The sequence below is a fragment of the Gorilla gorilla genome, chromosome 21, assembly GCF_029281585.2.
Source record: "Gorilla gorilla gorilla isolate KB3781 chromosome 21, NHGRI_mGorGor1-v2.1_pri, whole genome shotgun sequence".
NCBI classification, from domain to species: Eukaryota; Metazoa; Chordata; class Mammalia; order Primates; family Hominidae; genus Gorilla; species Gorilla gorilla.
In genome coordinates, this window is record NC_073245.2 from 63,575,439 (window position 1) to 63,851,252 (window position 275,814).

A 275,814-nucleotide genomic window follows, 5' to 3' on the forward strand; every position below is an offset into this window, starting at 1 on the left:
CTCACAGTCTTCCTGTGCCCACCTATTACCAGACTCTTGGCTGATAGAAAAATGCAAGTTAGCTCCCTGCAACCTTGGTGTTATCAGTACAGCACATAGCCCTCTCCAGCCCATGCACCAGCGTATAAAATCTCCAGCAAGCTTTGTCCCTTTGCAGTCAGCTCCCCTCTTGCTGACCTGCCCATTGCTTCCTTGCAACGCTTTCTCTAATAAATCTGCCTTTCTTTACCTACAGCTATCTTGGTAAATTCTTTTCACCACCTGTACGACACCAACCCCAGAGAGTCGCAACCCACGACAATGGACAAACCTCAGAACATCATTTTAGAATGAGAAAAGCATAATATCTTACTTATATAAAGTTTTAAGCGTGAAAGCAAAAGTGTCTGTTGCACAGGGATATAAGTGCATATGTTCTATAAATGTAAAGGCAAATATGGGAATAACAAGCATTGTATTTAGGATTATGAAATCTCTGGGATGAGAGAGAGAAGAATGGAGTGGGCAGGTTATTCACAGGGACCAATTTTATCTGCCATGCTTTGTTTCCTAAAAAAATCAACCATGGGCCCTTGAGGGGCTCCCTAGGGTAACAGATGATTTCTTAATCTGGAGGCTGGTTCCAATTTGGGAAAATTCATTGAGCCAATCATTTATGATACGTATAGTTCTCTGCACATGTGTAATTTTTCTTTTTTCTTTTTTTGAGACAGATTCTTGCTCTGTCACCCAGGCTGGAGTGCAGTGGTATGCTCATAGCTCACAGCAGCCTCCAACTCCTGGGCTCAGGTGATCCTCCCTCCTCAGCCTCCTGAGTAGCTGGAACTACAGGCCCACATCACCATGCCTGGCTATTAAAAAAAAAAACTGTCTGTAGATACAGGCTTTCACTATGTTGCCCAGGCTGGTGTTGAACTTCTGGCCTCAAGCAATTATCTCGCCTCAGTCTCCCAAAGTTTTGGGGTTACAGGCATGAGCCACTGCATGTGGCCTGACTTTTCAATACAAATCTATTGATATAATTTAGATATTTGTCCCTGCTCCAATCTCATGTCAAATTGTAATCCCTAATGCTGGAGGTGGGGCCTGGTGGGAAGTATTTGGGTCATGGAGGTGGATTCCTAATAGCTTGGTGCTGTCTTTGCAATAGTGAGTGTCAATGAAGAGTGTCAAACTCTGCGAAATATCCGAAGAGGTTTATCCTGAGCCAAGTATGAGGGACCAGTGGCCCTATGACACAGCCCCAGGAAATCCTGAGAATATGTGCCTGAGGTAGTCAGGATACAAAATGATTTTATACATTTTTGGGAGACATGTCAATCAATGCATGTAAGATACATGTTGGTTTCGTCTGGCAAGGTGGGACGATTGGAGAACTGGAGGAGGCAGGGTTCCAGGTCATAGGCGGAATCAAAGACTTTCTGATTGGCGATTGGCAATTGGCTTAAAGAGTTATTATTTAAAGACCTGGAATCACAGACGGAATGGTTAAGATAATAGGTTGTGGAGACCCAGGTTTTATCATGCAGATGAAGCCTCCCAAAGCAGGCTTCACGGAGAATAGATTGTAAATGTTTATCAGACTTCAAGTCTGTTCTATCTGTCTTAAGATCTCTGTTTTAATGTTAATGTTGGTCAACTGTGCTTGAATTCCAAAGGGAGGGGGAGGAGGGTATAAGGAGGCATGTCTGACTTTCACTTCCCATGATAACCCGAACTCGTCTTTCCGGTTAATTTTAGAATGCTCTTGGCCAAGGGGAGGGTTTATCAGCAGGTTGTGCGGCTTAGAATTTTATTTTTGCTTTACATGCGTGATCTGGTCATTTAAAAGTGTGTGGCACCTCCTCTCCCTCTCTCTCTTCTTATAAATTACCTAGTCTCAGGTATTTCTGTATAGCAATGCAAGAATGCCCTAATACATGTGTTGTAGGGGGAAAAAAAAAAGGGTTCTTGTCACATGACCAGGAAAGATTAGGCCTGCAGACACTTTGAAGGGTGAGGGGAAATGGAATTTATTAGGCGAAAAGGAAAAATAAATCTCAGTAAAGCAGGAGAGAGTCGTGCTAGAAGGCTTCCCACCTCATTGTTTGAATCCCAGTTTACTATCCAGGAACAGGAGAGGCCAGGTTCCTTTCCCTTGCAAACGGCACAAACTTCTTGAGACTCCACCCCATCCTCCCAGTGCTCAGGCAGGTCAGAGATTCTCCAGGACCTGCAGTCCGGGTTTTTCAGCCTTCAGGCCATTTTAGGCTTGAAGGTGGAGTTTTGTGGGGGGACCCTTGGCTGTCTCCTGTCTCTATCACATGTATTAAATAACTTCAGTCATGAAACAAATTTGGACCAAGCTGGGTAGTAGATGTCAGACTTTCTGGTACATAGGTTGAGCATCCCGAATCTGAAATCTGAAATGCAAAATGCTCCAAAACTCAAAATGGTTTGAGTGTTGATGCTGTACTCAAAGGAAGTGCTACAGTGAACATTTCAAGTATTCAGATTTGGGACGCTCAGCTGCTCAGTGTAATACAAGTATCCCCAAATCTGAAAAACTCTGAAATCTGAAACACTTCTGGTCCCAATCATGTTGGATAAAGGACACTCACCCTGCATTATCCTCTGCTCTTTATTGTAGGCTTAAAATACTCAATAATGAAATCCAATGAATCTATAAATGCTCGGCAGTGGCCTGGCTGCATATCTAGAAAGTTGCTTTATGATGGGAAATCTATAATAAAAACAGGCTTCAGAATAAGATAGATCTGCTGTCTTCAGCTCTTCACGTTACCTTTCCGAGCCTCAGTTTCTTCATCTTTCTAATGGGGAGGATAATGCCAGCCTCATGGCTCAACGATGGCTGTTCACAGGCCCTCCAGGAAAGGGAGCTCTAGCCCTTTGCAAGGAGCAGAGGCCTGAGAACAACCGTATGTGATGGTGTTGGAGAAGCCACTGTGTGGGAAGCTTCTGCTAAGTCAGCAGCATCAGGGATTTGCAGGATGGCCTGACCAGGAAGCATGTTCCTTCCCCCAGCACTTCCTTCCTGCTGATGGAATTGACATGGGCTGGAATAGTGGAACACACACTCACACATACACACACGTATGCAAACAGCATCCTGCTGGTTTTGATGGATGCGATGCATTGATTGAAATACGATGATTCATCAGCATGAGGGTGGAGGTTCGTTCTCTGAGCTTGTCAGGAGGAAAAGTGACAGGGCCTACAAGCAAGTGCTGGAGTACTGGTTCTCAACCAGGGGTAATTTTTTTTCCCCAGCAGTCATTTGGCAAACTCTGGAGATATGTTTGATGGTTAGAATTCAGGAGATGCTACTGGCATCTAGTGGGTAGAGCCCAGGGATGCAGCTGAACAATCTACAATGCACCAGACAGGCCCTCTAGCAAAAAATTATCTGGTCCAAAATGTCAATAGCGCCAAGGTGGAGGCCCTTTAGAGGGGACCTAGGGGAGAGAAACCTCTTGCAGGAGCTGACATCCCATCCAGGACATGCAAACGGCCCATCAGGGATTAGAAGTATCTTCTAAAGGGCAGCTTCTCCGGAGCTCTGTCTGCAGAGAACACCTGCCCAACCCACTCTTATGAGTGGCCTGCCATATGTGGGAGCCTGGGGGCAAGAGATGGCTCTTTCAGCCTGAATTGGTCACCAAGAGCTCAGGGGCTGGTGTTCAAGGCAATCCAGGACCCTAACAGGGGCATATGTGGACACGCTCCAGCCTTGACATTCTCATCCATTTGATTACTAATTTTGCAAACGTGAGTTTGGCCCGCGCTGGAGCCATAGCTTACCCTTCAGGTTCATTTAACATTATCATGCGTACAGCCCCACAGGCTGTCCCCGTTCCCAGGTGGGCTTGGCTGGGTTCTCTGTGCAGGGTCTCACCAGGCTGATGTGAATGTATTGGCCGGGCTGCACTCACATCTGGAAACTCAGGGGAAGAATTCACTTCCAAGTTCATACGGGTTGTTGGCAGAGTCCGGTTCTTAGTGGTTTTAGGACTGTGTCTTTGCTGGTTGGCTGCCGGGGGCCACACTCTGCTCCCAGGGGCCTCGTGTATGTGCACAGCCGGCAAATATGCACTGAGTCCATCCATGCTTTGGATCTCTCTGGCTTCCTCTTCTGCCATTAGCCAGAGACAGTTTTCTGCTTTTCACGGCTGTGCGACAGATCAGGGTCATCCAGAAAATCTCCCTCCCTGTCTTAAGGTCAGCTGTGCCGCATAACACGATCGTGGGACTGTTGCATCCGACTCACAGATGCAGCTTCTGGGGTTAAGGGAGAACATCTTTTGGCACCATTTTTAGAATCCTGCCTATTGCAGTGGCTTCAAAGTCCTAAAGAATAGTCAGATCTCTGCCAAGAGCCCCATCAACACCATGGCTTACTTCAGCAACAGCTTACTTGCCACTGCAGCAGATGACAGGGGTGCTTTTGGGCCCAGCTGGAGGGATGTCATCTGCCTGGAGCCAGGTTCTAGGACTCTGTTCCCTGCTTTTCTTGGGCTCTGCCTTCAAGGCCATAGTTCCAGAACCACCTTCCTATAACTCTCCAATACAGCAGCCCTCTGGGCATTTGGCCCAGGATTTCTGTGTTGACTCTGTTGCAGCTTCTTGTCCAAAAGGGCTCATGTCCAACAAGTGCAAGCTTCCCCTTGGGTGGTGACACCTTCCCATCTCTGCGACTGGCTTATATGACCTATTGGCATGACCCCGGCTGCCATTTATGCTTCACACATGTGTAGGAAGGGCTTTGGGAGTGGTCTTTCCTGAGTGGAGATGGCTCTGTCTCCGCACATGACTATCAGCATGGAAGTCAGTAGGATGGAGAGTGATGGGTCTGGAGTGGCTACTCTTCCCACAGGAATTAAGCAGTGACCATAGCAGTGTCTCAGTAGAGGGTAATGAATAACATCAGTAGATGGTAGCCATGTTTTACCTTCTCAAATCAGTCACAATAGTCTCAATTCAGTGCATTATTTATGGGCACCCACTACTAGCACAGCCTAGAGGTTTCATCAGGCATGCCAACTCCTGCTGATGGTGGCAGCTTACCCAGATGCTTTTACCAAGACAAATTGTGAGGCTGCATTTGGCTGATTGGAAAAAATGCTGTGATTGATTAGTGATGTCTGCCATGGCCAGGGAGGGGATAAATAGGCAGGTGAGACAGGTTTGTCCATGAGCCTAGGCCTACTGAGGATGAAGAGGTAAATGAGAAGGCTGCATTTTAGTGGTTCAGAGAAAGGCTGGGATTCTGCAGCCAGCTCTGCTCTGTATGTGGATGAGTTACCTAACTTTGCTGTGCCTCAGTCTTCTTATCTGTGAAATATGGACACTAATAATTGTGAGCACTAAATGATAATGTAAATAAAGCACTCATTCTAGACTGTTCATGATTGCATAAGGATCCCTCAGAGGGGCCAGGCATGGTGGCTCACGCCTGTAATCCTAGCACTTTGGGAGGCCGAAGCAGGTGGATCACTTGAGGTCAGGAGTTCAAAACCAGCCTGGCCAACATGGTAAAACCCTGTCTTTACTAAAAATACAAAAAAAAAAAAATTAGCCAGGCATGGTGGCAGGCACCTGTAATCCTAGCTACTCAGAGGCTGAGGCAGGAGAATGGTTTGAACCTGGGAGGCAGAGGTTCCAGTGAGCCAAGATCACGCCACTGCACCCCAGCCTGGGTGACAGAGCGAGACTCCATCTCAATAAATAAATACATAAATAAGGATCTCTCAGAGGTTGACAGTCTTCTGAGGGAGACAGATATGCAGATAAACACATGTAATAAGTATTAGAATTGCAGCATTGGGTATAGAGAGTGAGGCACAAGTAGGAAGTGCTCACTCCTGAGGTGGACATTGTCTGCAAGGGACTATATTAGCTGGGTATGGAAGGATGGGGAGCGGCTTGCTAGGTAGAAAAGAAAGGAAGGGACTTTCCAAGACAGGGAGGTGGGCAGGCAAAGGTCACAGGGCTAGGAAATCAATGACAAGTTCAGACAGGCATTGGGCATGGCAGAGGAAGGAGGGAGCTGAGGGGACAGCAGGAAGCAAATCTGTGCATAAGATGGGCCATGCTGTTGAGGACTGCATGAGCTGCACTAAGGGATTTGGCCCTAACTGGGTGTGTGTGTGTTAGAACACGGTTTGGCTGCCATAAGGGCGAATCCTCAAAGCAGAGGGGTGTGGACAAGGCAGGAAAGTTCTTTTCCCTTATGGACATTCCCCCACTGGTGTAGCAGCTCTGCTGTGTGAGGTCTTAAGGGCTCTGCCTCCTTCTTCCTTGTTCTGCGTGTTAGTTATCCATCACTGCTTCACAAATTACTGCAGAACTTGGTGGGTTAGCGCAGCAGCCACATTTATCATCTCACAATTTCTGTGGGTTGGGAATCCAGTGTGATGAGGCTGGGTCCTCAGCTTCACAGTCTCCCATAGGCTGCAGTTGAGGTGTTGGCCTTGGTTGCCATCTTGTCTCAAGGCTTGACTGGGGAGAGCTCTGCTTCCAGGCTCTCCCAGGCAGAATGCAGTTTCTTGTAGGGCATTGACTGGGGGCTGTTGGCGGCCCTTAGTTCCTTTCAACCTGGGCCTTTCCAGCATGGTGGCTTACTTCGTCAAAGCATGCAAGCCAAGAAGGCGACAGAGAGAAAGAGAGAGAGGGAGAGAGACCGACCTAGCAAGAGAATGCAACCACGACAGAAGCCAGTCTCTTGAATAATCTTGTTAGTGACGTTCCATTCCATTTGCCACATTCTGCTCATTAGAAGCAGGTCCCTAGGTCCAGCCACACTCCGGGGCTGGGAGTTACATACCATGTGAATACAAGGAGGGGGAAATCACTGAGGAAAGTTTCCAAAACTGCCTTCCACACTCTACCACCCCTTGAGTAATGTCCTTGTCCACCTGAGGCAAAATGTCTCAGTAACATGCACCTTCCAGCCCATGGGGATGGAGAGAAATCAGAAAGGGGGTACCCCTCGCTTTTAGCCCAAGACACAGAAATGGCAAGCAGCACTTCTGTTCACCTTGCATCGGCCTGAGCTTGGTCAGTGTCTCCTCTTGCCCGGGAGCTGGGCAGTTACAGTCTTTAGCTGAGCCACCAGGGGCCTGGTTCAGAATCAGGGGTTGTATTTCCAGAAGAGGAGAGGAGAGAATGGACACCGGAGAAAAGCGGCAATCTCTGCAACTCCAGGGCCTGCCAATGGGTGTTGGGGGCAGGACATAATTTCTTTCTTGTATAAAGTAGAAAAATTCCTTCCTTTCCTCCACAAATAGTCATTGAGCATCTTCTGCGGGTCACACATGTGCCAGACACTATGCAGAGTGGCAAAAGGAAGGGAAGGGAACGGAGGGGAAAAGAAACAAAGAAACTCAGGCCTGCCCAGGTGTGTGTGCAGAGCTTGCAGCCTAGCTGGGGACAGATAGCAAATAACCCCACACCTAAATGAACATGTAATTACAATGCGTCAAGTGTTAGGAAGGAAGCAGATTCGCAGACGGTGGCTTTGTTTTTAATTCTCTTGCTAGGCCCCTCTCTCTCTCTTTCTCCTTTCCTGTCTCTCTCTCCACCTGTAACGGGGTCTGTCCTAGTCAGGGAATGAAAGGCGGCTTTGCTGGTAGATTTCATTTCCGAGGACGGCCTCAGGGGTGGCGTCCCTCCCACGCACTCTTCCCGTGTGACGTAGGTGCGCTTCCTGCTGAGAAGTGGGTTCTGTGTCCCTTATCCTAGAATAAGGCCCAGTCTTACTGACTCACTTCTAATGCCTAGTACATGGCAGAAGTGAGGCTGTGTGACTACCAAGGCAGGTGCCACAGCTTCCGCCTGCTTTGTTGCCTCTCTGGGGACAATCACCCTCGGATCCCTGCCACCGTGCTGTGAGGAAACCCACAACAGCGCCCCCTGGAGGAGAACAGCAGCCCCAGCCAAGAGCCAGCATCAACAGCCAGGCCCCTCTGAATGCACGCACCTTCAGTCAGCTCCAGCCCAGGCCTCACGTCCTCCAGCTGAGGCCCCGTGACATCCCGGAGTAGAGACAAGCTGTGCCCACTGAATCGTGCCCAAAGTCCCGGCCCACTGGGTCGCTAAGCAGAAGAAACCCTTGTTTCACGCTGCTGGTATTTGGGGTAATGTGTTACACAGCCACGGTCACAAGCACAGCCTCTATGAGGGAGTGGCACTTCAGCTGCGCCTTCAAAAATGACTTGGCATCAGCCAGGCAAATAGCATGGGAGGAGAGAACGTTCCAGGCAGAGAAAACCGCACAAACAAAGGCCCTGGGGCAGGAACAAACTCGGTGCATTTAAGGATGAGCAGGCAGGCCCCGGTGACTGAAGCTCAGGACAGGGGTGGGTGCTGGGGGCCGAGGGATGAGTTGCAATTTCCCATCTGCCTAAGGCATAAGGAAGAAGAAGGAAAGGGGTATGATCTGAACTGATTTTTTTTTTTTTTTTTTTTTTTTTTGAGACAGAGTCTTGCTCTGTCGCCAGGCTGGAGTGCAGTGGCGCGATCTTGGCTCACTGCAACCTCCGACTCCCAGGTTCAAGCGACTGAATTGCTTTTTTTTTTTTCTGCAGGCTGCAGAGTGGAGGAATGACGGCAGAGGCGGGTGGGGGAGGGCACACACGACAGCTGAGTGATGCTGCTGAGAGCACGTGGCCAGTGGCAGGTCAGGGCCATGGACAAAGAAGGAAGTGACCTGGTTTGAAACATGGAATAGGGGACACATTCCTTAGAGTGAAGGTGGTGTTTGCAAGTAAATTCTCCTGAAATGCTGTCATCTCACCTGGGAGTGTTGAGGCCTGATGCTGTTATTCTCTGTATTTGTTAGGGGTCTTTTGGATACAGGAAAATGAACTCAAGGTTGGTGACTGTAAAAAGGGTTGCTTGAGGAGTTTTTGTTGTTGTTGTTGTTGTTTGTTTGTTTGTTTTGGCTGACATATGTGGAAAGTCCGAGTCTGTGGTTCGCACCCCCTTCCTCAAGCCCCAGTGCTTGAGGCTTGGCTTTGCCTACAGCCCCACAGACCACTCTCAGGCGGGTCTTTCTGTAGACCTGGGCTGGATGTATTGGCACTTCCAGGGTCAGATCCAGGGGAACGGAAGGCATGGCTTTCTGCCGACAGCTCTGGAAAGCCCCAAGGATTCTTCTTGTTGGCTCTGATATACTCATGTCCCTTCCCCTCCTGTGGTCAGGGCAACATGATCCTGTGATTGGCCAACTCTGGGTCACTTGCTCTTCCTGGGAGCCAGGGGGGAGCCCACACCACAGGGCCACATGATCTGAGAGAGAGAGAGAGGGTGGCCTCAGTGGGAAATTGGGGTACTGTAACCAGAAAAATAGATAACGAATGTAGGCCAGACAAGAATGACAAATTCTCATGGCAGTCAGTAACACTTTAGTTAGAAACAGCGTATTGGCAAGCACAGGCAAGGGAGGAAGTAACTTGAGGAGCCAATGGGACGAAGACCTAGGGTTTTGAATGGGGAAAAGATACAATTTCCTCACTTTGCCCTGATACTTTGTAGTTGCCTATATTAGTCCATTTTCACACTGCTATAAAGACATACCCGAGACTGAGTAACTTACGAAGGAAAGAGGTTTAATTGACTCACAGTTCTGCATGGCTGGAGAGGCCACAGGAAACTTACAATCATGGTGGAAGACAAAGGAGAAGCAAGTACTTTCTTCACAAGGCAGCAAGAGAGAGAAGCAAGTGCAGGGGAAACTGCTACTTATATATAAACCATCAGATCTTGTGAGAAGTCCTTCACTATCACGAGAACAGCATGGGGGAACCCACCTCCATGATCCAGTCACCTCCCACCAGGTCCCTCCCTGACACATGGAGATTACAACTGGAGATGAGATTTGGGTGGGGACAAAGAGCCAAACCATGTCATCACCAAAGGGTTTCTCAGGTTTTGCCTTAATTCATACTCGCAGCAGTCACTGGCTGGGGTGAGCATCATCCCTGTCTACATGACAGATGAGGAAACAGGGGCTCAGAGAGGGGAGCCTGTTGCTGCAGATCCCGCCACTGAGAAACTTGAACTCAGGCCCGAGACTTGAGGTCAAAGCCATCTCTGCAGACACCATCTCTCAGGCCCAGAGTCTCCGGTGCCTGGATGTTGGGAGAATGACAAGGTGCCTGAGCACCCGGGCATTAGATGAGGCAGAAGCAGTTTGAAGACGCTTTGAGATCAGTTGATGTACAATACTCATAACTGCTATACTTTACTGAACCCACTTACACATATCACATCATTCAGTCCTCCCAGAAACCCAGGTGAAAGATAGACTGTTGTTATCTCCATTTTCCAGATGGAAATAAAATGAAGGCCAATTAAGAAACTGGCTCAGCATTACCCAAATAAGATGGAGTGGAAGCAGGATTCGAACTCAGGTCTCTGACTCTATGACCAGCTGCCGACCTACTGTACAATAATGCCTGCAGTTCTAAACCACCTTGAGTCACTGTCACCACACTTTTGGGCCAATTAGGACATTGAAATCCTTGCTAATTCATTTTGTATCTTAGGAAATAGACTTTAAGGTTTCAGGGTCTTATCTCTGTGTCTTAGCTTTTGTGCCTATGTTGAAAGCTGTATTACTTTATAAAGGTTTCAAAGGACTGGCTGTGCTGTGTGTGTGTATGTAGAACAGAGGTGAAATACTGTTTGCTCAGAGGAGTCTGGAGATTTTTCTGGCGTTTCCTTGACTACGTACTCTAGGATGCTAGAGAATGTTCTGCTAGATCATTTTAGCAGTTATATTTTACTCATTTATGAATCTTTAACTTTAAACTCCCTCCACTCAGAAATCCATAAAATTGGAAATTAACCTCCATTTATGGCGAGTCTGTCAATAGCTAATCCCTCCCCACAGCCACCACATCCTTTTCACTGGGTGCCAGAAGTAGAGGCACCCAGGCCATGGTGGGCAGACAGAGGGGAACCTCCGAAAGATACCCGGGCTCTGACATCCTCGGGGGTTGCCCTCAGATCTGGGACACAAGCTGAAGTGATGTCACCCAATGCCACAGCATGGAACTCCCTCCGTGGTGTCTGTGGTCAGACTGGGGCCCAGAAGTGTCTCCCTGTCCTGGTGTTCGATGTCCTGATGAAGTCAGATTTCTTGGGCTAGGGATTTGGTTGCCAATGATTGCCTTGTGAACTGGCAGATGTAAAATAAACATTTCTAGAGCTAGAAGCACAGGGAGCCTAAATGCTAGTGGTGGCCCCAGGAGGGGCAGGAGCAAGACCTGCATGGCAGCGACCTGGGACAACTTAGGTTTTGCATTTGCCAAGGCCTAATGCTACACACACACACACACACACACACGGATACACACACATGCACACACACACATCATACATGCATACACAGAGACACACATGTACAGCATGCACATGGAGACACACACAGAGATACATGGATACACACATGGACACACGTGCATCATACATGCACACACAGAGATACACGGATACATGTACACGGACACACACGCACGTACGCAGGCACACACGGAGACACACATGGACAGGGAGGAAAGGGAAACATGAACAGCACGTGACTGGATCAGCCTGGGTCCCCAGCACTGTCTGCAGTTTGGACTTGAGCCCCGTGGGGCGCCATGTGCAGTGCAGGTTTCCACACTCACGCAGAAAGCAGATATGGCCATTGCAGGGTCCCCTGCCAGGGCTGGCAATGAGTCACTTTTTCCACCTCTGCGACCCCTCCCCAAGTCAGCTCTCTCAAGCTGCTATTGTTCTGAGTGAAGGCAGCATCTTCCCACTGCAGAGAAGCAGCTCCTGCGCCCACTTTAAGGGACCCAGATCCTTCCGTCTGGCCAGGTGTGAGGAGGGTATTAGGACCCCCCCATCCCCCAAAAAGCAATCATGAAAACCCAGATTCCCATGAGGCCTTATGTCATGTGAGCCCTGCCTACCTTCCCCCGCTCCCTTCCTTGCCGCTTCAGCCTCCAAATCCCTCCTGGAGCTTCTCAGATATCCCAGGCTTCTTCCACCATCCAACCCCTACATGTTTGCTCCTGCTGTGTCCTCTGCCGGGAATGCTCTTCTCAAGTCTCTGCCCATCTGTCACCTCCTCAGGGAAGCCCTCCATGATCACTCTATCTAAAATATTAATACTATCCCCATTATTTTATTCTATCCCTCCTACCCTGTTTCTCCCCCCATAGCATTTGTAACTACCTGGCCTGATGCTGTATGTTTGGTTATTTACCTATTACTTGTCTCCCACACTAAAACATCAGTTCTGTGAAGCTAGGGACTTTTGTCTGCCTCATTCAGTATTGTATCCTCATGCCTAGAACAGGGCCTGGCACTGCAGATGCTCCGTTAAGAGAGGGCAAATATGTGGATGAGTGTTGAACACACAACACACAATTACAGGAGAAATCAACGTCGTCATTCACTCTGGGCTGGATGGTGGGATCCAGATTAGAGCAGAAGGCTGGGTGCAGACAAAGGCCTGTTCACTTTGGGTTGGAGAATTCATTCAGGGAAGACTTCTTGAAGAGCCTGAATTAATTGTGTTGCCTTCCAAGGGAGGTAACATTTTGTGAAACTTGTCCAAAGCAGGGGAGAAGTGTGAAGAGGGAAAGCTCTAGAATCCAGCTGCCTGGGTTGACAGCCTGCCTTGCTCCTTCCTTGCTGTGTGAGCCTGGGGAAGTCACACATCCTCTCTAAGTCTGTTTTAACATCTGAAAATTAGCTAATAATGGTAACCACTTACAGAAGATTGGGGGTGGATCTAATTAGATAATACAGCGAAAACACTGAGCCCGTGACTGGCACACACTATGCCTGCAATACATTTTAGCTTTTAAAAACTTTTGTTGTGTGAGGTACCCATGCATAGGTAACTTGGTGTACAACTGGGGCAAGTCACTTCACCTCTCTGGCCCCGGGTTGCTTCATGTGTAAAATGAGGAACTCAAATTCAGTTCTTCCCAGCTTTCACATTCTATCACTGCCTGGGTCCTTACACTGTGGGGTTGGAAGTCAGCTGGAGTTTTTCTTTAATCTCGTCTTTCTCCCTTATACCTTCTCGATTTAGCTCCTGGGAAACCTTGTTAGCTTTCGTTGAAAACAAGAAAGACAAATCCAGTTGGGTGTTAAGAAGGCAAGGCTCAGAGTCAATGTGTGTGTGGTGTGACTTTAGGATAGAGGAATAGGGACCCCATGGACTTGGGCCTTGTGTCTGGCAGAAGGAGGGGTTGGAAGGTGGATGCCGGTTGGCAGCGCAGCAGACAACTCAGGCATGGCGTGCCCAGGTGCGAGCAGCCTTGGGCAGGTCTAAAGCCTTGGGAGCAGCAATCTCTTAGCAGCCCTGCAGATACCCCTTTCTCTGCTGAAATGCTCAGGTTTTCTTGGTTTCAAGTGACAGAAACCAACCTCAGACTGACTCCAGCGATTCAGGGGCCATCCTGACTCATGAACCTAAACAGACCTTGATGAACCTTTGTGCCTGGCTGAATCTTGGGGCTTAAAGAACGTGTTCAGGGATCGCGCTTTCTCTTTCTGCTTTTCTTTTCATCACCAGTAGTTTCAGGCTTGCATCCTACAGCTCAGTGAGGCCCTGGAAAAAGAGCATCCCTTTTCTCAAACCTCCTAGGGTTGATTTGGCCCAGCTTGGCTTGGGTGCGGGCAGGGAACCCTTGGCGCAGGCAGAGCTGTGGAGCGTGGTGATGCGTCAGGCCCGTGTTACAGGCTCTGGCCTGGAGCTTCAGAGTGCTTGTGCAGGTGAGTGTGTGCAAGTGCACACATGACTATAAGAGGGTGTGTGAGTGTGTGTGTGAGTGTGCACACACAGAAAAACAATGGGACAATCCTTCCCACCGTCACTATTTGAGCTGAGAACTGGGGAGCAATGGTCCTCTAGGATTGCCGAGGGGCCATTCAACATAGAGGGGAGATGGGGAATCCTAGGTGGGCGAATAGTGATATGGGGCCCCTGTTAAAAGCATAGACTCTGGGGCCATTGCCTGGGTCAGATTGTCCCTTCACTAGCTTATGACCTGGGTCAGGGTTCTTACTCTCTAATTGCCTCCATTTCCCCATCTGGAAATTGGGGATATTAGTGCTTCCATCAAAACAAGAGTCTGTGAGGATTAAGTGAGCTATGATATGAGAAGGAGCTTCCAGCTGACTCCTAGATGCCCTTTCTGAGCAGCAGAGGTAGTCGTGGAAATGCCAGCTCCTCTTGGTCAATTACATTGATAAATGTCATTCCCCAGATTTCCCTTTCAGAGCAGCTCAGTAGGTTGTGAATCCAGGCCAGGCAGAATAGAAGATGGGGCTTACTGATTTGCAGAGACTGGCCCAGGAGAGTGTACTGCTAACTGGAAGTGGGAGTAGGTGGAGTAGGTGGGGAGAGGTGGACAGGCACCCTCCATAGCCTCAGAGAGCTGGATGCATGCTCCACCTCTCGCATCAAAAGCTGGCCAGTCTCTGGACCTGGGAGGAAGGGTCAGCTATTTGTTACTCTCCTTGACCTTTGTCAGGTAATCCCAAATGTTCACCTGTTTAGGTTAGACATTTTATCTTTCTGAGAAGTACTTCTATTTATCTACTACTCTCTCCTGCAAAATGTAGGCATTTTAAAGGTCAATACATTTGTAAAGCCTGACAGTTTCCCGTGTGTTTAGTGCTGAATGGTCTGTGGACAGGTATATTAGTTACTGCGGCATAACAAATCATCCACAAACCTCATAGCTTAGAATAACAAACAGTTAAAACTATCTCACAGTATCTGTGGGGCAGGAATCCAGGCACAGCTTAGCTGGGTCCTCTCCTTCAGTGTCTCTTCCAAGGCTGTGATCAAGGTCTTAACCAGGGCTAGGATCTCATCTGAAGGCTCTACTGGTGTCGGCTCCATTTCCAAGTTCACACATGTGGTTGTTGGGAGGATTCTGTCATGTGTGGGCTCTTCGATTCAGGGCCTCAGCTCCTCACTGGCTGTTGGATGGAGAACTCTGTCAGTTCATTGCCACACTGGCTCCCCGCTCCCCACAGGGCAGATTTCAGCATGAGCTGACTATTGACCATGTGAGCCTTCCAACCTGGCAGGCTGCTTCCTCACAGCTGGCAAGGGAGAGGGTCTGCTGGCAAGATGGAAGCCCAACTATTCTGTAATCTAATCACAGATGTGGCATTCCCCTAATATTGAGGTGTTCTGTTGGTTTGATGGGAATTACCCAAGGAGAAGGGATTACCCGAGGGCATGAATATAAGAAAGTGAAGATCACGGAGACCATCTCAGAAGCTGCCTGAACCACCAGGGAAGAAGCTATGAGGTGTGAACAAAGACCCAGCGACATTGGATCCAGGTTATCTTCTTTAGGTATCTGCACCTGCCCACACCTCTCCTTGCAATAAATCTTCTTTGTTTAGGAATGAAATGGTCTTTTTTAGTTAACGTGAACAGGGGACATTTCTTGAGGGTGGTTGTAAAAGAACTCCTGTAACCTGACCAAAGCACATCTCTCACCAGAAAGACCTAGCTGCTGGGGATGGGGTTGGGGGAGCTGCATCCGTTTGCATGTGGAGCCAGGTTCTCTAGGGAAGGAAGGAACTGAGATATCCATCATTGCTCCCCATGACCTGAAGTTGGGAAAAGCCATCAGAGTGGACTCTGGGGCTCTCACCTAACATCTACTGGAGAAAGACAGGAAACCCACGTGGCTGGGGACGGATCCAGAACAAGAAATCATCAAGAGGGTGGGAGCACCTGGCCAAAGCTTGAGAGCCTTAATGAGGTTCACAGGGGACTGCTTCTAACAGGGCTACTGGCTGAGCTGGAATCTTGTCAGGCCCCAGCAGTCCCAGCGCTGTGTTGGGGAGCAGTGGATCTTGAGCTCAGAGGGCAGCCTGTGCTTAACAGTGACCCCTGGTGGCCGTGAGACCTGATGGCTTTAGTGTAGGTTTCTGTTGTTTGGAAATAGGACTGATTCTCTTTGGACCATGTAAATCCCAGGATTCTTGGATAATGGGAGTGGTGAGAAAGTGAGGTGCTCAAGAGGAAGTATTAGACTTCCTGCTGCTGAAGGTATAAGGGGCTCAATTTATTCAAGAAAATGTGAAAGCAATAGGGAGGATGCTTCAGTGGTCCCAAAGGTTATGGAATAAACCAGAAGTCCATAAACTTTTACTAAAGGGCTGCATAATAAATATACGAGGCTTTGTGGGCCATACATCCCTGTCTCAGTAATGAACTTGGCTGTTGTAGCATGAAAGCAGTATAGACAATAAGTAAGAGAGTGACCATGGTTGTGTTCCAATACAGCTTTATTTACCAAAACAGCCAGTTGTGGGTCATAGTTTTCTGACCTCCTGGGGTAAACAGTTGAGGCTAGTCTTTCCACCTTTGTAAAAGAGATTTTGTGAATGTTTCTGGTTCTGTGAAATGTTCTTTCTTCCTTTGGATAAATGGAAGTTCACAGACTTCCATTTGTTCATTGCTGTTTCTTTATTTTATTTTATTTTATTATTTTATTTTGAGACAAGGTCTCACTCTGTCACCCAGGCGGGTGTGCAGAGGCTTGATCATGGCTCACTGCAACCTTGACCTCCCAGGCTCTAGCGATCCTCCCACCTCAGCCTCCCAAATAGGTGAGACTACAGGCGCACACCACCATGCCTGGCTCATTTTTAAAAGTTTTGTAGAGATAGGGTCTTGCTGTGTTGCCCAGGCTGGTCATGAACTCCCAGGCTCAAGTGATCCTCCCACCTCGGCACTCCCAAAGTGCTGAGATTAGGGGCCTGAGCCACCGTGCCTGACCGCGTTTCTTCCTTTGTATAAATGGAGAGGCATTTATGAATTATTGTATTCTCCTTTGGGCCAGTGGAAACTCAGTCATGGATTTGCTTCATTGTTTTTTCTTCTTTTGTGAGTTACACTCAGTCGTTCTAATGCATATATGTATACACACACGTACAAGCTTAGGAATGTACTATTTGTGGTTGTAAAAATGAAGCTGCTCATCTTCTGCTCTGAGAGTCTGGAAAAGTTTATAAATATCAAATAGTATCTGCTGGCATTGTCCAGCAAGACACATCACTTCCTATCGTGTGGGCGCGTCCCTCCAGTCTAGCCGTGTGCCTACGACACAGAGCTCTAGTTGGCATCAGGATTTTCCACTAGACAGTCCGCGTTCCCCAGCGGCCAGCTCGGAGGTGTTCCCGCCCTCAAAGCCACAGCCAAGTCCAGGGCCTCAGGGACAGGTCTGGGGAAAATCTATCAAGTGATTTGGGAGAACCAAGGTGTCTGGGTCGAAGGCAGGGGGATTCCCTCCCACCCTGGCCTCTCTGCTCCTTTCCAGACAGACCTGCCAGGCATTGCCAAGGTGCTTTTTAAAATCTTCAAACAGAGTTTTAACCATGATGTGTGGCAGACATAGGTATCCCTCACACACTCATAGGTATTTGCTTTAAATATTTGAAATCAATGGAGGAATGAAGACAGGCTTGAGTTATTATATATTAAAGTACACGAAATGAGATTCAGGCTTAAATTGTTGTATCAGGGTTTGACCACAGCAGAATCAACTAGAGGGATTTATCGTAGAGATTTACCTTATGCAACTTGGGGAGCTGGTTCACCAGTCTACGTGGGGCTGCTTCTTTGAATTTGACACTGGATCCTCAAGTCAGCAGGGCGGCCACCAAGAAGGAAGGATGGATGGGAAGTGGGAGGGAGTGACGACAAACTGGAGCCACCAGGACAAGCTGGAACCCAGGATGACAGACTGGAAACCCCCCGTCCATCTCTTGCCACCTCCAAGCAGCCATCTGTGATTACTCACTCAGGTGATCTGCAGGAAAAGGTGGCATTCTTCATCCCGGAACTAAACAGGCCTCTGCCAGGATTCAGAGACACTAAGGAGGATCCACAGGGGCTGGAAGCTGCAGGCTTAGCTGCTGCCCACACCAACCAGGCGAGCCCACAGAAGGGTGTCCACCTGGGTGCACTGCAGCCACGTGCTCCATGCCCACCTTCCAAGCACGGCAGCAGTCTACCTGCCGCTTCGCTTCCCCCTTCCAGGTCTCACTCAAAATGTCTCTTGGTCTATGCTAACCAGAAACCCCGCAGGGAAGGGAATTCTGAGAATTCCAACTTAGCCGAGTTGACATGATCCAAATCCACCACAATTATTACATTAAAAAGCAAATGGCAGTAAGTGAATTGACTAGGGCTTTTATTAGAAATATTACTCCCACTGTTAGTTTAAATGTAGATATTTAAAACGTCCCTAAGCAAAAAGTTACCACATAGTAGGAAAGGCTCCAAGGTCACAAAACCTAGATCCAAATTACTAGCTGGGTGGCCTAGGACAAGTTGCTTAACCTCTCTGAGATTGCATAGCTTCACTTGTAAAAAGAGGATTAAGAGCACCTACTGCATACAGCTGATACATATAAGATTTAGCACAGTGGCCGCACACAGTAGGTGCTTAATAAACGAAACAGCAATTCATCAAGGCACATAACAACAGCACAACACATTGTGTGGCACTATTTTCAGAATGTATCAATCCATTTGAGTCTTTCACTAACTTGTGAACTCCATGAAGTCAAGAGTTATGAGTAAATGAGTGATGTGAATTAATGAATTTACTATATTCCTGGGTACTAGGCAGAGTGGGTGTGATCACACCTGCTTAAGTATAACAAACTAAACTTTATTGATTTAAGTGCCAAGCCAGGGCTAGGTGCCTGATCTTCTCATGCCCACACCAACCAGGTGAGCCCGCAGAAGGGTGTCCACGTGGGTGCACTGCAGCCGCGTGCTCTGTGCCCACCTTCAAATCCATTGTCCTTTCCAACACAAACTGCCACATCTCTCTCGCATACCAGAACATTCTGGGACTACTACGAAGAAGTGGCTTTGTGTACAGAAGCTGCTCCCTCTTCTTTCATTTCCCCATTATCCTGATGTTGTAGCAAATGCTTGGAGTTCTTCATAGAACCACTGTTGAAGAGGTTGTGCTCTGTCTGTCTTCAGAGAGACCTGCATGTGCTGCTTTCACTGGTTAAGTTTCACCTTGTCTGGTTCATTCATTCAACAAACTAGATTAAGAATCTGTTATGTACTCAGCATTTTTCTAGAAGCTGAGGATACAGCAGTGAACAAAACAGACATAGCCCTATTCCCATGAAACTTATATTCTGGTTGGCTGTGGGTGTGAGCTTCCAAGAGAGCCCCAGGGATCCCTGCCTCCTGGTACTCACAACCATACTGAATAGGGATGACTTGTGTCACCCAATATGGATGGCTGGATGGCTGGATGGGTGGGTCGGTGGGTGGATGGATATATAGACAGATGAATAGATAGATGATAGACAGATGATAAGTAGATAGATAAATGATAGGTAGATGATGGATGGACAGATAGATAAATAAATGACAGATAGATGGGTAGACAGATGATAGACAGATGGTAGATAGATAATAGACAGATGATAAATAGATGATGGATGATAGGTAGATAATAGATAGATGGTGGATAGATGTATAGACATATGGATAAATGGATGGATAGATGGATGGATTTATTAGATAGATGATAGATAGATAGATAGATAGATAGATAGTTAGACAGATAGTAGATAATAGACAGATAATAAATAAATGACAGATGATAGGTCAGTTGGTAGATAGATGATAGGTAGATAGTAGATAGATGGTGGATAGATGTATAGACGGATGGATGGATAGATTGATTAGATAGATGATAGATAGATGATGGCATGGCAGTGACTTCCACAGCAAGATCATATACACATCGTGCTTTCCACCTTGCTCTCTCTCGAGGACATGTATTGAGTGCCAGGTACTATACCAATATGTCACATTGTTTTGTCACATTTAATCTTCATGACAGTCTTATGGGGTGCCTTTCTTATTCCCATTTTCCAAGTGGTAAAACTGAGTCACTCACTCTGGGGGAGGCCTGCTGCCATGCTGTGAAGCCTCAAGCAATCTTATGGCAAAGTTCACGTAGTGAGGAACTGAGGCCTTGCACCTGCAGCCCTATGAGGCAGTCGTCTTGCAACCAGCCCCTCCAGGCCCAGTTGAGCCCTCAGATGACTCGATCCCAGCTGATTCCCAAACTCCTGACTCCCAGAAACTGTAAGGTAATCAATATTTGTTGTTCTAAGTTACTATGTTTTTAGAGCAACTCATTATGCAGCAAAAGAAAACTAATACCTGGGGAGTGATGGGCCAAAAATGAGCAAAATACACAGCCTGCCAGGTGGTGGATAAGAGCTCTGGAGGAAAACCAAACAGGGAAGGGGGCTGGTGAGGGAGGGGATTGCAACTTTAAGTAAGGTGGTCAGGGAAGATCTCGCTGAGAAGGTGACAGGCGATTAAAGACTGGAAGGAGATGAGTGAACCATGTGGAAGGGTCTTCCAGGCAGAGGGATGAGCAGATCAGAGGCTGGGAGGAAGGAGCTTGAGTGTGTCAAGGGATCAGCAAAGAGGCTGGTGTGGTCAGGACAGGTGAAGGACACAGGTGGCAAAAGATGAGGCCAGAGAGGTAAGGGGCTGGACCCTGAGATACAGAAACCCTGTGATGAGATGCTGGTCACAGTAGCTCATGGTCCCGGACACATCTTGGTGCCAGGCACGGCCCCTCCCAGGCACTGCCATCTTCAGTCCTCGCCAAACAGGGTAGACACTGTGGCCCTCCTCACTTGCCGGATGAGGAAACTGAGGCTCACAGAGCTTATATTTCTTACCTAAGTCCACATGATCAGGATGTGGCAGAGCCAGGCTTCAAACCTGGGTCTGAAGTCCACCAGCTGGAATTCGGTGGTGCCCAGAATCTGTCTGTTTCCCCCAGGTATCGTTATAGTCCGGGGTGCTCGCTGTCTGAATCAGGATCTGTGGAATCCATGTAGGAGGTTGGTGCACCTCTTTCAGGCTCTGGATGGGGCACAGACCACAAATGGCCCACCAGGGTGGAATTCAGGGGGTGTCCGAGATTCTGAGGAGTCACGAAGGAGCCTGGGGTTGCCCAGCCCCAGGGAAAAGCAGGGCCAGCAAGGCCTACTTGGCAGCCGAGCTCACCAGCTTGGTTCCCAGCTTCCCACAGATATGCATGAATGCATGAATCACCCGCGTGCAGCCTGCCCAGGACGCGCCGTTCTGCGGGGACCACAGCTCCCACTGCGAGCAGGGCCAGCCAGGCAGAGCCTTGGAAAAATGCTGCGGTGGGGTACACCCTGGCACTTGGCTGTGCTCTGTGCCGCCCCAAATCTGCCTGTGGCCTCCTGCCAACCGAGTGGGATTCGGTACATTGGTTTAAAACAAAAAGTCAATAGAGCACTTTTGAGACGTCCGAGGCCCAGATGTTAGATGTTACTGCTTTTTCTCTACAGGTTATGAAAGCAATACTAGGTGATTCTTATTGAATATGTTCTGAGTGTCAGGTGCTGGACCAATACAGTCACATGTAATCTTCCTGATAATCTTATAGGGGTGCCATTATTATTTCCGTTTTCCAAGTGGGAAAACTGAGGCTTTGTGAGAATAATTTGGTTATTTTATTTTATTTTGTTTTATTTTATAAGTTCCAAGATACATGTGCAGGATGTACAGGTTTGTTACATAGGTAAACATGTGCCATGGTGGTTTGCTGCACCCATCAACCCATCACCTAGATACTAAGCCCAGCATGTATTAGCTCTTTTCCCTAATGCTCTCCCACCCCCACTATCCCCCATCAGGCCCCAGTGAGTGTTGTTCCCCTCCCTGTATCCATATGTTCTCATTGTTCAGCTCCCGCTTACAAGTGAGAACATGAGGTATTTGGTTTTCTGTTCCTGTGTTAGTTTGCTGAAGATAATGGCTTCCAGCTCCATCCATGTCCCTGCAAAGGACATGATCTCATTCTCTTTTATGGCTGCATAGTATTCCATGGTGTATATGTACCAGATTTTCTTTATCCAGTCTGTCATTGATGTAGCCCCTCTTTTTTTTTTTTTTGAGATGGAGTTTCACTCTTGTTGCCCAGGCTGGAGTGCAATGGCACAATGTCGGCTCACTGCAACCTCCGCCTCCCAAGTTCAAGTGATTCTCCTGCCTCAGCCCCCCAAGTAGCTGGGATTACAGGCACCCGCCACCGCACCTCGCTAATTTTGTATTTTAGTAGAGACAGGATTTCACCATGTTGGCCAGGCTGGTCTCGAACTCCTGGCTTCAGATGATCCACCCACCTCGGCTTCCCAAGGTGCTGGGATTACAGGTGTAAGCCACCGTGCCTGGCCCCTGCCCCTCCTTTTTAAAGCTGTGTTTAGGTTTCTTTTGTATTCAGTGGAAGTTAGACTTACATAGCAATGTTCACTGAGTCTTTCCCGTATGCTGATTGCTGAGCTAAGAACTGTGTTCACACCATCACATTTAACCCTTACAATGACCTGATAAGGTAGGGGGCTCTGGACCCAGCTACTTGGATTTGAATCCTTGCCTTTCTGTGCCCACTGTCCTTCTTTCTGAAATGGGAACAGCAGCAGTGGTGTCCCTCTCATCAGGTGAATTAGAGGATTAAAGGACATTATAGACATAAAGTGCTTAGGATCATACCTGGCACACAGTAAGTGCTCAATAAATGTCAGCTATAATCCCTATTACACAGATGAGGAAACTGGGTGGATGGGAGAAGTAACCTGCCTAAGGTTCCACCACCAGTATGGGGAGGGAACAGGAATTTGAATTCAGGCAGGATTCTGCTGTTAAAATAAAATAAATTCAATCTCAGTCTTAGATGATCTGTGAGGATTATTCTTGTTTTAAATTCTGCACAGTCTAATATTCTACGTGTCTATAAAATAAAGAATATGGAACCAATATATGTCACTACTTTTCAGCTAATGACAAAATATTCAATTAAATATCAAGGACCCTTGTGTGCTCAGGGCTGGTAAGGGCTGGGAATATGATGAAGAATAAACCAATAAGGCAGGGCCCCTGGCCTCGTAGAGCTCTGGTCTGGTGAGGTAAATGGTCTCTCCAACAGGACCCACACGCAGTAATGGCCCTAGTGTTGACAGGAGGATTCCCAAGCTGTGTGAGCTCAGAAAGGAGCTCCTTCCCGGGAGCTAGGGAAGGCTTCCTGGAGGAGGAGACACTGATACTTAATACTGAAAGAAGATATGGTAGGCTGCTTCAGCCATGGCCCCTAGTGGTCCCGGCCCACCTTGTGGTCCTCACACTCTTGTGTAACCCCCACCTTAGTGTGTGGCCTGCACCTGGTGACTTGCTTCTGAAGAATAAAATACAGCAAAATAATGGGCTGTCACTTCCAAGATTAGGTTCCAAACCTTGTGACTTTGCCTTGCTGCCCTCTCTCTTACCTTCTCGCTTGCGTGCTCTGCTGCCTGCCATGTCATTAGATGGTACCATGGAGGGGCCACGTGGCGGGAGCTAAGGAAGACTTCCAGCCGATAACTTGGGAGGAACCGAGGTCCTCAGTCCGAGGACCCACGAGGAACTGACTCCTGCCAACAGCCCACTGTCAACAGCGAGCTGGGGCCCTTCTCAGTCAAGCCTTGAGATGCCTATGACCCTGGGAGACGCCTGGAGGCAGAGGACTCAGTGAAGCCGCTCCCGGATTCCTGACCTATCGATGCGGTGCGATAATAGATGTGGTTTTAAGGCACTACATTCGGAGAGATGTGTCACACAGCAACAGATAACGAATACGGAAGGGTAGGGATCAGGCATGTGTCAGGAGGGAAGAGAAGGAAGGAGGAGAGGCCATGCTGGACTTGGGAACAGCAGTGCAGAGGCCCAGAAGGAACTGAGAATGGGCCCCCAGCAGAACCACAGGGATCTAGCTGGGTTAGAGCGCAAGCTGCAAATACCACTCTGTAAGGGCAGAAACGCGGCCTCATTCACCAACTGCCATATCCCCAGTGCCTAGAATGTGAAGGGTGGGCGTGCAGTAGGTGCCCAATAAATGTGTAGGAAACGTGTGGTCAAGGGAGGTGAGTGGCAACAGGAGGATCTTGAAAAGAGAGCTCAGGGCAGGTGGGCAAGGCTGCGGGCCTCCTCACGGAGCCTGGACTTGGTCCTGGGGCCACAGAGCCTCAGTTCGCATTTCAGCAGGAGGACAGAAGGACAGGCTACCCGCGAGCATGGCCTGGACAGAGGAGCCAGAGACGAGAGGCAAAACCAGAGGAGGGGACTCTTCCGCCGGTGACAGATGGCCGGGACCAGGATGGCCATGGGGGAGAGGAGACACGTGACCAGACCCGAGTGGTCTACCAGAGGCAGAGCCACAGGACCTGCCCATAGACAGGACATGAGGGCTGAGGGAGTGGGGATGTCAAGGGACAGCTCCATTTGTGGTCGGGGTGACCACGTGGATGGTGGTGCTGCTTTTGGTGATGGAAAACATGAGGAACAGTGGACACTTTGAGCAGGTCACTTCTCTTCTCCGTGCCTTAGTCTCCTCACCTGTGAAGTACGGTTAGTAAAACCCGCCTAGCAGGGCTATTGCAAAAATTAAACTAGATAATGCATAAAGACACTTGGAACAAGCAAAAAGATTTATACACCCATGGGCACAATTACTATCTGTGATTTATATGTAATACATGCCACAGATGCTAGATGTGATTTTCACATACGTGATTTTTATATTAAAACATTGGGGAAGTTGCAGTCTGGGGGCTCTGGGACCACCAGGAGAAGAGTTCACTTTTAGAAATTTTTTTTCTAGTTCTATCTGTGGGAAGAAATAAGCCACTCAAAGGAAATAAGAACCATCTCGCTGAAAACTCACTTTTGCCAGTTGTGGCAAAGACAAATTGCATTATGTTTTTGCTGCCAACTGCAAATGGCGCCCTCCTGAGAAATGGCCTCTGCTCAAACCAGCAGAACCTCTGAAATTGGATGCTTCTCAGCATGATTCAGGCCCAGTTGCATCTTGACATCATTCAGGGTCTGAATGTTCTGTCTCGCCACTACAGATGTATAGATTTCAGGGTTTTGAGTGCTGATGGGGGGAACCGTAACATATTTGTGGGCTGGAGTCATTTCTTAGTTTCCAGGCCTAATCACAGTCATTCACATCACAGATATTTCAGGATCTTGACATAGGTACTGACGATTCTATGTGTCAAATATGTGCTATGTCAGGCACTTTGATGTTGCTAAGCTTGTTAAGCTCCTGAATCCCCGGGGGTGATGTGAATTATCCACAGTGTCATTCTAACACATCAGACCAGTGGTTCTCACCTGGGAGTGATTTGTCCCTTCCAGCTGTTACAACTGGGGGAGGTTTGGGGGTGGCACTGTCAGAGTAGGGGCCAGGGATGCAGCTAAACATCCTATAATGCACAGGATAGCCACAAAACAAAGATCGGTATCAACAGTGCTGAGGTTGTCTGGGCGTGGTGGCTCATGCCTGTAATCCCGGCACTTTGGGAGGCCGAGGCAGGTGGATCACCTGAGGTCAGGAGTTCAAGACCAGCCTGGCCAAAATGGCGAAATCTCATCTTTACTGAAAATACAAAAAAAAAAAATTAGTTGGGTGTGGTGGTGGGTGTCTGTAATCCCAGCTACTCAGGAGGCTGAGATGGGAGAATCTTTTGAACCTGGGAGGTGGAGGTTGCCGTGAGCCAAGATCATGTCACTGCACTCCAGCCTGGGTGACAAGAGCGAAACTCTGTCTCAAAAATAAATAAATAAATAAATAAATAAATAGTACTGGGATTGAGAAACTCTGTTTTAGATTAACTCGTTTGTTTATGGAGCAAATTCTGAGCATCTATGTGCCAGGTTCTGTTAGGCCCTAAAGATAAAACTGTGAATGAGACTGGTAAGGTTCCTCCCCTTATGGAACTAACATTCTGGTAGAGAAGGCAGATTTTAAACGTCAGTATACAAATTAGTAATATTTCCTAAGATAATTTCAGATGATGAAAAGTGCTATGAGGACAGAGACAGTGTTTATGCACGGAATTATTTTCCTTATATCTGGCACAGTGCTTGGCATGGTGTTGGGGCTTTGTGAGTTTACACCAGTTTGGGGGTGGTTACAAGTATTCAGATCTGCTGTTGGCTAAGTATGTGCCCTTGGACAAGGTCATCTCTCTGTGCCTCAGTTTCTTCATATGTGAAATGGGTGTTTTCATAAGAACCACCTTGTAGAATGATGAGGATCTGATAAGGGGACAGGTATACAGCTCCTGGAACAGTAAGTGCTCAATAAATGTTAGTGACATTCATTCATTCATTCATTCATTCATTCATTCACTCCTCCCTCCCTCACCATGAGTCCACAGAAACAGCCTTGGTTCCATCTCTGCCACCTGTGCCAGCTCTCATTGTTTTCCGGTGTCTAGCACAGTGCAATAGACCTTCTAGAAGGAATTAGAAGGATAGTGACAAAAGGACTTGTATAGAAAATGGGCACAATTGGGAATAGCCCATTCCAGCACTGGGGAGGACACAAATGCAGCTCCAGGCCCCACAGCAAGCCCTTCAGGGCTCTTATGATGAACCCGCATGGTGGGCGTGTTCAGGCACATTGGTGGCTTCCACAGGTCCCCAGTTGCCTTTGACTCCTTGTATGGTTTTCTTTCCGTCTGATGTCAGTTCTTCTTAACTATGGCCATTTCCCAGGTACAGAAATGTGGCTAAGGCCTCAGCTTTCCACCTGGATGAGTCAAGAACTTTTTAGTCACAAGAAAGAGAAAATCTACTGAAATGGGACTAAGCCAAGAAAAGGAAATGAACTGGCACGTGCCACAGAAAGTCAGGGTGTGGATGGATTCAGGAAGTGATGTTTCCAGGAATCTCTCTCCCTTGATCTCACATGCTAATTTCCTCTACCTTGGCTACATCCTCAGGTGAGCTCTTTCCAAGCACTGGCTAAACCTCCCCACCCTACCCCCAGTGACAACTCTGGACTCACATTTGGCAAGTCTAGAACCTCAGCTGAAAGAGAGCATCTCTTTCCCAAGAGTTCCAGCAGAAATCCTGAGGTCAACTCTGGTTGGCCCATCTCAGGTCATGTGCCCATTCCTGAACAAATCCCTGTAGACAAGGGGAAGTGGTGTTTTGATTGGCCAGGCCTTGGTCGTGTACCTGCCCTCTGGTCTGGAACAGGGGCAACCTCATGGAAACAATCTAGAGTGAGAACGGAAGAGGAGTGTCCCCACAAAAGAAGATCAGAGCAATTTACCAGAAGTAACAGCCCAAACATCAGAGGCCCCGTAGCCCTTCTTTTTGAGCATAAACCCAAGAGCTAAAGTCCTTCCAACTTAACCAAATGTTTGTTTTTGATGCTGTCAGCTAGCCAGTATTTCTTGATGAGCAGGTGTCAGCATGGGGAACTCCTGTGCAAGGGGCATTGCCAAAGGATAGAAGGCTTCAGGGAGGGTAGTGCCCGGCCAGGCCCAGGAACCTCCTCAATACCCACTGCGTCCTGGATATTAACCACAGACAGCACCTCCCACCTCCTCATCTCTAATGGCTGAGAGGAAAAGGTCTCCCTTGCCATGACTTTTTGGCCCTTCCTTAGAGCAAAATACCCCCTGGGATCCACTCTCTCCAAATAAAACGTACCTAAATTTGGGGACAAACTCCTGAAACTGGTTTAATAATAAAGCATACTCAGGATAGAACCTGCCTATAAACAACCTATTTCTATTTTAAGTGAGAAGTGTGGATAAGCCTCACTCTTTTGTTGAGTTGTTTAAATAATTTAAATCCATTTCGTTGGATACTTCTAAACTTCTTCTAATGTTATCTGCTGTAAAATAAGAACAGGAAGTGAAAATAACTTTCTAAACTTTCTTCTTGTTCAATTTTTAATGGAATAAATATAACAAAAGCAAACTAAATGTCATGAAATTTAAAACAACTCTTTTCTGGAAGATTAACTTCAAATAGAAACTGTGGAATAATAGTAGTAACAGTGATGTTTCTGGAAAGGGGTCCGATCCAGACCCCATGAGAGAGTCCTCGGATCTTGTGCAAGAAAGAATTCGGGGTGAATCCAGAGAGTAAAGTGAAAACAAATGTATTAGGAAAGTAAAGGAATAAAGAATGGCTGCTCCATAGGCAGAGCAGCAGCACGGGCTGGTTGGCTGAGTATACTTATAGTTATTTCTTGATTATACACTAAACAAGGGGTGGATTATTCATGAGTTTTCTGGAAGGCGGGGTGGATTTCTTGGAACTGAGGGTTCTTCCCGGTTTTAGACCATATAAGGCAACTTCCAGGTGCTGCTATGGCATTTGTAAACTGTCATGGAGCTGGTGGGAGTGTCTTTTAGCATGCTAATGCATTATAATTAGCATATAACGAGCAGTGAGAACAACCAGAGGTCACTTTCATCACCATCTTGGTTTAGGTGGGTTTTGGCTGCCATCTTGGCTTGGGTGGGTTTTGACTGGCTTCTTTACCACATCCTGTTTTATCAGCAGAGTATTTGTGACCTGTGTCTTGTGATACCAATCCTGCTGACCTCCTATCTCATCCTATGACTAAGAATGCCTAACCTCCTGGGAATGCAGCCTAGTAGGTCTCAGCCTTATTTTACCCGGCCCCTATTCAAGATGGAGTCACTCTGGTGCAAACGCCTCTGACGGTAGGAATGGTAGTGCACATATATTGCACATCTGTGAGCCAGGCATTGTTCTTAGCACTTTATCAGTATGAGCAAGGTACTAATATTGTACCCGTTTTATAGATGAGGACACTGAGGCACAGAGAAGTGAAGTAACTTAGCTGGGGCAACCTGGCTGGTCAGTGATAGAGCAGGGACTTGAAGCTGGCTCATCTAGCACATAATTGATCCTAACCACTGACCCATAAGGCCTAGAAGGATATGGTTCTCAATCATCTCCTCTTAAGAAGACCTCACTCTTTCTAGATGGCACAAGGAGGAGCCACACCTCTTGAGTCTCCTGTTTTCAGGTTCATTCAGAAAAAGCTGTTTCATGGCTGCTTGATGATTTTACAGTGAAGGCTCAGAACCCATATTCGTAAACAATGAGCTCTGTCAGTTTCTATACCTCCACCCAAGTTCTATAGCCTACGATCCTCAAGACACTTCACATATACAAACTTCAAAGCCAATTATAGCTAGCCTGATGTGACCGAGGGTGCCTCCCAAGCCCTGGCAGAGCTGACAGTTGGCAATGGAGCTGTTTTAAATGATGTTTCGTTTTGATCAAGCCAGAAAAAATGTACAGTTACTCAAAAGGCTATTTACAAACTCCAGCTGTGGCCACGGACCCACATCTAATTGTGCTAATAACATAAACACAAGTTTTGTCCGTGCCTGTGGGATACATTTCAAGCTCACACCGCCCCCACTTTTTCCCCATTCCCACCCCCAGCCAAGAAGCAATTTCCTTTGCCACTCACAATTGCTGCAATTAGTGTTATCTACACAGCAATACAAAGCCTGTTTCCTTTGCTGCATCCCAAGTGTGCCATTAGGACAGCTTTGACCTTCAGTGAGGTCTAAATATCAAAATTTGTAGGACTGCCTTCGTAAAAAATTTCAGAGGAAGAGTACCATTTCAGATTTCCATTTATACCCAGTCACATCTGTTAGAATTAGGTTTCACTAAATAGAATAGAAAAAAATATGGCCTAAATAAGATAGAAGTTTATTATTCTCTCACATAAAACTGTCATCAGAGATCTAGACAACTATCCTTCTGTTCTGCCAACCTCAGTATGTGACCTCTATTATCAAGGCTATCTCACAATTCAGGGTAGCTGCTGCAGCTCCAGCTATCTCATCCACATTCTAGGCCAGCAGCCAGAATAAACTGAAGAGCCAAAGGACCCTCCTAGCCTCCTTTTTACAGAGCCTTCCTCTCATACCTCATTAAAGTTTTAGAGCATTTTCAATTTTTCAAATTTTCAGAGTAGAGATGCTCAGTCTGTACCTAATACCAATAAGTTACTTGTATCCCTAGATCACAGCCTCTCTGGAAGAAAGGGAGTTAGTCCCAAGAAACAAAGACTCAGGGTCAGTAGTTTAGACCAAACCAAAGGCACATGGCCATGCCTTCCTGCAAGGGATGCTGGGAAATGTAGTCTTTGGACATTGGCTGACGCTGTGGTGTCAATCACCCTTAGAGATGCTGTGTGACTAGATCACCCTTAGAGATGCTGTGCAATTAGAAGGAAGGAGTTCTGAGCACCCAGCACAGTGTTAGGCATCAAGGAGTCCCCTGGTGATTCTCCCATCATTCACTGAAGCTGACTCTTCATTACTTGGGACTAACTCCCTTCTTCCAAAGGGACTGCGATCTAGGGATAGAAGTGACTTATTGGTTTTAGGTACAGGCTGAGAATCCCTAATCTGAAAATTTGAAAAATTGAAAATGCTTCAAAATCTGAAACTTTTTTGAACGCTGACATGATGCCTCAAGTGAAAAATTCCACATGAGTACTTAACACAAACTTTGTTCCATGCACAAAATTATTAGAAATACACAATTACCTCTGCTAATATAAAATTACCTCTGTATGTGTATTATTAGAAATATATAATTATTAGAATATTAATTATTAGAAATATACAATTACTTCTGCTATGTGTATAAGGTATATATGAAACATAAATGAATTTCCTGTTTTGACTTGGGAGCCATCACCGAGATATCTCATTATGTATATGCAGATATTCCAAAATCCAAAAATATCTGAAACCTGAAACTCTTCTGATCCAAAGCATCGCACATAAGGGATACTCAACCTGTCATAAATGTGGTTGGGCAAAGCCAAAGGACCAATCTCCCTGTGTTCCCAGGAGTGTTTCTCCAAGCTCTACCCCAGATCCAGCTGCACCCTCGTGACACTTTGAAGTTGAGAATCCAGGGGACACTCTTTCCATCCTCTGTCCTTCTCACTCACAACCTGCCCAACTTGACCACACCTGCACCATAGAAAAGCTGTTCAAGGTTCTGCTTTGAAACAGGGGGCATCAGCGACCTGTCAGCCATTCCATCATCCAACTAGCCTTCCTTCTCTCATCTTACTCCCAACCCCCACCGCTCTTTCTACAAGACTAGAGGTCGGCTACAGGGCAGGGTGGCTCAGAGGAAGTGGGGTCTCCTCCCACGGGAGCCCAGCCTTGGCTGTTCTCATGGTTGGGTTCATCCCATGGTGGAGAGGTATAGATAGTGGAGTTGATCAGCAGCTCTTTCCTAATAAACAACAGGAAAGAAGGCATCAGTGGGACTTTCCCAGAGGAAAGAACTTGGGTCAAAGCAGTGCTTTTCAACTGGAGCCTATTCCCCACCCCCCTGCTCCCACCCCGGGGACATTAGGCAATATCTGGATACATTTTTGGTTGTCACAGCTGGGATGGGGGTGTGAGTGTTACTGGTATCTAGTGGGTAGAAGCCAGGAATGGTGCTAAACATCCATGGCAAACTTGTCCAACCTACAGCCCATGGGCCACATGTGGCACAGGACAGCTTTGAATGTGGCCCAACACAAATTTGTAAACTTTCTTAAAACATGCCGGTCATGGTGGCTCACACCTGTAATCCCAGCACTTTGGGAGGCCAAGGCAAGCAGATCACCTGAGGTCGGGAGTTCAAGACCAGCCTGACCAACACGGAGAAACCCTGTCTCCACTAAAAAAATACAAAATTAGCTGGGTGTGGTGGTGCACGTCTGTAATCCCAGCTAGTCGGGTGGGGGTGGGGGAGGGGCGCCGGGCTGAGGCAGGAGAATCGCTTGAACCCCGAGGTGGAGGCTGCGATGAGCCGAGTTCACACCACTGCACTCCAGCCTGGGCAACAAGAGAGAAAATCCATCTCAAAAAAAAAAAAAATTATGTGATTTTTTTCGTGATTTCTTTTTTAGCTCATCAGCTATCCTTAGTGTTAGTGTATTTTACATATGGCCCAAGACAATTCTTCTTCTTCCAGTGTGACCCAGGGAAGCCAAACAACTGGACACCCCGTCCTAACAGTGTAGAGGACAGGCCCCCACAACAAAGAATTATCTGGCTCAAAATATTAACAGTGTCAAGGCTGAGATGCCCTGGCTTAAAGGGAACAATGATGGTGTAGCTCAGTAGTTAAGATTGTGTGCTCTGAGGTCAAAGGCTTGGGTTGAAATCCCAGCTCTGCCACGTGGCAATTATGTGGCTTTGTGAAAGTCCCCTAACCTCTTTAGCCTGTCTGCATACCTGCAGCATTGGTACCTACCTCTGGGGTTTTCAGGGGTTTGGATGAGTTAATCCCTATAAAGTGTTTTATACAATGCCAGGCACATTGTGTTCTCTCAAGTTTGCAAAACTGGATTGAATAAGAGAAATACTAATATATATGAGAAATTTCCATGCTGAGAATTATAATATTCAGACCCTGTACCGCCACTAAAAGGAAAGCAAAGGTTGATTCTAAAGTTGAAAACAAAAAACAGAAATCTCCTGTGGTTATGCAAATAGTGTTCCATGCAAAACCAAGAGGTGAGGCTGCCCGAGAGAGAAGCAAACGCAAGTCCAAGTTGCCGAACCCAAGCCGTTTGAAGGAGGATGGTCCAAACAACCGGCCAAGTGGATGCTTTATCTTACCTTCCCTTAACTGCTCTTAACCATGCCACATTTTAGATTGTTGGAGATTTGGACCACGCCTTTCCTCACCCAGATTTCTTGTGTTTTGGGACTCATCGAGAAGGGATTGAAGGAGGTGAGAGAAAAAACCATTTGGATGCTTCCAGAGAGAGCAATCTAGGCAGAGGCAACAGTAAGCATAAAGGCCTGAAGGCAGAAACATAAAGGCAGTAAACACAAATGCCTGGAGGGAGAAGGTCTGGTATGTTCAAAGGCCAGCAAGGAGGCCAGTATGGCTGGAGCAGGGTGAGGAGGAAGGAGAAGTCGTGGGGTTGGGGGACAGACCAGACCCTTCTTGTTCTTGGGTTCTACTCTACTGAAATGAGAAGCTATTGAAAGTTTTGAACAGACGAGAGACATGACCTGACTTGATTTTAACAGGGTCCCTCTGCTATTGGGTGGAGAATGGACTGTGGGGGGCCCAGGGTGGAGGCAGGGAGCCCACGGAGCAGGGCACTCCAATAGCCCAGGTGGGAGAGGATGGCAGTGGGATCAGAGGGGTTATGGCAGAGAAGGGGAACAGTGGTTGGATTTTTGGTATATTTTGAAGCTGGGCCAATAGGATTTGCTGATTTATATGGTTTAGTGCTGTGTCCCCACCCAAATCTCATCTTATAGCTCTCGTAATTCCCATGTATTATGGGAGGGACCCAGTGGGAGATGACTGAATTACAGTGGTGGGTCTTTCCTGTGCTGTTCTTGTGATAGTCAATAAGTCTCATGACATCTGATGGCTTTAAAACAGTTTTCCTGCTCAATCTCTCTCTTTGCCTGCTGCCATCCATGTAAGATGTGACTTGCTCCTCCTTGCTTTCCACTATGATTATGAAGCCTTCACAGCCACGTGGAACTGTAAGTCCAATTAAACCTCTTTTGTAAATTGCCCAGTCTTGGGTATGTCTTTGTCAGCAGCATGAAGACAGACCATTACACTGATAGATTAGAGGTGGAGGATGAGAGAGAATGGCATTAGAGGTGACTCCAAGTGTTTTGGCCTGAGCAACGGTAGAGTGGGCTGGCTAGCAGCCCCCCAGAGATATCCCCAAGTCACAACACTTGGAAGCTGCAAAGTCAACCTTGTTTGGAAAAGGAATCTTTGCAGATGTAACTAAGTTAAGGATTTCAAGATAAGATTATCCTGGATGTGGGGAGGCCCTGAAATCCAATGATAGGTGTCCTTATAAGAAAAGGACAGGACACAAAGACACACGGAGGGGAAGGCCAAGAGAAGATGGAGGCAGAGATTGGAGTGATGCGGCTTCAAGCCAAGGAACCCCAGGAGCTGCCAGCAACAAGGCATGCTGGAGAGAGGCAAGGGACGGGTTCTCCTTCAGAGCCCCCAGGAGGGACCCACTCTGCCAACACATTGATACCAGACTTGGGCCTCCAGGACTGGGAGAGGATGCATCTCTGTTGTTTTTAGCCACCCAGGTTGTTCCTTGTTCCCACAGCCCTAATTAGGAAACAGATACAAGCTGGAAAGACGGAGTTGCCACCAATTGAGATGGAGGCTATAGGAGGAGGAGGCAGTTTGTGCAAAGGGGATGGGGGAATCGCTATAACTTCTGTGCAGGGATGTGAGGGTCAAGAAGGCACTGTGGGTGAAGCATCTCCCATGCCTGACCTTCTCCCGCCTCTTCCTGCACCTGACTGCTAGGCTTAGGTCTCTGTCCTCCGCCCCTTCCTCAGATAGGCCTGCCTTCCCCATTGCCTAAAATGTCCCCATGCCACCCATGGTGCCCCATCATCCTGCCTCATTTTCCTCCCAGCACTTAATCTTCTCTGAAATAACCATATTCTTTGATAGCTTTTGGTCCTCTGTTTTCCCAACACCGAGAAAGGCTCTCACAATCTCTAAATTTGCACAAAGGTGGGGCTTTCTCTGTTTTTATTTGATTTTTTGTTGTTTTATTTTTTAAGTTTTGTTTTCTTTTTTGACTCCCCAAGGGTCTGGGCAGTGCCTGGCCCATAGTAGACCCCTAAGAAGTGTTCACTGAGGGGCACTTAGGAGGTGCTTAGTGGCTGCACCAGACCTTCAGCATCCTAGACCCCTGGCTCTGACACTTACTGCTTAAGAATCACCAGGGCCACTTACTGAAAATGCACAATCCTGAGAGCCGGACTTACTAAGTCTGAGTTTGGACTTGGAAACATGCATTTTTAACAAGATCTCCACTGGGTTCTGATGCCAGTGTCCTGGAGGGGGCCACACTTCATGATACACTATCATCCCAACCCACTCAGGGAATGGCATGGAGTCCAGAATTGCTATTGGAACACTGCCCTCCTCGGAGGCTCCTGCCTGCTGGAGGTGTGGTGGCCTGATGATTGGCATCATTCCTGTAGCTTGAGGGTCCAGAGTGTGGACTCACATGGCGCTTCAGACCCTTCTCTGAAGCCTGACTCTTTGGGGGCAGTGCTGCAGATTGACACAGGGTGTTTCTGCACAGGCCTGACTCACACAACACTAGAACGGGCCGGGAAGGAGCTTCCCGGCCAGACGCCCACTTTGGTACCAGCCCTGGGTTATGTAACTCCAGATGCCTGTGACTAACCCATGGCCCCGAGGGCATCTCTGGGTGGGGAAGAGATGAGGGCTGACTTCTCCAGAATTTAAAACGAAACATCTCAGGACTATTTATAAAAGCACAGGACACACTAGGGGGAAGTTCAGATAAAGGCCGTGGAGGGGTGCAGACAAGGAAAGGGAACCAGGAGGTGTACTTGCAAACTTGACCCACTAAAGGCATGGCTTCCAGAGCTCTGGGGACAGTTGACCTTCAAAACAATGATTGACCTTGGGGAAAGGATGAGTCACAGAGGCTCCAGGGCCTGGTTCCTGCTGGCAGAGCTTCCAGCCTCTGAGTCCCAGAGTGTTCTGTCCTAGGAGTGAAACATGTACTTGGTAGATGTCGGCTGCCTCCACCAAATGCAAAAAGGCATCTCATCCTGTGAGCTGACCTTGCTGGGGTGAGGTCTACTTCTTGGGGAAGACCCTGGGCTGCTAACTGGGTCTTGGCTGGTCCTAGGTTCGTGGCAACCAGTAGTCACTGGATCCATCTATGAGAATAAATCTTGTTGGCATGTGGAGACAAGGCCAGGTAGAAGCAGAAGTCAGAGGGCCAGGAGGCAGGTAGGCCCCTGTCTCTATGTTAACTCATGCCAAGCCATAATGGCAGCTGACGTTGATGGAGCTGTCCATGTGCCAGCCCCTGCCTGAAGTGCCCACAATCATCTCCTCTCACTTTTCTTCGATAATGGAGTGAGAGGGAGGAGCACTGGGCTGAGAATCAGGGGGCCCAGATGGAAGACCCACTCACCACTAAATTGTTGGGGGGCCTGGGATAACTTATTACAATATTAATAATGACCACAGCAATGACTACAGCCCCACTTGTTGAGCACTCGGCACTCATCATCTCATTAAGCCTTGTCCTGCAACGCCAGAGGCTTTGGAATCAGAGCTGGAGTTTTGGAATCAGACAGAGCTGGAGTTCAAGGAAGAGCTCTGACACTTATGAGCTAGCAACCTTGAACACATCATTTAACCTTTAGGGGCTCAAAAAACAGCCATTGTTTATTCATCTCACAAATATGCAGTCTGGGCAAGGCTTGGCAGGAACAGCTTATGTCTGACTTTATGTGGTGTCAGCTAGGGTGGCTTGCAGAAAAGCTGGCAAGCAAAATCCCCGAAGGCTCACTCACTCACAGATGATGCCGATGCCAATACCAATGACAATGGTGATGCAGATCATGATGCAGATGGTGATGCACGTGCTGATGCAGGTGCTGATGCTGAGGCAGGTGCTGATGCAGATAATGATGCAGATGCTGATGCAGGTGCTGGTGCTGATGCTGAGGCAGATACTGATGCAGATGCTGGTGCAAATACTGAAGCAGGTGTTGATGCAGATACTGATCTGACGCAGCTGCTGATGTTAAAGCAGGTGTTGATGCTGATGCAGGTACCGATGCTGAAGCAGGTGTTGATGCAGGTGCTGAAAAAGGTGTTGGTGCAGGTGCAGATGCTGATGCTGGTAGTAATGCTGATGCAGGTGCTGATGCTGAGGCAGGTATTGATGTTGGTGCAGATGTTGATGCAGATGTTGAAGCAGGTGCTGAAAAAGGTGTTGATGCAGGTGCAGATGCTGATGCTGGTAGTGATGCTGATGGTAGTGATGCTTGTGCAGATGTTGATGCAGACGTTGAAGCACGTGTTGATGCAGGTGCTGAAAAATGTGTTGATGCAAGTGCAGATGCTGATGCTGGTAGTGATGCTGATGCTGGTAGTGATGCTGGTGCAGATGGTGATGCAGATGTTGAAGCGGGTGTTGATGCTGATGCAGGTGCTGAAGCAGGTATTGGTGCGGATACAGATGCTGAGGCAGGTGTTGATGATGCTGCTGGCTCTGAGCTCAAACAGCCAGAGCTCCTTAGGCATTTCTTTTCCTCTCTGGGTGATTCCTCTTCATGATCTGTGCAGCATGGTGGTTTAAGGATGGCTGGGTCTGTGACATCACAGCTCAGGGATTCAAAGACACGTGTCCCAAAAGAAACCTGCAGAAGCTGTGCAGCCTCAGACATCATTCTGGCACTTCTGCCACATTCTATTAGCAGAGGCAGTCAAGAATTCATATAATGTGCTTCTGTCATAAAATATTACTCTTCTTTTTATTTTTTTCAACTACTTAAAAATGTAAAAACCATTTTTAGTTCATGGGTGGTACAAAAACCTGCAGTGGACCAGATTTGGCTCCTGGGTGGTCATTGCCTGACACCCAAATTAGATAAACAGCCTTAGGGCCCAGAACCCAGTCAGTGATGGAATTTGAGATGTAATGAGAGAATGGGGACTAGCAGACCATCCCAAAGGTCCCTGCCAAGTTGGAGAATACGAAGCTATCTCCTTAGCCTGACCACTTCTCCCAAAGACAGAAGCCTCTGCCAGGATCAGGAATGGACAAATGTGGCCATTCTTCTATGGCCTCATGAGTAAGCCATGGCCCTGGGGGTGAGGATAACAGTTGGATTCAGAGGTCAGCATGTTGGAAGGTTCATGAGCTGATGAGAGCTGCCCCTTAATAGTTTTGCATCTTGGAGAAGCAGGTACCTATCATCTCACCTCCTCAAATCTGTGTCCTTTCCCATAAATGGTAGCTGTTGCTATTTTGGGAAGGCAAAATAGCATCATTGTGAAGAGTGTTGGTCTCAGATAATCTTGAGTTGAATCTTGCTAACTGTGTGAACTTGGGCAACTTACTTAACCTCTCTGTGCCTGATTTTCTTCATCTGCAGCATGGAGTTACTAATGACTACCTCTCAGGATTAAACTAAACCATGCATGGGAAGTGATCAGCCAGGGATTAGGGAGTAATCAAGAAATAAATATCAATTGTTTTGATGTTATTAATATTAGGCTGAGTGGGGGCCAGGCACAGTGGCTCACGCCTGTTATCCCAGCACTTTGGGAGGCCGAAGTGGGCAGATTGCCTGAGCTCAGGAGTTCAAGACCACCCTGGGCAACATGACAAAACCCTGTTGTCTCTACTAAAATACCGAAAATTAGCTGGGCATAGTGGTGGGCGCCTGTAGTCCCAGCTACTTGGGAGGCTGAGGCAGGAGAATTGCTTGAACCTGGGAGATGGAGGTTGCAGTGAGCCGATATCCCAGCACTGCGTTCCAGCCTTGGCAAGACTCTGTCTCCACCAAAAAAAAAAAAAATTAGGCTGAGTAAGGACTGCTGCCTTCATGGGGTGGTGGCTAGTCATGGTGGAAGACGATGGTATTTGTGGTTGCAATTTGAAACGCGCTATCCTTCAAGCTTTGAACCTGGTGAGATATAGACACAAAAAACAGTTTGTGAACAAAAAACCAGCCTCGTCCTGATAAAGCAGCCTAGAAGAAAGGCATGTCCCTGCCCACTGCAAGCTATAGTCAGGAAATGGGGAGTGACCCTTCAAGGCACAGGGAGATGCCAGAATTAGACACATGACCACACCGGACAGCAAGGGTACATGAGAAAAGCATTTAGTATAATAGTTACATGTTTTTATCAGTGCCTTCTTTATTTGAAAAATGGGGCTAATTTATTATTTTTATTTATTTATTTTTAGATGGAGTCTAGCTCTGTCACCCAGGCTGGAGTGCAGTGGCGTGATCTCAGCTTACTGTAAACTCCACTTCCTAGGTTCAAGCAATTCTCCTGCCTCAGCCTCCCAAGTAGCGTGGTGACTCATGCCTGTAATCCCAGCACTCTGGGAGGCCGAGGCAGGTGGATTAATTTATTACTGATGGTAATGATTTTTAAGTTTCTTTTAAAGGACGTTTATGTAAGTGAAAAGAAATAAGTCATAGTAAGGCTGATACCCGGATGTAGACTAAACTCTGAAGGCAGCCTGGATGACTTTCATTTGGCAAGCTCCGTAGGCAAGGCTGGGTCCCCAACACAGCCCTGTAGATCCTGTGGGGAGTACCACCAAATTTTTAAAGTGGATTTGTAAGGAGGAGAAACTGAGGCAGCAGTTGAAGTGGCTTTGCCAGGGCCACTCATTAAAGAGTCTCCGGCCAGCAGGGGATAGATGGAGAAAGAACTCATCAGAGGCCTGTAGACTGCGCTGGGGAGAGGGGATCGTGCGTCTTTGGGACCTGGCTGTCTCTGTCCCACCCCAGTGCCTTTGGGCTCTCCCCAGTTCCTTCCCTCTGCTGCCTTTCTGGGGCAGCCTTTAGGAGAACAGCTCTGACCTGTCCTTTGTGTCTTAGCAGGAATGAGTTTGATTTGAGAAGCAGATTCCTTCTCCCTGGGAAAGGCACAAAGTTTTCTTTCCAAGTGCAGGTTGAAACTAACTCCTGGTGAAGAAGCTCACAGCACCATCCAGCATGTGCGTGAGGAGTTTTGTGTTCGGAATGTTTTTAACCCTCTAAAATTATCCCAGAAGCTCCCAGACAATCCAGCAATGCAACAGTGTCCCTCCCTTACAGCCCAGGATGAATGACAGTGTGGGGAAGTGCACGTTGGATTCTATGCCCTGCTCTGCCACTGGCTGGCTATATGACCTAGGGCAAATGACCAGATATCTCTGAGCCTCCATTTCCTTGGTGCAAAAGTGCAGCAATAAAGCTAGCCTTTCAAGTGTGAGATGAAGCTGCCACAGCCAACACAAGGGCCCTTCCATGAATGTCAGGCTTCCTTGCAGCCTGTCCCCCCATAGCATCTCAACAGGCACCCTCGCACTCATCTTGAAAAATAAGGCAAGAATTCATCTCCCTACCCACCCTGGAAAATGATGAGAGGTCAGTTCTGTGGAGGAACAGCTCAGGCCCTCAAGTAAAAAAAAAAAAAAAAAAAAAAAAATTGGGTGGGGCCTAAGGAAATGGCCAGTTCCAGAGATGCGTGCATAAGATGTATATTACAGGAGTGCCGTCATCTCTTGGTATCCGAGGCAGATTGGTTCCAGGACTCCCATGGATACCAAATCTGAGGATGCTCAATTTCCTGATATAAAATTTACGTATAACCTATGCACATCCTCCTGAATAGTTTAAATCATCTCTAGATTACTTATAATACCTAATATAATGTAAATGCTATGTACGTAGTTATACTGTATTGTTTTTTATTTGTATTATTTTTTATTTCTGTTTTTTTTTTCTATTTTCAAATGTTAGTTGAAACCAACCAAATATTGGTTGGTTGAATCTGTGGTTGTAGAACCTGTGGATACGAAGGGCCAACTGTGTTTACAATGGCGAAAATTTAGAAGCAACCTAGATGTTAAATCTTATGGGATTTGCTAAGTAAGTCATAGCACTGCCTTAAAGTGGAGCTGGCTTTATGTTGATTGTACACTTGTGTTTACTGTGACTGTTGGTTGACTGGTCAGCATTCACTCCCTCTTCCTCCTTCCTCAGGACACTCAGTTTTCTCTGGATTTCTGCCCCTTTCTGAGGCAGCCATGAGACTCAAGAGAAGCTGACCCCATCCTTTGCTCTGAGGGTAGGCTCTAGCTAGTCTAAGCAATGAGTCAGCACACTTTTTTTTTTCTTTTTGAGATGGGCGTCTCACTTTGTTGCCCAGGCTGGAGTGATGCAATCTCAGCTCACTGCAACTTCTGCCTCCTGAGTTCAAGTGATACTTCCACCTCAGCCTCCTGAGGACCACAGGCATGAGCCACCGCGCTGGGCTAATTTTTTGTATTTTTGGTATAGACGGGGTTTTTCCCTGTTGCCCAGGCTGGTCTCCAACTCCCGAGCTCAAGCAATCCACCCACCTCGGCCTCCCAAAGTGCTGGGATTACAGGCATGAGCCACCGCACCCAGCCAGCACGCTTTTTATATAAAAGGCCAGATAGTAAATATTTTAGGCTTTGCAGGCCATGCAGTGTCTCTCACAATGAATCATCTGCTGTTGAGGCAGACAAGCAGCCATTGATTATATACAAAAATGATTCCAATAAAACTTTACTTACAAAACCAGGCCATGGGCCACATTTGGCCAGCAGGCAGGAGTTTGCCCACTCCATTATAAGCCATTCATGATAGCCCAATCCCCCATCAATAATTGCTTCAGAAACTCAGTCTGAAGCCCACGGGCAGCAGGCACAGCCCTGGGGAGAGTTGTTGTTCCCGCAGTTGAGGAAGACTAACAGGGAGGCAATGATGGGTCAGAAAAGGCTCCTAGAGTTGGTGACATTTGAGCTGGGGCCTGCAGCTGAAGAGGCAGTTACAGGAAGAGCTTGTGGATGAGGATCCCAGGCATGGGGAACCGCAGATACAAAGACGGAATCAGGAGCCAGATGCAGTGGCTCCCACCTATAATCCCAGCACTTTGGGAGGCAGAGGCAGGTGGATCACCTGAGGTCAGGAGTTTGAGACAAGCCTGGCCAACATGTTGAAGCCCCATCTCTACTAAAAATACAAAAATTACATGGGCGTGGTGGTGCACCCCTGTAATTCCAGCTACTTGGGAGGCTGAGGCAGGAGAATTGCCTGAACCTGGGGGCTGGAGTTTGCAGTGAGCTGAGATCACGCCACTGCACTCCAGCCTGGGCGACAGAATGAGACTATGTCTCAAAAACAAAACAAAACAAAACCAAACCAGAGATGGAATCAGGAAAAGCCTGGTGCCTAGGGCGGGGTGAACAAGAGGTGGGGACGGAGGGTGGCATGGATGGGAGGGGGATCACCAGGGCCTGTTCCCCCAGTAAGGAGCGTTTGAAGAAGCCACTGGAGAATTCAATCAAGCATTTTGAGAAGTGATCTTGTGACAGAGGCCTCAAGAACCATCGTGAAAGTTACACAGCCGATGTTTTTCTTTTTTTCTTTTCTTTTTTTTTTTGAGACAGAGTCTCACTCTGTCGTCTAGGCTGGAGTGCAGTGGCAGGATCTTGGCTCACCACAACCTCTGCCTCCCTGGTTCAAGCCATTCTCATGCCTCAGCCTCCTGAGTAGCTGGGATTACAGGCACCCACCACCACCACGCCTGGCTAATTTTTTGTATTTTTTTGTAGAGATGGGGTTTTGCCATACTGGCCAGGCTGGTTTCGAACTCCTGGGCCCAAGTGATTTACCTGCCTCGGCCTCCCAGAGTGCTGGGATTACAGGCATGAGCCACTGCACCCATCCAAGAGCCAATGTTAATGGTAGTCACGGCTCGGTGGTAACTGTCACTTTTATGCATCCTAATTTTTCTATAATATACATACATTATTTGAGTAAGAAAAATAAACATGTTTGTATCAGGATCAGATTTACTGGTGTGCAACTTGTGCGATTGCACAGGGCCTCTTGCTCAGAAGGACTTTGAACTTAGCTTCATACCCTGCTTTTGCTATCCTAAAATTCTTAATGATTTTATCTTTGAACTTAGGTTTTATGAGTGGAGTCTGACAGGACAAGGGAGCGTGTGCCTGAGCAGAGAAGACAGGCACAGGACACTGTTTTTTTGTGTGTTTTTTTGTTTTTGTTTTTGTTTTTAATTTTTCTTTTGAGATAGAGTCTCGCTCTGTCTCTAGGCTGGAGGGCAGTGGCTTGATCTCGGCTCACTGCAATCTCCGCCTCCCGGCTTCAAGCAATTCTCCTGCCTCAGCCTCTCAAGTAGATGGGACTACAGGCTCACGCCACCCCGCCCAGATAATTTTTGTATTTTTAGTAGAGACAGGGCTTCGCCATGTTGGGCAGGATTGTCTCGATCTCTTGACCTCGTGATTCGCCCACCTCAGCCTCCCAAAGTGCTGGGATTACAGGCATGAGCCACCACGCCCAGCCCAGGACACTGTTTTCACTGTGCCCCACGATTTCAGAGTTCTGTGTGAGTTCAGTGAGACTTAGAGCAAATACAAGGTGAACGTCCCATGTGTGACTGAGTAGGAAGAGACGCTGGCAGCTCTGAAAGCCATGTTCTCTCTCAGAACCATTCACTTGCTGTCAAGGCAGAAAAAAACACGCATGGCCCAGGAACCCTTTCTTACATGTGGGACTTCCCTGTAGTGGTCAACCATTTATTGCTACACACGATGACTTTTCCAGAAGGGGAAAGACAGGGTAACCAGGGTTCCTTCTCCTTTCAACCCTTCTTTATTCATCAGTAAGCCAGAGGCAATGTAGGTATAAATGTGCATGTCTCAAGGAGTGAAATAGAAACAATTGAGAGAGTTTTGTGCAATGTTTCCACTACCCTGGTAAGAACAACATATATACCCATATGCAAGCTCCAAAACACGAATGTTAAAGTTTCAGTGATGCTGCCGATGGGCTCCATGCTCATAGGCTTCTATTTGAAATTGGGATTGCATAATATAAAAATTCATGCTAGTAATTTAAAATATTTTAAATTTTTTTTTTTGCTTCAAACAATAATAAATAGCAAATTTTTAAAAGCACAAAAACACCATCTCAAGAGAGGGCCCACAGAAGAAAGCAAAAAAAAAAATGTTTACGTTAGTATCTTTAGTGACGCTTTTTGTCCTGCTTTGCAAACAGGGGCCCTGTATTTTCCTTTCGCAGTGGGCCATGCAAGTTCCGGAGCGAGTCCTGTGTGCTCTACAGAAAGAAACGAGACGCAATGAGCAGGGACATGGAGCTGTGCTTGGCGGGAGCGGGGGTGACTCTGAGCCCAGGCCCTGCCTCCCACACCCACATTTGCAGAGAGGAAGGAGCTGTGAGATTTGTTTGCGCTCAGTTCAGTGAATCAAGTGGCCAGGCGGGCATCAGCAGTACCTTAGACTCTATCACAATATTTCCTTTGGCTCCCGTCTTCACCTTAAAGGTGAAGTTGACGGGGGTTTGCATGGGGCTGCTCTGAGCTCACTCCCTTGGGTCACTCTGGAGGCATGCAAGCACGAAGAAAGCTCATTTTTCTGCTCTCAAAAACAATCATGCCCTTTCCTTCTCTCATTTATTTTTTTTATTTTGAGTCCAATTTAGAAAGGGCTGGGGGCCGTGACTCAGTCCTTCCTCATGCTCCTTAAAGAGGCCGAGTTCAGGAGCATGGAGCTCAGCTAATCTCCAGGGGTGACATTTATGAGCCACAGGGGTGGAACACATGGCTGGTTTTCCTGTTGGAACACTCGGGAGCTGTGGCGTGGGGCACCCTGCACCAGGTGGCCCTGGGGTGATCCACCACCCCGCTGCAGGGACAGCCCCAAAGATTCCTCAGCTGTGGAGCTGGAGGTGCGGGGTAGGGAGCTAGGGCAAGGGGTAGCCGGTGGCCTTTCCAGGGCCTGGGTGAGGGCTGGTGCTAACAGAACCTTCCAGCACCTTCTAGTGCCCACGCCTGAGGACAAGGTGGGAGGACAATGCCCTGTAGGGCAGCCCGGTGCCTGGTGGCCCTCAGTGATCAGGAAGGAAATGAGAGAGGTAACCTTGCCACCTCCCTAGACCCGTAGTAGGATGATGTCACCCTCTGGTGACAGATGTAGTGGGGCTTGTGGAATTTACTGTCTTTAGTGTGATCATTCAGCAAATGAGCAGGATGTGTTGGGGGAGGAGCTTGGCTTTGGCACCACTTGGATATGAGTTTAAACACCAGCTCTGCCAGTGACCGTGGGTGACACATAGTGCCTCCCAGAGCCTCAGTTTTCTCTCTGTAAAATGGACATAAATACTCTGAACAAGAAAATAGATAGAAGGCGCACACTGGCCACCAGCATGGGAGCTGTGATGGAGGTGGTGATGTTGATGGTGACCCACCTGGGGCCAGGCATGTGCTTAGCATTGGAGATGCAAAAAGAAAGAAGCCTGGTCTGTGTCCTCTTGTTACTCAGGTCTCATCTTCAAATGTCCCCTCCCCAGAGGGGCTTCCTGGGTGGAACGATCTCGATGAGCCACTGTCTCACCTTACATGTTCCCTTCATAGCCTGCATGGTCTCCATGTGCCCAGTCGTCTTTTTGCCCAGTAGGCCCTCCATGGGGTTAGAAGCTAGGTTCAATTCATTCATCTCCTCATCCCCACTGTCTGGCAGAGTTCCTAGCACAGAGTAGGCATTTGATCAATATTAAATGTCATTTATTGGTTTACTGATTAGGGGCCATAAAAAGGTCATGGTCCCTGTCCTGGAGGGTTCGCTGTCTGGTGTTCACATCGCAGCCTTGTCTGGGGAGCTGCATGTCAGGGAGCTGCATATCAGGAAGCTGACACTGACATGCGATTGAGGAAGCCCTCTTCGAAATTAAGGGTCCATCCCAGCCTTTCCCATCAGTGGAAATGTACGGTGTGCTTCCCTCAGCCAAACTTAAGTAGGAAGTAAAATGCATGTGAAATATAAAGCCACAGAGAGCAAATCTTGCACCGGAGTAGATCATGAGCTCTGAGACCCCATGGGGGTGCAAGTGCTGGGGCTGCCACCAGCCAGCTGGGTGATGTTGAGCAAGTTCTTTTAGCCTCTCAGGATCTCAGTTTCCTCATCTGTAAAGTGGGAATGATGGTAGCTCACCTACCTCATGGGCTTGTAGTAAGGATCAAGTGAGATGGCTTGCAGGGGTGAGCACTGTGTTGGGTCCAGCCGGTGTTCAATGGTGGGGAGTGATTGGGGGTGATTCCACTTCCGTTGCCTTGGTGAGAGCCTTGGTCACGTAGCTGCCATCCCTGCTTGCAAATCCCACCTTCATCACTTTCTCCACAGCTGGTGTTGGGCATGATACCTCACCAGCTAAACCTGAAGCCTCAGTTTCCCCACCTGTAAAATGGGGATGACACTGGAGCTTTCTGCAAGGTTTGTTGTGAGAATTAAAGGAGATGTTGAGCCTTATCTCTGCCCCCTCCCCACCCCTAGTCCTGAGGGCATCCCTAGTCTCAGCCTTAGAAGGGAAGGGGTGGGAAGCGGGACAGGGACCTTCAGGCGAGGGATGGAATCCCCTTCTGACTTACCTTCCTGGCTGCAAGTGAAGACCTCTGTGAGTCCTCTGCTAACATGGTTGAGTCACCTTGGGCACACAGACAGCCTGCGACTGGGTTTGGTTTTGTGGGGGTTTTTTTGGTTTGGGGTTTTTTTTTGAGACAGGGTCTCACTCTCTTGCTCTGTCACGCAGGCTGGTGTGTAGCGGCGTGATCATGGCTCACTGCAACCTCCACCTCCCGAGCTCAAGCAAACCTCCAGCCTCAGCCTCCTGAGTAGCTGGGACTACAGGCATGTGCCGCCATGCCTGGCTAATTTTTTTGATTTTTTTAAATAGAGATGAGATCTTGCTATGTTGCCCAGGCTGGTCTTGAACTCCTGAGCTAAAGTGATCCTTCTGCCTCAGCCTCCCAAAGTACTGGGATTACAGGCATGAGCCATCGTGCCCAGCCTGCAACTGGGCTTGTATTAGAGAATCACAGCTGCCCTGGCAGCCCGCAACGGTGAGTGAGGCTCTTGTTCCCCCATCAGCCAGTGGCATCCCTCCCAGAGCCTGAGCAGCCAGGGAGGAAAACTACCCATCCAGCTGCCTGGCTTTTCTCGGCAGGGGCAAGGGTGAAAGGTGGGGTGATGGGGACACTGCCTGAGCTCCAAGGGGAGGGTGGCATATTAAAGGGACAGTTGGGATGTCAAAACCCTCCATGGCTCCTCACCGGCTTGGAGAAATACCCAGAAAAATGCCACATGGTCACAAGCCCAGCAGGATCCTGCTCTGTGGCCTGCCTGACCTCATCCCCTCCTGCTCTCTGCCTCCATGAGCAAACCTCAAGCAAACCTGACACATTCGCACCTGGGTCTTGGTGCTTACTGGTACCTCTGCCCAGAATAGTTATCCTAGGTGTGCACTTGGCTCCTTCCTTTCTCTCGTTCAGGGTCTGCTCACTGAGACCCCACTTCACTAACACCTGCTCTTTCCCTAAAGTGCTTTATCCTTCTTCGCACCCACCATGACCTAACATATTTATTTGTGTCTCCCTCTAGAAAGTCGGCTCCAGCAGATCAGGGATTTTTGTCTCTCTTGTTTGCTGTTGTCTCCCCTGCTCCTAGAATGTTACCTGGCACATAAATATTTACTGAATGGATGGATGGATGGATGGATAGATAGATGATAGATAGAGAGAGAGAGAGAGAGAGAGAGAGAGATAGATAGATAGATAGATAGATAGATAGATAGATAGATGATAGATAATGGGTGGGTGGATAGATGGGTGGATGAACTGGTGGATAAATGGATGGATGGATGGATGGATGGATGGATGGATGGATGGATGGATAGGTGGGTGGGTGGATGAATAGACAGGTGGGTGAATGAGTGATGAGTGGCTGGGTGGGTGGGTAAGTGGGTGGATGGATGGATGAATGGATGGGTGGATGGATGGATGGGTTGATGAGTAGATGGATGGGTGGATGGTGGATGGGTTGATGGGTGGATGAATGGGTGGATGGATGGATGGATGGGTTGATGGGTGGATGGGTAGGTAGATGGATGAATAGGTAGGCAGATGGATGGGTGGGTGGATGGATGGGTAGATGGGTAGATGGGTGGACAGGTGGAATGGTGGATGGATGGGTGGGTGGGTAGGTGGATGGATGAATAGGTAGGTGGATGGATGGGTGGGTAGATGGATGGGTGGACGGGTGGACAGGTGGACTGATGGGTGAGTGGATTGATGGGTGAGTGGATGATTGGGTGAGTGGATGGGTAAATAGATGGATGACATGTGATGGGGTGACTAAACAAGTTGAGACCCACTGATAGCAGTTGACATCTGAAAGGAGAATTTCAGCTGGCTCTATGCTCTTTGGAGCAGCTGTGTAACACTGCATGCTGATTACTTGGCCTTAAGAACCTCAGTTTCTTCATCTGTGAAATGGGAATAATGAGCTTGGTAGAGTAGTATGACCATGTGATAGCATTCATTGACTTCTCAGCATAGTTAGTGCCTGGACCTCAGTGACACTCAGGAAATGTTGTTTGTTGCTATGATTTTACTTCTGGAGTGTGTCTAGAAAGGAAGATGCGGAGGAAAGGACCATGGCAGTTCACATTCAGCTTCTTGGGAAATACAGGAGCCCAACCTGCCAAATATGTAGAATGAGCGCAGAGATGAAAAGACAGGCTTTGGAGTCAGGCCTGGGGCAGAACCAACTCTTCCACTTTCTAGCTGTGGTTTGGGGCATGTCGCAGGACTCTGCTAAACCTCTGTTTCCTCATGTGTGGCTGGGGATGATACAGAACTTCCTGCATATGGCCGATTCCAGGATTAAAGGAGGAAACTCCATGTGGGCCTGGCACATAGAGGCACTCAGCACTTAGCATCCTCCGTGTGCACCAGGATCCCAACACACACCTCAAATCTCCTGCTTTTTAAATGTCAGTGTGTCAGAGACCACTCTGTCTCCCCCAGATTGATTAGCTCCTTCTTCCTTGGCAATGGTACCTTTGGGTTTGAGCTGGGCTGCAGCCACCCTGAATAAGCTACATCTCCAGCAGCTACATGTGGCCAAGGGATCAGCTTGGGCCAATAAGCTGTGAGCAGATGTGGGCAACAGCCAGGCTGGGCCCTGAGAAGGAGGGTCACACCCTCACCTCCGCTCTTCCTGCCAGTTGAATCCAGACCTGGCTGACCTGATGGTGAGGCACACTGTGGACCTTCTGGTAGGGAACATTCTGGAAGGAAGAAGAGCAACAAGAGGAAGGGAGCCTGGGTCCCTGCCCACAGAACCACATATCCACCTGCTTATCCTGAAACTGCTCTGGGGGAGAACTACAAACATCTATTTGCTGTTATTTGGGGTCTCCAGGTCAGCAGCTGAAACTGTACCCTACATACCTGTGGCAACTACTTCAAGTTGTGAAATAATTGTGCAGAATAACACCTTGTAAACACATCCATGGGCTGGGCATGACTTGTGGAACCACTTGTTTGCAATCTCTGCTTAGATTCAGAAACCTGACCCGGGAGGAGAGGGCAGGAAATAAACCTGTTCTGTTAGGAGAGCATCACTCTATAACAGTAATAATAATGAAAAGGAGCTGGGCGCAGTGGCTCCCCACACTCTGGGTGGCTGAGGCAGGCAGATTGCTTGAGCTCAGGAGTTAGAGACCAGCTTGGCCAATATGGCAAAACCCCATCTCTACTAAAATACAAAAAATTAGCTGGGGATGGTGGTGGGCACCTGTAATCCCAGCTACTTGGGAGGCTGAGACACAAGAATCGCTTGAACCCAGGAGGCAGAGGTTGCAGTGAGCCGAGATTACACCACTGCACTCCAGCCTGGGCGAGGGAGTGAGACTCTGTCTCAAAAATTTAAAAATAAAAAATAATAATGAAAAGGCTCAGTAATCTATGGTGAGCTGACTCTATCAAGACTATGCCGTTCCCTTTCCCTGCATTATCTGGTTGAATCCTCAAACCATCCTACACGAGAGGTCCTTTCAGAGGTACAAGGGTTTAAGACATTAAGTACAGACCAAGACAGGCTCCACCCAGGACCAGCAGGTGGTCACAGGAACCTCTGACATGAGATATTCCAATCCCTTCACCCAAGTTATAGATGAGGCTGGGGCCAGAAGAGAGAAGGACAGCTCCTGCCCCTGGACAGCCAGCCAGGTAGTAGCAGCCTGGGGTCTCAGGAGAGGCATCACTGCAGGTAGAGAAGCAGAAAGAACAAACTTGCAAGGGAGCAGGGGATTCCCTGGCTCGTGGGGTGGGGGTCAGAACTTGCTCCAACTCCTTTTAAAGTGGCCTCTAGAAAGCAGATGCCCAAAGGGTCCCCAGCGTGTGATGAGACGGGATGGGGCGCCTTGCAGAGTTGGCTGCGATGCCCGCCCCAGAGGTGTCCTGAGCTTGGCCGCTCTCAGGAATCACCCTCTCTCCCTCACCCTGCCGTCAGCAGCCCTGACTCAGGCTTCTGTCATCACAGGAAAGCTGTTTTCCCAAAGCAAGGAGGTCTGTGGTGTGCTTATGGGCAGCCACAAATGAGGGGTCACTGAGCCGCCAAACTGCAATAGAGCAAAGGCTATTTTTAACCAAGAGAAGGAGAGTTAGGGGGTTAGAAGGATATCCTGACAAGTCAGAAAAAATAAGGCATCTTCCCGGGTTGACTCAGAGGGCCAGGCTTGCACCTCTCAGTCTCCTCTTGAACCTTGTACATTTTTTGCAGAAGAGTAATATGTAGGAACATCTCCTGGCTCTGCCACTTCCTTGCTGTGTGACCTTGGATGATTTATGTAACCTCTCTGAGCCTCAACTTTCTCATCTGTAAAATGGAAATAATAGGAGTAATGCCCTGGCAGGACTGTAAGGACAGAGATCATAGCAGTCAAGCCCCCAGCGTGAATGGAACGCTCTGTTGATGAGCACATCTTTAACCAGTGTCTGAGCTTCCTACTGTTGCTGTAATGAATCACCTCAAAATGAATGGCCTAAAACAATGCAGGTTCAGGATCTTACAGCTGTAGAGGTCAGAAGTCCTAGAGTCAAGGTGTGGCAGGCCTGATCCTCCTGGAGGCTCCAGGGCACAATCTGTTTCCTGCTTTTCTAGCTTCCAGAGGCTGGCCACATTTCTTGGATCCTAGCCCCTTCCTCCATCTACCAAGCCGGGCAGCAGCACATCATCTTCTAATCTCTCTCCCTCTCTCTCTCTGTCTCTCTCTCTCACACACACACATACACACACAAACACACACACTAGTCTCTCTGTCTCTCTCTCTTCCACACAGACACACACACACCTCTGTCTCTCTGTCTCTTCCACACACACACTAATCTCTCTGTCTCTCTCCTACACACACACACACACACACACACTTCTGCTTCCATGATCACATCTCCTGTCTCTTTCTCTGACATTGATACTCCTGTCTCCCTCTTCTAAGAACCCTTGTGATTCCATTGAACCCACCCAGATAATCCAGGATAATCTCCCCCTCTCAGAATCCATCACTTAGCCACATCTGCAAAGTCCTTTTGTCATATAGAGAACCATATTCACAAGCTCGGGGATCTGAATATGGACATCTTTGGGAGCCATTATACCACCTTTCCACTGGTGTTGTGGAAGATGGAATAATGATTTTTAAAAATGGGCTGGATGGGTGCAGTGGCTCATGCCTGTAATCCCAGCACTTTGGGAGGCCGAGGTGGGCAGATCACTTGAGGTCAGGAGTTCAAGGCCAGCCTGGACAACATGGTGAAACCCCATCTCTACTAAACATACAAAAATTAGCCAGAAGTGGTGGTGCATGCCTGTAATCCCAGCTACTTGGGAGGCTGAGGCAGGAGAATCACTTGAACCCGGGAGGTGGAGGTTGCAATGAGCTGAGATCGCACCACTGCACTCCAGCCTGGGTGACGGAGTGAGACTCTGTCTCAAAAAAAAAAGCCTTAGAAGACATCTTAGGGTGTCTGTTTGGGTCTTCTTTGTTTTAAGATATATGTAACAAAGGCCCAAATAACAGTGGCTAAAACAAGATTCAATCTCAATCTCGATCTCTCTCAATCTCTCTCTCTCTTTCAAGACTGGGCTGAGGTGGCTGCTCTGCTCCACGCAGTCTGTAGGCCTGAGGAGGTGTCCATCACATAGGTTCCTACCCACTCTACTCTGATACTCCACCATCCGCAGGGTGTTCAGAGCACGTCCTCCACCTCTGCAGCCTGGCCAAGGGAAAGGTGACAGGCATAGCACATTCCCTTCCCTCTATAGTCACACCCAAGTGACCTTCACTTCTGCCACCACCACATTGGCCAGAACTTGGTCACATGGGCAAAACCCAGAGGCCAGGGAGGCTGGGAAATGTGGCTATTCCAGGTGGCCACATGCCCAGGAGCAATGGGAGTTCTGCTACTGAAAGGGAGGGAGAGAATTTGTGTTGGGGACAAATAGCAATCTCTGCCACAGGGCTGCTAGAGAGAGAACCAAGATCTCCACCATAGACATGGGGCTAGTGGGGGAGAATAAGCAGCTCCTCCCAAAGATGGATATTCCAGGGTAAAAATGCCCATCGCACATATAGTTGGTGGCTTACCCAAGATCTATCTTTCTTCTTCCTTTCTAAGAGAAACCCTAGCTTGTTCAAGGTCACAGAACACTTGGCCAAAAAGCTCCATCTCCCAGTCTCCTATGACATCATGAGATATAAGAAGTCTGCTGGGGGTTTAGCCGTTGAATTCCTGGTGTGTGCCTTCACCCCACCCCATTTGCTTCCTCTCCCCACCAGAAGCTCAGGAGTGAGACCACAGGGGCAGCAGCCATCTTTCAAGCCCTACCAGGGGGCAACTAGGAAGAGCTCAAGTGCTTAATGCTATCTCTGAGCCACTCTACCTTTGGTGATTGTCTACCCTTAGACGTCTTTCTACCCAAGAAAAAGTAACCTCTTGTTTGTTTAATCCCCTTTGCTTTGACAATTTGGTGTCTCCCTGGCCTGCCTATATGCTCTCTGCCCTTGTTCCCTATAGCAGCAGTCCCCAGTATTTTTGGCACTAGGGACTGGTTTCATGGAAGACAGCATGTCTATGAACCGGGGTGGAACAGGGATAGTTTCAGGATGAAACTGTTCCACCCAGATCATCAGGCATTAGATTCTCATAAGGAGCACACAGCCTAGATCCCTCAAATGCACAGTTCACAATAGGGTATTTTCTCCTATGAGAATCTAATGCAGCTGCTGATCTGACAGGAGGCAGAGCTCAGGTGGTAATGCTTGCTCACCTGCCACTCACCTCCTGCTGTGCGGCCTGGTTCCTAACAGGCCACAGACCAGTACCAGTCCATGGCCCAGGGGTTGGGGACCACTGTCCTATAGGGAACCTTGCTGGGTAGTGTTTGTGTCCATGTATACACAGCCCATGGTGTGTCTTGCCATTTCAGGGAGAGTCCCACTGGGGAGCAAGTCCATATAGGGTTGTCCAGGAAGCCCATGTCACTTACAGAAACTAACCAACTTGGTCCTTTATTTGTAAATGTGAAACCACATTCAGGGCATCGAAAGACATCTGCAGAAAACAAATGTCACAAAAAGGGAAGAATCAAAGTAAATAAACTGAATACTTCATACTGGAATGATATGAGGTATTTCCAGGGAAAGATTTTTTTTAAGTTTTCATTCTAGTTTGTGTCTTGAGGAATATTTGAGAGACTGTCACATCAACAAAACTAGAGTAGATTATTGTGAAAACTGAGCAGTTGGAGAACAAGAAATGTTCTTGACAATGAAAAATATAATTACATCTGAAAATTTCAGTGAATGAAAAATGAAATAGACATGGCTGATGATAAAGTTAGTAATATGGAAGACAGAATTGAAGAAATCTCCTAGAATGTAGGATGACTACACAAAACTAGAAATTTGAAAAGTTGAGATAGAAGAGGATAAATCTAGGAGGTCCAGCCTCTGTAAATGAGCATTTCAAAAGAAGAGAAGAGAAAGATTGGAGGAGGAAGAAACAGTAAAAGGAAGGACAACATTTTATTGCACATCTTGACTTGAGTCTTCAGTTTACATAGTTCCATCTGGTGCCAATTGCAATGCATACTTACAAACATCAGAGAGAATTTTGAAACTTTACGAATAAAGACTACAGGTCTTTGGAAATAATAATTTTTAAAGTGGTCAATTACAAAAGATTGAAAATCATATTAACACCAAATTTGTTGTCTATTTGGATGCCAGAAGATGATAAAGAGACGTCTTCCACGTTCTGAGGGTAAAGTACTTTCACCTAGGATTATTTATATAGATAAGCAAAGATGCTCTTAGATATTTAAGATTTTGAAAATTTACAAATAATATACTCTATATGAAAAAATTACCCAAAGATATATGGTCATCTCTCCAAAAGAAATCTAAGAAAGAGGATGGCATACAGATTTTTTTTTTTTTGAGGCGGAGTCTTACTGTGTCGCCCAGGCTGGAGTGCCGTGGCGCCATTTCAGCTCACTGCAAGCTCTGCCTCCCGGGTTTATGCCATTCTCCTGCCTCAGCCTCCCCAGTAGCTGGAACCACAGGCACCCGCCACCATGCCCAGCTAATTTTTTGTATTTTTAGTAGAGACGGGGTTTCACCGTGTTAGCCAGGATGGTCTTGATCTCCTGGCCTCATGATCTGCCCGCCTCAGCCTCCCAAAGTGCTAGGATTACAGGCGTGAGCCACTGCGCCCGGCAGCATAAAGATTTTTAAAAGTGGCAGTTGACAATTATACAGAAGAGGCAAAGGATACTAGAAAGGCACTTAAAGAGTTATCTATGAAATCTGACACTTGGAAAATTCTCCTTTGTGCTGTCATGGTTCTGTGACTCGAGATCACCTTTTCTTCTCCATGAGTCTGTTCACACTTAGTTCCTTGGTGAATACTGTTCTAAACTTTAGAACAGAATAATAAGAAATAGTAGCTAACAGTTATTGATACCACATATCAGGTACTGTTCCAAGCACTCAACATGAATTAACATTAAATGTTTTAATTCTTCATCTTCATGACAAATTTATGAAGCAGTTACTATCATTATCCGCATTTTTACTCATGAGAAAATTGGAACACAGAGAGGTTAAGTAACTTGCCCGAAGTTATACAGCCAGTAAGTGGCAGAAGTGGGAATTGAATTCAGACTAGCCTCAGCGTCCATGATTTAAAATTTTATAACTAACATGGATGGGAGAGGAGGAAGAACACACAAAGATCAGAATAATAGCAGTAATTTCCTTATCTTTCAATGCAAGGAATCATTCAATACCATATAAAATTGATAAATCAAGAAGTAGAAGTAGACATATTATTAAAGGTAGACTTTACCATCAGAAAACTAGAATAGCCAAAACCAAGAATTAATACCACTGAAAAATGGGCTTAGGAGTAGTCTGGCAGAAGAAAACTTTGTTATGCTTCTCTTTATTATTGAAAAAAAAGTTTCACCCTGTGTATACATTATTGCTATCGCTTTAGAAACCAGTTCAATTTTCAAAAAAGATTTGATCCTGTAAGTTTAGTGAGTCACCTTGACAATCCTGAGTGGAAGGTGAGAACATTGGCCTAAGAATTGTGGTGAAGTATGGAGCCCACCTATAATTTCCCACTCGGCCTGCCCATCTCTGTCCAGCCAAGTCTCCCTCCATCCCCAGGAAAAGTCTGTCTGGCAAAGAGACTTCCAAGTTCAGAGCCTGGGGAGACACGGCCTTCCAAAATGAAGCCCTAAGATTCCTGGGCCATGACTGTGTTTGCCCTTCTCCTCCCAGAGGGCAAGGATGACGGATCCTGGGGCCCTGGGAATATTGGGAGGAAGGATTCCAGACACTGGAAATAGAGTTGCCAACAGGGGCACTCTGGGCACTAAAAAGCCCAAGTCTAGGCCTGGCAATGTCCTCCAGGTCCCCAGAAGACATCGTGGGGGTCACATTGCTCCAGCTTTGAGGTCTTTTTCAAGCTCACTCATCGACTATTCCCAAGGCCTGCAATCCTTCAGCCTCCTGCCACCCCTCCCCACCCACCAGTGTTGGTTTTCGCCTTGGCTGCAGGTCCCTGGGGTTCCAGGTCCCTGGATTCCATCCCTGTGGTTCTCACCGTGAGTCATGGTGGCTCTGCTGTGCCGTCCTCGCTATCTCGGGGAACCGGAGATCCCCCTTAATTCCCTCCAGCTGTGTCTCTACAGGGCTGAGGTCATCCATTCTGGCTCAAGAGGAAAGCAGAGAGTTTGTTGTGTCTTTGTTTCATTCAAATGGTTTGGACGGTGACTCACTCCATTTCTTCTCTCTTTTCTTTTTAAACCAGGGCACCGTCTGGGAGTCGTTTTTGATTAGAAGTTGACCTCAGAAATATGCTCACATCATTTTGAAAGCATCTTCCAGCACCACAGAAATCGACTCAGATGGAGAAAGGACACTGAGTGGACAGGGGCCAGGATGGGGCGTGGACGCTCTGCCTCTGCCGGGGACAAGGCCTTCCCACAGACTCCCTGGGGTGTTGCCAGCCTGAGTCAGAGGTAGGAGGCCAGCCCTGTCGAGCCCCCATACACTTATGTATTGACCTGGGGCCAGCGCTGCGGATGGCAATGACCATCATCATCACCATCGTCATCATCAACGCTAGCTACTATTATCAAGTGCTTATTCCAACGCACATGGTTTCTAAGGGAGTCACATGAAGTGACCTCACATCATTCTCACAGCATCCTGCCAGGCAGGTACCATTGGCGTTTGCCATCTGAGTAGTATCACCATCTGAGGTCCCACTCAGGAGCTGGGCATGTCGGTGAGTAAGGTCATGCCCTTGACCCACTGGGTGCAGGACCCTCCAGTGGGTGGAATCACGGGTCTCATTATGAATGTGAAGCTCCCAAGGCAAGGTCTGCCTGGCCCTGAGGCAGCAGGTATGACCCTGGTGGGGTGGGAAAGGGAGGTCAGAGGTTGTGAGCTGGACCTGAGTCAGGTCAGAGGTTCAGTGGTATCTGGGAAGTGGCTCCAGGCAGTGGGCTGTTGGCTGCACAAGGATGGAGGGCGGCAGAAAGCTGTGCTTTACCGAGGGTTTTGCTGTCTTTTTTTTTTTTTCTACTGTGTGCCTGGAAGTGTGCAGACAGGCACGGCATGTCCATTTCCCCTGCAGGCTACTGGAAGAGATAAGGCTGGGAGGCAGATCACACTTTCCACCTTGAGATAGACACAGAAACCGAGCAGAAGAATCCAACCGGGGATTAGGGAAAGCTCCCTGGGGGTACTGGCTTTGGAGCTGGGGGAGGTGGGATAGACCTCTACACAGAGAGGACCGGGCACCTGTGTGCAGGGGAGGAAGCTGCTCCACTTGGCAAGTGCACAGCTGTGGGAAGGGGACTCCAGGAAACAAAATCCAAACTGCAGGCTGAGAAGTCTGTGAAGTTCTAATCACAGGAGTGGCATGGTGAAGAGAGATGCGGTGTCTCATGCCTCTGAATGGGTGTCGGGCAGATGCTCCACAAGGCAGGAAGAGCCAAGCTGGCTGCTGCTCCAGCAAAAGCAGCTCATCGGCCAGGTGTGGTGGCTCACACCTGTAATTCCAGTGCTTTGGGAGGCTGGGGCAGGTGGATCACTTGAGGTCAGGAGTTCGAGATCAGCCTGGCCAACACGGTGAAACCCTGTCTCTACTGAAAATACAAAAACTAGCTAGGCATGGTTGCACACCCCTGTAGTCCGAGCTATTCGGGAGGCTGGGAGGCAGAGGTTGCAATGAGCCAAGATCACATCACTACACTCCAGCCTGGGCTACAGAGTATGACTCTGTCTCAAAAAAAACAATAGCAGCTCATCGAATGGAGACTTGCAGCCCTGGCATCTTGAAAGCCCCTTTGCAGGTCGCATGAATGTCTAGGCATCTGTGCTTTGTCAATGTATTCATTTTCTGGGGGTTCCATGACAGATTACCACACACTGGATGGCCCAAAACAATCCTTTTGCAGTTCTGGAAGCCAAAAGTCCAAAATCCGTGTGTCAGCAGGGCTGTGCTCCCTCTGAAAGCTCCACAGGGGCATCTTGGCCAGCTTCTTCCAGCTTCTGATGGCTCCAGGGATTCTTAGCTTGTGATAGTAGAATTCCAGCCTCTGTCTCCATCTTCTCCTGAACGTCTCCTCCATGTCTGTGATGTCTTTTCTTCTTTAAAGACACTTGTTGTTAGGTTTAGGGCCCACCCAGATCATCCAGGATGATCTCTTCTTGAGATCATTAACTTAATTCCATCCACAAAGACCGTTTTTCCAAATAAGGTTACATTCACATGTTTTTTACTGGATTTGTCTTTTGTGGGGTGGGGGTTGGAGGGAGTCATCACCATTCAACACCCTCTAGTCTATAAGGTCTATTCCCTGCCCTGCTACTAAGTGGGAGTTCCTGGAGAACAGCAATTGTGTGTTCATTCCTTCCTTCCTTCATTCCTTCATTCTTGTGTCCCACAGATATTGATGTAACGCCTACCGTGTTCCAGACACGCTGCGAGGCCCTGGGGATGCAGCCGCAATCCCAACAGATCTGATGCCTGCTCTCACGGAACTGACTTTGCACTGGGGGGAGGCCAACTCCACGAAAACAGAAACTGGATGACACATTGGAGGGAGAGCTGTAAAGGAGCAAGCAGAGAGCAAGAACAACAGTGTTGCCATGGGGCGGGTGGACCCGCTGTAGCCAGGGAGGGCCTCTCCAAAGGTATAACAGGTAAGCTGAGCCCTGGATGCTGAGAAGGACCAGCCTCAGGAGCAGGGCCCCTCTGCAGCAATGCCTAGTACAGAGGCTTAGAGAAGACATGGGCACGTGCACCAGGTATCCCATGGGCAGGGCTACCTGAGTTCCATATGTGTGTGGAGAGGTCCTGCAGGGCCTGGGTGCGTGACGAGGATGAATAAAGTGGGTGGAGGGTAATGCCACAGTGAGGGGCGGATGGTGGCCAGTTGACAACACGTGCCCCCATCAAAGAGGTGGTTGCTACTCAGCTCTGACTCATGGTCACCAAAAAGCATGTGGGGCGAGTGTGGCCAGATCATCTAGTTCTTCAAAAGAAAGTAGAAATCTAAACATTTTCTTTTGGTAAAGACATCTGAATTTCAAGTGCTTTTTTTAAAAGAAGCAAAAAGATGCCAGGCATGGTGGCTCATGTCTGTAATCCCAGCACTTTGGGAGGCTGAGATGGGCAGATCACTTGAGGTTGGGAGTTCGAGACCAGCCTGGCCAACATGGAGAAACCCCGTCTCTACTGAAAATACAAAAAAAATTAGCTGGGTATGGTGGCGGGTGCCTGCAATCCCAGCTACTCGGGAGGCTGAGGAGCGAGAATCACTTGAACCCGGGAGGCAGAGGTTGCAGTGAGCTGAGATCACGCTACTGCACTCCAGCCTGGGTGACCGAGCAAGACCCTGCCTTAAAAAAAGAAAAAAAAAAAAAACACTGGGTGGATGAAAAAAAACATCCCCAAGCCAGGTCCAGCCTGCGGGTCACCATTTTGCAGCCTTTGGGTGGAAAGCCGGATTGGACTGCAGCAGCCTAGTACTCAAGGAGAGGGCACGGCAGAGACAGCAGCAGAAAGGCCTGAGCTGGGACAGTCGAAGAGCTGTGAGCGGCTTGCTATGGCTGAAACGTAGTTTGAGTGTGACCACAAAACATGGCAGACTGTGACCACATTGCAAGGATCTCAGAGCCTTGGTAAAAGGGTTCTCTTCCCCGGAGATGTGGCACAGTGTCCGATCCCCATGCCTTTCCTCATACAGTGCCCTCCCCCCTTTCTCCGCATGTCTACGTTCTGACTCTAGTGCCACTTTTTCCACAGTCTCCCTGGTCCCCCTCCCACCCGCCATCAAGATGGGATCTCTCCCTCCTGGGAGCACCTACTGCACTTTGCTTTCATTCATTCATTTTTTTAAATTAATTAATTAATTGGTTTATTTATTTTGAGATGACATCTCACTCTGTTGCTCAGGCTGGAGTGCAACGGCACGATCTTGGCTCACTGCAAACTCCGCCGCCCGGGTTCAAGCGATTCTCCTGCCTCAGCCTCCCAAGTACCTGGGATTATAGGCATGCGTCACCACGCCCAGCTCATTTTTGTATTTTTAATAGAGACGGGGTTTTGCCATGTTGGCCAGGCTGGTCTCAAACTCCTGACCTCAGGTGATCTGCCTGCCTCGGCCTCCCAAAGTTCTGGGATGATAGGCGTGAGCCACCATGCCCAGCCTCATTCATTCATTTATGTGTTCATTTACTCAGCAAATATTAGAGTGCCTGCTCTGTGTCATGGGGGTTGGAGGTGGAGGACTGAGGACACAGAAGTCAGCCCAAGGGACACAGTGGGAGCCCACGCAGAGTCCTTATCTTCAGGGGACTCAGAGTCCAGCAGGGGGGAGATGGGTTACATGATCACACACCACATGTTAAGTTACAACTTCAGTGGGTTCTGGAAGGAGAAGTGCTGGGAGGGGGAGGTGAGTAAGGCCAGAAGGGCTTCCCAGAGGAAGGGGCAAGGGCTGAGCTCTGAGGGTGCATCTGAGTTATCCTAAAGGCATTGGAAGCACTGGACAACTCAGCTTTACTCCAGGAAGCAACATGCTAATGTGTGCCCTTGGAAAGCATCACTGTCTCAAAGGGGCTGGAGGGGGCTGTTGTGGCCATCTGGTGAGAGAGGACAGGGACTGGACCACAGGACGGGATTGGAGTGTGACCCATAGATGTGGAGAGACATGGGGAGAGTCCAGAGACTCAGAGGAGGCGTGGAAACCATGGCGTGTCCTTGCTTCAACTCCCCTCTGAGATGGAAGCCCTGGATGCCAGAGATAGTTTCCTTGCTGGGTGACCCAATTCAGCAAAAAAGAAGGGTGACCTAACAGTTAGGATCAGACTGCCCCAAATCGAGCCTCCAAGACCTCACTTCTCAGCTGTGTGATCTGTAAAATGATGACAGCAACAGCAGTACCACTTCAGGGGCTTGTCCTGAGGTCTTGGTGAATGATCTCTGAGCTGCGGAGCACATGGTACCCACTCACAAAGAAAGAGCCAAACTTCACGAAAGAGTATTTACATGTTAACAATGTCATTCACATGTCAGCATGTAACCGCCAGTGGGTTCATTTTGCCACTGCCCAGATAGAGCCAATGTATCAAGACGGGAATTGCAATAGAGAAAAGAGTTTAATTCACGCAGAGCCGGCTGAATGGGAGACCGGAGTTTCGTTATTACTCAAATCAGTCTCCCTGAAAAATTCAGAGACTGGGGTTTTTAAAGGATAATTTGGTGGGCCGGGGGCCAGGGAGTGGGGAGTGCTGACTGGTCGGGTTGGAGATGAAATCATAGGGGGTCGAAGCAGTCCTTTTGCACTGAGTTGGTTCCTACATGCAGGCCACAGGACTAGATGAGCCAGTTGATCAATCTGGGTGATCCCAGCTGAGTGCAGGGTCTGCAGAGTCCCTCAAACAGCAATCTTAGATTTTATAATACCAGTGTTATAGGAGAAATTGGGAAGTTTAGGGATATTTTGGCCTCTGGCTGCGTGACTCCTGAGCGGTTAACTTCTGATCTCGTGGCTCACTTGTTAGTTGTACAAAGGCAGTCTGGTCCCCAGGCAAGAAGGAGGTTTGTTTCGGGAATGGGCTGTTATCATCTTTGTTTCAAAGTTAAACTATAAACTAAGTTCCTCCCAAAGTCACCTATGCCCGGGAATGAACAAGGGCAGCTTGGAGGTGAGAAGCAAGATGGAGTCGGTTAGGTCAGATCTCTTTCACTGTCACAATTTCTCATTGTCACAATTTTTGCAAGAGTGATTTCAATCAGAGCAGTGCCCCAAACATTTTTTTGTTAATAATTTGAAGGATGTTTATTTTAGAAAACAAAAAGGACATCAAGGTAGCCATCACGCAAAACTCCGAAGTGTCTTAGACTTCCTTACTCTTACTGTACAGCATTATGTTGGGTTTGAATTAATTAGGGGGCATGGGGCATCCTGATTGCCTCAGGATTTGTGGCTTTAAAAGTCTCCGGAGAGGCCTGGCAGCAGTTCCCAGGGATGTGTGCCATTGTCTGGGACGGAGCAAGCCGAGTTCGTTGAGCTACAGTCTACGGTCCAGGGACCTGACTTGGCTGGAGGCTGGACATGTCCTACTTCTCTTAACTCAGCAAATGGACGGAGGTCAGGGAAAGGTTGACTCGGGGTAGGGGCTGGAGGAGGTTGCAGGGAAGCCTGTGGAAGCCACTCTTGCAGCGGGTCCTGGGAGAGCCCCAGGCCCTGGATCTGAGCGTCCTCAGTGGGGCTTGGGGATCCGTACCTCTAGAGGGCAGTGGGGCTCCACCAAGAGTCCCTTCCAGTGTCTTCCCAGTGGCCAGGAAATGCTTCTCACCTTAGAACGGGCCTCCCTGCTCAGCCTAAAGGGAAATTGCTACCCACAGGTTGCCTTGGCTGGATGCAGAGGATGGATCTTTCCACATCCAGTTGTTTGTGCGGGGGAAAGCTCATTAGGAAGGAAAGTATTTAGTGTCAGTAGCATGTGAACGTTTCCAAGCACAGAAGCCCGACAGCTGTACCTACTTAGGGGGTACCTGGGGACTCCGGGCCACACAGAGGCCATCTCCCACCAGCCTGGCCAGGGGGAAGTCAGATTTCTGGGGCTCATAATGTTCACATGGAAAAAACGTGCATTTCTACTGGAGTGTTCTTGGCCAGACTCAGGCTTTTAGATTCCCCAAAACAAATCTCCTCGACAGTTCGCCCCTGCCTGCTCCTACTCCTCGTTCTTGCTTGGCAAACAGGGAAGTCCCTGGATGCATTTTGGTCCAGAGATCAGAGCCCCCAGGGATGAGAGCCTCATGGGCTGTACCCTCTAAGGGCCACAGAATCCCTGTTGGGGGCAAGGTTAGGGGGTGCAAGCATATCCACTTTGGGTGCACACATACCTGGGTTCAAATCGTCACTCTGCCACTGCACAGCTGCAGGGTCACCAGCTTGCGCTCACTCTGAGCCTCCAGCTCATCTGAGACATGAGGAAAGCCCCACCTTACAGGGTGGCTGCAGGGCTCGGGGACAGAAATCCTGGAACCAGTATATATAGCACAACACCAGGCACATCACAGCCCCTGCCAGAAGCACCACCAGCCGCACCCTCCCTGCTGCTAATTTTTCCCACGGCACCCATTGCTGAACTCTTCTGTTCTTATGGTTTATACAGTCTATCTTTCCTGCTGGGACACAAGCTCCACTGCCGTGTCCAAAACACTCTGTTCTAGGCACAAGGTCGGCATCAAAAAATACCTGTTGGGTGCATAAATGAATGCTTTGGAGCTCGTATTACAGTTCTCTGGGCCTCAGTTTCCCCAGCTGTGCAATGCGGATGATGGCATTAGAAGTGTCAAAGGTGGCTTCAGATAGATTGAGCAAATGTGCAAGAGCACCCAGCCCAGGCAGGCAACAGATGCAAATCCACTTTCCCAATCAGATTTCCAGGTTGTCTTGGGCTTTACAATGGAGTCAGGAGAATCGCCACCCTCTGGCCTCCAAGTGCAGCTTAGAGGGATGGGTCACTGGCCAGCCATTGATACAGACTCACCCAACAAGGCCTGCAAGTTCTCTGCACAGGCACCCTCATGTTGGATCCTCCCAGGGGCCAGGCAGGGAAGACTGAGGCCAGGAAACACCCCAAGGCTCAGAGAGGTGGGGTCACTGGGCGAGGTTGTCTTGGCCGTTTCTCTGCATAAAGCAGCCGGGGGCTGTGAAACTCCAAGGTGAGAGGTGGCCCATGGGTGACAAACAGGAAACGGAAGGCCAAAGAAGTGTGAGTGCACCAGGGAAGCAGGGTGTCTTAGTGGGAAGAATGTGGGCTCTGGGATCAAGGAGACCTGCCTTCCAGCCTGGCTCAGCCACTCACCGTGCAACCCTGGGGAAGCCATATCACCTCTCATTTCCTAATCAGTGAAATGGAGATAACAAGAGCCCTTGCTCTGCAGAGTGCTGGGAACGGCTCCTGCAGCGGCTGGCACACACTTGATAAGCAGTTAGGAAAGAGCAGATATTACTCTTTGTATGAGTTCTCTCTTGTTGCCATAACAAATTACCACAAACTTAATGGCTTAAAGCAACACAAATTTAACATCTTACAGTTCCGGAGGGCAGAGGTCCTAAAATCAAAATATTGGCAGGGCTGCCTTCCTTCTGGAGGCTCTAGGGGAGATTCTGTTTCCTGCCTTTTCCAGCTCCTGGGGCCATCCGTCTTCCTTGGATCATATCACTCCAATCTCTCTGTCCATCATTACATCTTCTCTGACCGTCCTGCCTCCATTCCATAGGGATCCTTGTGATTCCACTGGGTCTACCTGGATAATCCAGGATAATCTCCCTGTCTCAGAGTTCTTAACATCATCACGTCTGCAAAATCCCTCTTGCCTTATGAGGTAACATATTCACAGGTTCTGGGGATTAGGGCGGGGACCTCTTTGGGGCCATAATTCAGCCGACCACACTGTTCTTATGATGCCTCCCATCCTGGCCCTGCTCCACTGCTGCTCCAGCAGGCACTGTCTATCTCTGTCTCTCTCTTGCTCTAGCCTTGACACCAAAGGAGTGATTTAGTTCTAATTTGGGGTTCTGGTTGGATGAATTGCAGGAGAAAGCTTGTGTCTCCTCAAACATCCCCCCATCGTCCCCGGACCATACAGGTTGTAGTCAAGGGACTTGTTAGAAGGCAGGCGGCAGCCAAGAATTCCAGAGAAAGCTGCTTGGGAAATGTCCCCATTCATTCATCAAATATCAGAGCACCTACCACATGCCTGGCACTTCCGGTCACTGTGGGCACAACTGTGGACTGGGCAGACTTGACTCTGCCCTCGAGGAACTGACCTTCTCGGGGGAAGACAGGTGGGAGAGTGATCCTATCATAGGCACTCAACCCAAACAAGACCCCAGGTATTGCGAGGGAGGGTGGTGGAGCAGATACATTAGCTAGGGTGGCCACGGATGGCCTCTTTGAGGAGGTGGAACATGACCCAAAGAGCCATGCAGGGGATAGGGGAAGTGCGTTCCAGGCAGAGGGCTTGGCAAGTGCAAAGGCCCTGAGGCAGGAACATGTTTGGCTTCTTCAAGAAACAGCAAGATGGCAGCGTGGCTGGAGGGATGAGGTGGTCTGAGAGTAGCTGGGAGCCAGATCATAGCAGGAGCCTGGCTTTTATTCTGAGTGAGGTCAGGGCCTTTGGCGGGCTTTAGCAAAAGGTGCTATCATCTGGCTCATATTGAAAAGGATCCCTCTGGTTTCTGTGAAGGGAACAGATGATAGCAGGCCAGAAACCAGGAACCCAGAAGGAGGCTACACAGGCAAAGGAGTAAATTGAGGAGAGTTTTAATGGATTATTCACAAAGGCACAGGAGAGAGGGGAAACGTAATGCAAGATGAATCCCCCAGAGCTGTCAGCATTGGGGCACCTCTGCCGCCCCAAGGCCCAAAGAGGTTAAGGAGGAGAGCAGTTTCTGGGACCGGGAGGGATGGCACCCCATAGAGAGGGCCACTTGGAGAGACAGTGGCCTTTGTTGAGGGACATATCCAGGCCACGGCATGAACACCCAACCTTCCATCTCTTGCTGGCAACTCCTATTGAAGGAACCCTCTGAAAGCCAGAGGTGCCCCGGAGAGGCTGGGCATATGGTCTGCCTCCCAGGCCCAGACAGCTGAGGGTGAATCTGGAGGGCAAATGGAAGACACTGGAACAAGCTCCCTGCCCAGCTCCCTGAACGCAGGGCAGCTGACACTGTAGCCTCTGTGCCTGTAGTCACCGTTGCTGTCTAGCTTTAGAACTTGGATCCTTGAAAAAAATATTAGGGCTGCTGCTCCATGGCAGCCCTGTGCAGAACACACCAGGAGGGAGAGGGAGAGACATGGAAGATGTAGCGCGCCCCCCCTCCTTAGGCTGTTCTCCCATTGCTATAAAGAAATACCTGAACCTGGGTAATTTACAAAGAAAAGAAGTTTAATTGGCTGATAGTTCCACAGGCTGTGCAGGAAGCATAGTGGCTTCTGCTTCTGGGGAGGCCTCAGGAAACTTACAGTCGTGGTAGAAGGCTAAGGGGAAGCCAGCACGTCACATGGGCGGAGCAGCGGGAGCAAGAGAAGGGTGGGGAAGTGCTACACACTATTCCATGACCAGATCTCATGAGAACTCACTAGCAAGAGAACAGCACCAGTGGATCTACCCCGACGATCCAATCGCCTCCCACCAGGCCCCACCTCCAACACTGGGGATTACAATTTAACGTGAGATCTGGGCAGGGACATGGATCCAAACCATATTATTCCCCCAGCTCCATCTTTACAGAGGGTAGAGGGGCAGGAGGCATCAGGGGAGGGGACGGGGAGGGACTGAGAGGGGCAGGAGCTGCACTGAGCGGCTTGCAGCAGATGAGGGGGTCACACCTGTAGTGGCTTTGTTCCGGATGTAGGTAATGATGTGTTGTTACTTTAAGACTTTTTCTTGGTAATAGATTGTGTGGTTACAGATTTCAAGCAGTACAAATGGATATGGAGCGAAAAGCCCCTCTCGTCCCCTCCCCCGTGCCCCTGGACTCCCAGGACCATTAGTAATTCTGAAATGTCTTTCAGAAAAAGCACGTGTGTGTGTGTATACAGTGTGCAGGTATGCAGTACGTATGTGTATTCAGATGTGTGTGTATACAGTGTGCATGTATGCAGTATGTATGTGTATGCAGATGTGTGTGTATACGGTGTGCGTGTATGCAGTATGTATGTGTATGCAGATGTGTGTGTGTATACAGTGTGCATGTATGCAGTATGTATGTATATGCAGATGTGTATACAGCATGTGTATATGCAGTATGTGTGTTTGCATTGTGGATGTGTGTGTTTGTATGCAGTGTGTGTATGCAGTATGTGTGTATGCAGTGTGAATTTATGTCATTGTGTGTGTATGAGTTTATGTCATTGTGTGTGTGTGTGTGTGTGTGTGTGTGCGCGCGCGTGTGTGTGGTCATCCCATGAATGGGACGCACAGGTCTGCACTTTGCGTTTTCCCTTACCGGCCACTGTTCCAGGCACTGGGGTGAAACACAGCAGTGAGCAAGACAAACTGTCCTTTTTTGTTTTGTTTTTGTACTTTTTGTAAAGATGAGGTCTCACTATGTTGCCCAGACTGGTCTCAAACTCCTGGGCTCAAGCAATCCACCTGCCTCGGTCTCTCAAAATGCTGGGATTGCAGGCATGAGCCACAGCGCCCGGCCAAGACAAACCATGTAGATAACAGGTTAGACAGAGGGAAGGCCCATGAGGAAGGATGAGGCCAGGAGACACAACAGAGCAACAAAGGAGCTGACTCTAAACACAACCCGAGGAAACAGGGGGTTTTCCTCACTGTACTGGGTTGAATCATGGCCCCCTCAAAAGATGTGTTCTTGTGGTGGACGCTGGTACCTGTGAGTGTGGTTCAACTTGGAAGAAAGGCCTCTGCAGATGTCACCACATGAAGGGTCTTGGCATGAAACCATCCTGGATTAACCAGGTGGGTCCTAAATCCAAAACCAAGTATCCTTACAAGAAGAGGAGCCCATGTGAAGATGGAGGCAGAGATTGGAGTGATGCAGCCACCGCCAGGGAACACCAGGAACCCCCAGAAGCTGGGAGGAGCCAGGAAGGGTCCTCCCCACAGCCTTCAGAGGCATCACGGCCCTGCAGCACTTGGTTTCAGAATTCTGGCCTCGAGAATTATGTAAGGATAAATTTCTGTTGTTCAAAGTCTCCCAGTTTATGGCAATTTGTAGGCGGCCCTAGGAAATGAATGCACACACCTATTCTGTTCCAAAGGTGCGTTGGATCCCCCTACGGGCGTCCGCCAGGCGTCAGGTCACCAGGGCTGTGAGGGTGGGTGTTCTGATTGTTTATATTTTTCTGCTACTTCAGTAGACCAGCCTGAGTATCTGTGTGTGTCTTTGGGTGCGTCGGGAGTGTTTCTAGAGGAAGACTCGCAGGTGTTCCACTGCTGAATATAGGGTCATTCATTGTTGATCAAGATCTTGGGTGGAGTCTGGGCGCCGCGATTTTAGCATCGAGGAAGAGGGACCATTGGCTGAAGCCGGGAAAAGTAGGTAGCATGGGTGACCTGAAAACCAAGAGCAAGGGGACAGTTTGAAGAAGTGGAGAGAACACCTCAGAGCCAAACGCCACTGGAAAGTCCAGGAAGAGAAGAAATGAGAAGAGTCCATTTGATTCGCTGACAAGGGAGGGCGCTGGTGGTTTGGCAGTGAGGTGGGCGCAGAAGTCCCAGCACAATGGCTGGGGAGTGAGTGAGCAGGAGCAGGGGATGAGAGGCAGCAGCAACTACTTCTAGACCCTTGGCTGGGAGGCGTGGGGAAAGCCAGGCTGGTGGCTGGAGGCAGATGCGGGTTCGATGGATGATTTTTTTTCTATTTTTATTTCTGGTTGATTTAGACAAGGGACACCTAGCATGTTTGAACCTTGATGGTTGGGAGCTGGGAGAGAGGGAGGGTGAAGATAAAAGAAAGGGATTAACCAGGGTGTCCACGTGGGCAGGGACGGCTCCTCTCGAACCCTCGGGGGACGGGGGTGGTGGAGGTGGGATGGAGGGTGGGGCAGCTCTTCCTCACCAGATGAAGGGTCCAGCTGCGGAGAGTCTGTGATGTGGAACCCTCTGATCGGGCCTGTGTGTGGCAGACGTGTGAGCACCAGCTCTGGGTGGCCCAGGGGTAGGCCAGGCCAGGTCACTGGTGGCTCTAAAAGCTACATGAAAGGGGTCATTACAGAGCTTTAAACCTAACTGTGATGGCGACCCACTGGAGCCTCAGAACCATCATCTGGCAGCTGCGTGGAGAATGGGCTGGGAAGGTATGGAAACCAGTTAGCGGGCGGACATGCTGGTCCATGTGGCCCAGTGGCTGCCACATGCCTGTTACGTGTGGAGTTTACCAGGCACCCATCTGCTTTGTGGCGATGCTGGTGGAAATGCCTATTATAACACAGATACAGAAAATTCTGTGGTGTGTTTTGAGATAAAAATCACAAGCAGCCGGGCGCAGTGGCTTACGCCTGTAATTCTAGCACTTTGGGAGGCTGAGGTGGGCGGATCGCCTAAGACCAAGAGCTTGAGACCAGCCTGGACAACATAAGAAGACCTCCATCTCTATGAAAAATTTAAAAATTAGCCAGGTGCACTGATGTGTGCCTGTGGTCCCAACTGCTCGGGAAGCTGAGGCAGGAGGATCGCTTGAGCCCAGAAGGTCAAGGCTGTAGTGAGCCTTCATCATCCCACTGGACTCCAGCCTGGGTGACAGAGTGAGGCCCTGTCTCAAAAAAACTCACAAGCTCTAGGAGACAAATTGGACTTGAATCTTGACCCTCCCCCAACCCCCGACAGACTATGTGGCCTCAGCCTGGTTACATGACCTCTCTGTATATGTTAGTTCTTCATTGCTCTGTAACAAATGACCTCAAAATATAGCAGCTTAAAACAACACATTTTCGTTATCTGACAGCTCCCATGGGCCCGGAATCTGGGTTCAGCTTATCTGGGCCCCCAGGCTCAGCGTCTCTCTCAGGCTGCAGTCAGGAGTCAGCAGGGGCCATGGTCATCCCAAGGCTCCGCTGGGGCAGGATCCACTGCCAAGCAAGATCAGCAGTTGTGGGCAGGATTCAGCTCCTCATAGGCTGGGACCGAAAGCCTCAGTTCCCCACTGTCTGTGACCAGGAGCTGCCCTGGGTTCTTTCCACGTAGGCAGTGCTGCTGGCTTCATCAGAGGGAGCGAATGAGAAGACTCAGATAAAGAGAGCGCCAGCAAGATGGAAGTCATTACCTCTTGTAATCTAAGAAGCGAGTCACTAGGTCCAGCCCACAATCAAGGGTAGGGGATCACACAAGGGTGTGGCTACCAGGAGTCCAAGCTACTTGGAAGGCTGAGGTGGGAGGATTGCTTGAGCCCAAAAGACAGAGGTCACAGTGAGCTGTCATTGTTCCACTGCCCTCCAGCCTGGATGACAGAGTGAGACCCTGTCTCAAAAAAAAAATAAAAAATAAAAAAAGCCAGTACCTAGTGATAATAAAAATCAGAGCAATTGTTGAAATACTGTTTTAAAATTCTCTGTAGATAGTGCAACCCCTGAGTGCCAGCACCAGGTGGATCATTCCTACCACCCCCTCCCCTCATCGGGATGCCACCAAGATGCAGCTGAAGGACATTTACCAACAGATGCACTCAGGCCTTCAGAGATTGTGTTAGACATCTTAGTCCATTTGTGTTGCTACACAGGAATACTTCAGGCTGGCAATTTAGAAAGAGAAGAGGTTGATTTGGCTCATGGTTCTGATGGTTGGAAAATTCAAGATGGGGCATCTGCCTCTGGTGAGGGCCTCAAGCTGCTTCCGCTCATGGTGGAAGAGGCAGGGGACCTCATGTGTGCAGGTCACGTGGCGAGAGAGGAAGCGAGAGAGGGGAGGTGCCGGGCTCCTTTTAACAGCCAGCTCTCATGGGAACAAATGAAGCGAAAAATCACTTACCCCCACCCCCCACCAGGGAGGGCATTCACCTACTCATGAGGGATCCACCCCATAACCCAAACGCCTCTGTTAAGCCCCACCTCCAATACTGGGGATGGAATTTCAACATGAGATATGGCGGCGGTTGTGAGGGGAGGGCGATCAGATAAACCAAACTATAGCAGCATCTGTTTGGGTCCAAGTAGCCATGGAGAATACAGTGGGCCTGATTTTAGGATGGGAGCTTAGGCAGTGTCTCTGCTGACATCTGGAGCTATTACATCTAATGGAAGAGATGCCAGGTGGAAGCAACAGCTGGACGAAGGCTCTGAGATGCAGGCAGTGTGGCATGTTTGAGAGTGAGAGATCAGGGGGCTGGAGCAGAGGGCAAGATGGGAGAGTACTGGGAGGTGAGGTAGGAAGGGAGGTGGGCAGTGGAAAGCTTTGGTGGCCATTTAAGGTCTTTGTCTTTCACACTGAGGATCTTGAGCAGAGGAAGGACCTGATCTAAGATTAGCAGGAACATTCTGTGATGAGGACAGGCAGAAGGGGAAAGGCAGGGAGACCAGCCGAGAGATTACCGCATCAGTCCTAGCAGGAGGTGGTGCTGAAACAAACACCAGACTCAGAAGAGTGCCAGGCTGAGATGGGGTCAGTTTTGGGATAAAATTGAAAGAGGGAACTGATGGGATTTCCTGACAGATCGGAGATGGGTGTCAGAGAAGGAAGAGGGCCAAGCATGGTGCTGGACTTCTAGCCTGAGTGACCGGGGTGACGGTGTCCCATGAAATGAAATAAACGCTGGGGTGGGAGAAACGCTGGGGTAGGAAGGAGAAATGCAAGAGTTCAGGTTGAAACATGATCAGCTCCAGGTCTCTTTGAGGCCTTTCTCCCTCCCTCTGCACCCTGCTGGGATGTCCACTTCACGCGGATGGAGACTTTGCTTAGTCTGTGTTCTTCACTGATGTGGCCGTGAGCCTTGAACAACGTATTCATCCGTTTTCTGTTACTTATAACAGAATACCTGAAACTGGGCATTTTGAAAGGGAATTTCTTTCTAGTTGTAGAGACTGAGAAGTCCCAGGCCGAGGGCCACATCTGATGAGCGCCTTCTTGCTCACGGGGACTCTGCAGCATCCCCTGGTGGCACAGGACATCGCATGGGGAGGGGCTGAGTGTGCTAATGTGCTGTGCTCAGGTCTTTCTTCCTCTTCTTGTAAAGCCGCCAGTTTCCTTCCCATGATAACCCATTCACCCATTAATCCATGAATGGATTCATCCATTCACGAGGGTAGAGCCCTCAGGATCCAGAGTCACCACTTAAAGGCATCACCTCTGAACACTGCCACATTGGCATGGCAGGCAGGATAAGGGCCCCGTAATGATGTCCATGTTCTAATGCCCATCATCTGTGGATGTGTTACCTTCTACAGCAAAAGGGACTTTGCAGGTGCGATTGCTAATCACCGGTGATTAGAAAGGAAGAGTAGCCTGGGTTACCCAGGTTTGCCCCATGTAATCACAGGAGTCTTTAGAGGCAAAAGAAAGAGATGTGAGAGTTTGTTAGAGAAAGAGGCGTGAGGCTGGAAGTGGAATCAGAGTGATGCGATGGCTGGCCCAGCAGAAGAGGGCTGAGTGCTAAGGAATGCGGGCAGCCGTGTTTATTTCCAAAGAAGCTGGAAAGGATGAGGAAACCTTCTCCCCCAGAGCCCCCAGAAGGAGCGCAGCCCTCCTGACACCAGGATGCTAGCCCCACGGGACCTACTTTGGACCCTGGACCTCCAGCACTGTGAGGTGATGAATTTGTGTTGCTTTATGTCACTAAGTTTGTGCTAATTGTCGCAGAGGCCTGCAAGGAGACAGGGCTCAGGAGCGGTGGGTTTCAGCTAGGATGAAAACACACAGGCCCTGGGAGATGGAAGTCACGGGACCTGGGACCCCCACTGCCCGACTCTCCGAGGAGCCCTGGACCTACTCTGGGCAGTGCTGGTCTAGGGAACAGGGCGGGGTGTCCACAGGGCAGATTTTAGGAGAGCCTGCCCCCGCACCTTCAGATCCTGGAGCCCAGCTCAGGGGCCAAGGTCTGTGTCGAAGACCCCAGCAGCACACAGAGGGTGCCCTGGCTTATTTGCACCACGGGGAGGATAAATGAGAACGTGGGCTCCTGAACTGCACGGCTGCAGGTGTATCTGGGGAGGACCAGATGGAGAGGCGCCCAGCCGGAGCGCGTTAGCACCATCTAACATAGCAAGCTACGGGCGCTGGCCGCACCTCGCTCCACTGCAAACAATCCGTTATTCACCTTGTCAAACAGACTACCCCGAGAAGCCGGTTTCAGATTTGGCTTGTAAACGGCAGCTGGCTGGCTGGCCCTTCTCTTACCTGTCCCCAAGGAGCTGTTGAGCCACAGCAGTGAGCATTTTACAAGCAGGAGGGCCACAGGTGACTGCAGGCTGCCAGAAAGCAGATAACTGGCCTGGCAGGCTCCAGGATTCTAGGGAATTATGGTCTTTACGGCTTTCTGTAGCAAAGGGAACTGGCTCTTTCTAGAAGACAGGCTGGAATACACTGCTGTGTAATTAGAGATGAATAAACCGAGCCATATGGGGCAGAAGGAAAGTCTCCCTTGAGTCAGTTGTTTGGTTTATAAAATGTGTTAAATATTAGGAAATGATTAATTTTCCATACATGCCAGATGAGCCCATTGTTCTCCATGCACAGGAAAAGGCATGTCTGCTCATTTAACACCCGGTTCCTGGGGGCCTACCATACCGCATGCCAGGGTGGTAGAGAGATGGCATTGAGCAAATCAAGACAATCATCGCCGCCATGGAATTTACAGGGGCAAGAGACAGGCAGCAAACATGCACACGGCCATCCAAACAGCGTTTTTGACACGCCAGGCTGAGTGCATGTGTGGGCGGGGCATGGGGTAGGTCCCACATGACAGCGGTCACTGAAGTCCTCTGAGGACAAGAATTTGATTGGAAAATTGAAGAATGAGGAAGAGCCAGTCCATGAAACTCGGGGGTCAAAGCGTTTCAAGTTTTAGGAGGAGAGAGAGAGAGAGGTGGGGAATGGTGTGGTCTGGGCAAGGAACAGAAAAGAGACCCGGAGGCTGGAGAACTTGGGGCCGAGGAAGATGGCTGAGCCTCTTGCCTGGAATTCGGATCATCCTGAACGCAAAGGGAAGTCGTGGAGGGTTTTAAACAGGGCTGTGATGGGATCTGAGGCTGCTTTAACCTCGATGTGGCTGCTGTGTGGACGGGGAGGTCGGGAGTACACCAGCGAAGGGCTGTTGTGTCATCCAGGTAGGAGATGAGGGTGTTCTGGTGAGCATGAGGCAGAGAGGTGGGATGATTTCAGAAGGGACCCAGCAGGACTTGCTGATGTGTGGGCAGTGGGGACAGTGAAGGGTCCGGGGTTATTCCCAGGGTTTTGACTAAGCGACTGTGTAGATGGTGTTGCCATAAACTGATGAGTAAGATGGGTGTGTGTTGGGAGAAGGGAGGAAGAGGAGATTGGGAATCAGGAAATTTAGGGGCATGTTGAACTCAAAATGCCTCCTGGCTACCAAAGAGAAGAAGGCACATAGAGGGGGAGGTCACACAGGAGTCTGGCACATGTGTATGTGAAGGTGTAAATACAACCCTCTCCACGGTTTCCCTATGAATGCTTTTTTCTCATGGTATTAAGGGCAGAGGGTTCTGAATCAAATATCCTCTGACACTTTGCACAGCAGCAGAAACTGTTGGCAATGTGTTTTCAAGGAGTTTTGTCAGTATTTCATATTAGGATGAAGTGTCCCCATTTCAACAAAAAATTTAGGGATCACTGATGTAAAAAGTATAGCCCCTGGAAATCAGAGTGAATTGTCACTGTACTTCCTGTCTCGAGTCCAGCGCAGTGTTTCAGAGCTTTAAGTTTTTAGTAAATCAGGGATTCCTAGAGGGCCTGGGACACGGCAGATATACAGCAGGGGGTTTTGTTTCTTTGATAACTCCTCATCGGGCCATTTACAAAGCTCAACTTCTGAATTTTACCAGGAGGGCAGGGCAAGACGTAGTTTAGAGTGAGAAGCCCTTTTTGGAGAAAGTTTGGTTCGACCTTGTCCATCTTTGTACCACAAAATGTCATGAGGTTTATAGCAAGTGTGTCCCCTATACCCCATCACAGCTACTGGGGATCCACAGACAAAAGAAATGACTTCACTTTCATTTCTTAAAGGTCCTTGTGGTTCTGTGCCTCTGTCCTCAGCGTTATTTTATACTCAACCTGGTCCTACCAGGAACCCAGTTTCCTCCCAATGTATGAACATTAAGAGGCTGAGTAGGAGTCAGCATTTGTTTTCTCCTGTCAGTCTTACCACTTCTTAAATCCCAACTTGGCACGAAACCACTGTTCTGTTTCTGCTCCTTTGTACGAAACTACCCATGCTGTTGGATACAGCAAGGAACAATGTTCAGATTTGCAAACTCCTGGCAAAGTGACCCCAAGATGCTCCAATACGAACTTCCTTGTTATGTCAGGTTTTGAAAATTGGATAAACTCAAGTTTCTGGCTTTAATGATCTATTTAGAAAAATTTAAATCCCATAGTCAGAGCTCTAAATGTTTTCTTCCAGATATTAGTCAAATGAGGTCTCAAGATGAGCTCAAGGCTCCATGATATGCCTTAGGTGAATCTGAAATCTGTTTGTTAAATGACGGGACGGTGGATCGATAGGTAATATTGATTAAGCATGCAGCACCTGTGAGGTGGGGACTAGAGTCCTCATTTTATATCTGGGGAAATTGAGGCACAGGCCAAATTTGTGTTTATTAAGTGTGGCTTAAATATAAATGTAGAACACAGACTTGTTTTTTGTTTTTGTTTTTTTTCTTTTTTAAAAATGACTGTATAGTTTTAGCCTTGTCCTCTGCTTAAGTGATTTTGACTTTCGATTCAGGAGAAGTGGTGTAAGGTTTTCAGAAAGTGAGTTAAAGCAAAACAGTTGGCCGCAGCGGCAGCAATCATCTTAGTGGGGCACAGTTGCCTCTTAGGTGTAGCCCTGGGCAGATATTTTTTGTGGGGCTCCTGTCTGCATGTGCAATTTGAGCCATTCCTAAATCAGCACCATTCTGGTGATCCAGTCTCACACCATCCCACAAAAATCACAATGAAAATACTGCACCAGCCATCAGGAGCAATCTGCTCACCAGGGTGCTCTTCTGGAAGCTGGCCTGGACCCTGTAGGTGCAGGTTCTAGAGCTCTTTGGGTCATCTGAAGGGGAGAAATGGGAGCCAGCTAGTCCCAGCCACCAGAGGGAGACTAAGGCTATTTCAAGATAGACACTTCCAGCAGCCAGGACCCATGCAGGTCCCTGTCTGAGCTTGGGACCCCTGCCCATTTGGTAGTGCTGGTTACACGCACTGGAATAGGGGGGCTAGAAAATTCCCAGGAAGACATTCCAAGACATTCCAAGTGCAGGGCTATGGTGGGATGAAGTGGGTCCCTAAAACACAGGGCCGGGGGCAGGTATCCCATTTCCCTGGGGTTAAAGGGTGGGAGGAGGTTCGAACCATATTAAGACATTAAAAATAGCAGCTACTTCCAAACCTCTTAGGTTGCTTTAGCTACAGGAGGGCAAAAGCTGTTTTAAGGAGGAACTTGGCTAGAAGGTTCTAGTACTTATGTTTGTGGGTTTGAAGGTATAAGGTGCATTTTTTTTCTTTAGCCTTGATATTTTGCAAGATGCTCAAATAAAAATGATGGCTTTTGCCTTCCAAGTGGCTGGCTTAGCTCAGTTGACCATGAATGCTTTGGGACCCTTGGAAAGCTGGTCTAAGGTGGGCGTCATAAATCTCTTTTATGAATGCTACCTCAAAAGTAGTCTAGAGGCACAGATTACAGCAGAGCTGTGCTGGAGAGAATCAGACAAATTCAGGTTGACCATGTGGCTTTGTCACCTCTGACAAGTGGCTTCTGAGCCTGAGTCACAAGCACGGTGGGACTGTACCTACCTCCTAGAGCTGAGACAAGGAGTAAATGCACACACTTATGTGCACACACAAAATGTTCCTTGCTGAGGGAGCCCGAAATGTAAAGGGGATATTTGAGTAGCCTCTCTGGAAAAGAAAGATACACCAAAGTAGATGTTGCTTCCAACTGTTTTATTGCTAAACTATCATGATACAAGCCGTATAAAAATACTTTACATATAGGAAAAATAAACTACATTAAACTGGAGATTAAAAACATTTGCATAGGAATGTGATGTATTCAAACGCCTTTAACAGTCAGGATTTTCTAAACCTAAGCCTGCCAGCACCACCATGTTGGAGAGACCCGTTTGTTGGAGAATTGTACTGGTTTTCTCTCCTCTGAGGGCTGTAGAGGCCATAGGGGTGAGTGAGGTTCTTTAACAAGATGTCCAGGATGCTAAGCTTGTCCCAACAGCCATAGCCTCGGTCTGCTCAGGCCAATCAGAATGCTGTAAGCACCTGCTCTAATGGAAACAACATCATTTGCATCCATTCCATTCAAAGCTTCAACTCAGCAGGGAGTTTATTCTGGTCAGCCAACAGCTGCATAAAGGTAGAATGTTAATAACCCTTTCACTTCCAGCTCCCAGGACCCTGATGGCTCAGGGAGCAACTCTGTTATCAACCACCAGAAAAGTTTGTTTTTAAACAGAGTTAAACAGTGATGTTGGCTGTAAGTCAAGGCACTCACAAAAGCTGAGGGAAATGGATGTTTATGATCACAATTTTATAGGATGCTGCTTTTTCTTAAGCATTTAATTGGAATGCAGGAAAATACTTGCTATGCAATTGGCTGCTTTGGTTCCATGAAACGTAATGCCCTAGGGTTCCATGAAACGTAATGCCCTAGCCTCGAGCCTAGGAGACCCAAGGTTAAGATGCACTGGGTCACCGAGCACCTTGCCTCCGGGAAACAAGTTCGGGAAAGGTTAGCCCAGCTTGTCAAGAACGTCACAACTCCATCCATGCCTCTTGTAAACTTGAAATGAAAACATTCTTTCAATTCTGAGCAATAGAAAGCACTTGGAAAGGTCTTTTTTTTTTTTTTTGACATGATAAATTCAGCCTCACTGTAGTCCAGAGTGAGAATCAGAACATACCAACTTCCAATCTGCCTAAATGTGACAGCCTCTGCCCAAGACTGGCTCACTGAGGCATCTTGGCTACTGGATGTAAACAAAAAATGCAATATCCGTGCCTCCCAGTTCTTTGAAGGAATCAATTCATCCTTGGTTATATCTATGCTGGAAAACTGTGGGTGTCCTTTGGATAAAGCATACAGGAGTTATCTACCAGGATTTAGATTTGGTCCCTTCTGTAAATATTAGCCTGAACATTGAGTTCTGTGAACATGAATTCTTCTCGAATTCCATTACAATGCAGGCAGGGTTTTGGTGTCAATTTTTTAAAATCAAAATCACCTACTAGATTACTTATTTTGGGGGGAGGATCTAGACACTTGATGATTCTCAGTGACCAGATCCAGGCTCAGGGCTGAAGTCAGCATAATTCTTGAGCAAGAAAAAGGTGATTCCTTCTTCCACGAAGCCATTCCTTCTCCTGAGATGCCATCTTCTAGAGAGATGACTAACAGGCTCTGAGTGGGGGTTTTATTATATGGGTTTTTGTTTCCTGGAATGAGTAACAAATGTTTCAAGAATACATCATTTCTCTTAAGAAAAAAAAAAATCAACCTATGTGTAAAAAGAGACACTTAAAAAGATTTCTGACCATTTATAAATATAAATCTAACTCCAACAGGGGTGTAATATTTTGAGGACAGGTAAAAAGCATAAAAATACAGGTAAGAAAATAAAATTTAATAACATACTAATCTGGATTGCTATACATATTATCAAGCAGCAGCATTTTTGTACAATACAGGAAGACTTGCAAACTTTGGAAATATACTACATTCAGCAACATGGTAGACCTGTCAGAGTGCTACATATTTACATTAACTTAGATGTAGCAGTGCAAACCTTCACTCAACTGAGATCCTTCTAACACACATGCAACACACCCATCTTTACCATTTAGACACCCCTACTTTCTCATTCTCTTAGAGGATCTTATTGCCTCTTCCCATACTGGAAATATTTCATGAGCCATCCTTCTTGGCAAAATTTCCTCCTAGCATTTGTAACTGACAAAACTTCCTTGATAGCTGTCAGTTCCTAATACACTTTCTCTTGCCTGTTTATGTCTCAAATCTAATGCTTTTGTTTCTCTTTCCTTTGCGATTTGTTACAGTTGTTTATGAAAGTGCTTCCTATAATATCCAGCTAAGATGTCTTAGAAAAACAGAGGGGTTTATTTGTGTGTGTGTATTACACACACACACACGCGTACAGGAGGTTGAGCTGCCAGGAGGCCCTTTTTGCTAACATAGTTAGAAAACTGATGGAAAATGCATTAGTCCTTTTTCACCCTGTGGACAAGGAAGCTGAGCTACTTTGCTACAATAGCAGGAAGGCACTTGGGTAAAACATTCAGATAACTGAGGAAAGCCCAAATTCCCTCATGTACAAAAAACGGCTCCTAGCCAGTCCTAGCCAGGTCGAGTGAGAACAAATCACTCACCACACTCTTGGCTTTTCCCCAGTGAAGTCAATATTGCTGGAGAGAAAATTCTGAAAATTCTTTAGGTGAAGCTGCTAGTATAAGGAACTTATTTTGTTCATGAGGAAGTATTTAGCATCCCAGAAGTTCCATGGTAGGGGTCAACCTCTTACTGGCATTCTGTTTATTTAAAAGAGAATTTTGCTAAACTCTGAGCTTAGGGTGGGTGCGGGAAAGGTCGTTCATTGTCAGGGAAAAATAAATGCTAGTTATTGACCGACAGGTTGCATACAAGTGCACAGGCCCGAATCTGAGCATTTTGCCTTCTATCTGGAGTGCCAAACACACCTGGTCCCACTCCCAGGAAGCTTTTACCTGTGGGTAACCTTGACGGGAGAGCCAGGACTTACAAAGCCCAGAGTGGGCACTGAGTGGCCATGACTTTCTTCTGAGGCCTTCTGCCTACAGACTGTACAGACTGGACTGAGAAAACACTCTAAGCTGCCTACAGACTGTACAGACTGGACTGAGAAAACACTCTAAGTACAGTCTGAGTGCTAAGAATATTTTCACTTTGCTGCGGATTATTGAGGAAACAACTGAATGGCTGAAAAATGAATCCCCCGCTTGTCCTGGGGTATCTGCAGTACATGCAAACAGAAACACATCTGCCAAGAACTTCAAGGGTTTTGTTTGTAAAAATCACAAAAATCACACCCACAGAGGAAGACTAGGGGAGACTGTGGGTGCGCTCAGTGGAAACAGTTGGGAGGAAGGAAATCACATACAACATGCAACCGAACAGAGCTCATTCAAAGTAAAGGATGCATTCGAGTAGATTTCTTCATGTTAGAATTCGAGTGCGGATAGGTCTTCAGGGGCAGAAGGGATCTTTAAATAGGTTCAGGTCAAATTCACCAGTGAAGCTGGGAAGCGCATCCTGAGCTCGGCTATCCCACTTAGAGGGAATTCAGCCCTTTTCCTCTATCTTGGTAGAAACCCACCTCCAGAAGCACTTGGGCTGTTTTACTTAACAAAAATACCCACACTTCTTTTCTTGGTTGCTTTAGCCCTTCTGCTAGTCCTCAATTAAATGCACATGCTTGAGATTCTCCACTGCTTTACGGAAAAGCACTCTGGCTGCTAGGAAGAAAGCAAGCCGGAACCTTGCAAAGCATCCAGGTTGTACAGCTGCAGCAGACAGGTGCTTGCTCTCTGCAGCCTGGGTCAGCCCCCCAAGTCTATGGAAATTGTGTTAGCAGGACTGCGTGCTGCAGGGGTTAAAGAACAGCTCGCCAAGACAGCTCCAGTGCTAGGTGCCCTGGCCAGCCTTTTAAAACAGAAAAAAAATAATAACAAACGCGTATACATGTCATAACTTAACGCCAAGAAGTCTTAACAGGTGATCTTGTCTGGGCAAGACAGTTTGGTTTTGGAATGAGAATTCAAAAATAAAGCTTTAGCTGTGGCCCAGTTGTGGCATGGACTGGGCGAGCTCTAAGGACTGACAGTTCAGTTTCTGTCTCTATCGAGGGTTTTGGGTTTCTTCAGCCTGTAAGCTGGGCTCTTGGGTCACGTTCCTTTGGTTGCTCTGAGAACTCCTTGCCTTCAAAAGGTACAGGAGCTGTATCTGTGACCTGGAAAAACGAACGCAAGGGCTGGGGTTTAATCACAGCGCCCACATCTTCTGGCCCCCGTCCATCCCCCCAAGCTCCAGTCACTCTGTTCTCAGGCGAGTTCCAGTGTCCTGTCTCATGCAGAATGTGCTTTTGGTCAGCAGGTGCTTAATATTTGGACAGAACACCATTAAGATCAACCAGGATGCTCTCTGGGATTTAAAACATAAACCGAACAGAAGAGTTCTCTCTGGTGTTTAGAGGGAGGTGGCGAGCTCCTTAAGTGAGAGTCCGCTTAGTGCCCATACATTGATCCGCGTGTGGACTCCGGGCTGGGAGATGAACATGAAAGGAGACAGAAGGTGAGGGGCTGTGGAGGGCTCCGAGGGGTCAGATACAGAAGGTGTCTTGCTATAATGGCTTCTTTTACGTCTGATTTCTGGCAGGAGGTCCTGAAAACTCCTTCCTGATAATTTCATTAACTACAAAAGAAAAGAGGAGGGGGGGAGACAGAGAATGGGGCGAGTGAGAGGGCACCGAAAACATGCATCAGGTTCACTTTCTAGAACCTCTATTGGGCTATTGATCTTTGAGACAACGTCTTGCTCTGTCACCCAGGCTGGAGTGCAATGGCATGATCATGGCTCCTTGCAGCCTCAGCCTCCCGAGTAGCTGGGACTACAGGTGCACGTCACCACACCTGACTACATTTTTAAATTTTTAGTAGGGACAGGGTCTCACTCTGTTGCCCAGGCTGGTCTCAAACTCCTGAGCTCAGGCGATCCTCCCACCTGAGCCTCCCAAAGTGTTGGGATTACAGGCATGAACCATTCTGCCCATCTCTATTTTTTTTAAATACTTTTTTTGTTGTTGTTCCTTGTGCTTGTATATTTGACAATTTTTAATATAAGGAATGCTTTCCTAGATCATATTTTCTTCAGGCAATATTTTGTGCTAAAGATCTGTTAGTGAAAATTGCTCAAATGGTAACTTTTTCAAATCTTTGTGGCAGAAATGGAAATCTTTGTGGCAGAAATGGAAATCTTTGTGGGAAAAATGGATTTGAGCCATAGGGCATGTTTGAAGTAACTTTCTCCTCTTCTGCATTTGATGTCATGCTTGAGGCTTTCTATTGTGTATCAAACTACTTCCACTATTTCCACATCTAGAAAATGCCTATTACATGATTAAGTCTGATAAAACATGGTTCTTTCTTGATCCATAAAATTTACGGTTCTCAAAAGAGGAACCCTTACAAAGAGAGCAAGTGAGGGCCCCCCAAAGCTGACTAGCCATCAACATAAACATAGTTTCCATTTCAGCACAACCAGGTGAAGGATCATGTACCAGCTCAGGAAAGTTTGGTCACCTCCCTCCCCAGAAGTATGTGTGGAGTTCCTAGCAGGGAACCAAGAGCAGTAACAGTCACTGGCATCAGGAAGCAAGCTACCTTCTCCCACTTTGCCCACTGGGTAAGGTACTAATTACTAGAATTAGGGCACTGAGATCTTAGGATAGTGGATCCTGCAAAAAGGTTCCCTAAAACATTCTTGGAAAGAAGAAGGTGCTATTGGTGACAGCCCATCCGTGAGGCATGCTCCCTAAGGTATGTCTACACCTTCAGTTTTACAGGTAGACCATACTGACTAGTCGTGGGGTGGAAAGCATGAGGATGTAGACCCCTTTGGGAGTCCCATCAAAGGCAGGTTCATTTCCCATTTCCTGGTTCTGACACTGAATTCTTCCCACACCTCCTCATACTTCCTTTTCTCACCTTAGCCTTAAGTTACATTGGCAGTGAGGGTTAAATGTTCAGAGTTGCCCGAAGTTTCTCCATGGTCAAAGCTGGGCCCTTCTAGGTTCAGGGTGCTTTTCGCTGGAAAACCCTGCCCAGATGGTTTGCAACCTCCATAAGAGTTGGGGAATGCAAAGAGCTGAATGAACCGGGTTTGATTCACAGCTCGTTCTCTGACTGTATGATGTTACCTCTCCGTGCCTCAATTTTCTCATCTGTGAAGTGGGAATCATAGCACATACCTTTTCAGGCTGTTGTGAGGATGCTAAGCATTCACATAGGTGACAGCGCCCAGCACAGTGCCTGGTGTTCAATAGCTGGTGGTTATGGTGGTTAGTAAAATCCCCATGCTTCATGTTGGACTCTGAATTCCGTGCTTTGCAACCATTGGCTTTGTTTTGTGCCAGAACGTCAGGCATGCCACAAGCATGTACATGAGAGGTCAGGTTCTGGAGCCAGCCGGGGTTAGAATTCCACCTCTGCCACTTCCTTGCTTGGTGAACCTTGCCTTGGTTCATAGTGCCTTGGTGAACTCTGTGCCTCAGTTTCCTCATCTGTAAATTGCATCTAAAAATATTACCTCCCAGGTTGCTGAGGTGCTTGGATGAGATAATTCAAGTAAAGATCACAGTGCCCAGTGTTCAGCCAGTATTGGTTTGTAGACCAGTATATATGTATTAGAAATACATACATTATGTGTAACTTTTCCAACATGTGGAAACGGATTCATTAATAGGAATGTAGAGGACGAATTCATATATTTAGCTAACCAGCACTAGTTGGGCATCTACTGTGTACTGGGTAACAGCTGACTCCCAGGGACCCTAAACCAGAAGCTGAATAAGGACTGTCAGCCCAGACCCTCAGTGCTCCCTGCAGGGGTAATAAGCTGACCATGCTGTGTAGGACTTATGTAGCGAAAGCCAAATGCCTGGGGCAGGTGGGGTCGGGGCAGCTTCATGTGAAGCTTTTCAAAGCCCGGATTCCAAAGGGCTTCCTGTTTTCTCAACCTAGGAAGTGAGAGGAGTGGATCCTTAAATGAAAACTTTCCACAGCCTCAGCTTTCTAAAATTAGCTGGTAGGCAGAGACGCTGGCACCAAGGCCCTCTCGAAGGGCTGTTTCCCTTCTCAGAACACAGGGCTGGGGCAGGGGATGGGAAGTAGAGAAACTTTTCAAACAGGCAGAAGCATGTTTCCCTCTTCTTGGATGGAAATGGTCCTGCTTTCTGGGAGTTACTTTCAGATAGAAGTGAAGAGTTGCATCTGGAAAATTCAGTGACCCTATGCACTTAGCCCTTCTTGCTATTGGGGGTGGTGAAGTGGCCCTGAGTTCAACTCCCGCCCAAACCTCTCTGGGTAGGAACCTCCTCTTTCTGAAATGTCGGCACTTGTTCCCCTGACTGCCAACAAGGAGAAAGTTCTAGAACAGAAATGCCTGCTAGGTGGTGGTGACAGAGTAGAGCCACATTGGGCTTTAAGTTCTGAGAGGGGGTCTCTGCTCAACCACTTCATGCAGGGTCCACAGGTCCCACATTTGCAGACTCGAGTACCAGGGTGCAGGGGAACCCCAGTGCCTTTTCACCATGCCGTTTCTCCTGGTCTCTGTCTGTCCCCCACTCAGCACTGTTCCCTCCTCTTGTCTCACCTTCCTCACGCTGCTCCTCTGGGTAGCATCATGTTTTCCCCAGTCTAACACTTTTCCTTCTCGCTCATGTTACCCAAGGCTCAAACAGCCTCCTTGGTAAAGCCCCCCTTGGTGGCCACCCCCAGCCCAGTCGCACTCCTGTCTCCTCACTATCCCCTGCTGCGCTGATGCTCTCCTTCCCCCGATATCCCTTAGATGATGCCTTGGTGCATGGGAAGTACTCAATAACATTTATTTATGAACAGCACACAGAAGCTTAGAAAGGGATTGGGAAACTTCAGGTCACAGCCAGGATTGTCCTCCCCAAGTCAGCCTCTGAGGTTTGGGTGCTGAACCACTCTCCTGTATTATTGCCATCAACATTTTATTCCTCCAATAATCTACCCTAGGCCAGCAACTGTACCTCTCCTCCTACCTGTTCCCAAATGGGGCCACGTGCAGTGCTCTGCCTCTTCCTGGAAGCCGCCCCACATTCCTGCCATGGTGCCCTCACTCCCTCCAAAAGCAAGTACTGAATTTTCAAGTAGCCCCACTCATGCATGGCACCATGCACACAGCAGGTGCTTAATGCCTGCATTAGCCCACCCCAAAGACCCTGCACCATCAGTCTGGGTCCCTTGGTTTAAGGAAGCTGATTTTCATGCGACTGACAAATGGGTTGCTGATCTGTTACTTGTTTGGAGTCTTTCTCTCTATGAAAGAATACGAGCCATTCACATTTCCTGAGAGCTGTGTGCCAGGCCCTATACAGTGCCAGGGACTATTATTTAATTCTCACACTGCTCCTAGGTAACATCATCATCCCCATTTTATAGATGGGGAAATAGAGACAGGGAGACCAATACTCTCCCTAGCAGGTGACAGGGGATTGGGATTTGAACTCAGGGCCTATTTAATTAACTTGTACAGTATTGATCCTCTTTCTTTTGGGGATCCCAGAATCCTCTGTGTCATTTGCGTGAAGTCAGGGGACGGCTATAGCAGACTCTGCTTAGCCAGCAGAGAGAGGCCGAGGGGATTGGGATTTGAACTCAGGGCCTATTTAATTAACTTGTACAGTATTGATCCTCTTTCTTTTGGGGATCCCAGAATCCTCTGTGTCATTTGCGTGAAGTCAGGGGACGGCTATAGCAGACTCTGCTTAGCCAGCAGAGAGAGGCCGTGTGACGAAGGCAAGTGCTCTGCTGGAGAAAGTGTCCCTTTCTCAGAACAGAATTGACGCCAGCAGTTGTGAGTCTGCCATGGTGCTCTTGGCCTGTGCTCATCCTTAGAGAGAGGTGCCCTAAAAGACTGATGGAGAATGATCTCAGGGTGACTACTAAGCCTGCAACTGGAAAGGAAAAAATGAACCGATCTTATGTAAAAATTACGCACAAAACATGGTGTAACATTTTCAGTATATATGACAAAGTCATTTACATATAAAGAGGTGTTTCAACTCAGTAAGAAGGATATTAGTATTCTAATAAAAATGGCTATAGACACAAAAAGATGATATAAAGATGATGATATACCAGGGGTCAACAAACTTCTCCTGGAAAGGGCCAGATAATATTTTCAGCTTTGTGGGCTCTTTCTCACTTACTTAAGCACTGCCAGTGTAGCATAAAAGCTGCCGTAGACAGTACGCAAATGGGCATAGATGTGTTCCAATAAAACTTCATTTGCCAAAACAGGCTGGGGGCCAGGATTGACCCAAGAGCTGTAGTTTGTCAGCTCCTAGTATATATATATAAGCTAATGGCAAAGAAGAAAAAGCAGGGTGTTCTCTTTGCCTACTTTTTGAGGGTGGCAATCTGGGGAAGCCAGTGCCTCTTACTGGATTTCTAAAAGCTAAAACTGACTTCTGTTAGTATCCCATTCTGCGCTAGGAATTTTCTGTTTTGCTAAAAGGCCCAGACACCTGCATGTACTTTCTCCTCCTTCCTTTATCAGAGCTCAGAGGTTCCCAAACTTCAGTTTGCAGCAGGATGGCTGCTCAGGATTACATGGGGAAAACAACCCAGATGTATTAATACTTCAGGTGCAATTTAAAGGACTTTCAAGGGTGAATTTTCACTCACTCTAGGCCCTTTCCCTTTGACTGCTGACTTTGGAACTGAATCCCCTGAGAAAGCAGCAACAGGAAGGAACGGATAGGCTGGGTCCTGCTTCTCGCTCAAACCTCAAGCATGTTTTCTAAAATCTGGTGAGACCACGTGAGTGCCCACGAGAGCCTGGGCCCAGCCACAAAGGCCATGGCCAGAAAGACACTCCTCAAGCTTGGATGGGAATCAAGAGGGCTGCATTCTCCAGGCCAAATCAAAGAATCTGAGAGCCAAGAAGGGGCCCAAGGCACCACCCCCCAGTCACTACTGACTGTTTCCTCTGCCTTGCAGTGCCTTGCTGAATTCACTCCCACGACCCCTACATGCTTGGGTCAGGATGCATGAACCTGAAAGCACATGAAGTCCTCTCTGGGATCTTCTGCCTTTGGTCCTAACTGTTCTCAGGGGGAAGCGACTCTGAAGGCCAAGAGGTAAGTTTCCTAAGCAACCGGGCCTGCTGGTCTTGAGCCCTCCCCTGTGACTTTTTTTTTTGAGTCTCCCTCTGTCACACAGGCTGGAGTGCAGTGGCGCCATCTCGGCTCATGTCCGCCTCCAGGTTCAAGCGATTCTCCTGCCTCAACCTCCTAAGTAGCGTAGCTGGGATTACAGGAACCTGCCACCATGCCCGGCTAATTTTTGTATTTTTAGTAGTGACGGGGTTTCACCATGTTAGCCAGGCTGGTCTCGAACTCCCGACCTTGCCTCCCAAAGTGCTGGGATTACAGGCGTGAGCCACCATGCCCAGCCCTTCCCCTCTGACTTTTGTCTCAAAACTGAAAAGGCCTGTTACTTGAAACAGAGCTCTCCCAGACCTCTGCTTTGCGCTAAGTAACTTCCCAGTGTTCATCTTCTCCAGGGAAACCTGGCCATACTTGAGTGAGGCTCAGTGAAAAGAACATAAAACCCTCAATAGGACTGTAGCCCAAAGCTGTGGGTGGGGTCTGAAGAGTGATGCAGCAGCAGTAAATCCCCTCCCAGCCCACGCTGGTCAGAGTCAGCCACAGGCCTGAGCCGCTGGCTTGCCAAAGTCCCCAAGCCCAAGACACACATTAAAAAGGCACCGCCCTTCAACAAGTTCCCTGGGGGGCTTACAACCTCAGCACTGATATTTTACTTGCATTTTTATCCTCGGATGCAAAGTCCTGAGGACACTCCTGAGGACTCCCTAGGAGCAGATTCCTCAGATGCAAAGTCCTGAGGAGGGAGAGTGGCAGATGGCTGGAGAATGTGCTCCTCCCCCCAGGGTTTCCTTCTGTCATAGGGAAGTAGGGGTTCATCTCAACAGGCCCCATCCTCTGGCAATCATGCTTCTCAAGCGTCAGCTCCCCTGGGTGTGCTAATATAAACTCTAAGATGGGCTGGGTACTGTGTGTGCTGGTTTATTCCAATTAGAATATGGAGAAGATTAAATAATAGCAACAGCATCTAAGAAGCTGAGGCACAGAGAGGTAATGCAACCTTCCTCAATGTCTCATCTAGACTTCACACCCCAGGGCCTCCTGAAACCTGCACGATAAGGTCTTCTTAGCGGCCAGGCTCTTCTGTGGAGGCCCCTCGAGGTGGATCTGCTGGGTGAGGGGCTCAGCCGAGCACCCTGGGAAACTCAGTTCAAGGGGCTGATTTCAAATCCAGAAACCAAGTAGCAGAATCCTGCGACTTCAAAAGCCTCAACAAGGAAGCCCCCCGGGAGGAGCTGAAACCTTGAGTGGAGGGAATCAGGATTGGAAATGACCTAAGCACAGGGCGGGGCTTCCTCAGTGGCTTCTTAGGTAGGTTAGGTAGGTTTTCTGACCTCCCTGCCCACTCTGCTGTTCCCCAGTGCCGAACACCCACCACGGATGGAGAGCATCATTTAACTGGATACACCCAACAAAGTGTGCAAAACCAAAAAGGAGCAGGCTCCAAAGAAGTTGCTGCATTTTTCCATGCAGGCCAGCCCTGGAATCGGGGAGCATGCAAGTTAACGGGGCCTCATCCCCCCTTCTCCCGCCCAACCCTGAGATTCTCAGGGAGGTCCCCAGGAGTGTCCACTTCAGGAGTGGAGGGGTCTAGCCCTTAAGAGCAGGAGAATGAGAAGAGAGGGCCTTCAGCCTGTCAAGTTTTCTTATACTTAAAAAAAAAAAAATTCAAGTTAAGGAAACACACAGCTGGAAAACAAAAGGAGAAGCAGAAGATATCGATTACCTTTAACTTTGATTTCTCGGATCAAAGATCACAGTCATTCTGTTTCATAATATGTTTTGTATCCAGCTAAGGTGTGTGTCTATCAGCTCTGAAAAAGATTTGCAAAATCATTTTTGAGAAGAAAAAAAAAAAATCACCTTTGATCTCTCTTACGCTTCCAACTCATGCCAATATCATCCAAGCCCAGGAGGGAACTTAACCCTTTGGCTCTAATTTAAGCCAAAATTCTGCAACATCTTAGCATTTGTGCCAGAATTAACCCAACACTAGGGTAATAATCATGGAGATGAGGGACTCTGTGCAAAGTGCATTACATTATGTGGGGTGTGGGATCAGGGGAGCGTGTTCAGGGTGGACAAAAGGGCTGCTGTGGGTATGTGACGGGGTTTCAAATCATGGCCAACTACAAAGAAAGAGAAAATTAAGCTGGTTTCTGCTGCAGTCAAAGGAAAATCAGAATTTCATTAAAGATCTACTCAACTGTTATCTTCCTTCAGGCATCTACAGATACTAAACTGGGCCCCAGTTTCCTTCTTACTAGTGATATCACCTCAGTGCTCAGGGAAATTCATAAAACTGCACATTTTCTTCCTGTTTTTTTGTCAACAATGGAAAAAAAAGCTCCTGCCCTATTTTTTGTCAACAATGGAAAAAAAAGCTCCTGCCCTATCAGAACAACGAAGGCACTTGAATGAGACCTGGGGAGTCTATTGTAAATAAACTCCTCTCTACATCTGTACAATGCCTGTGGCTTTCAAAACACCTGTCTTCCCAATCCCCTTTGGCCGAATTGGAATACCCAAGTCCATTCCAAATGCCTGATTTAGAAATGTTTTCTGAGTCCAATTTCTTACAGGGAATAATGCAGTGTTATTAGAAATGTCAAGTAAACTAGGATGCTTTTTCAAATAGAGGCACAAGCTCCCTGAAATCTCATCTTCAAGGGAGACAGAATGCTCAATAAATGAGATCCTTTCAGCGCTTATGCAGTTAGAGGCCTGGATTTCCCAATGTTGGGCTCCAACAGGAATTGGCTAGTTGGGGTTGGCTACTGCTGACCTGGGGCAAAAGAAGCACTTCATCTCTCCTCCTTTTCTGACCATGCATCTCAGGCCATCTCCCAAAGCAAACATTTCCAGGTGGATGTGGCCCTAAGGCAGCTCCCACACTAAACTGCCCAGTCTCCACTTGAAACTGACTTCTTCCAAGTCCAAGAGCAGACAGTACTGTCAGATAATTCACTCAGGGCCTTAATAAAATACCACCTCTATCCTGACGATGGCCACATTAATGTTTTTAACCCAGACCATCACTCCTGAACTTCAGATTGCAATATCTACCTGCCCAAACTTCACAGGGCCAAAACCAATCTCTGGATCCTCACCCCTGCTCCCTCCCTCCTCCCCGTGTCTCACCTGTTCCCATGATGGGAAACACACATTCTCTCTTTCCAGTTGTTCAGGCCAACCTGTGTGTTCCCTGACTCCTTGTTCACAGCCCACATCCCACCCACCCATACATGCTTCTGGATTTACCCCAGGTAGCCAGAAACCAACAACCTCCACTGCTACCCCGGCCCTACAGCAAGGTGATCCTGTTGGAACTGATGTTAGAGCACGCCACTCCCTGTTTTGCTCAGCTGACAGCTCTAAAGTTCTGTAATGACCAACACGTTGTCACTTTATCCATATCTACTCATTTAAGGAGACTTCAGTGGATCTCAGGCATCAGGCACAGGTCTGAAGTCACACCCTTGGAGGAGTCGTTCGAATCTAGTTGGAACCCCAGGGACCAGGCTCTTCAGACCATCCAGCCAGAATATGAGTTCTCTCTCCAAACCTTCAAACACCAAACCACATGGTGCCCAGTGTTAATATGGGGGGTGGGGGGCACAATAGCGCTATCTCAGGGGACTCGAGAAACCAAACCCTGTTCTGTCACCTTCTCAGAGAAATAGAAAGCATCACATGATGGCTCCGTCTGCAGCATTTGGAGGTGCAGCTTCCTGTTTAGTCATAGAGTTTCACTCTTTGTCAGCTTCTTTGTGGAAGACAGAGGCAGGGCCTATCTATCTTCATTCAACTGAGGCCTGAAATCAACTCGGGACCAGACCACCACCAAACACCCTCCTCCACAGGTGGCCACCCGCTCTGCCTTCCTTCATCCTCACAGACATCTCCGGGGGTGGTGGTGAGAGTTCCATTTCTCAGGTCAAGTTAGTAAGGCAGAGAAAGATGGGGCGACTCATCCAGGAACAGCCTCCTAGCATTGGGTAGAGACCAGATGTGGCCCCAGCTCTATGGGTACTAGTCCTGGGCTAGGGTTTCCCCAATTTGAAAGATCTTCTGGCTGCCCTGGGGCCTCTGTTAAAATGTAGACTCACATCAGAAGCTGTTGGAACATAAGCACTTCAACAGTGCCTCTGCCTCAGTCTCCCTGAGCCTCAGTTTCCTCAGCCACGAGATGGGGATGAGAACACTTCCTTGGCAAAGTCACTGAGGATTAAATGAGATGCTATAGGCCAGGCACAGTGGCTCACGCCTGTAATCCCAGAACTTTGGGAGGCCGAAGTGGGTGGATCACTTGAGGTCAGGAGTTTAAGACCAGCCTGGCCAATATGGTGAAACCCCGTCTCTACTAAAAATACAAAAATTAGCTGGGTGTGACGGCAGGTGCCTGTAACCTCAGCTACCTGGGAGGCGGAGGTTGCAGTGAGCTGAGATGGTGCCACTGCACCCCAACCTAGGCAACAGAGCGAGACTGTCTCAAAAAAATAAAAATAAATGAGATGCTACAGCTGGCTCATTGGCATGTGTTTATTAAGCCCACAATATGGTCCCCTAAAGAAGATGGAAGAGAAAGACACAAAGACCAGTCTAAAAGAGGCCACTCCAATAACCAAGGATACCATTCTGTTTCCCTACATGTTTAAATGGGAGGTAAGTCCATTGATCCATGTGAATGTGCTGGTCAGTTGTCAGTAATATGGAGATGGGACGTCAAGAGAAAAGGCAGTATTTAGACTTACTACATGGTCCCTAAGTGTCATCTACAAATCCTCCCAAAGACACAGGGGTACCTCAAAAACCACAATTACTTTTGCGCCAACCTAATACAAGGTTACAGCCTAAGACCTATACAGTGGCCTTGCATTTTTACCCCCCAGGCATAAACTGGTGAGTCATCCCACTGGTCCTGTGGACTAGATGATAATTTAGGATGTAAGTTAGAAGTGGTTCACTGATGAGCTTAATCAATGGTGATAATTTTCATAAAAACACAAGGGGTCAACAAATAGCCATTACAGACAAAAGTACAGACCCAAGAATCTGTCTCCTTGACAAATATACAACTAGCTTCCCAGACTTCTGAGCTCACAGGCATGCACGTTTGAATGGGATGGAATTTAAGGGAAACCCTGCGTGCATCTCCGTGGTAGAGCCAATGGGAATCAGGCACTGGTCTAAGGGACGTCCAGTTTTGTGTTTCTACAATGCAAGTCAGATGTCCCCTCCTAGCCAGTGTAGAATATGCTCCATTGTCTGCTTTTTTGCAATGATTGCACATCAACTTACAATCTACGGAGAAACAATTAGTGACTTTCTCAACTAAGCTGCCCGACAAGGAAGGACTAACCAACTGTGTAAACTCAGACCTGAACTGCCCATTTCTATTCTCCAATTCAGCAGAATTTCTTCTGATTACATGCAACTAAGCTGCACCTCTCCTATCAAGCAACCACACGGCTTCTAAAGTAGCAACCACAGGCAGGAAAGCATTCTAAACAAACCACAGTTTACTTCCTTGTCCTTCAGCCAGTTCATCACCACCTCGGCCCCAACCCTCTGCTAAGAAACATCAGCCAACAGCACAAGCCCTGCAAAATAACTTGCTGCCTTTGGAAAAAAAAAGGCAAAAGAAAAGCACTTGTTACTATATTGAATTGAGACACAGGAAACAAACAGTAATTCAAACCCTCAAATCAGCCTGTGATCACAAATGAGATAATAAAATAAATACCTGAGTTTTGGGGAAGACATATACCATAAACCCCCTCTGGGGGTTAGAGGAATTAACCAAACATTTCTTTTAAGACATTTGAGTATATGCCTCTTTGCTTATCCAAGAGAGATGGAATTGTAAGCAGGTCAGACACTCCCAGGTGGATTAGCAGGTGGGAGCAGTAAGAAAGATTTCCACCCTAACTTGCTTTGCTCATGTCACAGAATCATGCAAAACTTCCCCCTCTTCTGGGAGAAGGTGCAAAACCCCTGGCCTGGCTTCATAAAGATATTTCTTCAAATACCAACATGGCCCCTGATTCTTAGAAAGAATTCACTGGATATTTATTGAATTTCCAGTCCAGTCTCCATCTTGCCCTCCCATAAGTTCACCTTCCAGATCATTCTATGTTTACCCACATATGCCAGGACCAGCTCACAGCACAGGCCCAACATGGGACACCCCTCCCCCCAACACATCCACATTCTCCCAAAGCCCAACTCAAGCCCACGTCCTGGAAGCAGAGGCATCCCTGGCCATGGCACAGTTTCTTCCACAAACCTTTGGATCTATCTTTTGTATTTTAAGTCTTGGATTTCCCATAAGAGATGTCAACCATACTCCCTCCATACTTTCCAGATTCACAGGCAAGAGAAGCCACTAGGCTGCCTGCAAAGAAATTTCTCAAGATCTGAGTAGGGACCAGGCTCTGTCTTAAATTTCTCCAAGTGAGATCCACATGCGTGGCCCTTGCACGTACCGCTGTCAACTCAAAGGCCACCTGGAGTGACCAGCAAGGACTGTATTCATGGGTGACACTGCACCAGGTGTTCCTAAAAGACAGTAGTTCCCAGGACAGGCAGACAGAACCTTCACTCCTGATTCACCCCTTGATCAAACCTTTCACCTATACAGTCCCTGCTACACACTAAGTTATGCCCCCACCACACCAGCCAACTTCCTATATTGAAGCCCTAAACCCCTCTGTGATGGTATTTGGAGATGGGGCCTTTGGGAGATAATTAGGACTTGGTGCAGTCATGAAGGTGGGGCCCTCGTGATGGAATTAGTGGCCTAAGAAGAAGGGCCACCAGAGGTCAGTCTCATTGTCTCATAGGAGAACACAATGGGAGAAAAGGTGACTGTCTGCAAGCCAGGACCTAAGCAGGTCCTCTCCAGAACCTGATCTTGACAGGATTCTCCAGAATCCTGGTCTTGGATTGCTAGCCTCTAGAATTGTGAGAAGATAAATTTCTGTTGTTTAAGCCACCAAGTCTATGATATTTTGTTATGCGGACCGAGCTGACTGACACAGTCCCCAAAGTACATTCCTCTCCAAAGTCTCGGTCTATGCTCATGAGGTAGGCATACTGGCCAGTGAAGTCATCGAGGTTCAGGAAAGCAGACATCCCTCTATTTTAGGTCCAGCATCCCATAGCTGGTCCGTGGCAGGGGTTGAACAAGGAGCAGACCCTGATATCCCCACCGCCACACCTTTGTGTCGCTTGGCTGATGCCTAGGAGGCCCTCTTTTTCCTCTGCATCTGAATCCTGCTTGTCTGCCCATGATCAGGCCCAAATCTCTGTTTCTTGCAGCCAACAGCTCCTCCCTTTCTCAGCTGTCCTGGCGAGGGGCTCACACCCTGGGGTCAGAGTCCCAGGGACACACAGACAGCTGGGGTCCAAATCCCAGCTCTGCCACATCCTTTCATAGAACTTGAGGCAAATCCTAACCCTTTCTGTGCCTCCTCTGTTAAAGGTGGGCAAAAACTATTCCCAGCTTCTAAGGCTTTTAGAGAGAATCTGAGTCAATGCATGCAAAGTTCTTCAAACATGCAAGGCACATCATAAGAACTCTGCACCACATTACTTGTTTTGGGAATCAGAGCCAATCTTTTAAGTCCTTGAGTCTCAGTTTTTCTCATCTGTAATATGGGAACGCATATACATGGCACTATGCCAAGCTAAGAAATAACCAAAAGTAGCAGCTCTTTCTATTAGCAGCAGCAGTGTGTCTCAGCCCTCACACAGAGGATGCTTGTTAACAGACTGAATTGATGATGGCCAGTCCACCCTCTTCCACCAAAGCACTTTCACCTTTGAAGCTATTTCTGCATTTTCAGAATGGGCAGGGCTGAGATCAGCCATGCTCTCAGAGATGCATTTTCACATCCTGCTGAGGGGCCCCTCCCAGGCCTCACTGCACCCTAGTGTGCGCAGACTGTTTTGGGCCGGCGACCTGCAGAGCAGCGTGAGTCACCGACGCTCTCTGCAAACCAGAGGCCTCCGGAAACCAGCCTAGACAGCAGACTCACAAGCACCCTGCCACCAGCCATTTTATGAGCAAGACCTTGGGGCTTACGAGAAAGATGCCACACCACGTGCCAAACTGTCCCCAGCTCTTGGGATGAGTAGACATGGTGATTCTGAGACTCTGGTTTCTAGTAAAAGGGGCTCACTGGGAGGAGAGCGTGTCACTGGCAGATCAGTTTGTGGCCAGGAAGGCACCAAGCCCCAAGATGGCAAGAGGAGCCACCTGCTTCGAGTTGAGCTCCTGGAAGAGAAATGCATCAGATGCCAGCCAAGCAACACCAGACAGGACATGCCCCCCAAATTAGCTTCCAGGGTCCATAAGACATCCTCCTTGTCCTCCCCAACCCACCCTCCACCACTAGACTTCAATGATGCCTTTCAAACCCCAGATCCACATGCAATGCGAGGCCAACAGAGCAGTACCAGAGGCTGCTCTTCGGGACTGGAGACACCACTCAGGAAGATGTGAGGCAGGCAATCACATTCACCTCGAGTTCCCAAGGAACTGCGGGTGTGCAGGTGCCATGACCTCACACGTGTCATCTCACCGTGCCTCACCAGCAGGTCTGTTTGCATGTGCCATGTTTGAAGAAGCTTGGCATCAGATAGGTCACAGCCTCACAGGCAAGCTTTTATAGGCACTGCCTTTCAGCTGTGCATGGCTCCTGTGGCCCTGGTTTTTTGGGAGGGAGTAGCATGAATCAGATAACAGAACCCCGTATCTTGAAACCTGTGACATTTTAACACCAACCCCTCACTGGTTGGTAATACCCTCATTAAGGCACAGACCTCATCTCTCTCATCTACTGCTGTATCCCCAGCACCTAGGACAGAGCCCAGCACATAGTAGGTGCTCAGTAAAAATCTCAAGGAGGAATGATTGGGCGAAAGAATAACTACCACCTCCTAATTGATAGGACTTGCCCAGAATTTTTCCGATCAGGTCTGGCTTTCAACTGTCTCCCAGAGCACAGCAACATCCACCTCCCAGGTTCAAGCGATTCTCCTGCCTCAGCCTCCTGAGTAGTTGGGATTACAGGCGTCCGCCACCATGCCCGGCTAAACTTTGTATTTTTAGTAGAGACAAGATTTCACCATGTTGGCCAGGCTGGTCTCAAACTCCTGACCTCATGTGATCCGCTGGCCTTGGCCTCCCAAAGTGCTGGGATGACAGGTGTGAGCCACCACACCCAGCCTACATATATATGTTGTTAATCCTCACGGTCATCCCATGAAGTAGGTATTGACTGCCCCCGTTACACAGCTGAAGAAACCAAGTCTCCGAAAGAGTAACAAACCCAGGCTCTGCAGCTATTATGTAGCAGAGCAGTGTGGCTCAGGCTACTTGAAGACAGAAATTCATTTTCACTTACCACCTGGCAACAAGAATACGCTTCTCTGAATGCAGCTCAGCACAAACACTGGTCCTTGGGAGACCCTAGCTTTTATCAGGGTTGGGCAGTAGAAATCACCCACGTGGTACACAAAGAAAAATGGGGGTGACAGTGTTGGCATCGTTGTTAGCTTTGGGTAACCTGTGGCGGGGAGCAGACACTGAGATTTAAGAAGCAAAGAGCGGCTTGGCCCCCTCGGGACCACTATGCCAAGCCCAGTACACATCGAAAAGGTGAAATGGTGCTGGTGTATTACAAGAGTTAAAGCCACGGCCCGGGCTGCGCAGAGGAATGACTGACTGGAGGCGCCCCGGCTTGCTTCCATTGGCAATGTTCTCCAGCAGAAGGGGAAAACGTAGGCTCAATTCCCACAAACCCACCAGCAACCGGGGTTTCTAGACCTCACAGAGCCCAGGCCTTCCTGTGGTATCAGTCTGACTCTGGCTTTGGGCCTGGGGGCATCTGCAGCCCACGTAAGCCATCCTCTCTAGAGAGGGTGTGACATCTTAGCTCCATAGTGGCGCCTGTCTGAAAGGGAAATTCAGGTCACCTCCAAGGGTGACAGGAGTCAGTGGCTTCCACAGCAGAAGCCTGGGTGTTATGACCACTTGCTGGCCGCCTCGTCGGAATTCCATCTTGATTGACTCTCCCCAGCCGCCTGCCAGCACCCACCCACTGTCAGGACCCAGGGATCCCACTTGGTCTTTAAGACTGAAGATGATCTGCTTCTCTCCCTCACTCTCCCCTAGTCCACAGTCTTCCTTAGTATACGCTATTCACATCAAGCCTGCTCAAGCCCCAGGGCCTTTGCACCTGCTGTTCGCTCTACCTGGACTCCTGCTCTTGCCTTAGACACCTGCTGTTCTCTCTACTTAGACTGCTGCTCTTGCCTTAGACGTTTGGAGCACTCTCATGATAAGACCTCTTCTCAAATGCCACCTCCCCTGAGGTGCTCCCCTTACTGGAACAGCAAGCAGGCCTCCAGGCCACCCCATCATGCCCTGTCCCCCAGCCTGCCTTTCTCTTCCAACAGAGCACTTGGCATCCCCAGTTTTATCATTTATATTTTCAAACTGCAAGCTGTAGGAGGGCCGGGACTTTGAGCCTCTTCACTGTGTTAGCCCCAGCAGTGAGCAATAAACGGCTGTTGGATGAATGAATGATTTAGTGAAAGAACGGACAAATAAATGAACCGACTATGGCTTCCGGGTATTGGCAACCCAGTGCTGACTTCATCTTGCGGACATCGGGTGCTGTAGTCCTCAGCTCTGTAGAGCAGATTCCAAGGAAACTGGGAATCACGCTTCGTGGTCACAAAGGAGAAGACAGTGCCTCTGAGCTCTTGCTCATGCTGCACTCCTGCCTGGCACCCCATCTCCCCTGCTAACTACTGAAATCCTGATCCCAAAGTTGCAGAGGCCCACAGCCCCTAGGGCACCCAGCCGCGTGCCTGGCATTTGGAAGGCTTATTCAACTGCTGAGCAGACGGGGTCAGGACGAGAACCGTGGAGTCTGGAACCCTAAGCCTTCATTTTCCACTCAGTCCAACTTAAAGAAGGAGAAATTGTTTCTCCGTTTGTGAATATCTCCATCCTGAGCTTATTTCATACGCCAACTGGGACATGGCTAGAAATTGCCCATGAAAAGACTATAGCAGGAAGCAGGTTTTAAGAACAGCAGATCCTCAGGAAACCTGAGCTGTTTAGAGACAGGAGGGCCAGCCTTCCAACCAAAGTCCTCTGTGGCACAACCCTGGGCATCCATCTGCTCAGGCCACTGAGTGTCCAGGGGAGGGAGAGGTGGACCACAAGGCCAAAGCCAGTTTCTCAAGCATTTCCCACCCATGTGGCAGGGTCGGTGGCTGGGAAGGACAGTGAGCCTCATGAGAAGTGGCTCTTTATTTCTAGTATGAAAGATAACTTTTAGCAGGCTTTGAAAAAACACCATAAAAATTCAATACTGGCCAGGTGTGGTAGCTCACGCCTGTAATCCCAGTACTTTGAGAGGCCAAGTCGGGCAGATCACTTGAGGTCAGGAGTTCGAGACCAGCCTGGCCAACATAGGGAAACCCCATCTCCACTAAAAATACAAAAATTAGCCGGGTGTGGTAGTGTGTGCCTGTAATCCCAGCTACTCGGGAGGCTGAGGCAGGAGAATCCCATGAACCCAGGAGGCAGAGGTTGCAGTGAGCCGAGATCACGCCATTGCACTTCAGCCCAGGCAACAGTGTAAGACTGTCTCCAGGGGAAAAAAAAAAAAAATTAGCTGGGCGTGGTGGCATGCACCCGTAGTCCTAGCTACTCAGGAGGCTGAGACAGGAGAATCACTTGAACCCAGGAGGTGGAGGTGAAAGTGAGCTGAGATCACGCCACTGCACTCCAGCCTGTGTGACAGAGTGAGACTCCGTCTCATAAAAGTAAAAAAAAAAAATCAATACTGTACAATGTCTATTTTCCCCTCATGGAGCTACAGATTCAAGAATATAAAGAAGATTTAAAATTCAACGTGACTCTGTGGCACCCGACAAGCTGGCTCCAACGTGGACATAGAAAATGCAAAGGCCCCAAACAGCCAAGACGCTTCTGAGGGACAACAAGCTGGGACTAGACCTGCCAGAAATTAAGCATTTCTACAGAGCTGTTGCAATAAAGACAGTGTGTATCATACCCCTACAGATATAGCCAATTATTGTCAATTAAAAAAAAAAGGTGTGTTATTGGCTAGACACAGACAAAAGCTGACTTACGCAACAAAGCCAGAGTCCAGGCCAGGCATGGTGGCCCATGCCTGTAATCCCAGCACTTTGGGAGGCCGAGGCGGGTGGATCACGAGGTCAGGAGATCGAGACCATCCTGGCTAACATGGTGAAACCCCATCTCTACTAAAAATACAAAAAAAATTTAGCCGGGCGTGGTAGTGGGCGCCTGTAGTCCCAGCTACTCGGGAGGCTGAGGCAGGAGAATGGCGTGAACCTGGGAGGCGGAGCTTGCAGTGAGCCGAGATCGCGCCACTGCACTCCAGCCTGGGGGACTCAGCAAGACTCTTTTTTTAAAAAAAAAAAAAAAAAAAAAAAAAAAAAAGCCAGAGCCCAGAAAGACACCTACACTTACATGGGAAAGATATTTACAACACGAACAGATTACATCTTCTGAACAGATGGTTGGTGATAACTAGTTATCCATACAAAAAAACAGTGAAATTGGAACCTTCCCTCATACTGGACACAAAAATCAACTCCAGGTGGATTACAGACCCAAGGGTACAAGGTAAGACTGCAAGAAGTTTGGAAGACACTATAGGAGAATCTCTTTGTGACATCAAGGTAGAGAAAGATTTTCTGACCCACTGCTTTAAACTGGTGGGAACCTCTGAATCAGTTGGAAAGCTTGTAAAAGCACAGACTGTGGGTCTCGCTGGCAGAGTTTCTAATTCAGCAGGACTGGGGTGGAGGTGGGAATTTGCATTTCTAACAAGCTCCTGAGTGACCTCACAACACATCATCCTAAACTACACCCAGAAAACTCACACCTTTCAGAAAAGAAATTTAACTACATGAAAATTTTCTGTTCACCGAAAGACATCATTTTACATGTACCAGCTAAGTGAAAAAATTTAACTGTCTGACAGTATCAAACTTTGTGAGGTTGTAGAGCAATGAATTACATATGTGTTGCTGATGGGAGTGTAAACTGGTATAACTGCTTCAGAAGACAATTTGGTATTGTCTACTAAAGTTGGAAGTGTGTACACCCTGTGACCATGCAACTCTGCTTGTCAGTATAACCCTACAGAAAGTCCTCTGTGTGCAAGCACCAGGAGACAGCGAAATAACATTCCAGACAGCACTGCCTGTAACCAGAAAGAGGAAAAATCTGGAAACAATCAAATGCCCACCATCAGCAGAATGGATAAATAGGCTTTACAATGGAATATTATGCAGCAGAGAAAAGGAAAGAATTACAGCTAAAGCAAAGACAATGAGTGAAATCTACAAAGAAAATGAAAAGGAAGTGGCAAACACAAAATTCAGGGTAGCAATTATGCTAAGGTGTGAATGAAGAGGACGTGTTTGAAATTGTATCCAGAATCACTGAGCATCCTGGCTGTGAACATCAGAGATGAGCCCACCAGACCCACCTGCCTCCTGGTGGAGGAACACGCCACACTGATGGGACAGTCTTGCCAAAAGCATCGAAGCTGAATTGGATCAAGCCTCCAGATCTGACTGACAACTTACAGGAAATACCGAGGACAGAGCCACGTGTCAGACGACAGTATGGGACTGCAACCTGCAAAACCCAGACTACAGAAAATTCTACAGGACGAACTGGTTTCTTCAGTACAAAGATGGCAAAGAGAACAGATGAATGTGGGGTATGAGCAGACAAAAGAAACTGAAAAGACATTTCAAACAAGCACAATATCTGGTCCCTCCTTGAGTCCAGAGTCAAACAAACTTTAACAAAAAGAAATATGGCCGGGCACAGTGGCTCACGCCTGTAATCCCAACACTTTGGGAAGCTGAGGTGGGCGGATCACGAGGTCAGGAGATCGAGACCATCCTGGCTAACACGGTGAAACCCCGTCTCTACTAAAAATACAAAAAATTAGCCAGGCATGGTGGCGGGCGCCTGTAGTCCCACCTACCTGGGAGGCTGAGGCAGGAGAATGGCGTGAACTCGGGAGGCGGAGCTGGCAGTGAGCCGAGATCATGCCACTGCACTCCAGCCTGGGCGACAGAGCGAGACTCTGTCTCAAAAAAAAAAAAAAAGTGAAATATTAGGACATTTATGAGAAAATTGAGAATTTGAACACTGAGTTTGATAATATTAAAGAATTATTCATTTTTAGGTGTGATAACAATATCAGGGGAAAACTGTTTTTTTTAAGTCATCTTTTAGAAAAATGTAACTGAAAGATTTGCCAGAAAACATTTTCTACGCAGAAGAGCTCAGAGGAAATGACTATCCTATTGTTCTTTAAGCTTAGGGGGAGGGGTAAGTACACAGTATGTTTGTGTACTCACATATATTTTAAACATATTTATATGCATTTAATAAAAGCAATTTATTATTTAAAGGAAAGGAAGAGAGGGAGAGAAAGGGAGGGAGAGAGAAGAAAGAAGGTAATGAAGGAGGGAGGAAGAGAGGGAAGGAAGGCAGTGGGGAAGGGATTATTTGGAGAGAAGGAAGACAAAAGGAGACAGGTCTCCTTTGCACCCACCATACAAGAGCTGGTATTTTTGCACATCCTGGCACATCTAGAGAGCATTCTAACCCACTTAGGGCAGGAGAATGTCACCTCTCAGAGAGGCCTTCCTTGATGACCCTGTCTAAAGTCTTCTCTCCCCCAGCACCCTGTTTCTTTTCTTCATGGCATGTGTCACCAGCTGAAATCTATTTCTTTCTGGCATTTTTTTCTTCCTTACTAGACTGTAAGAACCACAGAGCAGGAACCTCACTTCATTCACCCAGCACCTACCAATTTACGTGGCTGGAAGCAGGTGTTGATAGATGACAGTGGTGATGGTGATAATGATAGTGGTGGCAGTGGTGGTATTTGGTATCTACTGGGTATTTACTCTGTGCCAGGCCTTGTTCTAAGCAATCTACATGTACTAACCCACCCAATGTTCACAGTGACCCATGAGGTAAGTGTTATAATGATTACTCCCATTTTGCAGTTCAGTAAATCAAGACTCAGTGAGGCAAAGGGCCTCGATCAGAGTTACGCAGGTAGCACGTGGCCAAGCAATGATTTGCATCCAGAAGTTCTGGTTCCAGGGCCTACCCTGGATTCCTGCCTTGCTGATAACATTTCATTTAATAGTAGAGACAGAAGCTTTTTTTCAGGCCTAAAGTGACCCTGAGTTAACCACTGAAGTTCAAGGAGGACCTGATTAAGCCTAATTATTTCTCTTGCCCATACTAGCCCCAGTGTTCTTTATCCATGCACACACACATACACACACCCATATACACACACACAGTATAACTACACCTGGCCACACTACAAACCATAGTGCAAGATCCTGAAGCAATGCAATTGTCTTTTTTTTTTTTTTTTTTTGAGACAGAGTCTTACTCTTTCTCCCAGGCTCGTGTGCAGTGGCACAGTCTCAGCTCACTGCAACCTCTGCCTCCCAGGTTCATGCGATTCTCCTGCCCCAGCCTCCTGAGTAGCTGGGATTACAGGCGTGTGCCACCACGCACAGCTAGTTTTTGTATTTTTAGTAGAGACAAGGTTTCAACATGTTGGCCAGCCTGGTCTTGCACTCCTGACCTCAAGTGATCCACCTGCCTTGGCCTCCCAAAGTACCGAAATTCCAGGTGTGAGCCACCGCGCCTGGCCTGAAGCAATGCTCTTTGACTTGTTTTCTGCCTGGCACACAGTAGGCACTCTGCAGATGTGTTGAGTAGAACTGACCAAAGTGCAAGAAATTTGGGCCAGGATGCCAAACTTTCCAAAGCAGAGGTCCCAACCTCAGTGAGAAAACATCACTATTAAGAGCCCCATTATGGTGAGCGAACCCCTCTTTGAAATTCAAGGCCCCCACAGGAGGGGGCCCTAACCCCATTATCACACCCACCCAGCAGGAATTTACTTGACTGCTTTCCTTCCAGCTCCCCTTCCAGCCTTACAGAGGGGACCCTGAACAGCTAAGAACTCTGATAATAAGAAACCAAGGGCTGTAAGATCTGGAGTTTGAATTTAGGGAATTCTTTCCAGGATAGGCCTGGCCAGAGCCTGTTTTGGGGTGAGCCCCCACGACTGGCACACTCTGGCATCACACAGCTGGGGGTGACTGGACTGGGGAAGGGGTCTGCGACCAAAAGGGGTGGCCCTCTTAGATGGAGCCAAGCTGCCTGCATTCTGAGTCACAAGGCCATCCTCAGAACCTTCTCCCTAATCGGAACAGAACAGGAAACTAGCATGCTGAGAGCTGCTGCCCCCTTCTCCAAACAGGCCAGGGGGTGGGCAGGAGCAGGGAGTTCCAGTTCCTGGGCTGAGGCATGAATTTCTCAGAACCCTGGCAGCCTGGAAAACACAGAGCTGGTTTCTGTTTTCCACCCCCAGAAACAGCCTGTAACCACAGCAGGAGGGAGGCCCCGCTGGCCCGGTCGGGAGCACCCTGGCCAGGCCAGGATGCAAACACTGCTGCTGTTTAGAGAGGGAAACCCTGGCCGGCTCACATGCCCGATTCCTGGGCGTCCCCGGCCACCTCATACTCTCTGCCAGCTGGGTCCACGGGGATGCTATCTTCGGGAGGAGCAGGGAGTTGGAACGCAGCCCTCAGAACAGGGGTGCATGCCAGCTGGGCTAGACATTTGGCATGCAAAGGGGGTGCGATCTCATGGGTCTCCCTGCAAAAGGAGTACTTCTGTGTCCAAAACAAGCTGGTGCCAAGCACAACAGAACAACAAGGAGCACAGGAGAAGGAGAAGCACAGGATGAGGCCGCCGACCCCACCCCCACCCCACCAACCCCGGCCCCCCCATCCCCTCTGGCCTCCCGCCCCCCCACCCCTCCAGCACATGGAGACGAGTGCAGTGTCCTGCTCTCCAGGCAGCCAGCTCCCGGGTTTCACAATCCTTTCCATGGCACTCGGGCTTGCTGTCACAACAACTGCAGGATGACCCAGTGCTGGGCAGCACTGCTGGCTGGAGGTGAGAAATCGATTTTCTCACGGGCCCAGTGGCCAGCACATTTTTGAGGTCATGCCCCAGCCTGGCCTGTGGAGTCCCCCAAGCATCTGCCTCTGTCAATCCACTGTGCCCTCTGAGGCTGGACTGCATGGCACTAAGAGGGCCCTGGGTTCCAAAGCCATCCTGCTGAGAGGAGATAACAGCCTGATTCTAGGACCAGAACACAGTCTGTCTCCTCAGGGTTTATTCACTGGCAAATCTTGTTAGCAGATGCTAGAGGTTTTTATTTGCACTCCCGAACTCCCAAAGAAACATATAGCATCTTTTTTCAAAAAAACCTAAAGAGGCGGGGTGTGGCAGCTCATACTGTAATCCTAGCACTTTGGGAGGCTGAGCTGGGAGGACTGCTTCAGGCCAGGAGTTCAAGACCAGCCTGGGCAACATAGTGAAGCCCTGTCTTTACAAAATTAAGAAAAAACAGCCAGGAGTGGTGGCGCACGCCTATAGTCCAGCTACCCAGGAGGCTGAGGTGGGAGGATTGCTTGAGCCTAGGAGTTCAAGGCTGCAGTGAGCCATGATGGCACCAGTGCACTCCAGCCTCGGTGACAGAGCAAGACCCTGTCCCCTCCAAAAATATTAAATAAAAATTTTAAAATTAAAAACAAAACTAAAGAACATGTACAAATGTACTCACTTGCTATGGGACCTTGGACCAGTTACTTAACCTCCCTGGGCTACAGTTTCCTCATCTATAAAATGCCTCTGCGGCTGCCATGAGGGTTAAATGAGCTAATGCAGCGAAGTCTTAGAAGAATGTCTGGTAAACAGTAAACATCTAAGCATGAGCTGCTATTATCATTATTGTTCTTTTGTGACAAATAGTTTTAAATCATTTTAAACCCAGGCAGTCTCGGTTCTCAGTTTCATGCCTGGTTATTCATTCGCTACTACAAATATTGGGTGAGCACCTTTTATGCAGGAAGCTGAGCCAGGTCTTTGAGCAAAGGGTGGATGTCAGCAAATGTTGTCAAGGGCTTCCCATGTGCAAAGCCAGCCCAGGGGCAGTCAGTCAGCAGTGCGGACAAGTCACAGCATTTGTCCTCACTACCCAGAGACTCGAGCAAGGGAGAAAAAATAAATAAATAAATGGAAACACCTGAAAGAGACCATGTTCATTTCCAGGACTTCAAGGCAAGAGAGAAACCCTCCAGGTGCAGAGCAGAGACATTGTCAGAGCCTTGGAACGCTGGCCAGATTTCAAAAACACAGCAGAGAGCCAGGCATGGTGGCTCACGCCTGTAATCCCAGCACTTTGGGAGGCCGAGGTGGGCGGATCACCTGAGGTCAGGAGTTCGAGACCAGCCTGGCCAACATGGCAAAACTCCATCTCTACTAAAAATACAAAAATTAGCCAGGTGTGGTGGCACACACCTATAATCCCAGCTACTTGGGAGGCTGAGGCAGGAGAATCAATTGAACCCAGGAGGCAGAGGTTGCAGTGAGCAGAGATTATGCCACTGCACTCCAGCCTGGGCAACAAAACAAGACTCTGTTAAAAAAATAAAAAAAGAAAAAAAAAAGTCACAGGAGAGCAGGATTTCCAGGCGGTGGTTAAGTCATGGGCAAAGGTTTGGAGGCAAGAAAGCCTCCGCACAGCCGCAGTCATCCTCCCCTCACAGCTGAGGGGTGGGCGAGGCTGATCATGCATACACACAGCCGGAAACACAGCCCCAACCAGAACAGAAAGGTTTCTGTTTCTAAATCCTCATTTTCACTCCAGCCTCTGGGGTCATTTCTAGGACCTGAAATCTGCCCCTTTCTTTTTAAAAATTCTCTCCTAGGGGCTGGGCATGGTTGCTAATGCCTGTAATCCCAGCACTTTGGGAGGCCAAAGTTAGTGGATTCCTTGAGCTCAGGAGTTTTGAGACCAGCCTGGGCAACATAGTGAGACCCCATCTCTACAAAAAATAACTAGCCAGGTGTGGTGGCACATGCTGGTAATCCCAGCTACTTGGGGAGCTGAGGTGGGAGGATCACTTGGGCCCGGGAGTTTGAGGCTGCAGTGAGCCATGACCCTACCATGGCACTCCAGCCTGAGTGACAGAGTAAGACCCTGTATCAAAAAAAAAAAAAAAAAAAAATTCTAAAAACACAATCAGGAGAAAGTCTCCCTTCTACTCTTGCTCAGTATTTCCTTGTGTGTCTGCATCTTATTAACAGACATTTAGCCTGTTTCTAGTCTCCTGCTACTATAGACAAGGCTGGAGTCAACATCCCACACACCACATGCAGCAGGTATCCGGATGGACCCGGCTTCCTGAAGACAGACGAGGCTTATTGTGGTCCCTGAGTAGTTGGCCACCACCTGTCTCTGGGGATCCAGGAAAACCAAGAGGTCCTGAAGTCACCAAGCTTCATGCCAGAGAACACTGGGCAGGGCTGGGGACCAGTGACATGGAATCAACAGCCAGCCTGGCTCACAGCTGGGCCAGCACACCTCTAAAGATACATTTCTAGAAGTGGGATATTCTGGATTAAAAGATGTGTGCATTCTAAATTTGGGTTCATTTCACCAAATTGCCCTTCAAAAGAGGTTCTACCCATGCAGATACCCACCAATAATGACTGAGAGGACATGTTTCACACCCTCTCACCAATACCACACTTTATCAGCCTCCCTTCCTTCCATTCCTCCTCCTCCTTTCCCTTTCTTTCTTGCCAATGTTGTCAGTCTCACAGGAGGAAAAACTGACCCTGGTCTGGAACAATCCTGCACCAAATACAGATAATGATGTTCAGATAATAGGAAGTCCAGGGAAAAAGAAAACAATAGGAGTTTAAAAATCCCAGAGGTAGCTGCCAGGTGTGGTGACTCGTGCCTGTAATCCCAGCACTTTGGGAGGCCGAGGTGGGTGGATCACTTGAGGTCAGGAGTTCAAGACCAGCCTGGCCAACAAAGCGAGACCCCGTCTCTACTGAAAATACAAAAATTATCCGGACATGGTGGCACACTCCTGTAATCCCAGCTACTCTGGAGGCTGAGGCAGGAGAATCACTTGAACCCTGAAGGCAGAGGTTGCAGTGAACCGAGATCACACCACTGCACTCCAGTCTGAGAGAGAGAGAGTGAGACTCTGTCTCAAAATAAAAAAAATCCCGGAGATAGTTGAGGGAATTGGTTCTGAAATGGTCCAGAGAGAAAACAGAGGAACCAGACCAGGACCCTCAGGACTCAGAGGACCTGCCGGCTCTGCCTGGGTAGGGCACAGCACCCACCTGGGATTCCCAGGGTGCCAGCTCCTGGCTTCTCACTCTGTCTGGCTGAAGGGGCTGCTCCCTCAAACAGGAAGCCGTGATGAAGGGGTTTCACATCTGTCTGGAATAAAGGGCCCGTTCAAATCTGGGAGAGGCTATGTGGGGGCCAAAAACTGGTGAGAAGATATTAAAGGAGGGTTGGCACATCCCAAGTGCAGAGATGAAGACATTTCTGCAGCCCTGGACAGATAAAGATGAGGCTAAGAAGATGATGAAGCTGATAGCTGCTCTCTATGGAGTGCTGTGTGGCTGACCTGGTTATACTCACTTCCCATACATCATTTCCTTTAAACCTCAAGCGCTGCTGATATCCCCATTTTGCAGATGGGGAAATTGAGGTCACAGACATTCAGTAACTCACCTAAGGCCACACCCCCAAGTTCCTTAGGCAACAGATGGGAGCTGAGCATGGGGGCCAGAGAGACAGTAGGGGCAGTAGCAGAAATTCACTTTAGCGCTGGTTGAATGTGAGGTTCCTGCAGGGAATCCACATGGAGGGCCCAGGAGGAGGTCAGATCAGTGGGTCTGGGGCAAAAGCCAGTTTCCTGGAGTCTCATCAGATGAAGGAGTGAAAAGGCAGGGGGAGCAGCCCAGGATAAATGCCCTATTCTCTTTATATGTGGACTCAGAATCACTTCTCACACACATGTGCCTCTAACCACCTATTGCCTGTGCCTCTGGCTTTGTAACCTCAGACAAATCCCTCCCTTTTCTCAGCCTGCTTTCACGTCTAAGATGCAGAGATGACCATCCCTGCCTTCCACGGCGCCCAGTAAGGGGGAAGGATCATTAGCATTGTTACAATATTTCCTGTACTTGTCAGTCTGGCAAACACACTCCCTCCAAAACCTCAACCTTCCACCTGCCAGTAGCTTCCCCTTCCTCCCAAAATAAAATCCATAGCTCTCAACCCGCGAGGCCTGTCCCCTCCATGCTCCCTTTCCATGACGCCGCCGTCATTACTCTCAACCACACCAGACTTCTCTCTGTCCTCCACACAAACCACGTTTCCTCCCAGCTCTGCCCTGCGTGCTTGCTCTTCCCTCTGCCTGGAATTCCTTCCCCTCACTCTCTTCCTCCCGGTCTCAAATCCAAAGTCACTTCCTCAAAGAGGTTGGTCCTGACCACCCCGTTTGAAGTTATGCCTGTCCCCATCATCACTTTATTGAACTCCGCACTTAGTCTCCACCCCCAACATCTGAAATTCTCATCATTTTCTGGTTGACATTTGATGAACAGCCTTCCCCTTGCAGAGCAAGCTCTGCCAGCAGGGAGGCCCCATCCATTTGGTTCACTTCTATGTCCCAGCACCTAGCACCAAGCCCAGCTCACTTTACATACTCAGTGGATATCTGTTCAAAGAAGGAAAGAACACCAGTTGATAAGAAACAAACCAAAAAAGCAAATGCTCAAGCAACATGCCCCCTGAGCAGTTCCCGAGGCAGCCAGCCCGCCAGCTGAATGCTAAAGGAGGCGGCATCCACATCACAGCATCAGCCCTCCCTGGTACCTGCAGGGCACTGGGCAGTCCGTAAGTCACTTTTCACACATGCCTCGCCCAAGGCCACAAGCAAGGAAGAATGAAGGCTCAGAATCAAGCTTCCTTTGACGCTAACTACTCAGCAACATCTTCTGACCCTGGGGCCCCTGTCCTGGGTGCTGTACTAGGGAACAGGTGGTGCCATGGGGAGACACTAGTTCCCAGTGGCTTCCCACACTCAGAGAGTGCTAGGAATGCTCCAGTCCACCAGTAACAATCTTTTTATAGAGTGGACACTCCTTCCCCGAAACACACATGGTGTGGTCAGCACTCAATATTATAAAGCTGTTACTTCTACCAGAGCTGGACACTAAATCCTTCAGATGGTTGTTCTTAACCAGGGGCAACTCTGCCCCCCAGGGGATACTTGGCAGTATCTGCAGACATTTCTGATGGCCACATCTGGGGTGCTACTGGCATCCGGTGCATTGAGGCCAGGAACACTGGTACACATCCTTTCATGCACAGGATAGCCCCTCACGACAGAGAATAATCCAGCCCGAAATGTCAGTAGTGCTGAAGCTGAAAGACTTGCTTCAGGAGAAAAGGTAATAAGAAAATGTTTTGAGATTCCTGGACTGACCGTTAGGAGAGGAGTTTCCTGAATTTGGGGAAAATTGGCAATAACTGGACATTTAAGGCCTCACCCTCATTCTGTTTTAGGTTTTCTTTTGTTGTTTGTTTGGGGTTTTTTTTTTTGAGACGGAGTCTCGCTCTGTCCCCCAGGCTGGAGTGCAGTGGTACGATTGCGGCTCACTGCAACCTCTGCCTCCCAGGTTCAAGGGATTTTCCTGCCTCAGCTTCCCTAGTAGCTGGGATTACAGGCGCATGCCATCACACCCAGCTAATTTTTGTATTTTAAGTACAGACGGGGTTTCACCATGTTGGCCAGGCTGGTCTTGAACTACTGACCTTAAGTGATCTGCCTGCCTCGGCTTCCCAAAGTGCTGGGATTATAGGCGTGAGCCACCCCCCCACCCTAGGTTTTCTTTATAGTACGTATTTACCACCTGACATTATAATATATATTTATTTCACTGTTTGTCTCACCAACTAAGAAGTACGCTCCCTGAAGGCAGAGACTCTGTTTCACATGCTGCTGTGTCCTCACTGGCTCACAGTAGGGATTCAATAAATATTTGTGGAATAAAGAAACTCCTAAGAATATCAAGTCATACAAAATATCCAACCTCCTTTTGCAGCTGTTTTCTCATTATGATCATACCTATCCTGCACAAAGACCCCAAATCCATTCTCCTGTCTTCCACAGTAGCAGATTTCAGCTGTGGACATGACTGGGTAATATAAATATAAAAACTATACTTCCCAGCCTCCTCTGTGGCTCAGTGTGGTTACATGACAAGACTCTGGCCAATACAGTATTAGCTGAAGGGATAAATGTGATTTCTGGGTTACGCCCTTAAAGGAAAGGGCGTGCCCTCCTTCCTCTTTTTTCCCATCCAGGAGCCATCTTGGATGACTCAGATGAGGGTATCACCCTGAGAATGGAGAGTGATAAGACAGAAAAAGCCTGAGTTCCTGGTACGATGGGGCCAGCATACCAGCCATGGACTGCTTATCCCTGTGCTGTTACAAGAGGAAGAAATCATCTATCTTGTTAAAGTCACTGTTACTTTGGGTTTGGTTACAGCAGCCTCCACATCCTAATCAATACCCTCTAATAATCCTCCCAATAACCTCCCCTGCCTTTGCAAGCTCTAACTGCTTTGGAATCACGCTCAAAGACTCCATAACACCGCAAGGAGTATCTCAGCAGCTGGCATTCAAGAGCGATTTCATGATTTCCCCTTCTCACGTGTAGGAGATGTGATCCTCAGTTCACATGCAGGATTATTTCCTCCCTCAGGCTTCAGAATATCTGAGGACATTGCTAAGCCAGAGAAAGAAAGGACAGGAAGTCATATTATTTCAGTCCTTCAAATGGTAAGGACAAAAGGAACTACCAAAAAAAAGCCCATTAAAATCTTAAAACACCAATTATGCTTAAATTCATGAGTTCATAATGGTACCAAAAAAAAAAAAAGCAACTACACACAAACAACCGTAATGGGTCATCACTGTAAGATATTAATGAACCAACCCATTATTTTAAAAACTGGTAAATAAAGGGAAAGAATCAAGCATTCATCCTGCTTTTCCTATATGAATTCTATCATTGTTGATGAAGGGAAGTTTCTCTTTATAGAAGTTTTCCAGCTAACAGTAGAGGAAGGGATGGCAGAATTAGAATAGAATATCACCATTTTATAATTCATGCACCACTGAATTAATGGAGCAAGTCACTGACTATCAATCACCAAAAGACAGGCAACCCAACTCCACGTACCTCCTGTCAAAAGGATGTGTCATCACCCATGAAGCAATCTTGCCAAAAACAATAGAATATGAATGAATGAAGCCTCTCAGTTTTACTGCTAACTTACAGGACATACAGAGGAGACAGCAACACACTAAAAACCTCATCATGGAGATATAACTGGCAAAAGCCAGACTGAAAAATTTCACAGGATAAACAACCTCATTTTTTCAACAAATAAATTGCAATATAATACTAATGATGAGACCAAAAAAGGATCTTATTATTTAATCTAGGGGAAGAACCTCTCCATCAAACCAGACCTAAAACAAAGGCATCTGCTTGCAATGCTTGGTCTGACTCCCGACGCAAATGAACTATAATAAAAACAAAGAAGAAAACACTTTTATGATATTTATATAAGACAACCGGAAGTTTAAACACTAGGTATTTCATGATATTAAGGAAGTATTATTAATTTCCATGTGTGCTAGTGGTCTTGTACTTTCAGAGTCTTTTTTTTAGAGATACATGCTATTTCTACATGAAATTATAGGATGTCTAGGATTTGTTTCAAAATATTGCTGTGTAGCTAGGCACCATGGCAGGCACCTACAGTCCCAGCTATGCTGGAGGCTGAGGCAGGAAGATTGTTTGAGCCCAGGAGATCAACGCTGCAGTGCACCATGATTACACCTGTGAATAGCCACTATGCTCCAGCCTGGGCAACATAGCAAGACCCTATGTCTTAAAAAAAAAAAAACAAAAAAAAAACTAATAACAACAACCCCCCAAAACAAAATTACCAGGTAATGAATATAACAGGATGAAGGTGTAGAAGAAATCAGATTGGCCATGCATTGATAACAGCTGAAGCTTCGTGGTGGGTATGTAGGGGTACCTTGTACTATGCTATAGTTACATATGTTCAAAATATTTAATTAGAAGTTTTAAAATCTTACCCCCATTTAAAAATCTTCCCCAGCCACAAGGAGGGAAGGAAGGAAGATAGAGGGAGGGAACACTTTCCAAGGGCCCGGCCGGACGCAGGTCCTGGATTAGTGAGCCTTGGATATGTGTGGCACTTCCGTAATGGGGGCACAATTCAAACGCCTAACGTGTCCAGATAGGAACCCTGAATGAGTGAAATCGGTGAAGTCTAAGAGGAACAACAAAACAAGTGTGAAGATAAATAACAATGGACAATCCACCTATTGTCGGAAGACAAAAGGGAATGGCAGGGGCTGCGGACAGGGCAAGTGGATGTTCCAACTAAAGGAAGTAGCCTCTGCTCAGGGCCAGCCTTGGTTTTGACTCCCAGTAGCTGCCATGCAGGAGGTGGGGCCCAAGGTGGCTAGATCCTTGGATTTTCTAAGCAAAGTCAGAAATCCCTATTTTTATGTGCAATCCCCGGTTTTTCAACACTGGCATCTAATCAAAATATTTTTTCAAATACCGTGTGGGCCAAACAAAATATCTGCGGGCGAAATGCAGCCCATGGAGCACCAGTTGGCAGCTCCTTTTCCAAGTGCTGAAGCAGACCACAACTCAATCCATCTGTAAGAAGGGGAGAGGGTGCTTTCATCAATTTTGGGTCAATTCTTTTTTGGGCATTCAATAAAGCTGAGAATTCAAAAGACACCATCAACTTCCAGAAATCTATAAGAACTGGCTGCGGAACATTTCAAAGGCGTCCTCCACGTCATCAGCTTATGCAACAGAACCTCTACTTTGCCCAGAGTTTTGGAAATTAACAACCAGGGAGTGTCCTTTCAGCTTTCCTGGGATAGTGGAACTAACAGACTTCAGATGAAACCTATTTGTTGGTTTGCAGACAGCCTAGGACTTAAGTCCAAACTGCTCGCAACAGACAGTCCTGCCATAAAACCAAGTTGGGGTGCTCAAGGCTCATCATAAAATGACCAGAGAATCCACTTCGGCTGCCTTGCCAGAGATCTGATTTTATGACTGTTTAAAGGGATGAGACAGATGTCATCCCCAAACCTGAGAGCAGCAGAATTTCTTGCTGAGGACCAGAACGGACTCCTTCAAATTCAGCCCTCAGTTTGTCTTTGACTTCATCTAGAGAAAGATTCTTGACAGCCTGGATGGGCAAAACAGGCCCCAGCCCTGCCTCTATTCACAGGCACAACTTGACCAGATCCCTGGATCCATAAAAAATTAAAGAGGTGTCAAAAATGCAGCAGAGAAGAGCAAAATAAATGGTTTCATCATTCCCCAGGAAGAAAACCCCTCTTTTTTTTTTTTTTTTCTGAAAGGGTGGAAAGTAAAAGAAAATTGGTGCTAAAACAAAGTTGAACTGGTTCAGAGCAAAAAGAGAGTCCAGAATGTTACTTGAAGGCAGCACACACCAAAACACACCCAAATCTCAAGTCTAGGAATGACTGGCAATCACAGCTACTTCAGGGCAGGCGGCTTTCATTTGTTATTTGTGGGTTTTCCCCTGGGAAAACAAAGCTTTGCCCTTGATCCAAAATGGGTTTATCAAAGGTGGGAAGGGAGGGAGCACAGAGAATAATCTAGTGTATAAAATGAGTTGAGTAACTGCCACCCAATTCATAGACTAAAGTAACCAAATTCTTTTTCAAGTTCTACATTTCTAGAGAGAAACAGACTACAGCTAGTGCTGATATTAGAAAGTTATGTAGATTTTTTAACATTATAATATTCTGGCTGGGCACAGTGGCTCACACTTATAATCCCAGCTTTTTGGGAGGCTGAGGCGAGAGGATCACTTGAGCCCAGGAGGTCGAGACCAGACTGGGCAACATAGCAAGACCCTGTGTCTCTATAAAAAATAAAAAGTTGAGCCAGGCATGGTGGCATGTGCCTATAGTCCCAGCTACTGAGAAGACTGAGGCAGGCAGATTGCTTGAGCCTGGGAGGTTAAGGCTGCAGTGAGCTATGAGGGCACCACTGCACTGCAGCCTGGGTGACAGAGTGAGAGACCCTCTCTCAAAAAAAAAAAAAAAAAAAAAAAAGGATTATCTTGGGTTGTGGCTGGAATCAGGGAAAATCCATTGCAGTTTCCAGCCCCACAAGTTATGCTGCTGAAAACCATCACCTGAGTGGCGGCATCATCCTGAAATGAGTGAGGTAGCTGGTATGGTACATCCAGCATAGCACACCCACAGAGCAGGGAAGTGAGTCTTAGCCCTTCTGCCCTGTGTTCTAGTAAGAATGAAACTACAAAGGAGGGCCTTTAAAATTGGTTATGATGCTGACCTACCCATAAATCTTGCTTAAAGGAGCACCTCACTCTTTCACAAGGATATTCACCTGTTACCACAAGAGAATAGCCTCATTTGGAAATTAAATGTAGCATAAACAATTCAGAACAATTAAAAGTGCTGGTTCCAGCAGATGACTGGGAGCCCACGAATGACACTGGATGCTGCCTCTCACTTGGTCCTCTTTTTTAGGAGCTGTCTGCTTTTGGTAGGAAAGATGCTGCTCTGGAATGAGGGCTGCGTGGACAGCAAGTCTGGGAAGGGACTTTCTTGTGGTTTGGTGGCTTCTGACCTCCAAATGCAAGTGCACATTCCTTTGGAAACACTTGCTTTGCAGAATTTCAAAAAGATCACTGAGCGTTTCTGGGTCTGGAGTCGGCTGGAACGTAGCTCTCTTACATAAGCCAGAAATACAGAGTCCGCATCATTCGGGATGAAAGGGCAGCTAAGTGGCACAGCTTGAAATCTGACATTCTTAGAAAGGGAGGGGAAACAAGAGAGGGAAACGAGAGATGCCCCAGGGACAGATACCTGCATACCGTTTAGGCACCCAGGAGAGGGACAGAGAACGGCTACCAGCTCAATTCAATGATCTTCCAACAGCAACTCTTGCAGATTCTGTGGGCTCCTCTGTAGGCAACCACAGTTTTCTGGACTTTGACATTTTCAAGGTTCGAACTATCCTTTGCTGAACCTTTGCTGAATTTACAGAGGTAGCCTGACAACATACTTGAGAATTCAGGCCAAGAGTCAGCCTCCTGGCTCTTCGTCAGAGCCTAGCTCTGCCCCTGCCCCTATAGCTCACAACTGACAAGGAAGAGGAGGAGGAGGAAAATGTCACTGCGGTTAGGGGAAGAAGAGTGATCAGCAACTACTGAACCCTCATCGTGCGCGTCAGGTACTGGGCAAAGAGCTTTACAGGACGCCCCCATTTTCATTCCTACAGTAACCCAGAGAGTCGGGCACCATTATAAGTGACTTGGCCAAAGTTACAAAAGAGGGCAGTGATGAGGCCAGACAGAGCCAGGCAGGACAGCCACAGCAACTCTTTGCCAGACAAATCCTAGAACTGAGGCTGGGCCTTCAGACCAACCATCCAATTCCTGAGAACGGGTCCCCATTGACCAAATGACAGGTACAGGACAAATCATCAGCACTGTGGGTAACAGCAAGTGATATGGAAGTTTCCACCCATGGGGGACCTGTGTGTACGTTTTACCACCTTTTGTAGAAAAGGGGAAAATAAGAATACATGTGTATTTGCATATGCTCGGGATTACATTAAAAAAAAAAAAAAACCCTAAAGCATTCATCCTCAAGGTGGATGACGTTGCTTCCACAGGGGTAAAAATTGGTTCTCTGCGGGAGGGGTGTTGAAAAAAATCTTCCATATGACAATGCTTTGTGGCCCTGCAAAGGGCTATGGTACATGAACAGACACATTGTGTGTCTATAGCACTGACATTTCATGGCATGGAGATTAGGAAAAAAATTGTCTTAAAAGGCTCCTGGCTGGGGGTGGGGGGTTGGTAATAATGAAACAAAGGTTGAGAAATAATGTTCTAGGAGGCTAGAGAAAAACCAGTATTAGAGAGCAGACCAGAAGGGGGAAGACATCTTCTGCTGGATGTCTTTTTTATATATTTTTCCTAAACATAGGAACATATTGCCTATATAAAGATACATTTTTAAATGAAGGCAAAAAAAGGACGCTGGCAAAAGCCCTCCCAACAGGGGCCTGGCCTTTTATTGGTGTCAGCTCCAGGTGGCTATGTGAGTTAAACCTGGTGCTGGTGGTTACTGGTGGTTACTGGTGGTTACTGGTGTACCAGCAAGGCCTACACTGAGATACTCAGACCGGGCTCTCCAGGTGCCCACAGCCTCTGGGCCACTTGGCTAGGCAACTGCCTGGCTCAGTTCTCATCAGCACAGAGACTCCCTGTGTCTCACCCTCTGTCGGCACCAGGAGGCCCAGCCCTGCCGGGGTCATCATGGCTGCCGGGCTCACGGCAGGGCTCTGCGGTGACCAGGCTCCGCGTGGGCTTTGCACGCCTCCCCACACAGGAGCCGCTTTGTCCCAGGCTTGCCGTGGGCACTGAGGGGCCCTAGTGAAAGATCCCTGAACTGCTGAACAAAGCAGGCCAGTTACAAAACACTTTTCCATTGCTGGGTTCCTTTCCCTGCTTCCTGAGCTTTGGAGGGTGGGTCTCTCTGTTCATTCCTCCCCCGCCTGTTTCTCACGCATTGGTGCACCCAGCTTCTGCGTAGAGCCTTTTCAAAGCACACCCATGGCCCCTCTGCCAGAGGCACAACTGGCAAAACCTGGGCCACTGGTCCACACTCCTCCAGGGAGCCATGGCAGGGGATACACTCACTGGAGTTCTCAGCAGCCCCCGGCGAGGACATCATCTCCTTCATGCAGATACACATCCTGAGGTCCCCTGGAGGAAGCGGGGGGAGGGAGCCTTGGGCGGTGCCCTGGGGCTATGTCCACTCATCTATCCCATGGAAGAAGCAGGGCATGAGGGTGAGGAAGCCCACCTCCAAAGATCAGAGTAGCCCATTTTTTTCTCCTACACAAATAGATTTTTAAAATTTGAACCATGTCCTACAAGAAATCAAGGCAATTAAATTCATAAACAAGGCTGGGCATGGTGGGTCACAGCTGTAATCCCAGCACTTTGGGAGGCTGAGGGGAATGGATCACCTGAGGTCAGGAGTTTGAGACCAGCTGGCCAATATGGCGAAACCATGTCTCTACTGAAAATACAAAAATTAGCCAGGCGTGCTGGCAGGCACCTGTAGTCCCAGCTACTTGGGAGGCTGAGGCAGAAGAATCACTTGAACCCAGGAGGTGGAGGTTGCAGTGAGCAGAGATTGTGCCACTGCACTCCTGCCTGGGCAACAGAGCGAGACTTTGTCTCAAAAAAAAAAAAAATCATAAACAAATAAAACAGCAGGTCACATTTATGGAAGAACCCTTTTATTGACATGCACTAACTCATCATCCTCAGCACAGCCTTTGAAGGGAGGAACTGTGACTGTCTCATTCTATAGATGGGGACATGAAGGCACAAGGCAGCAAGTAACTTGCCTGAGGTCAGAGTCATTGATGGAGCTGACACTCAAGACACAAAAGAGTCATGAAATCTGACTTTTGTTTGTATAAAAAGGCAACATGAATCTCTGGAGTTAGAAGGCAGGATGGTGGTCACTTTTGTAGAAGGGAAAGGGACATCTGGGGGCTTCTGGGGTGCTGACAAGACTGTCATAATCCAGGTGGCAATTCTGTGGGTGGCCCGCTTGTGAAATATACAGAATGCACTACTGATTTCTGAATGTGCACAGAATTAAGCACTTTACATGAAGAACAGGGCAGAAGTAGATTTAAGAATAAGCAGACTGATTTGTGCCCTTCCTGCACACATCAATATACTCTCTCACACACACACAAGCTGCTATCCTCACAAGTCACTGAAGGGGCTGCAGCCATCACCGAGACCACATCCTTTCTTTTCTGGACATTTCCAGAACGGGGTAAAACATCTCCTTTGAGTCCCAGGCCACACCCCTGCCCCCATGTTCTCTCATCTGTGGCTGAGTCTCTGGGCGGCTGTAGTAGGCTCTCTACTTCAAAACCTGTGGTGGGTTTGGTGGTGAGATGGCCTGATGACCTCTGCACCCCCAGTTCAGCTGTGGAGTCAGCACAGCTCCTAGAATGCACCACAAGAGCGCTAGTAAAAGTCACCTCTGAGTCCACTTTCCCCAGCGCCTCTCCCGCTTGCTTGCATCCTGAGTGGTAAAAAGTGCAGCCGCCCCTCATTTTATGCAAGGGAAGCTGAGAATCACCTGTGTATTGATCACATTTGGGCAATTCCAGTTGCATTTTAAGTAACCGTGCTCATGACAGGGCCTGCGGGGCACACCCCCTGAGAAATGCACCGCCTTCCATCACGCTCCTGTCACGGGATTCGTTTTCAATTTCACATATCTCCCTTTTTTCAACCCTTGCCTCCCTATAGTCCATTTTGCAAAGGCAGCCAGAGTGATCTTTTCAAACAGTAAATCAAACCACGCTGCACTGCTGCTGAAAGCCTGCGGGAGCAAGCCCACGTCTCCAAGTTCATGGCCTCCGCCACCTGCGTTCCCTCTCCCTGAAACACTCTTCCCTCAGACCTCCCCAGGTCTGCGTCCATCCCCAAAGGCCGCCTCTTCAGAGTGGCCTTTCCGTACACTCATCTGCAGCGGCCAACCTCACCCCCAAACCAGGCGGCCACCCTCTCGCTCCTAACCCCGTGGAATTTCCCCTGTGGCTTTCATCGCTGTCTGAATTTCGCTTGCTTACTTACTGCCTTCCATGCTAATGTCTATCTCCCTTACCTACCAAACAATCACCGTGAGAGCAAAGATTTCATTTCATTTGTTCACTAGTGGATCCCTAAGTCCCAGAACAGTGCCCAGCACACAGTAGACAGCCAGAAAATACTAGTAGGTGAGAGGGAAGGGGGGTCAAGGACAGAGAAGTCAAGGGTCAAGGACACAGAGGGAGGGAGAGAGGGAAGAAGGAAGGGTTAAGGACAGGGAGGGTTGGGGAGGAGAGAGGAATAGGGGAGAAAGGTAGGGAAGAATTAGGTCCCAGAAGCAGCTACTGCTAGGAGCTGCTGGTGTTCCCCAGGTACAATTTGGGGCCTTAGAACAAGGGACTGGTCACGGAAGGGGGATGACAGCAGAGAGAACGCAAGTGACGGTGTATGAACCATATGTTTCTGAAGAGCTGTAAGAAACTGCCTGAATTGGGGTGGGTGGAGAAACACGGGGCTCAGGGGAGTGCATGCCTTGGGCCCTGGAATATTACTTATTTTGCTTTTCCAAAGAGACTTCTTGAAAACGTCTCAAGTGCTCGGAGTGGAGAAAGCAGAAGGAGCGCCTTGGTGTTCCAAGAACAAACGGGGCCAAGCCAGCCGCCGTCTGTGTGCAGGAATGCAGGCGGGAAGGGCTGAGATAAAGCACAGATGCCCCATGAGGGAGCAGGGTGGAATGCCCAGACGCGACCCTGGGATCACTGGCCAAGGTGCAGGAAACGATAACTCAGAGCCGGGGGCTTCCCTGGACCCCAGGGCAGGGGCGGGATCAGCTTCAAAGATGGTTTGTTTGCACTTGTGCGGGGGAGGGAGGACCTGTGTGTCCACTGGTGACTGCTTCCTTTTCCAGCCACAGAACCTTCCCTCAACCCTCAAAACGCATAAGCCCAGCTCTTACAAAGTTTCCAAGGAAAGCCCACTTTGGCAAAATCCCAAGGGAAATAAATGACAGACCAGAAATGCCCACGCACAGGCAGCACAGCACGCTGGGGTTTAGCACGGGCCCCGTGCAGCCAAATATGCACCATGTGCGACAGACTCCCTTAAAATCATAAACGAAAGGGACAGAAAAGGACCTAAAGACCAAGGAAGTTGCCCCACCAGACACCAAAGGAATGACCCAGGGGATTTTCCAGTTTACTTGTCAGAAATAACACAACACAGCAAACCAAGACGTCCAAATCTCATATCCATAGAGCTGATGGTGGCATATCTGGAATGTTCCACGGATGCACGGGCTACACAGACTAGCTAGGAGACGGGCTAGGAGAATTTGAAATTGCAGCAGTTCAGAGACAAAACTGCACCCACATCTTGGTGGCTACGGTGGAGATGCAGTCTGGGGCTTGCCACTGGGCACGAGCCACCAGGGGACCTGCCCATTGGAGGGTCCTGGGGTGGGCAGAGCCTTGGAGACAAGGCCGGTGGAGCACTGAACATAACTAGTGGCACTTGCTGCCTTTTGGAGGCCACGTGGGTGGAAACCATTCCACTGCCCCATCCAGCTCTGGCCTCAGGAATGTGCAGCCCCCAAATTGAGAAGCCGGACTATGGCACAGGGGACAGGGCAGTGCTGCGCTTCAGAGCTCTTGAGCTTCCTTTATGTTATTTCTGCCAAGTATTAGGAAAAGAGCTTCTAGGCCAGCTGTGTAGCACGACTCCCGGGCCTCCATTCTTGCAGGACACAGTACAATCCAGTGTGGACATCACCACCTGGAGTGTGCGATGTGCTCTCCTTTGTGCTACACCCCCGCGTTTTAGAGACTTATAATGTCCGCTAGCACGATAAAGACTCTCAGAAGTCCCGCAACAAATAATTAAACAAAAACAAAAACAAAAAACTTGGTTTAACCTAGTTTTTTCATCTTTTAAAGCCATGGAACCCTCCTTCAGAAAATAGCTCCTAACATCCCATGGGCTGGGGTCATATAGCATGTACCTAAATTTCACCTCGCTCGGTTCTCTGAGACATCCTTAGAGCTGACTCAGGTTTGGACCTAGCGGGACTCCCCCTCACCACAACTTTGAACCTGCCTGCGTTCAGAAAGGGCCTCAGGAGGCCCAAAAGGGTCTCGGTGCTCAGCTGCTTTCTCTGTAACATAAGCTTCTTTGGAAACGGCAAGGACATCTATGGATCTGGGGCTGCCATAGCCAGTCATGACCACCTCGGGCCACTTGGACACGGGTGCCCCAATATCCAAGGCACTCACCATTTGCCTTTAACAAGGGATGGACAGGGTAGGAGAGGCCAGTATGTTTCTCGCCCTGGAGACCAGACCAGCCCTAGGTGCAGAATCAGCTGGGGAAAATTATCCAGCCCTGCACAGACACTCATTTATTTATAAAGCACCTCTTCTCCAATACAATCGATCCCCCAGGGCCTCATGTGGAGAGGGATCTGGTTACCACCATGCTTCATTGATCCACTACGTTCTGCCTTAGTTAATTCTCTACATGATTGCCCCCTTGAAAATAAGCACCAAAACATTATCTTCACCATTGTGAATGTAAATTGTTCAAGGATGGATTGTATGCAGGTGTCCGTTTCAAAACAGAGCACCATGACCTTAACTCAACCTGTGCTTGATTATTCAGGATCAAACGGATCAATTATTAACAGAGCAATACCTAGAGGTCAGCCTTGTAAGGCACGTGGGGCAGGATGACCCTACAAGAAGTGGCCCCAGAGGTCTTTGCTTGGTGAATTCAGGGGACGTTTTTGATCGACTGTCTCCCTAGGGATTGGGTATGGAGAATACCAGAAGTCACAGAGCCCCCAGATAACCTGGCTTGTCAAGACGTTTCGTAGAGTAAAGGTCAACAGCCTCTGACTATGCAGCAGAGGATATTTCTGGCACTGCGGTATATGAAATCTAGTACCCAGTCTTGATGGTAACTATTGTGGCTGTTTCAAAGCTTTCGCTTTACTTCCTACCCCTTGGCTGGGCTCCTGAGAGTTAATTTTCTGAAATAATTGAGGTTTCAGGGTATATCAGATGCTACTGCCTATAAAATACAGGACTGGAACTGGGAATGACAGCCAGCAATTTAGGTTTTTCCTTCTTCTATTAAGAAAAAACTCCAGTCGCTTAACTGTACATTTTTAAATAACGTAAACAGTGTCATGGGCTTTGCAACTCGATGGATAAATGCTTGAGGGGATGGATACCCCATTCTCTATATGTGCTTATTTCACTTTGCATGCCTGTCTCCAAACATCTGATGTACCCCATAAATATATATACCTGCTCTATATCCACAAAAAATTTTTAAAAGAAAAATGAAGGTAAGGAAAGTCCAACAGCCTATTTTTGTGTCTGGAGCCCCCAAGGCAAGGCTGCTCTGCTCATCCCACCCTCTCCGACCTCCCAATGCACCTTGCGGCTCCCAGGTGAGTCTTAGCAATGCGGTTTGTCCTTCCTCCCTGAGATCCTGGACCAACACCTCATCACAGCTTGTCCACAAGACTACCCTCTGGGCAGACCCCTTGCCCACAAACGGGCACCTACAGACTCACACAAAGCCTCCTCTGCATCTTTTCCTTGGCCCAAACCACCCATCAGCTGGGCTCACCACAGCGGAAGCCCACTGCTTCCTTCCCATCAATGCGCATCTCTGTTCCACGAGCACAGGGTAGAGAAGTGCCCACAGCCTGCCTGCAAGCTGTTCTGATAAAGCCACTTTTCAATGAGCTTTCTTCTTCCTTTTCCTCCCTCAAATATACAAAAGAGGGCTATAAAATGGGATTTTTTTTCTGTACAGGAATGAAAGGAGGTTAGCTTTCCTTCCTATTTTCTTGGCCTCAGTCTAAATCTGGCAATTGGAAAGAGTGTGGAAGCAGTTAAATGGACCCAGTTCATGACCCAGGGGATGCCGGGTTGCCCTCATTTGCTTTTTCTATGGGGGCGATTCTGTTGGGGGGCATCTGAAATTGTTACTGCTTCCCCTCTGCAACTACTGCTGGGAGGTAATTCTTGCACAGAGCTAGGGGTGGCTTTCAGGGTCATATTATTCAACCTCCTTAAATTAAAATGGGGACACTGAGGCCCAAAGAGATTACGGAATCTGTAGGCCATGCAGTGAACTTCCTGGGCAGAGATGCTTCAGGGCACCATCCTTACAGGCAGTGACAAAACTCAAGCATCTTACCATCATCCAAGTAGGTCTGGTCCAAGTTCTGCTCCTGTTTAATGGTCACCCCCGCAGGTAATACTTCCTTTTGGTCACTGACCGGGGGTCCGTTTTTGGCGGCTCTTTGGCTCGTGGCATTCTGCTGCTGAATGACTGTGGGGTAGGAACCCGGGCTCAGCCTCTGACCTTGACTGACCGGGGGCGGGCCAGGCCTGGTGGTGCCTGGTGCGAAATTCTCGCAGTACATGATGTGCTGGAACTCCTGGTGGCTTCCGCAGCGCAGCTGCTGGTTGGTGGGTGAATAGTGGATCACAGGCGAGGCCTGCTGGTTGGTCGGAGAGGGGTGGAGCAGGGCTGAGCTCTGGCCCTGGGAGCCGGCGTGCACCAGCACAGAGCGGTGAGCGTCCGCAAGGGACAGCGGGGCGGCCATGAGGGCCGGCTGCTGATAGCCCAGCAGGCTGGGGCTCAGGCTCTTGCTCCGCTGGTAGAGTACGGCCGCTGGGTTCTGTTGCTGGTAGCGGGCGTCAGGGGATGAGAGCCCCGTGCGGAACTGCTGGCAGGGAGCCATGGTGGCCACGAGGCAGGAGGGGGACTCGGCCACCATCGGGTGCTGGGGATAGTAAGGCTGGCTCCCCAGGCCTCCATGGGTGGGGCTGCAGATCAGAGTGGGGTCATATTCATCCGTGGGCTCCGTCTTGATGGCTGGGACTGGGAGGAGAAAAGAGCACACAGGGGCACCCATGGCAGTGAGCCACGGATGTGCATGGAGGATTCGTGGACGGTGCTTGCGAACATGGCCTTGGGAGTCCATACGGGTGGGACAAACAGTTGGTCCCTGTCACTTATCAGCCTTGGGCAAAAGGTTCCCCACGCAATTGTCTTAGGTAGGAAATTTTACCCTGGCCATGAACATCTTGAATTATAGATTTTTCCATTATTGGAAAGGTGGCTGGTAGGTCTGACTCAGCCCTGGGATGTTTACAGCCTATCTCTCCAGGTGACAGCTCAGAGGAGAATGCTTGATTTCAGATGATGCCTCCCCCTCTTTCTATCCCAGCAGCTCCTGTCTCCGCTTGCTTTCCTTTCTGCTGCTTATCCGCGTCAGAAATGTCATAGATGCTTTACATGCTGATTTATTACCTAACTACGCCCTGCCTCCAAATGTCAGCTCCTCAAAGAGAGGACTTTTGTCTGGTTTTTGATCCTCATGACCCAAAACAGCACCTGGTACTTAATGGGCACTCAGATATTTTCTAGACAAAGGAATCAGCAAAGTGACTGTTTCCTTCCTCCATTCTGTAGTGCTTTGGGGGAATAAGCACTACTGTCTCAAGCCTCAGTTTCCCCATCTGTTACCTGGCAGGAACAATCATACCTACCCCCACGAGATCACTGGGAGAATTAAATGTGTGTGCAAAGCACTGAGCACAGTGGCTGGCATACAGTAAGTGCTCAATGCTTGCTGTCGCTGCTATTCTCTTACTATGATCATCCATCATGACTACCACTTGTGTTGTCGCTGTGGCCATTCCTTTCTCCCTGCCCAGCACCAGTCACTGAAATCACTCCTTCCCCAACATCCATACTAAAGCATTACCAATCCCAGGACTTCAGGAATCAGTTTTCTTTTTACTGGAGTGAGTCAGTGACAGGACTGTGACCAAGTGTGTGTGCATGTGTGTGTGTGCATGCGTGTGTGTTCATGCGTGTGTGTGTGTGTGTGTGTGTGTGTGTGGTGGGGGACCTCCAAGTATTGGGGATTGGAGGAGATAAGGAGACTAGGCAAGGCTGTCTCTAACCACAGAAATTGTCCCTCGCGCGGTGGCTCACGCCTGTAATCCCAGCACTTTGGGAGGCCGAGGCAGGCGGATCACGAGGTCAGGAGATCGAGATCATCCTGGCTAACACGGTGAAACCCTGTCTCTACTAAAAATACAAAAAATTAGCCGGGCGAGGTGGCGGGCGCCTGTAGTCCCAGCTACTCGGGAGGCTGAGGCAGGAGAATGGCGTGAACCCGGGGGCGGAGCCTGCAGTGAGCCGAGATCGCGCCACTGCACTCCAGCCTGGGCAACGGCGAGACTCCGTCTCAAAAAAAAAAAAAAAAAAAAAAAGAAAGAAATTGTCCCTCGAGGTGCCATTCAAAGGCCATCACATCACTCCCTGGCCCAACTGGGAGACTGAGAGCTCACTCCAGCCACGCTCAACCAGACAAGAGCCAAGGCCGGGCCACAGATGAGAGGCAAGAGCACCATGAAACATATCTGAGAGCATGTCTGCTCAAAGGGATTCCTGAGCTGCCGTCTAGAGCCCCCCCAGCAATCTCCCACAGTTTTGGGTCCTGGTGACCTGAACCCTGCCCTGATAGAGTGTCATGTCTGTCCCAAGACAGCAGTGTCCTCACAAGGGTCAACACAAAACTGTGGGCACAATTCAAGCTCACCAGGGCAAGGCTGCCAGGGCACCCCTCAGTTTAATGCTTCTAGAAGCCCAGAGGCTCCCTGAGAAACTGTCATAGGATGCAAATTATACCCTGGGTGATTGTCTCGAATTATAGGTTTCCAATCTTGGAAGGTAGCTAGCAGGTGTTTCTCAGCCTTGGAAGCCTATAGCCTATTTCCCAAGGGAGAGCTCAGAGAAGCATTTTTAAAATTTAAAATTATGCTTCCCCTGGCTGTTCCTGTCCACCTTTTCTACAGCCCCAATCGTAATCCAACATATCAATAATATCAACATTATCTATGACCTAATCCCCTCTGTTAGAATGGCAGTTCCACATGGACAGGGATTCTTACCCTGTAGTGTTCACAGCTGTGTCCACAAGCCAAGAACAGTGCCTGACACTCAGATATTTTCTGGACAAATGAATGCATGAAAAAATGGTACTCATCACCTTTCTTGGGGCTGTACTTTGTGGGAATGAGACCTCCTGACCCGGTTATCCACCAGTCACTCCATTAGGCCATGGGGTGATGACTCACATGGGGGGGGGGTCACATAAAGATTCTGCAGGTTTTGGGGCACAGCCCCTCTATCATGATCAAATCCAAGCCAGGGACAGGAGTCATCCACTTACCACCCTTCTGCTGAACATGCATACACACACCCTTCTTCTATTCCCCCTTCCCCTAAAGGAAGGTACTAAGGCAATAAGAGCTAATATCACTGACATCAGCTTACTTTGCACTGTGCTAAGGATTTATGTGCATTTAATTTCCGGAACCCTTATAAGGAAGATGCTGTCTCACAGATGATGCAACTGAGGCTCAGAGAGGTTGAGTCATCTGTCCAAAGTTACCCGGCTAGGAGCAGACTTCAGGAGTCCTGAGCCCTGTGCCTGTACTGCCTCTCAATACCAAAGGGGTCGTCAGAAACACTCCTTACCTGGGTGGTAGGTAAAGTGCTGAGGCTGACTTCGTTTTCTCTTCCCATTGATGACGTAGAAGTTCACTTTTACAGGTGTGCGGATATGCTTGTTCCGATATTCAGGGATCTCAACAAAAAGCATGTTCTATAAGGAAGGAGTTGTCATGAACTTAACTGCAATCATGTCTCAGTTCCTACCCAGACCCTAAGCGCATCCAGGCAGCCCACTGTCTAATGGGTGTTTTGATGTGCCTTTCATCGGTTTACAGGGGAAGTTCAATTTCAGGGGAATTTAACTTGTCAGCGGCAGCAAAAAATAATACTCCATCAAAATATAATAAGGTGTCACAGTTACAAATCAGAGAGTGTGGTGCCCAATAAATGTTGAATTCACTCACTAATATGCACATATTGAGTACCTGTTAGGTCCAAAGCTCTGGGGGACACTGATGAAGGAAGGAGGGAAAGAAGGAAAGAGCATGAAAGAGGGAAACGTGAGGGGGATTGAAAGACACTCAGGTGCCTCACGTGCTTACAGGCTGGCTCTTGTCCTTATCCACCGTGGCTTCCATCTCCCAAATTTGCTGCCCATCTAGAAAAATTCAAAAATGACAGACTTTGAAGGAACTATTAGAAACCAAAGATTTAAGACAAAAACTCACCAACTTCTGTTTATCTTAGCTTATGTATTATGTCATTTCAGTAAGGTGTGTATGTGTCAATATGTGCACGTGTGTGTACATATGTATTTATACATATAAATATTTCCTTTTTCCAAAAGGAAGACATGGTGTCAATAGAAAACAAGGCAACATTGTCCTAAGCAAATTAAGGCAGGAACAGAAAACTCAACGCCACATGTTCTCATTTATAAGTGGGAGCTAAGCATGGGGTATACACGGACATGAAGATGGGAAAAGCAGATACTGAGGACTAATGGAGGTGGGAGACAGGGACCAGGGATCTACCAGTTGGGTACTATGCTCACTGCCTGAGTGACAGGCTCATTCATACCCGAACCTCAGTGTCATGTAATATACCCACGTAACAAACCACATGTACTTCCCAAATCTAAAAGTTGAAGTTATATTTTAAAAAATTAAAAAATAATGTTGACAGCCAGAAGAAAGAAAACAGGACAACAACAGAAAATAAGAAAAAAAATAGAAACTGTCCAGAATCCTACCATCATTTTTTCCCTGTATCTGAATGTCTATCTTTCTTTCTTTTTTTTTTTTTTTTTAAAAAAAAAAGGCATTATTAAGGGCTGGGCATGGTGGCTTATGCCTGTAATCCAAGCCCTTTGGGAGGCCAAGGCAGATGGATCACTTGAGGCTAGGAGTTCGAGACCAGCCTGGCCAGCATGGTGAAACTCCATCTCTACTAAAAATAAAAATGCAAAAATTAGCCAGGTGTGGTGGCAGGTGCCTGTAATCCCAGCTACTTGGGAGGCTGAGGCATGAGAATTGCCTGAACCCAGGAGGCGGACGTTACAGCAAACCAAGATTACACCACTGCACTCCAGACTGGGCGACAGAGTGAGACTTTGTCTCAAAACAAACAAACAAACAAATAAATAAATAAATAATTTTAAAAAGCATTGTTATATGTTACACTTTATTCTACGCCAAAGCTGTTAGAGAAGCGCCGTGACAGGTCCCTGACTGTCCCAGACATGCCTCCTTGGTGGTCTGAGAACACAGGCTTAAAGATGCGGCCCCAAGTCATGAGGGAAGCCAGTGACTTCAGTGGTGTCCTGGCTCACAAGTCACTGAAGAGCAGAAAGACAGGGGCTCACCCTCCACCTTTCCTCAGCAGACAGCCTGGATCTCATGTCAGTCATAACTACTGATGAAGAGGTTTTGCTCAGTAAACTCTCCTGTCCAGAAGCAGAACACTACTCCCCCAGTTTGGGGCCAAGAAGTTGGGCCAAAAAAAAAAAAAAAAACCCTGCATTTGCAAATAATTGATTTCTCTTGCTGACCACCTATACTGGTCACTGGTAGTTTTCAGCTGAAACAAATAATTTCAATAAATATTTCCAGGGTGTTTTGTGGAACACTGGTTCTGAAGGATATTAAATAGTTCTATGAGAAGGGGGAAAAAATCTACATGCTAATAAGCATTTGGAAACTGCTGAGTCAAAGTCAAATGGCTTTCTTCACTGCAGGACTTCTCAGAAGCTTTAACATGCTGCTGTGCAGAGTAACTCTCCGAGGTGGGCTGCAGTACATAGCACTTCCCAAGGTTTGACCAATGAACCCCTCCCTACTTTTAAGCACAGCTATTCCCATCTTCTGTGATTGCTTAGGTTTGAACCCATATAGTCTTGGCTCTTAAGATTCACCCAATGAAATCTGGACTTCAAGCGTTCTTAAACATACTCCCACCCACCTCCCCCATGAAAAATTAATATAAAGTATTGCGATTGCTCTCTAGATGATCTTAACAAGGAACAAGCAATGAACACGTTAGAGCCCTTTGTAACAATTAAGTCTGTAAGTCCTGACCTTACAGTGCAATTCCTGAAATGACTCAGCAAGACATGGGCTATGTTGAAAGGGAAAAGAACAGGCAGTTTGTTTACTGACTCTCACTCTAGTGTCCCTTGGTCCCTGCTGAAGGGACCAAGTCATATTCATCACCATCTCCCCAACACGCACAAATGCCTAATCAACATCTCATGACTGAACAGACAGAAGTGTCAGCAGCTCCAAAGGCTGCTGGTGAGGCCAAGAAAAGGCCAAAGGCTAACATCACACATGCCCCCTTGATGAGGGCAGAATACTTCGGCCCCCTGTTTTCTCAGACAACTGAGCAGGCATGTCTGATGCTCAAAAGGAAGCAAGGGAAGATCGCTGGATGGATATCGAGGAATTGGAAGCGCAGTCATCAAGACCTGAGTCCTTTCAGTGTGCAAAGTCCTGTACAGAACTAGTCAGGGACAATCCTCATTTCTTTGTCAAAGACAAGTCAAAGACCACCCAACAGAGACACATGTCCCCTTTTCAGGTAGAGGTCACCACCAGGAGCGTGACTGTACAGGCCAAGCTAGGGTCTTCATCAAAAAGTGGGTCCTCATCCACAACTGCAAAGTGAGCTTGAAGCTTGAAGACTGAGTAAGAAATGAATAGTGGAAATGGCAACATGTTGATGTTTGGTTTGTCACCCTCCCCCATAGCCTCTCCTTGCCTGAATTGAATTCTTGAATTCTGCTACCAACAGCATCATTTCTTTTTCCACTTATATGAGCTTGCTTTGAAAAAAAAAAAAACGGATCATTTTCAGACGTTCATAATGGGGAAGAAAGGGAGAAAACAGTAGCTGGAAATGTGGTCAGGAAGTATTAAGTAGGATCCATAAAGCTTCCATTCCCAGCTGTCTTCCAGGCTCACACCAATAAGTGGCAGATGAAACAGAAAATACAAAATGACGGTCCAACAAAAAGGGCGTCACCAAGAGGAGAGTTCTCATGGACTGTCCTCTCCGGGTCAAGGGACCCAACACGAAGAAGGAGACCTTTTCCCACCTCTGGTGGGTGTGCATGGCAGACAAAACTCTACCCACTGACAGCCATAGAATTCCAGCACACAGGTTCTTGAGAGTACCCTTAGAAACTAGCCAGCCCTGCACTGGCAGACAAGGAAACTGAGGCCCAGAGAAGCAAGGGGGCTGTACAAAGACCCACAGTAGTTATTAAATCACAGCCTTTAAGCAACTGACATAATCTAATAACAAAGGAGATGGCTTCAAAAACAGGTCAAGATTGTTACACAAGAGAAACTTACCAGATCACTGTGAGGCTAGAAGGTTTCTGGGAGGCTGGAGAAAGATCTCATGTGGGTGGGACCTTCATAGGGTCACTCACCACAAAGATTCATGCAGATGCAGATTTCAAGCCCTTCCCTGCTTTGCTGTGCCCTCAAGATACCATGGAAACTTCACTGTGGCCCTCAAGGCCCTGCACAACCCGGCTCCTACCCTCATTCCAGCCTCTCCAGGCACTGTTCTTACCCCTGAGTCTTACGAGCGCTCACTGCATGCCTGGCATCACTCTAAGCACCTCGTATACATGGGCTTGTCTCATCTGTACAGCACCCATAGGAGGCAGGTCTCCTCACCCCATCCTACAGGGGAGGACACCAGGCACAGAGAGGCAAGAGCACAGGCCAAGGCCACACAGCCAGACCCTGTGGGGAAGCCAGATTGGAACCCAGGCAGCCTGGCCTCAGAGTCAGCACTCCTTACGCAGTTTCAGATCCCTGTGCCTTGCAGCTCCTCCATCTAGTTCCTCTCCTCTGAGTTCCAGCCACAGCAACCAGCCTTTCCTCGGGACGCCCCAAAGTGAGGCGGTGAGCCGCCACATCCCACAGCCTCCCCAGAGCCCGGTAAGTGTGGGTCACAGGGAAAGACACCCATGGGGGGCAGGGGGAAAGTCCTGCCCTCTCCAGTGTTCTCTGCCAGGCCTTCCACAACACGCTGACTGGAACCCTGAGCCTTCCTGGCCATGTCCTGCGGCCACAACCAACTTCTGTCACCCCAGTGCTCTGCCATTTTACTCCTGTGTACCCCAAATTTCGGAGTAGACACACCCAGCTTCAAATCCCTGACTACCCCCAATGATTTGTGAGACCTTAGATATGGCACGATCTCTCTCCCTGCCTCTTATCCAACATATGGAGATAATCATAGTATCCACACCTTATGCGGTCGTTCTGAAGATTAAATATGGTAACAGACCCGAGCAGGGTATTATATAAATGTTCAGGGCCGGGTGCGGTGGCTCATGCCTGTGATCCCAGCACTTTGGGAGGCCAAGGCGGGCGGATCACCTGAGGTCAAGAGTTTGGGACTAGCCAGGCCAACAGGGTAAAACCCCGTCTCTACTAAAAATACAAAAAATTAGTCAGCATGGTGGCATGCACCTGTAATCCCAGCTACTTGGGGAGCTGAGGCAGGAGGATCTCTTGAACCCAGAGATGGAGGTTGCAGTGAGCTGAGAGCATGCTATTGCACTCCAGCCTGGGGAACAAGAGCAAAACTCCATCTCGGAAAAAAAAAAAAAAAAAAAAAAATGTTCAACAGATACCTGTTACGATTATGGCTAGTGGCAACAGATTATTTCAACACTGTCTTCTTTATCATTTGTTGCATATATTCCACAATGTGTTAATACTGAGAAAAACACAAGCATTTTAAAATCAGAAAATAATAAACATTTTCCAAGTGCATTTTATGATTGCAGTACTTCTGCCTACAGGTTTGGGCTGGAGGGAATTTATGAAGCGACGAAGTCTGTTATGGGAGACTGCAGCATGGTGCCTGATTTTCCTTTGCTTTCCAAAGTGGGTCTTTTCACCATTAACTTTAAAAACACACACAGAGAAAAAGACCTCACAGGAATAAGAAATCAAAACTTAAACTATGAGCCAAGGGTCCATCTTCTTTCTTTTGCACCCTTTTGGTACCAGAAGCTCCAAGGGCAGCCCAGGAATCTGGCCTGACCTGTACTTTCTCATGGAAGGTCTGCACTCGGTTCTGGACAAACAAGTCCCCAACAGGAAGTGAAAGCCCACATCCGTTGTCTTTCTTGATTTTATGCAGCACGTGCAAGACACACTCCAGGAGGCTGGTCTCTAAGGGAAGTGTGCGGTTTGCAAGGTACCTTGGGGTCATTTTCCCAGGCTCCTCCTCCCCACTCCACCCCGCATCCACGGGTGCACAAGTCCTGGGCCTTCGCCTGGAGAACCCAATAATCCCAACCTCTGAATTGCACTCCCATGGGGTAGTAGAATTCAAAACAAATGCTGATGGGGCCAGGTGTGGTGGTCCACACCTGTAATCCCAGCACTTTGGGAGGCCGAGGCGAGTGGATCACTTGAGGTCAGGAGTTCAAGACCAGCCTGGCCAACATGGCAAAACCCCATCTCTACTACAAATACAAAAATTAGCGAGGCATGGTGGCAGGCACTTGCAATCCCAGCTACTCGGGAGGCTGAGGCAGGAGAATCGCTTGAACCTGGGAGGTGGAGGTTGCAGTGAGCCGAGATCGCACCACTGCACTCCAGCCTGGGTGACAGAGCGAGACTTCATCTCAAAAATAAAAAATAAATGCTGATGGAGTTTTCTCAGCCTGATGTCACTCTGCCCAGGTTCAAGTTCTGTCCCCAAAGTTTACTCGCTGTGTGGCCTTTGAGTGGCAGCTCTCTGTGCCTCAGTTTCCTCATAAGCAAAAATGATAAAGTTTGGCCAGGTTCGGTGGCTCATGCCTGTAATCCCAGCACTTTGGGAGGCCGAGGTAGGTGGACCACCTGAGGTCAGGAGTTCGAGACCCACCTGACCAACATGGTGAAACCCTGTCTCTACTAAAAATACAAAAAATTAGCTGGGCGTGGTAGTGGGCGCCTGTAATCCCAGCTACTTGGGAGGCTGAGGCAGGAGAATCGCTTGAACCCGGGAGGCGGAGGTTGCAGTGAGCCGAGATCACACCATTGCACTCCAGCCTGGACAACAAGAGCAAGACTCCGTCTCAAAAAAAAAAAAAAAAAGATAAAGTTAATATTACTGAACTTAAGAAGATGTGGCGAGAATTAAAATAGACAGTGTATGTGAAATGCTTAGTAAAATTCCCAGCGCATAGTTAATGCTGCTGTCATTACTATGATTTTAGAATTTGGAGTCTTGCATTGTTCTGATTCCAGTAAAAAAGAATTGAAGGGCCATCCTGACCCAAGTGCTTTGGTGGGTATTGAAGTTTTTTGCTTCATTTCATTGCATTGAATTCCTCATTGCAAATAAATAAAATGGTCATAGAAAGTATTTATTGGTAGGGGACTGGTTGAATTAATTATGGGCCATCTGTAATTAGTATGGAAAATCAGTAGAAGAGCACTGGGCAGCCCTTAGGTAGATTTGTGTTTTCTAACCTGAAAACATGACCCTGTTATATTAAAAAGCAGATTTTGCTGGGCACAGTGGCTCACGCCTGTAATCCCAGCACTTTGGGAAGCCGAGCTGGGTGGATCACTTGAGGTCAGGAGTTTGAGACCAGCCTGGTCAACATGCTGAAATCCTGTCTCTACTAAAAATACAAAAATTAGCTGGGTGTGGTGGCACGTGCCTGTAATCCCAGCTACTCAGGAGGCTGAGGCATGAGAATCGCTTGAATCCGGGAGGTGGAGGTTGCAGTAAGCTGAGATCGCACCACTGCAGTCCAGCCTGGGTGACAAAGTGAGCCTCTGCCTCAAAAAAATAAAGTAAAATAAAATAAAATAAAAAGCAGATTTTTAAAAAATGCTGCAGACCAGTATGTACCGCATGATGCCGCTTTGTAAGTCTATTCTTAAGTTTGCTTAAACTTAGAAAGCCTGCGCCCCAAGCTACTTATATGGTTGTACCTCCAGGGCTGGGCCTGAATGCGTGAGGTGAGACCTTCATGCCTTTCTTCACTGATTCAAGAAACATGTAACATCACGGTGACTTTAATTTGTTTATATTTTTATTATTTTTAAATAAAGTTGTTGTTGTTGTTGTTGTTTTTCTTAAGAAAAAGGCACATTGCAACTGCCTGTTGACTTTCCTGTCTCTTGGGAGCCCTCCGGGGCCACAGCCTGAGAGGGAGGCTGGGCATGGACCATCAGCTCTGATTCAGCTCCGGCACAGCTGTACTCCAGGCCGAGAGATGGACCATGTATGCCTTCCAGCCCTCCGGGGTCCCCAGACAGGGAGGCAGGGCCGAACATTCCACCCAGGCTCAAGAGAGACATGGACTCAGGGTTGCTTATGTCTACTGAGGTGGGGACCCAGCCTCTCTACCCGGCTTTCCTCCCCTGATTCCATTAGACACACTGGCCTTCTCTCTCCCTCCAACAGCCACACCTGCCTATCTCCAGGCCTTGGAACTTGCTGTTGCCACCTCTCAAGATGCTTTTCTTCAGCTCTTCTGTGACCATCCCCTTCCCATCCTTCAGGTGCAGTTCAGGGAGACCCCCCCTTCATCCTACACCATCCCCTTATAACTTTCTACTCCTCCCTTCCAGCCTGAAATCATTTTAGCTACCTATCGGTTTGCTATCTCCACCCAGCCTCAGGCTGTGAGTTCCCCCAGAGCAGGGCTATAGCTATCTCATTCTCTGCTTTATCCTCAGCTCTACAGCATCTGGCACATAATAGTAGCTCAATTAATACTGGCTGAATAAACAAACAAATTGACCTCCAGATCCTCCAGTGTGCACCCTACAGCCAGAGTCCAGGAAACGTCTGACCACTGACCTCTCCAGCCGCAGGACCCTGCAAGGAGGAATCACCAAGCCCTTATTACAGGGTCCTTTGTGGGAATCAGCTGATGAGGAAGGAGCTGGGAATATGGGTGCAGACAAGGAATCAAACACAATCAGAGCAACTCAGCCCAGACAGCATTGCCAGTGCCATTGACCAGGAGTTCCGTATAATCCACCTCCCAACCCACACCTTGGGTCTGGGACTCTGGGCAGACCTACCCCTGTGGAACAGGACTGAGAAGACCAAGTATGCTTCTGCCGCTCTGGGCTGAGATGACATAAAGGACTTCGGTCTCTTGAGCAGATGTTCAGGCAAAATTACCCCATCCAAAATTAACAAGGACTGGCAGCCGGTGTGAAAACAGCCCTTCCAAGTCTTAGTCAGAGGGGAAGAGAAAGGAGCCAACCACTTTGGGCGAAGGGGTTAGGTCTAGAGAAGACTTAGCACGACTCTGCAAGTTAAAAAAAAAAAAATAGGGTGGGGGGATGGCTAAAGTAACATCATAGCCTTTGTTTTGTGTTTGTTTGTTTTTGAAACAGGGTCTCACTTCATTGCCCAGGCAGGAGTCCGTGGCGCGATCTCAGCTCACTGCAACCTCCACCTCCCAGGTTCAAGAGATTCTCCTGCCTCAGCCTCCCAAGTAGCTGGGATTACAGGCACATGCCACCACGGCCGGCTAATTTTTGCATTTCAAGTAGAGATGGAGTTTCACCATGTTGGCCAGGCTGGTCTTGAACTCCCGACCTCAGGTGATCCGCCCGCCTTGGCCTCCCAAAGTGCTGGGATTACAGGCATGAGCCACCACGCCCACCTGACATTATAGCCTCTGCTTTATCTTCACTGCAGAGTCAACTCCAGAAGAAAACCCCTACTAGATGCAAGAAGAATGGGCATCACTAACCAGCCCGTTTGCTCATGTATGGCCCCTATACTTTCGTTCGTTTCCTGGTTTCTCTTTGCAGGCAATTATTTAACCCTGTGATGGAACAAAGCAGCCAGGAAGCAGTAGGGTTGGCCGTGGGTTGGGGCTGGAGTCTTAGCAGTCAGCCTGGAGGAGCTGCGGGCTCATGTCAGCACTCCGGGAGAAATGAGCAAGCTTTTGGGAGGAGGAAGGCAAATCCGTCCTCACCCGGGCTGTGAGCATGCCACTGGGCTCAAGGCAAATGGGGAGGAAATCAAAGTGTCAGCTCATGTTAGGAAACTGCACGTGATGCTTCCCAGTCCTGGCCGTGCTTTTAAAAATTAGCCAAATAAAAATGGTTGAAGTCATTTCAGTCTGCTCTTTATGACTGCTAACTAGCAGAAAAACGTGTCCTCCCTGGAAGCATGGGCTTAATGAGCCCAGCAGACAGGGGTGGGGTGGGGGAGATTCAGGAATGGCGCCCCCTAGCTTAGGATTTCAGCCGCCCGACAGGGTAACACTGCTCAAATGGATTTACTGAGATCTAGAAAGGAAGTCCCTTGATTCCCGAGTCTCCTGCCCCACTACTTCCTTGGTGGGCTTGCCCCAACCATCCCCCACCGGGACAACTGGTCCAGCTGCTCACTCACCTCCCAGCTTCTCCAAGTGCTGCCCCCCACCGAGTCCACCGTTCATACAGATGGCCAGAGCACTCTCAAACATCAACCAGACCATGCCACTCCCCTGCTCAAAAACCTCCAACAACTACCTGTTGCTTTGGGAATTCAATCCAAACTCCTTGCCATGTCTGCAGGGCCCAGCTGGGCCTGCCCCTCCGCAGCACCTCTCCAGGCTGGGCTCTCACTCTCACGACGCACCAGCTGCCCGGGCCTGCTTCCCATTCCTCAAATGCCCTAAGCTCATCTCCACGCTGGGGCCTTGGCACTGGGCAGCTCCTTTTGCCTGGGACGCTCTCCCAGCAGTCCTTGTGGCTCTCTCTTTCCCACCTTCAGGGCTCTGCTCAAAGCCATCTCCTCCAGCAAGACCTCCCTGACTCCTCTGTCCAGAGTTACCAGATTTAACCAATAAAAATACAGGATGTTCAGTTAAACTTGGACTTCAGAAAACAACGAATACCTTTTTACTGCAAGTATGTCCCAAACTCCTTGCCATGGTATAGAACATACTTTTACTAAAGAAATTCACTGTTTAAGATTCAAATTTAACTGCGCATCCTATATTTTACCCCCTAACTCCACACCCTTTTCTCTCTTGGGCCTGTGACCTGGCTTCCCTGGCTTCATAGCATCTTCCCCATCTGAAAGTGTCCTGCTTAGAAACAAGTTTCAGACCGTCCACTCCCAAGGGCAGGGACCTCACCTGCCATGTGTCCCCCTGTGCCTGGCACGGCACTGCACATAGTAGGTGCTCAATAAACACCCGGGAAATGAACATGGAAGCACCAGGGGCTGAGTGAGTGGAGCAAGCCTGAAAGGGCACGCTTGGATGCTCAGTCAAGGTCAATCTTACACAGAGGCCGGATTTCAGCTCCTCCCCTGTCCCACCCTAGACGTGACTCTTCTCGGCCCTAAGCTGTCATCTGTGGATGATCCCCACACATTTCAGACAGCTACTCTGGGAACCAGGAAGTTGGGGTTTCAGGCCCAGCCCTCCACTGTTGAACTCTGTCACCTCAAAGAAGTCTAGTGACCACACTGTGTGACTCAACTTCCCCATCCATAAAATGGGAAGGGGAGGAAGCAGACCATGAGTTACCCTCCCTCCAGCTGCTAGGCTATGACTCCAGGAGTCTGATGGATCTAGGGTAAGGACAGGAGAGGAATTCACCTTGCCAAGAAGGACTCTTCTCCCAGACAAGAAACCAACATGGCTCTGCCCTCTGAACCCTGTGTGAAGTCAACCAGGCTCCCAGAGTGCAGGTAGAAGGGCAGCTGATGTTTTCTGAGCACCTATTATGTGCCTGATACTTTCAGTTCCTTGATCTCCTTCTATTGCTAATACACCACCAACCCCATCTTAGAGATGGGAAAACTGAGTCCCAAGTTACATAGTGTGAGGTCAATCCAGGCTTCAGGCCAAGTCTGCTGGGTGATTCAAAATCCAGCCTTTGAAGTGGGAATTACACAAAGGCCTTTGGTACCAGGAACAATTTCTGATGGTGGAAGTGCTTAGACACAATGAGTGTTCTAACTAAAAACTCATTTCTCTGTGGCCTCCTTCAAATGGATGCAAACGGAATGAACTGCAGGATTCTTGGACTTAAAAGCCTGTTCTTCAATGCAGGGGACCAAGTTTAGGCAAATATTTAGCTCCCTGAAAACAAGACCATTTTCTCTATCTCCACGGCAGCTTCGGAGTTGCAATCTGGATCGCATCTTTGGAGAGCAGCTTCGTGTCCCAGCAAAGCTGTGGGTAAGTGATGGGCTCCAGCCCGGGGGGCCACTGACACCAGGGACATGAGTCACAGAGGGCAAAGGTCCGGAGAGCCTTAGTCATGCCCCAGCCCTGTCTGGAGTCTGACATTTCCCAGAGGGAAGCCCCATCTAGAGACTCCCATACCAGGTCTATTGTTTCAGAGAACATCACACCGGGTACAACCAAACCCAGGGAGAGAAACAGGTGGGAAGAGCAGGTGTCTGCTCTAAGATGGTTCCGATTGTTCCAGGGCACAAATTCATGGAAAAATACTTAATTTAGCAAAAAAAAAAAATATTTTAAGCACATGCATTTATATTTATTAAACAAAGCTCAAAATACAACCTTTGGGGACCTCCAAGTAATAAAATGACTCATGTCAGGATATGATGACTCAGTGGGAAAGAGGGAATTCCACCACCCACGCGTCCTTTCTAAAAAATCAATTTGTCCTCTGGACAGGTGATGGGAGCCTCTGCCATCAGACCGTTCCAAGAAAATCGTCCAGCAAAACAAAACAAAAAATTCTCTTCAAACAATTTAAGTTTCAAAGCTGAGTAATCTGATGCAGGCCAGTTTCCAACCTACACCCCCGCAGGACACACAGAGCCAGGGAGCTAGTTGGCCAAGCCTGGGGGCCTGAATTAAGAAGGATTTACCAGCCGAAAAATTCCAAAACTCTGTGTCATGTGAAGGAACCTTCCAAAACATTGGATCCCACCCAGGCGCAGCGAGTCGCTCAAAGCCATGGCAACCCCATTCCCGCTGCCACATCACTTTTATTTTTGTGTCCTTAGATTTTTTCCTGTTTTGCAATGTTTTGCTGGGACCCCCGACTCCGCCTGAGGCCCTGTGGCCAAGGGCCAGGGTTCCCACTGAAGTCAGGAACAGCCTGGACTTCCCAGCGTGAACTTTGCCTGAAGGGTTACACATTTTTTAAATTTCAGAGAACATCCAAATGGCTTTTCAGCAATTACTGAGAATGATAAATAGGAAAGACCCTGATTGTTCTGTTTGGTTTCTCTGTCCTCTCTGACATAACTAGAAAAAAATTACTCGAGTTGACGACAAATGCTGCCTTGGGATTCCACCTCTGTCACCAGTTGTGGGCTGACCTGGGGTGCATGACTTGACATCTGTGAGCCTCAGTTACCTCATCTGTAAAATGGGGATAATGCTGCCCGCTTCTCAGGGCTGGAGTGACAACTAAAAGAGATGCATTCATTCAACAACACAAATGAGCACCTGCTACGTGCCGCGGACCACTCTGGATGCTGAGGATACAGCAGCAAACACTGAGACTCTGCTGTCAAGGAACTAAGAGTCCAGCATGAGAGACCAGGTGATAAATGAACAGACAGACAACGTGATTTCAACAGCGCTAAGTGCCCCCAAGAAAACAGAGCCGGGCAGTGGCACAGAAGGTGACAAGGTGTCTGGGAAGCGGGACAACTTCAGAATGACGGTCAAGGAGGACCCCGTGGAGGAAGTGACCTTTGAGCTGAGACTGGGAGGAATAGGAGGCGGCAGGCTTGAAAAGAAATGGTGGAGGAGGCCGGCCGCAGTGGCTCGCGCCTGTAATCCCAACACTTTGGGAGGCCGAGGCAGGCAGATTACGAGGTCAGGAGATTGAGACCATCCTGGCTAATATGGTGAAACCCCGTCTCTACTAAACTAACTACAAAAAATTAGCCAGGCGTGGTGGCAGGTGCCTATAGTCCCAGCTACTCAGGAGGCTGGGGCAGGAGAATGGTGTGAACCTGGGAGGCGGAGCTTGCAGTGAGCCGAGATCGCGCACTCGCGCCACGCCACTCCAGCCTGGGCGACGGAGCAAAACTCCGTCTCAAAAAAAAAAGAAAAGAAAAGAAATGGTGGAGGAACATTCTAAGAGCAAACGGAGAAAGCCAAGGTCCTGAGACAGAAATGGGCTTGGGGTGTTTGAGGACAGAGTGAAGCCAGGTGTTGCTATGGCCAAGTGGCAGGGAGAGAGTCAAAAAAGCTGAGGTCAGAGAGATGGGCAGGAGCCAGATCACACAGGCTCTTGAAAGTCACAAAAATAATCAAAAATAGTAATACAAATAATATAATAATCATTATTATTATTATTGCTGCTATAAATAAGATGCCATTTTCCAAAACACCAAGCTTTTCTAACTTAAGAAACACCACGCTGCCCCTCTCCTACTGTTTTTCCACTGCTCTCCAATTTGTCATCTTGCTGGAGTGGAAACTGCCAATTCCATTTTAGTCGACAGCTATAAAAAGAACATTGGAGCTGGTGGTGCCGATGACCAAACTCGGGGCTAAGATTAGCCCAGGAGGCTGTCACCTTTCCTTAATGTGAGAAACAGCTGGGATTCCCCTTCCTTGGAAAACTTCAACTGTTCCGCCCCGCCCCGCAGAGCCCTTGCTGGCCAAATGTCCATGGAGATGGGAACGGGGATGAGTTTTGGAAAAAAGAAGTTGAGCAACAGGGATTCCCCCTGCAGAAAGCGTCCTGGGCTGGGAGGTGAGCTCTTGGGGTCAAAAGAGCAGGACCAGCAAATGCAAGGCGAGCCCCCTCTCTGCAGAGAGCCCTCAGAGCCAGACATCCCCCGCAGAGAAGCCCACCGTGTCCCTAACACCCCCGATTGTCTCTTGTCGTTAATCCAGGAACTATATTCACCTGGGATTCTTCAGTTAGGCATGGAAGGGTCAGAAATGTATCCTCTTGATGCCGGAAACACACTAGAGAATTCAAACTGCTACCCAGAGCGGTGAAGTGGTTAATTCAAGGATCTCTATCACCACAAAATGGGTAAGCCTGTGGCTCAGAGCAGCTGAAGGGTCTTCATGCAAAATTAACCTGGTTCTAAGCTTTTTAAGCATAGAACAGCAGAGTCCAAGGTGTGGGGTCTAGAGCCAGGCTGCCTGAGGTCATCCCACCACTGCCCTTTATCAGCTGTGTGATCTTCACTAAGTTACTTAACTTCTCTGTGCTCAGTTTCTCATCAGTAAAATTGAGAAAACAGTAGTCTATCTTGTAGGGCTCTTATGAGGGATCAGATTAGTTAGCACATACAAAGTGCTTAGAATAAGGCCTGGCACGTAGTTCATTATTAATGAACTACTAATTACTAATTACTAAATTACTAATAACGTTCATTATTAGTACTTACTACTGTTTTTTAATGTCTCTTGGTTCCATGAGATAAAGTCTTACTTGTCTTTGTTTTTCTACAGCCAAAATATAATGATGATAATAAACAAGCTAACATCTAATGAGCATGTTCAATGTTCTGAGCCCTATGCAAAGCACCCAGCCTGTATAATCTCATTTAATGTTGCCTCCCAAGAGAAGTAAATCATCATCTCTATCTTACAAAAGAGGAAATGTCAGCCCAGATAGGTGAAGTAACTTACTCAGAACCACACAGCTACTAAATGCATATCAGGGATTTGAACCCAGGCCATCCGACCTCAGAGCTGTGCTGGTGACCGCTGTGGGTTACAGCCCCCCAAATCTCTCCCAGCCTAGGCCAGCACCTGGGGCAGCATGTATCAACTGAATGATGACTATGTCCTGAGTCATGAATATCACAAGACCATAAAAATAATAACAAAAGCACACGCCTGTAATCCCAAATAGGAGGCTGAGGCATGAAGGTCACTGGAGTTCACTATGTTGAACTCACTATGTTGCCCAAGAGTTCAAGGCCAGCCTGGGCAACATAGTGAGACCCCACTTCAAAAAATAACGATGAACATCCCATGAGCACTAAGTACATGCTGCTTATTTACATATTTAACTCCAGGAAAGAAAGACTGTCACTATCTCATTTTACAGACAGGGAAGCTGAGGCCCAAAGAGGTTGAATGACAGGTCAATGCTGAATATCACCTGTGGACGAGTCCCCTGGATTCTCCAAGCTAAACTGTCTGCCTCCCACGGGTGCCAGCTTAGATGAGACCACACACGGAAAGTGGCAGACACAGGGCTGCCTGCAGACAGTGGCCAATAATAGGAGCTGTGATTATTACTCTTGTTCTTAACAGCCAACTTTTCACAGCTGAAACAGGCTCTGTGTTTTCCTGCCTTCAAGAGGTAAATATGAAATTTCTTCTGAAACCAAGAGAATAGAAGCTAGAGAATAAATGCCATTCACTCATTCCACAAATGCTTAATTGATGCCCTTGGATAGCTTCAGAATAATTAAACTCCCAGAGTGCTTAAAAGCTGGCTGGCTCCTAACTCCGTAAGGAACTTGGTAGGATCCAGCCTCAAACTCTTTCCTGCACAGTTCCATCAGCAACAAAAAGATTTCAGTGTAAATAGAAACCACTCAGCCAACAGAGCCCTGTGTGGCTGGATCAGCCCCTCAAGGCAAAGCAGGCAGAGGCCAGGCCTCCTCCCTGCACCCCACTTTGCAGGACAGCTCAGGGGAGCTGTGCAGGCATTCCGCCAAGCAGATGCTGGGCCTGAACTGCTGAGACGCACAGGGGAAGGCTTAAGGTGACCCTGATTCTGATTTTTCCTCATGCTGTTTTCCTTTCCTTGTCTTTCCTGAAAATTTCTAAGCTGTAGACCAGCAGTTGTTGACCAGTGGCAATATTGCCCCCCAGGGCAAATTTGGCAAGGTCTGGAGACATTTTTGGTTGTCACAACTTGGGCCGCACTACTGGTGTCCCGTGGGTGGAGGTCAGGGATGCTGTTGAACATCCTACAGTGCCCAGGACAGCGCCCCTGCCAAGTCATTATCTGGGCCAAACTGTCAATAATGCTGAGGCTAAAAATGTGGTATAGACCAGGGGTCTTCAATCCCGGACCACAGACCGGTACTAGGCGCACAGCAGTAAGTGGGTGGCGGGCAAGAGAGCAAAGCTTCACCTGTATTGACAGCCACTCCCCATCACTTGCATTACCGCCTGAGCGCTGCCTCCTGTCAGATGAGCCTGCCATCAGATTCTCACAGGAGCATGAACCCTATTGTAAACTGCGCTTGCGAGGGATCTAGGTTGTGCACGCCTTATGAGAGTCTAATGCCTGATCATCCGTTACTGTCTCCCGTCACCCCCAGATGGGACTACCTAGTTGCAGGAAAACAAGCTCAGGGCTCCCAGTGATTCTACATGATGGTGAGTTGTATAATTATTTTATTGTATATTACAATGTAATAATCATAAAAATAAGGTACACAATAAATGTAATGTGCTTGAATCATCCTGAAACCATCAGCCCATCTCCCCAACCCTTGAAAAGAACTGTCTTCCATGCAACTGGTCCCTGGTGCCAAAAAGGTTGGGGACTGCTGGTGCAGAGTCTTCTTGCCTGGAGCAGACTTTACCTTCATCATCTCCGATCCCTCAAGCAACGCTACTCCTCAGCTCACTCCTCAACTCACCGCCACCTGGGTGCGTGTGATTCAAATCACCAGAGGCCCCCCATTCACTGGACTCTCAGGCTGACCTCAGGCTCTGTGACCTTCATAGCACTGCCTCTGCTGACCCTTCCCAAGTCTCCTTCCCTTGGTCTCCAGGGCACCAGACTCCCCTGGTTCTCCTCCTCCTGCTGTAACAGCTCCTCCTCTGCCACCTTTAAAGGATGTGGCTCTCAGTTCTCTAAGCCTCCCCTTCCCACACTGGAGGCCATCTTGGGAGGTCAGAGCCAATTCCCAGGACTTCACCTCAGATCTCATTGCTGACAGCTCCCATGACAACATCTGCAGCCAGGATCTGGTTTCTTAGTCTAGACCACGTGGCCACGTACCCACCAATCTCTTGCCTTTCCACAGAGGTGAGATCATGGTTCATCCAAGAAGGCCCATGGGTACATGAGACTCAACGCTTCCACTTCCAAAATGAAACCCGTCCTCCCTGCCCAGCTTCATCCCCACACAGACCTCCTCTCCTGTGTGCTAAATCTCAGCTGGCCAAGTGCACCACGTGAACAAAACAATCTCGACACTCAACCTCTTCCCCTTCCCCATCCACAGCCGCTCCAGAAAAACAGCAGCAGCCCCTGCCCCTTACCGAGCACTTCTGGTGGTAAGCCTACTTGCTCTAATTCATTCAGACCTTACCTTTGTGGGTAGGCACTGTCACTGTCCCTGCTTTTCAGGGGATAGATGATGGAGAGTTTCCGCAGGTGACACTGCCGGTGAGCAGCAGAGCTGCCTGGGTGGCACGCAGCCTGCCTGGTGGCTGGCCCTGCCACCTGCATTCTTAATGCCTCTCTACACCACTACATCCCATCAAATCTCAGTGACATCTGCCTTCTAAACCACTCCCGACCCATCCCTGCATCTCCCTTCCCCACTGCCACAGCCTTACTTAATACCTCTTTTATTATTTTTCGCAAAGGCGTCATCAAACCCTTTTAAAATAAATTCTGCCTCTTGTTATGCTTCCAAATGTGAGAATGCAGTTATCACACCCCGGTCACATGTCCAGCGCATCAGCCCATCCCAGAAGGATGATTTGTGCGAGACTGGAAGAAGCACTCTTTGCCTAAGACAGTCTGCTTCCCCCTACCAGAAGTTGTCTTACTAATGTGTAAACTGGTGATGTATCCAATTTGAATGGCAGCCCTCAGAGGAGGTGCCCTTGTACAGTGCACAATCCCTCCAACTGGACAACTCACCTGTTATATTCTCGGATTGTTCTAAGGACAATAAACAAATAGACAAACAACAACACCCCTTTGAAGTAACCTACTGAAATCATGTCTGTTAAGGAAAAAGAAAATTGGTTCTAGTATCCAAAATAAGTGTCCCAAGTTATCTGAGCTAATTTCCTTCTAACAACACATTTGTTTCATTAATTATTGCTTAATCTGATATTTTCCTACTTCAGATCAGCATCTTTTCTACCACATACCCACTGAAAAAGACACTGATAGTACACCAAAGGAAGAATACATGTGGTGAATAAACAAAACATTATGCCTCTCAGAGCAAGGAAATGCAAAGTAGAAAGAAGTACCAATTCCACAATGATTCCTTTTTAATTTAAAAAAATGGCATTTCTGGGATGGGGGTGAAACTATGACTGACATGACGGCAACTTCAATTTGTAGATTTCTGGAAGGTAATTTAGCAATATGTATTTAAAGTCCTCAGAATAACTATCCAAAATTCCACTGCTGGGAATAAACCCTAAATAAACTAAAAAGATACACATATAGATTCATGTACAAGATTAATTAATCCTAGAAGTATAAGCTGATTCACTGCAGAACTACTTATAATAAAAATACAAGTAGCCAATATTAATTGGCTTATGCTGTACTTGGCGCTATTATAATTACGTGACATGTATTAGCTCATTTAACCTCCATGACAACTTTATGGGGTAAGAAATTTTAAAGGTTAGGTAATATGCCTCGGATCACCAAGCAAGCAGATAACAAACCCAGAATTTGAACCCAAGATATCCAGGGCCAGAGTATGCATGCTTTATCACTGTGCTGTTTGGCCTCCCTTCTTGATAATAGCAAAAAGTTTTAAAAATTTCCTTCCTTATGTAAAAAAGTAATTTTAAAAAAAAGGATCGAGGGTGGGAGATAATCTCATTTTCCGTCAAAATGACCTAGAAGAGTTAAAATGTAGAATGGCACATTCATGCAATGGTGAATGGTATGGCCATCACAATCCCTGAAGACACGCTGAGTAAAAAGAGCAGGGTATAGAACTGCACGGTGGGATCTACCCCCCAAAACCAAAGTTGTATATAATAAAGAGATGGCCACTTTTGCATGGTTCTGGGGGACAGAGAAAGAGCTCAAAAATCCACTGACCTGTGGTCTTCTCAGTAAACACAACTTTGGACTCGGATGTAAAGTTCTGCCCCGTGAGGATCATTTGCTGGCCGCCATAGACCAGGCAGCTGTCTGTGTCTTGTCTTTCAACCATGGGCAGCTCGTGAGCAGATCGCTGGGCTGCAGGCAAAAGAGAGAGAAGTCACTGTGATGAGGGGAGATGTCTGCTCAAAAGAGGAGGTCTGATTTCATGGTACTGAGATATGACATGCTCTGCCCACCTGTGTCACCTGTTGTTATCTAAAATGTGGAGCCATCACCCCTGACAATCAATGACTGTACAAATGTTATGCCTTGTGAAAGTGCTCTAAGTCATTTGAGCTAATTTCCCTCTAACAACACATTTCGTTTTCATGAATCAAGGGACAGAGGCCTGTTCTCCTTACAGGAAGCCAGAGGCTGCCTGTTGTCCTTATAAGGAGAACAGGTACATGAGAATTGGTTTTCTTTATCCTTTTATAAAGGGATGGGCAAATAAACTTCTTTATAAGAGGTTTCCTTTGTTAAAGTATATCCTTTCTTTGTACATTTGATGTCAGCCAAAACATGAAGGCATCATGTATGCTAAGCTTAGGATATAGTACCTGAAGGGTTTAGACATATTGACTTTGGAATTCATTTATGATCTTTAACATAGTCTTTAAGACATCCATGATCTACTCATGGGGTCCTTTTCTAGAACTCTCCCTCATTCACTCTGTTCCAGCCACACTTCTAGAACATTCTGTCTCTCAGATGTACTCAGCACACTCCTACCTTTGAGCATCTGCACTTCCTAGTGTCTATCCTCCCCAGTTACCTGCATGTCTCCCTTCTCCACTTCTTGCAGGTCTCTACTCAGCTGTCACCTCCTCTGGGAGGCTTCTTTAACCCACCCCATCCCCTCCCGAGAGTTAAAACAGCAGTACCCAGCCCGGTCCCTCTCTCTCATTCTCTGTCACCTTTGCTTTCCCTGTCCTACTTTGCTTTTCTCCATAGAGCTTTTCACTTTCAGATACATTACATGTAGCTTGTATTGGTTTATCTTCTTCCATCTTTAACCTACTAGCATATAAGCCCAGGAAGGAGGGGCTTTGCTTTGTGTACTGCTGTAAGCCTAGACCGGGAATAGTGCCAAGAACCTAGGAGGAGAACGTACTAGTTGGTGGGTGGGTGGGTGGGTGGATGGATGGGTGGGTGGATGGATGGGTGGGTGGGTGGGTGGATGGATGGATGGATGGATGGATGGATGAGTGAATGGGTAGATGAGTGGATGGGTGGGTGGGTGTGTGGGTAGGTGGATAGATGGGTGGATGGATGGATGGATGGATGGATGAGTGGATGGGTGGGTGGGTGGGTGGATGGATGAATGGATGGGTGGGTGGGTGGGTGGATGGGTGGGTGTGTAGATGGACGGATGAGTGGATGGGTGGGTGGGTAGATGGATGAATGGATGGGTGGATGGGTGAATGGATAGGTGGGTGGGTGGATGGATGGGTGGAAGGGTGGGTGTGTGTATGGGTGGGTGGGTGGACAGATGGGTGGGTGAGTGGATGGATGGGTGGGTGGATGGGTGGGTGGATGAATGGATATGAATATGTCTGTATCTCCCAGTATGTATTCTCAATACATCTATTTACATCTATGTCCTCATCTATATTTTAATAAATGAAAAATGGAGGAACAGGACAGGCCTGTGCTGAGCACTAAACCAGAATGCTATAGTTGAATGCTCATAGCAACCCTCTGAGGAAGGAAGTATTAAAATGATTCGTATTTGACTGGGGAGAAAACCAAAGCTAAGAGGAGTAAAGTCACCGCTTGGCCAAGGATCCATGGTGAAGCTTAGATTTGAACCCTCAAAAGCAGGTTTCTCCAGCTCCAGAGCCCAGTCTCTTAGGTTAACTAGCCAGCCACCTATTCCAGAAGCCAGGCTGCAGAAAAGAATGAAAACCTGCTCCAGCCACCTTCCCAGGGCAGGCAAGAAACAGATCCCAGCCACAGCCAGGGCCCCACCTCCTCAGGCCTCTCTCCTTCCAGCGTGGGCCAAGAGGCCAGGCCCGCCCCCTGGGGTGAGTCAGTCTGAGCTCTTGGCATTCCTCCCCAAGCCCAGAGAACTGGGCAGAGGGCCAGCCCCTTCCATGGCAGGAGCCTGCGGACCTCCCCATCAGCGAGCCTGGGCAGCAACCGCGTGAGGCCCACGGCCCAATTCTAACCCTTCCCTCCTGCCTTGCCTGGGCCTCCAGGCCACTGGCATCCCCCTGCATCTGCTGGGGCCACTCAATGGAGCAACAATGCACTTGGCAACATTTCAGGAGTCGCCATGCACCAGCCAGAGGCTTCCAGACACTCCACCTTGAGAGTGCCACCCAGCAGTGACTCAAACCAATCCCCTGATGGCTTTTCCCAACCCCAGCTCAGCCCATGCACCCTCTGTTCCCAGAGACCCGCCTGCCAGCGCTGCCCCAGGGGCTGCCGGCTACAAGGATAGATTACAAAGACCTCTCTGCAGAAGCTGCTAATCTCTCCCACATGGGCTGGGTTATTAATCCTTTCTTTCAATATCAAAGTTTTGTGATGACTTCCTAATTGAGCTGCCACAAATGAGATTTATTAGCAGCAAGAACAGCAGCTGCAGGTTCAGGCTTTGAAGATCTGCCTTTGATGAAACTGGGGAGCAGCTAGGGGCTTTTGGCCCCGGGGATGGGTGGTGCAGTGGCAAGAGCATCCCACCCATTTTACAGGTGGAAAGCCTGAGTCATCGCTACTGGGCAAGCCAGCCCAAGGCTTGCAGCCAGGAGGCCTGGGGACTGGAAGGGGCTGCAAGCTCTCAGTGCTGGGCGGGAGGCTGGCACGGACAGTTGGGCTGTGAATCACTGCACGCTGCTGTGAACACAGCTCCTCTCTTTCCTGCGGCAGCCTCGTTGCTTCTCCCTTCAAAGCCTCATAGTCTCAGCAACCAACAGATTCAACCTTTGCCAAGTCTGCATTTCCTACCTCCCTACCTGAAGGAAAACTTTTTTTTTTAATGAAAATTTAAAGAGACAGAAAAAAGAGAAAACAGTGAGAGTCTAGTCCAGCTGCCTGGACGCCTTCAGCTATATTCTAGTACTACTACAACTCCAAGTGCGGGCCAGGGGCGTTGGCATCACTGAAGAGCTTGTTAGACATGCAGTACACCTCAGGCCCCACCCCAGACCTGCCCAGCCCAGGTCTGCAGTTTTACAAGGAGCCCATGTGATTCTCGTGCACTATCAAGTTTGAGAAGCTCTGTTTAGCCATGGCCAATTAGAATGGGAATGGGAAGTTAAAAATACTAACACCCAGGCCCTCCTCGTCTCTTTTTTTTTTTTTTTTTTTTTTGAGACATGGTCTCGCTCTGTCACCCAGGCAGGAGTACAGTGGTGGCATCATGGCTCACTGCAGCCTCTGCCTCCTGGGCTCAAGTGATCCTCCCACCTCAGCCTCCCGAGTAGCTGGCATTACAGGTGTGTGCCACCATATCCTGCTTATTTTTGTAGAGGCAGGGTTTTGCCATGTTACTCAGGCTTGTCTTGAACTCCTGGGCTCAAGCAATCTGCCTGCCTCGGCCTCCCAAAGTGTTGGGATTATAGGCATGAGCCACTGTGTCTAGCCCAGGGCCCAATTCTAAAGCAAGGTTTCTCAGCCTTGACACTATTGCCATTTGGAGCTGGATAATTCTTTGTTGTCAGCAGGCAGGGGGTGTCCTGGGCATTGTACAATGTTTAGCAGCATCCCTGGGTTCTACCTATCAGATGCCAGGAGCACCCTACCCCCCAGTTGTGACAACCAAGATTGTCTCCAGACAAGGCTGGATATCCCCTGGGGAAGAGGGGTGCAAAATCATCCCTGGTTGAGAACAGCTGTTCTAGAGATTCTGACTTAAATGGTCTGAGGGTCAGGACCCCAGCATTGTTTTTATCTTAAAAAAAAAAAAAAAAAAAAATCTTCAAGCCAGGTGTGGTGGCTCACGCCTGTAATCCTAGCACTTTGGGAGGCCGAGGCAGGCGGATCACAAGGTCAGGAAATCAAGATCATCCTGGCCAACATGGTGAAACCCCGTCTCTACTAAAACTCCAAAAAAAAAAAAAAGAAATTATCTGGGCATGGTGGTGTCATGTGTCTGTAGTCCCAGCTACTCGGGAGGCTGAGGCAGGAGAATTGCTTGAACCGGGGAGACGGAGGTTACAGTGAGCAGAGATCACGCCACTGCACTCCAGCCTGGCGACAGAGCGAGACTCCTCTCAAAAACAAAAAAAAAATCTTCAAATGATTCCAAGAGGCCACAGCCAGGTTTTATCTGTGGTATCATCACTGCAGGGTAATATAGGGCCCTGGGAGCTGCAAGAGAATACATCATTAACTGCTGCTTGGGCTCCGGGGTCAGAAAGCCATGGTTTTGAGTCCTGCATCTGCCATCCCTGCTCTGTGACCCTGGGCAAGTCACTTCACCTAAGTCACAGATGCCTCCTCTGTAAGGTCATAACAGTACCTGCCCTCATGGGTCTGCTTCAAGCAGTACAAGACCCTGCATATGACTATATGGACACAGTCAGTACATAGATGGTAAAATATCAAATATCAACCCAAATGGTCATGCATGGATACACAGATAAACAAAGCGTGGTCTATCCATGCAGAATATTACTCAGCCATGAAAAGGAATGAAGTGCTGGTTCCATGCCATGACATGGGTGGACCTTGAAACCATTAAGTGAAGTGAAAGGAGCCAGACACAAAAGGACAAATGGCATAGGATCCCATTTATGTCAATCGGCCAGAACAGGCAAACGCAGAGAGACGGAGAGCAGATCGGGGCTCACTGGGGGTGGAAATTGGGCAGTGCCTGCTAATATGTGAGGCGTTTCTTTTTCTGGTGATAAAAAAAAGTTCTGCAGGCCAGATGGGGTTTTCTCAGCCTAATGTCACCCTGTCCAGGTTCAAGTTCTGTCTTCATAGTTTACTAGCTGTGTGGCCTTCGAGTAGCAGCTCTCTGTGCCTCAGTTTCCTCAGCAAAAATGATAAAGTTTGGCTGGGCACAGTGGCTCAGGCCTGTAATCCCAGCACTTTGGGAGGCAGGTGGATCACCTGAGGTCAGAAGTTCGAGACCAGCCTGACCAATATGGTTAAACCCCATCTCTACTAAAAAATACAAAAATTGGCCGGGCCTGGTAGCATGTACATGTAATCCCGGCTACTTGGGTGGCTGAGGTGGGAGAATCGCTTGAACCCAGGAGGCGGAGGTTGCAGTGAGCCGAGATCACGCTACTACACTCCAGGCTGGGCAACAAAGCAAGACTTCATCTCAAAAAAAACAAACAAAAAAACAAAACAAACAAAAAAAAGTTCTGTAACTACAGAGTAGTGGTAGTTGCACAATATTGTGAATGTACTTCATGCACTGAATTGTATACTTGAAAATAGCTAAAATGGTAAATTTTATGTGTATTTTACCACAATAGGAGAAAATATCCTATATAAGACAAAACAGCCCATGCTTAGCACACAGTAGCAACTCAAGACATGATGGTCTTTGCTATCGTTGACTTTCAAAAATGCCCCTCTTTTTCTTGCTAAGTTATTTTCAAAACACTTTATTTGTTTAAACCCTTAAATCATAGCCCTGCAAGCAAAGAAGACACTATCACTCCCATCTAGAGAGGAGAGGACAGATGCTCAGAGCTCAGCTTCAGTGAAGGGCAGCACGTGCTCTTGGTTAAGGCTACAGTGTTGGACACCCCCCTGGGTGATCCTTGTAGGGGTTTTCACAGCTCTGAGCCTCAGTCTCCCCATCTGTAAAATGGGGCTGTTAACAGTCCCACTTCACAGGCCATTATGAGGATTAAACGAGTTCATCAAAAGCGTGTCTGCCTTAATAAACACGGGTCAGCAAGGTTAGCAACACTAAAAGCTGCAGCTTCTGAGAGGCTGTATGTGCCAGCCATAGACGTTGTTGTCTTATATATTTTACCATATATGTACCAAACATATGCATGTGTGTACACAGGTCACCTCTGTGGTCACTGCTGTTCTCGGTGAATCCTGAGCCATAACCCAGGTTTCTTCTTTTTTTTTTTTTTTTTTTTTTTTAATAGAGACTGGATGTTGCCATGTTGCCTAGGCTGATCTCAAACACCTGAGCTCAGGCGATCCACACGCCTCGCCCTCCCAAAGTGCTGGGATCATAGGCATGAGCCACTACGCCTGGCCCAGGTTTCTTGACCCCAGTTGCCAGTGTTTCTCAAAGTGTGGCTCTCAGGTCACCTGTAGCAGAATCTTCCCCCAGCAACGCAGGGTCAGAAGGTGCTAGATAAAAATGCAGATACCCAGGCCACATCCCTCACCCTCTGTGCCCCAATCTCTTGAGCAGAGGCCAGACATTTGCATTTTAACAATCTTTCCGGGTGACTTGTCACGCACGTTTGCTTAAGAGCCAAGTTCCACACTTAAGAGGCCACCTGAGGACGGGGAACTCCTCCAGGGCAGGCCCCAGTCCTCAGAGAACCCAGAGGCAAAGCAATTAGCTTTCGAAAGAGGAACTGAAGCCAGTGCACAGCAGCCCAAATTACCCTCCTGAGCTCTACTTCTCCATTGCTCTCTGATGCAACCTCCACCACCTATGGCTGCTAATTGGGGTGACAGGTCCAGGGTGGGTGGGAGGCTCTAAGGAAGCCCAGTGGGCCTCCCAGGCTTGCACCCCCCCTCCTCATCAGCCCCCCTTTCTCCCATTCATTTCTGAGATTGCAGACAATCCAAACCGCACAGCCTGCAGTTTTCCAACCAAACCAGGCACCTTGCTTTTAAAGTCATCTTTGAGGGCCTGGCTCAGGCCTGCAGGTGAAGTCTTGACCTCTGCTCCAGCTTAAGCTTCAAGGTGGCCCCTGCAAAGTGACTTCCCCAGGCTTCCCTCCTGCCCCTGGATTCTGGCACGTCATAAAGTGGCTCGGGGGGCTCTTGTATTTTACGAGCTCTGAATCAACAGGACGCTGTTGGTTTAACCAGTTTGGGTGTTTACTTTGTCTTGCAACTGTGCCCACCAGCAGCACAGCAGCAGCCACCGCAGAGGTTCAGCGAAGAAAACTTACACCGGCACAGGGTTCCCCCACATCGCCCAAGTAGGCCTGGAAATGGGAAGTTATTGCCTGACTATCTGAAATTCGCCGTCAAGCTGGGTGGCCAAGAATTACGATCTATCCAAGAACCTCAGGAGAGACTGGTTAGAGAAATTCGCTCCTACAGAGAGGGCAGTTTCTGTTAATAACAGCAGACAGGCTGGGTGTGGTGGCTCACCCCTGTAATCCCAGCACTTTGGGAGGCCAAGGTGGGCAGATCACTTGAGGTCAGAAGTTCGAGACCAGCCTGGCCAACATGGTGAAACCCCATCTCTGCTAAAACTACAAAAAAAGTTAGCTGGGCGTGGTGCATGCTTGTAATCCCAGCTACTTGGGAGGCTGAGGCAAGAGAATTGCTTGACCTGGGAGGTGGCGGTTGCAGTGAGTTGAGATTGCACCACTGCCCTCCAGCCTGGGTGACAGAGCAAGACTCTGTTTCAACAATAAAAATAAATTTAAATTTAAAAAATAACAGGCCGGGCAGAGTGACTTATGCCTGTAATCCCAGCACTTTGGGAGGCTGAGGCTGGCAGATCACCTGAGGTCAGGAGTTTGAGACCAGCCTGGCCAACATGATGAAACCCCATCTCTGCTAATAATACAAAAAAAAAAAAAATAGCTGGGCATGATGGCACGCACCTGTAATCCCAGCTACTCGGGAGGCTGAGGCAGGAGAACTGCTTGAACCCAGGAGGCAGAGGTTGCAGTGAGTCGAGATCGCGCCACTGCACTCCAGCCTGGATGACAGAGCTAGACTCTGTCTCAAAAAACTAAAAATAAATAGCAGACAATTACAAATGCTATAAAGACTACAGATTGCAGGCACAACATATACACATTTTTTAAAATACTATAAAACACCCACACCAAGAAGCAATTTAGGGTTCACACGTAAAAGTAACATTCTAATTTTGGGACTTTGAGCAAGACACTTAATTTCTTTGCCTCTGTTTTTCATCTATAAAATGGGAATATCACAGCACTAACCTCACTGGGCTGCCTGCAGATTAAATGAGCTAATCCACGGGCCTGCGTGGCATCTCATCAGGACTCAGTGAATGTTAGTTGTGTTTATTTTTATTGCTAAACTTCATGAGACCACAAAGCAGGAATCACTCCCGTTTTAGAGTAGAAGACATTGATCCTCCCAGAGGAGAAGGAATAAGCTTGGGAGCTCACAGCGAATGGACAGGCAGAATTTGGACCTACACTGTGGGATTCCACTACCCCATGGGACCCTCTGCAGTGAAACGGAGGACTTCGTGGGAAAGACACCGGCCAGCCCAGGCAAGAAGGTTCCTCCCATTGGTCATCGTTCTGGCCCGAGCACTGAGCAACCCTGGCCTCGGTGCTCCAGCTGCTGTCAGCCCTTCTTGTCTCTGTATCAGGCCCCATCCTTGGCCGTGAGCCTGGTCTGGCTGGGCCTGGCTTGGCCCAGAATGTGCTGCCGACTCAGGCATCTCCCGGGAGAGGCTGTGAGCGGGGCCAGCAGACAGGCCCCTCAGCCTCCACTCTGGCTGTTCCCTGGGAAGTGGGAGAGTGGAAGGGAACCAAAATCTCCCTTAGTGTGGGGCTCACCTCTTTGAGGGAGCCACTAAGGTCCACAGCAAGGGAGTAGGGTATGATGTGTGCAAATGCATGAGACACACAGTGAGTGACAAAGTTCTAGCTGTGGGCCTCGGTGGGGGGGGGCCTCAGCTTCAGCTTTCTCATATGGAGAAATGCAGCAGCACGGCCCCTCCTGTGAGACTTTCCTATCTCATCCACTCCACAGGACATCAGGGAGAGTAGGAGCTGCTGTCTCTCCTCCCATCAGATCATTACTCTACCATTCCAATGTACTAACAGGCACCCTCTTCAGAATATTCCCAGATCCAGTGGGAATATTCTCAGTGATCCAGAGCTCATCAGTCCAAAACCTGATGAGCTCTGGATCACTGAGGAACCCAGGCAGCCTGGACAGAGAAAAGAAGATGGCTTTAACCCCAGCTCTGCCCCTGCCTTGCCAGCCGTGGGACTGCAGCAAGTCACTCATCCTTCGGAGCCTCAGCCTGCAGGTGCCCACACCCTGCAAGGGTGCTTTTCTGTGCCTCCATCACTGGCATATTATCAAATGCTTCTGAACAAATGAACTGAGCAAATGTTTAAGATGGGCCTTCTGAGGTTATGATGAGGATGGAAATGAGTTAACCTCAGTGCATCTGTGGGCATATCGTAGGTGTTCAGAAGGGCACTCTGCCTTCCCAACTCCCTCATAACTAGCCCAGTAAAGGGCCGGGTAGGTAACTATTTCAATCAGCACAGAAGCCACCCCAATCCTGGGCTCTCCAAAAAAAACAACTTTCCTCCACTCACTCATCAGCTGGCCCACCCCACTGGGCCAGATAACTATTGGGGTTCCTTCCCAGCAGCAGGGTATGTTGCAGGCTGTCTGCTCGACTCTCACACCGGCCTACTGCTGCCTGGGTTTCAGACTCCTGCAGTGACAGGGTGGCAGCCAGAGGTATGTAAAGCCTGCTTTACAGAACTACGGGAGGGCTGCAGGCAAGACAATGAGATCCGTCCACACTGGGCCACCACAAAGGAGGCACTTGAGTTACCCTGTGGGATCACGTCTGGCACTTACTGTGTGAGACACACGCATTTAACCGCCACCCTGAGGGAGGTACTATTATTCTCCCCATTTTACAGATAGGGAAAGCAAGGCACAGAGTGTTTAAGTAATCGCCCCAGGACTAAGCAGCCAGTAAGTGGCAGAGGCAGGATTTGAACCCAAGCTACCTGCTCCAAAGCCCACATTCCTAACCGCCACTCTAAACTGCTTCTCCCCATCATGCAGCTTTCTGGCACTTCTGAAATAGGGCTTCTTGGTCACTTGCCTTGGAGAGCAGAGGCTGACAAAGGCCTGGCCAACCTGCTCTCTGCCCAATGCTCCAGTTTCATCCAAGATTTACCACTACAGGATCTTGAAGGAGACAATCTAGTGCCGGGGGGTGGGGGGATGAGGAGTGGGGTGGGCAGGTGCCCACAGCCCCCTGGAGGCCCTTGAGCTGGTCTCTGATTTATAATGAGATGATGCCACCCTTTGGGTTTCTGGCCCAAATTAATCTATCACTCAATATGTAGTTAAAAGCCTTGATGCCCCGAGGCTCAGTGGGATGCAATGTTACCACTGGCTTGCCCCTCACTAGCTGGATGGCCGCAGGCAAGCTCACTTCTCCATGCTACAGTTTTTCCAGCCTCTTCTCATACTGATTCAGCCACAATACAGAACGTACTTGACACACAGCAGGTGATTAATAACTTCATTTCTCTACACCTCTTCCCTGTCCTGTCCCTCTCATCTTCTTTCTTCCTTCATTCTGCCTTCAAGTATTGATTAGCACCTACTATGTGCTAGGCTGTGTGCTAAATGAATATTAAAATAGAAATCACAGCTGGGCGTGGTGGCTCAGGCCTGTAATCCTAGCACTTTGGGAGGCCAAGGCAGGTGGATCACCTGAGGTCAGGAGTTTGAGACCAGCCTGGCCAACATGGTGAAACCCCGTCTCTACTAAAAATAAAAAAATTAGCCAGGCTTGGTGGTGGCCTCCTGTAGTCCCAGCTACTCAGGAGGTTGAGGAACGAGAATCACTTGAACCTGGGAGACAGAGGCTGCAGTGAGCCAAGATTGCACCACTGCACTCCAGCCTGGGTGACAGAGTGAGAATCCGTCTCAAAAAACTATATATATAGAAATCACATCATGTCAACCTCCTACTTGGAACCCATGGCTTCCCATCCTAATTAGAATAAAATCCGAATCCCCCAGCTTGGGCTCAGACCTCACCTCCGACCCCTCACCCCACCTATAACACTCCACACAGTCCCCCTGGGTACCATTCTCCTCCCTGGAGACCCTGAGCTTATCCCTGCCTCAGGGCCTTTGTACTGGCTATACTTCCCCGTGGACCAATCACTCAGGTCCTGGTGAATAAGCTCCATCCTCACAGGGGCCTTCCCTGATCGGCATGACAGACACATATTTAACCAGCCTAGCCAAGATGGTGATGTTGCTGTTCCCGCACTCCCAAGCCACCAACCCGTGGTCCTTGTTATTTTCATCATGACACTTGGCTCTCAAATGCTGTCTTTGCTTGTTTACTGTCTGTCTTCCCCACTAGAATGTAACCTTTGTGAGGGCAGGGACTTTGTTTTGTTCAGTGCTGTATCTCTAGCGCCCAGAACAGTATATATCACATGCCAAATGTATTTTTAGTTGAAAGAATAAATATTGGGAAGCCCACGATAATGATGTGAGTCATTTCAGCTTCCGGCAGGAGCAGCTGAACAAGATGAGCATTTCTGATTCACAAAGCGAAGCACAGTCAACATGCCATTCAGGCCTCCCTAATTCTTTTGTTTGTTTTGAGATGGAGTCTCACTCTGTCGCCCAGGCTGGAGTGCAGTGGTGCGATCTCGGCTCACTGCAACCTCCGCCTCCCGGGTTCAAGTGATTCTCCTGCCTCAGCCTCCAGAGTAGCTGGGGTTACAGGTGTGCACCACCACACCTGGCTAACTTTTGTATTTTTAGTAGAGACGGGGTTTCGCCATGTTGGCCAGGCTGGTCTCGAACTCCTGACCTCAAGTGATCCGCCCACTTCAGCCCCCCAAGGTGCTGAGATTCCAGGCATGAGCCACCACACCTGGCCCGGGCCTCCCTCCCTAATTCTAAGGGTTTCCTGAAGCAATGCTGCATTAGCACCCAACCCCCAACTAGACCCAGGAGAGTAAAGTGAGGGATAAAACGGAAGGTGTGCAAGAAGCATCGGGGTCGTAGGTTGTCTAATCTTTTGCTTTTAGAAAAAAAAAAAAGGCATCAGAAATAGCTGAATTTCCATAGGGAAAACAATGGAGCTGGACCCTACCCCACACAATACACAAAAACCAACCTGCACGGATCAGAGCCCCAAACATGAAACCAGAACCGAAAAGCTTCCAGAAGAAAATGTGACAGAATGTCTTTGCTACCTTCAGATAGGCAGAGATTTCCTGGAGGAATGCAAAAAGCACTAATCCCAGAAGAAAAGAAAATGACAAATTTGGCTTCATCAAAATAAAATATGAATGTTCATAAAAAAGACACTACCTGGGCTGGGCGCAGTGGCTCACATCTGTAATCCCAGCAGTTCGGGAGGCCGAGGCGGGCAGATCGCCTGAGGTCAGGAGTTCAAGACCAGCCTGGTCAACATGGTGAAACCCCATCTCTACTAAAAATACAAGAATTAGCTGGGCATGGTGGCAGTTGCCTGTAATCCCAGCTACTCGGGAGGCTGAGGCAGGAGAATCGCTTCAACCCGGGAGGTAGAGGTCACAGTGAGCCAAGACTGTGCCATTGCACTCCAGCCTGAGCAACAAGAGCGAGACTTAGTCTCAGAAAAAAAAAAAAAAAGACAGAAGACATTACCTGAAAATAAACAGGTAAGCCACAGACAGGGAAAAATATACACAAATCTGACAAAGGACTTATGTCCAGAATATATAAAGAACTGATGCATATTAACAATAAAAATATGAATAACCCAGTTAAAAATGGGCAAATATTTGAACAGACAATTTACCAAAGAAGATACATAGGCCAGACACGGTGGCTCACGCCTGTAATCCCAACAGTTTGGGAGGTGGAGGCAGGTGGATCACCTGAGGTCAGGAGTTCGAGACCAGGCTGGCCAACATGGTGAAACCCCATCTCTACTAAAAATACAAAAATTAGCCGGGCATGGTGGTGGGCGCCTGTAATCCCAGCTACTCCGGAGGCTGAGGCAGGAGAATCACTTGAAGCTGGGAGGCAGAGGTTGCAGTGAGCCGAGATCATGCCATTGCACTCCAGCCTGGGGGAAAAGAGTGAGACTCCATCTCAAAAAAATAAAAAAATAGAAGATACATAGATAGCCAACAAGCACCTGAATCATTAGTCATTAGGGAAATGCACATTAAAACCACAATGAGATCCCATTTTACTCTCATTAGAAGGGTTAAAATTTAAAAGACTGACAATACCAAATATTGGTGAGGATGTAGAGTAACTGGAACTCTCATACATCCTTGTTCAGAGTGGAATATGATGTTGAAAATACATAAATAAAAACATACACAACCAAGTCCATTCCTAGGTCATTTACCCAAGAGAAATGAAAGCATTTGCTCACAGAAGGACTTGAGTAGGAATGTTCATAGCAGCCTTATCCATAAACCTAAGCCCCGGGAACAGACCAAATTTCTATCAGTGGTAAATAAACAATTGTTATATTCATGCAATTGAATAGTAGTGCTCAGCAATAATTAGGAATGCATTACTGAATAACACCATAGCAGTGACAGATCTCAAAAATAACATGCTGAGCAAAAACAGCCAGACCCAGAAGGGTACACACTGTATTAATTCCATTCTATAAAGTTCTAGAACAGGGAAGATTAATCAACCGTGATAGAAATCAGAACAGCGCTGCCTCCGTGTGTGGGCTTGAGGAGGCGGCCTTGGCTGAAGGGACATGGGGAACGTTCAAGAGTGAAGAAAGTGCTCTGTCTTGAGTGGTGGTTACGTGGGTATATGCGATTGTCAAAAATCACTGAACACCTACAATCTATGCAATCTACTTTATCTTAATTATACCTCCATAAAAATATATATATATGTCACAAAGAGAGGCAGAGAGGGAAAAGAGCATGTGAGAAAATCCATTTTCTAACCCACACCCCATACCCACTCCCAAGCCCTGCAAAATGAGCAAAGTGAATTTACATTCTGTGCCCTGAGTTGGCAGGGCTTTGTGTGAAATTGCTTTACGTGTTTTCTGAAATACACGGAGCAGAGAGGCCCATCTGCTGGGCAGGGAGAAAGCCACGGTGGCTTGGGCAGAGCTGCCTGGAGACATGGCTGGAGAGGTTCTGTTAAGTTCTCACAGGACCAGGTGTGTGCCTGTGGACATCTCCCGTCTCATTGCAGCCTTTTTCTCCCCCACTGGGCAGTGTGGAAATACAGCCTGGAGACCGTCACCATGTGCTGAGCCCCGGCAAACACTGCCTGGTTCCGTCTTTATAGGACAGAGACTGACAAGTAAATTGGGCTGTCATAGCACAAAGGGGGGCACCCCGTACCGTGTGGGGTCAGGGAATGCTTCCTCCTTGAGGAGCCATCTAAACAGGGGCCTTGGATGAGGAGGGGTTAGCCAAGCCACTGAAGGATGGGGAGGGGTGGGCTCCAGATATGCACCTCTCAAAGTCCGCCCCACATCAGAATCACTGGGAGACCTCGGAAAGCCTCCATGCCCAGGCCACATCCTGACAACCAAATCAGAGTCTCCAGGATGGGACCAGGACATCAGTATTTTTTTTTTTTTTTTTTCCCTGAAACGGCATCTAACTTTGTCACCCAAGCTGGAGTGCAGTGGTGCAATCTTGGCTCACTGCAGCCTCAACCTCGTGGGTCCAAGCAATCTGCCCACCTCAGGCCCCCAAGTAGCTGAGACTACAGGCATGCACCAGCATGCCTGGCTAATTGTTTTTGTAGAGATGGGTTTTCACCATGTTGGTCAGGCTGGTCTCCAACTCCTGAGCTCAAGCGATCGTCCGGCCTCAGCCTCTCAAAGCACTGAGATTATAGACGTGAGCCACCGAGCTTGGCTGGGCATCAGTATTTTTTAATACAACTCCCGGGTAATTCTAACATACAGTCAAGTTTGAGATGCTCTGGGTGGAGGTGACAGTGTGCAAAAGCCAAAATGTCAGAGAAAGATCCCAATGCATTTGGGAACTGAGGAGCAGGCAGGAAGGGAAGCCAACAAATGCAGTTGAGGAAGTGTAGTGGGTTACACATAGTACCCCCTACCCGACTCCTCCTCCCTGCAAACTTCACATCCACCCACAACCTCAGAACGTACCTTATTTGGAACCAGGGTCTTCACATATATAATTAAGGTAAGAATGGAGATGAGATCACCCTGGATTAGGTCTAAACCCAATAAGTGCATCCTCGTAAGCAACAGAAAAAGATACACACAGAGACCCAGAGAAGGCCATGTGCACACAGAGGCAGAGACTGGAGCAATGCAGCCACAAGCCAAGGAAGGCCAGGGAGACCAGCAGGCACCAAAAGCTGGCGGGGATGGCACCGGCGGTTTCTCCCCTGAGTCTCCAGCAGGAACCAACCCTGCTGACACCTTGATTTCAGACTTCTGGCCTCCAGAACAGTGAGAGAATACATTTCTGTTGTTTCAAGCCACCTGGTTTGCAGTAATTGATTATGACAGCCTAGGAAACTAACATAAGACGGAAGCAGGCGCCAGCTCTACCCCTGCAGGGAAAGTGGAGTTGAAGCTGACAACACCGAGGAGGCTGGGCTCAGGCGGGAATGAGGCTGAGCAGGAGGAGAGGGGAACTGCTCCGTGCCAAGTGGAGAAGGGAGGGCAGGCCCTTGCAGCTGCTGTCTATCATGGGTAGGCTTGTTGTTGGGGAAGACGGGGGTGATCCCTCTGACCTCTTCCATACTCCAGAGAAGTGGGAGGTGGGGTTATCTACATGGAGTGGGAAGGGGTGGGGGCAGCATTCAGAGGCTGGGAGACTGGAGAAGGGTCAGGTCAGTCTTCCTGATGATAAGGAAAGGAGCAGTGGGGGAAGCTGGAAAGATCTCCTCGGCAATGCTGAAGCCCTAGTGGAAACAGAAGACTGGAAACACAAGAGTGCCAGTCTGTGCAAAAGTGAGATTGCAGCTCTGACCAGCTGGCATGCAAATAAACATAAGGCACCTGCACTCCTAGCAAATCACTCTACCTTCCAAAGAGCTGCCTCTGGTAGTTTGTTCATGTTGTTTCTGCTAGCATCGGAGAACTTACCCTTGATCCCTAAGACAGTACATAAAAGGCATCTCCAAAGTAAATAAATTAGCCTTGCAAATAAGTACCAGCCCACGAAGTGTTTTTCTCACCAACTCACTCTCCCTGTCATTGGAGACTCTGGCTTAGTCAGTATACACTGTCTAAGGGTATACTGTCATTAGTAACAATGTATTTTACAATACTCTGCCAGCACATGTTACGGACTAATTGCTAACATGTATTTACTGACTACCTCCCTATGGATTATACAGTAAGTAGTCAATAAATATTTATGGACCTACTAGGCACTGGTCTAGGGAAACAGAACAAAGAAGTAAATAAAAATGACAGAAAATTATTAGTGAGAACTAGAGTGGCCAATTGGTAGCTCAGCTTGGTATTGCAAGAGAGGGTGGGTTATGGGAACCAAAAGAAGAAAGGATTTCATAGAACCAGAAAGTTGAAGACTGGCTTTCCTACCTACCAAGTAAAAACAGGTGAATCACCTTACCAAGAAGTCTCAGTTTCCTTCTCTGTCAAAAGAAGGCAGGTGAATCAGGCAAATGCCTTTTTAAAAAGAAAAGAAAACAATTTTCAATGTTCAAACAGCTTTCTAACACCCTGAAGATCTTGCTGGAGGTACATGTGGTTAAGTGATGATCCTCAAAGTCTTAGATCGACATAAGATAAGTTGCCTTGAGAAACCCAAAGAGAGGGAGGATCAGGGGCTCCTGTCCCCACCTTGCTACAAACCCCAGTCCCATCCTGGAACATGAGTCATTTGCCAGAAAGGGGAGACCTTTTCTGCTCACAATCCCCCAAATCGCTGCAAGTTTCCTTCCAAAAACATCTTGAGAGGTTCAAAACCAAGACCTTGGTGGGGCAGCCACCATGACCAGCATTTGATGGACAGGAGTGGGGTCTACTGAGCTGAGCAGGAGAATTCCAATATTTCTAGTAATGGGTTTTTCAACATGTTTTCCCTTGGTATCTACTATTGGGTCTTTCTCTTCTAAGATCAGAATACAAGCTCACCACCAATTCAGACTGATCCACGTCTTGACTCAAAAGGCTGAAAGAAATTAGAGTGACTCTTCATTCATTCCAAAGACCAACCAAGACCAAGTTCTGGCTGTTCTCCCAAAGAAAGGACCATCCTCTCTCCTTCCTGACTTTTCACCATGAAGGCTAGGCTTTCCCAACCTCTTCTGCAGAACATACGCTTTCCCCTTGCATGTTAGTCTTCAGACTATCTCTGATTAACAGAAGCTATCTGCAGATATTTTCTGACCGCAGAGCATTTTGATTTTTCTACTATTTTTTTAAATCGGGATATTTTTTGGTTTATTTTTAAAAACCAGAAGATTTCCAGCTCCAGCTGATGGATGCAGCAAAGCACCATGGCACATGTTTACCTGTGTAACAAACCCGCACTTCCTACACATGTACCCTGGAACTTAAAATAGGCCAGGTGTGGTGGCTCACGCCTGTGATCCCAGCACTTTGGGAGGCTGAGGTGGGTGGATCATCTGAGGTCAGGAGTTCGAGACCAGCCTGGCCAACATGGCGAAACCCTGTCTCTACTAAAAAATACAAACAATTAGCCGGGCATGGTAGTGGGTGCCTGTAATCCCAGTTACTTGGAGGGCTGAGGCAGGAGAATCACTTGAACCCGGGAGGTAGAAGTTGCAGTGAGCCAAGATCGCGCCATGGCACTCCGGCCTGGATCAGAGAGTGAGATTCCTTCTTAATAAAATAAAATAAAATAACCAAAATATTTGATCATATTGAGTCTATATTCCCACGTGGAAATACTGGCTGCAGTTGAGTAGCAGCAGCGCATTTAGATAGTGAATGTCCCCAATCTCCACTATTCCCTGACGTCTGCCACCCAACCTACCCCATTCATTTTCACAACCTCCCTGGCCTCTGTAGGAAGTTGATATTGTGACACCTAGTTATGGTAAAATGTCCAGCAAAAAGGAAAAAAAAATCCTGAACCATAATTTAATATTGAACATGATTAGAACAGCATGAAACCAAATGTTCTTAGAAGAAAGAGACTTTAAAACAATAGAAACAGTTTTTGTTTCTGGAACAATGCTTATTTTTTTCTTCTTTATTCTTTTTCTTTTTTTGAGACAGGGTCTCACTCTGTTGCCCAGGCTGGAGGGCAGTGGTGCGATCTCAGCTCACCGCAACCTCCACCTCCCGGATTCAAGTGATTCTCCTGCCTCAGCCTCCCAAGTAGTTGGAATTACAGGCACGTACCACCACGCCCGGCTAATTTTGTATTTTTAGTAGAGATGGGGTTTCACCATGTTGGCCAGGCTGGTCTTGAACTCCTGACCTCAAGAGATCCACCAAAGTGCTGGGATTATAGGTGTGAGCCACTGCGCCTTGCCTCTTCTTTATGCTTTCTAAAATAACTTCTAAACTTTCAAACACTGAGCAGATAATAAGTGTTGTCACATCTAATTGCAGAGATTAACTACAAAACTGTGTTAACGTATAGGTAGACTTTAAACTTAGGTATAAAGTACGTAAGAATGAGCTCAAAGCTGCTTTTTGTTTTGAAACCTGGTAGAAATGTGCCAGGTTTCTGCTCAGTGTCCTTCCAAATGGCAGATCCTGGTCACTTCGTATGAGACTCCGAAAATCTTCTGCAATGATACAACCATCTGTCTGGGTGTCCTTATCCTCTCCAGACCGTAAGCTCATTAAGGCCAGAGAAAGTGTCCTGCTCATCTATGGATCCCCAACCCCTGGCATAGTGCAGGATAAAAAACAGACCTCAGTCAACATGCAGAGATGGGTGCGGGGACAGGGTGGGGGACAGGGCATGGCTCCCACGTGCAAAAGCCCCAGTTCCAATCCCAACCCTGCCACTCTTTGGTTGTATGCACAATTTACCCCTTTGTGACTCCACCTTCTCATCTGTGAAATGGGCACACTGACACCAGCTAGTGCCCGGGACTGCTGTGAATACTCATGTGGAGCACTTAACACTGTGGGCACACTGACACCAGCTAGCGCCCGGGATTGCTGTGAATACTCATGCTGAGCACTTAACACTGTGACCAGCAGAGTCAAAGCTCAATGAGTGAGAGCTGCTGTGGTTTGTTATTGTTATTGAAAGGATAAAGAAGGAAAAGAAAAAAGGGCACCATGCACAGCAAACTCACTCCAAATGCATCTATCCTTTAAGACCAGAATGATATTTACACATTTCAAGTCTTCTGAATGAAGCTTTAGGCTACTTATTGGCCCTATTATTTTTAAACTTCCTGTGACGCCACAAAACCTTCCAGAAGTCAATAGAAGCAGTAAGAGAACACTGCAATGTGCTCTGTCTCTGTCCCCTCTGGTCATCTTGGGCCAGTGTAACCCTGTGGGTCCCACACATTCCCACAGGCCACCCCGGGTACCTCGCCCAGAATACACTGCTCCCGGGGGAAGCCCACGTGCCCTACGCTTTCTGAAGAAAGACCGGGTCCCAGGGCCCAACTTACAGCACTCGATGGGGTTAGATGCAGTCTGTAAAGAGACGATTCTGCCACTGGACTCTGGGATGTGAACTCGGAAAACCAGCCTCACCCGCGTGTTCTTTCTTCCAATGTCCGTCTCGCCTTTCCGCAGCTCAATGTCGGCATTTCTAAGCTTCAAGATCCCCGCACAGTCGATGCTGCCAGGATGTTAAGAACCCCATTGTCACCAACTACCTTCAGGAGCAGGAAAGATCACCCCCAAAGCTGCCTTAGGCAGCCAAAATAATTCTACAGCCAGTCACTGGGGTAAACTGCAATACACTCACATAAGCATTTCAGCCAGGAATGTATACCAAGATGGGGGTAAAAAATACTTAACAAAAGCAATTAGAGAAATTCCCCAGTGAAAATTACTTGTCTAGGGAGATTTTTCATGCCAACTCTTCTACTCTCAAAAACATCTGAAAAACTCTATGTAACTGGGGACTATGGATTGTGGACTATTCAATAGATAAGAGTAGTGAATCAACGTGAAATCTCTTGAATTGAATAAATGTACTGTGATTGTGTATGAGAGCATCCTTGCTCTTAGGAAACGCATCCTGAAGTATTTAAAAGTAAAAGGGCATAAAGTCTGCAACTACCTCTCAAACAGTTCAGGAAAAAATGGAGAGGTGGGAAAGAAAGTGCTGGAGCACAGGTGAAGCATGTTAACGCCTGGGAAAGCCGAGGGGGCGGGATTCAGGAGTTCTTTGTACACTTCTTGCAGTATTTCTGTAAGTTTGAACTTATTTTCCCATCCAAAGGTTTTTTTTAACCCCAAAACATGTGCAGTGGTTCCCAGATTTTAGCCATAGGCATATTAGCTTTGTGAATTTGGGCCTCTCTGCATCGTTACTTAATGATCTCTCTAGGTCAAATTAATTTTTTAAATATAAGTAAATTTAATCTGATCCCATGCAACATAACACAAAGATTCACGAGTTCTTCCTCCCGAGGCACATGAAAATACTGACATATTATACTTTTTTTTTTTTTTTTTTTTTTTTGAGACAGAGTCTCACTCTGTCACCCAGGCTGGAGTGCAGTAGTGCGAGCTCGGCTCACAGCAACCTCCCCGCATCAAGTTCAAGCAATTCTCCTGCCTCAGCCTCCAGAGTATCTGGGATTACAGGCGCCTGCCACCATACCCAGCTAATTTTTGTATGTTTAATAGAGATGGGGTTTCACCATGCTGACCAGGCTGGTCTTGAATTCCTGATCTCAAGTGATCCACCTGCCTCAGCCTTCCAAAGCGCTAGGATTACAGGCGCGAGCCACCACGCCTGGCCTACATATTATGCTTTTAAAATGGAAACATTTAAAACAGAAATCACAACGGGTCGATGGATCACAGACTGAGAACTGCCATCAACAGCTGCTTTCATCAGTTCTGTAGAGTCCCCTCTCCCAAATCCCTGCCACCTGCCCCCTGCTCGCTTCTCCATGAAGACCCGCCACCCTCAGCTCCCAGCCCTTACGTTGCCCTCATGTTGTTTTTGGGCTCCAAGGGGATCTCCAGGACTTTGGTGTTGCCCACTATCTTCTCATAGCTGGTGGTGGTGACAGTTTTCCCCGTGATTCGGTGCACCTGGTAGAAGGCGTGCGGCTTAAGGATCCGCTCATCAGCTGTCCCAATGAAGATCTGAAGTCCCAGAGGCTTGTTTTCCATGTAGCCATGGAGCTGGTGGGGGAGAAAACAAAATCGTTAAGATGTGGGGTGTGGTGGCTCTAATCCAATAAACAAAAAAAGACCAGAGAGCTCATGGGCAGCAGAGAGAGTATGGGATTTCTGCAGCATCTGGAAGAATGGAGAACCGGAAACAACCTTGATGTCCAGCCAGAGGGTAACGCTTGGATAAATTACAGGGATCCCCTCTAACACTGAATATTAAGCAGCCACTAGAAAGAATACAGTAAGTCAGAACTGCATTTATGGAGAAACAGCCAGAAACTGTGCTTAATTGATGACTGAGGATGGAAGGAGTGTTGCATAGTAGTGAGGATAACTGAAATTAACTGCAAATAAACTGAAAGGACAAACATAGAGCTCTTGATAGTGATTGCCTGAGAAGATCAGAAGAAAGAACTGTCACTTCTTTTTTTTTTATACTTTAAGTTTTAGGGTACATGTGCACAACGTGCAAGTTAGTTACATATGTATATATGTGCCATGTTGGTGTGCTGCACCCATTAACTCGTCATTTAACATTAGGTATATCTCCTAATGCTATCCCTCCCCCCTCCCCCCACCCCACAACAGGCCCCAGTGTGTGATGTTCCCCTTCCTGTGTCCATGTAGAACTGTCACTTCTTATATGACTATATTCCAATGAACAAAGTTTGATTGTGTAACTTTAAAAAAGAGTGTGACAAAAATGCCATAGTCTAAGTCAAAAGATAAGTTAAAGACTGAAAGAAAATATGTGCAACATATAACAGATAAAAGATTAGCACATAGAATATATGAAGAATGCCTATAGCGAGTAAGTAAAAGATTCCCTGGCCATCTATTTAGAATTGAATCCTAATCCCAATGGCTTTCCCTATCTCCCTCTCCTACTTTTTATCCAGTCCAACAAACTATATATTTTCTTGATTCCTTTTGCCTAAGTCTTTCTCCCAAAACTAAACTGTCACCTCTCTGAGAGCAGGGATATTTGTCTAGTTAATTTGCCACAAAATCTCTAGCACCTAGAGTAATGCTTGGCACATAGTATGCATTCTAGTACATATTTGGTGAGTGAATTAATAAGGCTATCCAACAGAAAAAAGTAAGATATTTGAACAGGAAATTCAGAGAAAACAAATGACCAGTTTGACTTCTAAACAGAAAAATGCAAATTAGACAGCCATGAGATACCACTTTTCACCTGTTAGATTGACACATATGTAGATATTTGATAATATCAAGTATTTTGGAGATTGTGGGGGAACAGGCACTTTTATGCAGGTAAGAGCAATATAGACTGGTATAACTATTTTAAAGAGTATTAGAGCAACAACTTTAGTAAAACTACATAAATAAACACTCTTTGACCCAGTAATTCCACCTCTCCATACGCAGCCTGGAGAAACACTGTATATGCAGGAGACACGTACAAAAATGTTTACAAAAACAAACAGAATAATGAACAATGAGTTACATCAATAGCCTGACTACTAATAGGACATGCCTAGGCTATGATACACTAAGAAGCACTTTAAAAAATAGTAAAGTAGAAGTCTATGAACCAACCCAGAAAGATCTAGGACACGCTGTTAAAAAACAAAAGCAATGTGTAGAAAAATACATACAGCATGATACAACTTAAAAAAATGCAGAATGTTTTCCATCCATCCAGTTATAATATAAAAAGGTGTGAAAGGATGTGCTCCAAACTGACCACATCATCACCTCTGTGAATGGAGAAGAAGCTCAAGATTGAGAAGGTGATCAAAGAGGACTTTGACTTTATATGCCATGTCATAGGAAGGATAGATTCTTAGAAACCTGTGAAATATTTAAAATATATATATATATACACACATATATATACATATGTGTGTGTGTGTGTGTGTGTGTATATATATATATATATATATATATATAAAATAACAAGAGACAAAAGGACATTGATCTAGAGTTTGATGATGTGTTCCTGTCTTGTCATTGAGTGGAGAAACACTAGACAAATCATTTAATCTTTCTGTGCCTCTATTCCTTTCTCCACTAATTGAGTGGGACTACAAGTGACAACTCATGAAGACCCCACTCTTCTCTGGAGATCCTTCGATAGGATCTCCAGTCACCTGCCAAAAGGCAAAGTTGCAGGGTGATGAATGATTACATATGGTCTAGAATTGTGCAATCTAATGCAAGAGCCACTAACCACATGTATATATTAATTAAAATTAAGTAAAATTGAAAATTCAGTTTTTCAGGTACACTAGCCACATTTCAGTGCTCAGAAGCCACATGTGGCTAGTGGCAGCCACAATGAACAAACAGCACAGACACAGAATGTTTCCATCATCACAGAAAGTCCTATTGAACAATGCCGGTCTAGAAAGATGGCATGCTCATGTCCCCTTCTAAAAGCCATACAAAGAGAGAGACTGGGAGTGGAACTGTGCTAGATGATCACCTTTTTTCATAACCTGCCAGACACTTACATAAGTGTCTGACACACACCTGAGAGGCGGCCTTGGGCCAAGATGGAAATCCAAGTCAGAAGCCTCTTATCTGAAGAACAGCTACTGTACTCAGTGACGAAAATCAAAAGAAGGGCAGCATTGAGAAGAGATTTTGTTTTTGTTGTTCTTGCTTTGCATTTGAGCCCAAGACAAATATATTTCCTCATCTCCTCTCCTGGATTTATCAAGAGTTGGTATCAAGAAGAAAGGTAGGATGGAGAGTGAGCCCTGATGATGTGGAGCTGTTTCCTCCTCAATGAAAGAAGAGCAGAAATCGCCTGCTGGGTGTACTCAAGGTAAACAGGCAGGGAACACCTGGAGATAAAATCTATCGTGTCCCTACAGCTCCACGTGAATCCAGCCATTTCCATCCCCTCTCTTTTTGGCACACCTGCCCAAGCCACCATCAACCCTCATTAGAGTGACCAGCACTGATTGCCCAGCTTACCTCTGGCTGGTCTTTCACAGAACAGCTCGATGATCTTTTAAAAATGCAAATCAGATCCAGATACTCCCCTGCCTACAACCCTTCAAAGACTTCCTGTGGCCTTAGATTAAAATCCAAACTCTGTGTGATAGTCTAAGAGCCTTCCGACAGCCCAGCCTCTGCCTTCTCCTCCACCACCCCACTAGGCTCCTGCCAACACCAGCCATCCTCCTGTTCCCTGAACACACCAAGGTCTTTCTGACCTCAGGGCCTTTGCACAAGCCATTTTCTCCACCTGGAATACTCTTCCACTGGCACATTTGGGTTTCAGATCTTCAGGTTTTTCCTGAACCAGATTAAATGCATTCAGTGCTAAAGCCAGCTCTTTAGGCATTACAAGAACCAATCGTTAAACCTATAGGAATTTTAAGAGCCAGTTGACACCACTTTGGTATGTACGTTTCCAGCCGTAGTGGGAATATTTACACCACAAAAATTGACAAATGCTATAAATCAGGGCTTTTTTTTTCCCCCTGGAAAATTGGATGTTAAGCGTTTACTAGCACATCACTGGAATATTTACTTCATTAACATCTGAAATTTCCTTGTTTAGTTAGTTATTTGCTGAACACCTCTCTCTCCTGCCTGAACGTGAGTTTCACAGCGGTAGGGACCTTGCTATTTTGTTAGCATGGTCAATGAACATTTGTTGAATAATCTGTCACCATCAACAGTAATGCAGCGCCGGGCATGGTGGCTCACGCCTGTAATCCCAGCACATTGGGAGGCCAAGGTGGGTGGATCTCTCGAGCCCAGAAGCTCAAGACAAGCGTGGACAACATGGCCTGACCCGTCTCCACCAAAAAAATGCAAAAATTAGCCAGGCATAGTGTCGCACGTCCGTAGTCTCAGCTGCTTTGTGGGGCTGAAGCGAGAGGATCAGTTGAGCCTAGGAGGTTGAGGCTACAGTGAGCCACAATCGTGCCACTGCACTCCAGCCTGGGTAGCAGAGCATGATCCTGTCTCAAACAAATAAACCAACAAAAAACAGTAATGCAGCAGTGAAAGCATCTGTTTCCCTCATGCCACACACCACAGTTGATGTTTTACACATCTCACAACAATTCCATGTAAGATGGGCTCACTGCTACCCACATTTTACAGGTGAGGAAACTGAGGCTGCTAAGGTCTGGCAACTTGTCCCAGTCAACACAGTGAGCATAGGGCAGAGTCAGGCTCCAAACTCCAGCCTCTCAGGCTCCGAACCCACCCGCTTCCCTGCCACCCTCTCTCTGTCCTCAGCGCTTGGTGGATTCCACTCTGCTCTCTGACTACAGGTCAGAAAGGGCAGGTCCTCAAAGGGAAAATAAGCAAGTGCTAAGGTGCAACATCAAGAATGTGCTTCCTGGGGCCAGGCGCGGTGGCTCGTGCCTGTAATCCCAGCACTTCGGGAAGCTGAGGCGGGCAGATGACTTGACGTCAGGAGTTCAAGAGCAGCCTGGGCAACATGGTGAAACCCCGTCTCTGTGAAAAATATAAAAATTAGCCAGGTGTGGTGGCACGTGCCTGTAATCCCAGCTACTCAGGAGACCAAGGCAGGAGAATCACTTGAACCCAGGGGTTGGAGGTGGCAGTGAGCCGATATTGCACCACTGCACTCCAGCCTGGGTGACAAAGCAAGACTCTGTCTCAAAAAAAATAAAATAAAAAGTAGAATGTGCTTCCTGCCGCACAGGAGAGAGAGTGGGGCAGGAAGGAGGGAGAAAAGAAGGGGCACAGAGGGAGACGGAGGGAGAGAAACAAACAGCAACCTAAACAAACAAAAACGGTAGTTCCTTGAGAGAAAAACCTCTTTAGGAAAGCCAGGAATGGCCTCTCTGAGTTGAAGAGCAGCCTCTGGGTTGAGCTGGGCTGGCTTATACAATGTGAGCAGATAGAATCCACCTGGCACTGGTGAGGGTCCCTTCCCCGCCTCCCCGGGTAACACCAGAAAGCAGTGTGGTATAGCTGAAAGCACAAAGTTTTTCACTTTGGGTCAGACATATCTGAATTTCGATGCCAGCTCTGCTTCTTGATGGCTGTGTGACTGTGAGCAATCGCTCCACCCCTGAGTTTCCATATGCTGAGATAAAAAGGAGACATCACCCCCCACCCTGCAGGCCTGTTCTGAAAGGCGAAATAAGGTGACCTTTGTTGGGCACCAAAGCACAGCACACGGTAGGTACCCATGAAACGAGAACTTTCCTTGTCATCAGAGGATGACGCAAATCGAAACAGGGAGGTGATATTACAGAACTGAATGGAAGGGTGAAGAATGAATGTGAACAAAGTGAGAACCAACGTGAAGGCCTCCCATATGGGAAAGCCCAGGCACTAATTCCAGTCTTCTCAGTGGGCTGGCTCAACAGTTGCCGGCTTGGAGTGTCAGAGGAAAGAGGGGCCAGGTGAAGAAACCTCACCATCTTTCATGAAAGGAATACTTCCCGTCCACCCTCCACCCTCCCCTCCTACAAAAGGTACAGAATGTGCCCAGAATCCCAACTGCTCAGCTGCCTCATTCTGGAAGAGCCTTCCTCGCCAGGTCCCTGGAGGTTTGATGAGAAGAACAGATAGCCATTTACTTGCTTCTCCAAAAACTCAGTGATTTGGGTTTTGCAAATAGAACTTGATGTTTTGAGATGACATGATCTACCCTTCAGGTTCCAAACTCCCCACCATCCCCATTTTCAGGAGACCTCGGTCAGGAGGCTTTGGGGCGGCCTTTTCAGGCTTCTCCAAAGGTGAGGTCTTCTCGGTGGCCTGGACCAGCCGGATCACACCCCAGGCACAGCAGACACATTCTGCAATACAGGAGCTCCACGTCACTGGCCTCCCGAGCAAAGGAAACGCCACTTCCTGCAGCCAAGGTGAGAGCGAAAGTTTTCTGCTTCTTGTAATTTCCCAGGCAGCTAAAAAGGTTCCAGGAAGAAGCAGTGCTTCTAGTGCACGCCATGAAGGGCTGAATGCACGAGAGGGGAGTGTCTGTGGCGTCTGCGGGGGTGGGGGCCCAGGCTGCAGCTTGGTGCGAATTCCATCCACCAACCTTCCCATCAAAGGGACCCAAGAAGCCAACTGCAGGCTTGGGGGCATCATTCTATTAATAATCCACTCTGTCCCCTTGTCAGCTCAGCTACTTGAAAAACCGGATCTGAGGAATGATGTGTGATTTAGACATCCCGCCACGGTTAGCTATATAAATGACGCTATCCAACCTCATCACAAGGAAAACTTTGCACCCTCCATAGGTGACGACCTTTCTATACAGTGTATTGGGATCGCTTGCAAACATAGCTAATGTAATCTCCATAACAATGCTCAGAGAAGAGCAGTGTTATCCCATTTTTAGATGAGAACGGTGAGGCTCAACCAGGTTAACTAACTTGCTCACTATCCTACAGGTCATAAGTGATCAGGTGGCAACAGCCTCCATTGGCCCTGTTTGTTTCTTCTGTTGTATGGCTGATTCCTGATTCAGAAAAAGGCAAAATCCCCCCACCCCCAGCCCCCCAAGTCTGGCCTATGCATTTTAAGACAGGCAAATCCACCCCACCAGCTCAGCAATAAGAACCCAGAGACACACAAACATGGCCTCCACATGTCAAAGACCCTCAGCGTCAAAGAGAAAGCTATTCAGACTCACCCCTGCCTGCCACCAAATTCAAGATCTGCCTATTTTTAGTGGCAACTTAACTGTCCTGATACAAAGATAAAAAAGCATCAATATCTGTTGATTCTTGCTGTTCCTTTTTTTTTGGTGTAAAGTACTAAGAGTTCACTCATTGCAGGAAAAAATAGACAAGATAAATTACAAAAAGAATACCCCTTGAAAATAAGTAAGCATTTGAGTGCACATCCTTCCAAACTTTTCTTTCATTCCAAACTGTTTTATTATTCATTTTATTTTTCCTCTTAATTGACAAATAACAATTTTATACATTTATGGGGTACAGTGTGTGATGCTTTAATATGTGTTTACATTGTGGAATGATTAAATCAAGCTAATTAACACATCCATCACCTCACATACTTATTGTTCGGTGGTAAAAACATTTCAGATCTACTCTTAGCACTTTTGAAATATAGACAATGATTATTTACTATAGTCACCATTCTGTACAAGAGATCATTAAAGCTTATCCCCCTAACTGAAGTTATCTATGCTTTCAGACTTTTCTTCCAGGCACACAGATCAACATATTGGCATTCGAGTTTATGTACTGTCTCCATTGACTAAGATGGTCATGTCCTCTTGTCATTGAATCTTGCTTTATGAGAATCTCAAAGAACTACATGGCATATCCCAGGGTTCAGACTAGCCCAAGGCCAGTGAGGTCCCCAGGACACACGATCTGAGGGGGCATTCACTATCAAAGTCCAGCAAATGCAAGGTGGGCTCCTGAGAGTGAGCCCCACTCTACATTTGGCCCCCTGGTGCCTCTCTTCCCGCACCCCAGCCCCAGCCCTTGCGTGCCTGTTCTGCCTGTGGATCCCTGCAGCCAGGTGCGCATTTAGATGGTTCCCAACTTTCCCCATTACAAACACTGCAATAAGAACCCTTGCAAGTGGCACGTCTCTGAAAACGACTCTGCTATCAACTCTGCTCAGGGCTTTTTAAATACTCTCAGTTGGACGATTCCAATCCAAAATGTGAGACTGATTTTCAAAATGGCAACGGGCCAAACAAACTGTTTTGAATTTTACTAAAATAAAACATTAACGATGTTAAGTAGCATTTTTGTTGAATTTGAAATATTAGGAAATTGCTATCACCCTCAAAGATTTCACTCTGAAAGAAAGAAAAAGCCCAGGGTCGGGGAGAAGGCCGAGCGGGAGGGTGCCGGGGAAGAGGACTGCAATTCCCCATGGCCATGCAGCACATTGGGAGAAAATTTTTACAAACACACATGGATCCCAATTCAGTATCTATTTTGGGGTGCAAAAGTTGCAGCACGTACCTGCCATCCTAACCCCACCTTCCACCCCCCCCCCACCACCACACACACACACACACACACACACACAGACACACACACAAGCAGACCAGGCACACTTCGTCCATGACTTGACTCTCACCCATTCCAACAAGCCATGACTGTGTGTTAATCACTTCAATAACATCCCTAATTCTTGGTAACTCTCTCTGCCTCCATCCCATATTAGATCCATCTCAAAGCCCTGTCAATTCCATTCCCTAAATCCCACTCAAATTTGCCACCTGTGACTCTCCATCACTTCCACTCTAGTGCCCTGGTCAAAGAGGGGCCCAGTCTCCTTACCCACCCCTCTCCCTCCACCTACACACAGTCTTCTTCACATAGCAGTCCAGCTAGAAAGATCCTTAAAATGGTAAGTTAGAGCTTTTGCCACCTCTGCTAAAATCGCCCCAACAGCAAACATCTTCCTTGAATCAAAAAGCCCGAGTCCTTACCATGACTCAGAAGATCCCATATGATCTGGCCCTGCTTCTCCATCTCCCACCCACCCTTCTTCCCTCCCTGCTGCCCCCCATGACAGCCACACTGGCCTTGTCACCCTCAAGAGAGCCAGACACCCACCAGGCAGGTGCCCGTCCCTGCATCCCAACACTTATCATGCCCTCAGCTTGAAATGCTCTCCCTCCATGACCTGCAGGGCTCACCCCACTCTTCATTGGAACCTGTCCTCAGGTGACCTCTCATCAGAGAAGCCTTCCCAGACAGCCACACCCCAATGTGACACCCCACGCCCTTCCCACTGTCCTTCCACACACCCTGCCTTAAGTTGCATCATCCACCTGACGCTTCCCTCCACCTGACCCCACATGTGATAGTTATTTGCTCTTTGCTGCCTCCCCACTAGAATGTCAGTCCCATGGGGGCAGCACCCCATCTTTCCTGTTCATGGTGCAGCCTCAATGCCTAGAGCACCACACAGGTGTCCAACGAGCGAGCAAGGCTAGAAGGAAGAGTCCGTGACATCATGGGAGGGGCCGGAGCAGCTGCAGTCTCTCCAGACCTACGCCTCTCCCATGACAAAGAGCTGTTATACGCCCACACTGGCTTCTCTCCAGCTTGGGCAATTCTCCTCCCGGCCCACAGCGACCATTGTGTCACAGAGCCTTGTCCTGCTCGGTGTGGGCACGACTCAGCTGGTTGGACAACTGGTACCTGGGCTGCCCTGTTCCGAACAGAGGTGACAGCATCTCCAGGTATGATGAAGAAGGAGCCCTGCGCCTGCTTTCTGACCCAGCTGGGATCCCACTGGCTGGATGTGTCTTCAGTCCTGCAGGAGGCCACTGTGATCAGCCGCCCTGCTGATAGTGGCACATTTTGAAATTACACAGGGAACCATAAAAAGAATTAGACATTCTGGACAGGCTTGAAAACCAAACAAGTCAGGCTCTCTCAGTGTTCTAAATTAAGAATCAAGTCATTCTATATTTCTCACATCACTGAAAATTAAAAACAGACCTATCTACCGCATAGCAAGCACGCTCACTCAAGAGAGACTTGATGGCCCGAAACATGCTAGATTTGTTTCCAATTACCATGTCCACATTTGAAACCCTGAGAAAGCCCTAGAAACCAGTGTGGAGAGATCAGAGACAAGGCACATTAGCCTAACAGGACTCAGGACCAAACGCTGCACCCCAGCCCCCTCTACTCACGGTCCCCCATGGGGTCTTTAAATAAAAAAACCTGGATCATTTTGTCCCTTCCTTTGGGGGCTGGAGGCATGAACCTTCCCTTCTCTGCTCTCAGCTGCCCCTCTCCACTCTCAGCTTCCAGCTTCTGGTCCCCTGGACAGAGATGTCAACCCAGCCACGGGCTCCCTACCAACATTCCCGTCCCCACCATCATATGGGAGCTGGGTCTGGAAGTATAGGATTAAAATATGCAAGCCTTCTTCGAGTTGACCTTTGAAGTTGGGCTTTTTCTTGTTGATTATGTTTTTTAAGAAGCCATACAAGTGCTTTTCACGTCTTCTGTCTATATTCCTCTTGCGTAGAACCAGTGTAACACTGAGATCAAGAGTCTGAGCCCTGGAGTCCAACCATCTAGGTTTACATCCTGGCATTGGCACTTAATGTGTCATGGCGGGAAAGTTACATCTCCAGGCCTCAGTTTCATCATCTGTAAATGAGGTTCCTGACCCTGCACACCTCACTAGGCTGTTGGCAGGAACAAGCGGGCTGTGTATAAAGCATGTCACAAGCAATCAATATTAACTTTCATTCATATTTTTTCATCGATGGCTGGGTGACTTGTGGCAATTAAGGGCCTCTTTTCTGGTCTCAGTTCTTGGAAGAAATCATCTTGAAGGTTGTCTTTCAGTGCTAACATGTAATGATCTTCAGGTACATTTAGAATAAGATCCAGGCCAAGGAGGGTGGATTCTTTGAGGCCAGGAGCTCAAGACCAGCCTGGCCAACATGGTGAAACCCCGTCTCTACTACAAATACAAAAATGACCCGAGCGTGGTGGCGTGCACATGTAGTCCCAGCTACTCAGGAGACTGAGACACGAGAATCGCTTGAACCCGGGAGGCAGAGGTTGCAGTGAGCCAAGATTGTGCCACTGCACTCCAGCCTGGGTGACAGAGCGAGACACTGCCTCAAAAAAAAAAAAAAAAAAAGAAGAAGAAGAAGAAAATCCAAACTGCCCATCGCAGCTGACAAAACTCTGCATGATCAGACCCCCGCCCACATCACCAGCTTCATCTCCCCAACTCCGGTCCAGCCACAGGGGCCTCCTTGCTGCTCCTGGAACAGGCCACGTTTCTGCCACAGGGCCTTTGCATATGCTATGCCCTTGGCCTAGAACATTCTTCCCCTGGGTCTTCCCACAGCTGGTTCCTCCTGATCCTTCAGGTCTCAGCCTAAATGCAGGGCCCTCCCTGGGTAGCCTGGCAGAAAGAGAGCTCCTCTAGCATCACTCCACCACATCTTCCTGTTTATTTCCTTCCTGACTGTGCTAAGTATTACTTTATGTGTTTGCTTATTGCCTGTTCCCACCCCCCGTCCCACTAGAATGTAAGCTTGTCCATCACCATGCCTCAGCACCTCCAACAGTATTTGGCATATAGTAGATGTTCAATAAATATTTGCTGAATAAATAAATGAATAGATTGATTCTCAGGTTCCTATGTGGATCCACATATTGCCGAGTGATTCATTCTCCAGTGACTCTGAGAAAGGAGGCTCATTCATGTCTGGAACAGAATCCCTACGTTTGGAGTCTGCCTAAGCTCACTATCATTTGAGCCAGTCTGCAGGAATGTGTCTCACCATGAAAGAGACATATTATACCAGGCCAATTACACTGAAAGTCAGAAGAGCAGACTAACTTGGGCTGGAAAAATGAAGTTTACAATCTTGATATTGAATTGAAAGCACAGCAGCCTGGCAGCTCATGGAGATGGCGAGGGAAAAGTGAGGCACGCGCAGTGCTCCCTGCTGCCAAGTGTTTACCCGAAGACCAGAACACAAGGGGAAAGCATCCTTCAGAAACATTTCTCCCAGAGTTTCTCACTCAGGACACTGACCTGATATTAGGAAACAAGGTATCTACTATCTGCAGAGGCCTGGGCTCTGGGAGAAGCAGGGGATCCCCAAGAGACGGCAACTGGGGAATGCAGCTTGCAGAAACTCCGTGCAAGCATCTGGCCCTGACTGTGCCCAGCATGGCAGTGTGTGAATGCCCCAGGGATGCTGGGATGGCAGCCGCTTCAGAACACATTGATAAGACATTCCTCTGCGGGAGCCAGGGCAGAGAGACTATCTGGATAAATAGCTAATGCATGCAGGGCTTAATACATAGGTGATGGGTTGATAGGTGCAGCAAACCACCATGGCACATGTTTACCTATGGAACAAACCTCTGCATCCGGCACATGTATCCCGGAACTTAAAATAAAATTAAATTAAAAAACAAAAACATTCCCAGGAAACTGCAGTTCAGCTTTAAAAAAATGTTCCACCAGAGACATCTGGATGAGCCATAAGCTCTGGCCTCTCCTCTTTCACTACAGCCACAGCTGAAAAAGAACCCCAAGATGGTGAAGAGGCAAAAGCTAGGGCTGAGGAAATGCAGGACAGCCGGCCGAGCCAGCCATGGCATAAAAAAGGTGAGTTATTCCCAATCGAATGACACCTCCGCCCCCACACCAAAGACTGTGCAGGTCTCTCTGGATTCAGACCAAAAATTCTGAGTCACTTTTGCCACAAGGGGGAAAAAAAAAAAAAGGAGAAGGCAGACGTGATGTGTACCTTTCCACACTCTATTTTGGGATTTTAAGATCCAGTTTCTTTCATTTCAAAGGGTGGGTTTTTGGAGGGCTCTCTGCATAACTCTTAGACTCAGCACGGCGAGACGGCGCTGAGACGGGCTCTGTCGGTGACCTGGGGAGAGGCGGGACCCACTGGCAGATCAACAAAACGCATCATTCAGGAACAAGGGGCCCGTTCTTATGTGGAGCGTATGGGGCCTGGCTTCCATAAACATGATGGAAGCCTGTGGGCTGAGCCAGTCTGACTCACCTCTTCATCAGGGCCGTTCCCAAGTTCATTCACTCCTCCGTTTAGTCATTCACGCAGCAAAGTGCCTCTCAGGGAAGAAGATTAAGCTGAAGGCTGTCCTTTAGGATTATTAATACACATGCCTTTGGTGAAGAATCGGGTGCTTCTCTGGATGGATGGTAACGCGGGATTATCATAATCCCACAATTTAAGACATTGGAGTAAGAAACTAGTAAATCAGGATTTCTCAACCTTCGCACTATTGGCCAGGGTGGACTATTGATTTGGGGGCCAAATAAGTCTTTCTTGTCGGGGGCTGCCCCAGGCATTGTAGGGTGTTTGTCAGCATCACTGGACTCTACCCAGTAGGTACCAGCAGCCACCCTTTTCCCAACTGTGATGCACAAAAAAGTCTCTGGACATTGCTAAATGTCCCCTGGGACACGAAATCACTCCTATTGAGAAACATTCTTAAATTAAGCTAACATTTATGAGGAGGGGAACAGAAAATCTGCACTGAAATCCTATCCCTTGTCTATCAGAAAGTGTTGTTCAACGGGACCTTCAAGAAACACCCCAGATCCTTCCACTTTTCACGTTCTCATCAACCTCCCTGGGTCCCAGCACTGCCATCTCTCACCTGGACCCCTGCATCCAGCCTCTCGCTAATTTCTGCCTTGTCCCTTGTCCCCATCCTGAATAGAATCTCCACAAGCAGCCAGAGGGATCTTTTAAAAGCAAATGAGATCCTATCACTTCCCTACTTAAAATCCCCCCATGGCTTCCCAGTGCATGAAGAATTACATTCAAGCTGGGCGCAGTGGCTCATGCCTGTAATCCCAGCACTTTGGGAGGCCAAGGCAGGCGGATCACTTGAGGTCAGGAGTTCAAGACCAGACTGGCCAACATGGCGAAACCCCCGTCTCTACTAAACATACAAAAATTAGCCAGGCATGGTGGCGGGCGCCTGCAATCCCAGCTACTCAGGAGGCTGAGGCAGGAGAATCGCTTGAACCCAGGAGGCAGAGGTTGCAGTGAGCCAAGATCGTGCCACTGCACTGTAGCCTGGGCAACAGAGTGAGACTGTCTCAAAAAAAAGAAGTGTGCAGATGACTTGCAGAAGAGTTCCTGGGAAGAAGCTCACCAAGATGGTGAGGGGGCCCTTCTGGCCCTGTCTCCCTCCTTCCTTGGAATTCCAGTGCTTGGAGTATAGAGGTGGTAGCTGCAGCCCCAGCCATCATTTTGAATGCTGAGGTGACCTGGAGTTGAACAGGAGGAAAGAAGGAACCCGGATTCCTAATGACTTCATAGCACTTTGGACTACCCATCTCTAGATTTTCTGCATTCTTAGATGAGAAGCAACTGTTATTTGGGGTTTTCTGTTAGAGGTAATTAAACCTAAGTCTAATTGAAGGACTCATCAGCCCATCAGCATCACATCAAGTCCCCCACTCCTTCATTCAACTTCTTCTCAACTGCATTGCAAAGACAGTAAGACAACCATGTCTAGGCGGCTTCTGGTTAAACAAACTCAAGGTACAAACGGCACATGGATACGTGCACCGGCCTGCTTTACCAAAGGCTTCAAAAACAATGATTTCTCTGAAAAGCCAGTGCCAGAAGAGAATCTGAAAGAAACTGCCATGTACAAAGAGTCAGATGATTCAACTGCTCAGAAACATACCAAGTAATGACACCCAAGTCAGTCTGCAAATGTTCTCATCCTCTTACTCACAATCCAAAAGAACGTCTAGAAAGGTATTCCCAAGAGGAGAGGTGAAGTGGGGAAAGACGACTGTCTGACACACACAGGAATGACGATGGTCCTCGCTAGGAATAAAATTGCTGCTTACTTTCTGTCTGGTTTCCGAATTGCTTTTTCCTGGTTAAAAGGTGCCAGGCCTGGCAGCTTTCTAAACATTTAAAATTCAATTCAAGTCAACAAATATTTGTTAAGTTCTGCCTATTCACAAAAAGGGCCATGCTGGGGAAAACTGGATAATAGGGAGATGCTATAATTAATCATAATAACAACAACAATGACAGCTAATAATGTATTGCGTGCTTGCTAAATATGGGGCATTGTGATGTATGATATCTATCAATCTTCACTATGATATCTATCAATCTTCACTGAAACGCTATGAGAGAGGTATTATAATTTTAAACAAGAGGGAACTGAGGCTCAGAGAAATTAGTTTGTTCAAGATCATGCAGCTAAGAAGAGAGAAGCCAGGATTCCAACACGGCAGGTCTACCTCCAAGACCCATTCTCTCGACAACTATACGATCTTCTGTTCCTGTAGTCTCTAAAGAGGGAAGAATACACAGCCACAAATGGCCACACCACTGTTCCCCAACCTCAGTCATTTTCCAGCCTTATTCCTGATCTTCTACTGGACTGTTGGTTACTGAATCTCTCCACAATTTAAATTCATATCTTTACTTACAGAAATTTATCTTGAAAGAAACTTTATGTTGCTGCCATAAATAGGAAACCAGGATCACCAGCAGGAAATCAAATGTGTGCATAAATACACAATGAAATAAAGGTGCCATTAAAATAATTATAGCAGCTACACACGGTGGCACATGCCTGTAGTCCCAGCTACTTGGGAGAGTGAGACAGGAAGGTTATTTGAGCCCGGGAGTTTGAGACCAGCTTGGGTAACATAAAAAAAAATTTAAAAATAAAATAATTATAAATGTTAAAAATGCTGACTAAGTAACACAACGTTAATCAACATGCTCCTTTCCCAGGGAACCATGGTTTGCAGAGCACAGGACTGGCATTCAAAGTACAGCAGAGGAGGTGCTGAAGCACCGGGTTTGGGGAGCCCCAAGGTGGGAAGCCACCATCTCCAAAGCCAGTAGATCATCAAGGGATGATTAAGAAAACCACCCAGGTCAGTGCCCAGACACAAGAGGTGCTCAGCAAACCTCTGCAAAAGGACCCAAGGAGGTCTGCTAAGGACTCTTTACCAGGAGAGAAAAAGTACCACTGCCTGCCCACAAGCTAGGAGAATGTCCTGTATTCAGAGAGAGGACTAGAAAAAGAAAATCATCTCCTGGCTCCGGGGCACAAATTTTTAACCTTTTTTTGCACCAATGACCCCTTCTGCAGCTTGGTGAAGCCATGGCCCTATCTCTGAGTGATTCTTCCACATGCATAAAATGGACAAGGTTAAAAAAAAAAAAAGAAGAGGGAAATCAACCAATGTATAAAAATGTAATGTATTTTCCCAAAACTAAAAAGTGGCATTCGTTCAGGTAGCCCGTCTGTCTGTCTTCCTTGCTCTGGGTTTGCATGCGCTGTGCCTGTGAGGTATGCAATGGTAGACCAGGAAATATTCAACGACCAGTTCTCCAAGACAGAAAGCTTGCTTTGCAGTGTTTGCCCATTTCCACGGTGTCAACACTCCCACAGTGGCTGATTTCCAGCTCCCGGTGTGATGATACTGTATATGGAGCTGGGAGGAGAAGTGCAGCGGCACCATTACATGCTACCTCCGCCATGTGGATACACGGATGCCTATGACCTCAGGCACATAGGTCAGAACAACATGTAACAGAGTTCCTGGAACTTTAAAAATCAGCTCTCACAAGGCCACGAAAACGGGCTCCAGGACACTCCTGGGCACCCATAGGTCTCTGTGTGCATCTGTTTAGGTGCATAACTACTCAGATTGCAGTCTGCCCATCTCTTACTCTCTTCTCCCATTGATTTTCACATCTGCTAGTTGAGAACAACCCCACCCCCACCAACACACACACACACACACACACACACACACACACACACCCCTTGCCCCAGCCCTACTCCCTGTGAAAGCTTATGAGGACCCTGCTATGGTCTGGCCTGCACGCACATACACCCCCAGCCCCGCGCCCCCGGAGTGCCATGAACACCCCTTGTTCACCGGCCCGGGCTCCCCTTAGATCTGGAGAAAGCCGCATCCCTGCACATCCCAGAAATGCACAAATCCTACAAACCAAATCACCTCGGCCCCAAGGCTCCTAGAGCCTTCTCGCCCCAGCAGGAGGGAGAGCCTCATCTTTAAATCCCATCACACACATCTTCCTGTCTAGACGAGGTCCCTGGCTGCCAGGGCCTCAGAGTGAATGGATTCACAGCCTCCACCCGCTGGCACCACCGAGCCCCGCCGCACCCCGCCGCTATTCTCAGGACGACCTGGGCAGCCCCCCGGCTTCTAGAAAAGACACAGAGGAGACTGCGCAATCAACAGGCAGGAGTGTGCGTGAGTGCGGCATGACATGGGCACGCCACCCCAGAGAAGTGGGCGCCTGCCGCGCTAAGCGCCATCCATCATCGTTTCGCTGAAAAGTTGGAAAACAAACAACAAAAACCCCGCCCAGCCTCATTTAATGCAAACCAAACACAAAAGCCACAGGGGAAAGCTTTTCCTCTCCGTGCTTCCCTTTTCCGGCCGAGGAACACCACCAGCCAAGATAAGGGGCTGTGCGGGGCCCTCTGCGCGGCTTCAAAGGGCTGGCACCCGCCCGGGCCCGCTCCCACTCCCACTGGCTAATGGGCTCCCCGCTCCAGCCCTTGGGGAGCAGGAGGCGGCCGGGGCTCCATGCCAGGCGACTTGGAAGAGGTTTAAGGCTCACGCCACACAAGGGAGGAAGCTCGGCCTGTCAAGAGGCGTGATAAAGCAGCCCCTTATCGCAGTTTTCCTTTCAACTGCCTCCAAGTGAGCGCCGGCCGGGGCTGGGCCTGTCAAGGCCAAGCGTGTTCCTTTCATGTCGCCCTGTGTTCCTCGCTCAGCGACGTATCCACGGGCTCATGGAACTGTAGCGTCAGCATTGGAGTTTGCAGCTTGGGGCCAGAGGCTCCAGGAAGATGCGATCGTGTGCCTCCCAGCCTGGGCCTCTGGTGAACCATGTGGCATCTGCAAATCCACTAGAACCATCTGGGTCCCAGTTTTGCCATCAGGAAACCAGGAGAAGAAGATTCCAGAGCAGTAGGGTCCAACAGTTTAGACTGGGGGCTAGGGAGTCGGCAGACCCAAGCTCAAGTCCCAACTGCTGAACTCGCTGGCTGTGGACCTTGGGCAGGTCACTCTCTTTGACACATGTGTCACATAGAAAAAAGCGCTTGTACATTTCATAGAGTTGCCAGGACCCAATGAATTGGCACGTGCACAGCTCTTAGAACCAGTGCCGACACATAGTAAGCGCTCAGTAAACGTTGGCCTTCATCTTGTAATTCTTGTTGTTTTCTCATGGGGCTGTCATGGGCATAGAATGGGGATTGGTGATGTCACATTGCAACTGAGTGATGTGAAATTGACGACATGCTAGAGAAATGATTTTGATTTTCTAGGCACCTCCCATTTACAGAGGGAATGTCCCAGACTGACACAGTGAATCTACTATAAAAGAAAGCCTCTCATTACTTGAGCACCTTTCCACCCCGACTATGAGTCTCACTCACCGGGGCCCTGGATTCAGATAGCAGCTCCATCTGAGGCCCCTCCAATGCAGCAGACACTGGTTCAACGTCACCGCAGGGAAACCCCACTGGGCCTATTCCCTGAGAGGCGGGGCATGCTGAGAGACAGGAACAGAGTCGATCACATTGAGAGCAGCTCGGTCCCTGTCCAATCCTCTCATCAGTGGCAACCTCGGCACCATGTCCCCAGAGAGCTGCTCCCCACTGTGATGGGCATCAAACGCTTAGCAAAGAGCCAGCCCGGAACGTGACACCCTTGACCATCAGCCTGCTCAGACCCAACCAAGTCTCAGATCCAAGACTGGTTGGGGCTGCGGAAAGCTGGCCACACCTCTGAGCCCTCACCTCTGCAAAGGGGAAAATAACAGATGCCCACCCCATGCCCCATGAGCTGTGGCAAAGATTAGACAATATAATGGGGACAGTGCCTGGCAAAGAGTGGGTGCTCAGTGAGCGTCAACAGTTACCATCATCGCCAGCATCGTCACCCATTTCAGACCTTCCTCCAAGCCATCTCAGGCAGCTCGGTCACCATTACTTTGTTTGGTTATGAGTCCTCTTTTGAATGTGGACATGAGGAAGGACAGGACCCCAGTGCTCCCCTCCTTCCCCACGCGGAGCGGGCGCCAGGCACTGAATTTCCATGGGTTTGCTCAGAGAGGCTAAGTCAGCTGCCTAAGGTGTCCGGCGCAGGGCGGGTGCCACTGGAAATCAAAAGCAAATCTGGCGGCTTCCCTGGCTGGTGGCTTTTCTGCTACACCTGCTCCTCCTATTTCCTCTTTGTTTAAACATTTTTATTTTACTTTCAAGTGGAAATGCGGCACACGTCAGTAATTCCCTCACACTTCGCTCTTGAGGGGCTCCCCCCTCCTCACCTTTATTTAAGGCCCCAAGGCCCTTTTCTTCTGCTACTACTACGTTCAGGTCTTTGTGCACAGAGTCAGCATCCTACCCTTGCCCAGAGCTGAACACGGCTCCATCCTGAATCCTAGGGCTGAGAACCCACGCGCCTTGAGGGACTGGCACTTGGCTTCCATAAACAAGGCCGTGGCTCAGTCATCTCACAGCATGGGAGAGGTTCTCACCTCCCGTGGCAGAGAGGTGACAGGCTGAGAAGCCACAATTTGCCAGGAAGAACTTTTTGATGAAACAGGAAATGAAGTTTGTCATAAGAGGGGAAAGCTCAACTCTGACTTCTTAAGGATTATTGAATCCCCGGTAAAACCCTGGGCTCAAGCTCTGAGGTCCTCTGTCCACTGAGAAAAGCCACTACCAAGATGATGGTCACATACTGTCCTGAACGTGACTGCCAGCCGGTGTGTCCCCCTCCTGCTAGTCATCCACACTTGGAAAGGAGGTCAGCACAGCCCCCAAGTGGACACCCAATCCCAACATGGGCATTGTGCTACAGCAATTGCCTCCAGGTGGGGGCAAAGTAAGAACCAACCCAGCTCAGCAGAGCCAGAATCCCAGCTAGACCCTAAACCTCATTTTATTTTTTTTTTTAGACAGCTTCTCACTCATCACCCAGGCTGGAGTGCAGTGGCACCATCTCAGCTCACTGCAACCTCCGCCTCCTGTTCTCAAGCAATTCTCCCCCCTCAGCCTCTGGAGTAGCTGGGACAACAGGCACGTGCCACCACACCCAGCTGATTTTTGGGTTTTATTTTGTAGAGACGGGATTTCACCATGTTGCCCAGGCTGGTCTTGAACTCCTGGGCTCAAGTGATCCACCCACCTCAGCCTCCCAAAGTGCTGGGATTATAGACATGAGCCAGCGCACATGGCTGGAAAGCCTCCTTTCTTAAAAAGACTTGTGTGACCGCATATTCACCTCAAAGAGAACACAGCTTCTCCATAATTTAAAGGGGTGAGGGGGACACATTCCATCGTAAATGCCCAAGAGAGAACTTGTTGATGTGTGAGTACAGACAGATCGTCTGTCCTCCCTGGGGAACTGTCTTATCCAGTTCTGAACCTGGGTTTTCTTTGATGACAGAAGGCAAATAAATTCTACAGCACTCATTTTTAGCAAGCATGGAGTTTGCCGGGACCAAGGAAAATTGACTCACTCCCTCTTACAAATTCGTGGAGTTCAATTTTGTCACTTTCTGTGTTTGAAGCCAACAGTAAACACCCACATGCACACCCCCAGGTGTAAGAGAGCTCACGTCCCATGCACTGGCTGGGTCTACACGCCACCATGCCATCTGAAGGGGACTCTAACTCACACCTCAATCATCCCTCCTCTGTCCCTGTGGGAAATCTGTGGATCAGAGCAGACTCCCATTTTTCCTAGAAGGAGGATGCTAAGGTAGGAAGGTAAGGCCAGCTTTACAGTCGGGAGCATCTTTTTTATATTAAAAAGAGGCCTTGAGCAAACACTTGGACGTGAAGGTCAGCAAGATCTGGGTTTATTTTTCTAAGCATTTCCAAAGCAGGTTCCAAACCCCCACCCAGGGTCACCAACGAGATGCCCAGAGGAGCCAGGTGAGGAATGTGGGTGTGTGAACTGGGCCTAGTGGTGCTGAGACCCCATGGGGGAGGCAGATCCAGTCCAAAGGGAGGATCGAAGCGCAGCTGTTCACAACTTGCCATGCAGGAAGCCAGCCATTGTTGCCAGATCTTCTGACTGTTAGAAATCCAACTTGGTATGAGAAATTTCCTAATTTGTAAATGTTGGTTAACTAGTGTCAGCTGCTGCTTAAAGCCCTGAGCGTGTCAAATGCCATCTGTGGACAGGCTCAGGTCTTGAGGAATCAGAAACAGGGTTCCCTCACCTCTGCACACTCCTGAAGCCTGGACCATTCTTCCTTTACATCCTGCAACCACCCCCTGCCCCCCACTCAAATGTCACCTCCTCAGGAAGCTGCCCCAGATTCCCTGAGGCAAAGTGAACCTTGTGACCCAGAGCCTCACTACCTTCTTCTTTTATAGTCCTTATCTCTCTATTATAGGTCTTATCTCTATAAACAAAGAATCACTAACATTAATTGGACACATACTGTCAGGCCCTCTGCTTCAGTATTTATGGTAACCTCTTTTTGGGGTACTATTATCATCCCACTTTACAGGCACAGAGAAGTTAAGTAACTTGCCCAGGGTCACAAAGCCAATAAGTGGCAGAACCAGGATTCAAACCCAGGTCATCCGGCTCCATCTTTCCTGCTATTCTTTGTTCAACCAATCCCCTTGTGACCTCAATTATTTTCCCGTCTGTCTCTCCCAGCAGACTGGGCACTCCCTGAAAGCAAGAATTGATCTCATTTCTCCCTCTATCCAGAGTACACAGCTCACACTCAGCGTCTGTTGACTGAATGGGCATTGCTGCCTATCCTGACTGCCGCGACAGCCCTGGAAGGCCCCAGGCAGGGTGGCAGGGGCTAGAATCCACTCCATTCTCAGCAGCTTAATGGGGTTCTGCAGAGGGCTTCAAGTGATGCTGCAAAGCCCCACACTGAGAAATGTCACTCCCATCCTGGCCCTGAGAGGGGACAGGTGCTTGGTTACAAGCTGGGACTAGCACCCAGGTTACTAACAAGTCCCAACAAGCTTCCCAAAGTCTAACTTCTACCAAACCAGGCACCCTCCGAGGCTCTGTCTCTGCCCAAGGCAAGCGCAGCAATGTGTCTGCCTCACGACTTCAACAACTTCGGGTCCAAAGTCAAGGTGCACTTGGGCCAATCATTCTTCTCCCTCCCGCAGCAAGAGAAATAACAATCCACCAAAAGATAAATGCAAAAAGAAGATGCACGTGAGAACGAGTCCACGTGGATGTGTAAGAACTCGCTCTAGAGACACAGTCACGGGGTTGCTTTAGGGCCAGTGCATGAACTTAATATGATCCCATTTTTGCATAAGACTTTTCTGCATTTTTCACCCCAATATTACTTGGCTGAAACCCCTGGTCCAGCCCCAGACCACCCTTGTTCAATCCCTGCAAACAAGGCCACATTTGGGTATTCATGGCTTATTCCACGCCTCCCCCCATGATAGACGTTCGCCTGAGCCCAGCCTCTGCAGCCACCGCCTTCCACCAAAGCAGATCCTTCCCCCTCCTTTGCTCACGGAGGAGTGAGGGGGAACTGCTGAGAGGAGGGGCAGATTGGCCAGGGAGGGGACGATTGAGAACAGGAAGAAGATGGGGTGAGATCTGAGAGGCACGCTTTGGACACAATAAACAAGCCTGCTGCCTTGTTCAGAAAGGGACCCGGGACCCCCAATCCCACCAGAGCCCTAAAAGCATTAGTTCAAAGTTAAAGTTAGATACACGCAAAGCTGCAGCCCCCGGGGGAACTCAGAGCTCAAAAACAATACTCTCTTTGACTCAAAAACCACAAGGGAACACCCACGGCATACTTCTTGATTAAAAAAGGAAAGTGAAAAATAAGGTTTTCTTTTTTTCCTTCTTAATCATCATAAAACTAACTTGTGCCTATTCCATCAAGTCACGACTTCTGTTGGCCTCAAGCGAGCCCAATTCATGTTGGCCACAGACACGAGGGGCCGGGAAGCTTGGGCATGTCCTAGTGAACTGAACCGGTCCTTCTGAATGGTTGTCATTTCCTTCCTCTGCTTCCTTTAGCGCAGGAAAGCCACCAAGGAGCCGCCTACGCCAGCACATCCATCACCCAGACTCCCAGGGCACTGTTCATCTGAGAGGCCAGACACAGCGGGGCTCACCAAAGCCTCAAAGCAGCAGCAACAACCTCTCAACCGCTGTTCTTGAGATAGATGAAGTACCTACTATGCGACAGGCACTGTGCTTGGGACTGGGGATGAAGCAACGATGAAGGAAATGAAGGATGAATGTGTGGCAGGGGGGTGGATGAGTAGGTGGGTGAAGGGGTTGGAAGGGAGGAGGAAAGGAAGAGAGAACATATATCAGGCTATGGAAAAAAGAAAAAAACAGAGGCCAGGCATGGTGGCTAACGCCTGTAATCCCAGCACTTTGGGAGGCCGAGGCAGGCAGATCACTTGAGGCCAGATCACTGGCCAACATGGCGAAACCCCATCCCTACTAAAAATACAAAAATTAGCCAGGCATGGTGGCATGCACCTGTAGTCCCAGCTGCTCAGGAGGCTGAGGCATGAGAATTGTTTGAACCCAGGGGGTGGAGCTTGCAGTGAGCCAAGATTGAGCCACTGCATTCCAGCCTAGGCAACAGAGTGAGACTTCATCTCAAAACAAACACCTAAGTAGAAAGACAGATGATGGCAGGAGAGAAAGGGGATCTATTTTGGTAGGAGAATCAGGGGAAGCTGCTTTGAGGAGGTGACAATTGAGCTGACAGCTGAATGAAGCAGAGAAAGTAGCCATGTGAATAGCTGGGAGGAGTGAAAGGCACGTGCAAAGGCCCTGAGGCAGGAGCCTACCTGGAGTGTTTGAGGAATAGCACAGAGGCCATTAGCAGGTGGGAATGGAGTGAGGGAGTGAGTGAGTGAGGAAGAGAGACAGGCAGGGACCGGGTGACATGGCCTGGTCCACGGTGAGGAGCACAAGGCTACTCTGCATCTATACTCCGGGAGGGGAGACACAGGAGGGCTCAGAATGGGGGTGGTGTAGACCAAGGTACACTCTGAACAGATCCTCTGGCAGCTGTGTGGGGAGCAGATGAATGAAGGGTGCAAGTGGAGGCAGGGAAACCAGTTAGGAGGCTGTCACCCAGACAAGAGATGATGCTAGCTTGGCCCCAGGTGACAGAGGGGAGGAGGTAAGAAATGGTTGAGCACCCTACCCCGAGCCCAGCTCCCACACAGATGCACAGAACTGTGAGGAAGGCCAACAGGCCAACTGGATGCCCATAAAAGATCACAAGGCAAAGAGAAGCAGATGAGAAAGAGAAAGAGATTCAAAATCTAAAACGCGGCCGGGCACGGTGGCTCATGCCTATAATCCCAGCATTTTCGGAAGCCAAGGTGGGTGGATCACTTGAGGCCAGGAGTTCAAGATCAGCCTGGCCAACATGATGAAACCCGTCTCTACCAAAAATACAAAAATTAGCCAGGCATGGTGGCTAATACCAGCTGCTTTGGAGGCTGAGGCAGGAGAATTGCTTGAACCCAGGAGGCAGATGTTGCAGTGAGCCGAGATCGCACCACTGCACTCCAGCCTGGATGACAGAGCAAGACTCCATCTTAAAAAAAAAAAAAAGAAAGAAAGAAAGAAAAAGAAATCTAAAACACTTCTGCTTCCTACCTGCAAAAGCCTTACCTCAGGCAAGTCACATTTCTCTGGGGCTCAGTTTTTTCATTTGTAAGATAGTAGAACCCAATTCATGGGGTTACAATGGTTAATGCAAGTCTTCTCTTAATGTCTGGCCTATTGTACATGCTCAATAAGTAATACTTTTCTAACCTCTGCCTTTAATGATCTGAGTCGTGGCTCTGCCAATTTAGTTGCTGTATTGTCTTTATATTAAAATTTCATATCATCTCTCTGAACCTCTATTTGGCCACTTGAAAACTGATCATGACAGTACCTACCCTCAAGTACTCAGTATGAGATTGAATGAGACAACTTTAGTTTAGCAAAAGGTCTGGCACGTAGGAATCCCTCAATAAAATGATAACCAAAGCCCTCAGTAAAATGGTAGCTGAAACCCTCAGTAAAATGATACATGAATCAGACACACCAGTCATCCAACTAGATGATTTCTAAGTCTCCTTCTAGCTCAATTATCCCCAAACTCTCTAAAAAAATTTTTTAATCAAAAAAATGACAGCTTAACAGCTTCAAGTCTCTGAATGAATCAACCCTGGAGCTGCAAGTTAAGGCAACCCAAGTTGAAGAGAAGTTGGAACTCCCACCTCAAAGTGAACAAAACTAAACATAGGCACTTCTACTTGGGTGATACCTATTACTCTGAGTCATAGAATTAAGTAAGTTTAGAGGTAGGAGGGAACTTACAGAGCCCTACCCACTCGTTTTAGAGCAGAGGCTCCTACAGCTCAGTGAGAAGTATGTGGGCTGAGGTTGCACAGCGAGGCTCAGGCAGAAGAGGAAGCCAAGAATGCTCCCACCCCTCCACCCTCACCCTCACCATCCCCCTCCACCCCCACCCTCACCACCACCCCACTCCCACCTCCACACTCACCACCCCGCACCCCCACCCCCACCCTCACCCCCACCACCCCCCACCACCCCCACCCTCACCACCACCCCACCACCTCCACACTCACCACCCCGCACCCCCACCCCCACCTCACCACCCCCCACCACCCCCACCCTCACCTCCACCCCACCCTCACCCTCACCCCACCCTCACCCTCACCCCCACCCTCACCCTCCCAAGCAGTCTGGTCAGTCAGAGGGTGAGAAGGAGGAAGCAACAAAAGCCTCCATCCAAAAGAAAGGAAAAGAATGGAGTGGGAAGTGTTTTAGACTAGCAGAAACACCTTTCTTGCTATCAGAGTTCAACACAAACACCTTAAGGGGCCAGGCAAGTAATGCAAATGAGCTGGCAACCAGTGCAAAGACTGAGGAACCAAGTTCCCAACCTAAAGACACTCAAACACAGATGGTTTTTCTCTCTTAAACCATTATACCACCAGGGCCACTCACTGCTAGCTTGTCTGGCACTTTCATGCAGCTTCACAGCAGACAACTCTTCCTCTATACCTTTGGCAGGTATGTGTCAGAACACTGTCTTAATAAACCTGCACATGTGAATGGCACCCTCATGATACACAGAGCTGTTGTGCAATGCTCAGCCTGTGCAACTGTATCCAGTGACACACAGAAGATTTCCCTGGGTTATGAGTTGGGGACCTCTATCTACATTCCATGGTCTTATACAAGGCACTGAAATGCCACAGCGAAGCTGACATGGAAACCAAAAACCTCATTCACCATCAACACTTAACTCCTGAATCAGACTCAGCTGGCTCCAACCTCTGTACTGATGCTCAAGGTGGACACCATGCAAGCTTCTGCCTCAGGGCTTCAGCACTGGCTGCTCCCTTTCCTACCACGCTGGCTCCCGAGATAGCAACACAGCTTATTCCCTCACTACACTCAAAATTCCATTCAAACGGCACCCCTTCGGGAAGTTCTTCCCTAAATAGCATCCTCACCACTTCCCAGTCACTTTCCATCCCCCATTCCTGCCTTATTTTTCTTCTTATAGCTTTTTTACAACCTGACAGATTGTGGAATTACTGATTTGTTATAGGTCTCCCTCCACCAGAAGCCCACCTCCACGAGAGCTCGGGATTTTATCTATTCTGTTCATTACTCTATCTCCATCTCCAGTCAGCAAACTTTTTCTGTAAAGGACAAGATAGGAAACATTTTAGGTTCTGCAGGCCACACATACAGTCTCTGTTGCAAGTACTCACCTCTGCTGCAGTGGTACAAAAGCAACCAGAGACAATATGCAAATACATAGGTGTGGCTGTGTACCAATAAAACTTTATTTCAAAAAGCAGGTGATGCGCCGAATTTGGCTGGCATCGTTTGACGACTCTTTTTCCAGAATAATGTGTCTCAAACTCGAATGTGCACACAGATTAAGTTGCAGCAGGGCCTGAGATTCTGCATTCTTCACGAGCTCCCAGAGGATATCCAGGCCACCAATCCATGGACCAAACCGAGCAGGCAGCATCTAACACAATGCCTGGTATGTGGTAGAAGCCCGATGTTTGTTGAATAAATACAAGATAAGAGGAAAACCACTCATAATCCCACTCAACACTTTTATTGCTGCATTTTGACCATGGCACCATGCCCTTGCTAAACTATCTACTAATCAGGTTTTATCTTTACTCTTTGGGGTTTGTTTTGAGACAGGATCTCACTCTGTTGCCCAGGCTGGAGTGTGGTAGCATGATCACAGCTCACTGCAGCCTCCATCTCCAGGTTCAAGGAATCCTTCTACTGTAACCTCCCAACTAGTCAAGACTATAGGCATGTTCCACCGCGCCCAGCTAATTTTTTGTTTTTTGTGTTTTTTTGGTAGAGACAAGGGTCTCGTAATGTTGCCCAAGCTTGTCTCGAACTCCTGGCCTCAAGTGATCTTTGTGCCTCAGCCTCCCAAAGTACTAGGATTACAGGCATGAGCCACCATGCCTGGCCCTGCTGTATCATTTTCTGATGGATAGAGGAAAGAGAGACGGATAGATACATGACAAGGCAAGTGTGTCCTGAGGGTTTATTTTATGTCACTAAGCCAGGGTTCAAGCAAAGGCAAGGTTTAATCAATATTCACCGGATACAGGTTCCAAAATCTATTCCTAGGACAGCATTTACAGTTTTACAATAAATGTCAAATAGGAACATGGGATTCACTTAGCAGAAACCTCAGTTTCATGGGAAGAGCCTACTTGGTTAAATAAATGATGCCAAGAAGATCAATTCAGCTTCACTTCTTATTCAGAAAAATGAAAATGCAATGGCTTCCTAAGTTGAGCAGTAATAACTGCCTTGATCATTTATTAGGAAGGTAAAATGTACTGAGCAGTATGCCAAATCCTTCATACATTATAATTCTGATAATGACAGCAACAAAGACCATGAATACAACCTCAAGCACAAACACAGACTATCTCTGGCGGGATGTTCAGAGAACCAATGGCACTGGGGCTCAGGAAGATGAGGTGGCCACCTAGGTATGAGGGAAGACCTTGCCCTGTACACAGCTTGTATTAATACCTTTCAAATTGTGCACCATGTGAATGCATTTCCCCAAAATCAATTTATGAAAGAAACTAGAGCAGTTTGCACTTGGTACTGTGCGCTAAGTGGTGTTTTACACACATTCTCATTGACTCCTGTAAAAATCCTAAAAGACAAGTAACATTCTCTCCAATTTGCTTCTTGGGCAAACTGAAGCCCCAGAAGGTCAAATTATCCTTGCTCACAGTCATGCCACTAGTATGGTGAGAACAACTCAGGCTGGAGGGCAAGGGTCAGGTAGGTCCCATGACCATCTCAATGTACCACCATTTGCACTGGGAGCTCATCCTCCTGGAGGAGGCGGGCATCTGAGGGCCCAGGCTCAGGCCACTAGGCTCCCCAGGTTCTACTCTCAGATGCTTCTGGGCCCGGCTGCCCTGGGTCAGGCCACTCACATGAGGACATGCTTGGGGGTGTCAACAGCAGCCCACAGCGAGGCTGCACCTGCCCCACAAGCCACTGTTGTTCTACCTCTGCCTGGGAGGGGCCTTCAGGCTGCTGTAGCCAAACACAGGGAGAGGAGGCTGGAGCAGGGTAGATACCAATGGATGACAAAAGCCTGAACAACCTGATGAAGAAACAATCTCACTTGATGCTTGACCAGACTGGATTTATTTCCTGAATGTTTGAGACAGAGTCTTGCTCTGTCACCCAGGCTGGAGTGCAGTGGCGCAATCTTGGCTCACTGCAGCCTCTGCCTCTCGGGTCCAAGCAATTCTCCTGCGTCAGCCTGCTGAGTAGCTGGGATTACAAGCATGCACCACCACATCCAGCTAATTTTTGGGGTTTTTTTGTTTGCTTGTTTTGAGATGGAGTCTTGCTCCTGTTGCCCAGGCTGGAGTGCAATGGCGCAATATTGGCTCACTGCAACCTCTGCCTCCCGGGTTCAAGCGATTCTCCTGCCTCAGCCTCCTGAGTAGCTAGGATTACAGGCATGCACCACCACACCCAGGTAATTTTGTATTTTTAGTAGAGATGGGGTTTCTCCATGTTGGTCAGGCTGGTCTCGAACTCCTGACCTCAGGTGATCTGCCCGCCTCAGCCTCCCAAAGTGCTGGGATTACAGGAATTTTTGTATTTTCAGTAGAGACGGGGTTTCATCATGTTGGCCAGGCCAGTCTTGAACTCCCGGCCTCAAGTTATCCACCAGCCTCGGCCTCCCAAAGTGCTGGGATCATAGGCATGACTCAAAGTACCTGGCCTGTTTCCTGAATTTTTCAAAATGATAGAGCAAAAATGAGAGCCCCCAGGAGCAACCTGGAAAATTATCTCAAGGTCGTTAAAGATTTCCATTTCTTTGCCACTAAGGAACTTATTCATGCAACCAAACACCACCTGTTCCTCAAAAACCTATTGAAATAGACAAAAACAAACAAAAAAACAAAATGATTTTCATTTCTTCTTTGTGGCCTAAGCAGTTAAGAGCGTGAGCTTTTGAGCTGGACTACCCAGGTTTAGTTCGTGGTTCCCCCAATTCCTGTGTAACCTTAGACAAGTTACACAGCCTCTCTGTGTCTCAAGTACTGCCTAGAAATATTAGGAGGATTACATCCATTTATGCATGGAATGCACTTAAACTTACTCAGTAAATGCTGTCTCCTCCCCTGCAGTCTTCAAAATAACCTGATATAGACTCAAATATGTGAGAACAGCAGGAGCTGAGTTTTGTGAGCTCAAGTGTGCAGGCGCAGGGGAAAAAAAAGACTAAAAAGAAATAAGCCAGCAATAAGAGTAGTTCACTCCAGGTCATGAAGAGTGCTATCTAGTTCCTTTTTTTTCTGAGATGGAGTCTCGCTCTGTCACCCAGGCTGGAGGGCAGTGGTGCGGTCTCAGCTCACTGCAAGCTCCACCTCCCAGGTTCACACCATTCTCCTGCCTCAGCCTCCCAAGTAGCTGGGACTACATGCGCCCGCCACCATGCCTGGCTAATTTTTTTTGTATTTTTTTAGTAGAGACAGGGTTTCACTGTGTTAGCCAGGATGGTCTCGCTCGATCTCTTGACCTTGTGATCTGCCCACCTTGGCCTCCCAAAGTGCTGGGATTACAGGCGTGAGGTACCGCGCCCAGCCTGTCTAGTTTCTTAATAATTTCCTGGGTTTTTTTTGTTTTGTTTTGTTTGTTTGTTTTTGGGTTTTTTGGGGGGTTTTTTGTTTGTTTGCTTGTTTTTTGTTTTTGAGACAGTCTCACTCTGTCACCCAGGCTGAAGTGCAGCAGCACAATCTCAGCTCACTGCAACCTCTGCCTTCCAGGTTCAAGCAATTCTCATGCCTCAGCCTTCCGAGTAGCTGGGATTACAGGTACCCACCATCACGCCCGGCTAATTTTTGTATTTCTAGTAGAGACGGGGTTTCACCATGTAGGCCAGGCTGGTCTCGAACTCCTGATCTCAGGTGATCTGCCCACCTCAGCCTCCCAAAGTGCTGGGATTACAGGCGTGAGCCCCCACGTCTGGCCATTTCCTGTACTTTTAAAAAAATGAATACACATTAAAGAGCTAAAAATAAAGTAAAATAATTGAATAAAAATACAGGGGCACAGACACACAAATACATATCAGTGTACATACACATTGTATATATATGTGTATGTATATATATATATGAATATATATAAGTTATATGTGTGTTTGTATGTGTCTCTGTGTATACATATACACATGCATATGAATGAAATTTTTCAAACCTGTGCCAGTATTCAGAATAGGCCCCTGCTAAGCTGTGGACTTGAGAACCACACAGCGCAATGGAAATGGCTTGGCCAAAGTGCCCAACAGAATGCTTTTACGTTCAGCTCTCCCACATCCCAGATGCTTGGCCTTGAGGAAGTCCTTTGACCTCAAGAGTATTAGTTTCCCAGGCTGCAGGCTGGGTGTCGTTGTCGTGGCATCGTTTGAGGACAAGAGCTGCGCACAGAACACGTAAGAAATGGTGAGAGGGAACGCCCTCCACACCGTCCGCCCCCAACTCACACCCATGCCAGCTCAGAGGTCGCGGCATGAAACTAAAGCCTCCACATGAGAACAAATGCTCCTTTTTAAAATCCTAACACAATGGTTCAGAGGACAAATTAATAAGAAAAACAATGAGCATATCTTGAGCTCTCATCGCAGGCAGGGCCCTGTTTTAGCATCTCCCCAATTTAATACCCATTTAACCTTTGCAATGACCCTGGGAGGCAGGCATTCGTCTCAGCCTCCTGAAGAGCAATGCAACCTTGAAAAAGCCACTCAGCTTCTCCGAGCCTCAGTTTCCTCAGCTGTAAATGGGGTTAATGGCAGCGCCACTATCTCTCCAAGTAGGCACACAGGAAAAGCTCGGCCAGGGTCAGCCTGCTCATCACTGGCGATGAGGTGCTCGTTGGGGAAGGTGAGGCTCAATGCCTCTGAGCCTTGGTTTCCTCATTTACAGAGCAGAGGCTGCATGCCTGCCCAAGCCATTGAGCCATTCCACACCATGTGCTTGTCAGATAGTAAGTGCTCAATAAACATGCATGACTATTGCTAGAGTCAGCCCATAGTCTTCTAGGAGGTTCAGAATGAATGACTTTGACATTCGCAATGTCTCCCAGGATCCAGAGGAAACAGGGCCCCGTGAGAAGCCATCACCTCCCCGTGTTCCTCCCCACCCACCCAGCCCCACCTCCCCACATGCTCCAGTTCATGACTTTATTGTCAACGGAGCTAGTGCCTTCCGAGGCCGTTAGGAGTCTCATTCATGGGACTAAATTAGAAAATGTTCAATGTTCAATAAAGAGGTCTTGGCCTCCACACCCACTAAACCCACGGGGTACCAGAAGGGCGGCAGGGCCAGCTGGTGACACGGACACTCCTATGAACATCAGCCTCGGCCTGCGGATGGGTTGCAGCGAGATGGCTCGGGGCCTGCGAAGTGGTCCCAGGTGTGGTCATGGTCCCCTCTTGTGGCATGTTGCAGCTGACAGGTGCTTAGAAACCCACCTAAAGCAGGTGCCTCGTTTCCCATATAATCAGAGAAAATCAGCTTCACCTAAGGTCCCTCAGTGGCGAGGGCGGAGGCAAGGGCAGAACCTGAATGCCTGACCCTAGGTCCGGGACTCAGGTCACACGGCCAGCCAGGCACTGCGCTGAGCTGCCACAGAGGACCCTTTCTAAAGCCTGTCCCACCTCACTCTCACGTCCAGCCCCGGCTGGAGTGCTCCACAGGCGTCTGGGCTCAGCCCACGTGCTCATTGTACCCCATGCCTGGGGCGTGATGCTGCTGCCAGCAGGTGGATGAATGAGTGAGCGGGTGAGTGAAAGATAAGAACCCAGAAGTTCAAAGCCAAGGCCAGGGCTTCATTGCTGACCATCTGCCTGACTTTAGGTACGTGAGCTTCACTTCCCTGTGCCTCTCACCCCTCGTCGAACGGGAATAATAGCAGCCCCAACTCACCATGTGGTTGCAAGGATGAGCTAAGATCATGTCTGTAACAAACAGCGTGTAAATAAACAACTCTCAGAACTCTCAGAGCCCCCTCCGTATCATAGCCTGGTCTCAGACATGGTTAATTCAACCAGAAAAAGCTGGAACAGGCTCGGGAATCTAAGGCTCGTAGAGCTCAAAAGTGATCTATGTCTAGATGGCCTTCTCTCTCAACAAAAGAACAACAGATGAAATGCCTTCTCTGTGCCAAAGATCACACTGGAACTTTTGTTTAGCATCCTAACTATGCTCAACAAACACAAAACAAATAGCCTGACAGACGTAAGTCTACATCACTTTATCATTGAAGAAACTACTGCCCAGTGAGTCTCCCAGAGTCCCAAAGCTACCAAACCCTAGATCTGCCTCACTTCGAACCACCCGCTTCGTCTACTTCCAAGAGGCAGCATGGGCCAGTGGTCAACAGCGTGGGCTGTGGCTGCAGACGTCCTATGCCCCAGTCAAGCAGCACCGCGCGCCGGCTGGGGGTGACCCCTGGCAAGCTGCTTACCCGAACTGTGTCCCGGTTTCCTTGCCTGTAAAATGAGCATAGTAATCCTACCACCTACACTCCATGGTATCGCTGCAAAGACTAACTAGGTCACTCTAAAGAAAGCACATGGTGAAGTGTAGTTCCAGCCATTACACCACCCTGCCCAGCACACACGAGGGCCCCAACATTTATTTGTGACACAAATAAAGTTTCTTCTATATTGTTCCTCTTGGTTGCCAGAAATACTGCAAGTTTCAGACTTAATCTCCCTTTTGGCAACAGCTATTTCTCCAGGATTCTGGAAGCCTTCTGTTTTCTGCCTATGTCTGGGGACAACGCTTCACTGAGGCTCATTCCTGACAATTTCCCTTCTACTGTGAGCTGAAAGCACCCCTCCGTGAACCTCCGTGTCTTCAGTTAGAAGATGAGTTAGCAGGCGGGCCGGTCTCACCACGCCACCTTTCTGCCTGCGCCAGCCCCGACCCTGGCGCACCCTCCCCCTCTCTCCACCCATCACCTCGGAGGCCAGGGTGCGGGTCTTAATCCTTTCACAAGTCCATCCTCGACCACCGCGGGCATCCCTCAGCCGGGGACACATGCGGCGGGGCAGAGAGCAGTGCCACAACCGGCCCGCGGGTGTACCTGGTTTGGACTGTAGTCTTTTTCAAATTTTAATGAAATCACCAGTCTCATCAAAAGACTGGTATAGACAAGGAGGAGGTGGTGAGGATGGCTCCTTAAAAGTCGGCCCCAGAACCCCTACATCACACACCCCGCTCTGCTACTCCCCACCCCATCCCCGCCTCCATCTTGAAGTGAAAAGGCTACATCAAGTCACCTCTAAAAGATGCTTTCCCTCCAAAAATAGCAGGAGTCTCGGCAGGGATGAACAGGGTCCCTAGAGACTCTGGCCTTTCCCAAGGCTACAGCTCCAGACAGACAGATGCCACCCCTCTTGCAGCCAGTCTCAAAAAAATCCAGTTAGCCTGACTTTCAAAACATGCTCTGAATCTAACCCCTTCTCCTGCTCCCCCATGCCCCCACCCTGGTCCAGCCACCATCCCCTCTGGCCTGGGCCTCTGCAGCAGCTTCTCCCTGTCCACACCTCAGCAGAGGGATCCTGCTGACACTTAGGTCAAGCCAGACCCTCCCAGCTCCCACCTCGCTGAGGGTCCAAGTCCTCTAACTAAACATGTGCGAGGCCCACGATCCGCGCCCCCATCCTTCCCCTTCCCCTGCCCTTCCCACACAGGCCTCCTCTCTGTTCAAGATGTCACCGAACTCAGCCCTGCTGTCTCCTCAGCCTGGAGAGGTCCCTGCAGCTTCCACGTGGGCACCTCCTTCTTTGCCCAAATGTGGCTTTCCCAGGGAGGTCCATCAAACCACTCCCAATTCTCCTTGGCCTGATAGTTTTCCCCATAGGACTTATCACCTCCCAACATACTATTTCATTTTCCTATTTAACATACTATTTAATTTTCCTGTTTATAAGCTATATTGCTGTCTCCCCCTAGCCAGCACATCAGCTCCACAGGGCCAGGGATTTTTGCCTGTGGTTCACTGCCATATTCCCAGTGCCAAGCACACAGTAGGTGCTTGGTAAGTATTTTTAATAAATGAGCAAATGAACCCCAGTGATCTCAGAACACTCTCCTCCTCCAAGTTTTTGGAAGCCTGAGCGACCTGGCCACCACCTCTTTCCCTTCCCCTCCCCAGGAGGTCCAATGGAACCTTCTATAGATGCCAACACAGCAGCCCTGATCAAGACAAATTAGCATCAGCAAGAACTACTTCCTGTCTCACGTCCCCAAACACAAAATTTTATTAGACAAATAGAAGCTAACACACCCAGCCAATTGCTAAAGGAGCACTGCTTACTGTCACGAGTGCAGCTTTCACCTGGAAAGGAAAAAATCCCATCTGGCTTGCTTCTTCCCTTCCTTAGATATCATTTCAAGTAAGTTGCAGTTAGCATAAAAGCTGAAATCCAACAGAATGAGCATCCACGTCCCATAATCCATTTTATGAGGTTTTGAAAGACTGGAGACTTTACCAGCTCCTCCAGCCCAGGAGGCAGTAGCCTGGACAGGTGGGCCTCAGGCCCTCACTCACCTCCCTGCAAAGCTCATTACTGTTACCGGGAATGAAATGGCCATCGGGTTTCTGCATCTGCAAGGAATTCCTCCTAACAGAGCTACCCATGTTTTTTCCACATGTCTGAACATCTGCTTGAAAGAACCAAGAGGACTCTTTGGAGGTGAGTGCGACGCTTCCACGTTCTCATATTTTGATCACTCCCTAAAAGGATGGCGTTCTGATTATTCTTTCCATTAAACATGCATCCCAGAGAGTTGTAAGAATAACATTTTTTGAAAGCCCCAGCACAAGGATGGATAAGGAATATAACAAAGTATCCCCTCCAGGGAATTTCTGTGCAGAATATGGTTAAAGGGGTTGGAAGCCGCCAGGAAAGGATTAAATGACAATGGCGTTACACAGGCCACTCTCAACTGGGATGTTATTAGACCTCATAAGCTGAAGAACTATGGACACACTTAAAGCCCAACCTTGCAAAACCGCTCTGAATGGATGTTTTGTCCACCGGAGGACCACTGCATCCTGTCCTGAAACAGGGCGAGGAATGATGGCAGGGCTCCACCAAAAAGCGTGTGGCTCTTTTGAGATGAATCAAGTGGTTCCCCTTTTCATCTGATACCTGCAGACCAAAGTCAGGCTTGTGCATTAAGATTCCTTGGTTCCTCTGAAAGAACCCTAGACTTGTTCTACTTCAATAAGATTTAGAACTTTTTTATTTATTTGTTTGTTTTTTCAGAGACATGGTCTCACTCTGTCACCCAGGCTGGAGTGCAGTGGCGCGATCACAGCTGACTGCCGCCCTGAACTCCTGAGCTCAAGCGATCCTCTTGCCTCAGCCTCCCAAGTAGCTGGGATTACAGGTGTGAGCCACCACACTCACCTGAGATTTAGGGTTTTATAAGAGAAACTACCTCGATCCGGCTGTTAACAGGGTTCATTCTGTAACTAGACAATTCTTAGAAATCATATAAATATAACCTCTCTCTTATCTCCCTTCCTATTTGATAAACCTTGAAGTAGCACCATTCTTATTTATTCCAGATGATGTGAACTGAAGCATATTTGCCATGAGCCAAATTCAACCCAAAGTTTGATTTAGTGGCCAAAACTGAAAAATCAGAAATTTCACATAAAAATTCCAACTCCTAGCTCTTGGGAAAGAAGAAAAAAACAACCTATAAAACCTGGCAACATTCCACCCACATTCCCACATGTCACAGCCTACAGGGTCTGAACAGCAACTGCCTCCTGAGGCAAGACTCACATGCCACTCTGCCCTACTCCCCACCACCCCCTATCGCTCCCTGACATTTGGTCAGTTCAGTCATTTCCTTTCATTGCCTGGCCCTCCTGGGCTTGTCTGTTTGTGATCTTGTTTATACAATCTCTTCTTTGTTTCTTCCTTAGTCCACTTCTTCTAGAGAGAGGCGCATTGTTACTGAGGGTGTGGACGGTCAGTCCTTGCAAGTGGGTGCTTGCTGAGGCTTCTGGTGATGCAGCGTGCGGCCCCGAGGCATCCCACAGGCCTGAGAGCAAGTTGAGGACTTTGCTTCTGAGCTCCAAGCTCATATATCCAACTGTCTACTTGACATCTTTGCTCGTGTGCCTTGGAAGCCCTTTGTACCTTCTATGCCCCAAAGAGAACTTGCAATCTTCCCCCAAGAAAACACTTTCTTTCCCAAGTCCTTCTCCGCCATCCATCCAACCGAACCATCCACTCAGTTGCTCCTTTACCTCCCATACCTAAGTCCTGAAGATCACATCATGGAGTCCGTAGCTTCCGCTCCCACTGCCACCTTCTAGTCCTTACCACCTTGATCTTTCCCCTGGCACTGCCACAGGCTAACAATCTCATCTCCCTGCTTCTTCCATAACTTCTTCTAATCTAGTCCCCAGGGAGAAGCCTGAGTGATCTATAAAATGTTAAATCAGAATCAAGTTCCTCCTCTACTCAAAACGTATCATGTCTTCCCCTTGCCCTGGAATAAGCAAAATTTCATCTCCTCACCTTGGCTTTTAAGCCCTGCACAGTTTGGGCCTGCCAACCATCACCCTGCAAGCTAAACTTGAATGACACTGGCCCTCCTTCAGCTCTTCAGCCACACACAGTCCTTCCCTGCCTCAGGGCCTTTGCATGTGCTGTGCTCTGTGTGTAGAACACTCTCCCCCGACCACCAAGAGAGACAGAGAGCACGGAGGAGGAGGAGGACATCATTTGTCTCTTTGCTGCTTCTATGACCTGTTCCAGGTCCCAGCTGGCAAGTCACCTCCTCAACGAGACCCTCTTTCCAAAGTAGGTCTTCCAAGTACCATCTCTTGTCATGGTTTGTTCTGTAGAAGCAGTTCCTCCCAAGTGGTGAATCCAACGGACAAGCTTCTAATCAGCCATCACGTCCCACCCTAAGTCCAGGCATCAGCCCACAGATCCCCTCCAAGTGGCCGCCATCTGGCCTCTCAGGCCTCCCTGACCAACTCAAACCATCCTAGTCCACTTTCCCGCAGCCCCTGAGCTCCCTCAGGGCATGAGCTGTGCTGATCTCACCAACATCGTATCACCCGCGACCAGCACAGTGCCTGGCACATGGCAGGTCCCCAGTGAGACATTCCCCATACAAATGAGTCATGAGATCTGACAAGCACTTAAGGTTTGGGAACTAACTTTCTCCCAAAACCAAGTACCATTCAAAAAAAAGCAATGAAGAGAACAGCTGAGCATGGCATATGTTTCAGATTTTTAATTGTATACTTAAGGATAAAAATGAAATGGTCTTATATTCATTTTCTTTTTATATAAAGAGGAGCTTAAAACCACTAGGCATGAAAAAAGAATGAAGTTCTATAGTGAGGCAAATAAAAGAGAGAAGGGTGGAGACTGAGTAACTGAGAGGGGAGAAGAGGCTGTGGTTCAGAAATAGAAACAGATACAGAGATAAAGAATGAGACAGAAATCAACAGAGAAGCCGGCGGAAGCATTCAGGCAAGGTACAAAGCAGGCTACACTGCTCTTCTGGGTATGAAAGGGGCAGTGCTGCAGATTCCAGAAGGAGTTTTCACACTCCCTTGAAGGGTAAGAGCAGCAATCCTCTTAAAGTCCACTCTTTTCTCAATTTTTCCAAGAAGTTTTTTTTTTTTAAACTGACTTCCCATGCTAAAAATCAGTAATTAGCATGACTTATTTTGAAAAAACATAATCTATTCAAATGACTTTTAAAAAAGACTCCACTTTTTGTCTTCTAAAGAGACTTGTCTACAAGTTTTTAAATCATATATTGGATCTTCAAAGTTACAGGCACTTGGGCCAGTTGTGGTGGCTCACACTGTAATCCTAACACTTTGGGAGGATGAGGTGGTAGGATCACTTGAGCCCAGGAGTTCAAGACCAGCCTAAGCAATGCAGGGAGACCATGTCTCTACAAAAAAGGAAAAAATTAGCTGGGCATGGTGGTACACGCCTGTAGTCCCAACTACTCAGGAGGCTGAGGTGGGAGGATCACTTGAGCTCAGAAATTCAAGGCAGCAGTGAGCAGTGATCATGCCACTGCACTCCAGCCTGGGTGACAAAGCAAGACCCTATCTCTTAAATAAGCAAACAAATAAATAAATAAACAAACGAAGTCACAGGCATGAAGAGGGAAGAGTCCTTGGGAGCTATCAGAGGGAGAGGCACAAACTTCAGGGACAGCCTAGCAGGTGTCTCCTGGACTGTACACTCAGCCGATTCCCTTCTCTGGAAATTTCCAGGGCCCCAGCCCCTGATGAATGGGTGAGCTGAGCCTCACTCCTCATGCAGCCCAACCTCCAGGCCACAGCCTACTGGACCACTGGGCGGCACCCTCCCAAGACAGGGCCAATCAGCATCTCCCTGAGAATCAGGATTTAGCTCCCAGGAGGTGATGACAAGGATCATACTGGAACAGCACGCAAAACTAGCGGGAAGGGAGTGGTCCGCAGGAGGCGTGGGCATTTCCCCTTCAGGCTTTTTCTGCACAAGTGAGAAGGCAGGAAGAGCTGGTCTGCAAAGAGACGTGGATGATCAGATCTACTGTGCTGCAAATAGAGCTTGCGGTATCCAAATCCCAGCTCCACCATTTAATAGCCATAACCTTGAACAAGTCCTTGACAGCTACTTGACCTGTTACCTGCATCATAAGGCTCTTTTGAGGATTAAATAAGTTAACACATATACAGCACTTGGAACAGGATCTCACAGGCAGCAAATGTTTTCTAAATGTTTATTATTACTATCATCTTGCCAAAATGTAAGCTCATGATGGTGAGAATTTCCAGCTGTTTTGTTCATATCATAACCCAGAATCAAGCACCATGCCTGGTACATAGTAGGTGCTCAATAAACATCTTTCGAATAATCAGTGAATGAAGATACCACACAGCCAGAAATGGATACAGATTCTCTCTTCTTAAGACTTAAAATTGTTTGGCCAATGCATTTAATGAGCAGATTCATTCTCCAAGTATTTGTTGAGTGCCTGCTATGTTTGTGGCGGCAAACTGTGCTTGATGGTGATATACAGTGAAGAATAAGAAGGAAGTTGTGGTCTCTTTTAAACAAAGCTCACGGTCTAAGAGAGAGAGACATTGACGAAATATTTATGCAAATGTTAGAATTACAAGTAGCGGCAGGTAGCATGAAGGAAAGGTTCATGGAGCTGTAGACACATAAAACAGAGCACTTGGCCAGGCACGGTGGCTCATGCCTATAATCCCAGCACTTTGGGAGGCCGAGGCGGGTGGATGACTTGAAATCAAGAGTTCAAGACCAGCCAGACCAATATAGTGAAACCCTGTCTCTACTAAAAATACAAAAATTAGCCAGGCATGGTGGCGCACACCTGTAATCCCAGCTACTCAGGAGGCTGAGGCAGGGGAATCACCTGAACCCAGGAGGCAGAGGTTGCAGTGAGCCAAGATTGCACCACTGCACTCCAGCCTGTGTGACAGAGTGACAGACTCTGTCAAAAAATACATATATATATTACATAAGGCAATTGCTCTCAGGATTGGACGGCAGGAATCAGAAGACTGTGGTCCCCGAGGGAGAGGAAGTGCACAGGCGAGCCCACCTTCATTTCAGCTCTCTGCCTGGGGACAGCTCCCCTGCCACGTGCAGGAAGTAGCATCTGAGCAGAGCACAGTGGTCCCGCTGTGCTGAGGATTCCTGAAATAATCCTGGATTCCTGGCACCACTCAGAGTGCCAGGCTGTGGAAACTGCTGGAATCGGTGGCATCAGAGAGGAGGAAGCTGCTGGGGGAACCCTCAAGTCTTTGGCCAAGGGCTGGGCTGTGTAAGCACAGGGAGAGATGGTGCGAGGTTTACCAGAGAGGGGCTGCTATGGGGTGGAGAGAACAGAGAGACTAAGAGTGCAGCGGAGCTGACATATGGGAATTCCAGCCCACCAGATTAAAGAGACCTCCCCACCAAGCATCCAAAAAGGCCATGCCTTCAGAACAGGCACATGCCTCAGAGGAAGGGCTACTCCAGGCCTGCCCTAATGGGGCCTAAAACCAATCCTCAAATAAAATACAGAGAAGACAGTTTAAAAGCTAAGCCCCATCAAGTTAGATACACCTTGTGCTTTCCACAGATCCACCTGATGAAGCATGAAAGAAAGTTCAGAATGTCTACCACATCCAGTATATATCATCACGATGTCAGAATGCAGTTGACAACTACTAGACAGGCAACACAACAGGAAAATGGGACTCATGGTCAAGAACCAAAACTCAATGAATAGAAACAGATTCCAAGATGGCTATGGTGTCTGATTTAAAAAAAAAAAAAAAAGCAATTGTCAGGACTTACAAGTTCTTAATATTATCATAGATGTCCTTAATCAGAGGTACACACCCAAAGCACCTGTGGAGATTTGGGGAGTTTGCTGTTTTTCATTTGTTTGTTTATTTACCTGGGCTTTACTCATGTTATATAGTTTCTAATTTAGTTTCAGAATGCCCAACAATCTGAATTTTTAAGAACCACCCTAGAGGTTCTGATGCACACTATAGATTAAGAACCAGGTTTTATCATATTAATAGGATACTTCTACTTTAAGGCAAATACCAAAAAAAGTTATATTAATTTAAATGTATTAAAGGTTCTAGTTAATTGACTTGTTAGTGGGCACCAGTCAGTTGTTCCTGGTTAACCAGATTATACAATTAAGAATATTTCAACTCCAATTATTTTGGGGAAAAATAGGCACACTTCTCTACTTATTTTGAAAAAAAAAATCTGAGGTTAAATCAAAAGCTACAGACACACAAAAAAGCTACTGATTAAGAAAAAAACTAAAGGAAATGCTCATGGCAAAATGTAAACTTAAAAAATCAGAGTACAATCTACATGTTCACTATAGAATTAAGAATAGAAATATATGGTAACAGAGGCTAGCATGTTTGTGAATAGAAAAAAGAAAGGCAATATATCAAAATACTAATATAGCTATTTTAGGTAGTTTGATAATGTATAGTTTTAATTTTTATTACTTTTCTATATTTTACAAAAATTACCATTTTTTTCTTAATGAACTCTTCATCTGAAACTTAAGATGATGGTTTCAGAAACCTTCTGTCAACACACAAACCTCTGCAAAACTCTAGCAGTTTCTCCATCAGAAAGAGAAGGGAAGAAGCATCCGGGCACATGAATATCATTTCTATCCTTATCCTGCTCAAGAAGACTTTCTCTTCTGGCTTATGAGTAGCTGGATTAGCTTCTAATGCTAATTTAATCTCATATTTCTCATTCCTCAAAGGAGTAAGAGGCTGAGACACATACCTCACCTTAACAAGCAACAAACAGTGGGTCAGCAGAAGTGAATCTCTTAGTGACAAACACCACACACAAAAGGAAGAGCATTCAAGTCCATACCTGAACCACAGGGTGGCCTCCAGTTGGAGCTTTGACAGCCCCTCGGCTGCCTTCTGTCTCATAGTGGGCGCGGTGATGTGGCTTGGGCTGCACCTCGATCCGCAGCTCATAAGAGCCTGACTGACTGGACAGCGGCCACTCAAGTGGAGGGAGGGATGCAGTCACTGGGATGCTAAAGGAGAAAATAAAATCAGCCATGTGTGCAATAAACCAGAATTAGTCAACTTGTACAATAATTGTAAACAGCCCCTTTTCTGAAAATCATGGATACAGTCATGTATTGCTCAACAATGAGGATACGTTCTGGGAAATGCACCATTATGTGAACATCAGAGTGCACTTACACAAACCAAGATGGCACAGCCTACTACATACCTACACTATATGGTATAGTGGCTCCTAGGCTACAAACCTGTATAGCATGTGACTGTACTGAATACTGTAGGCAATGGTAACACAATGGGAAGTATTTGTGTATCTAAACTTATCTAAACACAGAAAAGGTACACTAAAAATACAGTATTATGGCTGGGTGTGGTGGCTCACGACTTAATCCCAGCACTTTGGGAAGACAACATGGGTGTATCACTTAAGCCCAAGAATTTGAGGACAGCCTGGGCAACACGGAGAGACCCTGTCTCTACTAAAAATACAAAAAAAATCAGCCAAGCAATGTGGTGCATGCCTATAGTCCCAGCTACCTGGGACGCTGAGGTGGGAAGATCATCTGAGCCCAGGAGGTCAAGGTTGCAATGAGCTGTGATTGCACCACTGCACTCCAGACTGAGGGACCAGAGTGAGACCCTGTCTCAAAAAAAAAAAGAAACAAAACAAAACCAAAAAACAACACAAGGCTGGGTGCAGTGGCTCATGCCTGTAATCCCAACACTATGGGAGGCTGAGGTGGGCAGATCACTGGAGGCCAGGAGTTCGAGACCAGCCTGGCCAACATGGTGAAACCCTGTCTCTACTAAAAATACAAAAATTAGCTGGGCTTGGTGGCGCATGCCTGTAATTCTAGCTACTCAGGAGGCTGAGGCACGAGAATCACTTGAACTTGGGAGGTGGACGTTGCAGTCAGCTGAAATTGCGCCACTGCACTTTAGCCTGGGTAACAGAGAGACTCTGTCTCAAAAAAAAAAAAAAAACATAAACAAAACAGTATTATAATCTTACGGGACCACCCCCACATATGGGGTCCATCACTAACCAAAATGTGATCATGGGGGGCATGACTGTATGTGAACAAAATGCTGAGGCAGCACATATTTCTTAGACATGACAGGTAGAACTGTTCACAGGGTAGAGATCTTCCTCTTTGCTTTCTCTTCCACCTTGATAAAGACAGTGTGAGCAACTTCTCAATTAATGAAGCTTATGTTAGTTCTAGCATATTTCTAACTGATGTCCCTTCTTTTCCCCTGGGAATTTTGAAAAGCATCACTATGGATTTATGTCACCATGTCCTGAGTTTTCACATATGGCAGAAATCATTCATCAGAGTATTTTTTCCCAGTTAGCTCAGGGCTGCTAGGAGCTGACACTATCAGCTGGGCTTGGTTAAGCACTTGCAATAAAGCCAATTCTATGTCTTCTCTATCACAGCAGTACCAAGGGGAGCCCAGGGGGTAACACCTCCATAAACTTCATCTGTGCCAGAGTCCAACTTAAACATTTCATCTCACTTATAATCATATCCTCCCTGTGCAAGCAAATCTTCTCCCCTTCTTTCCAACCACATTGCCTCCTGAAATCCCTCTTACCCTGCAGTCTTTTTTTTTTTTTGAAGTTTCATATTCTTTAATTGTGAAATATCTAAAATGGATTCAAATGGACTAACATTATCAAATAATCATTCACATCTAACCATATGATTTCCATACAGTTTGATACAATGATAAAAAGAAAACAAAAATTACAATGAAATAGAGTTGACTTTAAAGAATATTTAACTACTAATTCATTTATTGACTACTGCAAATTTTTCACTCTCTAGGGCTATGACATGAACCATGAAGTATATTTTTAATTTTTTCTTTTTTTAAAATATGGGGTCTTGCTGTTATCCAGTCTGGAGTACAGTGGTGCAATCACAGCTTACTGTAGCCTCAAACTCCTGGGCTCAAACTATCCTCCTGCTTCAGCCTCCTCAGTAGCTGGGAACACAGGTGTATGCAACCAGGCCTAGCTAAGTTTAAACATTTTGTGGGGGGGCCAGCTGGGATTACAGGTGTGAGCCACTGTGCCTGGCCACTCTGCAGTCTTAGGGTATCCAAAGTGCCTTTATTTTACCTTAGTTACAGTGCCAACATGCTTTCAAGCTTCTGCTGCAACCAACGAGCCACACGTGTCAAACACTTTTACCCATATATGTACACAAGTGAAAAGTTTTTAAAGGTTTACAGACTATGACTCCTTAAAAAACCACTTTAGCCCTGTATTAATATGCTTTAAAGCACCAAAAATTTTGTGAGAAGAAAATTCAGCGGCATATCCCCAGGTTTCAATTTATACTTTTGTTTGGTTCCGAAGTAGGTATTTGATGCTGAAATACAATCTGAAGAAGTAGAGCATGCCTGTAATCCCAGCACTTATGGGAGGCTGAAGCGGGTGGATCATGAAGTCAGGAGATCAAGACCAGCCTGGCCAACATGGTGAAACCCCGCTTCTACTAAAAATACAAAAAAAAAAAAAAAATTAGCCAGGCATAGTGGTGTGTGCCTGTAGTCCCAGCTACTCAGGAGGCTGAGGCAGGAGAATCACTTGAACCCAGGAGGCGGAGGTTGCAGTGAGCCGAGATCACGCTACTGTACTCCAGCCTTGGCGACAGAGCGAGACTCCATCTCAAAACAAAAAAGACCGGGCGCGGTGGCTCACACCTGTAATCCTAGCACTTTGGGAGGCCAATGCAGGCAGATGACGAGGTCAAGAGTTTGAGACCAGCCTGACCAACATGGTGAAACCCCATCTCTACTAAAAAAAAAAAAAAAAAAAAAAAACCGGGTGTGGTGGCAGGTGCCTGTAATCCCAGCTACTCAGGAGGCTGAAGCAGGAGAATCACTTGAACCCAGGAGGCAGAGGTTGCAGTGAGCTGAGATCGCACCACTGTATTCCAGCCTGGGCGACAGAGCAAGACTCCGTCTAAAAAAAAAAAAAAAAAGAACAAAAAAGAAGTAGAGCATCAGAGCCAGCGTGAAATTCTGATTTGAATTCCAGCCCTCTGCTGAGTTGCCTGTATAACCTGAGATCAATGTTATCAAGAGACTTCCCTGATGCCCCATCCTCTCAACTTTATAGAAGATTCTTGCAAAGACCACATCGGCTGGCACAGATTGGTACTTGTGAGGAACTAAAGGACTCTGACACTCAAAACCTCTCTGATCAACCTGCCTAATGGAGAGGAAAGGATTTTGTAAACAAAGTGTCCGATAAATGTATCATAATCATATTTTATAGCAGTGTCCCTCCCTATTCTCAACCACTAAATAAAATCATGGTTTGGAGACTGACCTGTCTACGTAGCACAAAGAACAAGGAGTTAAGAATCCCAGATTCTAATTTTCAACGTAGTCATTAACTAGCTGGTGATCATGGGGCTTGTCACTTCACCTCTCTGAGCCCAAATTTCTCAATCTGTACCAGGAGTTAGTCTTGATCAGGATTTTTTTTTTTTTTACAGTCCATTTCCGTGTGGTATGGGGGGGGGGGCGGTGTCTAGTTTGCACCTGTCTCCCCAGTGAGTAGCATAGTGCCTGGCTGCATTTCATGAAAGAATGAAGGAAAAGTGAATGAAGGGTAAAAAGAGAAGGAAAGCAGGAAGGAAAGAAAAAGGGAAAAAGAAGAAAAGGATGTTTCCTTTTTATTTATTTTTATTTATTTATTTTTTTTTTGAGACAATTTTACTCTTGTTGCCCAGACTGGAGTGCAATGGCACCATCTCAGCTCACTGCAACCTCCGCCTCCTGGGTTCAAGTGATTCTCCTGCCTCAGCCTCCCGAGTAGCTGGGATTACAGGCATGCAACACCACACCCGGCTAATTTTGTATTTTGAGTAGAGACAGGGTTTCTCCATGTTGGTCAGGCTTGTCTCAAACTCCCGACCTCAGGTGATCCGCCCGCCTCTGCCTCCCAAAGTGCTGGGATTACAGGCATGAACCACTGTGCCTGGCAGCATTTTCTAAGATAGCCCTATGAAACTTCAGTCACCAAACTCAGAACTCTGTAGCCAAATGGCCTTTGAAATCACCGCATATTCTGTCCACATTGAAGTCTCTGAGAAGGCCTGCACACAGGCACCTACTTAACTCTCTTACACCCAGAAACTCCTTTTTTTAAAGATACAACAACTGACATACTGTAGCCCTGGTGTTCTCAGAACCTGCTGTGGAGGAAATGCCAGGCTGGATGCTCCCTGCAGTCCATTTTCATCTGGTATGGGGGTGAACAAGGCCCAGCAGGCAGGGCCCGAGGCCACCCTCAACCCCACAGCAATCAAAAGAGCTCTACCTTTATCTATTTAGGTACTCGATTTTTTATTTTTTTTATTTTTATTTTTGAGGTGGAGTCTCACTCTGTCACGAAGGCTAGAGTGCAGTGGCATGATCTTGGCTCACTGCAACCTCCGCCTCCCAGGTTCAAGTAATTCTCCCGCCTCAGCCTCCCGAGTAGCTGGGATTACAGGCATGCACCACCACACCCAGCTATTTTTTGTATTTTTAATAGAGATGGGGTTTCGCCATGTTGGCCAGGCTGGTCTTGAATTTGCTACCTCAGGTGATTCGCCCACCTCGGCCTCCCAAAGTGCTGGGATTACAGGCGTAAGCCACCGCACCCGGCCTATTTGGGGACTCAATTTAATATTGGGGATAAAAGGCTTCCATTTGCTAAAATAAAAAATAACCTGAAAACCACAGGGATCGTGGTAATAGCATGAGTCTTCCAATTCCTCATGTAGGAGAACAGATAGGATAATCTCTGGCCTTAGCCCTCATGTACCTCCTTTGTCATTTCATCAAAATGAAGATAAAAAATAATACAAACCAAGTTTCTGTGAGAATCAAATGAAATAACATACATAGAGAGTGCAATTCATCCTCTGTATCCATCGGTTCTGTGTCCTCAGATTGAAAACATTCAGGAAAAAAATTCCATAAAGTTCCAAAAAGCAAAATTTGAATTTTCCATGCTGTAGTTTCTACTTTGAGTCCATGTGGTGTGCAGGCATTGTATTAGGTATTCTAAGGTATGATCATCTAGAGATGATGTAATGTATATGGGAGGATGTGCATAGGTTATATGCAAATACTATACCATTTTACATAAGGGACCTGAGCATCCTCAGATTTTGGTATCCCAGGATATCACTGCACAGGCTCTATACTAAGAGATTGACATATATCATCTCATCTAATCCATTTTTTAAAAACACAAGGTAGGTTCTATTATTTTCTCACAGGGAATAAACCAAGACCACAAAGGTGCTCAGTACAAATGCGGGGCGGGGGGGTCGGGGAGGGGGAAGCTCTTGATTGATTAGTGATGTCTGCGCTAGGCACGGCTTCATAAAGGTGCCCAATGAGAAAGAGGGTGCTGACTGATTAGCAACGTCTTTCACAAGCACAGCAGCAGAAAGGCAGCAGCAGAAAGGCAGCACCAGAGATGCCCGTGTTCACTCAGGTAGTGAGTGGCGGAGGCAGGACTCAAAGTGAGCCTTAAGAGACTCCAAAGCCAACGTGCTATTCTGCTATCTACATACATCTCTTCAGCTTCCCAAGACTTTAAGCTCCTTGGCTCACACATTTTTTTTAGGGCCTCCATATAACTGGAGCACACAGCAGATGCTAACAAACATCAGTTCCTCTTATAATGAGACAGATTTTACATATTAAGGCTTGCTTTGTGCCTACCAGAATGTCAGCTCCATGAAGGCAGAAATTTTTGCCTGTTTAGTTCACCACTGTCTGTTACTTATGTAACAGAATCTGCCACCTAGATGTTTGAAAAACACTTTTTGAATAAACCAGGTGCCATATGAGCAATTACATTTATCATGACTGCATCCTCATAGCCACCTGGTGAGTCAGGTACACGAATTATACCCATTTTACAGATGAGAAAAACCTGGCCCGGGGAATTTAACTTCCGTCTCAGGGTCTCGCAACCAGCAAGGGGCCAAGCCAAGATTTAAATCCATTTAAAGTCAGTCTTAAACCTGACTCTGAATCCCATGCTCATAACCAGAAAACCATCTCTTAAAACTAAACCACAGAATCAATCATTTTCAAAGCCCTGCTCACCTGCAGATGGGAATGGCAGGCACCAGCGGCTTGGGCCAAGTGGGCGGAACCAGCAGGATGGATTCTGGAGCCGAGTTTCTCCTCTCCCCCTGCTCGCAGGGCCCCAGGAACTCCACGGCCGGGTAGATGTGGCGAGGCAGGCCGGCCTTGGATGGGGCGGCAGACACCGGCGAGGGGTCAGGGCTGGTCTTCCACATCTTGGGGGGGATCCCACAAGGCGAGTCCGTGGCGAGGCTGTTCAGGGCATCCATGATCACTGCAGAGCCAGCCACAGGGGGGTACCCAGCCGGGGTGCCGTGGTCCTGGGGTGCCACGTGAGATGAGGGCTGCGGCGAGGGGCTCCGGGAGCGCTGGGGTGAGGCTCCGGGCGGCAGGGCAACCAAGGCCTCGGCGCACGAATGCCTCCGCTTGGCACCAGGCGATGAGGAGCGGGAGGCCGGACGGGGCACGGGCGAGTGGCGGCCCAGGCAGCTGTCCTCGGCGAGGCTGGTTCGAGGTGACATTATTGGCGAGGTTCTGGGGGAATAATGAGCAGGGATGTTTTGAAACTGCGGACACAGGTCGTCGGGCCCGCCGTTATTGGGCGAGACGCAGGGCGAGGTGTAGGGGGAGAAGGTGTCAGAAATGAAGCTGGCAGAGGAGCCGCTGCTAGCGGGGCTCAAGCAAAGCGGCTCGCGGTAGCCCTCGAAGCCGGGCACAGGCAGGGTGAACCTCGGGCTGGCGGCCACCCCGGCCAGGGGCGGCTGCTCCACCAGGAGGCCCGCGTCTCTCATGCGGAGGGGCCCCACTGCCTGGATCAGTTCGTGGGACGGAGTGATCTCGATCCGAGGGCTCAGGCCCGAGGCCCCTGCTGGCTTGGCCGCGCTCAGAAACTTCTGCGGCCCTACCCTATCCGGCTCTCCGAATCGGCCGGGGGGCTCGCCAGAGAGACTAGCAAGGGGGCTGTATGGCTTGAGGCCATAGTCCAGGACATCATCGGGGTATGCGGGTCCGGAGGGTGGGCTGGCGACCTTATGTGCATTCGGCTCTTCTGGAAAGAGAAGGGGGAAGGGGGGGGGGGGTCTTTTTAAGCCTCAAAAACAGAACTCCCGGTGCAGAGCAATCACAGGCTGGATTTTGTCTCACGTCGTTTATTTTTTTCAAATTCCCACCATGCCAAACCCCAAGCTAGAAGCTCCGTCCCTCACCAGAAGAAAACTGAGGCCACTTTGTCCCAGGTCCCTGGAGAAGACAGGTCGAAGCAGAATGAGCTCTGGAAGACCCCTGGGCTAAGGGCCTCCAAACTTGGCTTTAAATGAAACCCTTCGGAGAAGCGCACTTTATCTCACAACCCCATTCACACCACCATATACACCCACAAGTGAAACAAAAGCCTCCCGAGTCAATACTTACCCCTGCTACATGACACCCTCAGACCCTCCCTCCTGCCTGAGTGATTTTGCTTCACGACCCATTAGACGGATCCTGGGTGATTTTGCTTCGCTGGTCACGACCCATTAGACGGATCCCCTAACCCACGGGCGTGGTGGGTCATGACCCCTAGTTTGAAAAGCACCGATCTAGGGCCTATGGCAGCACTCTACACACATGACGTGGACGCAGGACACAGAGGGAGGCTGCGCAGACTCTGCAGCCCACAGTGCCCTGGGCTTGAATCCCAGATTTCACACCAAGTACAAGAAGTGGCTTCATTCAGATCCAGGGCTCCTGACTCATGTCTCGTCTGTGTCATTTTACAAATGAGGAAACTGAGGCCCAGAGCGGGGAAAAGGCCCACCGAAAGATACGGAATTAGCAGGCATAAAAATACCACAGGCAAGCCACTTGCCCCCCAACAGGCAGGGTCACTGCTACAGAGGTTACCTGACACCCAAACTATTAAACCCAATGGATGCAGGCCGGGAGTGATGGCTCACACCTGGAATCCCTGCACTTTGGGAGGCTGAGGCGGGCAGATCACTTGGGGTGAGGAGTTTGAGACCAGCCTGGCCAACATGGTGAAACCCCATCTCTACTAAAAATACAAAAATTAGCCAGGCATGGTGTCACAGGCCTGTAATCCCAGCTACTCAGGAGGCTGAGGCACAAGAATCGCTTGAAACCAGGAGGTGGAGGTTTCAATGAGCCAAGACTGTGCCACTGCATGCCGGCCTGGGTGACAGAGTGAGACTCTGTCTCAGAAGTAAAATAAAATACACTAAAATAAAGATAAAACCAATGACTACAAAATGACCTAACTTCCTTTATTAGCGGCTGCCTAGCCCAGGCTCCTGCTGCCACCTCGAAAGGCCCTACTGCTGCAGAATGCTGTTCAAGTAGAATGTTCTATGTCAGCCACCCAAGGACACTGCCACCCATCACCTCACACTGTCATTTAATTCTCAGCCTGACCCTCTTCTAGCAGACACCCTGCCTCACTGCATCCTGTACAGGTCCAGGCACATGGGGCTGCTTGGGAAATTCCCGTGGAGTTAGTGCCACCCACCCACCCCTCACAGCAACTCCACCTCCAAGGCCCCCCACCTCATCAGAGGCTCCTCCAACCTCCCCGCCAGCTCATGGGGCGGCCTGGACTCCTTACTCTGATGCCTCACATCTGATCCATCATCAGCCCTGACTGCTCCACTGTCAGGACAGAAACTAGATTCCCAGGTCTCCCCATTCCATCGCATCCACCCTGGTCCAAGCCACCATCCTCTCGCATGGGGACTACTGCAGTCATCTCCTCCCTGGCCTCCCCACTTCCTCTGTGGCTCTGTCAGTCTGTTCGTCACACAGCAGCCTTTAAAATGTCCATTCTCAAAACCTACTATAAAGGCTTCTGGACACTTCAGATGGAACCTAAAGTCACTAACGCAGCATGTGCCCCGGCCTGCCACCCACCCCCACCACTCCCCACTTCTCCCCAAGCTGAGTCAGCAACAACCCCTCCAACATCTTCGCCGTGCTTAAGCAGCTCCTGCCTCAGACGCCTTGGGTTCCCTCTGCCTGGAAACCCTCCCCGCGAGATCCTCCCACTTCCCCTGGTTCCTTCCTGCATCTGCTCAGCCAGCACCTCCTGAGATCGACCCATCAAAAAGATCACCTCCATCCCTTTTCCCTGCCATCTTTTCTCCACTGACACCTGCTAACAGCTCCCATCGCACCAGGTATCTGTTTAGGGAATCTCATTCTGCCAAACCAGGTGCAGGCAAACCACAGCCCATGGGCCAAATGCGGCCCATGGGTTGTGTTTGTAAATAGTTTTATGACAACACAGCCAGCCTATTTATTGACACAGGGTGAACAAAGCAAGCTACAGCTTGCTCCTATACTACAACAGCAGAGTTGGTAGTTTGGGAACCGAATGGCCCCCAAAGCCTGAAATATTTACTCCTTGGCCCTTTAGGGAACTTTACAACCCCACACTCAACCCAGAGCTCCGTCAGTGTTGGGCCCGTGTCACTGTGGCCCAGCATTGTCTGCCAAGCACCTACCACAGGGCCTGGCACTTGCAAGCCCCCATAAACATTTGCCGAGTGGCTGAGAGAATAAGTAAATATAAGAACCATGTCCAGGGGCCTGCCAGCCAGAAACAAGACCTCTTCCTGCTTTGGGGGACCCCAGGTGGCCACCTCAGTGAGCCTCAACCTCCTTGTTCCCTTTCTGGGCTATCCTAGAGGAAATACTGTCCAGTTTAGCCGAGCTGATCTCTTAGGGTCCATATGGTACCCCTACTTCCAAAATGGCTCCCCACAGCTCTTAGGTAAAAATAAATGACCCCTGCCAGGCAGCCTGGCTGGGCCCTGCCTGCCCATCTACCCTCGCCTGCATTCACTCTCTCCCCTCCCTCTCTCTGAACTCCAGCCAAAGGGGAGTGTGGTGATTTTTGTTTTGTTTTTGAGGTCTTACTCAGCTGCCCAGGTTGAAGTGCTGTGGCACAATAACAGCTCATTGCAGCCTCCACCTCCCAGGCTTAAGCGATCCTCCCACCTCAGCCTCCCAAGTAGCTGGGACTACCAGTGCACACCACCGGGCTCAGCTAATTTTTTTTTTATTTTTAGTAGAGATGAGGTCTCACTATGTTGCCCAGGCTGGTCTCAAATTCCTGAGCTCAAGTGATCCTCCCACTTCAGCCTTGCAAATTGTTGTGATTACAGATGAGAGCCACCATGCCTGGCAAAGGGGAGTTTTTAAAAGCATCAAGCTCCTTCCTGCCCCAGGACCTTGGTACTTGCTGCTCCCCCTGCCTCAACAGCTCCTCCCCTACCCATTGCCTGGCCCCCTTCTCCACAGGACTAAAGCCTACTCATGCCCATGAGCTTGGCTTAAGTACTGCACGCTTCTAGAAGGACCCCTGACCACTTGACTAGCTCAGGCCCCACTCTCAGGCCCCTGCTGTGTTCTGTGCACATCTCACCATAACGACTGAGGAACTGTGGAGTGCTCCGTTTCCCTCAACCTCCAGTCTGCCCCTCCCTCGACCTCAAGATCCACCCCCACCAATCAGCAAATGCCATGAGGACTCTTGCTCTGCCATGCCCCTAAGCACTTGGAATGGTCCTGCCACTAAACAGGCCCTCAGAAAGGATGTGTTGGCTGAATGAATTAGGCAAGCTCAGAAAAGTCTACCTGGAATAAACTATTACTCAAAGATGCTAATATCCAAACCAAAAGATAGAAGGCTATAACTCTAGAGAGGGTCATTTTGTAATATCCATGAAAATTCCAAACACACGTGCCCCTGGAACCACATGTGCCCTCGGAACCAAGCAATGCTACTTTTAGAAATTCATCCTGAGCCAGTCATGGTGGCTCACGCCTGGAATCCCAACCGTTTGGGAGACAGAGGTAGGAAGATTGCTTGAGGTCAGGAGTTTAAGACCAGCCTGGGCAACGTAGAGACCCCATCTCTAAAATAAAAATTTTTTTTTTCATTAGCTGGGCATGGTGACACCTACCTGTAGTCCCAGCTACTGGAGAAGCTGAGGTGGGAGGATCACGGCTGTAGTGAGCCATGATCGCACCACCACCTCCCAGCTTGGGTGACAGGATGAGACCCTGTCTCAAAAAAAAAAAAAAAAAAATTCTTCCTGCATATATACTCTCACCTGTGCAAAATGACCTGTGTATGCTTAAGATTCATTACTACAACCCTGACTGTAATCCCAAAAGACTGGAAGCAACCCAAAGCCCATCTAATGGGGATGAATTAATTCTGGCTCATTCATATGATGGGATACAGTATAGCTACAAAAAGGCCTGAAGAAGTTCTTTATGCATTGACATGGAATGACCACTGAGATTTAGTATTAGAGAAAAGCAAGCTGTATAGTGTGCACAGCATAAAAAGTGAGAGGATGTACACACACACACAGAGATGTACAATGTACACAGACAGATGTACACACAGATGTATACAGATTACACATACACATATATACACAGATGTACAGATGTACACGCACAGACAGATGTACACACACATACGTACACACACAGACAGATGTACACGCACAGCTGAAGGATGCGCAGGCTTTCTCTGGAAGTCACAAGTAACAGTGACATCCTCCAGGGAGGGGAACTAAGGAATGGGAGGACAGTGGCATGGCAGAAAGGAGACTTCCTTTGATTGGTGTAATTGTGTAAGAAGATAAATGTAACTCCCAAAAGAAACATTTTTAATTTTATTTCATAGGTGGTAGGTGACATAGCATGATATACAGTAATGAAACCCTGTTTTACGAAGCAGGAAATGAAGAGTGCAGTCCTGCTCTGCCACTAAGTAGCAGCGTGACTTTGGAAAAGTCCCCCACCCACTGGAGGCCTCAACACCTTCTCATTTATAACTGAACAGCATTAAACTGAATCAGTTTCCTTGGTGGCTTCTGGCTCTGAAATCCTTTGATTTTTCTAGCTAGCATCTGTAAGGCCTGGAGTTCTTGTGAGGCTGTAGTTTAATGTAAATGTGTATTTGAATTCGCACATACACACACACACGCCTTCCTAGAAGGTAACAGAGCACAGAGTTTTAATCTAGGAAAAGAGGAATGTCAAACCCATGGCTGACAACATTCTGAGAATTCACTGCCCTTTGAACCAGAAAAACAAAACACAAAAAGTTTCTTAGCAAAAATTCCGGCCGGCCATATCAGAAAAACTGCACTGTATCTTATCAGAAACACACCCTTGGGGCTGATGTGCACAGTCCACAGAAACGCAGTCCTGAAAACACACAACACTCACACTCCCTAGGAGCTCTGAAAAACAGAAAGCTCCAGTGTGCTGAGCAAAAGTATTTAAAGCATTTACATTGGTTTTCATTAATCCAAGCGGCAGTTTTTTTTTTTTTTCCTCTTGACAAGACTTTAAATGTTTACCAGCAAGCAGGGAATATGAAGATAATTAATAATCATTTAATTCTCAGTCCCCTGGGTATCTGACAGTAAATTTCACAAATAGCACATCATTAAAATATTTCTCTAAGTTAGTGGCTGAGATTCGTCACTATTTCTCCTTAAACAACTGCCACGCTCGCAGGCGGCTTTCTTACAGTCATCACGATGCCCGCACGGCACTGGGTGAAGTTAGTTTCATCTCAGAACCACCAAATGTTCTCAGGAGGATTTCCAAAAAGCTTGCTTTTTTTTAACCACTTGCACGATCTTTGCTCTATCCATCTGCCACCAAAAAGTATTTACTTAATATTTCTAGTATTTAAATTCACTCACTTATTTTTTTTATTTTAAAAGGAAACTTTATACCACTACTGCAGATGGAAAATCAATGTCACCTCCATAAATAGAAGGTAGGGTAAAAATACAATAAAAATAAAACTTACTAAATTCAAGCAAGACACAGTGGCTGGGCAAAGGCTCTGAGTCTGAGGCTTTATACACCCCCGCCCCCGCCAATGCTTCTGCGGTATAACTCATATACACAGATGTCAGTGTTTTGAGTATAGAGTTTGATGAGTTTTGCCAAATGTCATACATTCTTGCTACCACCAACATAATCAAAATATGGAACATTTCCAAGACCCCAGAAAGTCAAGACCTAGGAACAGGGAAAGGGAGGAGCCAGTGTTAGAAAGAAAGGTGTCAATGGTACAGCAGTACCTCACTGAAGCGCTACTCCTTTTTTGTTTGTTTGTTTTTTGTTTTTTGAGACAGAGTCTTGCTCTGTTGCCAGGCTGGAGTACAGTGGTGCGATCTCGACTCACTGCAACCTCCGCCTCCCGGGTTCAAGCGATTTTCCTGCCTCAGCCTCCTGAGTAGCTGGGATTACAGGTGACCACTACCATGCCCGGCTAATTTTTTTGTATTTTCAGTAGAGACAGCATTTCACCATGTTGGTCAGGCTAGTCTCGAACTCCTGACCTCAAGTGATCCGCCCACCTCGGCCTGCCAAAGTACTGGGATTACAGGCATTAGCCACCATGCCTGGCCTGAAACTCCACTCCTTCTGACTAGTTCAAAGAGAAAATAGTGCTGAAAAATAGTTCTTAGCACATACAACATCCTCACTGGTGGACCACCTAAAATCCATTTCACCTACCATGGGAGGTACCTGGCCTGCATACGAAGCATCAGTACCAAAGGGAGGAAGAAGATAGAAGCAGGGATGGGGGATTCAGAGGTTGCTGCTCAAGGGCCTCTGTACCTCCATGTCACACATATGCTGTTCCCCTTACCCAGAACTCCCTTCCATACCTCCCGACCTTACATCTCCTAACAAGCCACTATTTATCCATCATGACTTGACCTGAGCCACCCCCTCCTGGAGGCCCTCCCTGTTTCCCCAGGCTGGATCAGGCAGCTCTTCTACACTCCCAGGTCCCACAGAGTCCCACACTGAAGTCTATCTATGGATTCACTCATCTGTCTACCCTCTAGACTCTGAGGTTCTTAGAGGCAGATAGGAGTCTTACATCAATAATTATTATGAAGATGATTATAATGCAGAAAAAGCAGCTAAAATATATTGAGAACTTACATGTTAGGCATTGTTATAAGCACATTACATGTAGTAAATTACTTGATCCTCACAGCCACCTACCCACTGGATGCCAATAGCAGCTGCCCTGTCCCTCTCCCCGTTGTGGCAACCAAAAATGTCTCCAGGCATCACCAAACATCTCCTGCCAGGCAGGCTCGCCCCCAGCTGAGAACCACGGCTCCTGGCTTTACAGCCAGGCATGGCACAGGAGGCCTGCGCACAGCCGAGGCCCAAAGACTGCTGGAAGCATCAACTCATGACTCACGCCCTCAACCTGAACTGATTCAGAAATGAGACATCTTCTCACTCTCAGCCCTGGCAGGTGACACTCATCTCTGTGGCAGACACCTGAAAGTTCTCATTCTTATCACCCCTCCTTTCATCAAGTTCCTGGGTGCTTACCCAATAGGTAGGCCCTGTGAATATGTGGAGAAATCTCTGGCCACTCCCAAAAACTACAGGACAAGATTGCTGGGGAGGCCAGTTCAGCCCTCCTCTTTGCCCCACCAAGCAAGAGCTCTACACTGAGATCCAGGTCTCAGTCAACAGAGGGTAGCACGGGGTTAGGGGACTCCAGATCCACTCCCACCCCCGGCTGTCAGACTTGGGGAAACTCCATGTCCTCATGTGTGACACGGGGTGATGACACTGGTGATGATACAAGCCTGTCAGTTTCCCTAACCTATGCAAAGCCCAAGACACACAGAATCAATACCCAGTAAATGGGGCCTACTGGATTATTATTGAAAGAACAATCTTTTCGGTGACAATTCTGCCCTTTCCCTGCTATAGTTACTCTATTTTACAACAACTTGAACGCACTAGTCCCCAACCCCTTCGAAAGCATTACGAAAAAAAGGAAGACATTTTTATAAAAATAAAATGGGTTGGTCAGCACTTTAGGAATTCTCTTTTTACCTCAGATTCTGCTGACCTTCAGAAAATGTGTGGAGGAGGTAAAACGTGCTTCCAACACCCTCTCCATTCCACACTTTGTAGTTTTCCTCCCCGGCTACCTGGGAGTGGATCAACTAAATCTTACTAAAGTGTTAGTGGGTCAGTGAGCTGCTTGTCATAATCAAAATACTAGCACATCTATACCACTTACTTTATATCGAGAACCACTGTACGCATCTAGTATATGTTCATATTTGTCTCACAACAACCCTATGAAGCAGCTGATATCATTTCCCCATTTTATATAGGGGGAAAATGAGGCTCAGAGAGGGTGAGTAATTTGCCCAAGGTCACACAGCTTCTAAGTAGCAGAGCCAAGATTCATTCTCAGGCAACCTGGCTCCTCCACCCCCCTAACCACTACTTTATCCTGCATCTCAGGAAAGAGGTGATTTCCTGGATGGCGACATCCTGACCTTGACACAGGGAAGCAAGGATCCCCCCCGGAAAAGAAATCACTCTGGGGGCCTCATCATTTCACTCGGGAGGTAGGCTGCCCCTGACAACTGAAGACACAGATTCCTTTCTTCGGGAATGTTCACAGTCTCTCCTTTTGCCCCAGGATTGAGTCAAAGATTATTTTAAAAATCCACTCAGGCCACACAGTGGTCCCCGCCAGCGCCTCTCCCCCTGGAAGCTCTGTGGGCATGTTGCTCACCCTCGCAGACGGACACACAGCCAAGTCTGAGGTGGCCGCTCGCTCAGCGCCAACCCGCCAGCCAACAGATCACTTTTGAAAAAAGGAACAGCAAGAGAACATCTTCTCTGCCTAGAACTGCAGGCGGGTGGAATTTTCGGGAAGCAGAATAGTATGACCAAAATAGAAACCCAGCTAGGGAACCTCGATATAAAGTGCCGTCCTTGGGGGGCACAGGGAGGGGCAGAGGCAAATGGAGCTTTCAGGCTTGAGTGGCTGGGAAGAGAGAAGCAGGGCCTGGCCTGGGGGCTGGATGCCCCTCCGATGGGCAGCAGGGCCACAGGGCTCCACTGATCCCTGGCCAAGCTGATCCGACCCACGGCTTGATGAGCTCACCCCAATGCCAAGGTGGTGTGAGTCCCAGGGCCTGGGTTTGGGACATCACAGTCTGTCGCCAAGGTAGCACTTAGGATGCCACAGCTGGACCGCAGATCTGTAGCCGGAGGAAAGGGGAGCAGACAGAGAGGCAAACCTCGCCTCCTGCCACTTGCCCCAACAACTCTCATAACTTCCTGCCCATCAGGGGCTGCAAAGAATCCCAAAACAGAGCAGGAAGGTGGACAGATTTTTCATCTGGCAGGTGTGCACAACCTAGAGAAAGAACCCCTTTGAAAAGCAATGGGTTGCCTCCAAATAACAAATCTGACACTCAGCAAACTTTCTGACAAGACCCCCTAGACCACTGCTGCCCACACCCCACCCGGTCACACACATACACCACCTAACAGTAAGTAGATTCTCAATCAATGAATCATGTGTATTAATGACCAGAGTCAGGTTGTCACGCCCTTCATTCAGAGGTGACACATACAGACACAGGCCTGAAAGTCGAGAAATTCCATCTGGATAAATCAGGTCCAGAAATGCCAAAAAGGAAAGGGAGGACATTTGCCATCCTGTCTCGTCCATGGAACTACTGGAAAAAGTCATCCTGAACGCGATGTCTTTGCTGACCTTGCCCCAGCTAAGACAGCTGTCTGCCTTCCCCAGACGGGGCCGAAAGAAGGACTCAGTGGTGCTTCCCAGGCAGGCTGCCGCAAGGCCAGGCGCCCAGGACACAGGACTGAGGTGATCCACAAGCAATGAGGCTTGCAGACTGGCTCTGGCATGACCGCTTGCAAAAACACACGCGCCCACACGCTGACACGTATTGCTTTTGGATAGGGGTGGAGAAATGTATGGAATCTGCAACCCGCAGGCCTCAAGGTCACCTTTTAGATGGGGGCAGCAGGGCCCAGGCATGCGGCACACACAAGGATTCATCTCCATCTTCAAATCTGGATGGGAAGAACTGTCTCTTGCTGGTTTCAAGCCATTTCCTGGGGCCCTCCTGCCTTGGAGAATTCCAGACATATTCCTATTTTTAGTCATTCTAATAGCTTATGTCCACTGTGCTGCAAGCTTTCACGTGTACGCTCTCCTGTTCTCTCTGCAGTTTACATCAACCCCTGGAGATAGCTACTCTGAACACCTCTGTGTTAGAGATGGGGAAATTGAGGCTTGGGGTGCAGTGAAATTCCCAAGACCACAAAAAGTCAGGGCAAAGCTTGCATTCAATTTCAGGGTGGGGGCTGCAGCGGGGGCCAGGGGGAGGGGCAGTGCACAGGGGGAAGGGCTGTACATGTGTAGCATGCACGTGTGTGTATACAGAATCTGCAGATTTCATCAGTTTTGTTTGTTTTTGAGACAGAGTCTCACTCTTGTAGCACAGGCTACAGTGCAGTGGCGCAATCTCAGCTCACTGCAACCTCTGCCTCCAGGGTTCAAGCAATTCTCCTGTCTCAGCCTCCCTAGTAGCTGGAATTACAGGTGCCTGCCACCATGCCCAGCTAATTTTTGTATTTTTAGTAGAGACAGGATTTCACCATGTTGCCCAGGCTGGTCTCGAACTCCTGACCTTAGGTGATCCACCCACCTCGGCCTCCCAGTGCTGGGATTAGAGGCGTGAGCCACTGAGCCCAGCCTTCATTAATTTTTAAAATATGCATCACTTACATGAAGTAAAATGCACAAATATTTCACATACATCTTGTGCCTTTGCATATATATACACACACTCGAACATTTCAAGTCCCCCAGAGGGTTCTCTGTGGCCCCCCTGAAGCCAGACACCCTCGCCCAGGAAGAACCACTCCCTGACTTTTCTCACCATATGCTGGGTTTGACTGTTCTCGAATGTCCCATAAATAAAATCATACAGGATGTATATGTCTCACTTATTTTGCTCAACAGAATGTCTGAGCTTCACCCATATTGTGTGCAGTAGTCCTTTCTTTTTTATTGCTGTGTACTATTTCATTGTCAAATCCACCACAATTTATCCAATCACCTTGCTGAACTCCCTCCGCTTTTAAAGCATTTGAGATTAAACTCGTGATTTAGCAAGGTCTGCGTCTAACAGAAGAGAGTTCAATGCATGACAGAGAACAGACCTCAGAGTGGCTTCCTCACCAAAAGGAGAAGGAAAGATTTGGTCAGAAGAGTTCCCCAGAAATAGACTTTAGATAATCCTCCTGCAACAGGACTCGCCAGGGCTAAACCCACCCACTCTGTCAAAGGCCTGCAGAAGATGACATGAGCAGGGGAACATCCCTTCTTTCCATCCTCTGCCCAACTTAGCAAACAGTCCCTCTCTCCGACCAGCCACCTCTGCGAGTTTGGTCTCTTATTGATCCCCACATCCCCTCGCACAGCCTGAAAGGCTGATTTCCATTTTTCTGTCAGCCAACTTAAAATCCAAGTGGAAACTTCCCCCTTGAAGACAGTGGGGCCTGTGTAACCCTTGGCCGGGGTCAGAGATTTAAAATTAATGCCTTCTTGACTGACAGCTTCTTTATTTATACTTTTCCCCAGGAGCTTTCATTTCAGTGCCATGTTCCCGGGGGTGGGCACACTTCATCAGTGGCCCCTGCCAACCCCCTGGTTATTAAGACATTCCTCCCTACTCCATGGCAACAGAGGTGATGTCACCCATTGCGGATTTTAGAACTGCAGCGCACCTTCTTAGGATTATACAGGTAAACAGCCCCTTTCCATACCCTTTAAAATAACTTTAGCAGGCATTTCAGACTTGGGTTTTTTTTTCCCCCTCATTTAACATTCTCACATTTGCAGGCATGCCCAAGCAGGTCTGTTTTGATAAGGACCTTCATAAATCCTGAGCTTTGCTGGCCACTTTCTTCCCTTCAGACCCAGCTGAAGAAATGCTCTTTTTCCAAAACCTCAGATTACAAGGTCGGGAGGGTCCCAAATACCAACCCAGGAAAAGCAATCTCCCCACTCTGCATGTGGCTTACAGTCTGCCTTTGGTATATTTCTTCCACAGAGGGAAAAAGCATTAAAGATTCAAGTGCAGGGCTTTAGATCCAAATGCCCAGGAGGCAGGCAGGACCATCCACCGGGATGGAGAAAGAAACAGAAAAATAGCAGAGCTCCCTGTCATTTCTCATTTCTACCTTAGCCAGGAGTTTTCCAATGAGTATAATCCCATTAGGACAGTAGCAAGATACAATTTCTAATTATATAAATATCAACTGTAAGAGATGAACGTGCACACATCCCACCGTACATGAGACACATCAGACAAAGTTAGAGACAGCAGCTCCATACGGTGTCCTGCTGCCCTCCAGGGCCACATCCTGGCTGTGAGATATAGTGCTGATGGCAGGGACCTAGAATGCTCAGTGCCCAAGTTCAAGGCCTGCCCTGCCACTTACCAATGCAAACTCTCAGCAAAGTTACCTTACCCCCAAGAGCCTGATCTCACTGGTCCAGGATGCAGCCTGAGAACTTCTAATGCAGCCAGGACTGAGAGCCCCTTGCCACTCATTCTACATTTTTCAAATGTATTTAACCTGCCACCTGATACGGCTGGAGAGCCTTGAGAACCAACCTGAATAACACTGCTTTAAAGTTTTAGGAGCCTCTACTCCCGATCAAAATCTATGCCACCAAAAGAACACAGGGGCTTGAATTTAGAAGCCAAGATGCCATGTGTTTCACAGGGAAGAGTGAGTGAGGCAACTTCATTTCCTCTGCCTCCCTGCAAGGCCGATGCTCAGTTCTAGCCCTCATTTCACCTTTCCAGCTGCACCTGGAGACGTTATTTGTCCAAAGCAGGCTTATTAAGGCCTGTCCTTAACTCAACACAGAAGGCAATGTCTCTGAATGTCACATGTGTTTAGTGAACCTGCTTGCTTAGTGTAGAACACTATTTTTAGCAAGCACCAAACACACACACACACACACACACACACACACACACAGATACTGTATCACAGCACCTCATTTGTCCCTATTTGTTTACCAGACTGTGACCCATATTGGCCTGGGGGCCAGGGGAGGCCAGACACCATATCTAATTTGTCCCTATGCCGCTACAGGGCCTGGCACAAAACCAGCATTCAGTGTGTTTGCTGAAAGAATGGGGTTTTAATTGTGCCCTGTGAATGGGTCGAGAGCAGGTGTTCCTACACTGAAGTGCCAGTAAAATTAGGGAATGGGACACAGAAGGGTCTGTGAGTGCTGAGAAATGACATCAAAAGCACGTGGGGGGATGTGAGAGGGAGTGGAGAGGGGAGGTGGGGATGTGTGGGTGGGGGGTGCAGGGGGTATGTGGTGAGGGGGCAGTGCCCAGGGGAAAGGGCTGCCCATGTGGAGCATGCACACGCATCGTGTGTGTGTCTATAGAATCTGCAGATTTCATCAGCTTTTTAAAGGGCTGTGACCTCAAAAGTGTAAGGATCACAGGAATAGACTCTATAAAACAACAAGCAGTGATCAGAAGGAACCAGTTTTCCTTTCTGAAAGGCCGAAGTTGGTATTAAATGCTTTAGCTTAGCAGAAATTGAAGGAGGGCTGCACCAGACTGTTAAGGCAAAGCAGATGTGAGCACTCCCCACATATCTGTCCCCAACACAGTAACTGGAGATCCGGCATCTCTGGAGGTGACCAGGGATTCCCAGTACCCACCTGTCTCTCTCAGTGTATTAAAAGTTGGGAGAAGTAAGAGTCCATTGTATTCACAAGCATGCATAAGGGAATTCAGCTTCTGAACTGTCTGCTGACAGCCAGCACATCTTCCCCTTCCAGGGTGGGATCAGTGGCCCCATCAGGACTCCCACATCCTTGCCCCCCCCGGGTCTTTCTGTCACTGTGTACTTGGTTGCCTCCTCCACTAGAAAGAAAATTAAGAGTCTTCTTTGCACATCTCTAGTGAATACATTTGAAACCTAGACAGATAAAATGGATAATTTCCCAGAAAGATAGAGTTTACAAAAATTGACTCCAGTAGAAATAGAAAGTGTAAAGAGACCAATTCCCACAGTATAGAGAAAGCCATCAAGAAACAACTCCACAAAGAAGCACCAGGTCCAGGCGGCTTCACAGAGGAATTCTATCACAGCTTTAGAGACCAGGGAGTCCCAGGGAGACAGAAATTATTCCTGAGCTTAGAAAAGGAAAGAAACCTGAACCTGATAGCACAAAAAATAGGCCAATATGAATATCACTCATGAATACTGAAAAATGCTTAAATATTATCTGATGCCACAACCACCTTAAGAAAATAATACACCAAGTGGAGTCCATACCAAGGATGTCTTCATATAAAGAAATCTAATAATGTATGCCAACACATTAATAGGTCTACGAAGAATAAGATCATATTTTTCCATAGATGCTAAAAAAGCCTTTGATATAATTCAACTCCCATTTGTAATAAAAACTCCTGGGGGAAAAAAGAAAGAACTAATACTTCCTTTACATAATTCATACACCTCAATTTTAAAGCCAACACTGGAGTCCTCCTCCAAGGCAAGGATGCCCACTGTCCTCACTATCATGTAACACTCTACTGGAGGTATTAGTTAATGCAATTAGACAAGAGAAAACAACAGAGGCACAATTAGAGGCAGTAGCTCACAGAGGGCAGGATCTGGGTCTCATTCCCCATTGTGACCCTAGGATCTAACACAGAGGGTGCTCAATAGCTGAATGAGTAAATAAACAATGGCTCATATTAATTGAACACCTCCATTAACAAAAGCAAGGGTTTACTAAACCACTAGTAACAGATCACATGCTGTGTTGATTTAAATGGGTTAACCTATTCAAGGCAGGTAACGGTCCTGTGAGTCAAGTGGTATTATTTCAACCATTTTACAGATAAGCAGACAGAGGTCCAGAGAGGCTAGATGACTTGCTCAAGATCACCTTGTTGGTAAACAAGGTTTTCAATTCCAGCCCTGCCATGGTCCCAGACACCTTGCTAACTGGTTTGCATGTGTCTCTCACCAAATGAGAGAACGAGGACCCTAACACAATAGTTCAGAACACATGGTATGGAGCAACACTGCCCATTTTGGGAAAATTACTTTACCTCTCTGTGCCTTAGCGTCCTCCTCCATAAAACAGGGGTGATAATAGTGCCTGCCTGCTAGGGTTGGAGTGGAATCACATGGGCTAATGAACGTCCACTACATGCTAAACTCCATAAAATGAGCATCCGACCTCCCCAAAATTCCCTAATTTACCTTCACCAATTCTATCAACAATGTCTGCCCCATTAGCAGTACCTTTCCTTCTTTGGTTTTTGCCAAGCTCGTGCCCAGAGTTAAGGGTAGAACTTTACATGCGTCACCAATATGTTGCCATCTGGGACAAAACCTAATAAAAAGATTAAGGCTAGTGTTCACCCCTGAGGAGTCCCACCATACAGAAGCAAAGAGAGGTGACTGCTATTAACATCTGGGTGACCCAGAGCCAGATGCACATCTGGGGCAGTTCATATTAGCCTCTCAAAGCTTACCATGTCCCTTCTCTTTTTTTGTCTGGTTTGTTGGTTTGAGACAGGGTTTCGCACTGTCCCATGGGCTGGAGTGCAGTGGCACGATCACGGCTCAGGGCAGCCTCGAACTCCTGGGGTTAAGAGAGTCTCCTACCTAAGCCTCCCGAGTAGCTGGGAAGCTGAGTCTACAGGCAAGTGCAACTAGGCTAGGCTAATTGTTTTATTTTTTTATTTTTATTAGAGATGAGGTCTTGCTATGTTGCCCCGGCTGGTCTTGAAGCCCTGGACTCAAGCAATCTTCCCACCTCGACTTCCCAAATTGTTGGGATTGCAGGCATGAGCCACCACTCCCGGCCACAGCATCCCTTCTCTTTCTGGGTGCTAACTCTTCTGTGCTGCCTACTTCTCAGCAAAGAGTAAGTGCTTTCCAGATTCTGGAGTATTACTCTGTACTCCTTAAGTGTGGGCTTCATGTAGTAACGCCTTCCAAAGAGTTTGAAGAAACTGAGAAAATCTACCTCTACTGGGTAATCAAGGTTAGCATTAATGATAAATGACATGGATAGTATACTTTTTTGTTGTTGTTTTTTGAGACAGAGTCTCACTCTTGTCGCCCAGGCTGGAGCGCAATGGTGCCACCTGCCTCACTGCAACCTCCGCCTACTGGGTTCAAGCAATTCTCCTGCGTCATCCTCCTGAGTTTCTGGAATTACAGTGCCTTCCACCATGCCTGGCTAATTTGTGTATTTTTAGTAGAGTTGGGGTTTCACCATGTTGGCCAGGCTGGTCTTGAACTCCTGACCTCAGGTGATCCGCCCGCCTCAGCCTCCCAAAGTGTTGGGATTACAGGCGTGAGCCACCACGCCTGGCTGGATAGTACATACTCTTGATACGATGTGATGAGAAGGGGGCTTTATCTTTGTGGGCTTCCTCCCGAAAACCTAGAGCCCTAGTCTAATGAAGGGACAGTCTACAATACAACCAACACTCCTCAAAACAGTGAAGGTCACATAAAACATTCCCAATCTGAATAAGGCATAAACCTCAGTTAATAATGTGTCAATATTGGTTTGTTGGTTACAATAAATGCACCATACTAATGTAAAACATTAATAACACGGGGAAACAGGGTATTGGGTATATGGGAACTCTCTGTGCTATCTTTGCAACTTTTCTGTAAATCTGAAACTGTTCCAAAAACTGAACTTTTTTTGTTTTGTTTTCTTTTTGAAAAAACAGATTCCAGGGCTTTCATTGTGGTCATTTAGATACCCATCTGGTGGCCACCAAGCAGCACTTGCCAAGAAAAACCATAAAAAGTACCTCCCTTCAGATTTGGCTTGGAAACTATTTCCCCGGAAATCCCCCCACCCCACCCGACAAGGAAAATAAAAGCTGATTACCAATCTGGGAGGGGTGTGAGTATTCGTTCCCTGAAAAACATGACTTTAATCTTAATGAACAGAAAGACCACGGATATTAGTGCGGATCGTTTGCAGATTCTTAATTGTATCTTTTCAAAGCAAAAGATGTCCTCCAGATTGCAACTCTAGAAGACGGGTCTCTTCTGTTGGCTAATTGTTTCCATCTCCAGCCAAGACACAAAATTATTACTAATGACCATCTCTGGGTATCCAAGGGAAGAGGATACCCAAAGCTAAAGCAAACCCCTCACCTAAGGTGGCCAGAGAGGACACCGATGGAAGCGAAAACTTCATTATCTGCCTAACACAGTGCTTGTGGGAAACATCAGGCCACCAAGCCTCCTTGACAGGCTTCCTCCACGAGCCAGTAAGCACAAGCCCTTCCTACGCACTAGCTGTAGGCAAGCCTAGAGTGCGTCTGGAAGCTACCAACAGGCCTGCCCCTGAGCCTTCAACAAGCATTGGCTCGGCTGGGCTGGGCTGTCAAAATCAGGAAGCCTGGCTGGGTTTTTTGTTTTTTCCAAGACAACCTGCTAACCAGAAATACACAGTGAGGTTGGGCGTGTGGCCGCTTCCCCCTCCTCCTCCTCCTCCTCCTCCTCCCTCTAACGAATGCTCCTGTTAAACACGTGAAGTGACAGATTAGCATTGGGCCCAGCCCGGGGAAGTCCCCAGCCCCCAGCAACTGAGGGCAGTTGGAGGCACAGAGTGACAAAGTTCAGGCAGAAAGAGCCTGTGTCCTTCTGAATCCATGCTGCAGCTGCCCCTCACCCCACCCCATCCCACCACATCCATTAGGACTAAGCGTAGAAGATCACTTAATATAGCTCAGACCAATCCTCTCGTGGGTGATAAGTGATGGGTTCAGCAGCAGAACCCAGGGAGGAAATGGGCCGGCCTTATAATACCAAAGGTTTTAACCCTCTCCAGCATCAGACAGACAACCTCTTCCTCAGTTTCAACACAAAGCCCCCGTCAACCACTGCTCACAGGGGGTGATGGGAGCTGCATGGCCTCACTTCAGTGCCTGGAGGGAAGGAGCGGCCTCCTACCCTTGATAACTGGGTTCAGCTGCAACCCCCTTCCTTCTCTTTTTTGCAACCCCTCCCTGCTAACTCCATTCTTTGCTTCCTCACCTCCTCCCTCCAAAGGCACAGAAATCACATCCCTTGCCCTTTGACAGCCCAGTCCCAGGCAAGAGGCCAGCAGACAGCACCCGCCCCCCCAGCCTTGGGACCTGCCTGCCACCTTTTGTTTTGCTGAGAGTGACCCTCAGGGAGCAGTCACGAGCAACCAGAAACTGGTGCCCCTAAGGGGCAAGAGGGAGCCGACCGCCCCCTAAGGGTGGCAGTGGCCACTGACGCCTCCCCTCCCTGGCACCTGGGTAGGGGCACCCTCCCTCCAGGCCCCTTAGGAAGGGGGACAGCTGGAGCCAAGAGGACTCCTGTGCCCAGTCCCCAGGCCTGAGCCCCTGGCGGGCTCAGGGGCCAGGCCAGGGGTAGCCTCCACCGACCTTCGTTCGGATTCAAATACTCATAGTCGAAGAGGATGGAGAAGTCAAGCTCGTCTTGGGGGCTGCCCCCAGGCTCGTGGCCTGGGGCGTCCCCGCCGTCGGGTTGGGGCTGCTGCTCGGGGGCGTTCATGGCGCGCAGGGCGGGAGGGCTGCGGGGCCGGGGGGCGAGGGCGGGCGCGGCTGGCTCTGGGACCCCTCGCAGTGAGGCTGGCGGAGGCGGTTCGAGCGGCGGGGTCCCTTTCCTCGTGGGGACGCACGCCGGGTCCGGGAACGGCGCGCCTGGCGCAGCGGGTCCTGGACGCGCCCCGGGAAGCTGAGCGGCGGCGGCGACGGCGGCGCGAGCTTCCTGCTCCGGAGGCACCTGTTGCAGCCCGGGGAGCGGCGGGGGTGGCGTGGAGGCGGGGACAGGGCGGCCAGGCCGGTGGGGGCGGGGCCGCCACCAGGGGACCGGAGGGGAGGGGTGCGCGGCCTGGGCTGGCCGGTGCCGGGAGGAAGGAGGCTGCCCGCGGACCTGACCACACTGTCCCGGGCCACCGCTGGGCGCTGGGGCGGCCGCTGTCTCCCACCCTCCACGGGTGAGTGCGACACGCCCTGCGCGAACCAGGGTCTAGACAAGAAAGCTGCCGCCACTAGAACTTTTGCCCTAAGGGACCCACTGGCCCCACACTTTTTCCTGCTTTTCTTCTCCATGGGGTGGAAGGGGGGTATCCACCCCCTTCTATTGCAGACCCGTGTCTCCAGGCGTCTCCGTGTGCCCACGGGGGCGGCATGATTTTCACAGTACTTCAGACACCTGCATGGCCCTGAACTCAACTCCCCAGCGCCTAGGAAGGAATCAGACTGACAGCACTAGTCCCCCCCGTTACAGCTATGCCTCCTGGCCACCTACCACGTGCCAGGTGCTGGGCACCCAGCAGGAGCCAGACACTTGCCCTCGGAAGCTCAGGCTCTGGTAGTGGGAGAGGCCTGAAGGACAGAAACGGGACAAAAAGCATCTCCTTATGGGGCCAGGAGAGAACTCACCAGGGTATGGGATAAAGGTTGGGGACGCTTTAGTCCCTTGGGTGGTCAAGGAGGACCTCTCTGGGGAGGTGACATTTGAAGAAACCTGATTGATGAGGCGATCTTGGGGAAGTGTGTTCTGGCAGTGAGAACCAAAACACAGAGCCAGAGCTCGAAGGGGCTGGGTGTGCTGGAGGGAGAACGAGGAGTACAGTTCCGATGGGGCGGTTGGCAAGTGACAAACACGCCTGGCTGCTTGTTTAAAGCATGATTCCCAGGCCCCTCGCTGGAGCTTCTGATTCCATAAGTCTGAATACAGACTCGTGAATGTGTATTTTTAATTAAGCACCCAACGTGAGCATTAATGAACAGGTACATTTGGCAAACACTGCATAAGGACCCAGTAACTAAAGAACACCCTCCAATAAAACTCTGCCAGGGGGCTCCACCAACTTAGCTGAAGTTGGAAACAGACTCACAGAGGTAGAAAAGATCAAAACAGTGGTCTTCAACCCTTCCCACATATTAGAATCACCTGGGACACCTTTTTAAACTCCCGTGCCGGGCTGCAATCCAAACCCACTGAAGCAGAATGCCTAATTTTTTTTATTTTTATTTTTATTTTGGAGACGGAGTCTCGCTCTGTCGCCCAGGCTGGAGTGCAGTGGCGCAATCTCGGCTCATTGCAAGCTTCGCCTTCTAGGTTTACACCATTCTCCTGCCTCAGCCTCCCAAGTAGCTGGGACTACAGGCGCCCGCCACCACGCCCGGCTACTTTTTTGTATTTTTAGTAGAGATGGGGTTTCACTGTGTTAGCCAGGGAGGTCTCAATCTCCTGACCTCGTGATCCACCCGCCTCAGCCTCCCCAAGTGCTGGGATTACAGGTGTGAGCCACCACACCCAGCCTGAAAATTTTTTTTTTAACTTCAGATGAATCTAAGGTGCAGCCAGTGCTGAGGATGAGAAGATTAGATGGGAGAGGTCTTAAGATCCTCGTGAGAACCACGGCTTGACCTCAAGTGATTCGAATCCTTCCCCATGTGCCAGGAGGAATTGAGGATACACAGTCTTCAGGGGAGCCATCTCAGCTCCATTAAGGGGATTTGTGCCAAGCCATCCATCATTCCACAAATATTTATTGAGCACCTGCCTGGCACTGCCACAAGATGTTGGGGATGTAACCATCAACAAGCCACAGGCTCTCCCTTCATCATGCTTATGCCCTGAAAGCAAAGTAGCACAGTTATGAACGGGGTTTTCAAAATTGCACTCAGACCAGTGGTTCTTAACCCAGACTACACATTAGAATCACCTGGAGAGCTGTTAAAATTTGTATTCAACTACCTGAGCACCACCAGACATCGATTTGATCAGAATGTTTGGGGTTGGGACTCAGGCATCAGTATTTTGTAAAAGCTCACCAGATGCTTCCAATGTGTGGCCAGAGATTAGAACCACTTTGGTTTAGACTCAAACTCTATTGCAGGGGCCTGGGGGGCTGGCTCAGGAGTCATTTCAGAGTCTTGGGCAGCACCTCCTGGTTGTCAGAGCATAAAGAAATTCCAGTCTTTGTTTCCTAACTATAAGCACTTCTATGCCATGTGTATCCAACAAGCATCTTGGGGGTGGCTGATGCATTTAGGTGGAGGAAGGAAGAGTGAAGACCCCAGCTAGGATACTTATAGACAGGTATCTAGAAAGAGACGGATTCTTCTGGGTCCTTATGACAGGGACCCAAGGTCCAGATGATGAAATTTTGGCCAATAAACAAGAAAACCAGGCTTCCCCTGTGATTTAGAAAAGTAGAAAAGCTAGGAATGCCTCCCCACATCATTTCTCATCCCTCCATCCCATCATTATTAAGTGCCACTAAATCTAGTGGACATTTGTTGATTGTGCCTACCCAGAATAATTCCTCCCTTCTTCTCATAACAGCACCCCAGTGTGCTCCTTGGGGAAACTACTCTAAACATAATCTTGGTAGAGCTATCGACCCAGCTGCCCCACCTTCCCCAAGCAACGAAGTGGATGAATGACCCAGACTGCGCCAATCAGAGAATTTTATCTCCACTAACTAGCCTGAGATCCACTAAGGCAGGGGCTATGACCACCTCATTCGCAGCTTTATGTGCAATGGATGTGTGGATAAATGGAGGATGGATAAGTAGATGGATTGATGGATGGGTGAATGGAAGATGGATGCATGGATGGAAGATGGATGGATGGATGAATAGATGGGTGGATGGATGGATAGGGGATGGATTGATGGATGGGTGAATGGAAGATGGATGCATGGATGGAAGATGGATGGATGGATGAATAGATGGGTGGATGGATGGATAGGGGATGGATGGAGGAGTGGATGGAGGGTGGATGGATGGATGGAGGATAAATGGATAAATGGATGAATGAAAGATACATGGATGGATTGATGGAGGATAGATGGATAAATGGATGGATGAAAGAGTGAATGTGTTGCACGGATGAATGGATCCATTAATCAATGGAAGAGTAGATGTTTGCCTGGATGAATGTAGAGTTTGACTCTCCTTAAAATCCTTAGAGTTTTCTTTAAGGGTCCTCCACCCTGAGGCTTACCCTGGCCACCCAAATGCTACGGCAAGAACCTAAATTCTTACCCCAATTCCACTTCCTCTTCAGATACCCAATGATAAAATGAGATATTAAAGGGAAGATCACTTTGCAACTGATCAAGTGCTACAAAAATTTCAGCCTGAGGCAGGACAGTTCAGGACAGTCTAACTGCCTTTGTTGTCCCTCTGAACAGTGGATATATTTTCAAAGCTTCTAGGATTTGGAGTCTGGACTATTGTAGTCAGAGTTCTTTAAAAGGAAGTGCTTCAGACTAGGTGCCAACCCATAAAAGAGTTTCTGCTGGACAGTGGGGAGTAAAAGGGTCTTCTTCCCTAAAGGTTACCTTGAAGGGTGGGAGTTTGGGCTGGGGGAAAGGCATATTTTCAATTCAAAAATAAATAATCTGTGCTCTTAGGAACAAGGTCCAGGAGCAGAATGCATGACCTTTATGCATCGAGAGTGACTCTGGGAGGTGGAGGGATGGAGGTGGGATGGTGACCTTCACAGGGCATCGCTGTCAACTTTCTCTCTATCCTGTGTCTGACCTCCTTTGAACACCCTGGCCTCTGAGTTTTTCCCCAGCCTCTCCAACCGAAGTGCAACAGAAAGCTAGTGAAGCCACTGAGACTTTGAAACTTCTAGCACACATTGGTACTATTTGACCCTGGCCCAGGAACTCAGCTCCCTTCAACATGCACTTAACCCACAGTCTAATTACAGACTGAGATATGTGCCGTGAAAGGCAAGGAGAATGTGTTACAGAGCTTATGTCAAGGAAACCTGACGTAGACAGGGAATTCAGATAAGGCTGCCCTAGGGAGGCGATGTTTAAGCTGGGACTGGAAGGTTGGTAGAAGTTAGTTAGGGAATGATGAGGGGAGGTACTAACAGAGCGATGAGGGAGTATGTGTAAAGGCTCTGAGGCAGGAGGAAAGTATGAAACGACGGAGGACCCGAAAGAAGACAGGAGTGGCAGGTGCTCAGGGAAGGATGAGAAGATGGTGTAAGATCAGGCTGGGAGGTAAGTGGGGCCCAGGAGACCATGTTGAGAGTTTGGGACCTGAAAGCAATTGGGAACAACTGGAGAGTGTTAGACAGCACATGACAGAATCATAGATGAGTTTTTAGATGATGGCTCTGGGTTCTCTGAGGATGAGAAATTGCAGGGGCAAGGGTTGAAGCCGGAGGACCAAGTAGATGGTTCTTATAGCCATCCAGGAAAGAGATAATGGGGGCGTGGGCTACAGAGACAAGTGGTAGCCATAGAGATAAGAAAATGTGGAAGGATTCACAAGACTCATAGACTGTCATCCTTTGGTCCCTCTGTGAGTTACCTCTCTTCCTCTTCTAGGCTTCCTTAAAATGGAGCATAATTTGGGTCCACCTGGATAGAAACAGTCAAGAAGCACTGACTCCCGAAACGCCTTCAAGAAGCTCCTCCTACCACCCAAGGTGGCTCTGCGTCCCCAGGCTGCTTCAAGATGGCCCTGGAGTTACCCACAACCTACAGCTCTGCCTTCCTTTCCACCTTCTGGTAGAAAGCTCATTTTTATCTACAACCTGGGCCTCTCCACAGAAATCCAGGCTTGTATATCCAATGATGACCCAACATCTCCACTGGAGCATCTAACAGGCACCTCAGTGTGAATGTGTCCGAAACCAAACCCTACGTCTCCAGCTGTTCCTGCCTCACTGTGCCTCAACTCAAGTATTGCTCTGCCTGTAATCCAGTTCTCCAATCAAACACCAAAGAGTGGTTCTTGAGTCCTCGCCTTTTCTCATGCCCACGTGCAAACCTTCAGCAAAAGTAGGCAGTTGCACCAAATGTAACCCAAAGCCACCCATTTCTCACTAACTTCACTGTTCTTCCTCCCACCTCCCAAGAATTCAGGCCTTCATTATTTCTTACTTGGACAACTGCAGAAGCCTCCTCCCTGGACTTGCTACTTCTACTTTTGCCCCTATGTGGAGCAGCCAGAGGGAGCCTTTAAAAAATATACATCTGATAAACCCTCCAGTGGCTTCCCATTAAATTAAAATTAAATACAAAGCCCTTGGTCTGCAAGGCCCTACGTAAGCTACGTCCCACCTGACTCTCCTTGGGTATCATCTCCTGCCATTCTCCCCTTCTCTTACTCCCTCTGCCACCCTGATCGTCCGCCTGTTCCTTGATAACGCCCACATGACCCCACCCCAGGGCCTTTGTACTTACTGTTCCCTCAGATATTGCCTGGCCACTACCTTACTTTGTTCATTTCACAGCTCAAAAGTCACCTCCTAGAGACCTTCCCTGCCTGTCCTAATAAAAATCGCATCCCCCGGCATTCTCTGTCTCCTCACCCTGCTTCATGTTCCTCATTGCCCTTTCCGCTATGGTGTATTTTATTCATATGTATATTTCTTTTATTGCCTGTTCCTTTCACTTGAATGCAGTCCCCACAAGGGCAGGGATATTTGTCTGTTTTCTTCCCTGGGATATCTAGGGTTGCCAAGTTTAGCAAATACAAATACAGGATACCCAGTTAAATTTGAATTTTAGACAATGAATGCTTTTCTTAGTAGAAGTATGTCCAAAATAGTATGTGGGACAGACATAAACTAAGAAGTTATTCATTGTTTACCTGAAATTCAAATTTAAATGGACATTCTGTATTTTTATCTGGCAACCCCAGCTGTATCCCCAGATCCTAGACTGGTACCCAGTACATGGTAGCTTCTCACTAAAAAGCAGCTGAAGGAATGAATGGAAGAATGGCGCCCAACAGAGCTTCTATCTGAGATCAATCAGTGAATAAAACTGCACCACTAGGAGAACCCAAAGTCCCTTCTTTGCTCAGCTTTATGGGACTCAACAGGGATGTCCTGAAATTTAGCAGTGTTTTGTAGCCTTGACAGCCCAGCCTCTAGCCTGGTTCCAATACCTGTAATTATTTGTAGAGAAATAACATGTCATCTGACTCAATGGCTTCAGGGAAATTCTACCTGCATATGTTGCTTAAAAAGAAAAAGAGCCTGGTACAGTGGTGCACACCTGTAGTTCCAGCTACCTGGAGACTGAGATGGAAGGATCGCTCAAGCCCATGAGTTTGAAACGGCAATGTGTGACAATTTCACCTGTGAAAACCACAGCACTTCAGCCTAGGCAACACAGCAAGACCCCGTCTCCAAAACAAGGAGTGAGCGACAGAAAGAAAAAAGACTATTATAAAAGACAATGTTCTGTTATAGAAAATATGTAAATAGCTTCTTGAGGTTTTTTGGTTTTTTTGTTTGTTTGTTTGTTTGTTTGAGATGGAGTTTCACTCTTGTTGCCCAGGCTGGAGTGCAACGGTGCAATCTCAGCTCACCGCAACTTCTGCCTCCCAGGTGCAAGCGATTCTCCTGCCTCAGCCTCCTGAATAGCTGGGATTATAGGCATGTGCCACCACACCCAGCTAATTTGAGTTCTTTATAACAAGACTGGTACATTTGAACCCCTTCCACCCCTTCCAGGCTGACTTTCCTGCTGAAGGTCAATGGCATGAAGACATAAATGTCTGACCAAGCCTGGAGTGATCTTGTGATACATTAAAGAACAACCCAGAGCTGGGAGGCCCAGGATCCAAACTGAGTTCTTCCTCTAACTCACTCTGTGACCTTTAAGCAAGACACCTTCAGTGCCTCAGTTTCTCTGTCTGTCAAATGGGAAGAGATGAATTAGATAATACCTGAGTTACCATTTCAGCTCTAAAATTCAAGGATTGTTTAACAAGGAAAACCAAGCTAATCTGAGTAGCAGCCGGGGCTCGCTTCATGGGATGTGACATGCAGAGTCACACGGCATTCTGCACCTGGAACAACCTGTGCTTAGAAGGAGCCTGCACTTGGTTGAATGCTCTGCTGTTGACATTTTTTAAATTCTGAATACTTTTTGAACAAGAGGCGATGCATTTTCATTTTGCACAATGCCCTGAAAATTATGTAGCCGGCTCTGATAGTGTACAAGTGCTCCTCAACTTATGGTGGGTGATATCCCGATATACCCACGATACACTGAAAATATTGTTGGGTTGAAAATGCATTTAGGCAGGGCATGGTAGCTCACGTCTATAATCCCAGCACTTTGGGAGGCTGAGGCAGGAGGATGGTCTGAGGCCAGGAGTTTGAGACCAGCCTAGGCAACATAGTAAGATCCTGTCTCTATGAAAAATAAAAATACATTAGCCGGGCTCCCATTTGAGCCCAGGAGCTTGAGGCTGCAGTGAGCCATGATCTCACCACTGCATTCCAAAAGAGTAAGACCCCATGTCTAAAAAATAATAATAATAGGCCAAGCACGGTGGTTCATGCATGCCTGTAATCCCAGCACTTTGGGAAGCCAAGGTGGGTGGATCACCTGAGGTCAGGAGTTCGAGACCAGCCTGGCCAATGTGGTGAAACCTCGTCTCTACTAAAAATACAAAAAATAGCCAGACATGGTGGTGGGTGCCTGTAATTCCAGCTACTCGGGAGGCTGAGGCAGGAGAATCGCTTGAACCTGGGAGGTGGAGGTTGCAGTGAGCCGAGATTGCGCCATTGTACTCCAGCCTGGGTGACAAGAGCGAAACTCCATCTCAAATAATAATAATAATAATAATAAATACAAAGAAAATGCATTTAATATGCTTAACCCACTGAACACCATAGCTTAGTCTAGCCTACCTTAAATATGCTCAGAACATTTACAGTCACCTACGCAATTGATTTTGGGCAAAATAACCCAACAAAAAGACTACTTTATAATGAGGTGTTGAATATCTTCTGTAATTTATTGAATACTATACCAAAAGAGAAAAACAGAATGGTTTATGGGTACCCAAAGTACAGTTTCTACTGAACTCATATCGCTTTCACACCATCGTAAAGAAAGCCTAAGTCAAACATCATAAGTCAGAGACCATCTGTATAACACATAAGTCACAAATTTTCATCATGAACTCCATGTCCTAACAACCTCCCATTATAATAAAACACTGCTTATAAAAGGCAGGCATTGAAACGTTTTAAGTTGGATTCAAAAAGTGGGAACATTCTTTACCAGACTCCAGAAACCATCTCCCTTCAACGGAAGCATTCCCTGGGACTCACGATCACTCTAGGTGTTAATATATAACTTATACACAGATGCATTTGACTCCAGCAAGGCTGGCACTAAGGTGAGGCAAGAGAGGTAAAATGAAAGAGGGCACCAAAAACTCAGTAATTAGATAATTATATCTTCACACCATGTTTTAAAACATCAAAATGAATGCAAAAAAAAAATCCTCGCTGAACAAGCTATTATAATTTTAATAAAGGCAGGGTCAGTAACAGTCCATGTGAGCCACACTGCACCCTAAGGCCAAAGGGAAAATGAGTAATGTTGATCTTGTCTTTATTTAACATTTTTATTTATTTATTTTTTTGAGACAGGGTCCCACTCAGTCACCCAGGATGGAGTGCAGTGGCGAGAGCATGGCTCACTGCAGCTTCAACCTCCCCAGCTCAGATGATCCGCTCACCTCAGCCTCCTAGTAGCTGGGGCTACAGGCTCCTGCCACCATGCCCTGCTATTTTTTTTTTTTTTTTTTTTTCTGGAGAGACAAGGTCTCACTATGTTGCCTAGGTGGGTCTCGAACTCCTGGGCTCAAGCTACCGCATCTGGCCTCTTTAAAAAAAGCTTATCATGGAGTTTTGGCATTAATTTTGTTTTAAAAATATTATATTAGGTCGGGCGCAGTGGCTCATGCCTGTAATCCCAGCACGTTGGGAGGCCAAGGTGGGCGGATCATGAGGTCAGTAGATCAAGACCATCCTGGCGAACATGGTGAAACCCAATCTCTACTAAAAATACAAAAAGTTAGCCGGGTGTGGCGGCGGGCGCCTGTAGTCCCAGCTACTCGGGAGGCTGAGGGAGGAGAATGGCATGAACCTGGGAGGCGGAGCTTGCAGTGAGCTGAGATCACGCCACTGCACTCCAGCCTGGGCGACAGAGCAAGGCTCCATCTCAAAAAAAAAAAAATGTGTATTAAAATATGGTTCATCCTGGGCTCACGCCTATAATCCCAGCATTTTGGGAGGCTAAGGTGGGAGGATCGCTTGAGCCCAGGAGTTCAAGACCAGCCTGGGCAACATAGTGACACCCCATCTTTATGAAGCTGAAACAGGAGGATGGCTTGAGCCCAGGAGGCTGACGCTGCAGTGAGCCGTGTTCGTGCCACTGCACTCCAGCCCAGGTGACAGAGCAAGTACCTGTCTCAAATATATATACATTTCATATATGTATGTGTGTCTGTGTGTGTATATATATATACATATAGTTCATCCTGATTACTGAATTTCTTGCATTTTGCTCCCCCAAATGCCTCACTGGCTTCCTCATGCTCTTGCAAAGCCATTTTTAGGGATGAGCTCCTTATAGATTGAGAAAACAAGACAGTTTCAAACCTGACTTGCACTCCAATCTATCATCTCCTACAGAGTCTTTTAAAGCCGAAGATGACTTCTCTGTTGTGAGAAAACTATTTTCCAAGAGGGGATTGCAGCAAAAGGCCGTTAGTTGAATATGCCACCCTCCCACTGGGCAGGCACTGATGGCCATCAGTACCTCGTAAGACAGCAGGGTTCTACTAAAAGCCAACACCCAAATCAACGTGTGGACTGTAGGAAGATGCCCCGTTTGACAGCAGTAGAAGTCACAGGTCTGCAGGAGCTCCGCCAAGTCCATCCTGCAGGCATATTATGTTTGGCCTGCCCAGTAATTTATTTTTAATCTGAACTAACATTTTTATTTTTTTTAATTTTATATTAAGTTCTGGGATACATGTGCAGGACGTGCAGGTTTGTTACATCAGTAAACATGTGTCATGGTGGTTTGCTGCACCCATCAACCCATCACCTAGGTACTAAGCCCCACATGCATTAGCTATTTATCCTGATGCTCTCCCTCCCGCACCTTCCTGGCAAGGCCCCAGTGCTTGTTGTTCCCCTCCCTGTGTCCATGTCGAACTAATATTTTTAAATTGGGAGATTTCACATAAAAGTCCAAATTTCCAACTTCTTAAAAAAAAAAGGCAGGCAGTTCCCGCCACTCCAGGCCTACATTCCCGTATGGACCAATCGGCTGGAGGTGAGTAGAGGCTGTTCCCTGGGGATGCCCTCCTCCGTTTGCCCCAGCCTCCACCTGTCTTCCTCATTCATTTGTTCCACCTGCCGGGAGCCTGTGAGCTTGAGTGCCCGGGCTGCAGATTCTTGATTCCTTCCACCTGGTCCCCGCACAACTACTTTGCCCTGGTTTTGTTTCTCCTCTTTGTTCCTTGCTTTCTAGCACATTCCCCTCTCTCTTGGGTAAAAATGTTTAGAAGGGGGGGCAGGCATGCTGGGCGCGGTGGCTCACGCCTGTAATCCCAGCACTTTGGGAGGCCAAGGTGGGCGGATCACAAGGTCAGGAGATCGAGACCATCCTGGCTAACACGGTGAAACCCCGTCTCTACTAAAAATACAAAAAATTAGCCGGGCATGGTGGCAGGTGCCTATAGTTCCAGCTACTTGGGAGGCTGAGGCAGGAGAATGGCATGAACCCGGAAGGCAGGAGCTTGCAGTGAGCTGAGATCATGCCACTGCACTCCAGCCTGGGCGACAGAGCAAGACTCCATCTCAAAAAAAAAAAAAGAGGGAGGGCAGGCTCAGTAAACCTGCCTCCCCCTTAAACGACGGTCCTTGATCTTAACTGAACAGGAGATGCCGCCATCCCTCTGCCAGGGAGGCTCCATCTTCTACCAAGGTAGAACCTCAAGGGGCAGGGTGGGTAGGGCTGGTTCATTAGGGGATAGAGTATTGGTTAATATCTGCCCATCCCCACAATCATTTCTCACTCAATGTACCTGTCACCATCGGCCCACTGTCCCCCCCTCAGTCACCCAAGCTGTCTTCCCCTGTATGCCCCAAGATCATTTCTCTCTCCATTCTCTTCCCTGCCATATTCTTTGCAGACTCAAACATCTGTGCCGATTTCCTAATCTTTGAAGTCAGGGAGTGATGAGGACAAGCTGGCTGACTCAGAGGTACCCATCATCAGCTCCCATCCGCACAACTAAACCCTGGAGCACACACCCCCACCGCCTCCAAAAAAGCACAGGACATCAGCTGTTCTCTCCCTCTTTTGCTTCTCCATCAACACAATCACTAGACCTCATCTAAGCTCATAGTCACTTAGCTTATAAATGACTTCCTATGTCTCCCCCAACTTCACAAAAACATCTCTATCTGACTTTCAAATGCAAATGGGCATGTCTCATAGACGCTGGATTTTTCTCCCCACCGCCTTGCCAGGAGCTCTGCGTCTGTTAGACTCTCCACAAGCACCTCTGGACTCAGTGGCTCAGTGATGGAAGTGGGTCATCAGGACCCTACAGAAAAGACCCCAGAGGCTTGGTAGAAAGTGGATTTGTCCCTACAGGAACTCCTGAAAGTTACTGAGCTGGAGGAAAGAAATAAATTGAATTTAAAACAATAGTAAAAATGGAAGCTAACAGGAACTGACCACTTTGTCTTTGCTGAGAGCTTCACAGACACGATTTCCTTTCAACCTTAAAGTACCCCCATGTGTAAGAATTCCTAATAGCCCACTTTTCAGTTAAGGAAATGAGGGCGTGCAGCAGGTTGTGGTGTGACTCGCAAAGTCACACGTGCACCATGAAAATGGTTTTGTCTCGCATGAGTCTGATACTCATTACTGAGTCATGCTATTCCTGGGTGATTAGCTAAGGGTGGATTTGCTGAGGGACATTTCTGGATCAAGATGAAACCCCGAAAAGTCTCATGACTGCCAGTGATAGCGGAGGGTGGAGGAGGAGCTGACGAGGGGAATCCAGGCGGGGCTGACAAGAAAGCACATCTGAAGTGGTTCGAATATTCATAGGATTGATGGCATCTACCCCTAGGTACCAAAGCCAGGGACCATCCCTGTGGAACCCTGGGGCTCGAAGGAACACAGTTTGAGAACCCTAAAGGAGAAAGCTCTATGGACTGGGAGGCACTGCTTCTGAGCATCTCTCCCGCCCCACACTGGCCCCAGCCATCTTCATCTCCTGCCTGGACCACTGCAGCAGCCTCCTGTTTGCCTGCCTAGCATTCACTCTTACCTGGCTAGAGGCTGCTCTCCCCTTAATGGGCAGTACGACCATTTGAAAAGATTCATTAGACCACATACCACTGCTGCTGAACATTCCCCCAGGGGCTCCTGATTACCCCAGGAATGAACTTCAGACTCCTTACAAGATCCTACGTGGGCCGGGTTTGGTGGCTCACGCCTGTAATCCCAGCACTTTGGGAGGCCAAGTCAGGTGGATCATGAGGTCAGGAGATCGAGACCATCCTGGCTAACACATTGAAACCCCGTCTCTACTAAAAATACAAAAAATTAGCTGGGCGTGGTGGCGGGTGCCTGTAGTCCCAGCTACTTGGGAGGCTGAAGCAGGAAAATGGCGTGAATCCGAGAGGCGGAGCTTACAGTGAGCTGAGATTGCAGCCATTGCACTCCAGCCTGGGCGACAGAGTGAGACTCCATCTCAAAAAAAAAAAAAGATCCTATGTGATCCTGTCCCACGATCTTGTCTCCATCATGATCCCCCTGCCCCTTCTGATCCAGCCCCACTGGGCTCCTTGCTGTTCACTGAGCATCCCTAGCACATGCCTCTCCTCAGGGCCTTTGCACACATCGCTCATTCTGCCTGGAATGCTCTTCCTCCAGACATCTTACAGGCGGATTCCTCACCATTCAGGGGTCAACCAAAAAAAGATATTGCCTTAGAGAGGAAGGGCCATCCAGCCCGAATGAGGAATCCTACTCTTGCAGATTGAATCGTCCCTCCTGACCCTACCAAAAAAATATATTCAAGTCCTAACTCTAGATCCTATGAATGGGACCTTATTTGGAAATAGTGTCTTTGCAGATGTAATCAAGTTCAGATGAAGTCATACTAGACTTAAAGGGGTCCAGGCTAATGACAGCTGTCCCCGTGAGAAGAGGAATCAACGCACATGCACTCGGGAAGAAGGTCACATGAAGACAGAGGCAGAGATGGGAGTGACACAGCCACAGGCCACAGAGGGCCAACGGTCTCCAGGAGCCACTGGAAGCTGGGAGAGACAAAGAAGGGTTTCCTCCTAGAGCCTTCAGGGAGAGCATGGCCCTGTGACACCTTGATTCAAACTTCCGGTCTCTAGAACTATGAGAGAATAAATACATATTGTTTAAAGCCATTCAATTTGTGGTCATTTGTTATAGCAGCCACTGGAAACTACTACACCCACCCACTCACCAGACACACACACACCCCAAGTCATTTGCAACTCCATTCTCCTTTTAACTGTAACAGTGGCCTTTTGACTTCCTTTGGTCCCTGGTCCTTGAAGGCATCTGAAGTCATCCTGGCTATTTCCTGGCAAGCCTCATGAGGGCATGCTCTGTATCTGCCTCATTCACCGCTGAATCCGCAGCATCTTGGAAAGTACCCGGCACGTGATAGATCCCCAAACATCTTGATGAAAACACATTAAATGGTCAAGGGGGCACCTAAGAGGAGATGGAAACTGGACTGGGCCTTCAAGAAAGATGTGAAGGAAAGGAGAGAAACCCAGATAGGAAGCCTCACTCAAGCACAGGCAAAGAGAGGGACCAAGAGTGCCCGTGAGGAGGAGCAATAGCACAGGCAAAGGCCGGCATGGAAAGCAGCAATTTTGCTGGAGCCCAGAGCCCCGGAGTGTCAGGGGAAAGAAACACCCAGCTGGGCTTCAGCCACCCAGAGAAGCTCTGAGGAAAGGAGCCCTGGATAGGTCCATTGTGGTAGAGAGCCAGAGGGAGGGGATGGGGGCTGCTAGGAGTCATTGCGTGGTGCAGAAAGTCAAGCAGGAAGGGAAGAGATTCCCCTGACTCCAGACTTCGTGGCGGGCTGGCTCCTTTAGGGGGCTGGGGCCTTCCTCTTCAGCTCATCTTGGCTGAATAGTCCTGCTGCAGGAAGCAGTAAAGACTGGACCATGGAGCCCTTAAAAACCAAGCTTTTGGCATCAGCTGGGCCTAGGGCTGCCCCATAAAATGCCTTGACCACTCCCCGTGTTCTCTAAAAGGAGGGTCCTACTCTATACCAAGCTCTCAGGGTTTTTTGGGTGTGTGTGAGAATCCAATGAGATAATATCTGTAAAGTGGCTGGCCTTAGGGTACACATCCAGTAGGGAAAAGATGATCGCCCTATTATTATTATTCAGCATTACAGTCAGGGAGCAACAGGGGTGTGGGTTTGAATCCAAGCTCCACCACTCGCTAGGGCTGCGACCCTGGTGAGTGACTCTATCTCCCTGTACAAAATGGGGAAGATGGGAGAGCAGATGCTTGAGGTGGCACATGAAAGGCCTTGGCATGGTGCCTGACGCACGGTTGACACTCAGTGAGTGGTAGCTGCCGTCACTGTCATTGTCATTTGTGGCTTGTTGCTGTTATTGGGGGCTTATTTATTCCAGAAAACAAGAGAAATGTGAGTATCTGTTGGATGGCCCAGGAGAAATCCTACTGAGGTCACCAGCTCCAGCTGGGACAATGTGGAAGTCAAAAGGTCACTATCATTGTTAAAAGGAAGCAGAAGAGAGTGAGACACAATGAGAGTGCGGTCCTTCAGCTTGTCCGAATGCTGTGGTCCTAACAAGCCACAGAACTTCTCCTGCGCTGCACTCATTCCTAACTCATTCATTCATCCATCCATTTAACCAAAAGAATTACTGAACACCTACTAAGTGCCAGGCACTCTCCTAGCACTGAAGATACAGTGGTGACCAAGACAGGTGTGGTTTCTGGTTCCTGGAGTTCAAATCTGTTGGAGGACATGGACAAATAGTCAGATAATTACCATCAGTGTGATTAGTACCAGGATGCAAGCAGCACAGGACAGAGGCCAGCAGAGCCCAGAGGAGGCCTCCCATCCAGGCTGGGCAGTCAGAGATTCTCAAATTCCTGTTCTAGCAAAGGAACAAAAATAGGAACCTGGCCGGCCATGGTGGCTCATGCCTGTAAACTCAGCACTTTGGGAGGCCAAGATGGGAGTATTACTTGAGCCCAGGAATTTAAGACCAGCCTGGGAATCACAGCAAGACCCCATCTCTACAAACAATTTAAAAAGTTAGCCAGGTATGGTGGTGCACCCCTCCAGTCCCAGCTACCCAGCAGGCTGAGGTGGGAAGATTGCTTGAGCCCAGGAGGTCAAGGCTACAGTGAGCCATGATCGCACCACTGCACTCCATGCTGGGCAACAGAGTGAGACCCTGTCTCAAAAATAAAAAAATAGAAACTTGACTGGCTTCTTCCAGCCAGGAAGTATAAATAATCAGTCATTTACATATTAAGTGTGAGTTATCCAATGAGAAAATGCATGAGAAAGTATTTAGTAATTGGATTTAGGCATTGGTTTTTTTTTTGGGGGGGGGGCAAGGTAAATGTTGAAATAATAAATTATACAATAGTAATGACAGCAATTATTTTTTGAATGGGTACCTTCCGGATTATATTGTTTATTAAAGGATTGAGAACTTCCATAGATTATTTGCTGTTTCCCCTGCTTCCTACCACCCTCCAAAGACTTCTACTGCCTGGGACCCTCCCCACAATCCAGCAAATAAATAGTTAAAGCCTGGCCCAGCAGAGAAGTGTCTAGGGACCCTGCTCCTATGGTTCTGATTGGTTTGTATCTGGTTGTTACATTTACTAAATATTATTCTGGGTAATATTAATATCACTCATAACATGGGGAAATTGAGGCGCAAGTGAAGTAACTCATACAAGTGGCCAAGATTTGAACCTCTGATTCAGACCTCAAGCTGTTAACCTCTTGGATAGTAGCAATGTTACCTGGGCCCCAGTGGAGACTCACAGAAATAGGAGACCCGATCCCTGGCCTCAGGGGGCTTGTAATCAAGCCAAAGAAAGTTCTTAATAAAGTTAGTCAGGGGAGTGTCTGGTGAAAGTGTGATTCTCTCTGGAGTCTGAGAAGAGAGGCTTGCAAGCTGGAGGGGCTTCCTGGACGAAGGGCCATCTGGGTAGCAAGGGAAAGACTAGCCAGGAGGAGGGGTCCCTGGGAGGGGCTCTCAGTACAGAAAGCAGCATGGGCTTTGGAGCTGCCACACTGGCTGGCTGAGGACTTTCTTCTTCTACTAAGAGTGGAAGCCTTATGCTTTCATTTCCCTGAGGGAAGTCAAAGCAAGAAGCCCTCGCTAAAGCACAAATCAGCTGCTGCCTCAGTTTCACCACCTCTAGCAATAAGACTTATACCCTCCACATCCTCCCATATGTCTCTTTCCCTTCCAGCATATGTCAGGGAACAACGTGGTATTGGGGAAAGATCCCAGAACCAGGCTCTGGTCCCACCTCGGTCACCTCATCTGTCAAATGGTATAAAAAATTATGATGATGTTATTGAGTTTCAGAGACAGCAGAGCATATGGTGAAGAGTTCAAATTAAGGCTCTACCACTTTCTTCCTGGATAACACTTGGCCCATTGCCACACATCTCTGTGCCCAACCCCTCCTCCAGGAAGGAGACCATGATTGCAGTACTTATCATCTACAGTGATATAACAATTAAAAGACTTAATGCTTGCAGAGCACTTAGCCCCTTGTCCTACTCCAGTCAATGATAAATTTATGTTTGCTGTCACCATCTAGGGCAGGAATTGAGCACTCACTGTGTGCCATTCACTGTGTTCCTTATCTGCTATGTGACCTTGGGCAAAGCCAGGTCTCACTATCCTCAACTGTCAGACAATACTATTTGGTGTGTATTTACTGCATGTTAAGCACAGAACTGAGCATTTTACATGCATCATTTCATACGATGCTCTTGACAATCCGATGAAGTTCATACTATCATTATTCCTTTTTGCAAATGAGAAAATTGAGGCTTCACAAGCCAAGATCTTAACCCTATCTGTGTCATTATAAAGTTCCAGTAAGTTTAAAAGTACTTTGGAAAGTGGAAAGTACTGCATCTCTTCAAAGAATGTTTACTGTCAAATCCAGTTTCTCCACAGCCTCAGTTTATTGTTTTGCATCTTTAATATAACAGGATTTGCAGCTAATATTTATGGAGCATTGACTATGAGCAAGACACCATTTTCGGTGCCTTATCTGTTTTACCTCATTGAATCTCATAACAACCCTGGAAGAGAGACATAATTATTGGTTCCATTTTACAGATGAGAAAAGTGTGGCACAGAGAAGTTAAGTCACTTGCCCAAGATCACACAGTTGTGATGTGGCCAAGCAGAAATTCTAATGGAAGCAGAAGGCAGGGAGTCTGGGTTTGGGAGAGAACAAAGCTCACCCTGGGTTTGTTTATTCCTGAAATACTTTCCATCATCTCACTTCAGATAAAACTGAACACACCTCTTTCAGATCTTCAGTTTTTCGCAGGGCCAATGCCGCTTTCTGTGCAGAAAGTTTGGAATTTTTTTAAATGCAAATATTTCTCTTCTCTATTTAATGACCCCACCCATTGGATGGGATATTGGGCTTTCCCTCAAGAGACCACCGTGCAGGGCATAGTGGGAGCATTTGGATCAGCCTGTGTCAAGCCAGCTGTCTCCGATGCCTGGAACTGCATTCTATGTGCCCAGTTGCCTTGGCAGACCAAGTGTGGTTCGCCTGGAACAATCTGGTGCCCTTGTCTCCCACATGTACACACACACACACACTGGTGTGCATACACCCACAATCCCTGCACGCATGAGCATGGGCTGGGGAGGGTAGCTATTGAACATGCGCATACAAAATACCCACATTTTGAAACCTTAGCAGAACTAGTTCATACACCTGGGGCACAGAGTTAGCAGCCTCAATAAAATTCGAGGCTTGTGTTAGATCACACAGTAAAACAGAAGCCCAGTTTCTCATCCAAGCTCTTTCTCTCTCTCTCTTTCCAAATGGAGCTAAATTTGGCATTAGGCTGACCTCCACCCCAACCACGAGAACATCAAACACCCGGTTTCAGTATTTATGACAGTAAAAACCCTTTCTCGCCCTTAATATATCTGTCATCTGTCTGAGAGCATTGCTTTTACAGATGATACGATATCAGTACATTTTTTTTTGCCATTATGTCATAGGCTTGACCACTAGCAGAGGACAGGATAAACTGGTACCCGTTAAAACGTTCGAAGTCCTGGCAGGGTCTTGCTTTCAAAAGCGCAGCTCAGCTAAAAATATGTGTCATTGAGGTCTGCCGTGGCAAAGCACACCGTTTACCTAACCCAAGGCATTTGGCTTCAATCTAGTTAAAAAAAGAAGAAAGAAAGAAAGAAAGAAAGAAAGAAAGAAAGAAAGAAAGAAAGAAAGAAAGAAAGAAAGAAAGAAAGAAAGAAAGAAAGTAAGAAAAGAAAGAAAGAAAGAAAGAAAGGGAAAGAAAAGAAAGAAAGAAAGAAAGAAAGAAAGAAAGAAAGAGAAAGAAAAGAAAGAAAGAAAGAGAAAGAAAAGAAAGAAAGAAAGAAAAAGCCTCTCAGGTTTATTTACTGAAATTGTCATTTCTTCCCCCCCCACCCCCACACCCCGAACTTTAATCAGCCACGCAAAGCACAAAACCTACATTCAACTCTGATTTTATGACAGGAGGCTAACTCCTCCTCCGCGAATTTATTTCACTTAACTCTCGAAGCCCCTCCCACTTGGCAGCCAGGCCCCGCAGCCCCCAACGCAGTGCTCCCCTCTGAAAAACACAACGCTTTGCCCATTTCCACTTTTAAAGACCGATTCGTTATTGTGGAGCCAAAGCCCCTCCGCAATCCCGACCAGATGGGACATTTTCATATCTTATGCTCCTTATAGTTAACCCCCTCCCATAAGATCCAAGTGGTGTGATACCAGGACTAAATCCAAGAGAAGGGGGAAAGAAGCAGAAACAGGGAAAGTACAGTGTAATCAGATCCCCAAACAAACTGATGGTACGTTGCACTTTAAAGGGGTAGCTGGAGGACTCTATCCAGCAGGCACATCAAAAAGGGGGAAGAAAATAGTTTAAATGTCCCAGAGCATCCGCTGCTGCTGTAACTGTTAGAAAGCAAAGTCTTCCTTACTATACTTGCTGTATAGTAAAATGCCAAGCCTGTTCTCTTAAAAGAAAAAAAAGTAATAATAATAATACTGCAGCGTTATGGCATTTGCTGTCAAAAGCCGAGTGCTGAAACGGTTAAACAGCCAGCGGTTAGTAGCGAGAATCCCTCCCGGTGTCCCGTGGAGAGGAAAATCCTCCCGACAGACTGGCCTAGGGAATCCCGGCCCGGGACACTTCCCTGCCCCCGCGCAAAGTTGTCCAAAGTCGCCTTCCCAAGTGTCCCTTCCCTGGCCGGGGCGCGGGCGCCCCTCCGCGGGCCACGCTACCTGTGCGCCCAGGGCGAGCGGGGTCCCCAGGCCTCCCGCACCGACCTCTGCCGGGAGCTGAAAGTGCTGCCCGGGACGGGAGCAGCAGGAAAGGGCCGGGAGGAGCGAGCGGAAAAGGCTGGAAGGGATCGAGAGTCAGTTACCTTGGTCCACAGACCCCATGATGCGGAGGGGATGGCAGTGCCCCAGTCTGAACGCAGCCTCTCTCTGCATCTGGAGGGCACGGGGGCTTGGCGCGTGTTTGGAAAGGGGGATCTGTTTGTATCGACCAGCAGCCGAGGGGACGCCGTCTTCTCTACCGCGTGCCCGCGGGGCTGCCCTGGCCGACGAGCCTCGGAGCGACCCGGGAGCTGCGCGCCTCCCGGCTCCCGGCTCGGCGGAGTCGGCGCGGCTCCGCGATGCGGCTTACTCCAGAGGCAACGCGACTTCCTTCCCCGCGCTCCGTGTTTATAGGCTTTCAATGCAGTAAAATAACGGGATTCCCTCACTGTTTCCTCCTGTTTATCCAGCGCCATGGAAACCACTGGATCCCGTCCATCTCCAAAACTAAGGGCTTTCCTGCAAACTTCACACTCAGGAATCCATGACGTCGCCTCCTCCGCGGCCAGCCAGCTCCGTGGCTCCTTCGGCCGCCAGCACAAGTCCCTGATTGTTCGGGAGAAAAGTCTGGGAGAGGGAGCGAAGCGGGAGACGGCGAGAAGAAGGGGGTGGGGGCGTGCGAGTGTCCAAGTCAGCCCTGCAGGAGCTCCAGGCGGCTGTTTGCAAGGAGTGCCCAGCCACCGCCTTCCCTGGCCCGTGGCAGCTTTTCATAAATCAAGCCCGAGACTCCCAAGCCCCCCATTTGCTAAGCGGGCGCCTCTTGGAGAAAGCTGCCCAGGGTTCAAATCAACACCCCAGGTTGTCCAAGCTCCTGGACGTTTGCCCAGGGGCCCTTCCCAGTCCCTCACGGCCTCTGGCTGCCCAGATTTTTGTGTGTTCAAGGATGGTGGGGAGGAGGAAGAGGAGAAGGAGGAGGAAGGAAAAGAAATAAATAACGGTGCCTTGTGTCAACTCTCCAACTTCGAGAATTTTTTTTCAAAGAGTTTATTTTTAGATTCATTTAGAAAATCCAAGGTTTCCAGTGATGCTCAGAGGCTCCAGAAATAATGAAATGGCCAAAGAGAAGCTGAAACCAGGCAACCCCTGTGTTTACACACGATCTGAATAAACAGGAAAATAAAGAGAAAGGATATCATGAACTTTGCACAGTGTCCAGAAGAAAGTCCTTGCGATGCCACGCATGGTTCACAGCAATAGGCCACGAGACCCCCAGAAGGTCCGTGGGGAGGGGGAGAGGGAGAGGTGCAGCGGTCAAGATGCGTTTTCTGGACTTGGACTAGGTCTGCCTCTTCACCTGCCTGCAGGGTGGGAAATTCTGAGCCCAAAGATAAAGCTGGCTTTGAAAATGGACTTCAGATACTGTTGTGAGCTCTGATAAAATTGTGGATAGCAACCAAGGCTGGTGACTCATCACATACACACACACCCCCCCGCCCCCCGCACGCTCTCACAGAGAGACTTGAACTTAAAGAGGCATTGAGAGGCAGCTGGCTCCATCCGTGGGACCACTCTGTTTTCCAGTACTGGCCCACAATAGCCTCACTGGGCAGCTCGCAGACATAACCACTCCTGCTGGAGATAGATGCTGGCCCACAGAGACCAACTGGAACTGGGCCTGAGGAAGCCCCACCCCCAGCCCCGCCCAGGGGACTCTCTTCAAGCCTGCCTCAACCAGGGTGGCCTCCAGCAGGACAGTCTAAGTAATGCTGTTCCCCCAGAGAGTAGCCATTATCTGTCCACCTACTGTGTGCCAAGGAATTCAAGGTAAGGAAGTCTCATTGACTCTCAAGTAACTCAAAAATCATGGCGCCACCAAATTTCTTGCAACCACCCTGCAAGGAGGGGATCCTCTCTCCCACTTTCCAAAAGGGAAACTGAGGCACATAGAAGGCAGGTGGCTTGCCTGTTGATTTACTTGGCAAATTCTGGGGTGCAGCCTTTAAGGGCGTAGAGAGGATTCTTTTCAGTGGAGCCTATTGAGGAAGACTCATTCCCTGAGGCCTCTTTCACCAACCATCTGAAGCAAGAACAGGGTGACCAACCTTCCTGGTTTGCCTGGGATTGAGGGGGCTCCTAGAATGTAAGACTTTCAGTTTTAAAGCTGAGAAGGTTCCAGGCAACTTGGGACAGGTTGATCATCCCAGGCGTGAATGAAACTCAACTTCCTTTTGCCAGTATGCAGACACCAAGGAAGCCTGCTAACCATTATCTTCTGCAGACAGTTACTACACTTAGTAACACTATGAACGGCAACCCCTCACTCAGTACCTACTAGGTGCCAGGCCCTGAGCTAGAGTCATCTATAAATTCCCACTCACAATCCCACTGCAAAGTAATAGACTAAAGCTGAAAGGGGTTAGCCCTGTGCCATCCGATATGGCAGCCACTAGCCACATGTGGCTATTAAAATATTAAATAATTAACAAATAAAATGTAGGTGTCAGTTCTTCAGTTGCACAAGCCATATGTCAAGTGCTCAAAAGCCCACATGTGGCTGGTGGCTACCAAATTGGACAGCACAGAACAGAATGTTTCCATCACCGTAGAATGTCCTCTTGGGCAGTAGTGGGTTAGACAACCTGAGAGGCCATTTAGAGCTCAGGCTCTACAGTCAGATGGTTGGCTTTGCCATGGCATCACTCACCCCACTCTGTAAAATGGGGACACTAGGAATACCCTCCTTAAAGACTTGCTATAAGGATTCAATGAGTTTCTTTAATTGAAGTGCTAAGAACAGTAAAGCATATAACAAATCCTAAAAAAAAAAAAATTTTTTTTTGAAGAAAACCTTCCCACAGTCAAGAAATGAGTAGTGATTAAGCCAGGAGTAGGATTATTAGACTCGGCATTCATGCCCTTCCTCTCCAGGGCTCCCTACAACTGCCATGTCCAGAGCATCAGACAAGCTTGGCAAAGTCTGTTTCCTTTCACCCTCTCATTGAGCTTGATGCTGTGAGCCCCATTTACAGATGAGCAAACTGAGGCTCTACGAGTTGATGTGCACACAGCCAGTAAATGGACGGCCCAGAGTTGAACCCAGCTCTGTTTGGCAACAAAGCCTGTGTTCTTGGCACCATATCCCCTGCCTCCCAGAATCCTCCCTTGGTACCGAGGTTTTAGAGGCCAGAAGCGAGAAAGGAAACAAGCTTGCTGGGCCCTCCTCTGGCGGACTCATTATCGGGGATAAATTTAGACTCAGTCCCACCCAACTCAGGCCTCTGAGGCGATTCCCCAACTCCACAGGTGCCCAGAGCTGCTGAGCGGGGGATGTCTTTTGGAACTCGATAGAATCAGCATTAGCCACATTTTTATAGAGCCCACTCTTTGTCACGGTTAAGCGTTTTTCCCTTTTAAAGCACATTAATACTACAAGGGCTGGAGCCGGGGCAGTTGCAGCTGAGTCACCTAATTTGCCCTTCTGGGCTGCAGCTTTCGGCTTCTTAGTTTAGCCGTTCTTTGGTTCCTCAGACAATTTCTTTCCTCTCCCAGTGCCAGGGCAAGAAATATTTTGTCCTTTTGAACTGAACCACCCACTGGTTTTCACTTCTCTCGAGCACTCTCCCTTTTTTAAGGGATGCTCCAAGGGGGGTGGGTGGGGAGCTTCCGCCCACTAAATTATCCACGAAAACTCCCAAAAATAGAGGCTCTCAGCTGGGGTGGGAATGCACCAGCAAGTAAGGAAAAAGCAAAAGAGAAACTGAATCAAAGCAAATAGAAGGCGTCCAGGTGGCCGTAGGGGGAATGGTCCAGGGAGGCTGCAGAGACATCTGGGTTGGAGGAGACCTTGAATCACCGGGGAAGCCTTTTATTGATTCTCTTCCCTCCGACAGCCTCATAAATCAGAAACACAGGTATTTCTGCTGAGACACCACTTAAGTGATGCTGCCCCAAACAACTGATTCAACACCAGGGTTATTTAAAAGGACTAGGGCAGCTTAGGTGAGGGCCCTTCTTTGCATCGCTCAAGTGTTATCTCTGTGCCAATCGGTCCCCTTGACTGTCAACCCCTTCCTGGCTGAAATGTAGATGGCAGTTGAGAATTGTTCTAGATTTCTACATGTCTCATACATAGAAAGTAGGGCCAATGCAGGTGTCTGAAAGGTTTATTGACCTACCTAGAATAACAATGAACATTTATAGAGCAATTGCTATATGGTAGGCATTAACTCATTAAATCCTGCCGACAACTTTATGATGATCATTTTCCAGTGGAGAAAACTGCAGCACAGAGAGGTTGTGCAGCTTTCCCAAGGCTGCACAGCCAGTAAGTGGCAGAGGTGGGATTGGAACCCCAGCCACCTGGCTCTCGGGTGTTTTCTCAATTGCTCTGAGAAGCTCCCTATGAAATATCTGTTTGCCAGGCTTATTCCATGGGCATGGCTCAGGCTAAGTGGTGGGGATGGGGTGAGGACACAATTAGAAGTCATAGTCCTTGCCTTCTACTTGGTTGACAAGGACACCACAAGGCTGAACGAGCAGGAGTGATCAACAGCAGCAACAGGAACATGGGCTGGAAATGCTGGAGGTATTCACGGAAGGTGGTCAGTGCATCCTGGTGAGCTCTGACCAGGGGTCTCCACCCTCCCAGCTGGAACCTGGTGGTTGCCATTCCTGAACATCCTCCCCTTCCATTGCCACATCTTACAGATAGATCTCCCAGCTCTGAACATCTTCCCTCGGAAAAATCTCTCAAATTCACTCGTGGCCATTAAAATTTTAAATAATTTCAGGGTGTGATGACTCACGCCTGTAATCCCAGCACTTTGGGAGGCTGAGCCGGGAGGATCACTTGAGTTCAGGAGTTCAAGACCAGCCTGGCCAACATGGTGAAACCCCGTCACTACTAAAATTACAATTAGCTGGGCATGGTGGCGGGCACCTGTAATCTCAGCTACTTGGATGGCTGAGGCAGGAGAATCACTTGAACCCGGGAGGCGGAGGTTGCAGTGAGCTGAGATTGCGTCACTGCACTCCAACATGAGTGACAGAGCGAGACTCTGTCTCAAAAAAATTTAAAAATAAAAATAACTAAAATAAAATGTTAAATAATTAACAATTAAATAAAATGTAAGTGTCAGTTCTTCAGTTGCACAAGCCATATGTCAAGTGCTCAAAAGCACACGTGGCTGGTGGCTACCAAATTGGACAGCACAGAACAGAACATTTCCATCACCGTGGAAAGTTTTCTTGGGCAGCCCTGGGTTAGACAACTTGAGAGGCCAGTTTCTCAGAGCGATTGAGAAAACACTTGAGAGCCAGGTGGCTGGGGTTCCAATCTCTGCCACTTACCGGCTGTGCAACCTTGGGAAAGCTGCACAACCTCTCTGTGCTGCAGTTTCCTCCTCTGTAAAATGATCATCCTAAGATTGTCGGGAGGATTTAATGAGTTAATGCCTACCACATAGCAATTGCTCTATAAATGTTCATTGTTATTCTAGGTAGGTCACTTCTCTTCCTCTCCACAATACCAGCCTTGCCAGGACCCCCATCAACATCTCTCTCGGTGACTCTTCGGCCTCTTCGCCTCCGCTTCTCTCCTGTTCCTTCCCTGAGGTCTATTCTTTCCCGCACAACCAATGTGATATTTTCTCAGCTTTAGAATCTAAAGGGGACATGTGATCATGTCATCCTCCACTGAATCATAATTACCTTGCGGGTAAAGTTCAAAATCCCATATGTGACCAATGACCTATAAAATCTAACCCACCTTCTCTAGTCTCACCACCACTTACCTCTTACACCCTTTAACTCCACACCCCTGCCTACTGAAACAGTCAGCACCCCACCCCCTGCCAATTCTCCCTGTTCTTCCTCACTTCCAGGCTTTCCACCAGGCTGTTCTCTCTCTCCTCCCACCCTCAAGCTCCTCTCTGTGCTTGGGTAATTCTAGTGGGCTCCCAGTCTTGCCTTGGATAACATTTCTTAGGGAGAAGTCTCAGCTTCCTCATCTATAAAATGGAGCTACATCTACTTCTTACAGAGTGATATGGTTTGGCTGTGTCCCCATCCAAATCTCATCTTGAATTCCCACGTGTTGTGGGAGAGACCTGGTGGGAGATAATTGAATCAAGGGGGCAGGTCTTTCCCATGCCGTTCTCATGATAGTGAATAAATCTCACGAGATCTGATGGTATTATAAGGGGGAGTTTTCCAGCCCAATCTCTCTCTTTGCCTGCTGCCATCCATGTAAGATGTGACTTGCTCCTTCTTGCCTTCCACCATGATTATGAGGCTTCCCCAGCCACGTGGAACTGTAAGTCCAATTAAACCTCTTTCTTTTGTAAATTGCCCAGTCTTGGGTATGTCTTTATCAGCAGCATGAAAACGGACTAATACAGGGAGATATGAGCATCTGAGAGGCCAATGTATCTGATGAAGCACTAAGCACAGTGCCCAGTACACAGTAGGTGCTCAATAATGGTAGCTACAGTTACTATCATCTTGCCACTACAAACACCTGTCATGCTTTATCACCCAGCTCAACCAAATATACCATTTCAGAAGTGCCCCATCCCTCTTAGAATAAAATTCAATTCCTCACCAAGGCTGATGTAGCCAGCCTCTAGAGGGTCCTAGTGGCACCCACCTTGGTGTTCCTGCTCCTGGGCCACGCCCTCCTAAATGGGCCACACAAGGCTACTGCAGAAATGAGATGTATGACTTCCAAGTCTAGGTCATAAAAGATGTGTGGCTTCTGCACTGTTGTCTTGGATCACCCACCTTGGGGGGAAGCTGGCTGCCGTGTTGTGAGGACACACAGGCAGCCTTTTGGAGAGGCCCATGTAGTAAGAAACTGAGGCCTCCTGCCCACAGCCCACATTTCAGTCAACCCTTCAGATGACTGCAGCCACAGCCAATGGCTTGACTCAGGAAAAACCCTGAACCACCCAAGTAATCTGTTCCTGAGCCACAGAAACTATGAGATGATAAATACTTGCTCGTTTAAGCTACAATGTCCAGGGGGAAGCAACAGAAAATGAATGCAACGGCCTCTGAGGGCCAGCCCTACCCACCTATCTGGTCTCCTATCTACTCCCCATGAGCCAGACACCTCCTGGCTTTTGTGCTTCCTTCCCTTTGGCCTGGGACCCTTTGTCCCTACATGTCTATGGCTGGCTTCTTCCATCTTCTCAGCCTCAGTTTAAATGCCATCCTGTGAATGCATTCTTCCATGACCCTCACCTCTGAAATAGGTTCCTCTGCCCCGAAGCTCAACCCTCAACCCCACCCCACAAATCTCAGTCCCAATGCCCTGTCATATTTCTTTATAGCATTTATCACTTACCACAAATAAATTACATATTCATTTGTGTATTCTATGTCTCCTTTGCCTCCCAACTAAAATATCAACTCTACGAAGGCAGGAACTTTGTTTTATTTCCTGCTGTGTCCTCAGCACCTAGAATGATGCCTGGCATATGGTCGGACCTCAAAAATGTTTGTTGAGTGAATAACACAATATGAAATTGTCTCATCTGTTTGTTTACTTGGTTATGACTCATCTCCCCGCTAGACTAGGAAAATAGGGCCATGTCTGTCTTACTCGGGACTTGGCATGGTGTCTGGAACGGGTGGTACTCAGTCAATTATCCTATCTAGCATCTGTGACGGACACAGGGACTAACTCATTTGGGTCTCACAACAATTCTCTAAGATGAAGGCCACTATTATCCCCATTTTGCAGGAGGGGTGGGGGAAACTGAGGCACAGAGGCCCAAGGTCAGCAAATAGTAAGCGACAGAGTGTGAATGTGGAGATTGGCAGCCTGGCTCCAGAGCCAGACTCCCAGGTCCTGTCTATGTTTGGTGAATGAATGAACGACAGGCACAACCATGATGGTCTGGCCACCTGCTCAGCCCGCTGGGGAGAACCCTCGCTCCGTCACGTGGCCGAGGAGGTGGGTGAGGTGCTCAGCTGGGGTTGGCAGAGGAGAAGGAACGGGGCGGTGGCTGGCAGCTGGGGAGGCCTTCCCCATCTCCTAGCGATGGAAAGGTTCACCTCATCCGGAAAGAACTCCCAGTTCCATGGTTGTGGCAGGGAGTGAGGTGTCTCCCCAGCCGGGTTCGTTTCAAAATACATTGTCTTGCTTTTAATAGCCTCCCTGATCAGCTCTTGGAGGTTCTCATGACTGACTGTTCCCAAAATAATACCCGGCGCCGCTTTTTCCAACTCAGAAGTGCTGAATCTTGCTACCTCCCAATCAGCCGCTGGCTGCTGCAAAGAACTGTGGTAATCCCAGGGTCCCCCAAGACAGAATGTAACCCAACAGGGAGGTTTCTGAGGCATTTGGAGAGAACCCCGATGTTCCTCGGCAGCTCACAGGGCTGCTGACAGCAAGTTTCCGGTGACAGCCTGCCCATCCACGGGGCTCCCTCGCTGCTCCCAGCTGCTGAACTGAGATGTGACAGTGGCCAGCGGCAGCCCTAGGAACGCCCCGGCCCTCAGAGATGGAGAAGATTTTCCTAGAAGCTGGAGAGCTGACGTGGAGTGAGAGGGAATTGGCTTTTGGCCCTAGAGGCTGCGATCAGCTTGGCTTGTCTTTCTCCCTCTGTGGGTAGAAGAAGCGGGGCGGTATCTCATTTGCGGTTTTTTGAGAGTGAACCTTGAAACATCTAGCTGAAGTACCTATAGCTAGACTGTTTTTTCTTATATTTTAAAAATCAGACGGGCTATCTTCTTCCTTTGTGCATTCATTCAATAGACATTGTCATGTACCTAAAATATTCCAAGCACTTGGGATGCAGCTGCGAGCAAAACAGATGCAGGTGCTGCCCTACAAGGCTTTCAGTCTAGCGGGGAGACTGAGAGGAAACACACAAATATAGACAACACAGTCGAGTGGTGACGTGTCCCAAGAAAAACACATAAAGGAGAGCAGGAAGATATGGAGGGCTGGGGAAAGGAGCCTGTTTTAGTCAGGGTGGTCTGGAAGACTTCACAGAAGAGGTGACACTGAGGAGAACTGAATGGCTTAAGGGAGCTGGCCATGCAGACAGCTGAGAAAATGCATTGCAAGCTGTGAGAACAAGACGTGCAAAGGCCCTGAGGCAGTATCCTGTAAAATAGGGAGCCTGCCATCACCAGAAATATTCATTTTTTTCATGCATTTGACAAGTTTTCTGGGCACCTGCCATGTGGCCCTGAACTTGATGCTGAAGATACAGACAGAAAACAAGACAGAAATTAATCTCTTCAGGGAGTTCATGCAGTTGGGGCGAGAGAGGTCAACTGACAGTACAAAACAGTGGGCAAGCGCAAGGATGGAGGAGGCTTGGGAGCCGAGAAATATGTGGGAGGGCACAAAACCTGGTCACATTGGGGTGCTGGGGTAGGCCTTCAAGAGCAGTGACATATAAACAGAGTCAATCCATAATCATAGTCGCTAAAATTTATTGAGTATTCACGTTGCACTTTGTCCTATTCCAAGTGCTTGACATGTGTATTAGTCTGTTTTCATTAGACATACCCAAGACTGGGTAATTTATAAAGGAAAGAGATTTAATTGACCTCACAGTTTCACATGGCTGGGAGGCCTCAGGAAACTTACAATCATGGCAGAAGGGGAAGCAAACACGTCCTTCTTCATATGGCAGCAGCAAGGAGAAGTGCCGAGCAAAAGGGAGAAAAACCCCTTATAAAACCATCAGATCTCGTGAGAACTCACTCACTATCACAAGAACAGCATGAGGGTAACCAATTCCATGATTCAATTACCTCCCACTGGATCCCTCCCATGACGTGGGGATTATGGAAACTACAATTCAAGGTGAGATTTGGGTGGGGACACAACCAAACCATATCAACGTGTATTAACTTGTCTAATCCTCCTAGCCTTTGAAAATTCAAATCTTTCCCCTTTTCACAGATGACAAGAGAGGCCAAATGACTTGCCCTAGGCCACATAGTGGAAGAGCTGGAAATCAAATCTTTAAAGAGGTGGGACATATTCTCCACTTTCCCTTCTCTCCTTCCTGCTAAAATATGGATTTGATGGTAAGAGCTTGAGCAGCCATCATAGGCCATGAGGTAGAAACTGTGTTAAGGAAAACAGAGCTGACAGATAGAAGGAGTTCAGGTCCCTAATGACCAGGGAGCCTCCACAGCAACCCTAGATCTCCACCCACATTCTTCTTGAGAGAGAAATAAATATCTAACTTACTTAAGCCATTGCTTCTAGGGATCTTTAGTACGACAGCTAAACCTGTGCCCTAACCAATATGGATTTTAAGAGTAATGAAGAACCATCGAGTATGGGGACTCTGAGTGACACGAACAGATATGCACTTTAGAAAGATGGCCATAGCTGAAGTTAAGAGTCAGGCTCGGCCAGCCACAGTGGCTCACGCCTGTACTCCCAGCACTTTGGGAGGCCGAGGCAGGCAGATCACAAGGTCAGGGGTTTGAGACCAGCCTGGCCAACATGGTGAAACCCCATCTCTACTAAAAATACAAAAATTAGCCCGGTGTGGTGGCGTGCACCTGTAATCCCAGCTACTCGGGAGGCTGAGGCAGGAGAATCGCTTGAACCCAGGAGGCAGAGGTTGCGGTGAGCCTAGACTGTGCCATTGCACTCCAGCCCGGGGGACAGAGCAAGACTCCATCTTAAAAAAAAGAGTCATAGCTTTAGGAGATATATCTAATGCTAAATGACAAGTTAATGGGTGCAGCACACCAGCATGGCACATGTATACATATGTAACTAACCTGCACATTGTGCACATGTACCCTAAAACTTAAAGTATAATAATAATAAAATTTAAAAATTTAAAAAAAAAGAGTCAGGCTCCAAGGCCAGCTGGTCTCTGTTCAGATCCCAGCTCTGCTTCTCCCTAGCTGGGTGGCCTTTGGCAGGTTACTTAACTTCTCTGTGCCTGGGTTTCCTCGTGTACAAAATGAAAGTAATATTACCCATTGGAGAGCTGTTGTGAGGATGAAATGAGTTAGCACATGGAATGGCGCTTAAAATAGCACCTGGCACATAAAAGAACCTTAGGCTCTGTGGGTGCCTGGGACCACGGCAAGCCCAGAAAGATGTCTAAGGAGCTCCAAGCCTTCATTAGCACTCAGAGGAAACAGGCCATGAGGGAGAACACGTGGATGGAGTAGTGACCCATGAATAAAGCCAATGGGCCCCGGGGAGCTGTATCCAGAGTGGGGCATAAGCTGGTAATGGGCCATGTTGCAGAAAGCCACCTCAGCACAGTCCAGCCCAGGAAGCCGTGCCTGGGAGCCCCACATGGAAACGGGTAGTTGCTCTGCCAGGAGAAGCGTGCTGCACTTTTCCCCCCGTGGGCTCCCTGGAAGATAAGAAACCCAAGCTTCCTGAGGATATGCTCTGAACCCTCCTGCTGCCTCCTCTGGGCTTGTCAAAATATTTCTTTGTGGAGCCATCCCTGTTTTTCCATTAATAAAAGTATTTTTGGGCTCCCAGCAACAATGAGTGAGTGTTACAAAAGAGGTTGGGCCTTCCAAGGTAAACAGAGCTCATCCCCAACCTCAGCTGGTGGATCTGGGCCACTGAGCAGGGGAGTGGTTGTTCTTATTCTGGAGCTCTCTGTGCTCTGAGCCCTGATTTGGCACAGGGAGAGCAGGTTCTAGGATGGGCTGCCCTATCCACAGCAGAGGGCCCTGCCAGTGCTCTTCAGGGTCCCCCGGGCTTGCATTGCCAGAGCATGCTGTATCCATCTTCCCTCCAGTTGATCAGTCAATCAGTCAACACATGTCTGTTGAGGTCCTGCTCTGGGCCCAGCAACACACAGAAAAGATACAGTCTTCCACCCTATTGCAGGGCAACAGATGTGGGAGCAGGTGAACCCACAGGTGCCATGGTAGATATCTCCCTGGAGACAAGCCAGGGCAGAGGGGAGAGAAGCACCTAGTGCAGCAGTGATCACTATGGGCTCTGTGTTCAAACTGGGATCTACCGCCCACGGGCCATGGGACTGTAGGCAAGTGACTCAACCTTTCAGGGAGCAAGTCTCCTCATCTGCAAAGTGGCAATACTAAGTAAGTCAATATAAGAAGCATGCTTAGAATAAAACTACACAATGCAGAAGTGTTCGCTATTAAATCATTGTCAAGAAATCAATATTTGTTGAATGAATGAATGAATGAATGAGGAAGTCGGTGGATGGATGGATGAATGGATGGAGTCAATGTGTCAGTAACTGTATTAGTAATCTCTTGCTGCATAATACATCAGTCCAAAACTTAGTGTCTTGATGCAATCATAAACATGTATCATCTCTCATTATTTCAATGAGTCAGAAATTCAAGAGCTGCTTAGTTGGGCTCTGGCTTCTTCATTGTGTTGAAGTCAAGATGTCAGCCAGGGCTGCAGTCATCTGAAGGTTGGACTGGGGCTGAAGAATCCACTTCCTAAGTGGCTCCCTTTCATGGCTGTCAAGTTAGTGCTGGCTATAGGCAGGAGGCTTCAGTTCCTCCCCATGTGGGCCTCTCCTCAGGACCGCTTGAGTGTGCTAACAACATGACAGCTGGCTTCTCCCAGAGTGAGTGACTGAGGAGAAAGGGAAGCAGCAGAACCAGAAGCTGTGACCAGCGGTCAGTTTTACCACATCCTATTCCTTAGACGCAAGTCATTAAGTCCAGCCCACATTCAAAGGCAAAGGAATTGGCCTTTACCTTTGCCCTTTGAAGAGTGGCATGTCAAAAAAAACTTACAAGTATAGTTTAATCATGACAGTGACCAAATAGATCCCCCAAACAGATCACAAAGTCCTCAAATACTAGCTTCCCCAGACCAAAGGAGTATGCACTGTAGGAATCCATTCATTCAAAACTTTGGAACAGTCCAAATCAATTTGCAAGATAGCAGTCAAGTCAATAGTTGGTTAGGTGGGGGAAGGAAGGATCAATTGCAAAAGGCAATGGAGATGTTCTGTATTTTGACTCGGACGATGGTCAAAACTGATTGAACTGTACCTTTAAAATATGCATTTCATTGTATGTGAACTGTAATTTATTAAAGTTTATTTTTAAAAATACCAGCTTCCTGACTTTGAGTAAACTATTCCTATAATTTCTCTGGTCTAGGTCAGAGATTGACAAATTTTTTACCAGCTCTGGTCCATTGCCTGTTTCTGTAAATAAAGTTTTATTGAAACGCAAGCACTCACATTTATTTACAGATTGTCTATGGCTGTTTTCACACTATAATGGCAGAGTGACACAATTGAGTAGAGCATATGGCCTGCAAAGCTGAAAATATTTACTATCTGGATCTTTTACAAAAAAAAGTTTGCTGGCCGGGCGCTGTGGCTCATGCCTGTAATCCCAGTACTTTGGGAGGCCGAGGTGGGTGGATCACGAGGTCAGGAGATCGAGACCATCATGGCCAACATGGTGAAACCCCGTCTCTACTAAAAATACAAAAATTAGCTGGGCATGGTGGCATGTGCCTGTAGTCCCAGCTACCTGGGAGGCTAAGGCATGAGAATTGCTTGAACCCGGGAGGCGGAGGTTGCAGTGAGCCAAGATCATGCCACTGCACTCCAGCCTGGATGACAGAGCGAGACTCCGTCTAAAAAAAAAAAAAAAAAAAAAAAAAAAAAAACAGTGTTGCTGACCCCAACTCTAGAGGGAAAACTAGGAGGACAGTTTAATGCTACTTTAGATGCATCCATTTTCAGGGCCAAATGTATGCCAATTTGTCAATCTTTTTACCCTAAAACTGTAGCAGCCCTCAGCTCATGTGTGTGCACAGCAACTTCTCCCAGTAGCAGACAGATGTGGGAAGATCCAAGTTCTCCCGGAAGATCCCACGACTTGTCTGCATTTGGGAACTGTTTGACATTTCCTTAGAAGTGCTTTCTACAGCCCACTTTTTAGTGTCTGGGACCCCTGCCTGAGCTGGTGAATCAAGAACTCGGCCCACAGAGCAGGAGACACAGGCAGCACTTTTGGGGGATTGTCTACATTTCATTAATTATGTTTATCTACATTCAATTTCTTTTCCTTCTTCCCTTTCTTCCTTCCTTCTTTTATTCTTTCCTTCTCCAAAGACACATCAGTCCACCAGGTTGGCTGTGTGGGTCAGATTCTCTCAAAGTGATTCTGTTTCATGGTGTTGACTCAACTTGTAGTCAGGCTGGCAGTATAAAATTGCATCTCAATCAGCTTTAAGAACAAAACTTAAAAACCAAAATGGGAATTACAAATGAAAGGCCGCAGGGAGGGCAACTGTCTGCCACTAGCCTCTCCCCTTAAAGCTAAAAAGTCAGAGCATGAAACAGCAGGAGAAAGACCGTCTCAGGGTTTCAGTCCCAGAAGACCCTAAACCCAGACTGGGGAGGAGGGGCCTGGGGGTGAGCCTGCTAGGGGGATCCACCCTGCAGGAAGGCCCCTGTCCATAGTCATTGTCTTTGCCCCACCCCTTCCCCTTCTTCTGGAAATAGCGCCCCAATTTTTACTTTGAGGTCAGACCTTTCTGACTCTCAGTTTGTCCAGTTGGAGAGGGGCTGACGGTCTCAGCGCTTGGGATGGGCACGTGACCCAAGTCCTCCTCATCAGCATCAGGGTGATGGTCTCGGGTCAATGAGAATCCACCCCAGGACTGTAGTTTGAACTGCCAGGAAAGCAAATGTCTCTCACACAGACGTTCTCTCTCTTTCCTGCTGAGATGTGAGGATGTAGATCTGCAACTGCTCTCCACCAGCTTGGTGCACTGCACTCTATACCGCAAGATGTCACAGGAGAAGACAGAGCCAGGAGATGGAAAGAGATTAGGTGCTGCTGACGACATTTGAGCCCCTGAATCCAGCCATCCCTGAAGCTAGAGGAAACTCCATATAGCTTCTCACATATATAAAAACACTTCTTCCTCACTTAAGCCATTTTGAATTGGATATTCTGTCACTTGCAACATCTCCTATTTCATCCACAGGAGTTTGAGATCTGGAGACCTGGAAAACCGGAGCCCCAGCTGCTGGTTGCTGGCAGTAGCCACTTTACTGCCATGAAGAAAGCCAGGCTGAGGGCAAGGCCAACGCAGAGGGGAGCAAACCAAAGGAAATGCAGAGAAATAGAACCAGAGCCTTGATCATGCAATTCCTGAAGCCCACTTTCCCCTAAAGTTCCCAAGAGTGAGGAGATACAGTTCCCTAAGGTTAAAGCCAGTTCGAGTCAGGTTTTGCATTACTTGTGGCCAAAAGAGTCTCAAGTGACACATTCGGTCTTCTTCCATGTAACACAGAGATAATCACACTTATCTCAAATAGTGGCTCTGAGGAATAGAGACCAGATGTGCAAATGCTCCTGCCCAGAGCCTAACAGAGCAGGGGCTCCACAGATGCATTCCCACTGCTTCTCTGACTTATTTTCTCCCCATTCCTCACTGCTGGTCCCGTGCAGGGCGGGCTGAGAGCCATGTCATTGCTGATTCAGGCCGGGTAGGACAAGGCCTCAAGGTACAGTGGTCACTGGTCCCACAGACGGAATCAAGTGCGACACCTCCTTTCTGCAAAGACAGGGCAGTCCAGGGGCAACCAGAGCTGGGGCTTCACCCAGTCCTCCCAGTAATGCATGTCAGTTGACTCCCCTTCTGGTAACACAGTGCCCCCATTTCTCTCTGGCAGTCCACTCCTTCCTACCTCTTTACTCTTGGAGGGGGCTTCATCCCCAGTTTAAAGTTGAGTCATGTGACGAAGGTGTAAGCCAATCAGCCTATCACATTTCCCCTGACCACTGGTGATTGGTTCAGGGAGGATCATGTGACCCAGGCAGGGCCAGTGTTACCCAGAAGTCTCTGCTGGGCTCTAGATAGAAGCTCAGTCTTTCCTGCTGGAAATGCAAGGGGAAGAAGAATGTGGCTGTCATGGAAGCAGGAGAGGACAGGTAAGGGAGAGTCAGTACAGCAGAGGTGAAACCATACCCTATCCACGTTGTCTGAACTCCTGAATCCAACCAAGCCTGGGGTCCACCCTGGAACTTTTCAATAAGAAATTCCTTTTCATTACTTAGACCAGTTGGTGAGGTTGCTAAGTTTAGCAAATAAAAATCCAGGCTTCGGATTAAATTTGCATTTCAGATGAACTACAATATTTTAGTATATGTGTGTCCCATGCAACATTTGGGACCTACTTACGCTAAAAAAAATTATTCATTGTTTAGCTGAAATTCAAATTTAACTGGGTATCCTGTGTTGTATGCAGCGACCCTACTAGTTCGGGCCAGGTTTCTGATTCTTGAACGCAAGAGAGTCTGAACGGAGGCCCAGTCCCATCCCCTTGAACAAGGGCACAGGGGTGCTACTCCTCCTGCCGCGCTTCACAGAACACGACCCCCCACTGCCCAACCACAGGGGTTAGCCTCGGCCACTCCATCAGCCTCCTCTGTACCTCATTTCTCCTGCTAGCAAGGGTGCTACCCACGGCAGTAAAGAACCGTGGCCACAGCTCCTACTGGGGATGCCTACTGTGTGTGAAGGGCTAACCTGTACCCTTTCACCTCCTCCCCACAGCACGATTCTAAGAAGTAGGCAAACTACAGTCCTCATCTTATAGATGAGTAAAGCAGCTCAGAGGCTCTGTGACCCACCCACGGTCCCACAGCTAGTAAGAGGTAGGGCTATGTTTCATACCAAGCCCGGGTTCTAGGAATGACACTTCCAAGCCGGAGGGGATAGAGAAGGAGCTGCCTCTCCATGGAAGGAGGATCCTTCCGAGGAAGCCCTGTGGCCGCCCTCTGGATAGAGGCAGGAGGCCTGGGGAGGTCTGAGTCACTGTGTGGCTAGAGAGCAGGGGTGCTGGAATCAGCAGAAAACCTAGCAGACTCTCTCCCTTAGGGATTTAAAAGGACTGGGCCCAGGGAAAGGGGAAGGACATTGGCCAGGCCATCCTCAGACAGCCTGGGGAGCAGAGGAAGCCGGCAGCTGGCGGGTCACCTGGGGGCAGGTGCCCCACCTCCTGCTTCTCACCTCCTTGGCCTTTCCCAGGCCCCTCTCCTGAAGGCCTGCTCACTCTCAACTTCTGTTTTGCTATTTTGCTTTTTTTTTTTTTAAAGTTCCTTTGTTGTTACCACTTAAAACAATAAATAAATAAAGCAAACCAACAAAGCAGACATCTGGAAAGCTTTGTGGAAAATGGCATCTTGTTCAGAGGACCCGCCCTCCCTGCAGTCAGAACACAAGTGCCCACGGGACTCTCAACTGGCCCCCGAATGCTCTCAGAGGAGAGGTGGACCCCCTCACTGTTCTCCTACCAAATCCCTGTCTTCCCCTGGGGGTCATGTCCTTCCCAAAACACCACCACCTCCATGGGCATGGCTCTCAGCTCCCATTCTGCATCCTGACCAGGCTCCTGAGCCTCCCTGACTTACGCCCAGCACATCCCTGACCCTACTCCATCATTTTCCCTCCCACCTGGGTCTTTTTCATTCTGGCAGCCATGCCCCATCTCGGACTTGTCTCATTTCTGACCCATCACAAAAGCCTCTGTTCCCCTCACTTCACGTCTTCTCCTTCCACTCCACCTGACCCTTCACCCCACCTCTGCTAAAGTATCTTCTCAGAGTACACCTCAGATCATAATACCACTTTCCCCTGCTCAACAGCCTTCTAGGCCAATGAAGTGGCTCACGCCTGTAATCCCAGCACTTTGGGAGGCCGAGGCGAGTGGGTCACTTGAGGTCAGGAGTTCAAAACCAGCCTGACCAACATGGTGAAACCTCAGCTCTACTAAAAATATAAAAATTAGCTGAAGCGTGGTGGCGCACACCTGTGGTCCTGATTACTCAGGAGGCTGAGGCAGGAGAATCACTTGAACCTGGGAGGTGGAGGTTCCAGTGAGCCGAGATCACGCCACTGCACTCCAGCCTTGGCAACAGAGTGAGACTCGGTCTCAAAAACCAAAACAAAACAAAAAAAAAACTATGGCTTCCTAGTGTCTCCTGAAATAAATACCAGAAGCTCCTCACTGTGATGTTAAACCTTCCTGCAATGGATGTCTTTTGTTTTTATTTTTCCAGTGTTCCTTTTTCCTTCTTTTGGTAACTCCACCCTTGGTGGTTTTCTTGAGGGTCAGGGAATCACACCTCCCTAACTTTGAGTCCAACTGTTTTAGGGTCTACCCACAATGCCAGGTCCAGGAGGAGGTTGTGTGACCCAGGCTGGGCCACTGAGTGTGCAGCATTCCCCTGAGCAAGGAGTTGGTTCAGGGTTGGCCACATGACCCAGGACAGGCTAGTCACAGCCAACCCTAGGTCCTTGGCTGGAATGGAGAAAGAGGGGCTCTCTCTGTGTTGGTGTCACCAGGCTGAGAAGATACAGGTCAGGAGCTGATGAGGGCCATCAAGCCACCACAAGGGGAGAGTCGAGGGGAAGCAAAGCTGTAAGATCAAGAAAGAACTGGTATTTAAAACATCTTTAAGTTCCTGCATACAGCTGTGCCTGAAGCCAGTCGACCCACACTATTTTTTTAGGTTTAAACTAGTTTGAGATGAGTTTCTGTCACTGGCAGCCAAAGGCATTGTAATGAATATAGTCTCCAATCATGGGTTCCGACTTCCTCTTCTAGCTTTACTCTATTTTCCTACGTGCGTCAGTGCTTCTGAGAAAATGGTCTCTTGAACAGCCAGTGAAACATATCCCATATCTCAGCCCCTGTGCCTTTGGTCCTGCTGCTTCCTTGACCTGAAATACCCTCTTCTTTGTAAATACTGCTTTACAAAGCTCTAATCCTCCTTTAAGGCCTTTCTCAAGCTGGTCTCTTCCATGAGAATGTCATCGCTGTCATTTTCTTACTTTCTGTCCCCATAATGCTCTCCAAGAACTTATTGCCCTTCCTTGAATCCTGGTCATTTGTACATCTCCTTTCCCTTCTCAGAGTTAGGGACTCAGACGACAAGGAGACATTATTGTTCAGCTCTTCCTAAGCACAACGCATGCATGGAACAGAAACTCAGGAAAAGCATCTTTGTGCTCACGGCCAGCCTGGTGAAGCCTCCCAGGACTCACTCACCTGACACCTTAATTTTGGGACAGATGTTCTGCCTGCCTGTTTCACATTCATTATCCCATCTTTTCATACCAGTACCCCAATTTTCCTTTGAAGGACCACTCCATCTCCATCCTCATTTTTTTTCCATCTCCCTTTCCTGGTATCCATCCTCATTCTTAAGACTTAGGTAGAGCCCTTCCCTCCCTCTCTCTGACTCCACAGATGCCATGTGACCCAGACCTGGCCAACCAGGGCACTGCACACTCCTAACCCCAGTGATTGTCTCAGGTTTGGACATGTGATCAAGGCCAGAGATTCAAACATAGAACTTTTGCTGGAACCATTGAGAAGGGGACGCTCTGTTGAATGGGATTAGAAAACTAGGGGGATGTGAGCCTGGGCTGCTGGAGCCACCAGGAAAAGAAGTTCTGCCTGAGGAAAAAAAAAAAAAAAAAAAGCAAACATAAAGCAAAACAGAGCCAGGACCTAGAGGCAGATGCTTCATATCATTTGCATCCTAGATCCAGCCATGTCTGAAGCCAGTCCTACTCTGTACTTTTAGATACATGAGTGAATAATTCCTAACGGATTGGGCTTCTGTCACCTGCAACCATGAGTCTCAACTGAAACAAGGTCCAAGTCTTTCTCCCCATCCTTATTCCTAATCCAGAGCACATCAGGTGGTCTTTAGTTAGTGATCAGCTGACTAAGGGCAGGACTTATTCTCTGCCTTGTCACTGATCCTTTTCCCTCCACTGCACACCCCAACTCTTACTCTAGCTAAGACCTACCCATCCTTCCAGTCTCAGCTTAACTGTTACTCCCGGAAAGACCTTTCCTGACACTCCCAGAAAAAAATTGGTCTCCCCCTAACACCTGAGCCTCAAAACACCCCAGGTTTTCTTTCTCACAGTTGATGATTCCATAATTGTTGGAGAAATTAAGTTTTCTATATCTGCATCTCCCAAACCTGCAAACTTCACCAGCCATACATAGTCTCATTTGCTTCCACATTTTCAGGGCCCAGCGCAGAGCCTGACATAGTAGGTGCTCAGTAAATGGCTACTGAATTAATAAATGTACTGACACAACTCAGGAATCAAAGAATATGTCTCCCAGGTTTCTCAACTTGAATAAAGATGGTGGAACCACGTCTCTTACTACTACCTGGTCCATTGATGGAGGGTTCCGGGAGAACCAGCCGTGGGAGGGCTTGAAGAGAAATTGCCTCTTTGTGCCACTCCACAGAGGTATTAGCATATTGAACTTGATCAGAAAGTCCAACACAACTTGCGATTCATTACTGGAGACCTTAGCCACGCCCTGAAGCAAATGTCAAATTTCACACATTTAATGAACTCCATACTTGAAATATGTGGCCTGTAAAATCTGATTTACACTGCTGTTAAAATCCTCAGTGCCTAAAAAGGAATGTGAAAAGTATGTATTTGTGCTAAGAGAAGGGGCTTTTTTTTCCCAAGACATTAATTCACTCCAAGGCATATAAACGTTCCCTAAAGCATCATTTCAATTGCAATATTTCTTTCAGCACCTCAAATTTAGTTACCAACTTTTAAGAAGAGGGGCTGTGTTAGGTTACACACGAATGGAAAAGTGCCACCATGTAATTGTCAATTCTCTGGAAGGTAAGCTGAGTTGACAGCTGAGCTGGGGACAGCCCCGAAGCAGGCAGAGCACAGCTTACCTGGCACTATAATTAAGACCTGCCTTAAGTCAACACCGACGCGGCCACGGTGCCTGGCAAGATGAATTTCTTTTTTCAATTCAGCCACAACCTTATTTATTTATTGGATGCTAACACCTGGTATTTCTTTCGTCTGGAAGTTCGCGGCTTGCTTTGGCACGTTTTAGGTTCAGTACCGCGGGGTGGCTGAGCTACCTGACGGGGTGACAGGAGGCCTCCCTCTGACGTGATCCATGGAGCAGAGGCAGCACAAACCAGCTTCCAAGGACATAGTCTAGACCGAAAAGGACACCCTGACCCTCGTTTTCAAGCTTCACTGGCTAGGAGAATTCCGTCCACAGAAGCTGCTATCCTTGAGAGCGCAAAGCATAGCCGATCGTGAGTGCTCGGCACACGGTCATCCCATCCCGGCTTGCTTCCGGAAAACTAGGGCTTGACTCTGATTGGTCTTTATCCATTTCCTTCTCACCAGTGATTGATCTAGGGGTGGGCGTGTATCCAGTGCTAACCAATGAGACGTGAGAGAATTTCCAGGAAACTCTTTCAAAGCTGATCAAAAGAGACGGCCTAGAAGACAGCGTCCTCATTTTTCTCAAGTTCCACTGGAGATGCTGAGAGTTACCCTGGTGTGGAACTCAGTGCCTTCATTGGACAAAGTAAAAACTGAAGCTTATAGAGAAGTGATAGTCTTGACCACAGCGAGTCCAGTGGCAACGCCAACATTATTACTGTAGTGGACATGTGTTACTCTTTGACCACCAAGCATCTAAGTCACCCTTTCTCCTGGGGAAAACAAAAACAATCTCTCTGGGGAATTACTTCCTCCCCATGGCAGGCAGTCTTGGAGGAACTGTCAATCAAAATACCCTGCCATGTAACCCAAACTTGGCCCATCAGATTCTCACACGAGGATGTTGACCCTTGAGTGATGCAAGATGGGAGTGATGTGGTGGGGGTGGCGGGATAAGAAACCTGCAGGTGATAAAACAGGCTGAGGGACCTGGTTGCACGGCATATTAGCTCATGCTACCTCCCATTTCCAGCATGCCCTCATTCTTGTTCATAGCCAAAGCTCCAGTCTGTGAGCCACTCCACATCCTGGCAATAAATTTCCCCTCCCCGTTTCTTGGCTGAACTTTGCCAGTTCTAATTTTTGTTGTGTGCAACCACAGAACTGTAACCGATACGGAACAATAAGTTGATTGTGACCATGCCGGGCATATCACATACATCACATTTATTTTTCTTTCACAATATCAATTATGGAGTGGGCACACATGCACACAATATCAATTATGGAGTGGGCACACATGCACACAACATCAATTATGGAGTGGGCACACATGCACACAACATCAATTATGGAGTGGGCACACATGCACACAACATCAATTATGGAGTGGGCACACATGCACACAATATCAATTATGGAGTGGGCACACATGCATACAGACATGTACCCATTTTACAGATGAAAAATCTCAGGGTCAGACTGCAACATTTGCCCAGCATTTCATAGTTAATAAACTGCCAACCCTGGAATTTAACTGTATCTTGTTTTGCTTATCTGTGAGATGAGTTTAACTCCACTTAGCCTGCAAGGTTAGAGTGAGGATACAAGAAAATACAGGTCCAAGTGCCTGGTACACACATTTGGAACTTCCATGGCTCTCAGAAGTGTCTTTTTTGAGAGGCTTTTCCTAGGCCCATGGGAGATTCTTTCAGGAGTTCA

At 48.1% G+C, this 275,814-nt stretch overlaps 1 protein-coding gene across 2 annotated transcripts; it reads right to left on the reverse strand.

Moving 5' to 3' along the window:
* Positions 1–77,832: 77,832 nt before the first annotated feature.
* NFATC2 (nuclear factor of activated T cells 2) lies at positions 77,833–233,667 on the reverse strand. Of its 2 annotated transcripts, XM_063702282.1 has the most exons (11): positions 233,317–233,667; positions 213,962–214,991; positions 207,666–207,837; positions 165,939–166,141; positions 164,443–164,615; positions 144,946–145,086; positions 126,091–126,146; positions 125,573–125,699; positions 122,210–122,899; positions 87,923–88,010; positions 77,833–80,693 (listed from the first exon to the last, which is right to left on the reverse strand). In XM_063702282.1, the coding sequence occupies exons 1-10, from the start codon at positions 233,444–233,446 to the stop codon at positions 87,967–87,969; spliced, it is 2,766 nt and encodes a 921-aa protein (XP_063558352.1). In that variant the 5' UTR covers positions 233,447–233,667; the 3' UTR covers positions 77,833–80,693; positions 87,923–87,966. The 2 variants fall into 2 exon arrangements, with proteins under 2 accessions (XP_063558352.1, XP_018873116.1); XM_019017571.4 differs by lacking the exon at positions 87,923–88,010.
* Between the last annotated feature and the right edge of the window lie 42,147 nt (positions 233,668–275,814).

Bases quoted from the DNA above. Each gene is read 5' to 3' on its own strand.
- NFATC2 (XM_019017571.4), bottom strand. From the start codon at position 233,446: ATGAACGCCCCCGAGCAGCAGCCCCAACCCGACGGCGGGGACGCCCCA. The intron at 145,087-164,442 runs GTAAGTTGGGCC...TTTTGCCTGCAG, and splicing joins ATCTAACCCCATCGAGTGCT to CCCAGCGATCTGCTCACGAG. The intron at 122,900-125,572 runs GTAAGGAGTGTT...TTCTCCTCCCAG, and splicing joins GCACTTTACCTACCACCCAG to TCCCAGCCATCAAGACGGAG.